Source organism: Mustela lutreola, chromosome 6 (assembly GCF_030435805.1).
Source record: "Mustela lutreola isolate mMusLut2 chromosome 6, mMusLut2.pri, whole genome shotgun sequence".
Classification (NCBI taxonomy): domain Eukaryota; kingdom Metazoa; phylum Chordata; class Mammalia; order Carnivora; family Mustelidae; genus Mustela; species Mustela lutreola.
In genome coordinates this window covers 20,904,838-21,118,560 of record NC_081295.1, presented here as the reverse complement: position 1 = coordinate 21,118,560, position 213,723 = coordinate 20,904,838, and the positions used below count along the sequence as shown (strand labels likewise).

General features: G+C 36.9%; 1 protein-coding gene and 1 pseudogene across 3 annotated transcripts; one reads left to right on the top strand and one right to left on the bottom strand.

The window, feature by feature from the left end:
- Positions 1–24,481: 24,481 nt before the first annotated feature.
- REV3L (REV3 like, DNA directed polymerase zeta catalytic subunit) lies at positions 24,482–211,580 on the bottom strand. 3 transcript variants are annotated; one of them, XM_059176830.1, is made up of 32 exons: positions 211,329–211,580; positions 158,648–158,837; positions 151,774–151,848; positions 145,735–145,895; positions 138,179–138,275; positions 134,169–134,263; positions 133,427–133,531; positions 132,310–132,394; positions 132,072–132,223; positions 120,590–120,709; positions 117,318–117,555; positions 112,220–112,362; positions 107,217–111,375; positions 102,274–103,190; positions 95,581–95,660; positions 94,146–94,271; positions 89,627–89,819; positions 88,016–88,127; positions 82,693–82,808; positions 79,427–79,545; positions 71,852–71,970; positions 61,549–61,690; positions 59,632–59,876; positions 58,556–58,664; positions 56,486–56,692; positions 47,390–47,499; positions 40,690–40,804; positions 36,391–36,528; positions 34,897–35,087; positions 33,182–33,428; positions 31,343–31,552; positions 24,482–25,629 (listed from the first exon to the last, which is right to left on the bottom strand). In XM_059176830.1, exons 1-32 carry the CDS (start codon positions 211,465–211,467, stop codon positions 25,489–25,491), a joined length of 9,396 nt encoding a protein of 3,131 aa, XP_059032813.1. In that variant the 5' UTR covers positions 211,468–211,580; the 3' UTR covers positions 24,482–25,488. The 3 variants fall into 3 exon arrangements, with proteins under 3 accessions (XP_059032813.1, XP_059032814.1, XP_059032815.1); XM_059176831.1 differs by having other exon boundaries at positions 132,072–132,220; XM_059176832.1 differs by lacking the exon at positions 211,329–211,580 and adding an exon at positions 202,019–202,149.
- Positions 175,460–175,551, top strand: LOC131834981 (U6 spliceosomal RNA; annotated as a pseudogene).
- Positions 211,581–213,723: the final 2,143 nt, after the last annotated feature.

The following is a 213,723-nucleotide window of genomic DNA, read 5'->3' as shown; positions in this document are numbered from 1 at the left end:
GGTTACATGTGAAATGATTTCATTTCAGGTAGAATCATTGAATAATCAGGATAGCTTTCTCATAACCAGAACTTTTGGTTTACCATAGCACTGTATCACTCCTGCCACTTTAAAGTTATTACTAAAACAGAGCTTAAAGTTTTTAATGGAAGTAGATAATTCCAGTAGTTCTTCTGGAATACCTTGTATCAGTGTCTGTGAAGTGCCACTTGTTTTCTTCATAGTGCTGTGGATGTGTTTGGATACGTGAACTCACGGATATTATGTGTATTTCATATTTTCCTATACTGTGGGGGTACAGTGGGGGTTGAGGTGGTAGAGAAGGGATACAAAAAAGCTTAAGATATTGTTCCAAGCTTGTTAGAAATGGTCCTTTTTTTAATTGAAGTTTTTATCACAACTATTAGAGATTTACATGCAGTTGTACATAGTGTTTTTGTTTTTTATAAATCTCTGAGCGAGAGCTACTTGCTCAATCTGGAGGGTAGAGAACTTGGCCAGTGCTTCTCATACATTAATGTGTTTTTGAACTCTTGTTAAAATATAGATGCTAATTCTGTAGTGCCTGGGATAGGGGCTGGGAGTCTCCATTTTGAATAAGCTCTTACCTGATGGGGAGCTATTGGCCCATGGACTAGGCACATTTTGGGTAGCAAGATTCACTTTTTTGAGAGGGCCAAATTCTTTGCTACTTTTGGGAATTCAGTTTGTTTTGTTTTAGCTCTTCTGAATCTGACCCTAAATCTGTAGGAGTCTGCGGTTCCCATGCGCCCCCTCCTCTCTCTTATACCCAAACCCTAGGACACTGTTCAGAGTTTTCTTCAGTCCTTTCCATTTACTGCATTGGCTGTTGAACATTTATTTATTATGTCTGTTGAATGTCTCCTACTTGGCAGTCTCTGTGAGAGGTTAACACTGGTGAAAAGATCAGAAGTTTCCTACCTCCATGGAACCTACCCTCTAAAGCAGGACTGTCCAGTAGAATTTCCCACAATGATGGGAACATTTTATACCTGCACTGCCCGGTAGCCACTGGTCACATGTGGTGAACTGAGCCCTTGAAATATGGCTAATACACAGAAAATGAACTTTTTTAAAAAAAAAAGATTTTATTTGGGGCACCTGGGTGGCTCAGCAGGTTGAGGCCTCTTCCTTCGGCTCGGGTCATGGTCCCAGAGTCCTGGGATTGAGCCCCAAGTCAGGCGCTCTGCTCAGCAGGGAGCCTGCTTTCCCCTCTCTCTCTGCCTGCCTCTCTGCCTACTTGTGATCTCTGTGAAATAAATAAATAAATAAATAAATCTTTAAAAAAACAAAAAAGATTTTATTTATTTATTTGACAGAGATCACAAGTAGGCAGAGAGGCAGGCAGAGAGAGTGACAGGGAAGCAGGCTCCCCGCTGAGCAGAGAGCCCGATGCGGGGTTCTCTGAGATCATGACCTGAGCCGAAGGCAGCGGCTTAATCCACTGAGCCACCCAGGTGCCCTGAAAATGAACTTTTAATTTAAATATCTACACTAGCTGGTAACTGTCATATTGGATAGCATAGGTCTACCAGAAGAAACCAGGAATCAAACAAATAATCACCCAGCATGTTTCCAGGAAGGCTCTATTTTCTGTTAGAGTAGAAATTTTCAAGTATCGGGTCAGAAAAGTTGGGCTAGATTGCTTCTCAGATGGCATGATATAAATTATCATTGCACTTAAGGAAAGGGCTGGTTTTACTTGGTCTTGATGGTAGAAAGTTGTGCTTAGTCATCTGGAAGAGAAGGTTTGTCTTTCCTAGTGTGTCAAGGAAGCAAACCAAGGCTGGTCACATTGTTTATCAGGAGGATTTAAGCTCTTTGCCTCTATGCACTTTGACCGGTTGGCATCTGAGCAAGGTTGCACATGGATTTTTATTTAGCTATAAATAGTTTCATATTTGATGAGTTAAAATCTTATAACATTACATTTTTGCAAAGAGAATTTTCCTATATTTTCCAGTATTATTTGGTGGTTGTCTTAATTATGTGTTCTCGTGGCCTGTACTTCTGCCTTGTTCATTTCTTTCAATCCTTGCAGGAAAGATCCCCTAGGTTCTTGCACTATGGCTGTTAATTCTTATTTGTTATCTACCTTTTGGCTTATATTTTTAATTGTAGAAACCTTTCGTGTCTGGTCTCTGGCTTTATGGCAACTTGCTTTTGATGTGTTTGGTTATGTCAGTTAATGGATGGCCTGGACAAGTGTTAAAGTTGTTTGATGACATGAGTGACTTAAGGCTGTGGGCTTATTTATTTATTTATTTATTTGACAGAGAGAGTGAGAGAGCACAAGCAGGGGGTACAGTGGGGAAAGAGAGGGAGAAGCAGACTCCCTGCTGGGCAGGGAGCCCAACACGGGGCTCGATCTCAGGACCCTGGGATCATGACCAGAGCCGAAGGTAGAGGCCTATCCGTCTGAGCCACCCAATTGCCCCAGGCTTTTTAGCTACTGAACAACTTGTGAGGTTACAACGTGCTTTTAAAAGTTATTTTTAGGGATTCCCCGGTTGTTCAGTCCGTTAAGCGTCTGCCTTCTGCTGAGGCCATGATCTTGGGATCCTGAGATTGAGTCCTGCATCTGGCTCCTTGCTCAGCGGGGAGCCTGCTTCTTCCTCTGCCTCTGTCCCTGCTGGTGTACTCCCGCCCGCCCTCCCTCTCTCTCTTTGACAAATAAATAAAATCTTAAAAAATAGAACAATTATTTTTAATTGTGATTAAATAGACATAACATGAAATTTACCATCTCAACCATTTTTAAGTGTATAAATTCAGCAGCATTGGACACATTCCCATTTTGTGCAACCATCACAGCATCATCCACAAAACTTGAGCCGGCACCCATTAAACTGTGACTCCCCATTCCATCATCCTCCCAGCCCTGACAACGATCAGGCTCCTTTCTGCCTCTACAAATTGCGCTGCTCTAAGTACTTCATATAAATGGTGTTACACAGTGTTTGTCCTATACCTGGCTTATTTCACTTAGCATGTTGTAGCATGTGTCACAGTTTCCTTTGTAGGGCTGAGTAATAGTCTTTGGAATGCCTGCTTTGTTATCCATTTACCTGCTATGGATACTTGGGTGGCTTCCACCTTTTGGCAATTGTGACGAATGCTGCTATGAAAATTAATGTCCACGTATCTGTTTGCATTTCGGCTTTCATTGGTTTTGGGTATCCCCCACAAGAGTGATTGTTGGATCATATGTTCTGTTTTTAAATTTGGGGGGTACTTTCATTATTGGGCTTAGATAATATTGTCTTAATCAGTTTTCCCCAAAAAAAAAAAAACAGGTATAGGAAGAGGCCAGAGGAGCCCATGCTTTTGTTAGTATTGGTTCAAACCCTAGGCAGAGTTTTAGCCCATTTTAATCAACTTAGTATCACCCATATACTGAGTAGATGAAAGGTTTATCAGACATCTACCTCAAAGTTTGCTTACAGTTTTTATTCAGTCGTTGAGCAAGTGTCGGAGAATTTACTTTGTTTGAAATCCTACTTGAGATGAAACTAAACCTGTGCCGGTTGGAGGTTGCCCTTCTAGACGGTTTTCAATCCATTTTGATCTGGGGGGGCTTAACGAGGTGGGGTTGGCCTCGGAGATTGCTTACATCTGTACTTAAGACCACTCGCACCTTACATGGCTTTGTACAATGTAAAAGCTTGTTTGAATAAAATATTGATATAAATAAATATTGATGTTGGTTTAAGATCAAATTGGTGTTTCATTTCATGGGTGCTAAAAATGGATCTGACATCTCTCCAGAAATTAGTCAAGAATATTTCTAGATTTTAGATCGTGGGTGTTCTAATATGTATGTGGTAGTTATATTGGGTTCCTAAAGTGTGAATGGTGTATTATTTTCATGGCACGTGGGTATTTTAGAAATGACATCTAACATCTTTGATGTCTAACATTTCTGCCCCTTTGGTTTCTCTTATGTTTATGATCCAATTTCTAAGTTTATGAGTCTGCTAAAGAAGCTTTTGCTAGCTGGGTATTTTAATCAGTATTTTACTTGAATAATAATTCCCTAAGTAGATGATTACAGTTATATCTTTGTTTCAGAATAGAAAAGAAGTTTTCAAAATTGCGTGTTAAGGAGAAACTGGGATGTTTCTTCTTCTTCCCTTCTATACAGAACCTGCAGCTGAAGACTTGCTGTTAGTGACCACAGCCCTTTTTGTCTTGTTTGAAACAGTTGTCGGGAGAATCTGGTTCAATGCTTCTAGCTCGGAGCTTGGCCCACGTGTGCAGCAACCTCTCCACCCTCTTCGCACTTTACTGGAGTCTCAGGGAAAGATATTTTTGAAGTGGGAGGAAACTAAATGGCACCCGATCTCCTGTCTTATCTGAGCAGTTAGTAACGACACCGTAGGTGTCCTTATTTGACTGCTGCCATCTCTGCTTGCAGTGATCTAAGTTTACAGCCGTGCACCTTGCCCTGGGCAGGGATCTTCTTGTACCCTCGCATCATGCCACGGACTCATGCTTGGCTTTTTCTGGCTCCCCCTAAACACAGAACCCTAGACGCATTGGCACTGAGCCAGATGTGATGGGATTTCAAGTGTTGCTGACTGTACTATCCAGGGGTCCCCCCAAGCTTTCCCTGAGGAAGCAGGGGCTGGGTGTCTGGTTACACTCCTGCTTCAACTTCCGTGGATTTGCCTGGGCCTGAGAGCAGGCCGAAGGACGTCTGCTCCTCGGTGTTCCCCGGGCAAGGAGGCTGAGGGGAAGGCACTCTGGTTTACAAGGACGCAGACGTGAGGATTGGCCGGGGCTCCTGCTACCAGCCACTGGAAAAGAGAATGGTTTCGGGAACGGAATTTTTCTTTTTGCTCACTCTGGCAACCATTTCATTCTCTCTCTTTTGGCAAACTTGAATGGACCCTATAGAACCCACGATAAACCTCATGTGTGGTGTGATGGGTAAGTGTGGGACCCAGAGTCTTATCAGCCCGAACTGGAGTTTTGACTCTGGCACCGACTACCTTGGTCACACTCCTTACTCTCTTGGCCTCTATTTTCTTTCATGGGGTAGGCAGTGAGACTTCGATGAAATAATGTTTGTAAAGCACCTAGCATATTTCATCGTACATCATACATACATTTTCAGGCTGAGTTGTGTTGCTCCCCCTTACCCCATCCCTATGTTGAAGTCCGAGCCTCCAGCAGCCCAGCCTGAATATTTGGAGAAAGGGTCTTTAAAGAGGCAGTTAAGCTAAAATGAGGTCCTTGAGGTGGGTCCTAATCCAACCCAACTGGTATCCTTATAAGAGGAGGAAATCTGGACACAGACCGGCACAGACGGAAGATCAAGTGAAGTCGCAGGGAGAAGACGGCCGTCTGCAAGCCAAGAGGAGAGGCCACAGAGGAAACCTGCCCTCCAATGCCTTGCTCTCAGACTTCTAGCTTCCAGAATCCTGGGGAAGATTTCTGTTGTTTAAGCCACCCAGTCTGTGGTACTTCGTTTTGGCAGCCCAGCAAAGGACAAAATAAAGTGGCCACACGTGGGAAATTTTATTCATGAAGTACTATTTACTAACTTAGTAAAAGAGGCCAATAACAAAAGGGAAATAATAAGAGCTTTTAATAACTGTGGTTAGGAAGGCCAGGAGGGACACCCTGATTAAACTAATAAGGTTATGGGTCACAAGAACAGTGAGTTGTCCCGACACATCAGTAAGAAGACCTGCCGCTGAGGGGCACCCAGCTGGCTCCATTGGTTAAGTGGCCAACTCTTTTTTTTTTTTAATTAACATAAAATATATTAATTGTTTCAGGCATACAGGTCTGTGATTCATCAGTCTTAGACAATTCACAGCACTCTCTGTAGCACATCCCTCCCCAATGTCCATCACCCCGCCACCCCACTCCCTACCCCCCTCCACTCCAGCAACCCTCAGTTTGTCCTGAGATTAAGAGTCTCTTATGGTTTGTCTCCCTCCCAGTCCCATCTTGTTTCATTTTTCCTTCCCTTTCCTCCAAGACCCCCCACCCTGCCTCTCAAATTCCTCATATCAGAGAGAGCATATAATTGTCTCTCTCAGATTGACTTATTTAAGCATCCAGTTCTTGATTTCGGCTTTGGTCTTGATCTCAGGATCCGGGGATCTCAGCCCTGCATCAGGCTTCTTGCCCTGAAGGGCTTCTCGACATCCTCTCCCTCTGCCCTTTGTTCCTTCCCCCACTTGCGCGCGTGTGCACGCGCGCGCGCACACACACACACACTCTCTCTCTCTCTCTCTCTCTCTCTCTGTCTCTCTTATAAATAAATTTTAAAACAAAAAAAAACAACCCAGGAAGAAGAAGAAAATGAGTGGCTGGGAGTTCACACAGCTCGCCTGGGGAGCTCTCTGCTTGGGTACTGTGCAGAGGACAGACTTCTTGGACCCAACCAAATAGCTAAGATAAATGGAGCGCCCTAGCAACAGAAGAGTGAGAAACAGCAAGAGCACATAATTTTTTTTAATGGATATTATATGTGTGCAGTAATACAATCAGATCATACAAAGGTAAATTAAAAAGTAGATCTTTTTCACCCTTAATTCCAACCCCCATTAAAGCAACCATTCTTATTGTCATTTCTGTGCATCTTCTAGAGATGTCTGTGGATCTACAAAGAAGGGTTTATATGTTTATTTACATATATAAAATAAATAAAAATTAATATGTTATTTATTTTTATTGAGAAATAATTGATATGTAATGTTGTATTAGTTTTAGGTGTACACCATAATGATTTGATATATGTATGCATTGCAAAATGATCACCACTATAGGTTTAGGTAACATCCATCACCACATAGTTAGAAAATTTTTTCATGTAGTGAGAACTTTAAAGATTTATGTTTTTTTTTTTTAAGATTTACTGTCTTAGCAACTTTCAAATATACAATACAGTATGGTCAACAACACTATACAACCCCATGACATTCTAACTAGACGTGTGTATGTTTTAATACCCCTTCACTCATTTTGCACACCCCCTACCCATCACCTCTGATAACCATCAATCTGTTGTCTGTATCTATGAGTTCAGGTTTGTTTCTTAAACTTTTTAAATTAAAAACATTTTTTGGATTTCACATATAAGCGATTTATTGTACAGTCTAGGCCTTTTCCTGTCTGACTTATTTCACTTACCATAATGCCCTCAAGTTCCAATGATGTATCATATGGCAGGATTTACTTATTTTTATGGCTAATATTCCTGTGTGTATGTGTGTGTGTATCACATTTTCTTTATCCATTTATTGTCAGTGAACATTTTCCATGTCTTGGCTGTTGTACATTTTCTAGTTCCTTGAGGTATAAATTGAGGTTGGTAGGGATCTTTGTTGTTTTTAATGTAGTTATTTATTGCTATGAATTTCCCCATTAAAACAACTTTGGTTCCATCATTAGTTTTGGTATATTGTATTTCCATTTTCATTTGTCTCAAGGTATTTTAAAATTTCTCTTTTGATTTCTTCTCTGACTCATTGTTTGTTCAGTAGCATGTTGTATAATCTCAACATATTTGTGAATTTTCTATTTCCTTCCTGTAATCAATTTCTAGTTTTATACCATTGTTGTCAGAATAGACACTTGACAAGAAGTCAGTCTTTTAAAATTTATGAAGACTTGTTGTGGCCTAATATCTATGCTGGGGAATGTTCCATGTACATTTAAGAAGAATGTGTATTCTGCTGATTTTGGGTGGAATATTCTATAAATGTCGTATGTTTGGTCTCATGAGTCATTAAAGGCCAGTGTTTTCTTATGGATTTTCTCTCTGCATGATATAACCATTGATGGAAGTGGGTAATGAAGTCCCCTACTATTTTTTTATTGCTCTCCATTTCTCATGTTAGGTCTTTTAATATTTGCTTTATATATTTAGGTGCGTGTATGTTGGGTACATAATATTTACAAATGTTACATCCTTTGTTTGACCCCTTTATCATTATATAGTGGTCTTTGTTTTTTATTAGAGACTTTGTTTTAAAGCCTATTTTGTCTGATGCAAGTATAGCTAACCCAGCTTTATTTTGGTTTCCATTTGCATGGAATATCTCTTTCAGCCATTTCACTTTCAGTTTGTGTGTGTCCTTAAAGTTGAGGGAGTCTCTTGTAGGCAGCAAATCATTGGGTCTTATTTTTTAATCCATTCATCCACTGTGTGTGTGTGTGTGTGTGTGTGTGTGTGTATTTAAGTATGCTCCAAGCCCAGTGTGGGGCTTAAATTCACAACTCTGAGATCAAGACTTGCATGCTGTAGTGACCAAGCCAGCCAGGTGCTGTCCCCGTGCACCGATTTTGTGTATTTTGATTGGATATTTTAGTTCATTTACATTTGAAGTAGTTATTGGGGGGCGCCTGGGTGGCTCAATGGGTTAAAGCCCTGCGTTGGGCTCTCTGCTCAGCGGGGAGCCTGCTTCCTCCTCTCTCTCTCTGCCTGCCTCTCTGCCTACTTGTGATCTCTGTCTGTCAAATAAATAAATAAAATCTTTAAAAAAAAGTAGTTATTGGTAGGTATGTACTTATTGCAGTTTTGTTAATTGTTCTCTATTTTGTAATTCCTTTGTTTCTTTCCTTGCTTTGTGATTTGATGATTTTCTGCAGTAGTAGCCTTAGATTCCTTTCTTTTTAAAATTTTTTATTTTTTAAAATTGTGTTCAATTAGCCAACATCATTAATTTTTAATGTAGTGTTCAACAATTCATCAGTTCAGTATAACATCCCTATTAAAGTGCCCATCACCACACTCCTTTCTTTTTTTAAACAATTTTATTTATTTGAGAGAGAGGAGGGGGAGGAGCAGAGGGAGAGGCAGAGAATCTCAGAGACTCTACGCTGAGTGGAGAGCCCTACATGGGGCCCAAGATCATGAGCTGAGCAGAAACCAAGAGTCACAAGCCTAAGTGATGGAACCACCAGGCACCCCAGATCCCTTTATCTTTTCATATTTAAAATATGTTTTGGCTTGTGATTACCATGAAGCTTACGTAAAACACCTTATTTTAAGGTGGGCAGCAAAGCAAAGTTTTTTAAGCAATTGTAAAGTTTATTGAGTGATGGTACAAAGCTCCCAAAGAGGGAGGGAATCTGAGATGTTTGCCCCTTATTGTCATTTTGATTTGTATTTCCCTGCTGATAAATGATGTTGAGCATCTTTTCATGTGTCTGTTGGCCATCAGGATGTCTTCCTTGGAGAAATATCTGTTCATGAGTTCTGTGCATTTCTTAATTGCTTTGTTTGGTTTTTGGTTATTGAGTTGTATAAGTTCTTTATAAACTTGGATACTAACCCTTGATGTGATGAGTCATTTACAAATATCTTCTTCCATTGTGTAGGTTGCCTCTTAGTTTTGTTGATTATTTCCTTTGCTGTGCAGAAGGTTTTTCTTTCAATGTAGTTCCAGTAATTTTTTGCTTTTGTTCCTTTTCCCTCAGAGGATCAATCTAGAATAAAATTGCTATTGCTGATGTCAGAAAAAATACTGCCTGTTCTCTCTTTTAGGAATTTTATGGTTTCAGGTTTTACAATTAGGTCTTTAATGTATATGGTGTAAAAAAGTGGTCCAGTTTCATTCTTTTGCATGTTGCTGTCCAGTTTCTCCATTGTTGAGGATACTGTCTTTTTTCCATTGGATATTCTTTCCTGCTTTGTCAAAAATTGACCATATAGTTGTGGGTTTATTTCTGAGCTTTCTATTCTTTTTCTTTTTCCTTTTCTTTTTTTAAAGATTTTATTTTATTTGAGAGACACAGACCATAAGCAGGGGGTGGAGCAGAGGGAGAAGCAGGCAGAAGCTTAACCAACTGAGCCACCCAGGCCCCCTGGGTTTTCTTTCTGTTCCATTAATCTTTGTGTCTGGTTTTGTGCCAGTACCATACTGTTTTGATTACTACAGCTTTGTAATATAACTTGAAGTCTGGGATTGTAATACCTCCAGCTTTGCTTTTTGTTATCTTTTTTTTTTTTTTTAAGGTTTCAAGTTTTTATTTAAACTCTAGTTAGTTAACATATAGTGTAATGTTCAGTTCAGGAGTAGAATTTAGTGATTCATCACTTACATATAACACCCACTGATCATTGCAATAAGTGCCCTCCTTAACACCCAGTCCCCTGAATTTTCTTTTCAAGATAGCTTTGGTTATTCAGGGTCTTTTGTGGTCCCATCGGATTATTTCTTCTAGTTCTATGAAAAGTGTTGTTGGTATTTTGATAGGGATTTTATTAATTGCATTAATCTATAGTGTAGATTGCTTTGGGTAGTATAGACCTTTTAACAGTATTCTTCCAATCCATGATCATGGACTGTATAGAAATACAGATATATATATTTCTATACTGATATAGAAATATCTTTATGTCACCTTCTGTTTCTTTCATCATTATTTTATAGTTTTCAGGGTACAGGTCTTTCATGTCTTTGGTTAGGTTTATTCCTAGGTATCTTTTAATTTTTGGTCCAATTGTACATGGGATTGTTTTCTTAATTTCTATTTTTGGTCCTTCATTTTTAGTGTATAGAAATGCAGTGGATTTCTGCATACTGATTTTGTATTCTGTGACTTTACTGAATTTATTTATCAGTTCTTGTAATTTTTTGATGGAGTCTTTTGGGTTTTCTATATAGTGTCATGTCATCTGCAAATAGTTTAAGAGTTTTACTTTTTCCTTACCAATTTGGATGCCTTTTTATTTCATTTTGTTGTCTGATTGCTGTGGCTGGAACTTCCAGTACTCTGTTGAATAAAAGTGATGAGTGTGGACATCCCTGTCTCATTCCTGACCTTAAGGAAAGGGCTTTCAGTTTCCCTATTTCAGTTTCAGTTCCCCATTATGGATTAGGTTAGCTGTGGGCTTTTCATAGATGGCCTTTATTATGTTGAAGTATGTTTCATCTAAACCTACTTTTGTTGAGGCTTTTTTTTTTTTTAAATCAAGAATTGATGTTGTCCTTTGTCAAATGCCTTTTCTGGATCTATTGAAATGATCAAATGGTTCTCATTGTGATGTATCATTGATTGATTTGCAAATATTGAACCACCCTTGCAACCCAGGAATAAATCCTACTTGATTGTGGTGAATTATTTTTTAAGCGTATTGTTGGATTTGGTTTGCTAATACTGCGTAGAGGATTTTTGAGTCTATATTCACCAGAGATATTGGCCTAGAGTTGTCTTTTTTTGTAGTGTCTTTAGCTGGTTTTGGTATCAGAGTAATGCTGGCCTTACAGAATGCTTTTGGAAGTTTTCCTTTATCTTCTTTTTTTTTAGAATAGTTTGAGAAGAGTAAGCCTTAACTCTTTAAATATTTGTTAGAATTTGCTTGTAAAGCCATCTGGTACTGGACTTTAGTTTGATGGGAGTTTTTTGATTACTGATTCAATTTCTTTGCCGGTAATTGGCCTGTTTAAATTTTCTATTTTTTCCTGTTTCAGTTTTGATAGGTTATATATTTCTAAGAATTTATCTACTTCTTCTAGGCTGTCCAATTTCGTGGCATCTAGTTCTTCCTAATACTCTTATAATTGTATTTCTGTGATGTTTGTTGTTATTTCTCCTCTCTCATTTGTGATTTTATTTATTTGGAGCCTTCCTTCTTTTCCTTGATAAGTCTGTCTAGAGGTTTATCAGTTTAATTGATTTTTTTTCCCCCAAAGAACCAGCTTCTGCTTTCATTGATCTCTTCTGTTGGTTTTTTAAAGTGCTGTATCATTTATTTCTGCTGTATTATTATCTCCCTCCCTTTGCTGGTATTAGGTTTTGCTTGTTGTTCTTTGCCTAGCTCCTTTAGATGTAAGGTTGGGTTGTTTATTGGAGATTTTTCTTGTTTCTTGAGGTAGGCCTGTATTGCTATAAATCTCCCTCTCAGAACTACTTTTGCTGCATCTTAAAGGACTTAAACTGTTATGTTTTCATTTTCATTTGTTTCCATGTACTTTTTAATTTCTTCTTTTATTTCTGTTTGGCCCAGTTATTGTTTAGTAGGATGTTATTTAACCTTCATGTATTTGCGGTCTTTCCAGATTTTTTTCTTGTGGTTGACCTCTAGTTTCATAGTGTTGTGGTCAAAAAAGGTGCATGGTCTTCTTGAATTTGCTTGTTTTATGGCCTAATATGTGATCTATTCTGGAGAATGTTCTGTGTGCACTTGAAAAGAATGTGTATTCTGCTGTTTTAAAATGGAGTGTTCTGAATATATCTGTTAAATCCATCTGGTCTAGTGTGTCATTCAAAGCCATTGTTTCCTTGTGTGGTGTGTACACATGTGGTGTGTATATATACCACACATATGTGGTATATATACACACCACATATGTGTATATATATATGTATATACATACACACACACACACACACCCCACATCATCTTTATCCATTCATCTGTTGATGGACATCTAGGTTCTTTCCATCGTTTGGCTATCGTGGACATTGCTGCTATAAACATTGAGGTGCTCATGCCCCTTCGGATCACTACATTTGTATCTTTAGGGTAGATACCCAGTAGTGCAATTGCTGGGTTGTAAGGTAGCTCTATTTTCAACTTTTTGAGGAACCTCCATACTGTTTTCCAGAGTGGCCACACCAGCTTGCATTCCCACCAACAGTGTAGGGGGATTCCCCTTTCTCCACATCCTCACCAATATCTGTTGTTTCGTGACTTGTTAATTTTAGCCATTCTGACTGGTGTGAGGTGGTATCTCACTATGGTTTTGATTTGTATTTCACTGATGCCAAGTGATGTTGAGCACTTTTGCATTTAGATATCTTCTCTGCAGAAATGTCTGTTCATATCTTCTGTCCTTTCCTTGATTGGATTATTTGGTTTTTTGGGTGTTGAGTTTGATAAGTTCTCTATAGATTTTGGATAGTAGCCCTTTATCTGATACTACATTTGCAAAGATCTTCTCCCATTCTCTCACAGTCTTTTGGTCTTGTTGACTGTTTCCTTTGCTATGCAAAAGCTTTTGATCTTGAGGAAGTCCCAATAGTTCATTTTTGCCCTTGCTTCCCTTGCCTGTGACGTAGTTTCTAGGAAGAAGTTTTTGTGGCTGAGGTCAAAGAGGTTGCTGCCTGTGTTCTCAAGGATTTTGATGGATTCCTGTCTCTCACTGAGGTCTTTCATCCATTTTGAGTCTACTTTTGTGTGTGTTGTAAGGAAATAGTCCAGTTTCATTCTTCTGCACGTGGTTGTCCAATTTTCCCAACACCATTTGTTGAAGAGATTGTCTTTTTTCCACTGGACATTCTTTTCTTCTTTGTCGAAGATTAGTTGACCAAGAGTTGAAGGTCCATTTCTGGGCTCTCTATTCTGTTCCATTGATCTATGCGTCTGTTTTTGTGCCAGTACCGTACTGTCTTGATGATGACAGCTTTGTGATAGCGCTTGATGTCTGGAATTGTGATGCTGCCATCTTTTGTTTTCTTTTTCAACATTTCTCTGGCTATTTGGGGTCTTTTCTGGTTTCATATAAATTTTAGGATTAATTGTTTCATTTGTTTGAAAAAAAATGATGGTATTTTGATAAGCATTGCATTAAATGTGTAGATTGCTTTAGGTAGCATAGACATTTTCACAATATTTGTTCTTCCAATCCATGACTATGGAATGTTTTTCCATTTCTTTTTCTTCTTCTATTTATTTCATGGGTACTTTATAGTTTTCTGAGTAAAGATTATTTGCCTCTTTGGTTAGGTTTATTCCTAGGTATCTTAAGGTTTGGGGTGCAAATGTAAAGGGGATTGATTCCTTAATATCTCTTTCTTCTGTCTTGATGTTGGTGTATAGAAATGCAACTGATTTCTGGGCATTGATTTTATATCCTGACACTTTACTGAATTCCTGTATGAATTCTAGCAGTTTTGGAGTGGAGTCTTTTGGGTTTTCCATATAAAGTATCATATCATCTGCAAAGAGTGAGAGTTTGACTTCTTCTTTGCCAATTTGATGCCTTTAATTTCTTTTTGTTGTCTGATTGCTGAGGCTAGGACTTGTAGTCCTATGTTGCATAGCAGTGGTGACAGTGGACATCCCTGCCGTGTTCCTGCCGTGTTCGGAAAAACAGAGTTTGAGAATGATATTCTCAAACATTCTCCATTGAGAATGATATTCGTTGTGGGTTTTCATAGATGGCTTTGATGGTATTGAGGTATGTACCCTCTATCCCTACACTTTGAAGAGTTTTGATCAAAAAAGGATGCTGTACTTTGTCAAATGATTTTTAACATCTATTGAGAGTATCATATGGTTCTTATTCTTTCTTTTCTTTTTTTTTTAAATTTTATTTATTTATTTGAGAGAGAGACAGTGAGAGAGAGCATGAGCGAGGAGAAGGTCAGAGGGAGAAGCAGACTCCCCATGGAGCTGGGAGCCCGATGCGGGACTCGATCCTGGGACTCTGGGATCATGACCTGAGCCAAAGGCAGTTGTCCAACCAACTGAGCCACCCAGGCGTCCCCTTATTCTTTCTTTTATTAATGTGTTTTATCACATTGGTTGATTTTTTAGTAATATATCCCACTTTGTCATGGGGATAATCCTTTTAATGTACTGTTGGATCCTATTGGCTAGTATTTTGGTGAGGATATTGTTCTGTAATTCTCCTTGTTGATGGGGTCTTTGTTCGGTTTTGGGATCAAGGTAATGCTGGCCTCATAAAATGAGTTTAGAAGGTTTTTTTTTTTTTTTTCCATTTCTATTTTTTGGAACAGTTTCAGGAGAATAGATATTACTTCTTCTCTAAGTGTTTGGTAGAATTCCCTGGGGAAGCTGTCTGGTCCTGGGCTTTTGTTTGTTGGGAGAATTTGATGATATCTCCTTACTGGTTATGGGTTTGTTCAGGTTTTCTGTTTCTTCCTGGTTCAGTTTTGGTAGTTTATATGTCTCTAGGAATGCATCCATTTCTTCTGGGTTGTCAAATTTGCTGGTGTATAGTTGTTCATAATATATATTTTTAAAGATTTTATTTTTTGACACAGAGAGAGACACAGCGAGAAAGGGAACACAAGCAGGGGGTGTGGGAGAGGAAAAGGAAGACTCCACACAGGGCAAGGAGCCTCCCATGGGGCTCGATCCCAGGACCCTGGGATCATGGCCTGAGCCAAAGGCAGATGCTCAACGACTGAGCCACCCAGACACCCCTCATAATATGTTCTTATAATTGTATTTTTGTGGTGTTGGTTGTGATCTCTCCTCTTTCATTTGTGATTTTATTAATTTGGGTCCTTTCTTTTTTTGATAAGTCTGGCCAGGGGGTTATCGATCTTCTTAATTCTTTCAAAGAACCAGCTCCTGGTTTCATTGATTTGTTCTACTGTTCTTTTGATTTCTATTTCATTGATTTCTGCTCTGAAATGTATGATTTCTCTTTTCCTGATAGGTTTAGGCTTTCTTTGCTGCTCATTCTCTAGCTCCTTTAGGTGTAAGGTTAGGTTGTGTAATTGAGACCTTTCTCGTTTCCTGAGAAAGACTTGTATTTCTATATACTTTCCTCTCAGGACCACCTTTGCTGTGTCCCAAAGATTTTGAACAGTTATGTTTTCATTTTCATTTGTTTCCATGAATTTTTAAATTTCTCCTTTAATTTCCTGGTTGACCCATTCATTCTTTAGCAGGATGCTCTTTAGCAGCCATGTATTTGAGCTCTTTCTAACTTTCCTCTTGTGGTTGAGTTCTAGTTTCAAAGCATCATGGTCTGAAAATATGCAGAGAATGATCCCAGTCTTTTCTTACTGGTTGAGACCTGATTTGTGATATAGGGTGTGATCTATTCTGGAGAATGTTCCACGTGCACTAGAGAAGAATGTGTATTCTGTTGCTTTGGGGTGGAATGTTCTGAATATATCTGTGATGTCCATCTGGTCCAGTGTGTCATTTAAAGCCTTTATTTCCTTGATCTTTTGCTTAGATGATCTGTCCATTTCAGTGAGGGGGGTGTTAAAGTCCCCTCCTATTATTGTATTGTTGTCAATGTGTTTCTTTGATTTTGTTATTAATTGGTTTATACAATTGGCTGCTCCCATGTTAGGGGCATAGATGTTTAAAATTGTTAGATCTTCTTGTTGGACAGGCTCTTTGAGTATGATATAGTGTCCTTCCTCATTTCTTATTATAGTCTTTGGCTTAAAATCTAATTTATCTGATATAAGGATTGCCACCCCAGCTTTCTTTTGATGTCCATTAGCATGGTAAACGGTTTTCCACCCCCTTACTTTAAATCTGGAGGTGTCTTTGGGTCTAAAATGAGTTTCTTGTAGACAGCATATTGATGGGTCTTTTTTTTTTTTTTTTATCCAATCTGATACCCTGTGTCTTTTAATTGGGGCATTTAGCCCATTTACATTCAGAATAACTTTTGAAAGATATGAATTTAGTGCCATTGTATTGCCTGTAAGGTGACTGTTACTGTATATTATCTCTGTTCCTTTCTGGTCTATGTTACTTTTAGGCTCTCTCTTTGCTTAGAGGACCCTTTCAGTATTCCCTGGAGGGCTGGTTTAGTGTTTGCAAATTCTTTTAAGTTTTGTTTGTCCTGAAAGCTTTTTATTTCTCTTTCTATTTTCAATGACAGCCTAGCTGGATATAGTAATCTTGGCTGCATATTTTTCTTGTTAGTGCTATGACTATATCATACCAATCTTTTCTGGCCTTCCAGGTCTCTGTGGCTAGGTGTGCCACCAGTCTAATATTTCTACTGTTGTACATCACAGACCTCTTGTCCTGAGCTGCTTTCAGGATTTTCTCTTTGTCACTGAGACTTGTAAGTTTTATTATTAGATAATGTGGTGTGGACCTATTTTTATTGATTTTGAGGGGGATTCTCTGTGCCCCCTAGATTTTGATGCTTGTTCCCTTTGCCAAATTAGGGGAATTCCCTGCTATAATTTGGTACAATATACTTTCTGCCCCCACTTCTTCTGAGATCCCAATTATTCTAATGTTGTTTCATCTTATGGTATCATTTATCTCTCGAATTCTCCCCTGTCATCCAGTAGTTGTTTCTCTCTCTTTTTCTTAGCTTGTTTATTTTCCATCATTTGGTTTTCTATATCACTAATTCTCTCTTCTGCCTCATTTATCCTAGCAGAAAGAGACTCCATTTTTTATTGCACCTTATTAATAACTTTTTTTCATTTCAACTTGGTTAGATTTTAGTTTTTTTATTTCTCCAGAAAGGGATTTAATTTCTTCAGAAAGGGATTCTTTAGTACCTTGTATGCTTTTTTCAAGCTCAGCTATCACCTTTATAATCGTCATTCTGAATTGCTGATGTTCGTATTGATTAGGTCCCTAGCCATCCGAACTGCCTCTTGCTCTTTAAAATAAATAAATAAATAAATAAAAATTATTTATTTATTTTTGAGAGAACATGAGAGGGTCAGAGGGAGAAGCAGAATCCCTACTGAGGAGGGAACCTGATGCGGGCCTCAATCTCAGGACTCCAGGATCACGACCTGAGCTGAAGGCAGTCACTTAACTGACTAAGCCACCCAGGAACCCTTGTTCTTTTGGGGTGACTTTTTCCACCTTGTCATTTTATCCAGATAAGAATAGATTCTTATATATATATATATTATCTATATCTTACCTATATATTATAGAATGTTAGATAAGATTCTTAGATAAGAAGGAGAGAACAAAATATAAAAGGGTAGAAATGACCCCAGAAAGATATACATTAACAAAATCAGAAGAGACCCAAAACCAGGTGAAGACTAAAGAAGGAAAAAAGAAAACACACACACACTAGACTGTTGAATAGATTAACAGAGCCACATACTTGATCACTTGATTTTGGGTGTATTTTGGCCTGTTAGAAGAAACTGCCTCCCAGAATTTTAAAGAAAGGAAAAAAAAAAAAAATATATATATATATATATATATATATACACAAAAATAAGGGTAACACAATGAAGGGATGGACTATGACTGTAAAGATGAAAATTAAAGATTCTAAAAAAGGAATTGATAAGAAATTGGTTGGAAAAAAAAAAAAAAGAGAAAGAATGTGATTGGGCTGGAGATCTGAACAAAGCCATGTGCTAGATTTGGGGTATATTTTGATTTTTTAGAAGAAACTGTATCCCAAAATTTTAAATTAAGAAAAACCTCTGTGTATATAAAAAATAAGATTAAATACAATGAAGGGATAGAGTATGACTATAGTACTGAAGATTTTAAAAGATTTTTTAAAAAGGTATTGATAAGATAAAATAGTTAAAAAACATTAAAATAGAAAAGAGGAAAATTTTAAAAAATAGAATAAGACGAAAATAAAATTTAAAAAAGTTAACTTTGAAAGAGTAAAGCATCGTGGGTAAAAAGCCATAAATTCTATGTATTGCTTTCCTCTAGCTCTGGAGTTCCACAGTCCTCACTGAACTTGGTCTTGGCTGGATGTTCCTGCTGATCTTCTGGGGGAGGGGCCTATTGCCATGATTCTCAAATGTCTTTGCCTGAGGCAGAATTGCACCACCCTGGCTGGGGGCCATGCTAAGTGATCTGCTTGGTTTCCCTCTCAGTAGCTTTTGTAACCTGAATGCTTTCCATACAGCTTTGGAGGACAGGAATGAGGACGTTGGCCTCCCAATCTCGGGCCCAGAGGAACGGAGAACTGGGAGCCCCACTCCTCAGTGTGCCCTTGGAGAAAAGCCGTCAATCCCTCCCCCTCCCTGGTCTCCAGCCGCACTCCGTGCTCACCCAGCCTGTGACCAATTGTTTCTATCTCTGGTACACGGCTCTGTTTGGAGTCTCCAAGCCCAGCAGATCTGAAGTGTGCTCCTGCTCTGCTCCTCCTGGAGGAGGAAGGAGGGGTCTCCCCAGATCTGACACTTGTGGGGTCCCTGCTCAGAGAGCAGTGGTCCGACTGTGACTCGGATCATGGTGTAAGGTAACCCTGAACTGAGAGCACCCTCCTTGGCTCCATCTTTGCTGCCGGCTTCCCCACTCCAATATCTGACAGCTCTGCCGCACTCAGGCACCCTAGTCTTTCTGTGACCCCGTGGGTCCTGAGACCACACTGTCCCTATGAGGGCTCCACCCCCTGTTTAGCCTCTGGAGCAATGTCCCTCAGTGGAGCAGACTTCTAAATGTTCGGATTTTGTGCTCCGCTGCTCCGCAGCTTGCCAGGAGCCAGCCCCTCCCCCCACGGTCTATCTTCCTGTCGCTTCGGATTCACTTCTCTGCCAGTCCTGCCTTCCAGAAAGTGGTCGGTTTTCTGTTCTTAGAATTGGTGCTCTTCTGCTCTTCTATCTCCTGTTGAGCTTATAAGTGTTCAGAATGGTTTGACAACTATCTAGCTGAACTCCTGGGACCCAATGATATTTAGGTCTCCTACTCCTCTGCCATTTTGCTCCTCCCCCTCCTGGATACTGAACTTTGATGGGATGTGTCATTTGCAAATATCTTCTTTCATTGTGTAGGTTGCCTCTTAGTTTTTTTGATTATTTCCTTTATTGGGTAGAAGGTTTTTATTTTGATGTAGCCCCAGTAGTTTATCTTTGCTTTTGTTTCTCTTGCCTCATAAGACCTATCTAGAAAGATTTTGCTACAACCAGTATTGGAGAAATTACTGACTGTGTTGTCTTCTAGGATTTTTATGGTTTCATGTCTCTTATTTAGTCCTTTAATCCATTTTGTGTTTATTTTTGTGTATGGTATAAGATTGCGGTCTAGTTCATTCTTTTGCATTTTGCTGTCCAGTTTTCCCGACACCATCTGTTGAAGACACTGTATTTTTCCCAATGCATATTCTTGTCTCCTTTGTAGAAGATTAATTGACCAGAAAATTGAGGATTTATTTCTGGGCTCTCTATTCTATTCTACTGAGCTATGTGCCTGTGCTGGTACCATACTGTTTTGAGTACTACAGCTTTGTAGAATGTCTTATAATCTGGGATTACAATACCTCCAGCTTTGTTCTTTTTGAAGATTGCTTTAGCTATTTGAGGTCTTTTATGGTTCCATACAAATTTTAGGATTATTCTAGTTCTGTGAAAAAATGCTATTGGTATTTTAACAGGGTTGCATTAAATTTGTAGATTGTTTTGGGTAGCATGGGCATTTTAACAGTATTTGTTCTTCAAACCCACGAGCATGGAATCTTTTGTTTGTATCATCTTCAATTTCTTCCATCAGTGTTTTATAGTATTCAGAGTACAGGTCTTTTACCTCCTTGGTTTAGTTTATTCTTAGGTATTTTATTATTTTTGCTTCATTTGTAAATGGGACTTTTTCCTAATTTCTCTTTCTGCTCCTTTATTATTAGTGTATAGAAATACAGTAGTATGTTGCTGCATATTGATTTTGTATCCTGCAACTCTTACTGAATTCATTTATCAGTTCTAGTAGTTTTTTTGGTTAAGTCTTTAGGGTTTTGTATATAGTATCATGTATCTGCAGATAGTGAAAGTTTTACTTCTTCCTTACCAATTTACATGCCTTTTATTGTCTGATTGCTAAGGCTAGGACTTCCATACTATGTTAAATAATACTGGTGAGAGGGGACATCCCTGTCTTGTTTCTGACCTTATGGGAATTGCTGTCAGCTTTTCACCAGGTGGGCATTTTATTTATTTTTATTTTATTTTATTTTTAAAGACTTTATTTATTTATTTGACAGAGAGAGAGATCACAAGTAGGCAGAGCAGCAGGCAGAGGGAAAAGGGGAAGCAGGATCCCCTCTGCGCAGAGAGCCTGATGCAGGGCTCCATCCCAGGACTCCGAGATCATGACCTGAGCCAAAGGCAGAGGCTTAACCCACTGAGCCACCCAGCCGCCACCCCCCCCCCCCCCGCCCCAGGTGGGTATTTTAAACCCTTCAATTCACTGTTATTTATCAGTAATCTGACGGTGTTATGCTGGTGGTGGATTATGTTAGGGAGCACATCAGACATGATCTCTGACTTGATATATATAGAATTTATATGATATGTAGAATTGAATGGAGATACTGATATCAAATGGCACACACAATTATCTGTAATTATTGGGATGACTGGGTGACTCTGTCAGTTAAGCATTTGCCTTCGATTTGGGTCACGATCCCAGGATACTGGGACCGAGTCCCACATCAGGCTCCTTGCTCTGCAGGGAGCCTACTTCTCCCTCTGCCTGCTCTGCCTGCCGCTCATCCTGTTTGTGCTCTCTCGCTGACAAATAAATAAATCTTAAAACAAGCCTGTATTTATTATGAGCCAAAGCTGCACACAGTGATATGGGAATGTAGACCTGGCTTTTGGGGTTTTGCACCTTGGCATGGTGTGAGGCAGAGGGTCTCACTCTATTGTTAAAGACGCAGTTAATCCCCGTTCTTCGTGGTATACCTAGTCCTGCCCCCATCAGTGCCCAGCGTTTCCATGTTCAGTGCCTCTCTGTTTCTCATTTGCTGTAGAGTAAGACTAAACTCTATTTGTGTGTGTGTGTGTGAGGGGGCAGTTACCTGAGTATGTGGAGTCAGGTTTGGTCCATGAGGTCTAACTGCTTCCTTTAAATAACTGGTTCCCACGTGGGGTCTTCTGTTCCTAAGCTTTTCTGGAGTTCGCTAATGCTGGCTTTCTCTTATTTTTGGGTTCACCCAATAGAAGAGGAAGAGGCAAAAACATCTTTATTTCATAATCTTGAAACCAATGTCATTACTTATCTGTCTCTCCTGATAGGTTGTGACATACCTGAGGACAGTGGATTACATTGGTATCTCTAGATGAGCAAAATGTGCAGCACCTCTTAGGTGCTCAGTAAATATTTATTGAATAACTACTACTTTACATTTGTGGAACTTGGAGCACCCATCCATAGTCCCATTCTTAAAACCTCTACCAAGTCATCAGGGCAGGTGCTATTATCCTGCCTTCAAAGAATGATTGGTTTTGAAACTTCTTAATCTCTGTGACCAAGGTAGTGGCTTTTCCAAAGTTTTGCATTTGCGGTAGCAATTATGAGGACCAGGGTATGGGTCTCCTTACTCCTAGCCCACTGTTGCCCTGGACTCTCCCAATCCTTCCCCCAGAAGAAAGGCACCTGCGATGGCATCAGTGGCAAGTTCAGGTAAAGACTCAGGCAGTAAGATGGTATTTTGATTTAAAAATATCTCTTCTATCTTCCTGGTGATATTCTGTCCTGCCCCAATAGACACAGAAACCTGATTCTAGAAATCTGAGAATTCGTCTACAACACATTTGCTGTGTAAGCCACTTCTGGAGATTGGCCAAGGTGACAAAACAGCTATGGGAATGGACAAGTCAACAGGACAGATGGTCAATTCAGTGCCGTCTTAGGATTTCGTCCTCAGACCTCAAATACTAGAGACAATCCCCGACTAATTTCCGTAGAAAGCTATTTATTAAGCAGAACTCTGGGGCATTAGTGGCATTAGATTTCATTCACTTCTATGAAGCCCCAAATGGCTCCCGGCCAGGTCTCATTCTATCAGGGGAAAGAGACACGGTGTCCTGGGGTGCACCAGGCAGACTATCCTCCACGTCTGGCTGAGACTGGGACATACAGAGCCCAAAATTAGCTTCTTGTGCCCTGCTGCCTTCTCTCTCCCCCTCTGGTCATGGCAGAGCCCTCATGTCATTTGTAGCCAGGTTTTTTACTTTATAAAATCAAATATGTGAGTATCTTAAGAAACATTATTCTGAAATTGAGAAATGAACTTACAAGCTTATTTGATAGACCCTAAAAGACTATCCCTGTGGTTGTTGTGACGCAAAAGAAGAGAGTAGATGGAAAGATCACGATTACATAGCTGTAAGAATGCACTGGCATAAACTCTAGCTCTGCTAGAGAATTTTAGGTCATTGGGGCAGCACGCTTGATGGCAAGGACTGGTCTTCTCCTGAGACTCCCGGCGAGGGGCGTGTGACTGTGCGCAGGGCTGGAGGGTCCACAGACTCTCTGGGCGGCCTGCTCCGGCCCTGGCAGGACTACTCCATCTAAAAATTCTGTAACTGTCCGTGTTCACATTTTATGTTTTTCCCAATGTCCTGGCCGTCTTCACAGACATAGAAAATTGAAGTTCATACAAAATTGAATATAAGCTCAGCATTTGTCTGTTTCCCACTGTTGAATGGGATTTCTCCGGTGCGGGACAGAGAGTAGCTTTTGTTCATACTTTACGTCTAGAGAAAGGCACTGGTGGGAAGTGGACAGAATGAGAGAAAATGATGTTTTTAAAAGACTTACGGGGATGTTTAATGACATTACCTCTCCAGCATTACTCAGAAATGGTTTTTCTTTTTGTGGTCTGGGTGAAAGGCAAAATTATTAATAGCTGAGGAGTAGTTTTGGAAAGGGAGGGAAAATAATTATGAAAGCATGCTGTAAGCTTCTTGCAAAATACTGTTTTGGTCAAGTCAGTCCCAGCCTCAACACGGGTGACTGAATCTCGGTAAAGGGCAGCGAGGCTGCAGGCCCGTGTTCCAAGGGACGTACTTCCTCCGGGAAAGGGAACCAGAGATATGGGAAGAGCGTAAGCCAGAGTAGTTTTGGGCACTTGTGGTTTGCTAATCATTTGCTAGTCTGTGTTCAACTGTAAAGAACTTGAGAACAGTTATTCTGCTGAGAATACTGTATCTGGTTACAAGGGGAAAGCTGATGGAAGTGGGAGTCCTGTTAGCACCGAACTTAGAAAGGACAGACCAACGACTGCCAGGCAACAGGGTAACAGAATCCCAATTTTGAGGGCCAGCCCCAGCCTCCCAAACAAAATTCCTCAAAGTGGGGCTTGTCTCTGCAGAACTTTGGGGAAATATGTGCAGAAACATGATTTGTGGTTCTGTGATTCCGTATCTATGGTCTCATTTTTAGAAATGAATCCTCCCTCCCCCTGTATTTGGAACTTCTGATTTGGCAATGGAAGACCCATTTCTGATATATACTGAGATGAGCTTCCTGTGTTAAAATAAGAATTGTTTTCTACTGAAAAAATTGGCATTTAACTTAAAAAAATAATTATTGCTTTCCCTCTGGAAAGTCTTGGCTTCATGATTAATTATAGCTAAGTGAAAGTGTACACAGGAACTCTAGTAAGTAGATTCTTCTAACTATAAAAGGATGAGAGCTGAATTTTTTCTGGGCTAACTTTTGCTGTCACATTTTTTATTTTTTATTTTTATTTTATTTATTTAAAAATTTTTATTTATTTATTTGACAGACAGAGATCACAAGTAGACAGAGAGGCAGGCAGAGAGAGAGGAAGGGAAGCAGACTCCCCGCTGAGCAGAGAGCCCGATTCGAGGCTCGATCCTAGGACCCTGGGATCATGACCTGAGCAGAAGGCAGAGGCTTAACCCACTGAGCCACCCAGGTGCCCCACATTTTTAAAAATCAGTTTTGGGTGAGGGAATTTGCAGCATCAGTTGTGATATAACAAAGAACTAAACTGACTGCATTAAAATTTAGAAAGGAGTAGGGCAGATGTAACCAACAGAGGCATATAACTGATATCAAGATAAATCACACAGCCATATTTCATATTTTATTCAACTTTAATATGGTTTCCATTATTAACTTTTAAAAACAAAATGATTTCCAGTTTAGAAAACAATGCACTGACCACATAATTCCTTTTTCATTTTATACAGTTATACAAATATTCTAAATACACATTCTGTGTTCAAGATGATGGCAAATAAGATTAACTGTACAGTATGTAAGGAAAGAAAATATTTTAAGCATATTTAGAAGCAATAGAAATGTCTATACAAAACAAGCAAAAATGGAATAAAATTTTTTATTTTTAAAGTATTGCAACAGGCCCACAGGTTTGTAACAAAAATGTCTTTGCACAGTTCCTCACAATGCCCCAGGAATAACTAAAGCAAGACAGCGGTTTTAGAAAATAACATTTCAAAATGCTACACATGGTACTATTGTTTGCACAGTTTGATCAAAATAACAACTCTACTCTGAGTCAAGCAAAACCTAGAGGAAATATACCTAACAACTTGAAAATCATTTGTATAAAATTCATTGCACATTATTTTACTCAGTTGTTTGAAAAGTAAAAAAGTGTATTTACAAAATATTTCGCAGTCAAAATTATAAAGTGAATGAGTATCTCTAAGTAACACGTCTTGATACAGATAGTTCAAGGAAAACACACAAATGGTTTTTTTTGTTTTTTGTTTTGTTTTTTTTTAAAGAGGTTTTCAGTGCTCCTTCCACAGGGAAGTAAGTATCATCTACTCAAATGGATTTACAAGATGCTACACATACTGGAGCAAATTGAACACATACGTTATAAAAGGATGAAGAAGGATTTGTACATTGTAAGAAGTGAGCTATTCAGAGATCAACAAGTACAACTGTTAATTCAGTTAGCATAAAAGCCTTCATAGTCTTCAGATAATAGACAGTGAACATACTTGACTCGATGAAAAGTTGAGAAAGCACCATGCACAACAGTTTAGTGGTAAACACCGAAAAAAAAAAAATAGCACCTGGAATTCTGTGATTTTGACAGTTTAAAACTGGTCTAGTAATTGCCGGAGATATGGTGCCTTGGATAATTCTCTATTTACTCGGGAGAGTTTGAAAAGTACTGGGCAGTTCAGAGAAACACACGGGATCTGCCGGTCAAAGCACCCTGTGCAGTTCTTGCAGATCTGAAAGCATAAGCGGGATACGTAAAACAGTAGCAAAGTCCCTGTGTGTGTGTGTGTTAACCGCAAACTCGCACAACCCCTCCTCTCTGGCCCACTGTAGGTTACTGGCAGACGGATGAGATGCAACACACTTCAGAAAGTTTCATTAATTCTCATCTCTGAAGCCCAACTACCCTGACGGATATTACAGGTTACCCTTGAACAACATGGATTTGACACGCACAGGTCCACTTGTATATGGATTTTTTTTTTCAATAAATTCACAGTACACTATTATAAATGTTACAAATTTCTTAAAGGAAGCTAGAGAAAAAATAAGTTTTTCTCTAACTTAAGGATTGTTTTCTCTAGCTTAAAGATACAGTATATAATCCATGTAACATACAAAATAAGTGTTAAGTGTTACCAGTAAGGCTTTCCATCAACAGTAGACGATTAGTAATTTAAGTTTTTGGACAGTCAAAATTCCTATGTGGATTTTTGACTGGGGGGGGGTAGTTACCCCACCCCTATGTTGTTCAAGGGTCAATGGTATATTAAGATCCACAAATAAGCTACCCAATTACCATGAAAGACTATCTTTAAAAAAAAAAAAAATTTTTTTTTTTAAGATTTTATTTGTTTATTAGAGAGAGAGAGAGAATGAGAGTGAGAGAGCATGAGAGGAGAGAGGTCAGCGGGAGAAGCAGACTCCCTGCCAAGCAGGGAGCCCAATGCGGGACTCGATCCCGGGACTCCAGGATCATGACCTGAGCCGAAGGCAGTCGCTTAACCAAATGAGCCATCCAGGCGCCCCGAAAGACTATCTTTTAAATGAGCTATAAACACTAATTTTTTTTTTCAAGTTACTCAGATTTATCTTTTTAGATGCCAATAATAAGCGATCCATTTTCTGATTCCAGAAGAGAAAAATGTCAGTATGGAAAAAAAATCAAAAGATACGAATTAGAAAGTAGTAGTCCGGATCAGTAGTTCTCATATCTCGCTATACACGAGCTTAAAAGTATACTAACACCCAAGGCCCATCCCAGACCAATGAATCACAATCCTCAGGCAAAAGAGCCTAAGGATATGTATACTTTTTAAGGCCCCCAGGTGATCTGGATGTTCAATAAGATTTGGTCTAAAGAAAAATAATTAATGCTATTTTTAGCGGTGGAGCAGCATGATAATGTCTTAATGATCAGATATTAAACAAAGTCTCAGGTCACACATAGGTTAAAAAGATTATAAAACATGAAAAACATCAAAAAATTAAAAAGGATATTAAATGTGGATCCAAGGGTCAAGCAAGTACAGGCTGGGTTTTTATTTGAATAGTGTATCCAACAGTGTGTTTACAGAACAGATGCAAACAGCTGCCTCTACTCCAGATGATCTCAGAGAGAAATCAAACTGCTTTAGTGGTTCTCTGATCTGTATCTCAAAGAGCTTCTCTTTTTGAGATGTCTCAACATTTTTGTTCTTTGCCCCAAGACCTTCCAGTCATCCGGAGGGGACATTCTTCCGAGCACAGTGCTTACTGTGTCCAGTACTCGGACACCGTCCGAGCGAACTCCTGAGAAACTGTGCACTGACCGAGTGTGCTCTCCGAGGACTAAGGATGCTCTTCTACTAGGACACCTTTCCCTAGGAGTCTCTGCCAGGAGGCTCTCATCTCTTCCCAAATATAGAGCTTCTGTGCTACAACTGAGTGTCAGCGGCTGGGCACACAGATCCATATTTATGCACCCTCTGTGCCGTATAAACAAGCCAGCATGGAATTACTTGCCACTTTAAATCTTAACTCAATTTTTAGTTTCAAGATCCATTACTGGTGATTTAAACCCTGGAATGCTACATCTTAATTCAGCTTATGTTTTAAAACTCGAAACACTACAACCTGGATACTTACTTTTTAGCTCATGAGGCAGACATTTAAAAAAAAAAGGAAAGTCTGCTGTAGTCTTTCTTTCTGCTAGCCTTTGAAAAATTCTGAAGACATAAGAAAGCCAATCAGATGCTTATTTCATTCACTTTCACTCTTTCATGTTTATTATTAAAAGTGTTTAAGGCGATGAATTTTTCTCTGAGATCTGCTATGGCTGTCTAGAATATTATGTGTGTGTTTAAGAGAGAGTTAAAGTTTCCAAGTGTAATGATCATTTTGTTTTCTGAGTTTAAAATGAATTACTAGCATTATAGCATTGCATTGATAAAATGTCTGTAGTACTTTCAACTTTTGTTAGTTTATTAAGGCTCTCTCTCTCTTTTTAAAGATTTTATTTATTTGAGAGAGAGACGGGAAGAGAGGAGCAGCAGACTCTCAGCTGAGCAGGGAACCCGCTATCAGGACCCTGGGATCATGACCTGCGCTGAAAGCAGATGCTGACTGAGCCACAAAGGTGCTCCTTATTAAAAGCTTTCTTTGCAGACTAAGATAGGGTCAATTTTTTAACATTCTGTAACACTTGAAAAAAGGTGTATCCTAGAATACTGGCTTTCAGAGTTTGATAAATAATCATAAGGTCTACCTTATGTTGTTTATATCTTCTATAACTACTTTTTTTTTTTTAAGATTTTATTTATTTATTTGACAGAGAGAAATCACAAGTAGATGGAGAAGCAGGCAGAGAGAGAGAGAGGGAAGCAGGCTCCCTGCCGAGCAGAGAGCCCGATGCGGGACCCGATCCCAGGACCCTGAGATCATGACCCGAGCGGAAGGCAGCGGCTTAACCCACTGAGCCACCCAGGCGCCCTATAACTACTTTTTGATCACTTGATTGTTCTTGGGCTGAGAAGCATGTGAAAATCTATTACTATATTTCTATTTCTTATTATATCTCCTATAATTTCTGCTTTATGAAAATTTCTACAGATTAGTTAGTATACAGTTAACACATTTTAATTCTTAAAAAAAGCTTTTGAAAGATCATGAGTCATCCTTATTTATACAACAACATCCCTTCTTTTATGTATTTCTATATGAAATAAGACCCAATCCTGACCAAGGGATCTAGTTAAATCAATGGCACCAACTAGTGTGGTGTAGGTCACTGAAGGCAGAAGCTAGGAAGGTCCAGAGAAGAGACCTACACAGCCTTCGACTTCAGTGGGACTCCGGAGGTCCTGCTCACATTTGCGCCTTGTAATAGAAGCCAACAAGACAATCTGCTATGGGGGTTGGTTGCTATCACAAGGGCAGCAACCTATAAAATAGAAGCTGGGAGCACCCAGTGACTTCAGTGGTTGCACGGACTAGAACCCTAACACTAACACGGAAGTGGTTGCAAATGGGCTGGTAATCGCCCCCGTGACATACCGCTGCTTCCCCTGTGCATCAGCAAGAAGCTGTTCTATGTTCCAATTCTTACTGCCGCCCTGGGCAGGACTCTGCTCAGGCACAGCTGACGCAGCCCGACACACACACAGGCACAGCCATGCAGAAGAGCTTATGGCGGGAGCCCACTGCAGGGAAGGCTTCACCGGGTCTAGGGGTTTAAGCGGATTCCTTGTAGAGGATGATTCATGGAGGTAGAGGAAAGCACTCCAGACAGAAGGAATAGGATTTTAAAAGGCCAGAACACGGAAGAAATTCAAGTGCGTTCATGGACCTAAAGTTCAGCATGGGATGCACGGAGGGCGGCGTAGCGGCGAGCGGGCAGAGGTGGCAGGAGGCGTCCGGACGGAGGCGGACTTACAAAGCCCACCTCGGAGTTCGAATCATCAGAGAGAAAGAGCACCAGACTGGTACTTTTAAAATACAATTCTAGCTAGTGTTAGAATGCAGACGGGCGGCTGGGTGACTCAGTCGAAGAAGCCTCCAGCTCCCGACTTAGACTCAGTCATGATCTCAGGGTCGTGAGAGGGAGCCCAGCGTCGGGCTCTGGGCCCGGCGGGCTCTGCTCCTCTCCTTCGCCCTCTGCGCTTGCCCCGCCCCCTGCTCGCACAGGCGGTCGCTCGCAAAACCGGAACGCAGGAGAGGCAGGTGGCTGTTGCCGGAGTCCAGGGGGAGAGAATGGATGGTAACAGAAGGGAAGGAGGAAAGTGAGGCTACTTAGAACTACTTAAGGGGGTGGAAGGGGAGAGGAAAAATCAACTTCTTTCGGCAGGCGAGGCTTCTGTGGCGCATCAAATAACCCTCCCTTCCGAGTCTACCATCCTTAATGAGATCTGCCTAATGGGATTCTGGAGGACTGGCTGTGCTCTCGAAAACTTAAGGATTTCCTGCCAATACTAACTGTAGTGGTTAGAATGGTGCAGAGCAAACAGTCTGCGCTTTATCAACCCTTGATTATCTTCAGAAAATATTCAAATTCTTCAAAGTGTTCTCTCCCTGGTCACCTTCGTGGCAGCTAAGTTTTACTGACTGTGGATGGATACTCTGTCTTGATTCAACACATTACCTTGGGGATAGTGTGCAGAGCCTGGCCTTCACATAGCGGTTTGGATACTTTAGGACTGTGAGGCTGATTGTAGAAGAGAATTTACAACACCAGAGCTAGATGGGGCCTACAAAACAGGCCGATAAAACAGGCCAAAGGACAAAGCCGATATTATGAAGTCCAGACTAGAATCCTGATGTCATTATTATCAGCATAATTCATTTCCCACTAACTCACACTACCTCTCAATTATTTGGCTGGTTTTCAAACATTTCAAGTACTTTATATACTGCTCTTCTAAAATGAGACAAAACAAACTCCACTCCAAAATTGTGTTCTCTAGCCTGAAAGCTACAAGTGTAACATGAAATGTGATGGGGTAAGATACAATCATTCCTTTAAAAAATATACTACTTTGTTTTTAAAAAACGTGCTAGAAAATTTTTCTTCAGATTTCAATTTCCAATTTCTTTCAAGAGATTTCTGTTGTTTATTTCTGCTAAAATTTCCATATTTGAAAAATCATCTCTGCATTTTATGCCTGTATCCCAGCCAACTGCTTATTAGCAATGTAACACAGGGCAAATTACTTAACCCCTCTGTGACAGTTGACTCATTTGTAAGAGTTCTCTTGCACAGATTAAGACCCAGTTATGTTGGGGCACCTGGGTGGCTCAGTGGGTTAAAGCCTCTGCCTTTGGCTCAGATCATGATCCCAGGGTCCTGGGATTGAGCCTCACATCGCACTCTCTGCTCACCAGGGAGCCTGCTTCCTCCTCTCTCTGCCTGCCTCTCTGGCTACTTGTGATCTCTCTGTCAAAAATCTTAAAAACAAAAAAAAAGGACCCAGTTATGTTAACTATTTTCTATCTGGACTCTTAGAACTGTGAGCCTTCCAAGTTTACTAGCAATTCTGTAGGACAACTGGATTTTTATGAGAATGGTATGTAGCTATGGTAAAGAAACTGGTACTTGCTTTAAAAAAAAATACTAATTATAAAAAAAATTGGGTGGAAGAACATTGTAGTTCTAGGTTTTAATAAACACAGTACACTATTCTATAAAAACAAAAAGTTATGAAATAATCAATAAAACTAAAAGGCAACCTATGGAATGGAAGAAGGTATCTGCAAATGACATATCTGATAAAGGGTTAATATCCAAAACAATCCATCTTTAAATAATTTAGTTCAATTATGGTATTTTTGATATTTTAAAGTTTATTAATTTAGAATCTTTAGTTTGCTTTTCAACCAGTTTCATATCTCAAACTCTATTTCAAGTATTGATGACATTTCCCTAAAGAATCTGATTGCCTGGGACTCTGGGTTTATCTAACAAGGTCATACCTTTACAAGCTGCTCCTGTTTACGTTCCAGCTCTCGAATTTCTTGGTTGAGGATGACGGCGACATGCTGAGGCTGGCTCCGACATTTAGTGCAGATGCCATGTTGAGTCAGGTCGTCACACACAGGACAATGTAAAGTAGTAAAATATTGTGAAATAGTGCCTTTTCGCCCTTCAGGTTCACTTCGAGATGAGCTGGTGGCTTTCTGGATCTATAAAAACATCAATTCAGAAATAAGTTTCAGGGAGGTGGGCTGAGAGGGGAGTGAAATGGGTGACGCGGATTACAGAGGACACTTTTGTACATCATGGTGAGCACCGAGTAGCGGACAGAACTGCTTTGTCACTACACTGTATACCTGAAACTAAAGGATCACTGTATGTTAACCATACTGGAATTAAAATAATAAAACTTTAAAAAAAAGTCTGATCAGCTTCATAGCAGAGCTGTTACTGTTATGCTAATTATAGGTTTAGGAAGGCATTGCTTCACTGACCTAACAAATAACGAATAGCTACTATACGTCAGGTACTGTCCTACATAATGGGGATACAGAAATGAACAAAATCCTTCCTTTCACAGAACTTAAATGTTAGTATCATCTGTGTATATATGTACTTATTTAGGGGAAGAAAATGGGTCTCTGTCCCTCAGTTTTTTGGCTGAGATATACAGTGTGAGATCATCCAGGACACTGGAGATTAGAGAGGACAGTGGAAGAAATCCAGGTTGAGAGTGGATACTGTTTCAGGCCGCACCAGTGGGCCAGGGAAACAAGGCAAGTTAGGAGGTTAAAAATAACTTGTTAGGCAGTAGGATACAAAATTCAAGCAAAAGTAAGCCTGGAAGATTCCAGATGAAATTAGATGTATGTCACCTAAGCATTCTTCATTGGAAGGTAATACTAGTTTCAGAGATCGGTCTTCTGGTACTATTTCTGGTACTTAAGTAACGTTTTTGTGTTGTCATTATGCCCTCGGTCTCCTCCTGGTATCTTTAAATTACTATGCATTGGAGTTATTATTAGGCCAAACTCTTACAAATGCCTGCTTTAGCGCTCTTGCTGATGAAACGGGGAGCTGCCGGAGCCTCCTGGGGCAGAGCTAGGACCCAGAAGACAGACAGCAGCCAGTCTCCCGCCTTGTTTCCAAGCTCATTCTTTCCCTGAGGCCATACATGCTTGTTGAGACATTAAAAGTAATTTGAGGCTCAACTTTCACTAGTTTGCCTAGACAGCACGAGTCTTCTGTAGTCTGAGACAACAGCAGATGACTGAGCAGATCCAATTCTGAACAGGAGATAAAAGTCCTCTCCAAGACTCGTGTTTCCCCGACGATTATCCAATCCCAGACTGCTCCTCCAGGCTGCCAGGGAGTTAACTAGGAGTTCAAGCAAAATTCCCTTGGCCAATATTCCAAGTTCCAGGTTTTACTTTAGTATAATGCTCTTTTAACGTCATTTTGTTAGTCTGATTTCCTCAAGCACTATGTCGAGATACGACATACGACACACATTTCTTAAGCACCCATTCTGAAGGGATTTTTGCTCTCCTTCATTTACTTTTTATTAGCTGGTTTATTATGAAAATTTATCCAAAATAGCTGCAGAATTTATTTTACTCTTCTATAATTTGGCCAATGTGACAGCAGCTGGGAAGGTGTTTGTAGAAAACTCAATTTCTTTTAGGAAACCAGAAGACAGTGGAGCCTTTGCCAGTTTAGGATAATAGAGCATCCATGTTGCCTCTCATAGCACTTAAATAAACTCTTTAGTTCTACTGGAAACTGCAAGTGAGTTCTCTCCACAGGCATAGTATAGGTGTACTATTTGGTAGGCTTACCCTTGGTAACTCATGATACCAGCTGAAGACATCAATACCAATGAGTGAGAAGATTCTTGCCAGGGGCGGCAGGATTTGCTTGGTGATATAGTAAGTGGCATTCAGTCTCAGAGCCGGGTCTTGCAGCACCTCCACCGGGCGCCTCACCAGCTGGATAAGTGGCACTCCGGGGGCCCCGCAGATGATCACATAGGGCACTCGCTCTCCAACTCGAGGCTCAGAGCGCCGATCGTAAGTAAGCATTTTCCTATTTAAATCCAGATAGATATTCACTCAAAAACTGTTATGGAAGGCATTTTACCGGAAAATTAAGTGATAATTAAACAATTATGAAACCATGAGAATACAAGGGGTACCTTTATGTTGGAGTTACTTTTTTTTTTTTTAAACAGATTTTAAAATTTATTCATGGTGGGGGAGAGAGAGAAAGAGAGAGAGACGAGCGCGCAAGCATGTGCCTGAGCGGGGGAGGCACAGGGAGAAGCTGACTCCCAGCTGAGCCAAGAGCCCGACATGGGGCTCAACTGCAGGACTTGGCGATCACGACCTGAGCTGAAAGCAGATACCCAGCCATCTGAGCCACCCAGGTGCCCAGAGTTATGATTCTTTTGAGAGCTATATACACTTGACTTAATGAGCACAAGCAGATATAATGTAAGTTTAAAACTTACTGTAGGGGCACTCAGGTGGGGCTCAGTCAGTTAAGCATCTGCCTTCAGATCAGGTCATGACCTCAAGTTCCTGGGATCAGGCCCCACTTTGGGCTCCCTGCTCAGTGGGAAACCTGCTTCTCCCTCTCCCTCTCCCTCTGCCCTTCCTCACCCCACCACTCGTGCTCTCCCTTCCTCAAATAAATAAATGAAATCTTTAAAAAAAAATTTTAAAAGATTTAAATAGATTCAAATCTTATTTCTTATTTAACTTTTTATTTTATTTAAATCTTTTTAATTTTAAATTTAATTTAAATAAAAGGTATTTTTGAAGGTTTTTTTTTGTGTGTGTGTGTTTTTTTTTTTTTTTTTTAAACAACAACTTACATTGTAAATCAATGCTACCTGAAAAACAACATGAGTTGCCAGATACCAACTAGCTTAAAATGTTTTCTATCTTGGGGCACCTGGGTGGCTCAGTGGGTTAAAGCCTCTGCCTTCAGGTCAGGTCATGATCCCAGGGTCCTGGGATCGAGCCCTGCATCAGGCTCTCTGCTCCGTGGAAAGCCTGCTTCCTCCTCTCTCTCTCTCTGCCTGCCTCTCTGCCTGCCTCTCCGCCTACTTGTGATCTCTCTCCAAAAAAAAAAAATGTTTTCTATCTCTGAAGAATAAGAACTATCATAAATCTAACAGTGAAAGAGAATAGGAAATTTAGCTGGTTAGATGATCAGATTTTAGAATGATACCATTTAAGTGCTCTGGTAGACTCATATTAAGGACTACCTAGTGATTCTAATGTGGAAAAACAATTCAAGCTCTGTACCAGATTATGATTTCACTGAATGTAGTTTCTTAAGGGAAGCCCAAAAAAGGACTTCCTTCTTCCTCTTCAGAGTTTACACAGTATGGGAGAGCATCTATTTACCTTTAGTGAGGCTTTGTCTGGGCAGGTGAAGAAACTGTATGCCTGTGGACTAGCTGTCTTTTCATCTATTCCAAACCATTCAGAATCCCAGGACTACACTTGCTAGGTACTGAGAGTTCTACTGTGGTGTGCATCATTACCTTGTAAGTTCAAGGGCTGGCACACAAGCTCCAGGTTTATAGGAGAAACTTCCTCTGTATTCCTTGGCAAAGATAAAATCCTGGATGCTGGCTGTTCCTTCCAGAAGCTTCATACATTGTCGCTGAACATACTGTTTAATTAAACTTATATCTCTTGTTTCAAATAGCAGCTTTAGAGAACGCTCAAGTATCTTTAAAAAAAAAAAAAGGATATGCTTATAAAAATATCCCCTAGTACATTTCATCATTGTTATATTTTCAACTATGTAACTACAGTAATCTGCTATCTACCTAAACAATCTGCTATTTACAGTAACTGCATAATAAAAATTATTAAAAATTGGAAAATATTTTGGAGATCTTATATAGCTTGCTATTTCTAAAAAGAGTATCACGTAGTTGGAGGAAAATCGTATCAAAATAACATGCAACTAAAACATTTGCTATGTAATAAGTAACATGAAATACTTAAGCACAAGAAGCCAGACATAATTTCATGTATTGTTTTTTATTTGCCTATTACAGACTCAAGTGGACCAACAGAAGTTTAAGTGTCATATCACCAAGTAGCGAAATCAGAATCAGTCTTTTGCTTTTTCAGAGTGTCAAGAAATATATATTGATTGTGAAGGAATTCTCTATGCTGGGAGTATTTCTGACATGCAGTGGATTTATGTAGCAGATTGAATTTAAATTAGTTCTAGGTTAAAGTTCTGTATCTTATTATGAATACTGGAACCAATATATATTTACTCAGTTGCTAATTTGGCTTAAGTATGATTCTACCCTTAGAGAAAGAATGCACTGGATGAGATCTCTTCAGAAACTAGTATTAAACATCTCAAATTATATAACATTATATATACAGCACAATATACTGACATTGACAATTATGTATTGTCCTTTTTATGCTCTTATAAAAATCAGTGTGTAGAGTATTGTTCCATTTATACCACTTATTTTGGTTCGTTATAGATTGAGTCTGGGTAAAGAAGTGAGTAAAGTGAGTCAGTAAAGAAAACATATAAAATACTATTGGTTACAATTACTGTGGTTGAGAAATTTAGGTAATTTGTGGTACCACTGTTCAGAAATCTAACTTGTATTTAATCATTCAAGTAAATAAAATTTCAGTTTATCTACAATGAATTACTTATAAAATTATTCTGTTGCTAGTTTCTTTATCCTGCTCCTTAGGTTTTCAGTGTTGTCTTGATAACATTATCATCTCTAGGTGATATGCAGGAAATTCTTATCAAGTTCATGTGCTGTTTTTTTAGCAGTTGTGGTAAAAGATACCTTGTGGGAAGAAGTCAGAAACTAAGGACTAAAATCAAATTAAGTTGTTTTCATTAGAAATGAAATTCTCAAAAAATCACAGTTATACACAGTCACAGAGGCTAGGAGGGCCACAGTGATGTGTGCTTAAGGATTTTCACCAGATTCTTTAGTGACTTACTTCTTAAAGATGAAAACAAGGTAGGTAAAACTTACCTTAGAAACAGCAGGGCAGGAATCTCTTCTGACCGTTTCTATTCCTTTTGCGTCAAATACCGGATCCTTTTGTTCCAGTGTTTCATACATGTAACCCACATACCTCTTTTTTGTTTGTAAGACACAGGGCAAATATACCTGTAATGGATTCACAAATGGCCTCTCAATAACAATTTTCCCCTACCACAAATATTTTATTTTTATGTCTTTTTCTAATTAACTAAATATTAAGTACACACACACAGAATCTAAATATGGTTTAGCACCAATTAAATTCATGATACAACATTCAGAGGGGAAAGCGTACAAAATGAGCTATCTTTACTTCCTTACCACTCAGCTCCTTTGTGTGCACTATCAAATTTTTGCCCCTACTGTAGCTGACACAGCTCTCTCAAAAGTCATCAATCATATCTATTTAAACAATTAAAAAATTACTTTAACACCTGCATATTTAAAAGTTATAAGTACAAAATTAGAAGTTATAAGAGAATATACAATGAAAAGCCCTGGTCCTCCTGCCTCTACTTTCCCTGCCTTAGAGGCATCCTCTGTTTGATTTCCTATGTACCTTTCCAGAGATACTTATACACATAATGGTAGCTTACCATATATATCATTCTGTACTTTGCTTATTTCATTTGATAATGTATCTTGGAGAGCATTCCATCCTAGTACAGAAAGCTCAGTTTTATTTTATAGATACATAGTAGTCCATTATGGGAAGGTATCACAATTGTCGTAACTAGTTAGTTACTACTGTGGGTCAATTTGGATGTTTCCAAACTTTTGTTATTTCAAATTGTGTTCCAGTGAACAACCTTGCATGGATTAATCTACTGGTTAAATTCCTAAGTTAACGGTCATGGGCCCTCTACCTCTTTTTAATGCTACCAAATTGGTCCTTTCCTCTGTCCCCAAGCTTTATCAATAATTGCATTAAATGTAAATGGTCTAAACAACCCAACTAAAAGGCAGAAGTAATCAGGTTGGATCTAACCAAAAAGTGAGAATACAGCAATAAACTACTAAAAGTACACTTCAAATGCTACAAATAAAAAATGGAAAAGGATACACATGCTAACACTAATCAAAACAAAGCTAGAGTAGGTATATTAATATCAGAAAAAGTAGGCTTCAAGATAAGAAATATTATCAAAGATAAAAATATCAATTTGTCAGGAAGATACATAATCCTGAATGTGTATGTACCTAATAAGAAAACTTCAAAGTGTATGAAATAAAACCTGGTAGAACAAAAAGGAATAGGCAAAACCATGATTATACTTGGAAACTTCAGCACCTCTCTCTTAGAAATTGACAGAAAATCATTAGGAATATAGAAGGCTTCAACAATACCACTATTAACTTAAGCTAAGTGACACTTATAGGACATTCCCATAAGCAGAATACAGATAGCTTTTAAGGTCACATGGGAATATTCATTAAGACCAATGATATGCTGGACCAAAGAACACATTTCAATAAACTTAAAAGCTTTAAAATCATACACAGTGCATTCTTTGACCACAATGGAATTAAACTGGAAATAACAAAAAGATTTCTGGAATATCCTTAAATATTTAGTAACATAATTCTAAATGACATAATTCTAAATGACAGTAGATATATCATTGAAACGAATAATAATGAAAATACAAGATACCAAAATTTGATGTTAAAGTAATATTTAGAGGGAAATACAGATCTTAAAATACTTACATTAAGAATATCTAATATAAATGACTCAAAACTTCTAAATTAAGAAGACAGGAAAAGAAAAGCAAACTAACCCCAAAGTAAGTATAAAGAAGGAAATAATAAAGACTGGAAATTAAGGAAATGTTCTTCAAAAAGTTCAGTAAATGGAAAAACCTCTAGCTAGATGATCAAGGCAAAATAAATAAATAAATAAGAAAAAAGGGAAAAAACCCCAAATTATCAATACCAAGGAGGTCTTGAGAAAGGTCTTACAGAAATCAAAATAATAGAAGTATAAATAATTCATGCCAATAAATATGATGACCTAGGAGAAATGGAAAAATTTCTTGACAACTGCAAGTTATCAAAACTAGCATAAGAAAACCTGAATATTTCAATATATATATATTAAAGATGTTTAATTTGTTTTTTTTTTTAAATCATTTATTTATTTATTTGACAGAGAGAGAGAGAGGGAGAGATCATAAGCAGGCAGAGAGGCAGGCAGAGAGAGGAGGAAGCAGGCTCACTGCTGAGCAGAGAGCCCGATGTGGGGCTCGATCCCAGGATCCTGAGATCATGACCTGAGCCGAAGGCAGAGGCTTAACCCACTGAGCCACCCAGGTGCCCCTAAAGATGTTTAATTTGTAATTAAAAATCTATGACTTCCCTCCCTCTCTCTCCAATAAAATATCAGGATCAGAGAGATTCACTGGTGAATTCCATCAACTATTTAAGAAAAAATAACCATACTAATCTTATATACATGGGAACATTTTTTTTTGGCCCAAATTCAATACAAGAAAAAACTACAGACCAATATTCATCATGAACATACACATCATAATCCTTAACTAGTGTTTAGTTTAAGAAGGTTTGCCTTTTTTGTTTTTATGTTAGGTCTGTGATGTATTTCAGGTCAATTTTCATGTCTGGTGTCATGCCAGATGGGCTGAGTGAGTGTCCACACCATATGTGTACTGCTGGGACAGCACTCATTCTCACTGTTTTCTAGCTGTTCTCCCTGTCTGTGTGCCAATTAGAATGCTCACTCTTCAGGGCAATACCATATCCTAATCTTTGAATCTCTTCTTGCACAATTCTTGCTGCGAACTAGGTACTTTCATCCATTTCACGCCTGTTCTCTTAAATCAACCACTTCTAACTCCTATCATTCCTTCTTTCTCAGCATCTCTTGAATTGTCTTTTCTTTATTTTCCCTAGTTCAGGCTCTGCAGGTTGCACCCTATCTTGAGATTCCGCTCTCCCAATCCACCCTGTATACCATCGTGAGGACAATCTTCCCCAAACACCTCTGATTATGTCTTACTCTTGTTTAATAAACTTTTCTGAGTCAGTTTAAACACTTTAGCTTGGCATTCAAGACACTCAGCAATCTGGTCTCAACTCTATTTTCCAGAGTTCTCTCCCTGTACTCTCTATTCCCATATTGTGTTTTTCTAACTCCATATTCTCCTACATACCATTTTTTTCTATGCAGAATGACTGCAGTCCCATAGCTGCCTATTGAAAATCTAACCATTTTTCTGAGACACAGTGCAATATTACCTCCTACACGGGGTTCTCCCCATCCAACCCAGGAGGACAGAATATCTTTTATCTGTGCTCTTACGTGTTTAAGGAGACTGCTCTCATGAGACTTCCTGTAAGTTTAAAATAAAAGATTTCTAATTTTTCCTTTTAGGTATTAGGCTCTTAGAGAGTGGGACTGTGGTCTTATGCTTCTTTGCATGCCACACCTCTCCTAGCTTAGTATCCTTTATATAGAAATAAATAAATAGATATTTGCTATCTAAAGTAAAATGAAAATAGTCTAAGGTCCTTATGGCAGACTCTACTGTCCAAAGAAATAGTATCTGCCATCCTACATGGTCTTAACAGCGTGACTCTGACATTGTTCCCATTAAGAGATAAGAGTCTATGTTCTCTCTTAAATCTAGACAAGCTATGATGCTGTGTGACTTTGAGACAAGGTCAAAAAAAGCAAAACAGCTTTTATCTGTTTTTCTTTGGAATATTCATCCTGGAGCTTAGTCTCGTCATGCCGTGAGGAAGAACACATGGTCTCAGGGAAAGACCAAGTGCAGGTGTTCCAGCTGACAGCCCCAGATGATGTTGCAAACAGCAGCCAGCATCAACCCCCAGACACTAGAGTGAGCAAGCGAATTTCAGCCATTAGCTGTTGGGCGGATTAACTTCAGCTTTTAAATTTTCCCAGCTAAGGACCTAAGCATTGTGGAGCAGAGACATGCCGTCTCTGCTGCACCCTTTCTGAATTCCTGACCCATAAAATCTGTAAGCATTATTAATAAAAAGGGTGACTGTTTTACATCATTAAGTTTGGAGGTGGTCTATTACAAAGCAAGTTAACTGGAACAATCTTTTTATTTCTTTACATAAAGACATTACTAAAAATTTTTTGAGAAAATTATACAAAAGTAAGGGAAAGTATTTTAAATTTAACACTTTGTAGACCCTATACTACTACTGATTCTGAAAATGTATTCTGCAAGTCCAAAATCTCTAGAAGGTATGTGAATTTTATATGTGATTATTAGTATTAATATATTCTCTTACCTTTTCAAACTTCAATTTCACTGGTTTAGGATTGGTAGCAGTTACAGCTTCAGCAATTTCCTGACCAATCTTAAAAGACTGCTCCTTAGTGGCTCCTTTCAGTAGCACAAACATACTAAGAGGATTAAAAAACGAGGAAGTCATTGTAATAAAAAAAGTTTCTTCAAGAGTAACTTTCCTGGCTAATACTCTAATACCAAAGAAACCCTCCCCTCACACCCTCTTCCTTATTAAGTTGCTTCCTATCTAAACTTTTGCCATACTTTCCCTGTATATCTTATTACAGATCTTTAAGACATTTAGTATTTCTAGTTTGGCTATACAGAGACCAGCTTAGCTGTCAGACTGCCAAGAAGGTCTTGGGTTATTCCTAGATAATAATGGCTTTATATGACACACAATTACATCAGTCCTAAAATAAGAGAAAATGTGATTATAAAGAAATGGAAAATTTACTTGTGATATGGGAATAAACTTCCTTATGGCAGATTCTACTGTCCAAAGAAATAATATCTGCCATCCTACATGGTCTTAACAGTGTGATTCTGACATTCTTCCCATTAAGAGATGGGAGTCTATGTTCTCTTAGAAGACAGCTTAAAAAAGACACACAAATATTTTGTAATATAAGTTCACAGAAGAAATGTTAAAAAGCATAAAGGACAAAGAAGAAAACAGCCACCTAATCATACCATTCAGAAGAAAAGGCCCTACAAACCTTTCTGGGTGTATCTGTAAATCTCTTCTCCTCTGGGATCACAGATCATTATTGCTGGATAACTTTCTCCTTTCATTTAGTTGTACATCTTAACATTTTTCCACATTGTTTAGTTCTTTTAATTATTATTTTTTAAAAAAGATTTTATTTATTGTTTATTTGACAGAGAGAGACACAGCGAGAACAAATTTCTATCAGTGAAATTTCTGGGTAAATGGTATACACTAAAAATGTTTTTTGAAAGATACTGTCAGGGTGCCTGGGTGGCTCAGTGGGTTAAGCGTCCGCCTTCGACTCAGGTCATGATCCCAGGGTCCCGAGACTGAGCCCCACATTAGGCTCCCTGCTCGGCGAGAAGCCTGCTGCTCCCTCTCCCACTCCCCCTGCTTGTGTTTCCTCACTCACTGTGTGTCTCTCTGTCAAATAAATAAATACAATCTAAAAAAAAAAAAAAAGACTGTCCAATCTGAATTTTAGAAAGATATTTCTAATGTACAATTCCAAGAGCAGTTTATGAAGGTCAAGGAGGCAGAATTTCCAATATAAATAAAAAACTGCAATACAAAAAATACCCTAAAAAATGTAACAAAACCCCCCAAAAGTATGGGTATTTTTCTCCAGCATAATGCAGAATAATAGCACAATCTGTGATCAACAAAATAGCTAATAAACATATTTAAGTAAGAGTTATAAAGTTGATCTTCATGTATAATTTTTTGGCAAATTTTATCATTTATTTACTTTGAGAGAGAGACCGAGTGAGTGAGTGCAGGGGGAGGGACAGAAGGGAGAGAGAACCTCAAGTAGACTCCGTACTGAAGCACGGAGTCCAATGCAGGGTTCAATCCTGTGACCCCCACATCATGACCTGAGCTGAAATCAGAAGTTGGACGCTTAACTGACTGAGCCACGCAGACGCCCCTTTGCTTATAATTTTAATGGAAAGATAATAAATAGCAGAAATGAACACTATCTTAAAACATGATCTTTAAGATCATGCTCCTAGTCTTGGGGCCACCTAAACCAATCTCTTATTTCTTAAAATGTTTTTTATATTAGACCTCAAATCTCATTTGGATGGTTTCTTTGGAAAAGCTTTCTGTGCCAATACTGGAGATAATACTTAGAATCTGATATGAAAAGTTTAAGAAAATGAATTTATTTATTCAGTATCACTTAAGGTCTTTAAAATAAAAATGGTCTCAATCTAAATTAATTTTAAAGGCTATACTCCAAACCACTTGAAGCTTTCTACAATATTTTTTTTTGTTAGGCCTACCTGATGCTGATTACACCAATACAACTTTATTTTTAAAACAGATTTTAAAACTTCCTCTTGAAAGACTATTTTCAAAAGCAACTTTACTGAGATATAATTTGAATATAACAAATTGAAGACATCTTTTTTATTTTTTTTATTTTTAATTTTTAAAATTTATTTGACAGACAGAGATCACAAGCAGGCAGACAGGCAGGCAGAGAGAGGGGAGGGGGAGAAGCAGACTCCCCACCGAGCATAGAGCCCGATGCAGGGCTGGATCCCAGGACCCTGGGATCATGACCTGAGCCAAAGGCAGAGGCTTTAACCCACTGAGCCACCCAGGCACCCCCAAATTGAAGACATCTTAAGTGTACAGTTCCATGAATGTTGACAAATACATAGCCTTCTTATGGGCTGAACTGTGTCCCCCTAAAATTCATATGTTGAAGCCCTAACCCCAGGACCTCAGAATGTAAGTATACTTGGGAGACAGGAACTTTAGAGAGGTGATTAAGTTAAAAAGAGGCCCTAGGTTAGGTGGTGAGATGAGCCTAATGTTACTGGTGTCCTTATAAGAAAAGAATATTTGAATATACAAAGGAACACCAGGGACACATGTGAACAAAGGAAAGGTCATGTGAGGACACAGGAAGAAGGTAACCACTTGTAAGCCAAAGAGAGAGGCTTCAAGAGAAACCATATCTGCTAACACTTGATCTTGAACTTTTGAGTTTCCAGAACTGTGAGAAAACAAATTTCTGTTGTTTAAGCCACTAAATCTATGATACTTTAGAAAAACAAAGCACATTTTCATCACCCCCCCCCAAATTCGCATGTGTTGCTTTGTAGTAATTTTTCACTCCTGGCCCTAGGCAACACAAAACCTGCTATTAATTACTGCAGATTTTTTTTTTCTTTCAAGAATTTTATATCAATGGAACTATACAGTATGTACTCTCTTATGTCTGGCTTCTTTCAGCTTGTTCTTGAGATTCAGTAGTGTTGCTGGAGTAACAGTAACTAGTTCCTTTTTATTGCTGAGTAATAGTCCATTGTATGGATATGCTACATTTGTTGATCCATTCACCCTTTGGTGGAAATTTGGATTGTTTGTGGTTTTAGACTGTTATAAATAAAGCTGCAATAAACATCGGCTTAAGGTCTTTGTGTGGACCTAAATTTAAATTTGCTTTAGGTAAATATCCAGAAGTAGAACTGTTGAGTCAAATGTAAAGGTATGTTTAACTTGAGATATAACTGCCAAACTTGTTTTTTAAAAGATCACTATGCTTAAAATGGTCAGGTGCCATCCATGATGATGAAGACGCTTTGAAATTAAAGTACATATATACACATTTCTATAAAACGCTAGGACAGGAAAAACTAAATTGTGGTAATAGAATCCTGTAAGTGGCTGCCTGGTGGTGGGGGATGAAAGCGAGGGACTGATTGTGAAGGGCTACAGAAGAATTTCCTACATTGGCAGAAATGTTCTGTACCCTAACTGAGGTGGTAATTGGTTTCACAGATCTCTACATGTATTTACTGAACTACACACTGTGCATTTTCTTTTTAAACAATTGTGCACTTAGTATACCTTGATGAATTTGTTATCTTAAAAGTACTTTATTATAGAGTATATGAGATTTTACCAAGTAGTTAGTGGGTTTGAGTCCGTCTATGTTGTTTTGGCCAGTTTTATTTGGAGCTAAGCTTCAAGACAGCTGGCCAAGATCAATGGAAGGTCACTTAACAGAATGGAAGTGAATGGCCTACATACGAAGAGACAATTTTAAGATGGATTTCTTTGTCTGTCACTTATGCTTTTAATCTAGTTAAGTAACATTTATCTTTGGGTTGAGAGATCCAAGTACACAGATAGAGCAGTGATTTTCACATGGTAGAAAGTGAGTAGGGATATTAGAATAACTTAGGAGGTCTTTCTCAACTATAATCAGATAAATTTCCCAAGAGATTCTTTTAAAAAAATTTTTATTTTTGGGCACCTGGGTGGCTCAGTTGGTTAAGCAACTGCCTTCAGCTTTGGAGTCCCAGGATCAAGTCCTGCATCAGGCTCCCAGCTCCATGGGGAGTCTGCTTCTCCCTCTGACCTCCTCCCCTCTCAAGCTCTCTCTCTCTCAAATAAAGAAAATCTTAAAAAAAAAAAAAAAAGTAAAAAAAAATTATTTTTAAAATTTGAGTATAGTTGATCCAAGAGATTCTAGACAACTCTTATTAACTGATGGGAGCAGGTCACATCCCATGAGGATGCAGTAAATATGTATGACTGAGAACCATTATTCTATAAAATAACTATTTGAACCACTAATCAATAATATTGTAAGGTGTCAGAAAGTCAATAATATTGTAACTTTGTATGGTGACAGTTGGTAGCTACACTTATCAGGGTGCACATTTTATAATGTATATAATTGCCAGATCACTGTATTGATCACCTGAAGCTAATACTGTATGTCAATTATATTTTAATAAAAAAAATCTAACTGAAAAAATGCAGTGTGTTTATTATACTTTCTAAATGGACAACAACGCATAACTGCTTTAGAAAGAGAAACACCCTTCTAACAGTACTTCTGATGCTTTGGTAACTGATCTCCCGTAGCTAGGACCCCATATAAGAACAGCAGTCTCAAAACTGGAGGGAGGCAATGGTCATTCACCACCATCTATCAGATGTCCTTCATTCTAAGACAACTGAGCTTCAGAGGGGCTAAGTGATTTGTTAATGACCACACAATCAGCTAGGAGTACAGCTAGAAAGGGAATCCAGATCTCCTCATTCTCAGTTAAGAACCTCTTCACTTCACCAAGCATGATCTATTATCCCTAAAGCAGTGTTTCTCAGTCATTTATTATTACTGTCTTCTCAAAGAAACAAGTTAAAAGTAAATATAGTAAGAAAAAATAATTAGTAAGGAATAAAATACTGTTGGGCGGGGTTGAACTTTGTGGGGCCTAAACCCATTGTACTATCTACTACTATTTAAGTTTTGCTTCCAATTTGCATTGTTAGGGTGATACTATTACCACTGAGATAGTGCATGTCCTGGAGTGACTTGCCCTCATACAGTATATTTCAATGAAATGATGAATAAATTTATTTGACTGGAATCATAAAACACCTGTGAATTCTGACTTAATGAGAAAGCACCAGCTGGGAATCCAAAAACACTGAGTACTACTTTATGTCTCCACTGCTGATGAGCTGGGGATTTTAGACATGGGGAATGTGCTTTTATTATCATTATTTATTTATTAAAAAATTAAAAAAAAATCAAGTTTCAGATGTAGTGTTCAATAATTTATCAGTTGCGGACAATGTGCTTTTAGGCAGTACCTGTGAATGTGCCTCTAATGGTTCCTCCTGACATGTGAAAACTGCTGACCTAAACAGCGCCGAAATGGTCTTCCAGCTGACATTCTGTGAATCTATGTTTTCTGGTTTGAATTCTTAAAGAACTTAAAGGCTAAGCAAAATTACGACAATCAGAATCATGCCAACTTCTGATTCTCTGTGTTGGTATCAACCATGGACATGTATGATCCTGAATTAAACTCAACAATTTAAAGGTTTAACTTTGTCCTCTTGCCTAAATATTTTGCAAGGAGCTCTGCTAACAAGGTGCGAAATGATGTTCTAGTAACTCTATTTTGCCGAACTGCTCAGCAGAGATGGTTTTACAAAGCAGTGAAATACTCAAACTTCAGAGTGGCTTTTGATGGGGAGGAGTAGAGACTATGGATAATCAGGGCATGGATAACTTGAAAGTATCCCCACCTGTGAGTAATGAACCAGCTGCTGTATGAGGTAAGGTCTCATTCAGCATTAATATGATTATGCTGACTACATGTGCATTAAAGAATAGAGAAGATTAAATGCTGTTTAAAGATTACCTAGAAGCTGTGTGTAATGATTAGAAGCGTTATCTCCTACTGCTCTGCTAGTGATCAGAGCGCCCGAGGCAAGTGCTCTTCGCATGATCCCACTGTGACACTAAGCCTTCCATATGAAAAGAGTATCAGACTCTATGAAATTTGCACAATACCTATATTCTAGAAGAATTTTAATAAGTCATACAAATAAGATGGTACATAAATACCTGGACCCTAATAAATGCCAAAGCAAGCAACTAGGCTGAAGTTATTAATTCAGGACTCAGAGGGAGTCCTGTCCTTGGTCACTCCACGGATGATGGGCTTCAGGAAGACTGTGAGCCTTCTGGAATCAAATGGAAAACTTTATGTGCCTATAGGCATTTTTTGTAGAAGATCAAAAAGATTTTGGGACCTAGTGAAAAGTTACACTCACAGCTTTGGCAGTATCTTTCAAAATTAAGACATACATTTAAATTCACAGAGCTGCACCTGTATGAGGAATCATTTACGTTTTTAAAAGTGGTTTCTTTATAGACTAGACTCCTGTGTATACAGTATTTTTACAGATCACTATCTACCTGGCTACCTGCAGGGATGCCACGGGAATCTCTACAAGTCTGGCTCAGGACACTTAAATTTTCCGTCTCTTAAGATCGTATCTGGTAAGTCAGGACTTGAGCTAATCCTAACCACAAGATCATAAAGACTGGGAACGACTTAAGTAGAACTCTGTTTTTAGCAAGGAGTACCCTTACGCTAGTTCAAACACTGAAATGAGTTTCTGAAGAGATGTAAAAGGACAACTATAAAGCAGAATTCATTACCTGTCAGTATCTCCATATACAACCCTAGCGCCCCATTTCTTGGTATCATTCACCAGTTTAATAGCTCGTTCCAAGGTCTCTCTTGCTTTGTGAACAATACTATCACCAACCTGTGGGTACAAACACACTGGAAGTTATTTCTTAACGTAGTTTAGTATAAATCAATAGACTAACAATACTTTTCATTACCAAATATTTCTAAAATTGAAATAAGGAGAAAAGAACCAAAAAGAAAACAAAAGTCTTCAGTGTCATCATTCTTTTTATAAGGACTCAAGAAGAAAATAAAGTGAAGAATTTAAAGAAAGGAACCAATCAATACACAGACTCACCTCTGAGTGTATTAGTTTTAAGTACAATGGACTGCACTTTATACAAGGTACATAGATTCATAATTCCTGGAAGAATTAGCCTTATTTAAGGAATTTTTAAAATGACTTTATAACCAATTAGCCAGGGACTTATTCTGTGTATGTGCGTGAATGTGTATATGTATATCTTCCAAAATTTTTCTGTTGTAGTGTTATGATAATTTCTTTCAGTATCATTAAAGTTAACACTGAACTTTAATCTCAGTGATTGGTTATATGTAATTTTTAGAAAATAAAGAACACAAAGAAAAATGTATAATTATATAATGGAAAATATATTACAAGTGTTCAATTTAAATTAAGTAGGCAGATATATGTCTAATAAGGGTACTTTCTTTAAAATTTTTTCAGATTTTTACTTATTTGACAGAGAGAGTATGCATGCACAAGCGCATGCATAAGCCGGGGAGCTGCAGAGGGAGAAGCAGACTCCCTGCTGAGCAAGGAGCCTAACAATGGGCTTGATCCTGGGACTCTGGGATCATGCCCTGAGCTCTGAAGGCAGACACTTAACCAACTGAGCCACCCAGGTGCTCCTTTTTTTCTGTTTTTTAAAGTAATCTCTCCATCCAACATGGTGCTTTAACTCATTACCTTGATATTAAGAGTTGTATGCTTCACCAACTAAACCAGCCTGGTGCCCCTAAAAAGGGTACCTTCATCGGTCATTAGTGAGTTTAAACAAAGATCAGGGCATAAACTATCAAAACAAAAGGATGGTAGGTCTTGACAAATAGGACTATACTTTACAGTTAAGTAAATTAAGGAGACCAGCATGGGGCTGCTTCTTCATTTATTAAACTCACAAAAACTAAGAATTGGGGAAAATTACCCTTTGGCATAAATGGAGCATTCCTTTTAAAATTTTAAAGAATCATGCACTTTTGTGTAAAGAAGCAAACAAAAGTTATAATCATCCTCCTTTTACTGTAAAATTCAAATCACCTGAACTAGGACTGGGTAAGTGTTTAAAAGGCTGTGCTCATAAAACACTGTTTATAGCTGTTTTAAAAAGGAAATATTAAATGAACAAAGGAATAAATTTAAAAAACTGGTAGCAGATACTTAATCTGGTTATAAGAATCATGAATTCTGTTGAGACCTTTAGTGCAACAGAAAACCCTGAGAATGTGAACTATTTCCTGAGACATTTAAAAAATCATGTTATCTAGTTGAAATTCAAGTTTGAATAAAATGTTCAATGTCATCTGTTGTCACTTTCAAAACAAGATACACTTTAAAATATGTGAAGGCAAATAGCCGGAAGGGTGAGCGATCTAGTGTCAGAGTCAAATATGCTTTTGAGACATACACATACTGATCCTAAATGTCTACCTCCCGCTGCCTACTCTGACCCATTTAAGCAACACACCTGCCCCCCAAGACCCTGTAGTGGGAAGGACTCAGTGGCAGGAATGAGAGGCAGGGGTGGTGGAAAGGAGGGAGTGATTATTAAATTAAAAGTGATTCTGCTGGGCATGTGCACCCGAATGTTTATAGCAGCAATGTCTACAATAGCCAAACTATGGAAAGAACCTAGATGTCCATCAACAGATGAATGGATCAAGAAGATGTGGTATATATACACAATGGGATACTATGCAGCCATCAAAAGAAATGAAATCTTGCCATTTGCGACAACATGGATGGAACTAGAGTGTATCATGCTTAGCGAAATAAGTCAAGCAGAGAAAGACAACTATCATATGATCTCCCTGATATGAGGAAGTGGTGATGCAACATTTATTCTTAAGTGGGTAGGAGAAGAATAAATGAAACAAGTTGGGATTGGGAGGGAGACAAACCATAAGTGACTCTTAATCTCACAAAACAAACTGAGGGTTGCTGGGGGAAGGGGGGTTGGGAGAAGGGGGTGGGATTATGGACATTGGGGAGGGTATGTGCTTTGGTGAGTGCTGTGAAGTGTGTAAACCTGGTGATTCACAGAACTGTACCCCTGGGGATAAAAATATATGTTTATTAAAAAAAAAAAAAAGTGATTCTGCTACTTTGTGCCATGGTTCCTAGTTTGAACATTACTCCAATACGGGGCTGAGATTAGATTTTAAAAAAGGAAAATGACTGGCTTTACAGTTTAGGCAATGGTTGGGATTATGGAAAGTCATGAGAAAAATAAAGTAAAAATTCCCTGAAAAGGAGTGCTGGCAAGGATGTGGGAAAAAGGGAATCCTTGTGCACCACAAGTGGGACTACAAATTGATGCAGCCACTATGGAGAACAATACGGAGGTTCCTCAAAAAATTAAAAACAGAAATACGTGATTCAGCAATTTCACTACTGGGTATATAGCTGAAGGAAATGAAAACACTAACTGTAAAAGACACATACACCCCTATGTTCATTACAGCATTATTTACAACAGCCAAGACATGGAAGCAACCTAAGTGTCCACGAACAGATGAATGGATAAAGAAAATGTGGTATATACACAGTTGACTCCTGAACAACACAGGCTTGAACTGTAGGGGTTCCCTTATATGTGGATTTTTTTCAATAAAAACAGTATATAGTACTATAAATGTATTTTCTCTTATGATTTTACTATTTTCCTTTCTCTAACTTAAAGAATACAGCATATAATATATATAACATACAAAACATGTATTAATTGTTTATGTTATCAGTAAGGCTACTACTGGTCAACAGTAGACTATTTGTAGTTAAGTTTGGGGGGGACAAAAGTTATTTATGGATTTTCAACTCTGGGGGAGGGGGTCAGTGCCCCCAACCCCTGCATTCTCCAAGTCTATGGTTTATCTTTACACACTTGACTGTTTTTTGCAGAGTGGAAAATTACTTTAATGAAATACAACTTATCAATTCTTTATTTCATAACTGTGCCTTTGGAATTGCATCTAAAAAGCCATTACCAAATCCAAGGTCATGTAGAATTTTTCCTATGTTTATCTTCTAGAAGTTTTTTTTTTTTTTAAAGATTTTATTTATTTATTTGCCAGACAGAGATCAGAAGTAGGCAGAGAGGCAGGCAGAGAGAGAAGGGGAAGCAGACTCCCTGCTGAGCAGAGAGCCCGATGCAGGGCTCTATCCCAGGACCCTGAGATCATGACTTGAGCTGTAGGCAGAGGCTTAAACCCACTGAGCCACCCAGACACCCCATCTTCTAAAAGTTTTATAGTTTTGTGTTTTATATTTAGTTCTGTGATCCAATTTGAGTTAATTTTGTGAAGCGTGTAAGATTTTTGTCTAGATTGACTTTCTTGATTGTGGATATACAGTCATCCCAGCACCATTTATTGAAAAGACTATCTTCTATTGTCAATACATTATATTACCTTTGCTCCTCTGTTAAAGATCAGATGTCTATATTTATGTGGGTCTATTTTTGTAATCTCTATTCTGTTCCACTACTATTCCTTGGCCAGTACAACACTACCTTCATTAATGTAGTTTAGTAAGTCTTGAAGTCAGGTACTGTCATTCCTCGGAGTTTATTATTCAAAATGGTGTAGTCTATCCTAGGTCTTCTACCTCATCATGTAAACTTTGAAATCAGTTTGTCAATACCCACAAAATAACTTGCTGGGATTTTGACCAGGACTGCATTCAATCTATACATGAACTGACATCTTGACAATACTGAGACTTCTTATCTATCAACAAGGCGTATCTTTCCTTTTTTTTAGCTCTTATATTTCTTTGACCAGTTGTGTCATTTTCCTCATAGAGATCTTATACATACTTTGTTAGATTTATACAAAGTATTTTATTTTGGGGGGGTGCTTAATATAAATGGTGTTACATTTTTAATTTCAAACTTCATTTGTTCATTGCTGGTACACAGGAAATGACTGAGTTTTGTTGTATTAACCCTATATTCGGCAACCCTGCTATAACTGCTTATTAGGCGTAGGAGGATTTTTTTGTTAATTCTTTTGGATTTTCTGCAGAGAGGATTATGCCATATGTAACAAAGACAGTTTTACTTTTATTTTTTCCTTCCCAATCTGTATACTTTTTATGTGCTTTTCTTTGTCTTACTGCATTAACTTCCAATTCTTTTATGATGTTGAAAAGTAGTGGGTTATCCTTGCCTTGTTCCTAATCTTAGTGGGAAAGATTCAAGGTTTTCATAGCTAAGTATTTAGCTGTGGGCTTTTTTGGGGTAGATATTCTTTAGAAAGCTGAGAAAGTTCCCCTCTTCCTAGTTTACTAGGATCTTTATGATGAATGGATATTGGATTTTGTCAAATGATTTCTCTACATCTATTATGATCATGCGGCTCTTATTTACCCTGTATGTGATGTGATAGATCTTATTAGATAATTTTTGAATGTTATACCAGCTTGCATACCTGGATAAATTCCACTTGGTTGTGATGTATAATCATTTTTGTAAATTGTTGGATTTGGGTTGCTAATATCTATTGAAAATTTTTGCATCTATGTTCATGAGAGATATTGGTGTGTAGTTTTCTTGTAATGTCTTTGTCTGGTTTTGGTGTTAGGATCATGCTGGCCTCACAGTATGAATGATAAAGTATTCCTTTTGCTTGTAATATCTGAAAGAGATTGTAGAGAATTGATACAATTTTTTTCCATTCTAGTTTTCTAAGGTGAAAGCTTAGATGATTAGTTTTGGATGTGTCTCTTCTTTTTAAATAATGGATTCAATACTATAAATTTTCCTCTATTTGCTGCTTTTGCAGATTCCCACAAATTGTGATAAGTTGTGTTGTCCTTTAGTTCAAAATATTTTAAAATTTCTTTCAAGGGGCGCCTGGGTGGCTCAGTGGGTTAAGCCGCTGCCTACAGCTCAAGTCATGATCTCAGGGTCCTGGGATAGAGCCCTGCATCGGGCTCTCTGCTCAGCAGGGAGTCTGCTTCCCCTTCTCTCTCTGCCTGCCTCTCTGCCTACTTCTGATCTCTGTCTGGCAAATAAATAAATAAAATCTTTAAAAAAAAAAAAAACTTCTAGAAGATAAACATAGGAAAAATTCTACATGACCTTGGATTTGGTAATGGCTTTTTAGATGCAATTCCAAAGGCACAGTTATGAAATAAAGAATTGATAAGTTGTATTTCATTAAAGTAATTTTCCACTCTGCAAAAAACAGTCAAGTGTGTAAAGATAAACCATAGACTTGGAGAATGCAGGGGTTGGGGGCACTGTCCCACATCGGGCTCTCTGCTCAGCAGGGAGCCTGCTTCCTTCTCTCTCTCTCTCTGCCTGCCTCTCTGCCTACTTGTAATCTCTCTCTGTCAAATAAATAAATAAATAAATAAATCTAAAAAAAAAAAAAAAAATTCTTTCAAGATATTTTTTTCTTTGACCCATGTGTTATTTAATCTTAAGCATGTGGGGATTTTTCCAGCTCTCTATTATCGATTTCTAGTTTAATTGCATTGTGCTTTGAAAGCAGACACTATATGATTTATATCTTTTAAAATTGTTAAGGTGTGTTTTTTGACCCACAATGTGGTGTGTCTTGGTGCATGTTCCATGCGAGCTTAAGAAGAATGCATATTTGAGTGTTGCTGGATGAAGTATTCTATAAATACCCACTATATTCAGTTGATGATGCTGCTGAGTTCAACTACATCCTTACTGATCTTATTTTTTCCTGTATGTTGCCCTTGTTTTTTGTTCCTTATTTTCGTTTTCCTCTCTTTTTCTGCCTTTTGTGATTTTGACTCTTTGAAATGATTCCCTTTTCTCTTTTTTACATACCAATTATTATCTTACTTTTTATAAAAGTGGTTGTTGCCTTGATTTTGAAATATACATTTACTTTTTTTTTTTTTTTAAAGATTCTGTTTATTTATTTGACAGAGAGATCACAAGTAGGCAGAGAAGCAGGCAGAGAGAGAGGAGGAAGCAGGCTCCCTGCTGAGCAGAGAGCCCGATATGGGGCTCCATCCCAGGCCGCTGGGATCATGACCTGAGCTGAAGGCAGAGGCCTTATCCCACTGAGCCTCCCAGACGCCCTACATTTACTTTCAATATACCACTTTCAAATACTACTATACCACATCACAGTAGTGCAGTGCTTTATAATGATGAAATAATCCAATTCCTCCAAACCCTTTTGTCATTTGTCATTCGTTTTACTTATACATAAGCATACATACAAACATACATAATCAAATACATTGTTGCTATTATTTTGAACAAATTATAATCTGTTAGATTAAGAGTAAGAAAAATAAAAGTGTTTATTTTACCTGCCTTTATTCCTTCTCTGAGGTTGTTTTGTTTTTTTATGTAGATCTGAGTTTCTGACCTCTATCATTTTTCTTCCCTCTAAAGAGTTTCTTGTAACATTTCTTACAAGGCAGGTCAATTGCCAACAAATTCCCTCAATTTTTGTTTGTCTGAGAAAGTTTTCATTTTTCCTTTGCTTTTGGACAATAATTTTTCAGGGTACAGATTTTAATGTTGGAGTATTTTTCTCTCAATATTAAGTATTTCATTCCATTTTCTTCTTGCTTACATGATTTAAGAGGAGAAGGTGGATGTAAATCTTACCTTTGCTTCCATATAGGCAAGGTATTTTTCCCCCTCTGTCTTCTTTTAGGATTTTAATTTTACTACTGATTTTTTATAGTATGAAGAGGGTATCTCTAGGTTTAGTTTTTTGAGCATTTATTCTGTTTGGTGTTCTTTGAACTTCCTGGATCTGTGGTTTGGGGTCTGACATTGGTTTTGGGAAATTTTCAGTCATTACTGTTTCAAACATTTTTTTCTGTTCCTTTCTTTCTTCTCCTTCTGGACTCCCTATTACATGAATGTTACACCTTTTGTAGTTGCTCCAGTTTTAGGATATTCTTTTTTTTTTTTCATCTTTTTTTCTCTTTACTTTTTAGTTTTGTCAGTTTTTTTTTTTTTTTTAAGATTTTATTTATTTATTTGACAGACAGAGATCACAAGTAGGCAGAGAGGCAGGCAAAGAGAGGAGGAAGCAGGCTCCCCGCCAAGCAGTGAGCCTGATGCAGGGCTTGATCCCAGGACGCTGGGATCATGACCAAACCTAAGGCAGAGGCTTTAACACACTGAGTCACCAGGAGCCCCTAGTTTTGTCAGTTTGGATGGAGATTTCTTCCAATCCAGATTCTTTCTCTCTACATCTAGTTTACTAACAAGGCATTCTTCATTTCTATTAATGTGTTTTTGATATCTAGTATTTCTTTTTGGTTCTTTCTTAGTGTCTTCATGTCTCTGCTTACATTGCTCATTTGTCCTTTCACGCGTGTACTTGATCCATTAGAGCTCTTAGCATCCTAACAGTTGTTTTAAATTTGCAGTATGATAATTCCAACACCCCTGCCACATCTAAGTTTGGTTCCGATGTTTGCTCTGTCTCTTCAAACTGTGTTTTTTGGCTTTTGGTATGTCTTTATTTATTTACTTACTTTTTTGATAGATGGATACATCAGGTAAAAAGGACTGCCATAAATAGATCGTTAATAATATGGTGGTCATCTGTGGGGGAGGAAGTATTCTATAGTTCTATGAGTAGGTCTTACTCTTTCAGTGAAACTGTTCCTCTAAACTATAGACTTCACATGTGCTTCTGTTTTTTTCCCCATCTTTGGTGGGACAGGATGGAGAGTGGGTTGGTATATTTCCTTTTCTCCACATGGAAGGCCAGTGCACTTGGAACTGGGTATTTCCCTTCTCTCAGGTCAGTTAGGCTCCAGTTAAATAGTATCCCTGAAGGTGGACCTTCTCAAGAACAGAACACTCTGATGTCTTTCAAAATGGTTTCCCCTTCCTTTGCCAGAAGCACAGGGGAATTTTTCTTCTGTGAGAGAAAACCTCTGAGAACCTGGTTGAGCTCGCAGAGGTAAAAGTCACAAAACTGTAGGGGTCCCGATGACTGGGTCCCCTGGGGTCTTAATCTGTCAGATTTACCCACTTTCCCCTCCTCAGCACTGGTTCCTGCAGAGGTGTGTGTGTCTGGGTTTCTGCTCTTGTAAGTTGTGATTCTTTGTATTTACCTACTGGACTCTTCAGTTTTGGGGGTACTGGTTTGCCTGTGACCTCACTTCTCTGACACATCTAAGAAGAGTTGATTTTTTAGTATGTTTAGCTTTTTACTTATTGTGGAGAGAAACGGATAATTTTGAGCTTCTGACACGCTGGACCTTTGTTTGGCATAAAAAGATCACCAATAAAATAAATCTACTCTGCTCTTAATCACTAGTATGTTACTGCATTACTCTTGTCACACTAGATTGTATTTATGTTAAATTAACACCTTTAGTATATAGCAAAAAATTAGTCTTATTCTGTGAAAAGTATCTTTCAATTGCAACTACCTCTGCAAAACAAAGGTTTTGCTTCATATCTACTGGTACATTAGTAAACACAGAATGTTGGTTATTCTGACATTTGGAGAGGCCAACCTAGCATCAGATCTGTCAATACATTAAAAGGACTTATTTAGTATGAAGGTTGTTGTAAATGCTGCTATAAACGTGGCACTAAATCTCATGCTAATAGTTTGCTACAGTGTGCTCATCTAGATATGGAGAAACTGTGTATGATGAAGAGTTCTCATAGAGGAAAACCCTAAAACCCATAAGATTTTGTATGTATACAAGCTCCAGTTTGAACAAAACCAATCTTAAATCACGGAAATGAAACTCTTTAGTCAAAACAAAACAAAATACTTCAATGATCAGATATTCACTTAATGCTGCTTTAGTCTCTTGAAAAAACTACAGATCTGTTATCACTTACCTCAATGCATGGCATTCTTCCAGAAAAATTTGCAGCTGTATAGCCAAATGTGACATTTGCTATAAGCTTAAGTCCTAGCTGACGTGCATCCAGCATTCGGGAAAGGGCTCTGTCCTGCTTGTAAGCCTTCATTGATTGCTTCACCATGAGTCTAGTCTTTAAAATTTCTTCGAGCATTCTTGGTAGCACACCTTTTCTTACTGAAGGCTATCATAAAGAAAAAAAGAATATTTAAAATCCCTTAAAAGTTATAGATTTAAATAATTAAGAAGGAAGCACAAAGTTTAACAATGGCTATCTGTCATGAATTGAAACATACTAACAACTGAGCAGCCACAGGGCCAGTGGCCATCAATACAAAATCATCACATTTTCTTTCTTTTGAAGAGGACTTTTCTCCTAAATGGTTCCTATAATGTTCATAAATCTAATGTAGCACTACCATGTGAGTTCAGAGACCTCCAGGAAGGAGGAGGTCAACTAGCGCATAAGAGACCATACAACAAGTTCAGAGGGAAATTTTGTTCAAAACTTTGATCCAAACCCCCACTCTTTCAGAAAGACACATGGGATTTGTATCACTCATAACAAACCTCAGTTTTTAAAGATCTCATCCTAATGACCCCACACAGTAATCTGCATGGAACTCCATTTATCTACCTTGGAAGAATGATGAGCTGGGTTGACTCTGCTGACATTCAAACCTGCAGTTCCAGGGACTCTAGGTATTTCAAATGTGATGCTTAGACCACTAAGCCATCCCCTCCGGCCTATATTTATTAGCAATCTGGAAGAGGGGATGAATAGTGAGGTGATAAAATTTGTTGATGCCAAAAAAAATAAAAAAATCATTTGTATTAATCAAGACTAGGGAGAATTTATGAGAACTCCAGTAGGAATGAAAAACCACAAAACAGTATTAACTTTGAAGATGATTCACAGACACGTGCAAGGTAATGCATGTTGGACTGAACAATTAAAATCTTAGGTATAAGGATAATCACACTTCTGAATATTAAAAAAATCTTAGTTTTATTAAGCTTTACATTTTGGGTCAAAATGTAGATGCAAATTTTAAAAATACTGTTAAAGGGAGATAATATAACAAGCCACTACATATGTGACAATGAAAACATATTCTAACCTCTAATTCATTCTGTGTACCTTATGAAGCAGTCATAATGTTTATGTTAAAATGTAATATATGTCATTATGTTAAAAGAGGTAATATTTTCCAAAAAGGAACAGGTCATGAAGTCTCTGGTGAGAATTTCCCTATCTAAATATCTAATTTTAGGGTACTCTTTGAACACAGCATCCTCTTACTGGTAGAAAATGATGCTACTTTTCTAAGTACATCAGAATGAATCTGAGGGCTTGTGGGGTCCATGCTACCATCAACTGCCCTACTGTACCACGATTACAGTCAGACTCACTGGTAAAGAAATAGGAAAAAAGGAGAAAGGAATGAAGTTGGCATAAGAGAGGCAATATAATCTTCTCCTAGATCTCTCTCCTATTTGTCTTTAATTTATTCATTTATGAGGCTCTCTTTGGTCTCTTTTAAGGGGAGAGAAGGGAGAGAAAAAAGAGACCCTATTTTTAGTTTGGATATCTTAAAAATGCAATCAATAAATACATTAGAGTATCATTTCTAAGATAGCCTTAATTTAAAATAATGTAGAAGAACAATTAGTAGAGTTTACACATTAAAGCGATCTGAATCTTTATAAGTTAACATTGTAGTGACTGTCAAACAGCTATTTAAATCTCAGATTCTAAAGAGGTCAGAAAGTATATATACACATTTATTTCTTTCAGTATTTCATTAAAAATTAAAATCTAACAGCTAAAAGACTTTAAATCTAAATTCATGCAAAACAAGGTAACTGGTTTTTAAAAAGTAATTTCTTAGCAGATTCATGTATCTTTACTTTTTAACACAATATACTCAAGCAAACTTGTTTTTTTTTTTTCTTTGTTTTACATGCCAACAGGATATAATCTAAATCATCAGCTCTCCAAATATTAAGCCACAGTCGATACCTTTCACTTACAAGAGAGTATTACCTTGACAAAAGCTATTCCATTGGGGGACACTGTGATATCATGCCTAATTTGGTAAAGTAAATCTGGAGGTACTCTTAGAGAGGTACAGCCAAATTTGAACTCATCATACCTATTAAGAAAGAAAACATTAAGCAAATACTTTCTCAAATCATAGAACAGTGATACTAGACAATTTTAGGAATCTAAGAACTCCAGTAGAAATTCATTTTCAAGTGAATTCTAAACATGAATTAATTTACTTCGTAATTGGTATATTACCAAATAGCAGTTCTTTAAATATTCACAATTTATTAAAAGAAACCTTCTTAAATGGCATTATCCTAAAACTTATGGGCAATATCTATACTGAATACCAGCTTTCAACTCAACATGTGACCGCTTTACACTAAGTTCCTTAAAGAAAAATTTAAGCCTTAAATAAAAATATTTTAAATAACTTTTCCAAATTTCTGTTCTTAATAAAAAGACAGGATTACTAATATTATTTCCATGAATATTTTCTATGAAGGAATGAGTATGCTCTAGGCTAACACTGTAACTTGGTTTTAAATACATAAAAATCATTATAAAGGAAAACTCTGTATTTCTTATGAGAATAATATATACTCGTTTGAACATTAAAAATGTTATTCTCATTTAGTTTATAAAATTTGGTTGACATGAGTAAATAAAACCCAACACTTAACAATTTAACTTAAAAATATCACTGACTATTTTTAAGAGGTTAAGAGGAGATGACAGCTGGAGATAGGAGATCATAATCCTCAAACAATTCCACTGAAATGGATGTACATGGAGAATGAAACAAATAAGTTGCAAGACTGATCTATTCACGAGTCATCCATTCATGATGCTGAATTAGTCATACAAATTATCCAGTCAATTAGTAAGGTAACTACAAAGAATGAATTAGCTGTGCTATAGCCCATTCATCTTGCTCTTGCTCAAAAGGACAGTATCAAGTACAAAGAGACACTCAAAGTCTAATTTTAGTAAGAAGTACAAAGCACAACAACATAATTACAAATATGAAAAAAAAAAAAAAAAACCAACAACAAAAAACCAAAAACCCTTACTTTCCCAAGTTCTCCACATGGCCAAGGCAGGTGGAAAAACAGTAGTTGTATGCAATCACAATCGAAGGATATAGTGACTGGAAATCCAAAACGAGAACAGAGTTGCTGTAGAAGCGAGATTCAGGCTCCATAATCAAGGGAACACACTGTGGAGCTCTCATTTGGGATCTCTGCTGTACACTAGGTGTCAGAGGAATATAGTTCATTGGTTTAGCAATACGCAACATCATTGATTCCACACGGTACTGCAGGAAAAGAGGGGAAGTAGGAAGAAAAGAAGAAACAGTTTAAATAGAAATATATTGGTCTCTGAATATATGATAATCATTTAGGGGATGTTCTCCTCTTCTGAATAAAGCTGCATTCTTATAGGTTTTTAAAGTATGCTCCATACCCAGCATGGAGCCCAACATGAGGCTTCAACTTAGGACCTGAGATCAAGACTTGAACTGAGGTCAAGAGTTGGATGCTTCATGGACTGAGCCAGCCAGGTGCACCAAGGATACGTTTTTATAATACAGTTGTAGACTATGGGTTATTTAGTCAGTTTTCAGGTGCCTATAAAAGACATTCATAAATCCTTTTCCTATATTTCTATAACTTTTATAAAAGCTGTAAAATACATCAAATAACTTATACAACAAGTCAAATTTTGGAAAGACAGGAGACAAAATTAGATTTCTTTTTATATTTAAAAACATCTATGTATAATAAACATAGTGTGGCAAAGACTGTATAGTTTAACAGTTGCATTGAAAAGTTGGCCAATGATCTCTGAGAACTTTATTTGAGAAAATTAGAGAATGAAAGTCAGGAGACTTGAGATGGATAAATGTTATTCCAATTTTCCAAGAAGGAAACACAAGGATTTCAGAATTGAAAGGTAGTAAACTTCATACCAGTCCCTAACAAAATTAAATCAAACAATTACTGATTGTTTATAATAACCACTATTAAGTAGATGGCTTGGAGTATTAGAAAAGGAAAGCACTCACAAGAGCCAGAATGGGTTCACAGAAATGTTCTCATGTTGTTTTCAAGTATCTTTGCCCCTTATTATAAAGCTAGCTCAAATCATTTAAAAAATTTGTGGAGGGTACAAATAGCTTATAAGCAATATAATTAAATAAACATACTTTGCTTTTTAATAAACATGCCAAAGTAATTAGAACTCTATTTTTGCTATATTTAGTGAATTGGTAGAATGGAGAAATGTTACAGACCTACACTAATTAAAATAATTAAAAATAAAAGACTCTATGAGGTAAGGAACCTGAGTGAATGGATGTAGTATCCCTGATGCCTAGTGTTTATTTAACACACTAAAGGTACTCAAATAAATATTTATTGAATGAATGCATGAAATCTTTTTGGGTGATGCATTTGACAAAATCTCTCATATAATTAATTAAAAACTTATGAATTAAATTACTTCTAAGATCCTATTTTTAACTTCTTAAAAAAGTGATACAGTTACTTATATTGATTCCCAAATCCTCTTCCTTTTTACATTCAACTTTTATTTGGGAATTACAACATGATGAAATTAGGAATGTAAAACAAAAGACAGGCAGACTTTCTTTGCTGCTTCTTCCCTAGTTTTAAGGGGTTTTGAAGGCTTCCCTAATCACATTGACAATACTCAGGATCAAAATATCATCCCAGGGACACAGTCATTTAGTTTTTTAACAGCATGAAAAACTTAGCAGTGGTCAGAAAGTTGACATGGAGAGAAAATAAAAAATGGAGCTGTTAAGTGAAATTAGAGCTTTTCCAGAAAATAAAATGATAAGATTTGATTAATCAGCTATATATTAGTACCACATAGAAAGTTCAAAATATCACATTACCGCAAATATCACAAAAGTATGTCACTCACATAGAACTCTCAAGTGTGTAAGAAAATTGATTCCCTACCTGTGAACCCCTTGTCAGTACATGTAAAAACTGAATGCCAAAAAGTCTAGCCATTTCACTGGTTTTCCCAATCAGGTCCAGCTGTTCTAACATCTGGAGATTTCCACGGACACGGCTAATATAGTGATCAACCATTTTCCATCTGTTAAAAAAAGAGAATCCATGCTATGAACATTAGGGAAAAATGTGGATGCTTGAAACTAGTACTTTTAATTTTGCCAAAACCTACACATTAAAAACGAGGATTTAACTAGGGAGTCATGATGTGAGCCATTAGCAAAATATGTAAAGGAGTTAAACATTAGAAAATTTCATATATTTCAAAGGCATAAAACCTAGTGAAAATACACCAACTTTAAAGTAGTACTTGTAAGGATAATTATTCTCAGTATTTTGCTTGTTGTTACTCTATTTTTATTATAAGAAATTAACACTTTCTTAGGTGCTACTGCTGTCTCTATAGGTTTTTAAATAATACAATTATAATGCACTGTCTCTATAGGTTTTTAAAGAATGTGGAGGCTTTGGGTTATCACTACCAATACCAGCCTAAAAGCATGCCTACTAACTGTTCATGGGAAGAAACACAGTAATTTATTGATGATTTAGGAAAATAATGAGATTATACCTGGGGTAAATATATGTCAAATCAGTATTTTCTGTGAACACACAAATATTCTGTTCTTTGTGATTTAAATCTTTACATAAATTGATCTCTTTACCCTGCCTTTGTTGTTAATAATCAAACAACAACAAAAAACCTTCCACCAAAGCCAGGAACAAAAGTTTTTTTTTTTTTTTTTTTAAGATTTTATTTATTTATTTGACAGATGGAGATCACAAGTAGGCAGAGAAGCAGGCAGAGAGGAGAAAGCAGGCTCCCTAGGAACAAAAGTTTTGACTGAGTATTAAAATGTAAAAATGAGGGGCGCCTGGGTGGCTCAGTGGGTTAAGCCGCTGCCTTCGGCTCAGGTCATGATCTCAGGGTCCTGGGATCGAGTCCCGCATCGGGCTCTCTGCTCAGCAGGGAGCCTGCTTCCTCCTCTCTCTCTCTGCCTGCCTTTCTGCCTACTTGTGATTTCTCTCTGTCAAATAAATAAATAAAATCTTTAAAAAAAAAAAAATAAAAAATAAAAAATAAAATGTAAAAATGATCTAAAGGTATATTAAAAAGAATAAACTTCATTCATTTAATGAAAGTAACGTTCAAATATTTTGCAACCTTTAATTACATGGCTTTTAGAACAATACAGTCATATAACTGTTCAATAAAAAAAGTCTTAAAAGTCATGATACATGACTAATACAGAAAATACTGGAAAATGAACATGAAGGAAAAAAATCACCCTATAATAAAAAAGACTGATAATAACAAGTATTAGAGAGGGTATGGAGAAACTATAACCCTTATATACTGCTGGTGGGAATGTAAAATAGTGCAGTTGCACTGGCAAACAGTTTGGCAGTTCCTCAAACTGTTAAACATAGAGTTACTATAGAATTCACTGATTCCCCTCCTCAGTATATATCCAAGAATGAAAACATACATCTACACAAAAATCCAATACAAATGTTCTTAACAGCACTACTCGAAATAGCCAGAAAGTGGAAATAACCCAAGTGTCCATCAACTGATGAATGAATAAACAAAATGTGATATATATCCATATGATGGACTATTATTTGGCAATAAAAGGAAATGAAGTACTGACACATGCTACAATATGAATTAATCTGAACAACACACTAAGTCAGCTATAAAAGGCAACATATTGCGTGAATCTTTTTATAGGAAATATCCAGAACAGGCAAATCTGCAGAGAAAGAAAGTAGATTAATAAGGATGGGGGCAGAGAAGGGAGGACAGTAGGGTGATGACTAGGAGATGCAGGGTTCCTTCTTGGGGTAATGCAAATACTAAGATTTACTGTGGTAATGGTTGCACAACTGAATACATGAAAATCACTAAACTGTACACTTTAAATGGATGACTTATACGGTATGTGAATTCTGAGTAAAACTGTTAAAAAGAATTAAACAAAAACCTGTCTTAAAAATTTTATATTCAATTTTTAAATAGACAAAAAGAAATGTTCTATAAGTTGCATTTCTAACAATATATTGTGACTATTTCTACATGCTTATATATTTTTATATCTATTGAATATACTATTACAATTATAACATAATTCAATGGCTCTGTTATTGAGTATCTTTCATTACTATAAAAAATGCTGTGATGAACATCTTCATAGCTACGTCTATGAACTGATACTGAAATATTTCCAAATAAAATATATATAAAAAAAAGATAAATTCCTAGATTTGGTCAAAAGGTCTGTTATGGTTTAGTTTTTAATATGTAGTGCATACTGCTTTCCAAAAGGCTTTAATAAATTACATTCAAGCTAATGATGATAAAGTGCTTGTTTTCTTTGCATCTTTGCCAACATTGGGGATTATAATATTTAAGTGATTACTAGTTTGACAGGTAAAAAATTCTATCACATTTTAATGTATTTTTTAGACTGTCAAGGTAATAATACTGTATAATATGTATATTTGGTACAGTATATATATTAATATGTAATAATCATGTAAGTGCTTCATTATGGTCAGTTTCTGGATATTTATTTTCCTTTGTATGGAGTATCTTTGCCTGGTTCCTCATTTTCCTCAACTTTCCATGCTGGTGTCCCACATTAGACAAAGCAGGCACTTCTCCCAGTCATGGACTAGCCTCATATAGGAGGTCTCCACCACTCATTCCAGCCAGAGATTCTGGGGGCCTCTACCAACTCATTCACTTTCCAGGTAGAAGCGGGCAGTTGTGGTTTCTGTTTACCTACTCTCTGTTGAGCAGAAGGTGGAGTTATGGTGTCTGATAGTCCAAACCACTGTCTTTTTTCTGTTGAACCTGTCAGAGCTCCAAGACTGGAAAGACAGACGGCAGTTCTCTGTATAGCTGTACAGGAGTTAGGGTACTGGATGCACGGATCTCTTTCTCTCTCCAGGGGTAAGCTGAGAGGTGGTATTTGTCATCCACTCACTTTGTGCTAAGCAGTGGAGAAGGATCTATGGCATCTATCAGCCCATACCACCATCTCCATTTGGCTCTGCAGCTAGACTGGTGAACTTGTCAGAGCCCCTTTGGAAAAGTTGGGGTGCCGATATGCGAACCAATCCTTCTTCTGTGGGAGCAGAGAGCTGGGGGCCATTTTGTGATCATATGGCTCTGAGCCAGAGGCAGGGACTCTGGTAAGAGGGTGTCTTAAATCTCCCTCCAGCTTTGGTGATTCTGGTTCAGCATTCATCCAGGGCACAGGAGTCTTTCAATTAGTTTCTGGATTTCTCACAAAGGGAGTTTGTCTGTGAATTGTTGCTGAATCAGTGTGTTTATAGGGGAAAGAGGATCTATGGCTTCCCACTCCACCATCTTGCTGACATCACTCCTTATCTTTCCTGACATTTTGAAAGTATTTAAAAAGTGGACTTTTTAAATTAAAAGAGCAATCTTTTAAAATAAGATCACCTTCACAGGGCACCTGGGTGGATCATTGGTTAAATGACCTATTCTTTGTTCCAGCTCAGGTTGCGATCTCAGGGCCATGAGATCAAGCCCTGTGTTGGGCTCCGTGCTTAGCACAGAGTCTGCTTGGAACACTCTCTCTCACTGCCCTTCTACTCCTCCTTCCTGCTTGCTCTCTCTCTAAAATAAATAAATACATCTTTAAAAAAAGAAAATAAGATCACCTTCAATCCTACTTTCTAGTCCTATTTGGGTCGCCACAATGGTATAAAAAGAGAATGGAATTACATTGTGGTCTTTATTTTTTTTTATTAACATATATAATGTATTATTTGTTTCAGGGGTACAGGTCTGTGATTCATCAGTCTTACACAATTCACAGCACTCCCCATAGTAAATACTCTCCCCAATGTTTCTCACCCTCCTCCCCTCCAGCAACCCTCAGTTTGTTTCCTGAGATTAAGAGTCTCTTTATGGTTTGTCTCCCTCTCTGGTTTCATCTTGCTTCATTTTTCCCTCCCTTCCCCTATGATCCTCTGTCTTATTTCTCCAATTCTTCACATTAGTGAGGTCATATGATAATTGTCTTTCTCTGTTTGACTTATTTCACTTAACATAGTACCCTCTAGTTCCATCCACGTCATTGCAAATGGCAAGATTTCATTTTTTTTTCAATGGCTGCATAATATTCCATTGTGTGTATATATATATATATATATATATGTGTGTGTATATATATATACTACAACTTCTTTTTTTTTTTTTAAAGATTTTATTTATTTGACAGAGAGAGATCACAAGTAGGCAGAGAGGCAGGCAGAGAGAGAGAGGAGGAAGCAGGCTCCCCGCTGAGCAGAGAGCCCGATGTGGGACTCAATCCCAGGACCCTGAGATCATGACCTGAGCCAAAGGCAGTGGCTTAACCCACCGAACCACCCAGGCGCCCTATACTACAACTTCTTTATCCATTTATCTGATGATGGATATCTAGGCTCTTTCCATAGTTTGGCTATTGTGGACATTGCTGCTATAAACATTTGGCTGCATGTGACATTGTGATCTTTAAAAAAATAATGTGACAAAGTAGAATTTTGTTAGGTAATTTTGTTGTTAAAGAATTATGCCATTCTCTTGGGGCGCTTAGGTCATGATCTCAGGGTCCTGAGATCAAGCCCCGCATCGGGCTCTATGCTCAGCGGGGAGCCTGCTTCCTCCTCTTTCTGTCTGCCTCTCTGCCTACTTGTGATCTCTGTCTGTCAAATAAATAAATAAATAATCTTAATTAAAAAAAAAAAAAAAAAAGAATTATGCCGCCATTCTCCTAATACTTTGGGAAACTCAAGTATAATAAGCAAATACAAGTTTTTATTTTTACCTATTTGTTAAATATTTTATTTATTTGAGAGCGAGAGAGTGAAAGAGGGAGCGGTCACAAGCAGCGGGGGGGTGGGGGGAGGGTAAGTTGAGGGAGAAGCGGACTCCCCTGTGAGCAGAGAGCCTGATGTGGGACTCCATCCCAGGACCCTCAGATCATGACCTAAGCCAAAGGCAGACGCTTAACTGATTGAGCCACCCAGGCACCCAAACACAAGTTTTTATTTGGGGAAGAGGGAGGGAAATATAAAGTATAAGCTACTCATGATAGGCCTGGGTAGGTGATGAATGGATGAACTTAGAGCATCTTGAGGGCACAGGGTATTTTCTGGGATAGGGCATGTAAGAAGAAAGTGACAAAAAGAATTAAGAAGTCTAAGTAAAAACTCAGTTACTCTGAACTTTTTTCTTTGGATTGGTTCTACATCCAGGAAATGAAGAAAAAAATTCTGAATATTATCTTCTTGAGCAACATAACCTTCTGTTACTGACATATAGCTCCTACCTCAGAAACTGGCATAGTATTCCAAACTATTGCTTGGAAAGCAGATAAAATAAGAATGCTACTATGAGTTCCCTAGATCATGAATATTAGAGATTAGGAAGGTTTTATAAGCTGGCTGAGGAATCTAAACATGGTATGGAAAAATACATTCTAACAACATAACTCTGAGAACTTAACTCATTTATATAAATCAAGGGCTTTCAGGAGCCCAAATGTGAATTTACAAAAACAAAATGATAATAATCAGGGCTCCCTCATACTTTACAAACAGATTTAATACAAGAAATTCTTGACTCTTGCAAATTCCTTTAATTTCCGAGGCAATTTATAAAAAATGTGCCTATTTACTTAAAACACTATAGAAAGAAAGTGCAAATTATTATTTTTTTAGCAAATGCAAATAATTCACTTAAATTTAAAAATAAAATTGTGTGATCTTCCAAAGTGTCTCCAAAGAAAAATCTCTCCACGTAAAACAAGCCATCTAACATAAATGGTCTAATAACTAGTTCAAGTCCTTTATGTAGTATGTTAGGTCCAGCTCTCTATTTCACCTCGCAAAAGCAATTACTTATCCTAGATAATGCCTAATTAGAGGTAGCAAAATATGCATTTAATGCATTTTAGGGCTCATAAATAAACCACCAAATGTAGCTTTCAATGTTAAGCTTAATACTATTATTAAAAGTTTGAGTTTGGGATGCCTGCGTGGTTCAGCGGGTTGAGCATCTGATTCTTGGTTTCGGCTCAGGTCATGATCTCCGGTCATGAGATCAAGCCTGCATCGGGCTCCACGCTCAATGGGGAGTCAGCTTGAGATTCTCTCTCACCCTCTGTTCATTACCCCGCTCGTGCACGCACACACTCTCTCTCTCTAATAAATTAATCTTTTCTTTTTTTAAAGATTTTATTTATTTTTATATTTGACAGAGAGAGAGACAGAGATCACAAGCAGGCAGAGAGGCAGTCAGAGGCAGAGAGAGAAGCAGGCTCCCCACTGAGCAAGGAGCCCGATGTGGGGCCTGATCCCAGGACCCTGAGATCACGACCTGAGCTGAAGGCAGTGGCTCAACCCACTGAGCCACCCAGGTGCCCCTCTAATAAAGAAATCTTTAAAAAATAAATAAAAGCTTCATTTTATTTATTGATAACTTCTAAACTTCTATTTCTGTAAGTCTTTGATCATAAGCTTAGTGCTTTCTGTGACTTCACACTTCACTTCCTTTAGATTCTTCAGAAGAGATCAGAGATGACATACTCAGAAAGCAGTTTGCCCAAATATTTCAAATTGTTTTTGAGGCTATATTTCCATCCTCACCATCATGTGGCCTTACAATTCAAAGAGCAGAACTTCATTCATTTCAAACTCTGGACATATTAATTTCAGGACTTTTTTTTTTATATATAGCTATTTTCTAAGCTTATTACTCCTGTTTTACCTTCAACTTAAAGAAAAGTGGGGGTGGGGATTTTCACTTCTGACAATGATGGAATAAATGGCACTGGACTAGCTTTCCTGCTTTGATAAACTGGGCAAAGAACGACAGGCAATGGAAGACTGTGCTAGAGAACCCCAGCCCATGTAGAGATAATTCTAATTATGCTAGAATTTAAGTAGTTTGTCTTGCTAAGCTGAGGAGGCAAAGATCAGAGTTCAGGCAGTTCATAGCTAGAAACTGAGGGACTGAGTGTCTGTGCAAGCAGCAAAGGTTAGCAGTCAGAAATACAGGTGGGGGTTTCCTGTGAGTAACTGGCTCAGGGCTGTGCTGAAAATGAGGAAGATGAAACCAAGTGATGCTTACTAAGGAGCAGCCACTGTGAGCTTGGGTTTGGAACAAAACTATTCAGGCAGTGCTCAGGTTGGAGGCCCAGCAACACTAGAGAGGAGGGACCTCATTATCCCTTTACTAATAAGGTGGGCATCTACCTGGGAGTCCAGAAAAACCATGCCTTAGGAGGCCTTTGCCCTAGATAAAGGCCTACTCCAGACAAACCTAAAACCAAGCACTAACAATATGCAAATGAAACGGTTTGGAGACTGAATCCTGCCAAGTTTGAGGGGCGTAGAAAACACTTGGGCTTACCAGAGAATCACCTTAACAAAGCATAAAAACCAGGTTTACGTAAGTTCAAGGTGATTGGCCAATAACTGAATTACCAACTTGAACAAAAATAAACACGCTTCACAGGAAGATAACAAAAATCCAGAATGTGTACAAGAAAATATCAACAACAGCCATTATATAATCATGCAAAGAAATAAACAAAAAATATAACCCATAAGACTGATGAACCATAGGCCTGTACCTCTGAAACCAGCAATAAATTATGTTAATTATTGAATTTAAATTTAAAAAATGTTTTAAAAAAATATGACCCAGTTAAGAAAAAAAGCAGTTAAACAGAAACTAATACCGAGATAGCCAGATGTTGAATTTAGTAACTACTATAGATATGTTCAGGAATCTAAGGAAAAAAATATTTAAAAGATTAAAAGAAATATAGTCTTAATGTGCAAATAGACAGGGCAACAAAATATGGAAACTATAAAAAGAAAGAACCAAATGAGAACCTGGGAACTAAAAATACAAAAACTGAAATATAAAATGTATTGGCTGGCCTTAACAGCAGATTGGTGATGACAGAAGGAAGTTAGTGAATCTAAAGATAGGTGGTTAGAGAAAACACTGAAGAAAAATGCACAGAGCCTCAAAGATCTGTGGGACACTGTCAAATAGTTTAATACACATGTAATTTGGAGTCTTAGAAAAAAGTAAGTGGGGGTCCGAAAAAAATATTTAAATAGCCAAAAATTTCCTAAATTTGATGAAAAACATCAATTTAAAAATCCATGAAGCACAGCAAACACCAAGAAAGTTATATAAATTCTTAAAAATCCACATTTATGAATATCATAGTGAAATTACTGAAAAGTAAAGGTAAAGAGAAAAACCTTGAAAGCAACCAGGAATAAAAAAAAAATCACAGTGGGGCGCCTGGGTGGCTCAGTGGGTTAAGCCGCTGCCTTCGGCTCAGGTCATGATCTCAGGGTCCTGGGATCGAGTCCCGCATCGGGCTCTCTGCTCAGCAGGGAGCCTGCTTCCTCCTCTCTCTCTGCCTGCCTCTCTGCCTACTTGTGATCTCTCTCTGTCAAATAAATAAATAAAATCTTTAAAAAAAAAAAAAATCACAGAATTCTGCTTCAGATAAAGAAAGCTGCAGAAGGATATCACTCCAATTATAAAGAGCTCAATAATCTACAAAACCATGTTTTCTTAAGGCCATCAGAAAGTTGAGGTTACAAGAGAACCAGGTGAATTAAAATTTACAGGGTGACAAATACATCTAAAGACAGACAGGACACGTAACTTACTTCATCTTTGGCAAAACACTGGCAGCACAGGCAGCACCATAAAAGCACTTAAGAGTGAAACCATTAATGCTAATAAATTCTTAAAGGTCAGGGATGGGCCAACATGACAGTTTATAATCGCTGGGAACCCCAGATACCAGAGGAGTATTTTTCCATGGGCCCCCCCTCCAAGCCTCGGGGCTGGGCAGGGCACAAAGGAATGAAATCCTGCATCTTTCTCTGACTTTTCTCTCCTGTGAAGCAAAGCCTTGAGCTGCTGCAGCCTGGCAGGAAACTCTAATCCTCAGGATTTAAGCAAAGATCCACTATCTCTGGGGAAAGAAAAGATGCAAAATATGTCTGCTGCTGGGAAAGGGGTAGTTGCAAAAACTGCACCTGAAGGAAGGGCAGGCAAGCTCCCCTGTTCCAACTGTGGGTCTTGTACTAAGTAACAAGCAACAGCTGTCTACCACTGGGAAAGAGGCAGGGAACTTTTCCATCATAGATTCCAAGCAAGGAAACTGCGCTGATGAGGAAGGAATTGTACAAAGCAGAGGTCCACTGCTCTGTGAGAAGTCCAGGACTGTTGAGAAAGCCTCATCCCCAAGCCCCAGGAGAATAGGAACCTCTAAAGACTGACTCCGGATCAGGAGAGCTGAGTAATGCCCCTGCCTCCACTATAAATCTTACACACAGGAACAGTAGCAGTCAGCTATTCATGAAGTCTGACTTTGAAAAAAATGTACTGCATACACTGGAAAAACGAGGAGAATGACTATTGATTTCTCATTAGAAATGGAGGCCAGAAGAAAAGGGAGTGAAATCTTTAAAATGGTGGAAGAAAAAAAAATCTCAACCCCAGAATTAGACACTGAAAATACCCTTCAAATATAAGGATGTGATAAAGACATTTTCAGATAAATAAAGGCTGAGAGAATTTATTGCCAGCCAACTAGCAGCAGAACTGCCAAAGGAAACAATTAAGCAGTTTCTTAAAATATTAAACATACTAACCATGTGACCCTGCAATTCTACTTCTAGAGAAATGAAAATGTGTATTCACATACAGGCTTGCATGCAGTTTTATTCATAACAGCCTCAAATGAGAAACAACCCAATTGTCCATCAACAGGTGATCGGATAAATATATTGTGGTATATTCATACAACTGGATATCACTTAGTAATAAAAATGAACAAGTTACTGGCTTATGCAACAACATGGCTGAATCTCAAAAATTATTATGCCTTCTTGAAGGAACCCAGAGAAAAATAGGTAGATTGTAAATAATTCTATTTATATGAAGTTCTAGAACTGGCAAAACTGATCTGTAGTAATAGAAATTCAATTAGTACTTACCTGGATGCTTCAGGGACGGTAGGTTGACTATCTATCCTGGGGTGGCGGTTACGGGGTGTATACCTTTTGTAAAGTCGTGGCATAATACAATTTAAATGTGTGCATTTTACTGTATGTTAAGTTATACTCTAATAATACTCATTTTAACAGGGATATTATCCTCTTCAGAGTTATAAAACATTACCTGTACAGATCTGTCTTGTTATCAAACCAATCGGATAACACTCGAAAGGTAAAGAGGGGAAAACGCTGATGAAGAACATGAAAGCTCACATTTTCAAAGGTATAGTTAGTTAGAGCCACCTAAAAAAAAACACAAAAAAACCCAACAAAACCAAGACTTCATTATAATAATGTTTGTAATTATGTGCAAATTTTGTTCTAAAAGATCTGTAATATTACTTCAAACTTTTCACGGTAGATATGAAAGCTACCTGTAAAAATGATTTGTTACAAGTGAATCATAAATAATTGAAAACTATGTATATATAGTCTTCTAGGTGGAAATACTCAAAGTAAGCTAATATTTAATTGGAAACAATCAGACCAGATGAGTTCAACTTGGTCATGACATACTTAGGAGATCTCAGTTTTTATCACTTTTTTAAATACTCTATGCCAATACAAATACTGACAGAAGCATTTAAAAAAAACTTTTAAAAAGTTTATTTATTTTTTTAAGTAATTTTTACATCCAGTGTGTGGGGCTTGAACTTGACCCTGGGATCAAGAGTCGCATACTCTTCTGACTAAGCCAACCAGGCACCCCTGACAGAAGCATTTTTACAATATGACAGTCTTTTCAGTATAATGTCTTGAAGACATTGCCTTTAATATCTGCAGGGAAGGAAATGTCCAGACTTTTCAAATCTTTTCTTTTTTGTTTACATAGAGAACAATGTTTATAGTTGTGTGTGCAGTGGGGGTCTACAACAAGAAGCATATATTTTCAAACATTTTAACAATTTAACAACTTTTGCAAATAATTTTCAGGCTTCTACAGCTGTATTCTCACTGTGAAAGGGACTGTGAATCCCTTGCTTGCTCACGCATAAGTGTATTAAATCCATATACAGGTTTAGTATTTTTTGCCTATTAGTGACTGTTGCACTTGTAATGTTTTGGTTGAGATGTTAAATGGTGGATGAGTACTGTGGACATTAATGTGGGAAGTAATTTTAATCATGTGTAATTGGTCACAAGGCCTAAACTGCAGTAACTACTGCTGCTTTACTTAGCAGTATCTTGTTGCTTTGTATGCATTAACTGGGTGTGAAGATTGTGGGTCTATCCAATAGGGAGCCGCAGTATTTAAATTGAGCAATCTAATGTTACAACTACTTTGATGTGGCCAAATGTAGACTAAAAGCCTTAACTAAAGTGGTGCAATTTTGTAGAGCTTAGCATTAGTAGTTCAAAAAATCTTGATTGCCATGCCAAAAACCTCCCCAAATCAAAAAACCCAAACCAAAACAAAACAAAAAAAAAAGCAAGTTAATTTTCTGTTCTTTCCATACTCACTTTTTGGTCCATGAAGACATGCTAATTAACAGAATTCCACAGATTCAAGAGTTATCTAGTTAAGGTCAGGCATTCATCCTGCTTCCAAGAATTACATTGGTGTTAAGACCCAATACGTGGACATTACAGATACTTAATTTCATTCCCAAAGCAAAAGATTAAAAGGAAATGGCAGAAATGTTTCTTCATCCTCAGAATATGTAGGAAAAAGGGGCACCTGACTGGCACAGTCTGTTAAGTGTCGGACTCTTGGTTTCAGCTCAGGTTGTGATCTCATGGGTTGTAAGCCTGAGCTCTGCCACAGGCTCCATGCTCAGCAAGGGGTCTGCTTAAAGATTCTCTCCTACTGCTCCTCCCCACCTGTACATGCTCTCCCAAATAAATAAATCTTTTAAAAAATATATAGGAAAAAGTATGTTAATGGGAAAAGAATACTAAAATGGGTCCGGGGCACCTGGGTGGTTCAGTGGGTTAAGCCTCTGCCTTTGCCTCAGGTCATGATCTCAGGGTCCTGGGATCGAGTCCCACATCGGGCTCTCTGCTCAGCGAAGAGCCTGTTTGCCCCCTCTCTCTCTGCCTGCCTCTCTGCCTACTTGTGATAGCTCTCTCTGTCAAATAAATAAAAATCTTTAAAAGAAAAAAAGGGGGTCCAAATTCATAAAACATACTTTACCTAAATACTATCTCAGAAACACCTATGGGACACAAACAATCTAGACAATGGCAGGCATTTTCAATGGAAAATGGAATGAGGAATCTGCAGTCCTCATTTGTGGGACAACTTGGGAGGAACAATTAAATAGCACTTCACATTTGTATATTATAATTTTAAAATATTTTCTTTTCCACTTCTGCAATCCAGCAGGTATAAAACAGGGACTGAATTTTAAAGACTAATCTGTGTATGATCCAAACTGGTCTTACTCTATCTACAATTTCTATCAACCTCCAGAACGACAGCACTGCAATTAGCACTTGCAAGCACACACACATGCATACACAAGAGTTTCAAACTTTGGGACAAGCCTATTCTAGAATCACCAGTACAAAGCAGGTATTAACCCATTATCTTGGAAGTAAGTCACCATTTTTTCCAATAATCATTACTGGCCTGGAGTACTTCTCTCAAAAATGACTCATTTTATTATTAAATCCCCATATTTGAGTGACTCTTCTACCTGCTAATGAATATTTTCATTTGGTTGTTATTTTTATTGTTGTTTTAATTCTCATTTAGTGTTACAGAAAATGAAGCCAAACATCTGATCTCTGGTAGTTACAAGATTACCTAACACAGAGTATATCACTTTAGACCAAATCTAAACTTTTGTTGGATATGTCTCCATTAACATAAGCAATCAAAAAAAATTGCTACAGAAAAGGTCACTTTCTTGTCCTATAGCTCTCTCATTAGGAAAAATTTTGAAGCTTGCCACGTAAGTTGACCTATAAGGATTAATTAGCAGATTTTATAACTCAAATTAAACTTAAAATCTTAAGAAATTGGTTCCCAATATCTGAGACAGATGGCATATCTATGTTCTGGGTTGATTTTATTTTAAACAGAACAATATCACAAATTGAATTAAAACTAAACAAGTATTATAATCTTACAATACCTATTTGAGTCACTCTACTCTGAGTCTTCTTGGTGTCACAGGAGCATTAATACACTTAGCTACAATCCTAGCTTTAAGTAAAACTAAAGAAGCAAAACATGAACTCTAAAATTAGGAAGATCTATCTTTAGGGCGCCTGGGTGGCTCAGTGGGTTAAGCCCCTGCCTTCCGCTCAGGTCATGATCCCAGGGTCCTGGGATCGAGTCCCGCATCAGGCTCTCTGCTCAGCAGGGAGCCTGCTTCCTCCTCTCTCTATCTGCCTGCCTCTCTGTCTACTTGTAATCTCCCTCTGTCAAATAAATAAATAAATAAAATCTTAAAAAAAAAAAAAAAAAAAAAAAAAAAAGAAGATCTATCTTGAGAATGTTCCAATCTTTAGAGAGTTATTTACTCTAGAAGTTGAAGTATGGATCCAGAAATAAGTAGTAGGAGTTACTTGTTTCCAGGGGAAATCTAAATAAGTCAAACATTATATAAATGTACTATGTAGATCAAAGTCAGAATTGATATAAAGAAAGTGTTACAATGCTTGTACATTTATTTATTGATAAAGGAATGGTCTGATAGAGGTATAGTTACACTTCCATTCACAGCTGTAGTCAATGTGCAAAACACAATAGTTAATCACTTCAGAAATAAACTTACTCAGAACTAGGAGAGGCGGTCAGAATTAGCACAGGGGAACAGAGAAAATAAAGATAAAAGAAAAATGGAAAGAGATCATAAGTACCTGTGCCCTATATCCTCTATCACCTTATTCCCTCAGTTGTTCCTCATTACCTGAGTCTTCAGTTAAAAATTTTTTTTGATTGACCCATACTTCATATAAAGAAATGGACAACAATTTTAGGTGAAGAATTCATGAATTTTTATGTATATATACAACCATGTAACCACCACCCATATGAAGATACAAAAAATTTCTAGGATACGGAGCCTGGGTGGTTCAGTTAGTTAAACAACTGCCTTCAGCTCAGGTCATGATTCCAGGGTCCTGGGATAGAGCCCCGAACTGGGGTCCCTACTCAGTGGGGACCTGCTTCTCCCTCTCCCTGCCACTCCCCCTGCTTATGCTCTCTGTCAAATAAGTAGATAAAATCTTAAAAAAAAAAAAAAAAGAAATTTCTAGGACACTGGAAGACTGTCCTCAGAGAGCTTAATATATATATTTATTTTATACATATTTATATTTAAAATGAAATATACACTAAGCTCTCTGAAGACAGACAGCATGCCTACAATGAGTCTGAGTCTTAACCCCTTACTAGCTAATGAGGCTTTCAACATGTCACTAATCTCTGTGAGCGTCAGTTTTCTTTATTTGGAATAGTACCTCACTATTTTTGTTGTCTTATTTATGTTGCAAGTTTGTATCAAAATTTAAAGGTGACCAAGTCTGTAAAAGTGCCTTATAAATGATAAACAACATACAAATGGGAGTATACAAATAATGGGTACGTTATTCTACTTCCATATAATCTTCATTGTCCATCACGTTGTCTTATTTAAAAGCATCTGACATGCTTATTGAAAAACTAAAATTGTAATAGGGAACATTAGAAACAGATTCTGATGTTGCCAGACTGAGGTAATGGGAGGCTTACATGCTTGTGTGGAAAACACCTGACTTTTCTAGTGGCTCTGCTGGGAGTGTTCTCTTCTGGTTCTTCGTTTTAGACTGCTTCTTAGGATCTGATTTTCTGTCTATACCTCAAAATGTTTTCATTCACAAAAATGTCTTTTGGCTCAATCCTGATCACTCTCTCCATTCCCTTCTTGGTCAGTTCATCAACTCTCATGTAACTTCTATCTCTAATCTACACCTTTACTTCATATTTGGGACTTTCCTTTTTACATTTTTTTTTTTTTTAAGATTTTATTTATTTGAGAGAAAGTGAGAGGAAGCACAAGCAGGGGGAGGGACAGAGGGAGAAGCCAACTTCCTGCTAAGCAGGTCGATGGACTCTGGGCTTGATCCTGCAGGACCTGAGCAGATGGCAGCAGCTTAACAACTGAGCCACCAGGCATTCCCCTGTTAACATTCCTATTTACATTTCCCATTTACATATTTGGGACTTTGCTATCTTCACCTGGTTACCTGACTGATAGCTCATGCCCTTTTTTTCCCACCTAACTGGGATCTTAAATCATTGAGGCCAGAACCCTGATAATTATTCTTGACACCTTTTCCTCTTCATCGTACTGTACATCATTTATCCTCTAAATTGTTTTTTGAATCCTTATACGACTGCCAACTTTCACTTGAGTTACCCCAATAATCTTCTCATGGGTTTCCTATCTTTAAATTTGTCCTCTTCCATGCTGCCACCAGAGCTAGGTCTAAGGCAAATTCACATGTCACTGCCTCCGTCCACCTCAGCCACCCACTCCCATGATCTTACTCCAAGTTCTACCACCACCAATAATTACCCCGTCCATAATCTCAGGCATCCTATTCTCTGACCACCATCTCCCATCTAGTACTCCAGCCTCCCTCTGCTCCTTATCTAGCTCAAATTGCACAACTGCAATCACAACCTTGCACATACCATTTCTTTCTGTGCCTCTCTCCTGCTCTGTGATTAACTAGCTAATCAATTAATTATTTTTTCACAAAGCTATAACCCTTTGCGAGTTGTAGTTGAATCTAACCATCTATAACTTACATTTGTGAATTTGAACAGAGCTGGCAGGTTATCGCTTTAATTTTCTGATGCAAATCTCAAGTGGGCCGTCCATGCTACCTAGCTTTTATACTATATTTTCTTAATTAACCACTCCTGAATTCTCCTAGATAACAAAAAGTCCCTCTACTATGCTTATTCTCAGTTGAGAACTCTGACTCCTTTTTTTACTGAGAAAACTGAAGAAGTCAGAAGAGAACTTTGACAAACTCTCATCAACATATCCACCTACCTACCAACATCTGCAACCATATAATCTGCCTCTCTACCTGTGAAAACAGAGGAACTGGCTATACTTCCCCCCCCCCCCCCCCGCCAAGATTTTTATTTATTATGAGAGAGACAGAGAGTGAGCAAGGGAGAGCACAAGCAGTGGTAAGGGCAGAGGGAGAGGGAGGAGCGGACTCCCCACTGAGCAGGGAGCCCAATGCGGGGGGGGGGGGGGGCTCAATCCCAGCATCTGGGATCATGACCTGAGCCAAAGGCAGATGCTTAACTAACTGAGTCACCCAGACTACCCCCCAGCTATACCCTTAACTGATCTAACCCCAGGCTCAAATTTGTGGAGCAGAGATAGCAATAAATAAGTATTTGGTACTTGGCAAATTCTTGAAAGGCCTGGATTAAGGTGATATCCAGACCTCTAAACACTATCTTCTGGGCAAAGGGTCATTTATTCTTTCATTTAAGCAGTCAACAAGTATGTCATGAGTACTATTTACGAGGCACTGTGTTTGTTACTGAGGATTCAAAGTCCAGAGGGAACAGCAGTAATTTTAAGTAAAGCAGGACAGTGAAGGGGTATAGAGAGGAAATAAAAATAAGTACATCTGAATTTTTTTTTTGGACAGACAGCTCACAAGTAGGCAGAGATGCAGGCAGAGAGAAAGGAGGAAACAGGCTCCCCAACGAGCAGAGAGCCAGATGCGGGGCTTGATCCCAGAACCCTGGGATCATGACCTGAGCTGAAGGCAGAGGCTTTAACCCACTGAGCCACCCAGGCGCCCCAGGACATCTGAATTTTATATAAAGAAACCCAATTCCTTATGTGAAAGAATTACTGTGTGCTGGTGTCCAAAAGAACTGCAGAGGGCATGCTTAGAAAGTCAAATGTTTTATATAAATCTATAAGAGCAAGAAAGATCATAGTGAATAATAAGTGTATAATAGAAAGTACATAGTGAGAAAGTAGTTTCAAATAGGGAAGCAACTGAAGAATACAGCTTTCTTTTAAATATAAACATCTTATCTGATATTATCCAAAGTCCAAAATCTGAGAATAAACCAATTTACAGGAGGTATCTTTTTACATTTTAATAAAAGAAATCAGGCAACATCAAGGGTGCAAATATGGTCTAAGATCTTATGATCTCACATTTTTGTTTAAATAATTATTTCTCTGAGTGATTGCAAATATGATCATTTGTTGAAATTTATAGTACCAAAGATCCTTATCTGGACCCCCAAAGCCTTGACTGGAAGCTGCTATTAACTATTTCCAAGTACTGTCTTTCCAATTTACCTTCTTAGTCTGACCCAGTTTTTAAATAACCTTAATTCCTTCCTATGTGTAGACTAAATTTTTCTTACTTAATAAATCAGAAAGACCAAGTTGAATTCATCTAGCAAAAATGAAATTATACAACATTTGACAAATATAACATAAAACTTTAAGACAGTTGTAGACTTTTCTAGCTACTGCTATCTAGACAAAAATGAAAAAATTAAAACACATCAATAACATTAAATAGTCCTGTAGCTTTGCATTTTAGAATGTAATATTTAGTTTTGTAACTCTATTTAAGTATAACAAAAATAACATATAAAGAAGCATCAAATTACATAAGTAGATTATACTAATACTCTACAATAACTAAGATAGTTATACCATCCTAATCTCTTATTTCCAATAAGATTTTAGATGAAGTACGTTACCTCATTTCTCATGATTCTCCAAAGATTTAGTGTAATTCGGCCAACAATATTTATTTCACTCATTGTATCTGATCCATAGTCATCTCTTTCAGGTGCAAATCTGTTCTCAATTTTGTCATCTACAGAAATGAATATAGATTGCATCAGGACTCACAGAAACCAAATTTCCAAGCAAATTATGCCAAATAAAATGAGAATAAAAATTAAAAAGAAAAATTAAAGATGAAATGTGATCATCTATTTTGTATTAGACTTAAGGAATAATCACTATTTTGATTAAAACAATTTTCTTTCCTCTAAGTTATGAAAGAATTTTGGAATGTCTCTGAAAATTTTATTTCTTAAATAATAAAAATGTGTATAAACACATATTTAAAAAAAATAAACACTTTCACTTTAAATTTGGGAATTTCTGGTGCTATTCTTATGACACCTAACACTACAGCATTTCTTTGGTGTTTGGATGAATATGTTTATTCTTACACTGGTCATTTCCTGGAAAACATGGTAGCATTTTTTTTTTAAGATTTCATTTATTTGACAGAAAGATCACAAGTAGGCAGAGAGAGAGAAAGGAGGAAACAGGCTCCCTGCCGAGCAGAGAGCCAGATGCGGGGCTTGATCCCAGGACCCTGAGATCATGACCTGAGCCGAAGGCAGAGGCTTTAACCCACTGAGCCCCCTAGGCACCCCAACATGGTAGCATTTTTAACCTGAACAACTCTCTGAAAATTTGACATCAATTAATGATGTTCTTATTCAGAATGAAAATTCTAACTTTGTATGGACAACTAGATGAAAAACAGAGTTTTGAGTCTAGTTTCTTGGGTGATGATTTTAACTAGAATAGAAATTAAAGTATGTTTCTTTTATATAACACTCGGTATATACAAATGTTATTAATTAGAGGATCTGGAATAATATATATATTTATCATATATGGAATGTCTATTATGTCCTAAGAACTTTCTTATTCTACTTTAACCTAGCCACTTTATAATGCTAGCATAATTTCCATTTTGCATCGTAGTAAATTCTACTCAGAAATGTTATTATCTTGGCTCAGGTCACACAGTAACAGAACCAGTACAGTAAACCAGGGTTACCTGATTCCAGAGACCATGTACATACACTCATCCCTCTTTATTTTTTTTAAAGATTTTATTTGACAGAAAGAGAGCGAGTGAGAGAGGGCACAAACACGTGGAGCAGCAGGCAGAGGGAGAAGGAGAAGCAGGCTACCCACTGAGCAGAGAGCTGGATGTGGGGTCCAGGACTCTGATCATGACCTGAGCCGAAGACAGATGCTTAACTGACTGAGCCACCCAGGTGCCCCCCCTTTTCTTTATTTCAAAAGATGATGTTTAAAAGTTTATTTCATTTAACATTTACATAATGTTTACTATGTTCTTAGGCACTGTTCTTAGCACTTCACAATTGCTATATGAGAGAAGTTTTACTGTCACCCGCATTTTGCAGATGAACAAAGTGAAGTATAAATAGGTTAAGTAACATGTTTGACATCACAAAGCTAGGAAGCAGGAGAGCCAGGATTTGAACCCTGGCTATCTTTGTGCAGACTCTATACTCTTTATACTGCCCCCTAACCATTCCCTCTCTATTGTACCATGTTGCCTCATAAAAATGGTTTTGGCAGTGTTCTAAGAAGGCCAGGGCTGGCTCAGCTGGTACAGCATGTAACTCTTGATCTCAGGGTTGTTGTGTTCAAACCCCAAGCTGCTGTGGAACCTACTTAAGGATAAATAAATAAATAAATGGTCAAGAGCTTTCATTTACTTCTCTTAAAAAACAAAACAAACAAACAAAAAAACTTATTTTAGAAGAGCACACATGAGAGTGGAGACAGAGGTAGACAGAGAGAATCCTCAAGCAGACTCCCTGTTGAGCAAGGAGCCTGACACGGGGCTTGATTTTAGGACCCCGAGTTCATAACGAGCTGAAATCAAGAGTCCACCACTCAGCCAACTGAGCCATCCAGGTGCCCCTCATTCACTTTTCTGATCTGAAGTCATATACCTTACCTATTAAAGCTAATTAAAATAACTAATGAACAGACCTGAATACTCATGTTGCTGCTCCTGAATATTCAGAAACCTATCCCAAATGAAATGTTGAAAAAATTGAATTATAGGACTCAAGGGACACAGAAGCTATGAAAAACTTGTGCAATGAAAAACTAAAATTATCTTTGCCTTTTTATTCCAAGCTTTTTGCGAGGATCAAAATATTTACTGTTCTTAAATCTTCTAGTTTCAGCCTTTCCCTTTAAAGTTACTACACTTAAGACATAGTACTGAAGTCATAACCTCTCCTAGGAGTTCTCTTGATTAGTTTTCACCAATAAACCCAAAGCATATACTCTTTTGTCCTAGTCAGACTTGTGACTTTAAAACCAAGTTATTAAAAATGTTGTAGTTACGGGGCGCCTGGGTGGCTCAGTGGGTTAAGCCGCTGCCTTCGGCTCAGGTCGTGATCCCAGGGTCCTGGGATCGAGTCCCGCATCGGGCTCTCTGCTCAGCGGGGAGCCTGCTTCCTCCTCTCTCTCTCTCTGCCTGCCTCTCTGCCTACTTGTGATCTCTGTCTGTCAAATAAATAAATAAAAATTAAAAAAAAAAAAATGTTGTAGTTACTAAGAAAAACAAAATTCTGAGAAGTGCTTTATAAAGTTGTTATTATTGCTCCCCTCCTTCAAACAGATTATGGAAAACAAGCCTTCAAAATTCATGCAAGTTTTCAGCCTGATACCTTACTAAATAAAAATCAATAGCTGGTGTCCCTATATCATCTTCTCCTTCCTTATAACCAAAAGGATAAAATTTAGAACCAGACAAAATAAAATTATGGTACATCAACCACAGAAATGTGTTTCATAATGATTATGAGGAAGACTATCTCATAATATAGAAAAATACTTATAAGATGCAAAATGAAGGAAGCATAACAAAAATGGGATATACGTATGATTAAAGTTATATAAAAAGAAACCGAGAAATATACACATGCAAAATGACTGAAGGGGGAAAAAAAACCCAAATACATTAATAGCCTATATAGCAGTGAGATGGGAGTATTTTTTCTTTTACTTTTCTTGATTTTTGGATTTATCCATAATGGAGTTATGCTATATCTAGAACTTACACAATTTAGTATTAAAAATTAGAATAGTACTGTTTAAACATCTTGTCTTTATTTACTTTGTAATTTGCTCTGTTGTTGAACCATAAAATATTCACAGTGCTTCATACCTGGCACCCGAGAGATCATCTGACATAAGTCAACACTTAAGGCAGCAGCCCTTTGTAAGAGGTAACCCCAGGAATGCATCTGAATCTCATATCCTAGCAGAATATCAGGATCGTACCTAAAAGGAATGAAAAAATTATTCAAGGACCACACATTTGAACCTTTACTCAAAAGAATGGGTTCTTCCCATTATGTCTTCTCGGATGGAGACATGGTACCTAAATAATTTCTATACAGTAAGGAACAGGGTGATTAGGGTTCCTGATTTGAAGCACTTTTGTAAAGTAATTATAGTTTTTACTACTTATTTGATATGACCTAGGAAAGAAGTGGATAGAAACTAGGGTGCAAGGAAAAAAAAAAAAACAGGCGGGAGAAAGGCATTACCACTTGAGTTTTAAGAGTGAGCATATGATTGAGACTATCATGGGGGCAGGGTGAGATACAAAGGCATGCGTGGATACCATTTTGAAAAAGATCACCCCCCAGATCATTTTATTGCCACTACTAACCTATTCTGTCTTAAAGGGTTTTAATGTTGAGAAAGAAAATGAAAATGTCTTCCTTTTCCCACTTAATTTTAGCAATGATTTGGTCCTCATGTGAAGTAAGGCCTCAGTAATGACAAGTTTGTCCTCTAAACTTAAGAGAAGGTGACTCAGTTTAATGGAACACTGAAATATTAATAGGGGTGAGATTAATGTGGGGAAGCTAAGCATTAGAAACGAGGAGAAAAACGCACTCACGACAGCCACACAGTTGCAATGGTTAAGACTGAACCAACAACGTGCCTTCAACCCAGAAACAGCCTCTTTGTGGCTCCTCTTAGTACCAGGTGACCACCATAGAAGAACATTTGGTGATAGCAGAAGGGAAAATAAACTTGAAGATTTACCTCAGTGAAAAAGTTGTGTAAGGAAGAGAGCAAATTATCATAGTCACAATTTGAGAACAAAAACTTAGAAACTACAATAATGCTCCAAATTACAAATTGGGTTGAAATTTCTGAGAAAGTCACTTAATTTAAGGACCACCTACTGATTAATTTAATAGAACAGCCAAATGGATCTTTTAAAAAACCTATAAAAAGGTGTTTTCTTGGTAGAAAGTGCCACATGGCTGGTAATTTTAGAAGAGCAGGGGTTAGGCATGAGCATGGAGAAGGAAAAGAAATCAAGGGATTATGCAACAATGAGGCAAATACTTAAGTCTCAGAGGCTAAAAGGGTAGACTAATACCTAAACAAAAAGTCCAGGAAGATCCTAGGGCACACAAGAAAAGAGAGGTCTCCCAACACTCTTCCTGCTCATTTGTCTTCTAACATAACATCTAATATGTTAACATATCTTTGTTGATAGCAATTTCATCAATTCTTTCATTCAGGTAAAACTCTTTTCAGGGCAGTTATCTAAATGACAAGTGCATCACCCCGAAAACTATGTATTGTCTAAATTTGAGAAACTGGGGTAGAAATATTACATCGAGTGGCTCTAGGGATTATCAGGGATGGGATATTCGAAGGATTCCCATGCACTTAAGAAAGAACGGATGCAGTCAACTGCTTTAGTACCAAGAATAACTCAGAATAGGAATTACAGCACACCACAGTTGATTTTCATTTCTAAGCACAGGTACGTGAAGAGGATGCCAGATGGTTATAGAGCCCTTCTTTGATAAATCCTATAAAGATAGTTCTGACTTCTTTATCTGAATTTCTCTGATTCATAAAACACCTTATCACTGCAAGAATTATTATTCCAGTAAGCTATTCTGCTGTGTTGTGGCACCTGACTAATAGAGTTGGTTAAATACACTTACTTTTTGATGTTTAAAAAAAATTTTTAAATTTATTTTTAAAAAGATTTTATTTGTCAGAGAGAGAGAGAGAGAGCACACACAAGCAGGGAAAGCGGCAGACAGAGGGAGCCTGATGCGGGACTCAACCCCAGGGCCCTGGGTCATGACCTGAGCTAAAGGCAGACACTTAATCAACTGAGCCACCCAGGCATCCTGAAAATATATTTCTTTTTAAAAAGTTGTCTTTTATTAATCGCTACTGCTCAGAGATGAAAAAAAAAAGTTATTCTGTGCTTCTTTTAATTGAGTAAATAGATTTTGTTCCCTTGGAAGAATTGGGTATTGCTTTAATATTTTTCAGATCTATTATGTATTGTTTTTTTTGACCTACAAGCCATTTTGTCTTAAGAGACTCTTAAAGTTATGAAACCATGCCTCAAGTTCAAAATCTCAAGGATTTCATTTCTTCTGTGAAAACATTTGGTCACAATAACAAAATCTTTGTAACTTGTTCTTCAATTTTGGTGAATTTTATTACTTTATTTGGTTTCTCAAAGTTATGGAAAGAACAAGGTTGGGTAGATGGGACTGGTGATGAAGGAAAAAACAACTCGAGAAAACGCAAGCAGCAGCAGAAATATGAAAACAATTTATTTGCTTAGGCAGGAAAAAAAAAGCTGCTTCTCAACTAAAACTTTAAATAACCCATTAATATCTGGACACAAAAGAGATGGGGGGTTCTAACTAGGGCAGTGGCAATCGGTGGGGATGGGGGAAAGGAATGATCTTGAAACATAATTCTGAGGTTATATGGATAAAATGTAATATATGGATGGAGGGAAGAGAAAAAGGAAGAAATCAAAGCTTATATTTAAGTTAGGGAGGCTGGGAAAAATGTAAAATTATTAATAGTTCAAGGAAATATAGAAAGAGAAATGACTAAACAATGCATTTGGTTTAACTTTTTAAATATCATTTCCTACTACTTTTTATGTTTTCCATCTGAGGATGTAAATATTAAGAATGAATAAATAAAGACAATAAAATTCTGAAAGTATGCATCTATATTTTATTCAATTTTTATTTGGAACCTAGCACTATACCTTACACTCACAGCAAACATTTATGTATTGCCCAGGCTAAAAGTTTTACGTACATTATCTCATTTAACTTTCTTCCTTTTTGTTGTGGGGGAGGGTGGTGTGGGGAGGAGACAGAGCGAGAGGGAGCTAGAGATCTTAAGCAGGCTCCAGGCCCAGTACAAAATCCAAGGCAGGGTCAGTCTCACAACCCTGAGATCATGATCTGAGCTGAAATCAAGACTTGGCTACTTAACTGAATGAGCCACCGAGGTGTCCGTCATTTAACTCATACTTATCACCTATTTTATAAATGAGGAAGTTAAAGCTTAGAGAGATAAGTACTTGCTCAAGACAAAAATACAGATGCAACATGGATGGAGCTAGGGTATAATGCTAAGTGAAATAAATCAGTCAGAGAAAGACAAATACCATATGACTTCACTCATATGTTGACTTTAAGAAACAAAACAAACAAGCAAAAGGTCAGTGGGGGGGGAGGAGAGAGAGAGACAGACAAACCACGAAACAGCCTCTTAGCTATAGAGAACAAACTGATGGTTACCAGAGAGGAGGTGGGTGAGGGGGATGGGTGAAACAGATGATGCGGATTAAGGGATGCACTTGCTCTGATGAGTACCAGGTGTTGTACTGAAGTGCAGAATCACTATATGGTACACCTGAAACTAATATAACACTGTATGTTAATTAACTGGAATAAAAATTAAAACCCGTCCTTCAAGTAACATCTTCCATTAAGATACACATGTTTAAAATATAGATGTAGAAGCATATAATAAAAGCATTTTCTTAAAAAAAAAATTACAGAGCTAGCTGATTCCAAAGTTTACCCTTTTAACAAAGCCTGTGTTGATTAGGTACTCAACAAATGGGCTGAAAGAATGAAATAATCTTTTCGGGAGTTGTTTAGAATAACATTACAGAATTGAAATATTGATATTTAAGCATTCTTCTTCTCTTTATAATAATCATATGATCTTTTAGAGTACGAACCAGAAATTGGTTTTGTTTACTGCATTCTTCCTAGTGACTAATATAATTCATGTTATGCACATGAAGTCACTACACTTGTAAATGACGGACAAAATTCTCAATGCTGGCAGATAAGCCTGCTGGGAATATACGAGGAAAACACAAGCTTACAAAGCCCAGGGATATTACTGGACATGTGCTGGCACACAAAGCAGTACTGACTGAAACTCTGCATTTACTTGTGGCTAAGTTGCTTGCAGATATAAAAATGTGAGCACTGAAGCAACTGACATTTGGATGACAACCTCTGTGAGAAGATAAAAAGTAGGCATGACAAGACTCTAATGGATGGGAATCCATCCAATCATCAGTGGTATAAATAGTAAAAATACTTACCTCTTTTTACCTCCTTAGAGTGACGGGTACCAGTATATTATTTTTGATACCCTGACATTTAACTTATTTTGCTGAAAACATTTTCTGGTCTTCTAAATTTAAAAATGGTTTATGTTAACCCATCTGGGCGGGATTCAATCAGTCATTCAGTCTGTAGAATATTATGTTTATCTTTCTTGCAAAATATTGTCTCAGTTTTAACAGAAAAAGTTCAACTATAGAAAGCAAACTACAGAAAGCAGAACAGAAAGGGTCGAGTGTAATGACATGCTCACAGACAGATTTTATCCATACGTTAAGATCCAAGGAGTATTTTCTAGCCTACTTTAGGTATTTAAAAATCTAAGCCTAGTAATGGGCAGAAGCATTAAGCTCCTAGAAAAGTGAAGCATTTAATAAGAGGGCCCACAGCTATCAAAAGTTATAGTCTTAAGAAAATGCAAAAGATTTAATTACTTTATTTTTAAATTAAAATATTTTTGTTTTAAAAAAATCCTTTTCATAAATTTTGACAAGATTTTACTATCAACCATCCAGGCCAACTACCAAATGATCAAAAGAGATTTTTAAGGAAGCATGTATTACAAATGAGTATATATCGCATAGTCCTATATTTATGAACAGATTGCATGCCAAAGCTTTTCGGAAACTTGGTTTAGAAATCAGAAAACATTTAAGGAACAAAAAAAAAAGGTGCTGAAAGGATGGCTGGCTCCCGAGGTAGAAGCTTATTTAGTGAATAATACAATTTAAATTTAGTACCCATTATTTCACCACCATAGAAAAATTATGCTAAAATCCAACTGGGAAAGCTTAGAGGCTAAGCCAGTATCTCTTTCACAGACCCTTTAATCTTGAGAACAGAATATCCTTTTTGCCATCCCTAACCTGCTGGAAATGGTGATGGTGGTGGGAGGTGAGGGCAAAATTTTTCCAAAGATAACTTTTAAGGGCCCCAGGAAGGGATTCTCTTCCTTTTTCCTATCTTCGCCCATGTTACTCAATAGCAAGAAAGGACTCTGAACAAAACCCAGAAAAATCAGAAAATACAAAACAATACCTCTTTATTATATCTGTAATTTCTTGAAAAAGTGCCTTCTCATCAGGTGCATATGTAACTTCTAGTCCTGTAATTCCAGATCTAATCAGTAATGGGGTCTGGTATCTGATATCTAAGAAACAAGCAAAATGTTGATTACATGTAACTGTGTAAGTAACATAATGTCTTATTTTTTAATGAAATTATGCTACTGAAATACTTCAAATTAAGAGTGTTCCCCAAAGTAAATACTTCATTAACTCAATTTCTTGAAAACTTTTTTTTTTTTAAAGATTTTATTTATTTATTTGACAGAGGAAGAGAGATCACAAGTAGGCAGAGAGGCAGGCAGAGAGAGAGGAGGAAGTAGGCTCCCTGCCGAGCAGAGAGCCCTAACGTGGGGCTCGATCCCAGGACCCCAGGATCATGAACCGAGCTGAAGGCAGAGGCTCAACCCACTGAGCCACCCAGGCGCCCCTCTTGAAAACTTTCTTAGAGATTTTCTAGTTTAATATGCAACTGAAAAGTCAAATTTCAGTTTTTCAGTTATTTTTTTGAAAAGTCTATATTTACCAAATGCCTCAAGTAATAACATCTCCCCCAAAAGAAATTTTATTACTTTTCTTCTGTCTTTACTCTTCCTACGGAAAGAGCTTTGCTTAGAAGAGAGTATTTTAATAAATGGTATGTTGAGTTTTAAGGAACTATGTGTTATAAAAGAGTATGTACCATATCGTCCTGTATTAATGAAGACATTGCATGCCAAAGCTTTCTGGAAACATTGGTTTAGAACTCAGAAAACATTTCATTTTTTTAAAAAGTTTATAACTACTTCTCAATGAAAAAAAAAAAAAAAGCCCTGATTTGCAGTGCTTGCCTATTTCCATAATATAAGACTCCCCACCATGGCTGATTTCAAACTACCAATATGACATCAACTAGTTCAAAAAATTCATAAAAATTTAACAACTGGCTTGTGAATTGGTAAAAGTCAGCTCAAGCACACCACTGATTAGACTGCAAATTCCTATATGGTTTTGTTCTGTGCTAAGACTTCCTCCTCAGTGGACTGAATTCACATATTACTATTCAAAACTGCAGAACACCTGATAGTGTATAAAATGCCTTTATGTGGTATACTCTATGAAGAATGTCTAAACCAAAAATATGTATATTTAGGAAGAGATATAAACAAAATTGGAATGTATCTTTAAAGTCTCTTATAATCCATTAACTTACTCTAGTAACTTCTTAAAAGAAAAAAAAACTATTAGCAGCAAAATACTAGCAACGCATAAGTAAGTTTGTCCACCCAACCTAAAGATAGTAATTTTAATTCAGTATTAGCAATTATTATTTTATAAAATAGTATTCAGAACAAATTAGATATGTTAATTGAAAATTTTATTAATAGCTTTCTATTAAGTGCTTCTGACTCTGGACAATAAATCAAGTAAGACTAATGAATCCAGGACAAAGCTATACAGAATACTTCCTACTCCTACTTTAGCACACATTTTAAAAAGGAATTCCTGATACTTGCTTTGGTTTAGATCTCTAGCACAGAAACTGTCCCATTAAAAGGTTCATCCTAGGGTGGGTAGGTATAAAATTAATAAAAATGAACAATACCTTGGCTGGAGACTGTCTTGTCTTTATCAATCACTATAACACCTGTGAGTTCTGTTTTGTCTGTATCTGGTAGTGGAGTGTCAGAGGTGATGCAGTAAAACAGAGCACAGATTGGATCAAATTCAGGATCTGGTTCTAAGTCTCGTCTAGTTCGAGCATGTAACTCCACACTGATTAGGGTAAGATTCTGTATCTACAAAAGGAAATAAAAATGATGGTTTTAGACAACTTTTTGAGACACGTTGATAGAAATGTTCACTAAGACTCAAAAGAAATATGTGTAAAATTATGGGAAAAAATGGCCATAAAGGACACAGTCACAATCTAATACTCCACAGATTAGGACTAAAGATTTTTACTTCCAAGATTAGATTGAATCTATTCATGTTTTTATTTTAGAAAAACTGGTTGTGATATAATTTCTCAGTGACAATATATACTTAAAATGATTTCTCTAAAATACATGCAGTACCTCTCAAGTTTCTCAAATATTGAGAAAGAGAATGACTAGCCCAAGTGTTTGTATTTGAGTCAAAATCTGTCACTTTGTATTTTCTACCCAGTTAACTATGGTTTTGCCTCTAGTTTAGACTAAAAAGAAAGATATATTTTGTTTTGAAATTCCTATTAATTCTCTACTACCACAATTTACTTCTGTTTGTTCTAGGTAAGTTTTTTGTTTTGTTTTTAAAGATTTTATTTATTTATTTGACAGACAGAGATCACAAGTAGGCAGAAAGGCAGTTAGAGAGAGAGTGAGAGAGAGAGGAGGAAGCTGGCTCCCTGCCGAGCAGAGCGCCCGATGCAGGGCTCCATCCCAGGACTCTGGGATCATGACCCGAGCCGAAGGCAGAGGCTTTAACCCACTGAGCCACGCAGGCACCCTGGTAAGTTTTTAATTATAGTTTTCCCTGAAAAAATATTGTAAGAATTATATGCCATCAACTACACAATAGATTTTTGCCCATGTATATTTTCTCTTTAACATATATGCAAAAAAGTAGTATTTTGTTTTTTGTACTTACATTCCTATGCTTATAAAAACTCTGAACTGTAATCTTTAGTTCTCTTCTTAAAAACCAAGACAAAATAAGTAGAAACTTTAGGTAAAAAATAAAACAGGTTGGATTCACGATTACAGCCATCACTGTACCAATAATGTACATACATGTGGCAATGGAAAAGAGGAGACTACTCTTTCAGTATTGGTAACTATTAAAATCATACAAATTTAATGAAGGACTGTGTTTGGTATTTATTTTGCATGAAGAAATGTAAATACAAGGCTCCCCCTAGTGATGGACGCAGAATTTGGTAGACCTCTTTGGAGGACAATTTAGAAATATCTATCAAAATTAAAAATGGACATCTCCTTTGATCTAGCAATTCTATTCCTGAAATATATCCTGCAGATATACTCACATGTAGCCAATATTTATGTATGAGGATGTTCATTAAAAATTATATTTCCACTCTTTTATAGTTCATAAAAGACTAAAAACATAAATGTTTATCTGTTGGCAACTGGTTACATAAATTATGTGACATCCCATAAAGACTACATATAATAAATACTCTAACTTTTACAATTTTCAAAAGAATGAACCAGATCTAAATGTTCTAATATAGAAAATACACTGAAAAGTGGAACCAGTGAGTGTAGCATGTGTTTATGTATGTAAAAACGTTAAAGCACATGCACAGAAAATTTCTGCAAAAAGACATAAAAATAAAGAACTGCTTATACTGTCTTTGGGGAAGGACACTGTTTAGAGTCTGATGTGGGAGGTAAGCTTAATTTTCACTGTAAATCTGTTTGTCTTGCATGCATTAATAAGTTTGTAATTAAATACTTTTTAAAATGTAAAGAACATTAATTATACATATATAAAGCACAAGAATAAAACAAATATCTACAAATCTACTATTTTCTTTGAATATATACTTTGTTTCTAAATATTAAAAACATCAAACTAAGTAAAATGGGGAGCAAAGAACTTCTACTTTTAAATGTATGCTCTTCAGGCTTGATTTTTTTAAAGACAATAATCACATATTAATTTTATAAGTTAAAAAATCTAAACTGGGAAACCTCTCCCTAAACTCAAACCAAACCAAACCAAATCAACAACAAAAACAGTTTATTTAGAAAGGGATGAAAAAGCAGACTATGAAGAAGACTGAAGACAATTTCACGTCAAAAGATTTGTGGAGGTTTTCTTATTTAATAGGCCAAACTGCACATTCAAATTTTGCCATTCTATTGCTTGATATACAATGCACTACTGATCTTAGGGACATTTTTTTTAAGCAAACATGAAATCAAGAGATGGAGAGATTTACTGAGTGTGACTAAGAAAGAGGTGGGTGACGAAGATGAGGATTATAACCCTTCTCTTCTGTACGGAGAATGTATATGCAGAAGAGAGGGAATGTATATGCAGAAGAGAGCATAATAGAACACAAAGGAAAAAAAGCTATGGGCACAATTCCCTAGAAAAAGGAATGGCATAGATACTGTAGATTTTTTTTCCTCATTCCCAATGTGACCACCAGGTGGCAATACATGTTGAGATGAAAGTCTGCTTAGGGAAGAAGCTGTGAGTAACCTACCATAACTTCTAAGTGATTTTAACTTCAAGAGGGTTCATGATTCTGCAGTGGCATTATGGAGAAATAATGTTAAGAGCACAAGGAGAATAATCCTTCAAATAATTAAAGGATAATCATATGTAATGAGTCTTTTCTAAGGTCTATAAAATTTGCTTTAATAAATATTTTTTATCACATAATTTTTTCCCTAATTTTGGGTCTGTACTTCATTAAGATATGTATTCCTGAGTTTATTACTTAATTTATCTAGGCTTCGAGGGATATGGTACAGGGCCAAGTAGGTATAAAGCAGGAACTAAATGCTGTTGAAAAAAGCAATGTTCAAGTAATTAGGGAATCAGACTATGTTCCAATTTCTAAAAAAGTACAAATCTTAGCTCCAATTTAGGTGAAAATGAGGACAATATTTGAATTTTTCTTAGACAATGCTCATCTATCCTTAGAACAGTTTAAGACAGAATTGACTTGAGAACAAATATACAAAAATAAAAAATCAAATTTTGTGCTCTAAGGGCAAAGACATAAAACAACTGTTCTACAGAAATATCATGAAAGTCACATGTAATTTTAAATTTTCTAGTAGTTACATTAAAAAAAGTAAAAATAGGCTAATTTAAAAATAGTTTCTTGCTCTCGCTCGCTCTCTCTCTGACAAATAAATAAATAAAATCTTTAAAAAAAAAAAAAAAAAAAAAATAGTTTCATTTAATACATCTAAAATATCACCCTTTCAACATGTAATCAACATAAAACATTACTAATGTGATATTATGTGATATTTTACATTCTTTGTTCCTATTAAGTCTTTAAAATCTGTGTGTATTTACATTTACAGCACATTTCAATGCTGATGTTAAAAATTTTTATATGGAAATAACTGGTCTGTATTATTGTAAAATTTACAACTGAAAAAGTAGTTTTAAATACCTAAGTTGTTCCAAACATATTTAACCATTTTCTAACAAAGGAGCCAATTATCAGGTTTTAAATCTAAATTATGTATAATTAAATGAAATTTAGAATTCACTTCCTAGATGGATATGGCAAATTTTAAATTCTCAATAGCCACATTGCTAGTGGTGGCCAGCACAGGTATGTAAACAATGAAAATATACTCTAATTTACACTTTAATGCCTGCCAGAGATATGCTCTGAGTTGTATTTTAATACAGATAAATTTTCTTTATTTTTTAGTATGTCCTGTGATTGATGTACATATTTATAAGATGGCTGCCTACCCTTTGGCATATGGTCTGTGCTGTGAAGGTAACAATAGAATCGTAGCAATGAATTAGCAAGCACTGATTCACTGAGCCAAACAAGTAGAAAATACAAGTAAATATCTCATTTAGGATACAACATCTTTTTTTTTTTTTAAAGATTTTATTTATTTATTTGACAGAGAGAAATCACAAGCAGATGGGGAGGCAGGAAGAGAGAGAGAGAGAGAGGGAAGCAGGCTCCCCACTGAGCAGAGAGCCCAATGCGGGACTCGATCCCAGGACCCCAAGATCATGACCTGAGCCGAAGGCAGCGGCTTAACCCACTGAGCCACCCAGGCACCCCAGGATATAACATCTTAATATAACAATCCCAGAATAACATAAAGAATAGTTATAAAGGCTTTTCTAATTTTAGCTTCTATAAACCAAATTTCAGCTATAAGATTTGTGAAAATTGTGAAATCACAAAGCAGTCTCAATAACTGATGGCTACTTCAAGTTTCTCAAAAAACAAAACCCAAAAAGGTTTCTCTATTTTATATGAATATATAAATTAATAACAAAATGAAGATTAACAGGCACAGAATTCAATGTATTCCACCCTCCGTAAGAGATGTCCATACTTGGCCATAGAATAAAACATGAGAGGTTAAATAGTGTATGTGTCACTGTTGCAATTTTACCTCATGTAAAGCTTTTGCCTCCTGTAAGTTTTGCACGCTGACTTTGAAACCGTAAGTATTGTTTAAAGATGGTCCGTCAATCTGAGAAGTTTCTTTCTTTGGGGTATTTACTGCTGCAAATTGATTCTATTAAAAAAAACAACAACAACACATAGCCAGAAAAAGATAAATAAGCAATCATTTTCTTTTTTTGGTCACTTATTCCTACTTCGATAATCTGCTTTATGTATTTAGTAATACATGATAAACTAGTACCACCTCTTCAGACCCAAGAAGAAAGTAGTTAAATATTTTATTAACATTCTTTTCATGCTAGTAATTCAAGGTATCAGAACTGGGTATACGTAGAAATATCTGATATAATCTGTAAGCAAACCAAATGTCGATCTTTAGTTTATAAACCCCAAATAATGAAAATAAGTCTTGTTGGAGAGCTGACATTTACACCACATGGACATCTATCTTGACCTTTCTTGGAAGTATAGCAAACAAGCAGGCAATGTATGTGCAACCAGGCTGACTAAAGTTTCTATAAGATTTGAAAATGTGGGTCTGTATTTTACTCTAATACAACATGTGTGTGAAAGATGAATGAAAACATAATTCATCTTGAAAGGTTTGGAAAAAATAGAATCTATTTTTTTTTAATATTTTTTTCTAATTTCCAGATTCGTTAACCATTCCCCCCAATGTTGATTTATGCTCACAACACATTTGTACTTATTCTTTAATATAAATAGCTTGTAATTCTACAATATTGATTTAAAAATGAAAGCTTTAAAAAAGTATTTAGTTCTAAAATAGAAATGCTGAAACGTATTTTATGTGGTTAATATTAATGAGATGTAACCAATACGGAAGTGATTTCTGTCATCTATATTTAAGGATACATGTCTAATGTATACCTTTTTAAACATAATCATATATTTCTAAGTATTACTATATTTTTAGTATTTGAATAAAGATATTTAAGATGTTTTAGTTTCAGGAGTAAATAATGTTGCTTTCCTTTACTACTTAGTAAAATGAACTGAAAAAAATCAATATTATAGTTGAGAAAAAAGTAATAAACCAAGAAAAAGGATATATTTTTGGTGGGATCAAAAATCACTTACTTGAGCTCTGCTGTCATTGGATTGTTCTGATTTTGCCAGTAATCAGTTAATGTATTTGTATCCTCATAATCCACATTTTGGCTATCATATTCACTTTCTCTGTAATATTTGTATTTACATATAAGAATCTTTTAGATCCCAACAACAAAAAAAAAACTAAAAAAAATTAGGCAATTTCTTGTTGTCTCAAAGATATGTAAATAAAATGATGCAAAAATATAATAAAATTTTTAAAAATTGAGATACAAAGTTATCAATTATCTAACTGAAATCTAAGAATGGATCTTCCACTGAACAATAAGTATGTTTAGCATAGTTACCTTCGCTGGTGTTAAGAGTACTCTTCCAAGAGTATCAGTATTACTTTCTTTCTTATGACTCAATTTCTGGGTTTTGGGTTCTGTAGAAAGAAATGTCATATTTAACATCAAAACTGTACGTCAAAATTACCTTTAATTTTTGTTATTCCAAACTCCTGAGGACCATTTGTATTGTTCTATTGTCCTATTAATTCCCCCCAAAGACTTCATAATTTAAAAATAAAACTAATTCAAACTTCTGATCCCCACTAAACTAACTTTAAAATTCTGTATTTTTAAATAAAAACATTTTTATCTTAATTATTGAGTTTTATATCTCAGTCATATCCTAGGCAATCATTTAATTCATTTATTTATATATTCATCAATTATTTATGATGAGGAAAAAATAGAGTCTCTTCCCTCACAGGGTCTAGAGTGAGAATGATACTCAACAAATGCATTCAGCAAAATAAAATTGTAACTGGGGTAAGTATGACAAAGGGGAATATAGCTGGGATTTTTATTAGGAAGGCTTTTTTGTGCTAAAATCAGAAGAAAGAGTAGTAATTAACTAGGAACTGAGTAAGAATTTTTCCTGATTACCAAGCTAAAGAAGTGGAAATTACTGTGGGTGGAAAGAAGGCTAGGACAGACATCCAGGTGAGATGATGACAGTTTGGCCTAAGGTTGTGGTGGTAGAGGCAGAGAAAACAATGGAAAGATTTGGGTAATTTGGGAAACAAAAAAGTGACAGGACTTGGCTGGTAACAGACTAGAGAAAATGGGGGAAAAGGGAATCAGGTGGGTGTTACAAATAAATCCCCTGTTTCTGAGTTGTGTAATTCAGTGACAGAGAGATGGCTGTACTATTCACTTAAGTAAGGGAAAACAACAACAACAAAAAAAACCCAAAAAAACCCCACAAGGGCTTTTATGTGTGGGCATGTATGTTTGTGTGTATGAGTACACTGGATGACTGGTGGCAAATGTATACTGTGAGATCATAAATTGAGTTTTATAAACATTGACATTATGGGGTGCCAGACTGGTTCAGTCAGTTGAGTGTCTGCCTTGATTTTGGCTCAGGTTTTGGTCTCAGGGTTAAGGGATCAAGCCCCGCATTGGGTTCTGTGCTGGGTGTGGAGTCTGTTTAGGATCTCTTTCCTCCTTTCCCCTCTCCCTCATCTTGAAAAGAGAAAAAGAAGAAGAATGAGAAGCAGAAGCAGAAGAAGCAGCAGAAGCAGAAGCAGCAGAAGCAGCAGCAGCAGCAGCAGGAGCAGAAGTAGAAGCAGGAGCAGCAGCAGCAGCAGCAGAAGCAGCAGCAGAAGCAACAGAAGAGCAGCAGCAGCAGCAGCAGAAGCAGCAGCAGAAGCAACAGAAGAGCAGCAGCAGCAGCAGCAGCAGAAGAAGAAAAATACTGACCTTGTGATGCTTTTGAGCATTCAAAGAGAAATGCCAAATAGACAGCTAGATTGGAGGTTAAGAGAGTTTGGAACTTGAAATTTAAATCTGTAAGTTATCTGTAGTAATCCTGTGGGTAGGAGCTCACTATTTAGGGAGAAAATACTGAGTAAAGCTTCAAAGGAAAGCAAGTAGGCAGACACATAGGAGTAGGAGAAAAGCCAAGGGGACTGAAAACTCCAAGAAGGAAGGTATGGTCGATAGAACAATGGCTGTTTAAAGAGGGCACATGACAGGAACACCAAGAAAACATATACTGGCTTTAGCTACATGAAACTTTTTGAAAATCTTTACAAGAGCCATACTAGTGGAATGATGGGGGCAGAATTGAATATTGAGTGGGCTAAGAAATGAGTAGGAGATACGGAAATGGGAGTTGTCAAATTCTAGAAATCTTTTAAGAAATCTGGCTTTGAAACAATGATAAGAACATATTATGAACATATTATGAGCAACTACATGTCAATAAATTAGGCAATCTGGAAGAAACAGATGCAGCAAAAAAAGTAGAAGCTGCAGGTATAAGGTCAAGGCAGGTTTTTGGTTTTCTTTATATCTTAAAGTGTGGGAGAGAGTTGGGTATATGTTAAAGCCAGTGGGAAAAATCAAGTTGAGAAAAAGGAAGGTTTCTAAGAGGGCTCCTGTATTTCACCCAACAAGCAAAAGAACATAGGATGGAAGCATCTATAAATAGATTTCACGGCAGAAAGATAAAGTTTCCATGTGATAACTGATGACTTTATAGGACATGATAAAATAATAATAAATAACTTCTCATTAGTGGAGTTAAAATTTCATTTAAAAAGCTCTGATTTTCAGGTCTAAACTGGTACCAAAAGATTGGGATCATTCCCTATATATTTTCAGAGTTCAGTGCTTTGAAACTTGAACCCAATCACAAGAGGAAATTTGGAAAGAACACAAATACATGGAGGTTAAAAAGCATACTACTGGGACACCTGGGTGGCTCAGTTGGTTAGGCAGCTGCCTTCGGCTCAGGTCATGATCCCAGCGTCCTGGGATCGAGTCCCACATTGGGCTCCTTGCTCCGCAGGGAGCCTGCTTCTCCCTCTGACTCTGCCTTCCACTCTGTCTGCCTGTGCTCGCTTTCGCTCGCGCGCTCTCTCTGACAAATAAATAAATAAAATCTTAAAAAAAAAAAAAAAAAAAAGCATACTACTTAAGAATGAATGGGTCAACCAGGAAATTAAATAATTTTAATTCTTTAAAGAACGGGTCAACCAGGAAATTAAAGAATTTTTAAAAATTCATGGAAACAAATAAAAATGAAAACAACTCTTCAAAACCTTTGGGATGCAGCAAAGGTCGTCCTAAGAAGAAAATATATAGCAATACAAGCCTTTCTCAAGAAACAAGAAAGGTCGCAAGTATACAACCTAACCCTACACAAAGGAGCAGGGGAAAGAACAGCAAGTAAAGCCTAAATCCAGCAGGAGAAGAGAATTTATAAAGATCAGAGCAGAAATCAATGAAATAAAAACCAAAAGACCAGTAGAACAAATCAATGAAACTAGGAGCTGGTTCTTTGAAAGAATTAGTTAAGATTGATAAATCCCTGGCCAGACTTATCAAAAAGAAGAGAAAGGATCCAAATTAATAAAATCATGAATGAAAGAAGAGAGATCACAACTAACACCAAATAAATACAAACAATGATAAGAACATATTATGAGCAACTACATGTCAATAAATTAGGCAATCTGGAAGAAATAGATGCATCCCTAGATACATATGAACTACCAAAACAGAAGTAGAAAGAAACAGAAAACCTGAACAGACCCATAACCAGCAAAGAAATTGAAGCAGTAATCAAATATCTCCCAGCAAACAAGGGTCCAGGACCAGATGGCTTCCCAGGGGAATCCTAACAAACATTTGAAGAATTCATACCTATTCTTCTGAAGCTATTTAAGAAAATAGAAATAGAAGGAAAACTTCCACACTCTTTCTATGAGGCCAGCATTACCTTGATCCCCAAACTAGACAAAGACCCCACCAAAAAGAACTACAGACCAATATTCCTGATTAACATGGATGCAAAAATTCTCACCAAGATACTAGCCAGTAGGATCCAACAGTACATTAAAAGGATTATTCACCACAACCAAGTGGGACTTACTCCTGGGCTGCAAGGATGGTTTAACATTTGTAAATCAATGTAATACATTACATTAATAAAAGAAAGAACAAGAACCATATTCAGTAGATGCAGAAAAAGCATCTTTTTCTTGATTAAAACTTTCTTGATTAAAACTTTTCACAGTGTAGGGATAAAATATCTCAATATCATAAAAGCCATATATGAAAAGTCCAGAGCAAATTATCATTCTCGATGGGGGAAAAACTGAGAGCTTCCCCCCAAGGTCAGGAACATGACAAGGATGTCCACTATCACGACTGTTCAACACAGTAGTAGAGCCCTAGCCTCAGCAATCAGCAAACAAAAAGAACTAAAGGCATCTGAATCTGTAAAGAAGAAATCAAACTCTTACTCTTTGCAGATGATATGACACTCTCTGTGTAAAACCCAAAAGACTCCACCCCAAAATTGCTAGAATTCATACAGAATTCAGCAATGCACAGAAATCAATGCACAGAAAGCAGTTGCATTTCTATACACTAACAATACAGGAGAGAGAGAAACTGAGGAGTCGATCCCATTTGCAATTGCATCCCAAACCGTAAGATATGTAGAAATAAATCGAACCAAAGAGGCAAAGGATCTGTACTCAGAAAACTACAGAAACACTCATGAAATCAGGAAATGACAGATGCTGGTGAGGATGCGGAGAAAGGGGAACCCTCCTACAATGTTGGTGGGAATGCAGGCTGGTGCAACCACTCTGGAAGTGGAGTGGAGGTTCCTCAAAATGTTGAAAATAGAACTACCTTATGACCTAGCAATTTACCCTAAAGATACAAACGTAGTGATCCGAAGAGGCATGCGCACCCGAATGTTTATAGCAGCAATGTCTACAATAGCCAAACTATGGAAAGAACCTACATGTCCATCAACAGATGAATGGATAAAGAAGACGTGGTATATATACACAATGGAATACTATGCAGCCATCAAAAGAAATGAAATCTTGCCATTTGCGATGACGTGGATGGAACTAGAGAGTATCATGCTTAGTGAAATAAGTCATCGGAGAAAGACAACTATCATATGATCTCCCTGATATGAGGAAGTGGAGATGCAACATGGGGGGGGGGTTAAGGGGGTAGGAGAAGAATAAATGAAACAAGATGGGATTGGGAGGGAGACAAACCGTAAGTGACTCTTAATCTCACAAAACAAACTGAGGGCTGCTGGGGGGAGGGGGTTGGAAGAAGGGGAGTAGGGTATAGACATTGGGGTGGGTATGTGCTATGGTGAGTGCTGTGAAGTGTGTAAACCTGGCGATTCACAGACCTGTACCACTGGGGATAAAAATATTTCTATGTTTATTTAAAAGAAAAAAACAAAAACAAAACACTCATGAAAGAAATGGAGGGATCCAAAGAAATGGAAAAATGTTCCACGCTCATGGACTGGAAAAACAAATATTGTTGAAATGTCTATGCTATCTAAAGCAATCCATACATTCAATGAAACCCCTATCAAAATACCATCAGCCCCCCCCCCGAAATGGGACAAATAATCCTAAAATTTGTATGGAACCAGAAAAGACCCCAAATACCCAGAATGATGTTGAGAAAGAAAAAAAGCTGGTAGCATCAAAATTCCTGATTTCAAGCTCTATTACAAAGCTGTAATCATCAAGACAATATGGTACTGGCATAAAAACAGACTCATGGATCAATGGAACAGAATGCAGAACCCTGAAATGGAACTTCAACTCTGTGGTCAACTAATCTTCCACAAAACAGTAAAGAGTTTTTCCAATGGAAAAAAACAGTAAGGAGTTTTTCTAATGGAAAAAAGACAATCTCTTCAACAAATGGTTTGGGAAAATTGGACAGCCACATGCAGAAGAATGAAACTGGACCATTTCCTTATACCACACACCAAAATAGATTCAAAATGGATGAAAGACCTAAATGTGAGACAAGAATCCATCAAAATCCTAGAGGACAACACAGGCAGCAACCTCTGTGACCTTGGCCACAGCAACTTTTGGCTAGACATGTCTCCAAAGGCAAGGGAAACAAAGGCAAAAATGAACTACTATGTCTTCATCAAGATAAAAAATTTTTGCACAGCAAAGGAAACAGTCAACAAAACCAAAAGATAACCAACAGAATGGAAGAAGGTATTTGCAAATGTCTTATCACATAAAGGACTAGTATCCGAAATCTATAAACAACTTACCAAACTTAATACCCAAAGAACAAATGTTCCAATCAAGGAATGGGCAGAAGATACAGACATTTCTCCAAAGACCACGTACAAATGGTCAATAGACACATAAAATAATGTTCAGTGTCACTTGGCACCAGGGAAATACAAATCAAAACCACAATGAGATCCCACCTCACACCAGTCAGAATGGCTAAAATTAACCAGTCAGGAAATGACAGATGCTGACGAGGATGCAGAGAAAGGAGAATCCTTTTACACTCTTGGTGGGAATGCAAGCTGGTGCAGCCATTCTGGAAAACAGTATGGAGGTTCCTCAAAAAACTGAACATAGAGCTACCCTATGACCCAGAAATTGCACTCCTAGGGATTCTGAAGGAGCACCTGCACCCCAATGTTTATAGCAGCCACGCCCACAATAAATGGATAAATGGATAAAGATATGATACAAGAAATCTTGCCATTTGCAATGATAAGGATGGAACTAAAGGGTATTACGCTAAGTGAAATAAGTCAATCAGAAAGACAATTACCATATGATCTCACTCATGATGCAGAATTTAAGAAGCAAAACAGAGGATCATAGGGGAAGGGAGGGAAAAATAAAACAAGATGAAATCACAGAGGGAGACAAGCCATAAGAAACTCTAATCATGGGAAAAACTGAGGATTGCTGGATGGGATGGAGTAATGGAGTGATGGACATTAAGGAGGGCACATGATATAATGAGCACTGGGTATTATGCAAGACTGATGAGTCACTGAACTCTACCTCTGAAACTAATAATATACTATATGTTAATTAAATTTAAAAAACATATTTTAAAAATCACATAAAAAATTCTGAATTTCATTACATAGTCTAATGTTTTCATTTCTACATCTTTGAAAAAGAACTTTGAAGTCCTTGTTATTTGTAAACTCACCTGTTGATAAAGGGCTCAGGCTACTTGCTTCAGGAAGCCTTTCCAGAAGTTTTCTCTGTACAATTGGTGTACTGTGAAGGCAGAGTGGGTCACATATTCCAGTCCTTGCCCTAACATTAATTGGAGATATCACTAGAGGCTCCAGAGGCTCCCTGCAGGGGCTTTTCTGTATACCATCTTTTACTGGTTTTAAGATACTCTCAATATTCAGGGAATGTAGTTCCTCTACTGGTGATGTGGGTCTCTCATCTCCATTTAAAGTTTTAGAATCTGGGGATGTTGCCTGTTGCCAAGGCGGAATTACTGGAGAATCAGGGGAGCTATAACTAATATAGTAGTCATCATCATCATCATCTTCAACTTTCTCAGCATCATTTGTGGAAGCAACTGGTGGCAGTGCCTGGTTTTCACTTATAGTTCGACTACAACCCATAGTTGGTGCTTGCAAAGCAATATGGGCGTTATCAACATCTTCCTTGGTATGTGCTGTGGTGGGGAGTGTATGTGGAGCTGTACTCATTTTTGGAGGCACTACAGGTTTGTCATCTGGGTTAACTGAAGAGCTGAAGTTCTCAGCAGATTTTACAACTCCAGTTGGCTCAGTTTTAGACAGTTTCTTGGAACGTTCATATTCTTCTTTGGCGTGAAGCCATGCTTGAACCAGTTGTCGACTCGGTGCACATTTGCAAGGCATAATCACAATTTTTTTATCTTCAACCATTTTATAGCTATTACTTGACCCTTTATTGACCACTGCCTGGCCATTGCGAAGGGGTGACCCTGGTCTTGGATTCTGAGTCATTGCCGAGAAAGCCGTTTTCCACAGACGAAGTCCTTCCAAGGAAAAGTCTCCCTCAAACTCAGCCAGATCATTTGGAAGTCGAGTTTCTACCATGAGAAGCCGTCCACCGATCTCCCTATAAACAACATATTTTAGAACACCTGTTTTGTCTCAAAGAGCGATTACCAAAATATTTAGCTCCCTATCCTAAAGGTTTTTTTGAAGTTTCGTTTGAATTCTTAGAAATGCCCATTTCTTTCCTTTCTGTGTCCTCTCACTACATATTTAATGCAGGTACACTCTTTCTAGTCTTAGCATGCTTTTCTTCTCAGGTATATGCTACTAAATTAATTTCCTTTGAAAGGAATCATCAATACCAGGAAAGAAGGTATTTTTTTAAAGTACCCCTTGAAGCCTCCTTTTCTCCAAGGAGATGGCACAAACTGATCATATTCCTTTCCTCTACTCAAATAACTCTCCATCGTCACCACATATGAATAAAAAGAATGGAATAATTTTATCATTAGAGATTGTCTCCCTGGATCTTATCTACAGCCTCTCTAAACATTCTCTAGTAGCTACAGTAGTTTAGCAAAACCAGTCAGTTCAAACATATCTTTGTATTCCCCCAAGTCCTTTCAAACATTTAAAAAAATCACACACAATTGAGATAAATTACCCTATTCTTACTCCCCTTTACATGGCAAGGCTTAACACTAGGAACTTTAAGTTGGCAGAGGCCACAGAATACATAGCATAAATGCTGATAATGTATGTGTATGTGGGGAATCACTATTAAAAGGTAGCCTCATTTATTTTTCAATAGTTGGAAATATCAAGTTAAACTTCTTTCTCTAACATATATCCACTGGTACTATCTCTGTCTTTTGCAACAAGAAAATCTACTTTTTCTTCCTTATGATATCTCTTTCCTGGATATGAAGGTAAGTTCTTAGTTCTTCCAGTTACTTTTTCTAGGGCATGATTTCCCCAATATCCTGGTCATTCTCTACATAAAACTCAATGAACTGGATTCATGTTTTCTGATTTGGAGCTGAAGGATTACCACAGGTGCTTTTCCCCTTTACGTGGAAAGACTTTGGCCCTTAATAGTTAACTCTGTAACCACCTCCCTGCTATATGAAGAATCAGAAGAAAGATTATTGCTACTGAAGAAAATGAGTACATGTGTTATGTGACAGAGCCAACTCTAATATTAATGATACAGAAATCATAATGAAGTAAAAAATAACAAAAACTGGTAAGGTATGGTAAATTCAGCTCTCTTGAATATGTCAACAGTGTGGTTATTGCTGCAACTCATGTCATAATATACCTCAAGAGTCTTCCATTTTTTAGTAATCCTACTTCTAAGACTATATGGAAAAACCCCAAAATACAAGATGTGCTTCATGAGGAAAACAATAACCACATAATTATCTATAGTGGCAGAACAGGGAACAAACTTTCTGTTCAATAAAATACACATATGATAGGATTATCATGTAGTCATTAAAATGATGTTTCCAGGGCGCCTGGGTGGCTCAGTGGGTTAAGCCGCTGCCTTCGGCTCAGGTCATGATCTCAGGGTCCTGGGATCGAATCCCGCATCGGGCTCTCTGCTTAGCAGGGAGCCTGCTTCCCTTCCTCTCTCTCTGCCTGCCTCTCCGCCTACTTGTGATTTCTGTCAAATAAATAAATAAAATCTTTAAAAAATAAAATAAAATAAAATGAATTTTCCAGAAACTTATTATTTGGAAAATGTTTATAATATTAGGTGAAAAAAACCTGTATGCAATACTGTGACTATATATAGTAAGATCACATTTAATAAAACAGAACAAAATAAAAACTATACATTTAAAAAAACTAAAATAAAAAAACCACATTAGGGCGCCTGGGTGGCTCAATTGGTTAAGCAATTGCCTTCGGCTCAGGTTATGGTCCCAGAGTCCTGGGATCGAGTCCTACACATTGGGCTCCCAGCTCTATGGGGAGTCTGCTTCTCCCTCTGACCTCCCCTCTCATGCTCTCTCTCACTCTGTCTCTCTCTCTCAAAAATAAATAAAAATCTTAAAAAACAAACAATAACAACAACAAAAAACATTAAAATACTGAGTAGAGTATAGGTAGAGAAATAGGTAGAGAATACTGTGGGACTTTTATTCTTTTATACCTCCCAAATTTACTATAGTGAAGTTTTATATTAAAAATTGTTTTTCAAAAATAATGACTATCCTTTTATTTCAGCTGCATGACAAGTCTTAAAGTTGGACAACAACAAACAGCAACAGAGTTAATGACTAACACATGGTAAGGTACCTGAGAATTAAAAATTAGATATGCAAGGCTCAAGATGGAAAAAAATAGTTCAGTTAAAAACATATACCATAATCACTACTGATAAAAGCCAAAGCCCCCCAAATAATGGAAACTAATGCTTAAGGAACAGACGTTCATATATTCTGGCAGTGAAATAAAAGAGTCCCATTTGTGTTAAAAGACCACACATAGGTACTAAGCAAAACAAAACTGCAGAACTGTGTATTAGGAAGGCTGGGGAAGAAATGTCCTGTCTTCCACTTCTAATCTTTAGGGGAGGAAACTTTTAACCTGTACTTCTGATCACTTTTTCTCAAACCCTTCTTAAAAAGACTCCTGCAGGATTATTGCTGATCTGCTGGGTAAAATCCTGGTATTCACTGTGTCTTTTTTACTGGGGTAAAGAACACGGTGCTGCTGAAGGTTACTGTACACACATGGTATGGCTTCTTGCCTTAGGTGACTCTTCATCTCTCTTCTATCCTTTAGACTAAGCTAAGTCAGCTGCAAAAGTCTTAGCCAGCCTCCTCTGCTTCTGACTGATTGACTGAAATGAACTGCCTCTCCTTGCAACTGGTTAGGTAAATGGGATAAAAGACACGGGGGTCGGGGGGAGGGGGGAGGAACAAAAAAATCATCACTTAAATGGCCTGGGTTAAGTTATGTTCCCAACTTAGTTCCTATCAGTTATGCTCTACCTTGGTGATGCAAGAGGTACAGAATACCTACTTAACTACTGGCTTATAAATAAACCAATACTGATGCCTTTGTGTTCTTTGTGTTTTGCTATTGGCTGTGTATATGTGTGTGTGTGTATGCATCTGTCTACTGCCTCTCTGAAAAGATTTTTTTTTTTAATGTTACTGGGTTACATATTACTGGTGTTTTATTTTAAAATTATTCTTTATCATGGCACCATATTAATATTTTAGGGTTCATTTTGGCACAGCATCTGGCTACAATATATTTATTTTCTATGGATTTTAGTTTGGCTATTCCTATTTTGAGTACGAGCCTCTTACATGGATTCAAATTCTCTCTATTCACAAATCTTTGTACTAGTCTGACCCATATTACCAATTCCTTTGCAATGATTTTGTTTCCAACAGCCTTAAGAAATTCAAGTTCATTATTGAAGGAGAATTTTCAGAGGATTAGCTAACATTTTCTCATATACACCACAGAGAATTATGAGATTATTTCCTTTTCAAATAGTCTATTTGTATGGTTTTTAAAAAAATTATTATGTTCAATTAGCCTTCTTTTAAAAAACGAGAGATAAGGAGAAGTCATGTCCATATTGTATCCCTAATAACTGGACAAACTAATAGGAGTAACAATACGATTGAAGATGTTGGCAACATGAAAAGAAAATGATATAATATGAACAAGTTAAAATAATCTTCATTTAGAGATATAACATAAAGTACTTAAAACATGTATACTCCCTTCCAAACATGTTTAAGTTCTTTCAAAAATTGTAAAAATTTACAATTTTAGAAACAAACACCATTTTTAAAACGATAAATGTGCTTAAGTATTATCACATCCTTCTTAATCTGGCATCATGTCATGGTGAGCATCTGCATCTCTAATCCTTGATGTTGACACAGTGTTAACAGTAAGATTGAAGACCAACACTTATCAGCTTAAAGTTCTCAAGGTGCAACCATCCAGCTAGTTTGTGAATTTTCTCAGAAGTCCTAATTATGAACCACTTTTACAATGATTTACTTATAAATACAATATATTATAGCCAGAACATGAGCATTCAGGTACCAATGCTATAATCATTATAAGTACTCAGAGTGACTCAAGGAGAAAAAATAATTCTGATTACCTGGGCTTTTCTGGTACATCAGAAGGATTACTGCAAAATGGTTCCTGGTAAATAGTTTCTGAAAGGTCATGATCCAACAAAGTTGCCATAATTTCTTCCCTACTTGGTGGGGACATAAGTGGTTTCAGAATGTGAGCAGTTCGAGGGGTGAAACTGCCATTTTTAGATTGTGAGGGAGAGCTGGTAGACCTTGGTGAACTATCGGGAGTTGGTGTCAATATATCATTGTTTCTTGAAACATACAATTCTAAATCTTCAGAGGCTGCATCCAGAAGTTCACCATCAGGGGAGGATAGTATTGTAGTAAAAGAGGTATTGACTGAGTCAAGAGACTGTTGCATCTCTTTTCTGGTATGACCTTGGATCCAGTCTGAAGTGCCTGGCTGTGAGAGGCTAAGAAACACTTCTTTGCTTACTGAACTCCTATTCAATCTGGATTTTTCATTTAGACAGTCCTCTGCCGGCTGGACACAGAAAGAATCCATTATTGAATTAGAGCGAGTTGTTAGAGGATGGAAGGTACTTTTCCACTGGTTGTGGCGATGATTCTCATTGTTATCAACTGATGATTTCTCAAATAGTTCAGGACTTAGAGTGCTAGATCTAATCCACGAGGTTGAGTCTGAGGCATGATGTTTGTCTTCATCACACTTCTGATTATCATGACTTAAAAACTCATTTTTTTCTATGGTTTGTCCTGGGAAAAGATCCTGAACTGCATCACTTAAGAATTTCTGAGGCAAATTCTGATCAGCTGGGACAAACTGACTTCCAGAATAAAAGCTACAAAATCCAGTTTGACCTATTGTATTAATATCAAAATTATAATTATGTTCAGGAGACAAGCTATCTTCAAGTGAGTAACAGCTCTCAAAACCTTGATCTGAAAAAAAGATGGGACTGTCATCTGATAGAGAGTTATCCAACTGGCCAGAGTTTTGTAAATTTAGAGAGTCTACTTTAAGAAGTTTGGGAACTTTTTCTTTAGGTTTTGTAGTTCTGGGAGTTCGAGGTTTTCTTGAAGCCGTTACTGATCGTGTTCGTTTAATTGTTTTGTTTTGCTCAAGGGAACCAGAAATATTTTTGTTTGGTTGATGTTTATTAGGTAATGGGTCTTGCATAATATTTGCATTTTGTGCTTTCTGCTGTCTTTTCTGTAACAATTCTTTTAGAACTGCCAGTCCAGACTGGCCTTCACCAAATGCTGAAGGTGTTGACACATTTCGACTTTTACACTGAGGAAGTGCTTTGGTTTGTGAAATTGCTTCTGACAACGACCTCTGTTTTACCTTTTCAGGTTTAAAATTTGACATATCTAAAATAAAGCCCCTTTGTTTTTGCTCCCATGCTATTTGTTTGATTGGACTTCTCAAGGAAGTTACAAAGCAATTATTAGGCATTTGGCTTTCCTCTGAAGCTGCATTTCCTGGAGAACAAGTTTCACTGTGCTTTGACTGTTCTGCCATGCACACAATCTGCTGCTGACTGTCTTTGCAATGCAAAAAATTAGGGGCATATGCCTGGTCTGGCTTTGATTCTAAAGAATTACGATATTCATTTAACTTTCCGATAGATGACAAATAACTTTTTTGTGTATTTGCGTTCTCTTCTGTCTTTGGAGACATTATACCCGAAGATATCTGTGTATTCTGGGCTACCTGAGACAAATGGTTGGAAAGATCAAATATATTTTTTTGAATTAAGGTTGATTCTTTCAGAGTAAACATAGTATTTTGATTATGAGACCTCTGAACATTAATTTTTGAGACTCCAGGTCCCAAAGAACTACAAACAACTGATGAATGCAAATCATCTCGTGAGCTGGGAAATGTTTGCAAATCTACAGGCTTCTTGCTTTCTAAAAAAGAAGAAAAGCAGCCAGATAAATTTTGTTGTGCATGAATTCCAGTGGGCAGGGGAGCAGAAAGGGGATGATCTATAGCAGAGCCCATTAGTGACACATCTTTCTGTTTAAAAAGTAACTGAGAGCCTCCAGAAGTATTTGAGGTCTCAGACACATTCTGATGTTTCAGCACAAACTTAACTTCAGCACCAGACTGAGATTTTATTTTTTCATCTTTAATTGTTATATGTTTTCTTGGCATAGCTTTCTCATTTGTTTTTTGTTTCTGTTTTGCTCTCTGTTTCTTTTTTCCATCATCTCCTACTTTATTTGTCTGATTCCGTTTGTTCCTTTTCTTAGTAACTACAGAGGGATTAACAAGCTTAGTTTTTGATTTCTTAACCTGCGCTCTTGCTCGACTATTTTTTTCCATACGAGAATTAACAGTCTTACTATTACATGCATTAGGACCCTTAAAGAGCGTTGTTTCTTTATCTGCAGCAGCCATCATTTCTTCAGCTCTTGGATCTGTGGGAGACCAGCAGCGAGGGGGAGAAGAATTTATGGGACTTGTGCTTCTCTCAGAAAGAAAACCTAGTTTAGACATAACATCACTATAATTCAAGTCACAGTCTTCGGTTTCAGCATTGTAAGATGGCAAGGGAGGTGACAGGATGGCATGTGACCGTTTTCGCCTAAAGGACAAAGTTCTTTTAATATTTTCACTATTTGTCCTTTGTTGCTTACCAGTTTTTTTCTTAGCAGACTTATGTTTTGATTTTCTTCTGTGACTTTTCTTTGGTGTTAGTGGATAAATGGGATATTTGGTTGCAGGGGAGTCAGGAACTTTTGGCCAAAAATCCTTCAAAGGTGCAAGCTTTTTATATAGTTCCATTTTTTCCTCTGTCAATATAACTTGTTTTTCTTTAGAGTCTATTTTTCCTAGCTTCACAAGCATATTTTTTCTCCCTCTAAATCTATTAATAATAATATACTTTATGATGACAGGGGGTAGCTTTTTAGACATTTTTCTTCGTTTTCGAGCTTTGAGAGTTCCATCTAAACTTTCACCAATTTCCATGGGATGAGGTAGGCTAATTTTTGAGTTGTGTGTTACAAAACTTGATTCACTATCTTCAGTCTCATAATTCACCTTGCGTTTGGCTCTAAGTGTATATTTATTTCCATACAATCCAAAGGACTGTTCAGTTTCTAAGGTTCCATCTCCAAAGTGACAGTCTATAAAACTGTCTGCAGGTGTTTTATTTTCAAAAGCTCCACGGGTGACTTTAATTAGATCACTGGCCAATCCATTATTCTTCTCAGGATTACAAGGATTATTTTGTATACAAGTATCTTTTGGAGATACAGTCTCACTAGTTTTGGTAGAAGTCTCCTGATGACCTATAAATTTCTTTTTATTCATTTTTAACCGGGACTGTTTACTGCTGGGTTGTAGTTTGTATGTGACAGGAGAGAGTTTCTGTGGTCTACTGAGACAGTTAGAAAGAACAACACTGGGAAAAAACATATAATGTGCCGCTTGCTGGCTGAGGCTTGGCTTTTCTGTTTTATGTTCTTGAAACTCTTCATATCTAATTTTAAGTTTATTTAGCCCACTTTCATCAGCAATGCTATCAAGAGAATGTACGATAGTTCTATTCTCTCCTGAGCATGAGAGCAAGTCACAATTTTCAGTTAATGATGAAGGGAATAAATTATTCAGAGCTGTGCTGTTTCCTTTTTCATTTCCTTCAGAGGATAACTTATTTTTTGAATGACTTAGGTCAGAAAAGTTGAAAGAATTTTTGCCCAATGTACTTTCACTACTATGACGGTTCATGTGTATAAAAGGGGCATCCTTATCAATTTTTCTAATATTTGTATACTTTCTACTTGGTGCCTGTCTTGTAACAGATGGAATATCCTCTTCATAATCAAAAATACTACTTTCACAGGAAGATACTGGGAGGATATCTTTCTTACTTTCTTTATGAGAGTTTTCTGAATGGACAGAATTGCTCAAAGATCCAGGGTATTTCATGGAGTAAGTACTTTCATTTGTAAAAGAAGCAACTGAGTGATCTAGACATTTTTCTATGTTGTTTGGCTGTGGAAGTTCTTCAATTAAATCTTCCTTATTCAAAACATGGGAAGAAAGGGCACTTGTGTGTTTACACTGAAAGGTAATCTTAGCAGAAGATGGGGGTTCTAATGTAGCAGCATCTTTGTGGAAAATGGAAGGTTTTACTGATAGCTTGCTTGTTGCAATCACAGAAGAGTGGGTCCTGGAATTTTCGTTGTTCAAGGGATTGTCTGAAATTGGGGAAAAAGAATTTATTTCACCTTCATGCTTTTAATTTTTTAAAAAATATTTCTCCATACTATCATCATGAAAGAAGCTATAGAAAATTACGTTTCCATGCATAAAATGGTTATCTTAACAAAATGTCATTCCTCTCATTAAGATAATAACTCAACCTAAATAATCAACAGTCAGTTACACTTGATTATTATTCATTATTTTAAACATATTTCTTTTGGTCAGAAATAAGTTACATTAGGGGTCCCAGCTGACTCTCGATTTTGGCTCAGGTCATGAGCTAAGGGTCCTGGGATCAAGCTCTGCAAGGGCTCTACACAGAGCATGTTGTCTCTCTTTCTCTCTCAAAAAAATAAAAAATAAATTTAAAAATTACAATTTAAATTTAAAAAAGAAATTTTATATTAATATTCAGTGCCTTCATGGTGAATAGGGAAAAATACTGTCACCTTGAAAATTTTTCATAAAACAGTATGCTTCTTTGTATATCACTTCAAATAAGCTGAGAGTATTTTTTCTCTAGTTTTTATTTAAATTCCAACTAGTTAACATCTGAATATATTTCTTACAGTTTATACTACTTAAATGTTAACATGATAAACTGATTAAAGTCTATGAAGTTTTAAATCAGTGATTTACAAATATTATCCTCTTAGAAATAAGAAATAGTCATATATCCACATTCTTGCAAGAGAAAAAATCTTGGAGAAGGACAAAACATAGTAGTATTGTCAAAGCTTCACACTTAGCTGATTTTGTATGTGTGATTACAGTTTTAAAAGCAAATATATTCTCAGCTGCTAAATCATAAAATGCTCTTAGTATTAGATAACTTACCACTGTTTTCATCTGCAGTTCCATCTAACTGAGGTATAGAAAGATTGGCTAGAAGCAAACTGTTATTACTCCATTCCATTTCTTCTTCTGAAGATGAATCATCCTCTTCAGTTGAGCTTCTATGGGTATTTCTACACAGTGATCTAGAGAATATTAAGATTCATTAGGAGTATGATCATAGAAAAAGCATGTCAGATTAAAAATATTTGCTTAATCTGATGTTGTAATAGTAAAATTGAAAAGATCTGAAAATTAGAACCTCAAAAAGAAAAAGCAGATTTATCTTGCTTTGGTATTATGTTCTATAAAAAGTTACTGCAGATAAACTTAAAATTCTTTTCATGTGAGCTAGAAGACACCGTCATTCCTGTATCCAAAGTTCCACAATATCCTAGACTACCATATCTAATCATGTTCTTCCTTATATTCTCCCTCTCATCCTATTATTAGATCTGGATAACAGCTAGGCTGAGAACCCAATAACTTCTAAAAAGGTAGCATCCCGGCATATTTTAAGACGTCTCCATAAATATACAATCTCTACACTGTGAACTGGAAAAAACAAACACAAAAGTAAGCAAGGGGGTACTCCGGTCAGGCTGGAAGAGAAAACAGGGTTCAGAGGGGCTAGGAAGTAGTAGAGGTGTTGAGTCAATCTGAACAGCGGCTCTAAAGCAGGTTACTAAAGAATTCAGATGGACAGTGAATTCCAGATAGATAATCTCTTCAGGGTTCATCTCTTATCGATTTAAATTTTTTCACCAAGTCCTAGCTTGATACTTCCCTTTCTATCCATACCTAAGCTTTTCTTTCTCTGGTCTCAAAAATATGAAAGTGTCCCTTAATTATAGATATAACAGTTTCTCCATTAATCCTTTACCAAATCAAAATTCGTCCTAAAACCACTGTCTTAAGAGCTGAAAGAATTATTAGAGGTCATCTAGTCCAATTTTCTACTGAATGCAAAAACCTTATTTCAACAGATGACAAAATCTCCACTCTTACATTCTTAGTATAAGGGGCTTGCTTGCTGTCCATGAGCTAATCTTTTCCATTATTAATTGTTAGGATTTTTCCCCCTCTGTTACACAGTACTTTCCAAATTCCATTCATTATTTCTGCTTTTGTTCTGTGTTGTTATATGAAGCCTATTGTTGCTATTTTCCATATGATAACTTTAAAATATTTGAAGGCATTTATAATTTATCCTGTAATTCCTCTCTAATTAGACCAAACATTATCTATCCTTTCTACTGTTCTTTAAAAGTGACATGTTGGGAATGCAAGCTGGTGCAGCCACTCTGGAAAACAGTATGGAAACTCCTCAAAAAGTTGAACATGGTGCTACCCTATGACCCAGTAATTGCACTCCTAGGGATTTACCCCAAAGATACAAGTGTATTGATCCAAAGGGGCACATGCACCCCAATGTTTACAGCAGTCATGCCCACAAAAGCCAAACATGGGAAGAGTCCAGATGTCCACTGACAGATGAATAGATAAAAAAGAATACTACTAAGAATACTAAGAAAAAGGAATAATATTAAGCCATCAAAAAGATGAAATCTGGCCATTTGGAAGACATGGATGAAGGGTATTGTGCTAAGCGAAATAAGTCAATCAGAGAAAGACAATTACCATGTGATCTCATTCATATGTGGAAGAAGAAAACAAAATAGAGGATCATAGGGGAAGAGAGAAAAAAATAAAATGAAATCAGAGAGGGAGACAAACCATAAGAGACTCTTAATCATTGGAAACTGAGGGTTGCTGGAGGGGAGGTGGGATGGGGGGATAGGGTAATGGAGTGATGCACATTAAGGAGAGCATGTGATGTAATGAGCACTGGGTATTATATAAGACTAATGAATCACTGACCTCTACCTTGGAAACCAATAATGTATGTTTAATTAACTGAACACAAAATTAGAAAAAATAAAAATAAATAAATAAAAGTAACAGTGTTCACAGATCCTTTTCTTTCTCTCCTTTCCCAGGATTCTTAAAATATGGTACTCAGAGCAAAATATGACGTCCAAATACAATTGAAGAACTCCTTTTCTAGACACTATACTTCTATTTTTCAATCTCTTTCTAAAGTACATTAATGAAATGTTTCAATTTGTTTTCCCAAGGTTGACTTGGGCATGGTTTTCACAGGATTGGTCTAGTTAATGAACATATAGGCATCCATTAATTGTGGGACAAACCACACCTATGATTTTAAACATGCTGACACTACTGGTAACCAGTAGATAGTGACTCTAAGAATTTTATATATTTGAATGTGTATCTACTTAATATAGGCTCAAAAATATAAATAGCTAAGAAACATCTAAGAAACTAAGAAACTGTAGAAAAATGCTAATGAGACACTAAAGGTAAAATCAAAGAAATAATACCAAAATAAAACAATCAAGAAAGAGAAAAACAAATGGAAATAAGAAAAAGTGAAATGCCACAATATCAATCAGATAGTCAACACATTGCTAAAATATGAAAGAAGCAATCCAATTTATTACAGCAAGACTTAAATACATCAAGTAAATACTGCAACTATTTTATTAATAAAATCTAAAATCTGTTAGAATAATAAATGTTACCCTAGGTACAGCTAGTAGCTAATAATTAAATTCATTATTTTGGCAACCATACAACACTACACTTACTGTGCTCCTAATAAAGTAAAATCATGGCTTTCCAACAGAAATTAAACCCAGAATAGATGATTAAGCCCAGAGAGATGGTCTACCTAGTCTGTATTTATAAAGCTGACTGACTAAACCTAAACACATGACTCTATATTAGGCATCACCTATTCAGTTCTGAGATATTTCTGGACTATATTCTGTCACCCAGTGAATTACCAATCTCTAATATTTGTGACAATCTCAATCCAGTCTAGCATGATACTTGGCATTTAAGCATTTATGTTGTTTTTAAGTGCAAAGTCATGTAAGTTCTTGTGAACCCACCTAATTGGTCACTACTGCCATGTTTTATGTTTTCTCCTTATCTACAAGGATACTATGTAAGACTTACAAGACCCAATATGATTATAACATTCCCCTAAATAACCATATTTTAAAAGGATATAAAGAGAGTAGAGCATGGCGTGAACTCATGAAGATTCCTGATATTCTTTGCTTCCCTTCTTCCCTTTGAAGTTGTCCATGTTTACTTAATAATAGTAATTATTACCCCTATTATAAAGAAGGACTTAGAGGCAAGGAGGAGACCAATTAAAAAGTGAATCATAGGGGCACCTGGGTGGCTCAGTGGGTTAAGCCGCTGCCTTCGGCTCGGGTCATGATCTCAGGGCCCTGGGATCGAGTCCCATGTCGGGCTCTCCGCTCAGCAGGGAGCCTGCTTCCCTCTCTCTCTCTCTCTGCCTGCCTCTCTGCCTACTTGTGATCTCTCTCTGTCAAATAAATAAATAAAAATCTTTAAAAAATAAAAATCTTTAAAAAAAAAAAAAAGTGAATCATAGTGTTCCAGATAAATGATAATGAAGGCCCAAACTAGGACATTAACCTTGGGAGGGAGGTGAGTGGAAGGACAGAATGGCAAAAGAGGGCAAGTCAAATACAACACTGAAGCTGCAAACTTCCAGAAGTAGGGGGGAATTTATTACAGAAATCACAGAGAAACAAGAACAAAGCCATCTATAGGCTGATGTGGTTGAGGCATTTCCCAATAGGCTATTCCATGCAAAGACTGATCAAGTTTATATTAAAAAATTGAAAAAACAATTTATAGAGATCTACAAAAAATTTTATGTCTTTCACTTCACTTTATTTTTTTAATAGTTAGGAAATATTGATAAAAGACATTTTATGACATTGTTAAGGGTCAAATCTATCAGGAAATCAAATACTGGTTCTGTCTGGACCAGGTAGCATTCGTTCTTCAAAGGTCAAGCTCTGAGTCTTTGAATGACTTATCACTGTCACAGGAAAGGGAACTGAGTACATGAAGCTAGGAAAGTATGAAATAATATTTTGTAGGTTTGGATTCTCCACCCATAGAATGAAAATGGAATTCTTTGAGGAAGCATATTGCGAAAATACAGAAGGAGCTTATATACACAGATAACAAGAGAACATTTCAAACAAAGAGTTCAGAAGTTCTGGTATTATCTACCTATGTTTGGAGGAGAGGCATATTCAGTGTTTCAGGCTCAGAGGCCCAATCTTTTTCCACATACAGAACATATATAAGTCAAATCAATCAGTTTCACAAGAAACTTAATTTGGAAAACCACAGTGCCATCTTATTAATTTAATTTGAGAAATGAAGAATACCAGTGTCTGTTTCTGAGACTCTTATTTACTTATTTTTAATATTTAATTCCTTCAGTCTAATCAGACCTAAAGGCTATTTCTTGTCTTCAAGCGGACTCTGTGACTGTTGCTGTAACCCATATAACTCTCAGAGGGTGTTCTTTTTCCTCAAGTTCAGGGATAAAGAGGCACTCTACTTTGCCCCACTTACTATCAACAGATATTAATACTACATATGCAATTTCTAAAAGTTAAGTTTATGGGGGTAGAAGGAACTGGAGGAAGGTGGTCAAAAGATACAAACTTACAGTTGTAAGATAATTACTAGGGATGTAATGTACAACCTGGCAACTATAGTTACCACTCCTGTAGGATTAAAGAGGAAAGTTGTTAGAATGAATCCTGAGAGTTCTCATTACAAGGAGCAGCCTTTTTCGTCCTCATTTCTTTTTATTATATCTATATGCAATGAAAAATGTTAACTAAACTTATTTGTGGTAATCATTTCATAATATATGTTAAGTCAAACATTTATGCTGTACAACTGCAACTCATACACTGATATAGGTCAATTATATCTCAATAAAACTTGAAAAAAAAAAACCCACCTAGGTTTAATCTTTTAATAAAACTGGAAAAAAACACCTAGGTTTAATCTTTTTAAATGGAGCAAAATTTTACTTTGCTTAGAATATGAAGTTTATGCCACATGAAAAACAAAGCACTACTTTAAAGGAATTTAAAAGAAGACTAGTTTACAAAGTATTTATATTATGAACAATAGTAAAAAATAACTGAAAGAACTAAAAAGTTACCTCTTTTTGGCACAAGGTTCTTCAATATGGCTGTCCCATCTCTGAGACATCACCAAACTAAGCTCCATTTCTTCTTTTTCAATCTGTGGTTCGTTTTCTTCATCATCACTATTTTGGGGATTTTTAGTGTTTCCAAAGAAATGACATGGTGATGGTATCCTATTTCTTCCCCCCTGATATCCATCATTTTCCAAACCAGCAAGAAGATGTACCAGAGCCTCATCAGGACTACTGTCCACTATAAAACAAGTGAAGCATCACTAACAAATAACTTTTCTAAATAACTGAACTAAGGTCAATTACATTCAATAAAATCACAGATGCTGGCACATACTGAAAAAATACAGCTGATACAAAGACTTCTGTCAATGTAACTGTTTTATCAAAGTGTGATGACCTTTGGACTCTTCGCACTGGAATGATTTTGTATCCTCATTAAAAGGAAGATTCCCCAGAACCCATCTTCTATCTCTTGAATCAGAACTTCTGAGTTAGGGCCCAGGAAGATGCATTTTAACAAGCTGTCCAAGCTTACTGCACAATTAAGCTTGAAGAACACTAAACCAAATAGGGTGACCAGGGTTTAAAACAAAATCAAAATACATAATAAATATGTGAATTAATGCTAAGGAAGAGGTGCCTTAAAAACCATACATGTGAATACCTTATTCTCACTTAAATTTTATTTAGTGCACAGGATAGTTAAATGAAACATGTGGTTGAAAAACACAAGAGAGCTTTAAAGTAGTCAATAACATTACTTAAAAAACTTTCAGCGTGTTTTTTCCCTTCTTCATGACTATAACGAGATGCCACTTCATATGCACTATGCTTGCCAAATCAAGACAAGTAGTAAGTATTGGCAAGGAAGTCGAAGAAGGAAGTTCTACATTGCTGGTCAGACTGTAAAATGGTACAGCAGCTTTGGGAAAAAGTTTGATGGTTTGTTGAAATGTTAAAAATAGTTACCATATGATACAGCAACTCCACTCCTGGTATATAACCAAGATACTAAAAATATATGTCCACACAAAAACCTATACATAAATAATCACAGCAGTATCATTTGTAATTGCCAAAAAGGTGGCAACTCATGTATCCATCATGTAAAGAATGGACAAATGAACTATATGGTATATCCATATGAGGGAATATTATTCAGTAGTGAATGAAATACTGATACATGCTACAATTTGAATGAACCTTGAAAACATGCTAAGTGAAAGAAGTCACAAACAAAAGGTTATATGATTCCATTTATATGAAATGACCCAAATAGGTAAATGCAGTAAAAAAGAGAATAGATAGATTAGTGGTTGCTAAGAGCTAAGAGGAGAGAAGAATGAGGAGTGACTGCTAATGGTTATGGAGTTGCTTTTTAGGGTGATAAAATGTCCCGGAATCAGATAGTGGTAATGGTTACATAACTGTGAACATGATAAAAATCACTGAACTTGGGGCGCCTGGGTGGCTCAGTTGGTTAAGCATCTGCCTTTGGCTAAAGTCATGGTTTCAGGGTCCTAGGATCGAGCCCCATGTTAGGTTCCCTGTTCAGTGGGGAGTCTGCCCCTCATTTGTACTCACTCTCTCTCAAATAATCAAAAGTCTTTAAAAAAAAATCACTGAACCATATAAATTAGAAGGTAAATTTTCTGGTATGTGAAATACATCAATAAAACATTTTATTTTAAAAAGGGGGGGGATGCGCCTAGGTGGCTCAGTCGGTTCAACATCTGACACTTGGTTTTCACTCACCTCATGATTTCAGGGTCATGAGCCTGAGCTCCACATCAGGCTCTGTACTCAGCAGGGAATCTGCCTGAGATTCTCTCTTCCTTTCCTTCTGCCCCTTCCCTCCCAAGCATGCTCTCTCTCACAGATAATAAATCTTAATTCAATAACAAATAATAAATAAATCTTTTTTAAAAAGACCATGAAGATAGAGGTTTGTTGCCATTTTGGCAAAAATCTCTCTTTTTAAAAAGATTTTATTTATTTACTTGACAGAGTGAGTACAAGATGGAAAGTGGCAGGCAGAGGGAGAGCGAGAGGGAGAAGCAGGCTCCCTGCTCAGCAGGGATGTGGGGCTCCACTCCAGGAACTTGGGATCATGACCTGAGCTGAAGGCAGATGCTTAATGGACTGAGCCACCCAGGGGCCCCCAAAAATCTTTTCTTAAACCTAGTACTGCAGTTCATTTTTCCTGTCTCATTCTTTAAAAAAGAGCAGTATTAGCGAATGAATTACAGATATCTGACTTTCAGATCTTTGACTAGCATTAAGACTGCATTTTTGCAACCTTAGACAAGGTGGAATTTATCTACTGATGATATTCTATTTGCCTGTTTCATTCATGTCTATTTGCCTATTTCATTACATTGAAATAAGGATATGTCTCTCTCAGTATCTTCTTCAATTTCCTTCATTTTCTCTATCTTCCTCTCTTTCAGCTGCTTATTTTTTCCTCTGGGTTATTTCCTTCTGCATATACCATTCATTTATAAAGGAAAAAAGTTTTCTACTCCTGTCTCAAATGTTCTTGATATATGACTGTGTACAATAATTTTGGTATTGTTCTTAGTCAATTTGTGTTCCATTCAAGTAAAAATGAAGATAACTGACAGAGGACACTGTAGAAAGCTAGGAATACATATGAGACAGTAAGAATGAAAAAACAGAAAGCTCACAAAAAAAGAAACAAAAAATCACTAAATCAAGCAAAACAAGAAGAATGAAACTCAGTGACTTCTCACTTTTTACAATGAAATTTTAAATAAATTTCTGTAAAAGATGTCAGTAATTTAGACTATATTAAAGAAATGAAATCTGACAAATGACTTATGATGCTAATGAAAATGCATTTAGGGAGATGCAGAAATAACAGTCATATGCTACCCAAACAAAAATTAATGGCTTAATAAGAACTGTCCAGGGAAATTTCTGATACTCACCAAGAAAAGAATTATGGTATTTTAATGTATTCAAATTTGGAAAAGTCTAACTAAAAAAAAATGCATTCTTCCCCTAAAGTAATAAGATTTTCCTCTAATCAAAGTGAAGTTAAAAGAAAAAAAGGCAAAGGAATTATTTTCTTTCACAATTTTTTTTTTTTAAAGCTGTGTAGAAAACAAAAAACAAAGCTACTTCATTTAATTCACGGCTACATTTTATACTTGCAGCATTAACCTCTTCAAACCAAAGGAAAATACCCCCTCACATAACACACTTCCATTGATTAACATTCTGAAATTTATGGTAGAATTGCTACTTACAGAAAACTGGTGACTCACTCAGTCTTTGGGTCAAAGGCTGAAAAGTCTGACTATTTTCAATGAGGTTCAAAATTGCTTCTTCATTAATAAGAGCTTCCTCCACTTTGTGTGTAGTGAGACCTTAAAATGACAAAGAATACAAAAACATTAAAGCAACAGATTAAATCTTATTATTTAGAATTTATGTAAATTAGAAACCATAATGATGCAAACCTATTTATAAAATTTTGAAGTGTTACTGTGATATGTGTTAAGTAAAAACATTAAAAAACTTAGTAAGAGCCAGAGGAATATCTAACCAGTGACATGGAGTAATTATAAAGGAAAAAAATAAAACCCAAACCAGGGGTGCCTGGGTGATGCAGTTGGTTATGCCTCTGACTCTTGGTTTCTGCTCAGATTATAATCTCAGGGTGGTAAGATGGAGACCTACACTGGGCTCTGTGCTCATCAGCGAGGAGTCTGCTGAAGACTTCCTCTCCCTCAGGGCACCTGGGTGGCTCAGTTGTTAAACGGTTGCCTTCAGCTCAGGACATGATCCCAGGGTCCTGGGATGGAGCCCCACATCGGGCTCCCTGCTCAGTGGGAAGCCTGCTTCTCCCTCTCCCACATGCCCCTGCTTCTGTTCCCTCTCTCGCTGTGTCTCTCTCTGTCAAAAAAATAAAATAAAATAAAATCTTAAAAAAAGACTTTCTCTTCCTCAGATAGAGAAGAAGGGAGTTGGGTACATCGGAGGGGGAGACAAACCAAACCATGAGAGACTGTGGACTCTGAGGGGGAGACAAACCATGAGAGATTGTGGACTCTGAGAAACAAACTGAGGGCTTCGGGGGGAGGGTGAGCCTGGTGGTGGGTATTAAGGAGGGCATGTATTGCATGGAGCACTGGGTGTGGTGCATAAACAATGAATTTTGGAACACTGAAAAAAACTAAAGTAAAATTCAAAAAAAAAAAAAAAAAAAGACTTCCTCTCCCTTTGCCCCTCCTCCCATTCGTGATCATGTGTACACATACACACTCTCTCTCAAATGAATAAATCTTTTAAAAATTTTTTAAAAATTAAAAACCCTCCATCTGTGAATCACTAAATATTTACAATCTCTTTAGCTTCTTTGATCCTACCTAGTTTGTATAGTTATATTATCCTGATTAAATTAAAATATACAAAGGGAAAAGAGTAATATAATTATTCTCTATGGTTTAAAAATTACAAATTAATTTTATATTTCTCAGCTTTCAAGATCTAAAAATTTCTCCTTTAATGTATGATTTTTATAAGTCTAACTTGAACCACTGGATTAAATAATTTTAAGAATAAAGATGAGTCTCATAATCTAGTGAAAGGGAGAGAGCGAGCAAATAGCACTGGGAAAAAAGACTATAGTAAAAAATGGAAGGCAGTTAGAACTAAATGGAAAACAGTTCCGCTCTCTCCACTCATGCACTCTCTCTCTCTCAAATAAATAAAATCTTAAAAAAAAAAAACCACAAGTTTTGAGGGGAACCTGGATGGCTCAGTTGGTTGGACAACCAACTCCTGGTTTCCACTTGAGTGGTGACCTCAGGTCTGTGAGACTGGAACATGACTGAGGTGGAAGAATTCAGTGGGAAAAAAAATTTGCAATAATATGTGAGAACTAGTTATTTACCTTTAGAAAAATATGGGGTGATTGAGTGGCTCAGTTGGTTAAGTGTCTACCTATTAATTTGAGCTGGTCATGATACTGAGCCCTGATTCTCTCCCCCTCTCCCTCTGCCCCCTCTTAAAAAACATATATAATTAGATCCTTATTACACATAAACGTAAAATTTCAGATAAGTATAAAATCTAAGTGTGAAAAACCAAATTGTAAGCATGCATAAGCCATAGGGATGAAAACTTGCATTACATCACAATAGGGAAGGACCCAACAGGAAATGAACCAAGAGCATTAATAAGTAATTCTCAGATAAAGACACACAAATGCTCAAACTTATTAGTAAGTAGGAAATACAAATTAAACTAAGGAGATACCATTTCAAAGAATCAAAATGGCAAAAATTTCTTGCATCTGATACTATCAAATGCCATTGAGGATGCAGGGAAATATAAGCTCTGATACACTGTGGGATTATAAACTTAGGATCATTTTATAGTGGAATTTTATAATACAGCATTACTACTATAATGTGATATTTTTATTATTAACATACTTCAAAATATAAAAAATGTAGCTCTAAAAAAACCAGGGCTTACAGGGAAAAAAAAGGTTAAGGCAAAATTTATGCAACTTTATAACCAGAACACTAATAAAATCAATAATTGGTACCTGAGGAGATAACTCTGATCAGTCAGGCAGGCAGCCAGTGTGGCTGGAAGCTGTCAAAAGTGGATATTAAAATGCACAGGAAATAATAGTATGGAAATGCTGGATACATTTTGATTAGAATGCAGCTGGCAGACGCTAAGACAAAGCAAGTGCAAGTAGAACTCTGAGCCAATAAGATGCCAATGAGGGGAGTCGGGAGACCTCAGGTGCAATCTGCCAGGAGGCAGAGATGGCACAGTACTGGGACACCTCCTAGGGAGAGAGGAAGCCCTGGGTGTAGATACCCATTTTGAATTTTAGTTAAATATAGTCAAAAGAGCCACTGCTGCTAATGCAACAGTCTAAAGGAGGCTTTTCCAGCAGAAAGTTGTAATTCTACTGCTGCTATTCTGGCTCCCCTTCCGAGAAAAGCTGAGTATCAAACAATGTGACTTGGAGGAAAACTTTCATTATTCTTTTATTTACCAATCGTGTAAAATCTAACTACCTTACTTCTAGAAACCTGTTAGAACAGATGCTATCTAGGTGGAGTACTTGTACTCTCAGACCTGGCAAATTACATTTCTATATGTTTTCTACAAAGAAACTCTTGCCTCAAGGTGACAAAAATAACACTATTAATAACAATGCAAAAGTGAAAACCATCTAATGGTTGTAGAGAAGCAGATAAACATGTTTAGTCTTACAAAGGAACACTTCAGCAGATAAAATGAGTGAACTAGAAACATGTATGAAAAAGGAAAGATTTCAAAGTTATACTGTTGACATAAGATACTCAACATCATTAATAACAAGGGAAAAGATAATTAAAACCATAATGAGATACCATTTCACACACACTAGGATAGCTATATAAAAAAAAAATAACAAATGTTCTTGGGGATGCAGGGTCACTGCAACTTTCACATACTGTTGGTGGAAATGTAAAACAGTATAGTCACATTGGAAAAACAGTATTGTAGTTTATTAAAAAGTTAAATGTAAGTTTATCAAATGACCCAGCAATTCCATTCTTGTATCTCTAAAGAAAAATGCAAATACATGCCTACACAAAGACTTACATATAAGTGTTCATAGCAGCATTATTCTTTTTTTCAATTAACATATAATGTATTATTTGCTCCAAGGGTACACATCTGTGAATCATCAGGCTTACAAAATTCAAAGGACTGACCATCACACATAACCTTCCCAATGTTCATAACCCAATCACCCTATACCTATCTCCTGATCCCTCAGGAACCCTGTTTGTTTCAGGAGATTAAGAGTCTCTTATGGTTTGTCTCCCCTCCCGATCCCATCTTGTCTTATTTTTCCTTCCCTATTCACCCACAATCTCCCGACCTCCCTCTCAAATTCCTCATATCAGAGAGATCATATGATAATTGTCTTTCTCTGATTGACTTATTTCACTTAGCATAATACCCTCTAGTTCCATCCATGTCGTTGCAAATGGTAAGACTACATTTCTTTTGATGGCTCCATAGTATTCCATGGTATATATATACCACATCTTCTTTATCTATTCACTGTTGATAGACATCTAGGTTCTTTCCCTAGTTTGGCTATTGTGGACATTGCTGCATAAACATTCAGGTGCACGTACCCCTTCCAATCACTACATTTGTATCTTTAGGGTAAATACTTAGTAGTGCAATTGCTGACTCACATAGTCTATTTCCAACTTTTTGAGGAACTTCCATACTGTTTTCTAGAGTGGCTGCACCAGTTTGCATTCTCACCAACAGTGCAGGAGGGTTCCCCTTTCTCCACATCTTCACCAACATCTGTCATTTCCTGACTTGTTAATTTTAGCCATTCTGACTGGTGTGAGGTGGTATCTCACTGTGGTTTTGATTTGTATTTCCCTGATGCCAAGTGATGTTGAGCACTTTTTCATGTGTCTCTTGGCCATTTGGATGTCTTCTTTGCAGAAATGACTGTGTCTTCTGCCCATTTCTTGATTGGATTATTTGTTCTTTGGGTGTTGAGTTTGATAATTTCTCTATAGATTTTAGATACTAGCCCTTTATCTGATATGTCATTTGTGAATATTTTCTCCCATTCTATCAGTTGTCTTTTGGTTTTGTTGACTGTTTCCCTTGTGCAAAGGCTTTTGATCTTGAGGAAGTCCCAATAGTTCATTTTTGCCCTTGCTTCCCTTGTCTTTGGCGATGTTTCTAGGAAGAAGTTGCTGCGACTGAAATCGAAGAGGTTGCTACACAAGTTCTCCTCAAGAATTCAGATGGATTCCTATCTCACATTGAGGTCTTTCATCCATTTTGAGTCTACTTTTGTGTGTGTCGTAAGGAAATGGTCCAGTTTCATTCTTCTGCATGTGGCTGTCCAATCTTCCCAACACCATTTGTTGAAGAGATTGTCTTTTTTCCATTGGACATTCTTTTCTGCTTTGTTGAAGATTAGCTGACCATAGAGTTGAGGGTCCATTTCTGGGCTCCCTATTCTGTTCCATTGATCTATGTGTCTGTTTTTGTGCCAGTATCATACTGTCTTGATGATGACAGCTTTGTAATAGAGCCTGATGTCCGGAATTGCGATGTCATGAACTTTGGCTTTCTTTTTCAACATTCCTCTGGCTACTCAGGGTCTTTTCTGGTTCCATATAAATTTTAGGATTATTTGCTCAATTTCTTTGAAAAAAAAAATAATGGTATTTTGATAAGGATTGGACTAAATGTGTAGATTGCTTTAGGTAGCATCGACATTTTCACAATATTTGTTCTTCTGATCCATGACCATGGAACATTTTTCCATTTCTTTGTGCCTTCCTCAATTTCTTTCATGAACACTATAGTTTTCTGAGTACAGATTCTTTGCCTCTTTGGTTAGGTTTATTCCTAGGTATCTTATGGTTTGGGGTGCAATTGTAAATGGAATCAACTCCTTAATTTCTTTCTTCTGTTTGCTGTTGGTATACAGAAATGCAACTGATTTCTGGGCATTGATTTTATATTCTGACACTTTACTGAATTCCTGTATGAGTTCTAGCAGTTTTGGAGTGGAGTCTTCAGGGTTTTCCACATAAAGTATCATATCATCTGCAAAGAGTAAGAGTTTGACTTCTTCTTTGCTGATTCAGATCCTTTAGTTTCTTTTTGTTGTCTGAGTGCTGAGACTAGGACTTCTAGTACTATGTTGCACAGCAGTGGTGACAATGGACATCACAGCTGTGTTCCTGACCTTAGGGAAAAACTCTCAGTTTTTCCCCATTGAGAATGATATTCGCTGTGGGTTTTCATAGATGGCTTTGATGATACTGAGGTATGTATCCTACATCCCTACACTTTGAAGAGTTTTGATCAACAAAGGATGCTGTACTTTGTCAAATACTTTTTCTGCCTCTATTGAGAGTATCATATGGTTCTTGCTCTTTCTTTCGTTAACGTATCACATTGATTAATTTGTGGATGTTGAACAAACCTTGCAGACCAGGAATAAATCCCACTTGGTCGTGGGGAATAATCCATTTAATGTCCTATTGGCTAGTATTTTGGTGAGAATTTTTGCATCTGTGTTCATAAGGATATTGGTCTGTAGTTCTTTTTGATGGGGTCTTTGTCTGGTTTTGGCATCAAGGTAAAGCTGGCCTCATAAAATGAGTTTGGAAGTTTCCCTTCCACTGCTATTTCTTGGAAAAGTTTCAGGAGAATAGGTTATTAACTCTTCTCTAAATGTTTGGTAGAATTCCTCTGGGAAGCCGTCTGGCCCTGGGCTCCTGTTTTTTTATTATTATTTTTTAATTTTCAAAAATTTATTATTTATTTATTTGTTGGGAGATTTTTGATGACTGCTTCAATCTCCTTACTGGTTATGGGTCTGTTCAGGTTTTCTATTTCTTCCTAGTTCAGTTTTGGTATTTTATATGTCTCGAGGAATGCATCCATTTCTTCCATATTGTCAAATTATCTGGTGTACAGTTGCTCATAATATGTTCTTATGATTGTTTGTATTTCTTTGGTGTTGGTTCTGATCGCTCCTCTTTTATTCATGATTTTATTAATTTGGATCCTTTCTCTTTTCTTTTTGATAAGTCTGGCCAGGGGTTTATCAATCTTATTAATTCTTTCAAAGAACCAGCTCCTACTTTTGTTGATTTGTTCTTCTGTTCTTTTGGTTTCCATTTTATTGATTTCTGCTCTTTTATTATTTCTCTTTTGCTGGGTTTAGGCTTTCTTTGCTGCTCTTTCTCCAGTTCCTTTAGGTGTAGGGTTAGGTTGTGTACTTGAGATCTTTCTTATTTCTTGAGAAAGACTTTTATTGCTATATACTTTCCTCTCAGGACTGCCTTTGCTGTGTCCCAAAGATTTTGAACAGTTGTGTTTTCATTTTCATTTGTTTCTATGAATTTTTTAATTCTTTAATTTCCTGGTTGACCCATTCATTATTAAATAGTATACTCTTTAGCCTCCATATATTTGAGTTCTTTCCAACTTTCCTCTTATGATTGAGTTCTAGTTTCAAAGCATTGTGGTCTGAAAAATATGAAGGGAATGATCCTTTTTTTTTTTTACTAGTTCTGACTCGATTTGTGACCCAAGATGTGACCTACTCTGCAGAATGTTCCATGTACACTAGAGAAGAATGTATACTCTGTTGCTTTGGGATGGAATGTTCTGAATATATCAGTGATGTCCATCTGATCCAGGGTGTCATTTAAAGCCTTTATTTCCTTGCTGATCTTTTGCTTGAATGATCTGTCCATTTCAGTGAGAGGGGTGTTAAAATCCCCCACTATTATTGTATTATTGTTGATGTGTTTCTTTTGATTTTGTTATTAATTGGTTTATATAACTGGCTGCTCCTGTGTTAAGGGCATAGATATTTAAAACTATTAGATCTTCTTGTTAGAGCCTTTAAGTATGATATAGTGTCCTTCATCTCTTATTATAGTCTTTGGCTTGAAATCTAATTTATCTGATATAAGGATTGCCACTCCAACTTTCCTTTCATATCTATTAGCATGGTAAATGGTTTTCCACCCCCTCATTTTAAATCTGGAGGTGTCTTTGGGTCTAAAATGAGTTTCTTGTGGACAGCATATTGATGGTTCTTGTTTTTTTATCCATTCTGATACCCTGTGTCTTCTGATTGGGGCACTTAGTCCATTTACATTCAGGGTAACTATTCACAGATATGAATTTAGTGCCACTGTATTATCTGTAAGGTGACTGTTACTGTATATTGTCTCTGTTCCTTTCTGGTCTACTACTTTAAGGGTCTCTCTTTGCTTAGAGGATCTCTTTCAATATTTCCTGGAGGGCTGGTTTGGTGTTTGCAAATTCTTTTAAGTTTTGTTTGTCCTGGAAGCTTTTTATCTCTCCTTCTATTTTCAGTGACAGCCTAGCTAGATACCATATTCTTGGCCACATATTTTTCTCGTTTAGTGCTATGAGTATATCATGCCAGTCCTTTCTAGCCTGCCAGGTCTCTGTGGGTAGATCTGCTGCCAATCTAATATTTATACCATTGTAAGTTACAGATTTCTTGCCCTCAGCTGCTTTCATGATTTTCTCTTTGTCCCTAAGAGTTGTTAAGTTTTATTATGAGGGGGTGTGGACCTATTTTTATTGATTTTGAGGGGGGATTCTCTGCCTCCTGGATTTTGATGCTTGTTCCCTTTGCCAAATTGGGGGCATTCTCTGCTATAATATGGTCCAATATACCTTCTGCCGCTCGCTCTCTCTTTCTTCTTCTTCTGGGATTCCAATTATTCTAATGTCGTTTCATCTTATAATATCACCTATCTCTTGAATTCTCCCCTTGTGGTCCAGTAGTTGTTTGTCTTTTTTTGCTGGTTCTTTATTCTCCATCATTTGGTCTTCTATATCACTAATTCTCTCTTCTGCTTCATTTATCCTAGCAATGAGAGCCTCCATTTTTAAAAATTAATTAATTAATTAATTTTTATTATTATTTTTTATAAACATGTATTTTTATCCCCAGGGGTACAGGTCTGTGAATCGCCAGGTTTACACACTTCACAGCACTCACCAAGAGAGCCTCCATTTTTGACTGGACTTCATTAATAGCTTTTTAAATTTCAATATGGTTAGATTTTAGTTCTTTTATTTCTCCAGTAAGGGGTTTTATTTCTCCAGAAAGGGATTCTCTAGTATCTTCCATGCTTTTTTCAAGCCCAGCTAACAGCTTGATAATCGTCATTCTGAGCTCTAGTTCTGACATATTACTAATGTCCATATTGATTAGGTCCCTAGCCATTGGTACTGCTTTTTGGGTTTCTTTTTGTGGTGAATTTTTCCACCTTTTCATTTTGTCCAGATAAGAATAAATAAATGAGAGAACAAGAACAAAATACTAAAAGGGTGGCAAAGATCCCAGAAAAATATACACTAACCAAATCATAAGAGACCCAAAACTGGGGCGGGGGGGAGGGGGAAGGAGGCAAAGTTTAAAAAAAAATTTTTTTTAATTAAAAATAAACAATAAAAAGTTAAAAAAAATTATATGTATTATACTGGTGAACAGAACAGAGCCAGCCACTCGATTTTGAGTGTTCTGGTCTCTTAGAAGAAACTACCTCCCCAAATTTTAAAGCATGAAAAACTTACATATATATATATATGCAAAAATAAGGGTAAACACGATGAAGGGATGGAATGTTACTATAAAGATGAGAATTAAAAAGGATTCTAAAACAGGAATTGATAAGTTTAAAAAAAAAAAAAAGAAGAGCGAATGTGATCAGGCTGGAGACTGGAACAGAGCCATGTGCTAGACTTAGGGTATATTTTGATCTATTAGAAGAAATTGTATCCCAAAATTTTAAAGAAAAAAACCCTATATGTATATAAAAAATAAGGTTAAATACAATGAACAGACAGAATATGACTGTAACAATGAAAATTTAAAAAGGTTTTTTAAAAAAGGTATTGGTAAGATAAAATAGTTTTAAAAACGTTAAAATAGTTAAGAGGAAAAGTTAAAAAATAGAATAAGAAAAAAATTAAGTTTAAAAAAGTTACCTTTGAAAGACTAAAGGATCATGGGGGAAAAGCCATGAATTCTTGTGTTGCTTTCCCCTAGCTCTGGAGTTTTGCAGTTCTCATTGATTCGTGAACTTGGTCTTCACTGGATGTTCCCGCTGAACATCTGGGGGAGAGGCCTACTGTCATGATTCTCAAATGTCTTTGCCTGAGGAGGAATTGTACCGCCCTTGCTGGAGGACAGGCTAAGTAATCTGCTCGGGTTCGCTCTTGGTAGCTTTTGTTTCCTGACTGCTTTCCATACAGCTTTGGAGGTCAGGAATGAAGATAGTGCCCTCCAAATCTCCGGCCCGTAGCAGTGGAGAGCTCGTGGCCCCACTCCTTAATGCGTCCTCAGAGAAAAGCTGTCAATCCCCCCCGTCTCCCTGGTTTCTGGCTGCACTCCATGTTCACCCAAGCTGTGACCCAGCATTTCTATCTCTGGCACACAGACCCATTTGGAGTCTCCAAACGCAGCAGATTCCTGCCGTGTGCTCCCATGCTGCTCCTCCCAGAGGAGGAAGGAGGGGATCTCTCCAGATGTGCCACTTGTGCGGTCCCTGCTCAAACATCAGTAGCTAGACTGTGACTTGGATGACGGTTTAAGGTAACCCCAAGCTGAGAGCTCACTGCTCAGCTCCAGCTCTGTAGCCAGCTTCTCTGCTCCAATACCTGGGAGCTTTGCCACACTCAGTCACCCCTGGGTCTTTCTATGTCCCTGCAGGTCTTGAGATTACACTGTCCCTGCGAGGGTTCTACCCCTCACTTAGCCTCTGGAAAACATCACTCAGTGGAGCAGAATTCTAGAAGTTCCGATTCTGTGCTCTGCTGCTCCCTCACTTGCTGGGAAATAGCCCCTCCTCCCATGGTCTCTCTTCCCATCGCTTTGGATTCACTTCTCCACAGGTCCTATCTTCCAGAAAGTGGTTGATTTTCTGTTCCTAGAATTGCTGCTCTTCTTCTCTTCTATTTCCTGTTGAATTTGTAGGTGTTCAGAATGGTTTGATAACTAGCTATCTGAAATCCTGGTACCTGATGATATTTCAGTTTCCTACTCCTCTGCCATCCTGCTTCCTCTCTCTTGCAGCATTATTCTTAAGAGCCCAAAAAGTGGAAACTCAAATATCCATCAACTGATTAATGAATTAACAAAATATAGTAATAGCCGAAAAATGCAATACTATCTGGTAATAAAATTTTAAAGATTTAAATACTGATACTATAATATGGATGAACCTGAAATATGCTAAATGAAAGACACAGAAGATTATATATTGTGTAATTTCATTTATACGGTATATCTAGAAAAGACAAAATCTTGAAAGACAGAAAAGTGGATTAGTGATTACTTATGGTTGGAGGTGGGAAAAGATGTGCCTGCAAATGGACACAAGGAATCCTATGAGGTGAAGGAAATGTCCTAAAATTGAATTATGGGGATCTTTGCACAACTCTGTAAGTTTACTAAATCACTGAATTATACACTTAAAGATTGTTTATTTTTATTTGTTTGTCAGAGAGGGAGAGGGCACAAGTAGGGGGAGTGGCAGGCAGAGCAGGCAAAGGGAAAAGCAGGCTCCCCACTGAGCAAGAAGCCCAATGTGGGACTCAATCCGAGGACCCTGGAATCATGACCTGAGTGGAAGGCAGATGCTTAACCTACTGAACCCACCCAGGTGTCCCTGAATTGTACACTAAAAATAAGTGTGTTTTATGTTATACAAATCATACCTCAAATTATTAATTAATTAATTGATTAAAGGCTCCACACCCAGCATGCAGCCCAACTCAAGATCTTTGAACTCAACCCAAAGATCAAGACCTGAGCTGAGATCACAAGTCAGATGTTTAACTGATGAGCCACCCAGGTGCCTCCTCAATTAAATTATTTTTAAAGTGTTGAATGAAAAAAGCAAGTTGCTTAATTTATTTCAAGTAGAATATCACTTATGTAAAATTTAAAACCCCAAATAGCAGTATATATTATGGATATACATACATAAGAAAATATACAATCATATATGGTAACAATTTACACCAACTTTAGAACAGTGTTTACCTCTAGAAATGAAGAAAACGTAAAGGAATGGAAGAAACTTAGCTACCTCAACCAAATTCTACTGTAGTTCTATGGTAGTATTTTCTGTATACTTGCAAAACAAACCTCACCTTTGCTCAACTCTGTATCTTTGTGGACTTCTACCATATTGGCTGGTGTACACTGAAGAATATCAGGAGATAGAACTTCAGAGTGCAATGTTAACTCGGCAGAGAACTCCTGAGATCCATCGCTGTAGTCCACTGATCCTGATAATGTTCTGCTTAATTAAAACATATCCTTTATAAAACAAACTAGATAGCCAAGCAATAAAATTCGTTCTGAGATCTATAATAAATAACCACTTACACAGAGAAATCATTCTGTTTGAGAATTTCCTGAAGTCTCTTCTGAAAATTTTTTTCACTTTCTGTTGCTGGCACAAACCTGCGATCTTTGAATTTTAAAAGTGCATTAAAACATGTGGATAACAAATGAATGAAATATTTTCCTTTCTCTTAGAGTAGCTTTTAAAATAGTTACAATTTCCTATCTTTCTCTTGACACATATAATACCACCTAAAAGTAGTCCTATTATAAAGTCAAACAAAAGGGAAATGGTTGATACTGAAGTTATAAAATTAAGCACTTAAAGTCAGTTCAAGATTAAGTTCTATAATTATAACTTAAATCTAAAACAAAAACATTGCTCTCTACCTATAAATGTACCACATACTCTGAACCTAGAAATTTCCCCCTTATAAAATATTTCTATCTTAGAATGCCTTAGAAGGCATTTAAAATTTATCATAGCATTTTTAGTGTCTAAGACACAATGAAAGTTTTAATTGGACTTCAATGTATAATTATTACTGTATTTCAAATATATTTACCTCCTGAATTATGTCTTTTTATTCTTTTATATGTATCTCTAATTCTTTTATTTTTACTTAAAATTTTTATTGTATTCATGGCATTTAAGCCCTCAAATTCTTTTTTGAATGTAGAAGAATTTAGTAATACATAAAATACATTAAATGAGTATTTTTTTCTGAGCTGTACAAGATGATCATAGCAGGAATTTAAGGACATACAAAGAGAATGGTTTAAGGGCAGTATTTCAAGGATTACGTTTTCATAGCTTAATGAACAAAATGTAGTGGTTCTACGTTGGGACTCTTCTACAAAAACCCAGAACACACTAGAAAATAAAAAAGGAGCAAAGAGGTGGGACAAGAAGACAAGGTAAGGTCAAAACCGGACAATGAAGATGACAGTTTCTATGGTGGTTGGGAGTATGGGTGGAGGGAGAAAATAATGAGTGACACTTTGAAGGTAAAGAATTACAGTTCAGAGCAATGACAGAAGGCAAAAATTAGAACATTTAAAGATAACTTGAAAAGTAAAATTTAACGTCAAGGTAAAAATTCAATGGCTTAAATTTTAGAAAAAAAAAAAAATCACCAGAGTACTATTGGGTTTATACCTTGTGATTCAGGTTGGCTAATTTGAGAAGTTTCATTTCTGTTTCTTCGCCGTTGCTTTTCATCTTCCCATATGGCCTGCAGACCAGGGTTTCCACCAATTTGAGCTATAATCACAATAATACTTCAATATGACAAGGATCAAAGTGAAAAATATTTGCTCAGAAAAAGAAATCCAAAGTTTAAAAAAACAAATACTGCCTTAAAAAAAATTACCTGCTTTGTGTAATAAAATGACCAAACATTCCCAATCTACATTATTACATTATTCTTTTGTTTTACTTTTCTTCCTACTGGCTCCCCAAAACCCAGCAAATGAGTAAGATTCAAGCACTTGATGACAGTCAATACACTTAAGAGTTCCCTCCCTGGTATATAACCTGAAAATTTAAAAATTGAAAGGCAGAATATATGAAATTCTTTTATGATGGCTGATGAATTTAGTGTCTTACTTTAGGCTCATGTCTATGCAAATATACTTAACATGAATGGACGTACTAGTGAAAAAATAATGACTGTCTCATCAGAGGTACAGAAGAAATCTTCCTAACATTTTTGTATCCCCCCCCTTTTTTTTTCTTAATTTTTTATTTTTTTTATAAACATATATTTTTATCCCCAGGGGTGCATCCCCCTTTTATAATGTATTACTTCTCTACTACGGTTTTCTTACCTACTTTTTCTACTCTATTTTGGTCATTAAATTTAAAAAATAAAAACACATATTAATAATTGTGTATATACCTTCAATGTCCAGCCGATTTAAGATATCAGCAGCTACAGCATCCACTTCTAGTTCACATGTACTCTGTGGTTCAACACCTTCCAGTATTAAAGAGCTGTATTAAGAAGATACCCAAAAATATAATAAATCAGGGGTGCCTGGCTGGCTCAGTCAGTAAAGCATGCAACTCCTGATCTTGGGGCTGTGAGTTCAAGCCCCGTAGTGGGCAGGGATTACTTAAAAAATAAATAACATTTAAAAAACATGTGTCACATAACTGTAACTTTTCATGTTTAGTGATATTATAGTAAGTCACAATTATTCATGATGATACTGTGTGTATACATATAAAGAAATAAAATACAGGAAGAGAAAAATACAAAACCTGTTGTCTTGACAACTCTATTGAGATTCTTTTTCAGTATATTTCATATATTTTGGTTCATTATATTTTATATGTAAGGAATGTACAATGTTTTAGCATAAGGGTCATGGCCAGGGAGAATGGGATTAGATGACAACAGAGGGATACAGAAGCCACATACATTTGTAATCACTTGCTCAGAGGCATCTTCCTCAGCAATCATAGCTGGTTAAAAAACAATGAGGACAGAATATGCAGCAAGAGATAAGGGGAAGAGAGCCTACTGAAAAGTGGGGCAAATGATACTGTTCTCACCACTGCTGAGCTAAGGAACGTTTTAAAAGTCTCCATAACTACAGAACTGAGAAACTATATGAGTTCAACAGTGGGATCATAGCTAAGAAAAGTGCTGATACCACAAGGCTATTAATTCTTATGACGACTTCAGAGGGTTATTCCCCACTAATGTTCATTTACTCAAAAGCATTTTTTTTTTTCATCAGAGCAGGATTAGGAAGATACCATATAATTAACCCTGTTTGACAGAATGAACATACAGCATCTATTATGAATACCAGTTTACTCATTCCAAAATTTAGATGATCTACAAATACTGGCCCCAAATGAAAAGGAGAACTTTTATTAGAAAGCGGGTGATGGCAGATTTCATTAACATTTTTAGTTGAAAGATATTTTTTTTAATGTTTTAAGAGAAACATATTAGCAAAACCTAATTTTCTCTTATCTATCCTTAAGGATCCCTAAGGAAATCCCTATATGTACATATTTATATATATATGTAGATACAAAACATACCTGTATCTTTTTACCATTCTGACAGAGAAGGGACACGTTAGCTAGCCTATCACAATATATCCCTTTCACTTTCAGAAAAAAAAATTATCAATGTAGCTTTTCTTTTTTTTTTATCCACATAATTTAATAAAACCAGTTTTACCATGAATTGAAATAGTAGATAAAATAGTTTGGTCAACAGTTTTCTCCTTTTACCAAAAAGCTTCACAATTTTTGCAAGAATTATACTATAAATTTCAAGGGTGAATTTCCCAGGAGCAACATATTCATGATAAAAGATGGGAATGATAACAACAAAAAAAAGCAATCTCATAGTAAAAATTTACAACTATTTCTTGCCTTTATTACAAAAATACTTTAGACATTCAGTATAGGCGGTGTTCCTAATGAAAGGAAGTAATTTTCACACTAAAAATGTTTCCAGGGGCACCTGGATGGCTCAGTGGGTTAAGCCTCTGCCTTTGGCTCAGGTCATGATCTCAGGCTCCTGGGATGGAGCCCCACATCCGGCTCTCTGCTCAGCGGGGAGCCTACTTCTCCCTCTCTCTCTGCCTACTTGTGATCTGTCAAATAAATGAATAAAATCTTCTTAAAAAATTGTTTCCAGTAGATAGAAAAACCGTAAGTAAAAAATCTGAGTCAGCAAAACATGTAAACTATTCATTATGGTCATGAAGAGCAGATAACCAATAGGATGGTAACTAGACAATCGTGCCTCTCTGAACATTTCTGTTTCTAGCTTAACACAACAGACATACTAATTACACTGAGGGTGGAGCTCAAACATCTATCATTTTAAAAGTCTCTTCAGATCAATCGATTGGGCAGCCAAGGTTGAGATTACTGTGGTAGACTTGACTTTTGTGGATTCAACACTCTGGGGCAAAGGACCCGGAAGGTCCATGATATGTGGTAATTTACAATGAGTTAACGAGTAGGGTTAGCAGAACTGCTAACTGAACACTCTCGTCCCTTAATAGTTTGCTGCTACTTGTCATAGTCCTCATAATAAAGTTTGTGAGGGAATGTAAAATATTTCTTTGTTTAAAAAAAAAAAATACCCAGCAAGAAGGTGATAATAGCACTGAGGACAGAAATGAGACTAATAAAATTTAAGAGTACTAATCCATGGCAAAATTTGACATTATGTTATTTGTACTTGGTGAAACAATGGATTCTCATGTTTATTACAACATAAGCATCCCCAAAGGATAATCTGAGAAAAAACTACAGAGTTATCCTATATTTATTATAAATTCTAATTCTGAGTACCTCTTCTAATTTTATTAGTTTGCCTACTCATACCTTTGCTCATAATTTGTCAATTGCTAAGAATAAGATGGGCTCCCCAAAAACATTCTAAATTGCAAACTTTTTATTATATATGGTTTCCCCAAACTTACTCCTAACCAGTAAAGCTTTACTATGAGCTAACTAGAAAGATGGTTGCCTATAAATGGATTTCAAGTACTAATAAACTCTAGTGTTATTTGATCAAGCAAAACACAAGTTATTAAATATAAAATTTTCAGAACTGAAGGCTCTAGTGAATAGATAAAGTCCTTGGATCAAATTGATGTGCTCCAATTTCAGAGAGATCGAGGAACTGTATCACAAGCACAAAAAATGAAGGCAGCAAGTAGCTTCTTGGTCACATCACCCTGGACTGATTAGAATCTGATTTCATGTGGCGATTAATATTCTGTCTAAACTTAATACCATTTCAATATGATTAAACTATAATTCTGCTGTACTGAGAAGGAACCAAGAAATACATATGTATGCATATGTGAACATGTGTGTGCATATTTATCAAAAAGTCTTAATACTGGTTCAAGTCAATCAAGAGATAAGGTGAGTCACTGTGCATATCACTCTGAAGACCTCAAAGTTTCATTCTGGTACAATTACTTCTGTCATAAAATAATGTATTATTATCATTATTTAGTGAGATTCTTTCTTAAGTTTAGGTATTAAAAACCCAACTAATTCTAAAATGTAAAAATTCTGTGCGGCACATATTAGAATCTTAAATAACAAACTTTAAACAAATATTTTTATGATAATTTTTATCTTCAGTCACTTACTAAATTCATACTATCTTACTATGAAATAAAACATAAAATCATTTAAACACTTTTTCTATCTTGCACTGTTCATGAAAATTACCAACTTAAAAAAGCATCAGATGACATATGTGAAAAGAGGAAGACCACAATTATCCTGCCAATACCCAACTGATAGAAGGATCAAGAAAGCTTGGGCAAACATTGTGGTATAAGACGGATACCTTTCTGAATTCTATGTATACAGCTATTATTGATAATTTAGATAGGTACTAATTACATATCTGTAATCTAAACATTTGGGAAATGTTACCTCCCCCAGAAAGTCTAATAAATAATATACCTGGTCAAAAGAAATCACGAACTACATTATTCATACATAGTACGTCAATCTACTTTTTTCCATAAAAATATTTAGAAATTTGAGGGTTATTTTTACTAAAAGTATCTGCTATTTACATTTTTATTTGAAAAGTTATAAGGTATCAATTTACAATGCATAATGAAGATAGATGTTGGAGAAAAGTATAAAAAATTTATACCCAGATTACTTATTAATTAGGTAATAAGCAGGTCTATTTTCCTATTTCCAAGGTCTGTTTTTAAAATCTGTGATTCCATGTAACATACTAATGCTGAGAGTTGCTTCTCTGACAAACTTACTTGTTTATGTATAAAAAATATATATAACATTAAGATTAAATTATAGTAACCACTGATTTTTAAATTACAGTAGGTTATATATGAATAGGTTTTTTTTTTCCCCTTTACAACATTAACTAACCTTGGTATTTCATCTTCTTCCCACCGAAATAAAGTACCAGTTAGAGAATTTCCTGGTAGCCGATCATTGCAAGATCCAGTTGCACGCAATGGATCACCTAGAAATAGAAAGGTAAAAGGGGATAAATTCTACTTTTAATCTGCATACAATTACCCTTTAGGTAAAATAATATAAAACCTGTATGACTAGCTTCTAAAATTGCGTCCTTAAAATGCATACACACACAGGAATGCATATGTACGTCAGAGAACAATGGTTCCAAACTAAGAGGGAACAAAAGTATTTGTGATATGTATAAGAGAGAAAAATAGACACAATACCCAGATACTGGAATAAAAGTATGACACATTTAAGTGTGCTATTGTGGTAGGTATGATTAAAATCTCATTTTGAAAATAATGAAGAATTAAGAATTTTTATAGACTTTAAATTCCTAGGGTATTCTGTATGAATCGTCACTAAAATTCTAGTGGAAATCAGATTCCAGGTTAAGATTCAAAACATATTTCAACACTATGCCCCCAACAAAAAAATACGTAACACATTTCAGAAGTGATGGCAGTTAACAGCAATGAGTAGAAACCGGGGGCAAATACAAATACAATTTGACCAGTGGTGGAAGAATGGACTAAGCATGTTTGCTTAGTTGTCTAGGTTTCGGGCACTGAGTCCTGGGGTCACACTCTGAAATAGTCTCTAAATTTTAGTAACTTTTCTGTGATCTCTTACAGGAATTTAAATTCTAAGAGAAAGCTTAATTGAGTAGCATGGACAGAATTCTAACATTAAGAAAGATGCTAAATTTGTAATCTTTTCCAGCTAAATTTAATGCTTTTTGTTTGTTGTTGTTTTAAGGAGGCACCGTGTCCAGCATGGAGTCCAGTATGGGGCTTGAACTCACCACCCTGGGATCAAGACCCAAGCTCAGATTAGAGTCAGACACTCAACCATATGAACCACCAATGTACCCCAGTACTTTGATCTTATTTGGTTAGCCTGATCACAAAATAGTGCAATTAAGACTAAGACCAGGTATTATCTTTGTTATTTTAATAAAACACATGCCAAAACATGTAAGTGATTTTATATACTTTCAGATGTTTTTAAAAACTTTGCTGTTAGGTGGCTAGGGCATTAATATGAAATTACTTTGTAAGTTGTAAGTTACCATAAATATTATTTTCTAACAAATTTATATGAAAAAAGAATCTATACAAGTTTACTGATTCAAAGTTATTGATGACATTAAAAAAACCATTTTACCTACTTTTTGCACACTGTTTTAGCATATTTCCCTAAAGAACATGGAAACTCCCTAACTTAAAAAATACACACACACACACACAATTATATACATATATAGTTTTTCAATTGTGGATGATAAAAAATACAAAATACCTCTGTGGTACTCAAAATATTTACTCTGTTTATATACTTCACCTTAACAATTACAGTAATTAGCACCATTTCCATTCATCTGACACCTGATTATATAACAGAAATCCTGAGGAAAAAAACTGTATATTCCTATATACTGTTAAAATTTCTAAATCTTATCTACTTTTTAATTTACTCCATTTTCTTTCTTTTTTTTTTTTTTTAAAGATTTTATTTATTTATTGGGACGCCTGGGTGGCTCGGTTGGTTAAGCAGCTGCCTTCGGCTCAGGTCATGATCCCAGCGTCCTGGGATCGAGTCCCATATCGGGCTCCTTGCTCTGCAGGGAGCCTGCTTCTCCCTCTGACTCTGCTTTCCACTCTGTCTGCCTGTGCTCGCTCTCACTCTCTCTCTCACAAATAAATAAATAAAATCTTTAAAAAAAAAAAAAAAGATTTTATTTATTTATTTGACAGAGAGAGATTACATGTAGGCAGAGAGGCAGGCAGAGAGAAAGAGGAGGAAGCAGGCTCCCTGCTGAGCAGAGAGCCTGATGTGGGACTCGATCCCAGGACCCTGGGATCATGACCTGAGCCGAAGGCAGTGGCTTAACCCACTGAGCCACCCAGGCGCCCCTAATTTACTCCATTTTCAAAAGACTTCATTATGTACATTAACTTGTCTTCCAAAACAAAAATGTTAAGTTATGCATATATATGTAATACATATTAATTTACCATAAGTAAACTGTCAGTTTAATGTGTCTCAGAAACATGGTAAAATATAAAAAAGTGATTTGCTTCTTCTTTCCAAGATTTCACTATAACCTTTTATACAAAACAAGCAAAACAAAACAAACCAAAACCTGAGGGACATTTAGTATAAGGAATTAAGATATAAATTTTATTTCATCATATTTGCAACAATTTCCCTGCTTTTAATTTCCAACTAAATCTCATGTGTTCCTGCCTTCAAATTGTAAAAATTTTCTGTATCTTGAAAAAAAAAATCCTTCTAATTAACATTCTAATTCTCATCTAACTTCTGTAACTAAAACAAATGGCTTACATATATTTGAAAACTCAAACTTTTCTCACGTTTTCCTATTGGAAATAAACTTCTGTGAAAGTTACCTTCTTTTCCTATAAATACCTACTGTTCATAGTCTAGAATCTTTACCATTCTTCAATCCTAATTGAACTATCATCTGTATTTGATACTGATAACCAACCTGCTGTATTCTTTTATTCCCTCGATAACCTTTTTATTTTGGAATAATGTTACATTTATAGAGAAGTTGCAAGGGTAGTACAGAGTTTCTACTGTTAACATTTTACATTATGACAGTACATCTGTCAAAATAAATGGACACAGATGCATCAATATTAACTAAACTGCACACTTTATTTGAATTTCACCAGTTTTTCCACTGTTGTCCACTTTCTGTTTCAGGGTTCAATTCAGTACATCACATGGCATCTAGTTATCCCGTCTCCCTAAGTCTCATCTGGTCTATTTCTGTCTCTCTTTGTTTTTCATAGCCTTGAGAATCATGAGTACAGGCCAGGTAACCTGTAGAACATCCCCCCACATCTGGGTTTGTCTGACATTTTTCTCATCACTGGACTGTGGTAATGGGTTTTTGAAGTATCACAGAGATGAAGTGTCCTCCTCATCACCTCACATGAGGGGCTACACAGTATCACATGACACCACTGAGGATGTTAACCTTCAACATTTAGTTAACTAAGGTATAGTTCTATGGGTTTGATAAATATATAGACGCATGCAGTACCATACAGAACAATTCCTTCACCCTCAAAGTTTGCCTGTATATTTGCTTTGTAGTCAATACTCCCCTCTCCTCCAATCCCTGGCAACCACTAATATGTTTTCCATTTCTGTAGTTTTGCTTTTTCCAGAATGTTTTATGAATGAAATCATCCAATTAGGAGCCTCTGGGTCTGGCTTCTTTCACTCAGTAAAATGTGTTAAAGATTCATCAATGTATGAATTGATAGCTTGATGCTTTTTACTGATTCACAGTATTCCACTGTATGGTTAGATCACAGTTTATCCACTACCCCAATGAGTGGACATTTTGGTTACTTTAGACTTTTAGCAATTATGAAGCTGCTATAAACATTTGCATACAGGTTCTTGGGCAGACATAACTTTTAAATCACTCGGGTAAATGCAGAGGAGAGCAATCACTGGGTCATGTAAATCTACGTCTAACATTATGAGAAACTGCCAAACTGTATTCCAAAGTGGTTGCACTATTTTGCATTCCCACTCGCAATGAATGAGTTACTGTTGTTCCACATCCCTGCCAGCACGTATTGCTAGTTTTTGGATTTTAGCCATTCTAAAAGGTACGCAGTAGTAGCTCTTTGTGGTTGTAATTTGTATTTCCCTAATGATATATAATATTAACAACCATCTTTTCATGTGTTTGCCATTGTTACATCTTTTTCTTTGCTAGGATCTGTCCAGATCTTTGGACTTTATTTTTTAAATATTTATTTCAGAGAGCTTGAGCACAAATGTGCATATTAGGAGAGGGGCAGAGGGGGAGATTCAAGCAGACTCCATGCTGAGTGTGGGGGAGTGGGGCTTGGGCCCATATCCATGAATGCATGAAGTGAGCTGAAACCAAGAGTCAGATGCTCAACCGACTGAGCAACCCAGGTGCCCCTCTTTTGACCTTTTTTTTTTTTTTAAAGATTTTATTTATTTATTTGACAGAGAGAGATCACAAGTAGGCAGAGAGAGAGGAGGAAGCAGGCTCCCTGCTGAGCAGAGAGCCCGATGCAGGACTTGATCCCAGGACTCTGAGATCATGACCTGAGCCGAAGGCAGCGGCTTAACCCACTGAGCCACCCAGGCGCCCTCTTTTGACCATTTTTAAATGGATTGTTTGCTTTCTTACTGTTGAGAGTTCTTTACATATTCTAGATGCAAGTACTTTATCTGGTAGGTAATTTGAAAACGTTTTCTCCCAGTGTGTGACTTACCTTTTCATTAATAGTATTTTCCACAGAGCTAAAATTTTTAATTTTGATAAAATCAACTTAGCAGTTTTCTTTTCATGGATATTTTTTGTATTCTACCTAGAAACTCATTGCCAATCCACGGTCAGGCAGACTTTCCCTTTGTTTTCCTCTGTAAGTCTGATAGTTTTAAATTTCACATTGAAGTCTATGACCCATTTTGATTTTTACATAAGGTATAAAGTATGTGTCTGGGTTCTTTTATTTTTATTTTCTGGCATCCAATGATTGCAGCACCATTTGTTGAAAAAACTATCCTTTCTTCACTGAATTAAGACAGTACCTTTGCCAAAGATAAGTAGATGTTATTTGTGTGGGTCTGTTTCTGGGTTCTCTTTTGTTCCGTCGGTCTGTATGTCCCATCCTTTTACTAATACCATGCTATCTTGATTATTGTAGCTTTATAATAAATGTCTTGAAGTTGGGTAATGTGATTCCTTAAAGCTTTACTCTTGAAAATCTCTACATTGCCCCCCTCACCAAAAGAAGGATCTCCCAGATAAGAAATAACCAAGCCCTCACAAAAATTTAGGGAAACAATTCCTGCAGGGAAGGAAGTTAAGCAGTGAAGTTATCCTTCTCCTGCCTTTTTATATCTTTTCTCTTCCTGCCTTCACTTTCTATTCCTTTTCTCTATGGAGAAAAAGAAAGATACTGGGCAGACAGACTACTTCATCCTTTATCAGATGATTTCTATCTCGGGATCCTATGGACTATTTATACAACTTGTTTTATACAGAATTGTATAAAATTCTAAGATTTTGAGATGCCAGAAAACCTGGCATTTAGTAAACTGTAAGTTGCACCTAAAACTAAGATTACTATCTAGTAGAATTAGTTATGAACAAATGAATTATTTTGGTCTACTTAAAAAGGTGAGTCATATATTGGTCAATGCTTCAATTTTTGTGGATTTAAAATATGTAGTATTTAAGTTTTCAATATAACAAAATCTGTTTTCAGAAATAGTATTACTGCATCTAAATTCTTTCATGTAAAGGTATTATCAGCATCATGGAGAGACATGACAAACACAACTATAAGTATGTATAACATTATATAGTAAAACATTGCAAATAGTATTATATTTGATAAGGATTCTGCATTATAGTTTTCCAAACTGCATTTGTAATTCCAGTACCTGAATTCCTTGTAAGTCTTTAGAGCATGCGTATGTGCACATGTGTGCACACATCAGTGTTTGCTAGGTTTTGCTCATAGAGAATTTTCTTGTGTGTCTGGTATATTCTAAATTGTGTGAACATATTATATTTGAAATGTTATTTTTAGGAATAATTTAAGACCTGTAGTAAAATTCTACAGTAGAATTTAGAATTTGCCTCTACTGAATGGTGAGTATATGACCAGACCATCACTACCTCAGATCAAGTTCTAGATCTGGGAATCTCTTTTATTCCCAAGGAATTCAAATTCAAATTTATTCCCAAGGAAGTATCTTAAAGCTGTTCCACTTCCTAGTTTGTAAGGACATCTTACCCAATGAGACCCTGGGTTTTGTTTCTGCCTCTCTCATTTGGAAAGGCTGTCTCAATGGAGAGTCCAAATTTTCCAGGGTGAGCAAAACCCTCAGGGCAAAGGTTGATTTTCAGCAGTCTATTTCCTCTTTTGGCCAGTATTTCTTTGCTGTTTTGTATCTCTTTAATGCATTTAAGATTTTTAAAAAATCTTCTTAGCCTTTAAATTGTTTTTAATAGGAAGGTTAATTATAATCACTTAGTCTGTTATTGAGCAGGGGGAAAAAAAAATCCTCCCTGGTTACTTTTTTGAGCATAGTTTGGATACTGTAGAAGAAATGTAAGAAGTTAAACCAAAAAGAATAGACAGCAAACTATGAGATAAAAAAAGCTAGCCTTTGGTTTAATAAGTATGGCAGTGAATAAAAAGAAAAAATTAAAACAGGACAATAGCATTGGCAGAAAAAGAATGTTGGGTTCATTTTGTTTCAAGCAGAAGAGAAGGAATTCGATGAGAACAAAAACAAAAGATGCTAGACCATCTGACCCGGAAATTCTATTCCTAGATATGTGCCCAAGAGAAGTGAAAATATATGGCTACACAAATATCTGTACTTATGTTCAAAGCAGCTTTGCTCATAATAGCCAAAAAGTGGAAACTCAAATTTTCCATCAGTTGATGAGCTCATGAACAAAATGTAATATGTTCATAAAATAGAGTGTTATTTGGCCATAAAAAGAATGAAACACTAATAGATGTTATAACATGGATGAACCTTGAAAACATTAGGCTAAATGAAAAAAAAATACAATTCCATTTATGGGAAATGTGCAGGCTGGCAAACATACAGAGACAGAAAACAGATTAGTGGTTGCTAAGGGGTGGGAGGCATGGAAGGGTTAAAGGTGACTGCTAAAGACTACAGATTTTCTTTTAGAAGTGCTGAAAATGTTCTGAATTTGATTGTGGTGATGGTCGTACAACTCCGTGACTATACTAAAAGCCAATGAATTGTCCATTTTATTTTATTTATTTATTTTTTTAAAGATTTTATTTATTTATTTGACAGAGAGGCAGGCAGAGAGAGGGGGGGAAGCAGGCTCCCCGCCGAGCAAAGAGCCTGATGCGGGGCTCGATCCCAGGATCCTGAGATCATGACCTGAGCTGAAGGCAGAGGCTTAACCCACTGAGCCACTCAGGTGCCCCTGAATTGTCCATTTTAAATGAGTGAGTTGTATGGTATGTGAATCATATTTCAATAAAGTTATTACAAAAAAATTCTTTTGAGATTCTTTTCCTGATGAACCCTAATACCATTTTCATATTCCTTTTTTTTTTTTTTTAAAGATTTTATTTATTTATTTGACAGAGAGAAATCACAAGTAGGCAGAGAGGCAGGCAGAGAGAGAGGAGGAAGCAGGCTCCCTGCTGAGCAGAGAGCCCAATGCGGGACTCGATCCCAGGACCCTGAGATCATGACCTGAGCTGAAGGCAGAGGCTTAACCACTGAGCCACCCAGGCGCCCTGCATATTCCTTTTTATTCTTTATCAACTCAGCAGTTATTTTCTAAATATATGTCATTTTATGAATCATCAATTACATAACATTTGTTTCAAAGCTTTAATTTGAACTTGTGGAATTAACCTTACTTTTCCTTCTTGCTTTTCGGAACTTGACAGCAGCCAGATTTATTAAATTCATTCCATAGAGATTGTAGTCAATGAACAGCTGTAGGAGGTAGGGAATATGCGCTTCATGAGGCTGGTAAAATTTATTCATTATGGCTCCACTTTGCAAAAGTTCACATATCCTAAATTAGAAAAAAAAGTTATATCATGAAATTATGGTTCCTAAAATGTCAAATGAAACATTATACTACTATAGAGAATGAAACACATTATATTAGCACACAAATTTTTTATTTTAATTTTACTGAAAATTTGTATTTTGTTAGAAATTAAAAGTTTGGTCAAGTTTTAAAGTCAGCTGCACACTCAAAGAAAATGACAAAAAACTACTTGGATGAAGAATATTTTGACCTCAAAAACCAACTTAATACTAATTATATTAAAAAAATAGGATGTGAAAAGTTTCTAAAATATGAACTTTTCCTGGGGTGTCTAGCTGTCTCAGTCAGTGGAGTATGTGACTCTTCATCTCCAGGTTCTAAGTTTGAGCCCCAAATTGGGTGTAGAGACTACTTAAAAATAAAATCTTTAAAAAAAAAAGAGTTTCTCCTTTTAAACACTGAGAGAAACATTTTACAAGATTATTACAAACATCCTGAAAAAGGATTTATGACTCAAATCCACTACTCTGAAATACTGCTATTTTAATATTTGTCTTCTCTTGAGTTATTTTTCCTTCATGATGGAGAACACAAACAATAGGTGATTATAAAAAGTGTAAGTGCTATGCAAGGGAAGTATATGAAACATCTAGAAGGGATTAATAAGATAAAGGTACAGAAGTTGTTTCTGCAAAGCCTTCTTGAAGAGAAATCTCTAAGCAGGAGACTAAATGATGAATTAAAGATATTTCTTCTCTAAAGAAAGGGAAGAGTATTTCACACAATAAAATTATACATATGAAAGGTCACAAGAAAACACGGCCTATTTGGGAACTGAAATCATTGCGTGAGGCTTAGTGACAGGCTGTGGAGAGTGTGTCTACAGGGGTGTGGGCTAGAGAGATAATGAAAAGTCAGATCATGCAGTCTATTAAAACATTCCAAGAGATAGTAGAATTTGCCTTTGAAGTAAAGAGCAGGAAAGACAAATGACCAGGGTAGCTAGACAATACACAGGACTAGAGCTAGGAAGTGAGAAAGCTATTTTGGAAAAACTAAGATGATGGTAGCGTTGACAAAGACTATGGCACTGTGTTGATTCAGGAGATATATAAGGAATAGTCAAGCCTTGGGGACTGATTAGATGCAGAGGATATGGCAGAATAAGAGTTAAGGAGGATGTCTAGATTTCTTGCTGCCATGTTACTGAAATAGAAAGGACTAGGGACACCTTGGTGGCTCAGTCGGTTAAGCCACTATCTTCGGCTCAGGTCATGATCCCAGGGTTCAGGGATCAAGTCTCACATCGGGCTCCTTGCTTGGCAGAAAGCCTGCTTCTCTCTGCCTCTGCCTGCTTGTTCCAAATAGAAAGGACTAGAAGAAAACAGGTTTCTCTGCAGAATTTCAGAGAGGGATTAAGGATAAACTCCGTTTTAGACATCTTGGGGTTTAGGTATTGTGGGGTATTCAGGTAGGTTTCCATGAAAATACTGACAATGAATGACAATGAGAATGGGGACAAGAATAACTTCATTTACACAACAGAGGCAGCTAACATATTTAAGGACTATGTATTAAACATTGTGTTAGTTGTTTCAAATGCTTAATCTCAGGTAATCCTCACTACAAACCTATGATACTATTATCCCCATTTTATAAATAGAGAAACTGAGTCTTAGATTAAAAGGTTGTCCCAAATCATACAAATTAAAAGCGGAAGAGCTAAAATAGAAGTTTTCTCTGATTTGTGAGCCCTTACTCTTAACTGCAAAGCTATTCTATTTATCCAGAAGATGGTGTGATACATTGATCCAGAGCTCTGGAGGAAAATTTAGGCTATTGATATATACCTGAAAGTCAAATGCATAAAGATTAACAAAAAGAAAAAAACTAAACCAAACCATAACAGTAGATAAGGCTGTACAGTGAGGTGAGAGTACAGAGAGAAAAGCTGAAAGCCTAAGACATAAGCCCAAGAACAGCTGCAGATGTTAAAAGAGGAACCAACAAAATGGCATAAATATGAATAATCAGACAGGTATAAGGAAAATCAGAGGAGGCTTATATCAAAGAAATAAACACCTGGGGTTATTTTAAAGCACTATAACCACAGACATAAGGTCAGAAGTTAAGGACAAAATGGTATTAACTAGATTTAGCAACATGGAGATCTGATTTTGACAACACAGATCCTCTCGAAAGGGTCTAAGGAATCCCCAGTGCACAATTTAACAACTACTTTTCTAGACTGATGAGTTCCATTTTCCCTATGAAGTAGAAGGCAAAGCCTTGGGAGGGGCTTCACACTGGAGTAAAGAGGGTGAAGAAAGGTAAGAAGAAAATTAGAGAAAAGCAGAAATAAGACAAGGCAGGGCCCAGGAGAAGTTGAAGACTATGAATTCACAGTGGCACCATTCTGTTGTGATTTTTTTGTATCCTAAAAATAATCAGAAGCCAGAGTTTATAGCAGAGAAAAAAAGGTAAATAAGCAGATTAACCCAGAACTGATGGTTAACCTGGCAGACAAAGGAGTTGAAAAGATAGAGAATAGAATCTGAGCTGGATAGGAAAGAAATTAATTGCAGGAGAAAGTTATACAGAATGGGGCAGTAGTCTTGAGTCCAGGGAGTTTAAAGCCTCAAAACAAAACAGGGATACCTAGATGGCTCAGTCATTAAGCGTGGGCCTTCAGGTCAAGTCAGGATCTCAGGGTCCTGAAATCAAGCCCTGCATTGGGCTCCCAGCTCAGTGGAAAGCCTGATTCTCCCTCTCCCACCCCTCCTGCTTGTATTCTCTCTCTGTCTCTCTCTGTGTGAAATAAAGAAAATCTTAAAAATAAATAAACAAAAAAACCCCAACAACATATAAAGGATCTTATTAGAGCCATGAAAAGGTTCTAAAACTGAATTATAGTGGTAAGTGTACAATTCAGCAAATTTACTTAAAAAAAAAAAAATCACTGAACTGCATATCCTTAAAATGTGTGAATTTTGTGGTAAATTAGATCTCAAGAATTTTTAAAAAAAGAAGACTGTAGTCAGAAATCAAGATGTCTGCATTTAAAATCTCAGAGGCAGGACAAATTTCAGGGTGTGGTAAGAGTAGGTACTAGGTATTTATCCTAAAGATGCAAACGCAGTGATCTGAAGGGGCACATGCGCCCAAACGTTTATAGCAGCAATGTCCACAACAGGCAAACTATGGAAAGAACCTAGATGTCCATCAACAGATGAATAGATAAAGAAGATGTGGTGTATATATGTATATATATAATGGAATACTATGCAGTCATCAAAAGAAATGAACTCTTGCCATTTGCAATGATGTGGATGGAACTAGAGGGTATTATGCTGAGTGAAATAAGTCAATCAGAGAAAGACAATTATCACATGATCTCCCTGAGATGAGGAACTTCAGAGGCAGAGTAGGGAGTTTGGGGAGTAGGGAAGGAAAAAAATGAAACAAGATGGGATCAGGAGGGAGACAAACCATAAGAAAATCTTAACCTCACAAAACAAACTGAGTGTTGGGGGAGGGAGGATACGGAGAGGGTGGCTGGGTTATGGACATTGCAAAGGCTATGTGCTATGGTGAGTGCTGTTAAGTATGTAAGCCTAACGATTCACAGACCTCTGGGGCAAATAATACATTATATGTTAAAAAAAAAAAAATGGCAGTAAAGTTCACAGGAGATGAGCAAGTAGAGAAAGCAAGAGACTAGTCTCCAAATGGTATATATAGGATTGATTCATTCTATAGAAAGTTATTGACTACTCAGTGCCAGACACATATATTCTGAACACTGAGGATTATACATCAAACATAGCAGAAAAAATTCTTTGCCTGTGGACTTACGTTCTAGCAGGACACCAATTGTATGTGGAAAATTTTTTTTTACGATTTTTATTTATTTATTTGAGAGAGCAAGCGAGTACATGCTGGGGGAAAGGACAGAAGAATAAACACCCCGCTGAGCAGAGAGCCTGATGCAGGGCTTGATCACAGGACCCCAGGATCGTGATCTGAGCCCAAGGCACAGATGCTTAACCCACTGAGCCACCCAGGTGCCCCGCATATGGAAATTTTAAAAAGAGGACATGTGTGTATATGTGTGTATATATATGTATGGAAAATAAAAGGATAGGGGCGCCTGGGTGGCTCAGTGGGTTAAGCCTCTGCCTTCGGCTTAGATCATGATCTCAGGGTCCTGGGATTGAGCTCCACATCAGGCTCTCTGCTCAGCAGGGAGCCTGCTTCCCCCTCTCTCTCTGCTGGCCTCTCTGCCTACTTATGATCTCGCTCTCTCTGTCAAATAAATAAAATCTTTTAAAAATAGGGAGAAAAGTTAAGAGCAAGGGTAAATAAAAAATAAATATTTTAATTTATATAAAATAAGGAATTTTATATTTCATATAAAATATGAAAATCTTTTTCATATATACTATAGCCAACACAGCACCTATAATGTGCCAGGCACTGTTTGGAGCGATTTACAGATATTAACACATTCGATTATCAGAACGAAGTGTGCTAACATCAACCCTATTTACAGATGAGGAAGATAAGTCACAGACAGAGAAAATAACTTGCCTAAATCGTCCCAGGAGATAAGAAGTAGAGCCAGATTTTGAATACAAGTAATCTCTCAATAAATCAGGGAATTTCAATAGCCACTATGATAACCTGACTATATAATTTAAAGCAAACTTACTGGAAAGAGTTTAATAAGTATTTGACTGTTATAGTCAGAAGTAAGAAAAACAGATTAGATGTATACTTCACATAGAACTAGGCTATTTTTAAAGATAATGCACATTTTATTTATGGGTCCCCCTCTAGCATACTTGAGGCTGAGAAAGGGTAAAAATGATTAAGGTTTACTCTCTCACCACTGTGTGTGCAAGACAGGGTAAGAATTCACAGTGATTGTTCTTTTGGACTCCATGGATATAAGAAAGTGTGACCAACGGAAGTGGTATAAGAAACATCATTGTCTGTAAGTGCCTGTTCTGAAAAATTGTTTTGGTGCCCTACATAACAGAAGCTGTTTGGGATAAGGGTGGGAGCAGATTATAGAGAAAACTAGTTTTCACTGGTTACCTGGAAAAGAGAATAACTAACCATTGGGATTAAGACAGTGATTCAGTGAAGCACTCAGTTGGCCTAATTCAGAATAAACCTCACATAGTTGGTAGCTGTGCCTCTCTTGGTGCCTAAATCCACTCTGGGGAAACATTCAATTTGTGTCTTACCAAAAGGTTACCTTTTGAAACCTAGTACTTACTAGCAGAGAGGTCTTCTGAAAAAACAACAGTAAGCATTTCTCTAACGACACTTTTATCCTACTCATCACCACACAGAATGAAAACCCTTGTTGTGAGCCCCAGAGGACGACTGAAATCTTTACATGTGCCCTTCCTGCCATTAATGACTTAGACTCCAGGACCACTGAAAAAATAAGATATAGACAGACTTACTGAGGGAAAGAAAAAAACAAAACAAAACAAACAAAAAACCTGGGATATAAAATTTCACTAACATTAATAAAGAGTCAAAAGGATTTTGAGTTCTTAGTTTATACTCTGGCCTCACTCTCATATATTTCTTTTTGCTTTGAAACTAAAGAGCAAATTTCTCCTGGTTTTGAACATTTGCCCCGGCTACTAAGATCCTACAAGGCAGCCATCATCGAAGCGGTAAGGGGCCATCAAACAAGGTCCTTTCACTCTTAAAATATTCTTCTTAGAGGCCAAGTTATGGGTCTCTTTTTGCACATAAATATACATATGGTCTCTTCCTTTAATAATGCTACAACCTATATAATCCTTTCTTCTAGATTTTTCTTATTATTACCAAAATACTTAAGTGATAGTTATTCATATTTTTATTTATCTTGTACCTTTTCACCATCGCAGGATTATAAAGATAGATCTTCATAAAGTGTCTTTCCTTCTCATGATAACCATAAAAAGGCCTGAAATAAAAGAAAAAGATGTTTCAAATTATTTTGTGCATTCAGAGATGAAGTAATGCAGCTTGTTTCCCAAATTAGACTCAGGTGACCTAATTCAGTCTTATTTATATTATTAACCAAAACCCTAAAAAACAAACAAAACCATTCAAAACCTTCCAATTAAATCTACAATAGGTTAATATATAAAATACTGAAATCTGGTTACTTAAGAAGTTTATACAAATAAGACTTTCAAAAACTAGGGACAAAAAGGAGTGGTAAACCATTTATACCTTAATTTCAATAATAATATCTCTATTAAAAAATGGCTCTTTTTGGGCACCTGGGTGGCTCAGTGGGTTAAAGCCTCTGACTTCGCTCAGGTCACGATCTCAGGGTCCTGGTATCAAGCCCTGCATTGGGCTCTCTGCTAGGCAGGGAGCCTGCTTCCTCCTCTCTCTCTCTCTCTGCCTGCCTCTCCGTCTACTTGTAATCTCTCTCAAATAAATAAATAAAATCTTTAAAAAAAAAAAAAAAAGGTCTTTTCTCTTTACTCTAACCATGTATAAAAAAACCAGAGACCTTTCAAGTACCTTCTTGACCTATTTCCCATTTTTTTTCTGTCAAAAGCTGTATTTCTTCACTAATAAAGTCCTTTAATTAATAGCATTCAAGTCCTTTAATTAATAGCATTCATGAGGCACCAGGGTGGTTCAGTCAGTTAAGGGTCTGTCTTCAGCTCAGGTCATGATAACAGGGTCCGGGGATCGAGCCCCACATTGGGCTTCCTGCTCAGTGGGAAGCCCGTTTCTCCCTTTCCCACTCCCCCTGTTTGTGTTCCCTCTGTTTCTGTCAAATAAACAAACAAAATCTTAAAAACAAACAAACAAAAAACAGCATTCATGTTACTTTGCTTATTTGTCTCTGTTTATTATTGATTTTGTAAGTTCACTAGCCAGGGACAATTTACCTATATTATATATGCACACATACACGTGTGTGTGCATAACACACATCCAACTCAAATGAAGCCTACGAAAACTGTGCAGACAGGAACTTAAGAGATTGAAAAGACCATGGCCTTACTTGAGGACCCTAATTATGTTAAGGCAGGATTTTTCTCAAGGGCATTAGCTAGAATGGGAAAGGAAGAAGCAAAATCCCACATGGTCAGGAGAGAAACAAGTCTTCAGTGCAAGATGAAATAAGTTGGAATATCATGTTGCATCATTTCAGAAGGATCTGAAACTACACCAGTACCTCTGATATACAGACTACCATAATCATTTTTTTTTCTTAAGTATGTTCCATGTCCAACATGGGGCTTGAACTCACAACCCTGAGATCAAGAATTACATGCTCTATAGACTGAGCCAGCCAGGTGCCCCCAGACTATCACTTTCAAAGATAATATAATTAGAAATAATATATAAACAAGTATGAATTTGCATATAAAATAAAAAGTTTCATATCTTCCTAGAGTTTATCTGTAAATAAGTGGTTGGTTAAATCTTTAGGTGGGTAAACCCATTCACTTTCATTCAAAAAATACTGTCCCTTTATAATGGGCACTAGATAGAATTTATCCTCATTAGGATACCATTTCTGTCATGACAGTGTAGTGGACATCAAATACAGGAATAATCTGGCAGCAGAGTCATTATCTAGAGTATAAACTTTTTTTTTTTTTTAAAGATTTTATTTATTTGTTTGTTTGTTTGTTTGTTTGATAGACAGAGACCACAAGTAGGCAGAGAGGTCAGCAGAGAGAGGAGGAAGCAGGCTCCCTGCTAAGCAGAGAGCCCGATGTGGGGCTCGATCCCAGGACCCTGGGACCATGACCTGAGCCAAAGGCAGAGGCTTTAACCCACTGAGCCACCCAGGTGCCCCTAGAGTATAAACTTTTATTTCCCCTAGCTAGTTTAAGCTTTTAGGTCTCAGCCATCTACATGATTGTTGTAAAGCAATTTCTATTTTAAAAAAACCAAAACCAAAAACAAAATCCAACCATTTACCAAGTCTTAAAAGGTTCTTTATCTTGTCCCTACCACTCACTCCAATCTTGTGTCCTATCACTCCTCCTTTAGCCATCCTGAACATTTCAGCCCCTCTAACTTACTCCACTCTCAAGTACTTGCCATTCTTTCTGCCTGGAAAGCTTGCTCTGAACACTGGCATGGTTTGTTTTCAGTCTTCATTCAGGTTTCTACTGAAACTTCCTCACTTCCTCGTAAAAGCCTTCTCTGACCATCACTCCTTATCCCTTACCCTTCTTCACTCTTCCCCCCCGCCCCCCCACCCTACTTTTTTTTAAAAACACCTAACCACTTCGTGTAGTTGGCCACTATTTACCCCATTTTTGTTGCCATGAAACAAAGACACATTACATGAATGATTTCATTCTCTCTCACTGGCAAAATTTCAACTGTTTATTCCTCCTGCTATGGTATTTCTCATATAGATAGAGTTCTCTACCTGGAGACATGAGTTATTTTTAGCCAGATAAATAGGGGAAAAATTTAAATGTGCAGTGTAGTACATGTTTTCTTTGCTTTGTTTTGGTTTTGTTCACGATCTTTAGGGTTTTGTAATTAAAATTTCATAAATTTCAAAAACTGAATATAAGTTAAGACTATCAAACCTCTAAAATTCTTTCTAAATCTAGGATATAGATTTGGAGTATTAGGATATATATAGATTAGGATATAGATTGGAAATTCTATAGATTCAATTTTCTGCTTCTGTAAAATCTAACTGGCAACCCTTACCTCCTGCTGTTGGCTTCAGTTGGTTTTGCTAAAAGAATTCCTCAACAGGGAGATCCTTTGGAAGGAAGAAGGCAGGATGGAACAGAGTTTGAAAAGGTATTTTATGCTTAAAAAATACCTGATAATTAAGTGTTTTTTAATAACAGTAAGAAAGAAAATGAAAATGAATAGCAAAAGATCTCAATTAACTTACATGGATTAGGAATCTCTTTTTAGGATATTTTCTAGAATCATGGCAGCTAAATAGCAAGGAATTCCAGAAATGAACCTAAAGTCCTAATCCTATCTCTTGACCTAGCCTCAGGATAATGCATTATCCAAAAAGACTGGAATTAAACCTGTACAAATTTTAATTTGGTAGTTATGCGCAACCTTGTCTAAAGAAATAGGAAAAACTGAAGGACTAAAATAATCATAGAAGCTAAAATGTATGGTAATAAAAAAGGGATCTAGGTTAGGAAAAAAGTTAGAATAAGGGGAAAAAGAGAAATGGCAGCCATAGAACGGCTCATCTTTCACTTCAGGTATTCGGATTCTTAAAAACATGACAATGCCTTTAAGAAAATACCCATTAAAAATACAGAAAGACTGGTAAGTGGGACACCCGGCTGGCTTAGTTGGTAGAGCATGTGACTCTTGATCTCAGGGTAGTGAGTTCAAGCCCTGTTGGGGAAAGAGCTTACTTTTAAAAAAAAGACTGGTAACTATTCATTTTATTAGGCCGTTTGGAAACTCAACTTTGAAATGAGAATATGTATAGGAAATTCCTTAGAAACGATTAAACATTAAAAAATTAGAATATAAAGCTGATAATTATCTTTAACCTAATTGTTACTATCATAGGATAGGTGTGAACTTGTACCTTATTCATTTATGCAACCAAATAGTTGCTGAGCCATATTTACTAAGTGTCCAACACCATACAAAGTGCTAAGGACATCACGGTGGACAAGACAAACATGGTCCTTTTTCTTGCAGAGCTTACATGCTAGTGGGAGAAATACATAAAAATTAAGTAAATGAAAATTAAAATAATTGCCAACTATATTAAGTGCTGAAGGAAACAAAGAATGGGCAGAGATACAGAATAACAATAATGACAACCTATTTTTAAGTAAGGAAATCAGAGAAAACTTCTTTGAAGAGGTAAAGGATTTAAAGGACTGGAGAAGGATAGAGCACTCAAGGAAAGCAAACTGCATGTATGAAGCTGGGAAAGAGCTCAGCACATCAGAGGAACTGAAAGAAGACCCATACAAAATTTCTAGATGGAGCATAGTAAATTTAAGTATGGAGGTAGGTAAGGGTCAGATCACATAGGCTGTGGTTAGAAGCTTAAATTCATTCCAATAACAATATGAAGCCATTCAAGGATTTTTTAAAAAATTTTATTTATTTATGGGGCACCTGGGTGGCTCAGTGGGTTAAGCCACTACCTTCGGCTCAGGTCATAATCTCAGGGTCCTGGGATCGAGTCCCGCATTGGGCTCTCTGCTCAGCGGGGAGCCTGCTTCCTCCTCTCTCTCTCTCTGCCTGCCTCTTTGCCTACTTGTGATCTCTCTGTCAAATAAATAAATAAATAATCTTTAAAAAAAATTTATTTATTTATTTGACAGAAATCACAAGCAGGCAGAGAGAGAGGAAGAAGCAGGTTCCCCGCTGAGTAGAGAGCCCGATGTGGGGCTTGATTCCAGAACCCTGGGATCCTGACCTGAGCCGAAGGCAGAGGCTTTAACCCACTGAGCCACTCAGGTGCCCCCATTCAAGGATTTTAAGTGATTTTAAGAGGATTCAGTGTATCTTAAAAGAAGAGTACTCTCGTGGCTCTGGAGCAAGACAAAAATAGAAGGAAATTCCATTAAAAAGATACTGTGATGGTCCAGAGGAAAGCCTAGATTAAGGTGGAAGTAACAGAGAGACTTTAAGATAGTTTTCATATAAACATCTCGAACTCAAAATGTTCTAACATGAGCTCCAAATCTTCCCTGTCAGCCTGTTCTGCCTGCACCTTGCATTCTTTTAGCAGTATGGACTCAAATATTTATAGTCATCTTTGACTCCTGTCACAACTTTCATCCAATCAGACAGCAAAGCTTATTGACTCAAACCTCAGAATAGATCCAGAAGCTGACCACGTCTCACTACTCCCATTACTACCTAAGTACAAGTCAGTGTGTTTTCTCATCTCACCCAGATTAATGAAACAGAACCCTAATGCCCTCCCCTGCTTCTACCCTTATCCCCGATGATCTACTTTTCACAGAACTGCTAAAGTAATCCTTTCAAGTTTAAGTTAAATTGTGGCTACTCAAATTTCTGTAAGAGCTTTAGAGTAAAAGTCATAGTCCTCAGAACAACCCACTGCAGTAGTTCACAAATTTCAGTGTGTATCAGAATCAATACAAAGGCTTATTAAAACACAAATTGCGGGGCGCCTGGGTGGCTCAGTGAGTTAAGCCGCTGCCTTCGGCTCAGGTCATGATCTCAGGGTCCTGGGATAGAGTCCCGCATCGGGCTCTCTGCTCAGCAGGGAGCCTGCTTCCCTCTCTCTCTCTCTGCCTGCCTCTCCGATTACTTGTGATTTCTCTCTGTCAAATAAATAAATAAAATCTTTAAAAAAACAAAAACAAAACAAAAAAAACACAAATTGCTGGGCCCTACCACCAGAGTTCTGATTCTTTAGGTCTAGGATGGGACCCAAGAATATATTTTAAGTAAGTTCCTAGGTATGTTAATCTGAGTCCTCTGAGAAGTAGATGCCATTATATGCAAGAAATTTATCAGGGGAAACGACTGTGAGAAAATGAGGAGGGCCCCAGGAGAGCCTTGGATAGTTACCAAACTTAAAACATGTCTGATCCCATGTGAAACAGAGAGGGACAGAAGGAAGATCAGTAGAAATGTCTTCTATTGTAATGTAATTCTAATCAAAGTACAGAATGAATTTCAGAGAGTTCTCAAGGTCTCCCAGAAACAGGCCTGCCTTCGTACCCTTACCAGGTTTAGCCACTGGTTAGGAATAGCGTACGGAAAGCAGCTTCAGTACATATGGAATGATAGATAGATTTCACCATGCTGGTGGGGCTGTTGTTCAATCTTGCTTGCTGTATTTGGAGATCTGACAGATGCATTCTCACAGCTGTCAAATCAGGTAAAGCTGATGTTGGTGATCCTGGAAACCATACTTTAAGAACCACTGGCCAACATGACATCCATCCATTCATATCTCTCTAACCTCATTTTGTCCTACTCTCTTTTTCCTCCATTCTGATCACCCCCATGTAATTCCTACTCCCTCACCTTCAAGTCTTTGCTCAAATGTCATTCACCTTGTCAATGCCACCTTCCCTGATGACCTTGTATAAAATTGCCACCAGTCCACTTTCCTACCCTATACTACTAATCCATCAGATACTACTCTTCATCTTTGTTCCATAGCACTATCATGTAATAAATATTTATTTTGTGTCATATCTTTAAGTTATGTTCTGTTTCCAAATACTAAAATATAACCTCCATGGGGGCAGGGATCTTTGTTTTGTTCACCAATATATCCCAAGCACCTAGAATAGTGCCTAGCAAATGGAAGATGCTCAATAAATATGTTAAAATAAATCACATGAAATTCTACAGTTCTAAGAAGTGGAGAAATGGAAAAGGTTAAACCATCTTTCACTGCAATAAAAATTTACTTTAAAAAATTAAAGCATAGGGATGCCTGGGTGGCTCAGCTGGTTAAGCCACTGCCTTCAGCTCAGGTCATGATCCTGGGTCCTGGGACTGAGTCCTGCATCAGGCTCCTTGTTCAGTGGGGAGCCTGCTTCTCTCTCTGCTCTGCCTGCCACTCTGCCTCCTTGTGCTTGTGTGCTCTCTCTCTGACAAACAAATAAAATCTTAAAAAAAAAAAAAAACCAGCATAAAATTTGCCTTACTTCCATTAGATTAGAAGTAAAAGAAAAATAAACAGTATCTCTGAATCAGACAGGTTTTCTTTACTTGGGATGGTACTAGAAATACAAATAAAGAAATTTAAAAAGTTAACATATACTTACATTCCTGATACTAATGACACTTTGAACACGTGCTGAGCAGTGGAAGATGGATTGCCTAAAGCCACATTAAGTGCTCTGTCGATACTGAATGCCATCTGAGAAAGATAGCTTTCTGGCTGCTGTCCATAACCATCGTATGGCACATAGAGGTAAGGAAAGATGCCATGCAGATGAAGACATGTCTTCTGACCTAAAAATGTAACACATTATAAAGTTTAGTCTTGAGATGTATTTTAAAATTTTAACATTACAAGCTCAGAATGCAAATCATTTAAATGTTCTAATGACAATACAGCTTATCTAGGATAAGAGTTGAAAAAAATTAACCCATAATTTAAAGCCACCTATATTAACTGCGTTTTACAACAGAACATTTAGAAGCATTTTATAAACATAAGCATTATAGTATGACTGAAATAGTAGTTTTGGTGAAAATATGTTTGAGTATTTTACCCGCAAAATCTCACTGGTTTTACATACTTCACTCAATCGCCCTATAATAATACCACTTAGTACAGTGTTATGAATCTTACAGAAACTCACTAAAAGTTTTTTAAATAAATCAGTGCATGCCTGTCTTGGCATAAAGGTTTTCAAACAAGAGAATTCCCTGAGACAGCGACTGCTCTGGGAGAAAAGAGAGGGTAAAAGCAGTTCCAGTATGTGGAATTTTGCTATAAGGGTGTGGAAGGGATTTTGGGGAAGAGTAATAATAAAATTTTGCTATTAGGAAAAAAACAGTAACAACAACCAAAAATGACAAAAACAAAGCAAAAGAAAACCTCTACAGATCATTTGTCCATAACGGACCTCTAGATATCTAAACTGCGCATTTGGTGGAGTGGGACGAGAGGGAAACACAATGAGAGGTGAAAAAACAAGCATGCACACTTCCCAGGAAGCCCTTCTATCGGGCAAGGTGCAAAAGGGGTAAACGGGGCTGACCTGCCAACAGACAATCAGGGTTAGCTATGAGAAAGAAAGTAGTATGAGTAAGAAGCCACAAAAGAAGTGCCACAGAAACAGTAATGTATCCATGACAAGGTTAAGTAACAACAGCAACAACAAAAAACAGATGCACCATTACTCTCATGAATCTGGCAGGGCTGTAGAGAAATGGTTCCTGTCCTCAGAGCACTGTCCCTAGGTCCCCTTGGGTACATACCATTTGTCTACTTCAAACAGGGAGAATGGCAGTGATGGCAGAACATATCCATTCTTTCATGCTGTCACTATCACTGTACTGCCCAACACGATCCTTAGGCTTCTTCCCCATCCCTATTCCACTCTGCTTCACGGGGTTTTTTCCTTTTTTGGCAGGAAGGTTAACTATTTGTTTGCTTATTTTTTTTTCTATTTATAATTTAGAATGATTTATATAAAACACACAGAAAGTAGGTCTATGTTCTGTTGATGTATTTATCTTATTTTTAAGGTACAGCTATAACAGAATTAACAAATAAATCTGGAGCAGTTATTACATACAGCAGAGCAAAATTAGAAAAACCAGTCACACAATGGAATAAAATCTATACCCTCCTCTCAAGTGTAGTATTTGGATTTCAACTACCAACTTCACACTTCTGAAGAACTATAAATTGTGCCGCTGTTAGACCAGTTTCTATTGTTAGCAGCAGTTATGTTGCTTAATTTCAAAGGAATGGGAAAAAAAAAAACACCTTTCCACTTAAAAGCAAATTCTTGATTATTTTGTTTCATTTCAAATCTGATTATATCTACTAAATACTGCAATTTCTTAATTCTCTGAAGAGAAAAAAAAAAGCTAAATTTTAACAATGCTTTTTAAATATCTCATGAAAAATGTTACATCCATTAGCATTCAGGACATAAAGCACAATTTGTTTAAGAGCATGTGGCAATGCTAAACCATGGGGGTAAGGAAGATGGGGAGACAGAAAAGTATCCTCTTTTAAGTTGACAAATAAATCTAAGACCAGTGATTACAGTGATTACAGAAGTAGTGTAATAGTGCGGTGCCTGGGTGGCACAGTCGCTTGAGTGTCTGACTCTTGCTTTCAGCTGAGGTCATGATCTCAGGATCATGAGGTCCAGCCCAGTGTCGGGCTCCATGCTCAGTGTGGAGTCCGCTTAAGACTCTCTGCCCCTGAACACTGTGCATTCTGTCTCAAATAAATAAATCTTTAAAAAAACAAAAAAAGAATTAGTGTAATAGTATATTTTATAAGTTTCTAAGTTACTAAGATACTAGTTTTACAGTGTGTATATCTCAATAATGGAAATTTGGATAAATTTTATAAGAAATAATTATAAAACCTGATTTCTACAAGTTTCTTTATAGGGAGGGTGTTCAGAGTTCACAGAATTTTTTTTTTTAAAATACCCACTTTTCATATCTCCTGTGAAGTACGGGCATAAAGACATTATCTTTCTATTTCACAGCTTTGAAGCTACAATAATTTGTGGTATATGACTTAGGAATAAAGCAGAAATAATTTATTCAGCAGGCACTGAACTAGGTACTTCACATATATTCAGTTCTAAAACATATAAAAACCTCGCAAGATCACAAAGCTTAACTTTCCCCAAATCACATACATACTAGGTAATCGAATCAAAATTTAAAAGCAGATCAATAAAATCTTAATTTAACCATGCTGTTTCTATCTAATGTTGGCTTCCTTAATCCTTAACTCTTCAGTTCTTATTTTGTAATGTAAATGCCTGTTTTCTTATCTGACTCTCCCATTTGAAAATTCTTTGCAACTGGTGCTATGTTTGAATGATCATAATATCCCCAGGACCGAACACAAAGCACATTTTATGTGCTTAATAAATACTTATTAAATGGATGAACAAACCCGCAGTAAAACAGAGTAACTGCTTAAGGAGAAAGGAATGATGTAAAAGCCTTGAGTATCTTGGGGAAAAAAAATCTATGAAAACAGAGGGACTTTGATACATCTAAGGATTACAGTTATATGGGGACATAGGTGTTGGGAAGAGTCCCCAGCTTACTGCACTTTCCTACCCTGACTAACCCAAAGTCCCATGCAAAGCTGCAGTCATTACATCAACACAGATGTACCTCCCTCTGGTTCTCCAGCAACTAGGGATGGCTCAGTGCCTTAACACCTTTCCTCAAGAACAACCTCCTGAAAACAGCACAAGAATTCTTGGCATTGCACTTAATGGTTCTAATATAGAATGAGTATCACAGAAAAGAAAATGATGAGAAACAAGATAGAATAGGAAACTCAGAAAGTTAAACTAGGAATAAGAAATGTGTAAAAATCAATATGAGATTCCATTTCTTTTTGGCAACAGGTCCTTTATTATAGTAAAATTTGCAGTTCCATAACAGCACTGCTTTACCTTGACAAGATACAGACCACTTCTATAGACTTCCGTCCATCAGCTCTACACAAGTGTGGGGCCACACATACATAAAGTACCTTAAAGATAAACTATTCTGCTCCACCTCCATCAGTCAGGATTAGATTCAGCTGTGAGAAACCTAATCAGTGACTTAAGCATTTAATTAATGGTTTCTCTCTCGTAATATAAGTCCAGAGCTAGGAAGCTTGTACTGCACATTCGGGCTTTTGCAACATCTAGTTAGTTGCGTAGTTGAACAACTCGTAACTTCAATCCAGAAGCTTTTTCACTATGCTCCAAAGAGCTCCACACACAGGATTCTTTTAAAGAACGTTTATATGAAATTAGTGAAAGCTATGCTACTTTGAAACCCTGCTAAATGATCTAGGATTCTTCGAAGGTTAAGAATAATAAGCTATGTCTAAGTACATGTGGATCCAAAGCAAGCAAGCAACTGGCATTCTTTATCTTCCTAATTTCTGAATGTCCCCTCTTATTGTCATGTCAAACTGAATTAAGGCAGCAAACTTAGGATAAAGACTGTTGTTGGGAGAATAAGTCTACACACACAGGTTTCAAAAATTTTTAGAATTTGGGTTTTCCAATTTGACTGATGTTGTCTACTTCAAAAACTGCAATAAAGTTGTTCCAGGAAAGCTCCACAGAGACCTGTCATAGCATAACTGCTGGTTTTTAAAGACACCATGGCAAAACTGTGTGAAGGTGGCTACTTTGCAATTCTGCGTAAGGAGGGCTTCTATACTCTAAAAGGTGGATGCCTCTGTAACAGCCAGTACTCGGGTACTGTGAATCTCATCTTTTAGGAATTTAGATGTACAGTACACATTAAGACCTCTGTATTCCAGCATTTCTTATGTCATTTCCCCATATTTTCTCCTCCATTTTAAGTGCCTATATTTGGTCTCTTAATTTGGTCTCTTAAATTGTGCATCTAAATTCTTATTAGTTTACCCACAGAAAAATTACCTGTACTTTTTTGTAGATACACTTTTGATAAGCAGAAAGACTAACAAATACCATTCCTCTAATTCTGAGGTCTGCAAATTTTTTTTCTGTAAAGTAGCAGATAGTAAATATTTTAGACGTTATGGGCTATACCGTGTCTGATACAACTACTTAACTCTGCTACTGTAGTCTGAAAACAGCCACAGAAATACATAAGTGAACAGGCATGGCTGTGCTATTCCAATAAGAATCCATTTATGAAAACAGGTAGTGAGAAGGATTTGGTCCACGGATAGTAGTTTGCCAATCCCCGCGCTAACTGATGAGACTTCATCACCTAGAACAGAAAAGCTTAACATCTTTTTTTTCTTTTTAAAATAAGCTGACTGGTCACCACAATCAAAACCATGCTGGCCTAAGAGGATACTAGGAGACTGAATAAGAAATGCTTATTTTGTAACTTGCAACCCATCTCCCAAATTTCAAACTCAATATACATAAGATTTTTTTTAAAACTCTACAGAGCTATTAAATAGAAAAGCTTGGTATATGAAAAGGAAAATGTGTATTTATGGAATTTTTGTTATTTTTAAAGTTTTATATCATTGTCATTACCTCAATCTGTGTCCCTCTAAGCAAAGTCTTTCTTTGCTTCTCTTTAAAGTTTTATTCTTTCTTTCCCCATTCTCACATTCCCACAAAATGAACCAAGCAACACTAAGTGTTCTATCATCTATTATCCTCTAAGAAAAAAACAAGAATGTACATGAAGATTTAGATATTAGGATGTTAAGACCGTATTACCAACAGTAAATAAAATGAAGACATTACAAATTTCCAAAAATAGGAGATAAATTAAATTATGATAAATTTGTATCATGTCTATGGCTCTCATACCAATTCCACATACTGCTTGTTTTTATAAATACAAAGTTATCATAACACACCACATCTGGAATAGTCTATTGCTGCTTTGCTACCAGCAGAGTTGAGCAGTTACAACAGAGACCTTCTAGCCCCCAGAGCCTAAAATATATACTATATGGCCCTTTATTTTTATTTTTAAAGATTTTATCTATTTGACAGACAGAGATCACAAATAGGCAGAGGCCAGCAGGGACAGAGAGAAAGAGGGAAGCAGGCTTCCCGCTGAGCAGAAACCCCCCCGACCCCCCAATTCGGGGCTTGATCCCAGGACCCTGGGATCCTGGCCTGAGCTGAAGGCAGAGGCTTTAACCCACTGAGCCACCCAGGTGCCCCCTATATGGCCCTTTATAGAAAGTTTGCCAACCTCAGCAGCAGATGGTGTTGAAGTATATTTCCTGGTGTGAAGAGATGTTTATGATATATTTATTTCAGGTGATATTCAGGTTTATTTCAATTATAAACATATCTTTACCACAGTAAACAAGATAATGATTTGATTATATTCTTTTTGCTTATATATATTTTGGAAATTTCCAATTTCCAATTTCTTTAAGAGAAAGGTAGGAAGAAGTCATCTGCTTTTAAATGACCCAGAAATTAAAACAAACAAACAAAAAACCACCACTAGGTGTCTGGGTGGCTCAGTTGGTTAAGCATCTGTCGTTGGCTCAGGTTGTGATCCCAGGGTTCTGGGACTGAGTCCAACATCAGGCTCCCTTCCCTGTGGGGAGCCTGCTTCTCCTTCTCTTTCTCATGAATAAATAAAATCTTTAAAGAAAAAAACACTACCAAGAACAACAAAAAACTAAGTATGATAATTAACTTTACAAAGGGCATATGTATATAACTTTGTTAAACAGTTTCTCTTCATATTCTCCATTGTAAATAATGCTTTGGGGCTTCACATTTATTCATGCTATTTTATTTCTTCGACTGAAGTATACATGGCTTTATTAGAATCACTGGCTTTGGGGCACTGGGGTGGCTCAGTTGGTTGAGCAGCTGGACTCTTGATATTGGCTCAGGATCATGGGACTGAGCCTTGCATTGGGCTCCTTGCTCAGCATGAAGTCTGCTTGTTCCTCTCCCTCTGCTCCTTGCCCCAAATAAATAAATAGAATCTTTAAAAAAAAAAAAAAAAATCATTGGTTTAAAGTTATAATCCCACATTACTAACAGAACTATATCCCCCAAGAACCAGATGTCTCACAGGCCTATTTATGCATTTGTCTAATTTATTTTTGTATTTCCAGTGTTAAACATTATTGGTTTTTTCATTCATAAATGTAGACATAAATTCTTTAGTCTTCAAATACTTTGTCAAAGTCCACCATTAGGTATTAGATCATAGGCTGCTCATAATCACAGTCTCCGAATTCATGAACTTTTTATGTTCTACACAGAGATAAAGATGAGTCAATAGGCAATTACAGTACAGCAATTCTATATCCAAAAGACTCAGATTTGTAAGACTACGGATAGGCTTTCCAGAGGAAGCAACGGAAGAACAAAGACAGAATGTTGTGGTATATACAAAAAATCTGAAAGCAAATGAGAATACACAAGGTCTGGGAACAGGAAAAATGTAGTTAGAAAGGAGCAAAGAGTGCAATGGAGAGAAAGGCCAAGTATGCATATGTAAGTGTGAGAGTGTGTATATATTCTGTGATCTGTGTAGATTTGCATTTTATAAAGTTCCCTTGTGGGCACATTGTGAAAGAAGCTAGGGACAGAGTTTTTTTTTGTTTGTTTTTTGTTTTTTTTTTAATTTGACAGAGATCACAAGTAGGCAGAGAGGCAGACAGAAAGAGAGAGGGGGGAAGCAGGCTCACCACTGAGCAGAGAGCCCGACGCGGGGCTCAATACCAGAACCCTGGGATCACGATCCGAGCCGAAGGCAGAGGCCTTAACCCACTGAGCCACCCAGCACCCCCCTGGGACAGAGTTTTAATAGGAAATTAAGTTTAGGGGGCTGCTAGAGTAATACAGAAGAGAGAGTCAGCAGAGATGAAGAAAGCATCAAGAAGGAATGAGGGCACAAAAAATTTAGAGGTAACTGACTAGAACTTGGGAGTACGGTAAAAGAGAAAGAATCAAGGATGATGCAAATTTTTGGTTTAGGCAACTGGATAGATGTAAATGTCATTCAGAGAAAACTGAGAAAGAAGAATAGGCTGATTTCTATTTTGAACTTGTGGAATTTCAGATGTTTATAGAATTTCCAAATGGAGATTTATATTAAGCACAGATGTTGAGCTTAAGAGAGAGAGGTACACAGATATTGAGCTTAAGAGCAAGATCTGGGTAGAGAAGACATATTTGGGAGTCTGAATAACAGATGGGTAAAAATGCTCAAGAGAATACACAGACAAAAGAAGGGGCATAGGTCAGAAACTTGAGGAATAGTAATATTTAAGGGGGGAATAAAGGATTTTGATTTGTGTGGGATATGAAAGAATGACTCCCTGAAAGGGCTGCCAGGCAAGAAAGAGTAGTAACAGCAAATACTTGAAAATATAAGTATGTTAGCCGCGGAAACAAAGCTCCAAGGGTCCATGAGAAATGTGTAAGAGAAACACAAGCAATGAAAGGCTGGATCAGAAACTGGGAGAAGGACGTGCATAAATGTCTACAGAAATGGCAAGAAACACTTCAGAATGGCAGAGGAAGAACCTTTAAAAGCCTGCTCCTCAGTAATAACAACAAGAACACTGGGAAATTCTGTCACCTTTTTCAGCCTTTGGTAAAGAAATTAAAAGGCCTGTGACAATCCAACACATGTTTATTCAAGAAAACCAGTTGAATCTTAGCAAGAACAGCAAGCGTTGTGGTATTCTAAGTTACCCTAATCCAATCTCCTCACCCCCAGCACCCCCGGCCCTAGCTCCAAAGCAGCTGTGAAAACAGATAGCCAAGCAGGCACTGGAGGGACCAAAATAGATTTGCAGTTCCCCAAAAGCCTGATCACCAGAAAACTGTCACTATTTGACCTGCCTGGTCAAAAGTGAAAAGCTCCATTCTCAGTACTGTATTTGATCAGACTCTGAGCTCACTCTCTGTGTATAGTACTATCTGCAGCATCTTTATGGAAAACAATCAGCAGCAACTGTTTAACATCACAGTTGCTTGAGGGAGTTTTACCAGTTGTCCCTAATAAGAGGCTGAACAAAAACCTTAAAAAGGAAAAGCTCAGGACTGAAATGTCCATAAGAACTTGAAAGGCTCTGACATAGTTCTTGAAATTTAGAAGGTTATGCACATGTGTGGAGCTGCGTGCATTCTCAGGAAGGGATGAGAAGGCCCTAATCTTTCACTATGGTTGACCTTGAGGCTCTGCACCAAAACGCAAATACACAGAGGCCCTGAACAAAAGGTGGAAAGAGACCTATTAACTCAATGCATTTAAAGAAATCCCTGGTCAATCATTAAATGACCAATAATCCACACAAGTCACTAAAGAAACAAACAACATAACTAACAACAAAACAATAATAAATCTTGGGGATAGGGAAGAATAGGATTGCCTGTCAAATTATTTTAAATGTCTAGTTTTCAATAAAAAATGGTAAGATAAAGAGAAGCATGGATAAAAGGAGTCAATAAAACTGTCTCTGAAGAAGCCCAGACATTCAACCTATTAGACAAAGACTTTAAACCAGCTATTAAAAATATTTCAAAGAAGAGGGGTACCTGCTGGCTCTGTGGGTAAAACAGTTCACTCTTGGCTTCAGTTTAGGTTGTGATCTCAGGGTTGTGAGACCGAGCCCTGCACTGGGCTCTGCACTGAGGTGTCTGTTTGAGATTCTCTTTCCTTTCCTCTCCCTTTGGGTAAGGTAGGAAGGAAGAAGAAATTAAGATGCTTTCAGCTAAATGAAAATTGAGAGAATTTGTCACTAGCAGGGCTGAGCTACAAGAAATACTAATGGGACTCTCATTCCAGACTAAAATGAAAGGACAATAGAGAGTAGCTTAAATCCACACTAAGCAATAAAGAGTATCAATAAAGATAACTACATAGGTAAATACAAAAGATAATAAACATGTATTTTGTAATTCCTTCTCCTATGTCATTTCAGACAGTTGCATAAAGTAATAATTATATAATTGTGTTGATAGGCTTATAACGTGTAATGATATAATTTATATAAATAAAGTTATAATGGAGCAAAGTTTTTATGTACTACAGGCATACCGATATTGTGGGTTCAGTTCCAGACCACTGCAATAAAACAAATATTGCAATAAAGTGAGTCAAATGAACTTTTTTGGTTTCCTGGTACATATAAAAGTTATGTTCACACTATAATGTTCACACTATAATTGTCTACTAGTTGTGCAATAACATTGTTTAAAAAATGATATACACACATTAAAAAATATTTTCTTCCTAAAAAATGCTAACCATCATCTGAGCTTTCAGCAAGTCATAATCATTGATCACAGGTAACCATAGCAAATATAATAATGGAAGTACAAAACACGGCAAGTTACCAAAATGTAACACAGACACTATGTTATCAAGTGCTGTTGGAAAAATCGTGCTGACTGAATTGCCTGATGCAGGGTTGCCACACACCTTTAACTTGTAAAAAAAGAGTACCTGCAAAGCACAGCAAAGTGAAGCATAATGAAGTATGCCTGCATGAAAATTAAACTGGGATTAATCCAAACTGTCTTAAATTAACATGTTAAATGTAATACCCAAAGTAACCATGAAGAAAACTAAAAGAGAAAGAGAGAGGTAGAGAGAGAAAGGAAGGGAGAGAGAAGGAAAAATGGAATTAAAATAGTACACCAGAAAATACCTATTTAGCATAAAAGAAGACTACAGTAAAGGAATAAAACAGCAAGAGCATAAGACACAGAGAAAACAGTAACAAAATGGCAGATATAAAACTACCCAGAACTGGTAGGTAGTCGAAGACACATTATATCTTGCCCTATAGCCCTCAACTCAATGGGGAGTATCAATTTTCCCATTTCACATTTGCCAGTACAATTTGGGGTACTATGAAAATGAGAACTTACAGAAGCATCATAAACCAAAGAAAAATTAGGAGGACTAGAATCCTTTGCCTCAGTCATGTCAAACATGCTCACTTTATTTCCTTGAATTAATTAATATACTCTATTACCAGAATAATTATCACTGAAGAAATAGGAAAATGGCTGATGTGAAGAACTGTTTGAAGACAATAAAAAAATATGATTAGTATTTAGATGGAAAATACCATAACTCCTATTCTCATTCTTTAAGGACAAGCTCCCTTGTTTAGTTCAACTGTATACACCTTCCTTTACCTACAAAAGTTAAGTGCACAACTTGTTTCCTCATTTATGTCTTCAGAGCACTTATATAAATCTATTATATTTATGAATTTACACTGTTTACGTACAGTGGAATCACATCATATGTGCATTTACTGGTAGGAAGGAATCAAGGGGGATGGAAAGAGACTCAGGTAGAGAGGTAGATCAAGAGAATGACAATGAGAATGTAATTGAATCGTGTCAGTATACCCAGTCAATAAATTTATGACCTAGTATCATGAGATAGGGTATATAAATGTTATTCCTTAGTTTCAGTTCCTTTGTATTTCTAAAGTGGAAGCACCTCCTACTGAAAGTGCCAACTAAGTGTGATTCTGTTTAAACGATACAGTTCATAGATTTTCATTAAACATGGCCCTGCTTATGGGCCAACTATTTCAACTAGAGCTCAGCTGAGGGAAAGTGATTAGTGTCTGTGTCTGTAAATAAGGAAAATTAAGCTGCTGGACTTATTAAGAAAGTGTGATAGAATTCATACAGTTTAAGAGAGTGTCAAGGGAAATTCTGCCTAATTCTAAAAAAAGGTTTTAACCTCATAACTTTGCTTCAGAACCTAATTCCCACTTATGCAACCTCACTGTTTCTGTCTCCACACCTATAGTGTGAGTTCCATGAACACATGCATGTCTTCTTATTCTTCTTATCCTCAATACCTAGAATACAGGAGGTGTTTGATCCACACTGGCTAAGCATATGCAACATAATATATGTACTTGGTCTTTATGTCTCATTCCACAACCCCATTCCCTACCTGCCACCTCACCTCCAGAGAGGTGAGAAGACTTAAAAGTTTAGTTCAATCACCCATGGCCAATGATTTAATCAATCCTGACTTTGTAATGAAACTCAATAGAAACTCTGGAACAATGAGGTTTGGGAAACCTTCCTGGTTGGTGGAACATCCTGACTCCACAGAAATAGCTGAGCTTAGGACCATTCTGAACCTTGCCCTATGTATGTTTTCACCTGGCTGTTTACTTGTATTCTTTATAATAAACTATATAAATATAGCATTTTTCTGAGTTCTGTAAATTGTTCTAGCAATTTATTGAACTGAGGGTAGGGAGGATTGAGAGAATCCCTCAATTTGCAATTGGCTAGGCAGAAGTACAGGCAGCCTGGGTATCCTTTTGGGGCTGGCATCTGAAGTGGGGGTGATCTTGTGGAACTGATCAGAGATCAGACCCTGTGGGGGTCTGATTAATTTCAGGTAGTGTCATAATTGAGTTGAATTACAGAACATCTATAGCTGATGTCAGAGAACTGAGAATTTATTGTTGGAGAACCAACAGGACATCTTTTTCATATTGGTTAACTCCTTAAGAGGTCTTTGAACTGAGTCTCGTAGAAAATTTGACTGCCTTTATTTTTTCCTCCTTATAATTTCTACTCAAAAGCTAACAAAGATATTTATAATTCCCTGCTATCTTCCCTATTTGCAAGGGAACAAGAAGGGACTAAATTAAGGATCAACTTTCCAGATTAGACTAATTAACTAAACTAATAAGCAGCAAAATATAACATTAACAAATATTTTTATGATTAATATGTCAAGAATGTGATGAAATGACATGTCCAAAATTCATGTGTAATTTAGTTTGCAGTTATTACTACAGAAAGGAAAACAGTAATTACTTTGACTTTCAGAGTGACTGGGAACATCAGTTTGGGTACTATTTAAAGGCTTGCACAGTGCGGTATACCATCGCATTTTTCTAAAAAGTCTAGCCTTAAAAAATTAAACTGCTAACAGTGTTTTCAAGCCAGAATCTCCAAGAAAATGTATACCTCTCAGACTAAATGTCATAAAAATAACTAGTTATTAACCTTTGCTAAAAATAAAATTCTGGCTTATAAAACAAATACTGTTTTGGAGCACCTGACTGGCTCAGTCTCAGGTTCCTAAGTTCAAGCCCCAATACTGGGTGTGGAGCCTACTTAAAAAAACAAAACCAAACCCTAAATATTGTTTTAGTTTCAGATGCCTTACAGCCAGAATGGTCATCTTAATCTTAATCTATGTGGTATTTCAATTCAAAGGTAAGTAATCCAAGGTCTTAAAGTAAAATTAATAATCTGATTAGTATCTGAAGATTCACATCCAGTGATGTAAAACAGTATTAATAGCTAATCAAGATAAAGTTACTATTCTTTCAAAGACACAAAAATAAAATAAAATACAGGTAATTAAATTAATGCAAATCTAGTAAACCGTTCAATGCAACCGTTCTTTATGATAGTTTAAAATAAACTATCTACAAGAAAGTAAAAAGATAACAGAGAATAAGAGAAACTATTTAGAAATGTTTGATAATGGATTTGTGTCTAGAGTAACTCTTATAACTCAGTAATAAAAAGACAACCCAATTTTAAAATGGGCAAAGGATCTGAACAGACATTTGTCCAAAAAGATCTAAAAATGGCAAGTACATGTAAAAGATGCTCAACATTAGTAGACACCAATGCAAATCAAAACCACAATGAAATATACTTCACACTTACTAGACTGCTATAATGAAAAAGTGAGACCGTAACAAGTGTTGTGGATAAACTGGAAACCTTATATACTGCTGGTAAGTAAGAATGTTAAATGGTATAGCTGCTTTGGAAAATAGGTTGATAGTTCCTCAAAAGATTAAACATGGAGTTATATGATCAGCAATTCCATTCCTAGTTATATGCCCAAGATAAATGAAAATTTACACCCACATAAAAACTTGTACATGAATGCTCATAGTAGCATTTGTCATAATAGCCAAAAGGTGGTAATAAAGGTCCATCAACTGATAAATAAATATAATGTGGAATATCCATACAATGGGATATTAATTCAGCCATTAAAAGGAATGAAGTACTGATAACAACTTGGATGAATAGGCAAATTGTAAACTGTATCTGAATAAACCTCTTACATAATTTTTTAGCCCATACATACTCACTGTTTTATTTTGGAGGTCTCTAATGAGAAGACCTAATTTTGAATATACCATTAGTGTTAATGCATTCATTAAAATGAATTATTTGATTTGTATCACATAAATTCTGACTAAGTTGAGAGAAATATAACCATTAGTCCCTAAAACCACTTTATATATCTCTATTTCCACTTAATGATGCACTAAGTATATTATTTTAGACATTTAATCACATTAAGATATGTTGTCAAATTACAGAGAGATGCTCTACTTATAGTGATCATTACTAAAAACAGGTAACGATTAAGAACTGTCAATGTAAGAAAGTTTCTTCAGACAATAAAACATTAATAAACTAAAACTGACCTACCACATGCACTTAATATTTGCTCTGTCAAAAGTAGAAGTGGCATACCCTCCTCCTACCCCTTAAACCATCCCCTCCAAAAACGCTGTATAACTTTTGTATATGAATTAAATGGAAATTTTCTTATGAAAATTCTTACGTTCAGTTACTCAATAGTATCAGACTGCTATGGCCATTTAGTTCTACTAAGCATAAAGTTGGGTATATGGGGGCCTGAATAAATCATGAAAATCAGAACTCCAAAATATTTGACAAAAACATACTGCCAAACTTATCAAAAATAATGCAAACCAGAAGTCAATGGAGCACCATCTTTAAAGTATTAAAAGAGAAAACTGAATTTTTTTAGTGGTTGCTTTTGAGTTTGCTGTATACATTTAATCTATATCCACTGTCAAATAACATTATACTGCACTTCATGGGTAATACCTTAAAACAGTATTCCAAATTCCTCTCTCCTACCCCTTGTGACATGGCTATCAAATTTCACTTATCTTTAAAAAAATAAAGAAATTTCACTTATCTATAAGCTAGGATCACTCAATACATTGTTCCTATTATTTTGAAATTATCTGTTATATCCATTAAAGAAAGAAAATAAAAGGTTTTGGGGCACCTGGGAGGTGGCTCAGTAATCAGGTCATGATCCCAGGGTCCTGGGATCAAGCCCTGCATCAGACTCCCTACTCAGTGGGAGGCCTATTTCTCCCTCTTCCACTCCCCCTGCTCATATTCCCTCTCTTACTCTCTGTCAAATAAATAAAATCTTAAAAAGGGGGGGGTGGGGCACCTGGATGGTACAGATGGCAAAGTGTCTGCCGTCAGCTCAGGTCAAGATCCCAGAGTCCTGGGATCAAGCCCCGCATTGGGCTCCCTGCTCAGCGGAGAGTCTGCTTTCCCCTCTGTCTCTCTCCTCTGCTCATGTTCTCTCTCTTACTCAAATGAATATTTTTTAAAAATTTAAAAAATAAAATTTAAAAAAAGATAAAAGGTTTTATTTTACCTTCATTTATCCCTTCACTAACTTTCCTTTTTTTTCTGAAGAACTTATTTTAACATTTCTTGCAAGGCAAGTTAACAGTTCTTATACTTTTGAAAGATAAGTTCAATGTATACAGAATTCTAGGTTAGTGATTTTTTTTCTTTGAACACTAAACATTTCTTTCTACTCTCTATGCTTGTATGGTTTGTGAAGGGAAGTCCAATGTAATTCCTAGCCTTCTTTCTGTATAAGTAAGATTTTTTTTCTCCTTAGCGCCCTTCAAGATTTTCTCTTTGTTTTTGGTTTCCTGCAGTTTGGAAATGATAGGTCCAAGGTGTAGATTTGGTGTTTGTCATATTCGGTGTCCTCTGCGCTTCCTGGGTTGGTGGTCTGGAGTCTGTCATTAATTTTGGAAAATTCTTAGCCATTATTACTTCAAATATCTCTTTTGCTCCCTCCTCTCTTCCCCTGATGTGCCTATCAAAGGCATTCTATACTTGTTACAGTGTTTTTGATTTCTATTATTTTCTTTTGATTTTTAGAATTTCAATCTCTGCTTACATTACCCATCTGTTCTTACATGTTGTTCACTTTTTCCATTAGAGCCTTTAGCATACTGATTTCCCAGTCTGACAGTTCCAAAATCTCTGCCATATCTGACTAGAAGTTAGACTATCTTTACTGTAGCTTTGGATATCAAAAACTAAAATTTCCTCAAACACCCTTGTTGTCCTTGGGTCTCCCTAGAAACTCCTTTAACAAAGTGCAAACCTTGCAGTTCTTTCATCTTTAATCCTTTATTATTACACAGGAGCCCTGTTGATGTAGTGGTAAAATGTGGGAGGAGGGGAAGTACTCCATAATCCAATGATGAGGTCTGAGTCTTTGAGTGGATCTGTATCCCTGGGCTATGGCTTTTGAAAGTGCTCCTGGACTCCCCCCCGCCCCAATCCACAGATGACACAGCAAGGCTAGAGAGGAAGTTGGGTGTCCCCAAGTTGGTTAGGCTCTGGTAGCTTTTCTTTTAGGGAGGGAGAGGACAAAATGCTATGAGCTGATTTCAAAATGGTTACCATTCCCCTCTTACTAAAACATAGGAAATCCTCCTGCCTCCCAATCTTAACTGAAACCCAGTGGAGCCTGTGGAAGAAAACCTCACAAGAGCATGGGAGCCCTCCTAAAACTAGATCCACAAAAGTTTTTAACTATCAAGCTAATCCACACTCAGCTTCTGGCAGGTAATCAGTTACAGTTAAGTTTTCCTACCAGTTCTTGGCTTCATTGGTTTATGCTCCCACCAAGCTGTGATCCTTTGTATTCTTCGCCTGTCTCTCCAGTTTTGGAGGCACCAGTTTACTCTGTGATCTTAGTTCTCTGACAGATCTAAGAAGAACTGTTGCTTTTTAGTTTGTTCAACTTTGTTCCTGATATAAGGACCTCAAGAGTGGTGACTTCCAATTTCTTTCATGTCTGAGTGGAAACCAGAATTCAATGTCTTTTTTATGTATTCCCATCATTCCTTAAACACTTTTTTTTTTTTAATTTTCTGGAACAACGAGATGTTCTAGGTTCATTTTTGAGTTTTCTCAAGGGACTCTTGATTACTTTTAGTGAAGAATACTGTTTAGAAATCAAGATCTGGATGCAAAGTATGCTCATTGCTATGGAGGTATCATTACTCCTAGAGCCTCTAAGCACATACTAGGAAATTTATATATTTATAAACATATACACACACCATATATTTCTCTATCTATCCATCCCTCCTTCTCTGTATGTAATGAAAATTATTCTCAAACCCCCAATTCCAACCCAACACCCTAGAGACATTCTAACTGTCCCTATGTCCATGCTTCTTTCTCTTTGGCCAACAGTGAGAAACCTGGCTCCCATTTTCCTTAATGTATTTGTTTGCAAAATCCTAAAAAACTAAGTACTTACTTTCAGAACTCCTACCCACTACCATTGAGAAAAGCACATATACTAAAATTGGAGTGATACAAAGATCAGCATGGCCCTTGTACAAGAATGACACCCAGTATTTGTTTACTGTTCTTTTCCGGGGTGGGGGGAATAGGGTCGGCACAGAGAGGAGTGGTAAAATTTTCAGATAACAAAATGCACAAATACTAACTACACTTTATTAATTTTGACAAATATATCTTCATTGGGTTTTGGAACATTTTCCATTTTCATCACCTCCAAAATTCCCTTGTGCTGCTTTCCTGTCACTCCCCACCTCCTATAAAGCAGTCACTGTTCCGATTTTTTACAATAGTTTTGTCTAGCACTTCATAAAAATGGCATACTTTTTTGTGCCCGAATTCTTTTGCCCAGCACTGCGATTTTAATGTTCATCCAGGATGTCACATGGATCAGTAGTTCATTCCTTTTGTTGTCCCATAGTAACTCCTTGTATGGATAATCAGTTTGTTTGCCCACTTTATATATGAGCTAAGAGATTCAGAGTGCCTAAAGTCTGGATGAGAAAAATTCCAAGGGCCTCTGAGCCAGAAGTATTATAAACTCTTGATTCTTAGTTTGGTGTTCTTTTCTTTTTCTTTTACCAAAGTACCAAATTTTTAAAAAATAACAACTGGGGCACCTGGTGTTTCAGCTGGTTAAGCACCTGACCTTTGATTTCAGCTAAGTCATGGTATCAGGACTGTGAGATGGAGCCCAGGGAATCTGAGATTCTCTCCCTCACCCTTTTCCTCTCCCTTTCCACTCATTCATAAGAACTCTCTAAAATAAATCTTTAAAAATAAACAAATAAATAATAAAAATAACAAAAACTCCAAGGATATATTTTAACCATATAAAGTTAGTGATGTATAAGGAACTACCTACATATAATCACATCACAGGTATAATAATATTTTTCAAAATCACCACTGTGATACTTTCCAATGAGTTCTTAGTAGGAAATGAAAAATATCTAAAATTAAAATGTTATTAAATCAAATGAAAATATTTTTAAATCTTTAAGAATATCTATAGTTAACATTGACATTTCTTCCATAATCTGTAAATTCAAATTCCCTCCTAATCCTTACTTCTGCCAATGCTGATTTCAAATTTACCCGGCATTTCTTAAAAATCTCTTAAACATCTACATAATTAAACATTATAACCAGTCCTCAATGAAAGTAATTTATACATTATTCATTAATTTCCTCAGTTTATTAAATTTATAAACTACCAAGAAGAGTACTCTCCTTATTCTAGCCTTTCTGGGCAATTTTTACCCTTTTGAATTTCTCCTCAGGTCTGTCAAATCATCCAATTCTAATTCCCTACTTAGAAAATATACCAATCTCTCTCTCTTTAAAACATAACATAAAAGACAAGTTTTTCTTCAACCCATAATCTTTAAACTCCTCCTCAAACCACAATTTAGTAATTCTGTACTTTTCTGTAATTTTCCTGTACTATGAAATGCTACTACATTTCATTTCATGAATTTCATTTCACGATGAAAGTTTATGGTAGCACCATTCAAGGTGACGTAAAGTCATTGCCATAGACTGAAGGGCCAAAAAGTAGAACACCGAGAGTGAGACTGCCATTAGAATGGGTTGTCCCACCACCTCCCCTACTGCCCAAACACGCATACCCTGTGTCTTGGCCCAATCTAGATGAACTTCCTGAAGATGAAGTAGTGGAGGAAGTAACAGAATTTGAGTTCTCTTCCTCAAAAGTATAAACAAATCTATGGATCAGTTTTATTAAACGTAGGTCCCAATGTGAGGTTCCCCTCTAATAGGTTTCTAGAATTCTCATGTATTCTAAAACAACATCCATCTCACAAGAACATGGTGAAATATAAAGCGTACCTTGAAGTACTGAGCATCTGTAGATACTGTATTAATTTGAAATGCTCCTACAAGTTAGGGGTTATTATCCTAATTTTCCTAAGGTGAAAACAGATTAACTTCAGACTTAATCAATCTACCATACATATGATGACCTGAGAACGTAGTCTATAATAAAAATAAGGTAGATGAGACCAACTGACTTACTGTATTTCGTTTACAAGTCACAATCTTTAGCTCATAATTTATATGAATGAAGGCCCTTCATGAAATGAAATGTAAAAATGAAATGTAAATGAATGATTTCATTTATGTGAAATAAAATGCTAATTATGATTTGGAGTGAAGAAAACGAAAGGTTTAAGATGAATCAGAGCACTGAATACAATTCTATAACAAAACTTCCCAATTCCCAGTCACTACACCAAGGACAAATGATGGTTTGATTAACAGCTATGGCAAAGAAAGCTATTTAGTACCTGGTTTCACCTTTTTGGTTTCAGGTTCCAAAAATTCCTGTGAACTTCTTTTTTCATCAAAACAAAATAAAAATTTTTGATATAGCCAAGATTTCATGCCCGAAGAGCTAGACCACAAGTCTAATGAAATTCGACTTATTTGAAAGAAAAAGAAATGATAGGGATGTGATGTCACCTGCTCATTCTTCTTGTGCGCCATTAGAAAAACTGTACAAAGTAGGTTAATGTTTAAGATATACTTTCCTGAACTCCTTAATACTTTCATCCTACTTCTTCTCTAAAAATATAGTGGCCAAAATAAAGATCTATGGAAAGCAATGATTAATCCAGAGAACTAATGTAGGTAGTCAGGCAACTGATCAATTCATCATCTTCAATTATTAGCTGACTTGGGCGCCTGGGTGGCTCAGTGGGTTAAGCCGCTGCCTTCGGCTCAGGTCATGATCTCAGGGTCCTGGGATCGAGTCCCGCATCGGGCTCTCTGCTCAGCAGGGAGCCTGCTTCCTTCTCTCTCTCTCTGCCTGCCTCTCAGTGTACTTGTAATTTCTCTCTGTCAAATAAATAAATGAAATCTTTAAAAAAAAAAAAAAAAAAAAAAAGTATTAGCTGACGATAATAAGATGGCAATGGGAAAAGAACATAAGAAACTCTTGGAACATGGCAAAATGCCTTGGAAATGAAGGAAAAATAGAAACTTTTGGTTCCAGTTAAAGTGTCAATGAGAATATACTTCTATCTGAAGAAAAAAAAAAGTGTTAACAGGAATGCAGATAAAATAAAGACAATTAAAGGTAGTAAATAAATTTAGAAATTGGATTACTAAAAGTACCCTTACAAAGCTTACAGAGAAAGTATCTTTTAAAAATATTTTCTGGCCTAGTTGTTCCAAAGTAATAAAGAGAATAAGCCAACAATCAAACATACATTTTTACTGAACACCTAGTAAATAGATGGTTTTGCATAGGTAATGTGATTTTATTTATTTTTAAAAAGATTTCATTTATTTGAGAGAGAGAAAAAGAGAACATGAGTGGTGGGGAGGGACAGAAGGAGAGGGAGAAGCAGACTCCTCACTTACCAGGGAGCCCAACTCAGGGGCTAGATCCCAGGACCCCAGGATCATAACCCAAGCCTAAGGCAGAGGCTTACTCGATTAACCAACCGAGCCACCCAAGCACCCTGGTAATGTGATTTTTAAATGAATTAAATATAGTCTCTTGCCCCATCTTTAGCTGGCGATAAGGTTGGGGCACCACGTTTCATATAAGACATAATAGAAATGGAAACAAAATGCTTAGGAAGCCTGGAGAAAAGAGAATTCGAATGGAAGTGTGGCAAAAAGGTTTCACAGAAGTGATATTTCCACTGGACTTCAAAGGATGGGCAGGTATTTAATAGGCATAGATAGAAAAAAAGTTAGAGCAAGGAAAAAAAACCGGAATAACATAAGAAAGGTATGGGGGTTAGAAATAAGTGTAAGATATATTCAGGAAAATCCAAGTGTATATGAGTGGAGTGGAAAAATAGTGTTCATGGTAAAGAGAGAGAAAATGAGAAAAGAAAAGCCTAGAGAAGCAGATTGGAAAAGAAACTGAGGAATCCCTAAACACTACATAATAAGTTCATTTTTAGCAGTAGGGATTCAAATTATTTTGGGCCTTAGAGACACACATAATCTAGGTTCTTACTATCAGATAAGCCTGCAAACAAGTTAAATTTCACTTTAACAACTATGCTGTCTTGCAGTCATCAATCAGCAACTCCCATGTGAAATTTAAAATCGGAATAAATGCAGAAGCTGGTTAAATGCTAAATGTTAAAAGATATCCAGCTGCTCAATGGTCAACATGATTATAAACAGGTTGACCACTTAATTTATCATCTAAACTGGGATTTTTCAGAATAAAAGGGGGAAGACACTATTAATAATTACACTAGTATAAATTCAGAACATCCCAAGCAAACTGGGATGAGTGGTTAACCTAGTTTTAAAAACTCCCCAAATCAAAGGGACTCTTACATTCTCTTCAGTGGGAATTTCCAACTGTGGAGCAGGAGAATTCAGTATTAGATATTGAGATCAATGGCTATAGCATTTTAAAGAAGCACATACTAAAAATGAGTAACAGATCTATTTTATAGTAGCAGAGACATGAAGGGTGAATAACTTCATGCAAATCTGTATAAGACTTCTTTATCTTAACTAATGACAACCATGAACACAAAGCAACTACACATTGATTACTAACCTCACAAGCACATTTAGACTTAGATAGTATTCCCTAAGTTTCTGTTTTTCCTATTTGAAAACAAGTTAATTTTCAACTATACCAACCATCTCAAAGCATATTACTTTTTCTTTTAATACAAGAGAGAGGAAAAATATCTGTTTTTACTGCTAAAATTACAGAAAACACTATGGCTTGGCAAAAGATTGTTATGTGGATGGTTGCAACTTGGCCTTTAATCTTTTGCCAAACACCATACCACAGGTGTTCTGAATTACCAGTAAACCCAGATGTGAGATATTTCAAATCCAACCAGAAATTGAGACAAAACAATCCTATGGTCTTCATGAATGAAACCAAGAACTTCTTTTAAAAAGGGAAAGGAGGGAGCACCTGGGTGGCTCAGTGGGTTAAGCCTCTGCCTTCAGCTCAGGTCATGATCTCAGGGTTCTAAGATCGAGTCCCATATCGGGCTCTCTGCTCGGCAGGGAGCCTGCTTCCTCCTATCTCTCTCTCTGCTTGCCTCTCTGCCTACTTGTGATTTCTGTCAAATAAATAAAATTTAAAAAAAAAAAAAAAAAGGAAGGGAGGAGAAACCAAGAACTTCTAATGTGTAATGTTAGCACTTTGGGAAAATAATTTAAATTCTTTCCAAATATTCATTCTAGTTAAAGTCTAAGACCTGATAAAGAAGGTCTTGACACTGAAAAAAAAAAAAAATCAAACTTTTGTTATTAGAAAACATTTACAATCACCTAATACCACAGGTTGGCCAACATTTTCCCCTAACAGGACAAATAGCAAATTTTTAGGTTTTGTGGGCCACAGAGTCTCTTGTTGATAATACAGAAATGAATGGAGGGGGTTGTGATCCAATAAAACTTTATTTAGAAAAACAGGTGGTGGGGCTGGATTTGGTTCTCTGGGCTTTATAAAAGTATAAGCGCCTTTGTATCCCTTATCTTGGACAGTGTCTGGTACATAATATATGATCCGAAAATGTCTGTCAATGAATCCTATTATTTAATCAAAAACATAAGCAAAATGTCTGAGCTATCTTGTTACACTGTGTTTACTGAATGTTATTTGAGACTAACTTCCTAGTTAGAATTTGTAAGTTGGTATTTCTCACAAAATACTTCAAAATTTCTTTTCATTTAAAAAACTGTAATTGTAATATTAATCATGGTCATGTCACTACTGAACTCTGGTTTACCCAAGATTAATACTAATTTTCTGGCTCCTTGGCCATTTACATAAATAGATCATCTAATTACATAGTGTAAGGACCAGAGCTGAAAGGTCATGTTGAGTTAAAGCTAGAGTTAATACCATGGCAAGTGAGAGTGAAAGGCAGGTGGAAAGAAGCCTGAGGAGAAGACTGGTGTGCAGAGGAGAGAATGGAAGAGAAGACAGAACTGTCTGTACCATGCAGTGAAGATCTGAGAGATTTCTCTGTATTATAATAATAAATCTCCTTTTTATTAGAGCTTCTGTGAAAGGGCTTCTGTTCTTTGCAGTTAAATGATTCCTGCCTAGAAAATGGATTATGAGACATTTGAAGAAGAGTTAATATTTGAGCTGAATTTTTAAAAAATGAAGAGACAGGGATTCCAGTCTACATGGATTAAGAGGGAACAGATTTACCATCCTGCCTGAAACAACAACAAAAACAGAAAAAAAGAAAGAAAGAAAGAAACAGACATTAGACATTGGCTAGTATAGGAGAGTAATCCCTGACAGAAGGAAACAAAATGAGCCCTCTTCTAATAGCTCCCTGCTTAGAGAGTGCTTCCAGGGAGCAGAGAGGGGAAGAAGTCAGGTAGAGCTCAGCTATCTTCCTGAGTTGAGGAAGCAGGAGTCCAAGCTTGCTAGAATATGTCCAGTAGAGTACCACCAAGGAGACAGTTGTAGAAAGATAGTAGAGTAGATCTGCAGAGGGCCCCCTGAAGACTTTACTGAGTAACATCAGCAGAAACTTGTGAGTAATCTACCTGAAGCAGGAGAACTAAAAGGAGCAGAGGGACCAATTTCAGGGGTCAGACAGTGGCAGGAAGAATTTGTTTCATCCAGAATGGGAAAAAAAATCTCACAATTCACAGGACATCGGACAGAATAATCATAAGGTTATTGCCTCAGTAATGGAGCAAAATGCGCCCTGGATAAAGTTCATTCTGTTTCCACCTGGACAGGCATAAGAATAGCATTGAAAGTGTCAAACATTTTTCAAGTAAGTGTCAAAACAATTTCCAAGTAAGTGTCCCAGAATAAAACAGAATATTTCTAGAAATACAAAATATCCTAAACACAAGGTTAAATTCATAATGTCTGGCATCTGAAAAAAAAAATTATCAGACATGAGAAGAAATAGAAAAATACAGCCCATAATGAGAAGAAAAAGCAGCAACAGAAACAAGCCAATAACTGATAAATATTGGAGTCAGCAAAAATATCAAGATAATTCTTATAATCTGTATGTTGAAAAAAGTGGAGGAATGCTTGGACATGTTAAGCAGAGATGTGGACAATATAAAAAAAAGGTGAATAAAAATTTTCATCTTACTAGAGATGAGAAATAAATGTTTGAGATGAAAAATACAATAGATGGGATTAAAAGTACATTAGAAATGCCATGGGTGCCTGGGTGGCTTGGGGTGGCTCAGTTCCTGATTTTGGAGTCCCAGGATCAAGCCCTATATAGGGCTCCCTGCTCAGCAGGGAGTCTGCTTCCTCCTCTCTCTCTGCCTACCTCTCTGCCTACTTGTGATCTCTGTCAAATAAATAAATACAATCTTTAAAAAAAAAGAAAAAAGTCTTATAAAAAAGCCAGAATGAAGGATTAAGAATTTGAGAGCAGCAACAGAAATTACCCAAAATGAGGCACAAAATAATCCGGGGGGGTGGGGGGGGAGTCAAAACATTTAGTAACCCACGCAACAACTTTAAGCAGACTCATACATATGTAATTTGAGTCTTCAAGGTGGAGGATAAGTGCTATATAAAATTATATTTTAAAAAAAGAGGAAAGGACAGTATGGACTTCAAGTAGTGCATAAGAGCAAGCTATACAGATTATGGAGAGGGGGAAAGAAATGAGAAAAACTGTACATTTGGCTATAAATCTGACAAGGGCTGATAAATAACACAGTTAGAAGCTATTACCTCTAAGAAAGGAGGAGGACCAGGATTAGGATGTGACGGTAAGGAAAGAGAGAATTGAGAATATTTTAAAGGAAGAAATCATAGGAATTCATGAATAACTTTGTACTGAAAAGAAGAATGTTAAGAGGTTGAAATTTTGAAAAGGACCAGACTAGTTGAGTCCTAGCTTCTCTATTTACTATTTGGACTTGGAGAGGTTATTCAATATCTCTCTGGCTTACTTTCCTCATTAGTAAAGTAGAGATAATAGCAGCACCTATGTAACAGGGCTGTTTTGAGAATTAAGTTAGTTAAAACATGTGAAGTACTTTGGCCTGTAATAAGTGCTTAATAAACACCGGCTATTGCAATTCTCAAAACTTTTGGTCTCAGGACTATTTTTGCCTCTTAAAAGTTATGGAGGACCCCAAAGAATTTTGCTTACTTGTGTAATGTTGATCAATATTTACCATATTAGAAATTAAAACTGAGAAATAAAGTATTAACATTTTCATTCATTAAAAATAGTAAACCTATTACATGTTAACATGAGTAACATTTCATTTTTCCAAAGAAAAAAACTGGTACAAAGATAGAAATTGTTTTACATTTTTGTAAATCTCTCTGACGTCTGGCTTACTAAGAGAAAGCTGGGTTTTCATATCTGCCTCTGCTCAATCTGTTGCTTATGTTGTTTTGGCTGGGAAAGACAACCAACCAATCTGTGTCCTGTAGAAGCTTACACACCCAAGAAAGCTAAGATAGCATCTTCTGGGTAGAACGATGAAGTTTAAAAAGGGGGACAGCATAGTATTCGTTCTGTAAATCTTAAGAGTGCTTAAGAGGAGAATAAGGGATTAACTATAAACTACTCTAGTCAGCTCACAAGAGAGAGCCAGAGAAACTTGTATTTATCCCACATGGGATATAAGGAGAACTGTAGAAAGGATGGAACCACAAAGAATTCCCATATAAGATAATAGAGATTCATAGTTCTACATAAACAGTAAGGAAATGCCTGGGCCTGAGCTGAGAGTTTAGAAAGTTTAAGCATAAGAAGCCAGATTTCCAAAGAACACAGAGAAAAAGAGAACAGGGCCAAGGAATGGAATCTGAGGCAGGTGGGGAGGCCAGGGGGGTGCTAGACAGAAGGAAAACAACTGAAATCTTTTTTGTGTGTGTGGGCAAAAGATTATTAAATAGAAAAACTTCACTAGAGTAGATATGTGAATGGCAAATAAGCACATGAAAAGATGTCCAGTAACCGTAGTCCTTAGAAATGAAAATTAAATCAATGAGGTATCATTACATTCCCAATAGAAAGGATACAATTTAAAAAAGACTAAGCCAGAACGAAATGTTGAGAATATGGAGAAACTGGATTTCCCATACACTGCTGGAGGTAATGCAAAACGGTATAGCTCTTTTGGAAAGGAGTTTGGTAGTTTCTTATAAAGTAAACTAACTATATGACCCAGCAATCCTATCTCTAAGTATCTGTAAGAGAAATGAAAATATATATTCACATAAAGACTTGCACATGACTGCTCAGAGCAGCTTTATTCATAACAGTCCAAACTGGAAACTATCCAAATGTCCAGATCCCAGTGAACAGTATAACCATATAATGGAATATGACTTAGCAACATAAAGGAACACACTACTCATCCATGCAAGAATATGGGTGAAGGCACAAATAACTACATATTGTGTATTCCATTAACATGAAATTCTGTAAAAGGTAAAACTGTAGTAATTATATTATATATCGTAATTATATAGTAATTACAGTGACAAAACAGATCAGTAGTTGCTCGAGGTGGGGAGGAAGCTTTGATTGAAAGGGACACAAGGAAACTTTTTAGAGTAATAGAAGTGTTCTATATTATCATAATTGTGGTGATGGTGGTTACAGGATGGATACATTTGCCAAAATTCATCCATCTGTATACTTAAAACTGGTAAATTTTGTTGTATGTAAGTTATACCTCAATAAAACTGATTAAGGAAAAAGAACAACGGACATATCTTCATCTTACCTGTCACTCACCAGGATTTCTTAATGTCTGACAGAAAATGGCACTAGGTAGGAAAGTACAGATGCAGAAATCATTGATTAGAAAGAACAGGGAGTTGATAGAAATGATGCAGTCATAAGAAGAAATATGTCATTTTAATGAGATTCCAAAAATGAGAATATTTATTTTTTAAAGATCTTATTTGAGAGAGGGAGGGAGAGATCACAAGTGGGGGGGGGGGTAAGAGGGAGAAGCAGACTCCCCACTGAGGAGGAGCCCAAAACAGGGCTTGATCCCAGGACCCTGGGATCATGACCTGAGCTGAAGGCAGCCGCTTAACCAACTGAGCCACCCAGGCGCCCCAAGAAAACAATTTGCTTCTAAAAGAGACCTTGACCAGTCCAAAATAGGTTTCATTGTAATAGTATTTCTTTCGTTATGTTCTAAGAACTACCTAAACCAGAAGCATCCCAGACCATCTCTACCAAAAACTCTGTGTGCAAAGTCCCTAAATCTCCATTTAAATTTCTCCCAAAGAAATTACTTAGTGGAGTGCCTAATTGGCTCAGTTGGTTGAGTATGTGACTCTTGATCTTGGGATTGTGAGGTCAAGCCCCACAGTGGATGCAGATATTACATAAAAATAAAAATTCTTTAGGGGCACCTGGGTGGCACATTCAGTTAAGCAACTGACTCTTGGTTTCAGCTCAGGTCCTGATTTCAGGGTTATGAGATCAAACCTCACATTGGGCTCTGTGTTGGGTGTGGAGGCTGCTTAAGATTCTCTTTCTCCCTCTCCCTCTGTTCCCCCCTCTTAAAAACATTATTTTACAAACTAAATCAGAAAGAGGCACTATTCTAGAAGGAATGTATACGTGTATACACACACATATGTGAACTATGTTTGCAACAGCTCCGAGTGAATAGTATTAAATAGCATATATGATTTCTTTATAAAAACACAGAATCATCATTACTTCATGGAGATGTAAGCACCTCAAAGGAGCTCATCTACAAAACCCACTTAGGATACTGCCAAGGTACTTAATGTATTCCTTGTCAATCACCCTGGACTTAAGTAAGAAGATAATTCAAACAAAGAAAAGAAAGATCCTTTGACCATACCAAGTCTGAAGTTCCATGAAGCCATAGTGCTTCTGTTTCACCACTATCTACTGGCCCATGGTAGGTGACAACCACTTCAATTTTAATTACAATTTATAATATCATGACTTTTTAAAAAATATGTGATTTTTTAAAAAGCAATATGCTAGGTTTTCCTCTTTATAAATTTTGTTGACTTGTTACAGAACTTCCTTTGGGCTTTCTCTATACATTTGACTGATTTTCAAACATCTTTAAAATCAAAAGAAAACACAAACAATGAAACAAAACAATGTTAGGAACTGTAGAGAACAAAGCTGAATGACTATCCAGGGTCTTTACCTTCATGAGGTGGTTTGTTTATGTGTGTCACAATATACATAAAACTTACCATTTTAATTTTTTGAGTGTACAAGTCAGTGGTACTAATGAGCTCACACTATTGTGTAACCATTATCACATCCATCTTTAGAACATTTTCATCATCCCAAACTGAAACTCTGCACCCATTTAACAATAAATCCCTATTTATCCCCTCCCAAGCCCCCGGTAACCACTAATTTATTTCTGTCTCTATGAATTTGACTATACTACACATCTCATGTAAGTGGAATCATATACTATTTGTCCTTCCATCATCAGCTTTTTTTCTACCACTTTTTATTGCATATATAGGCACCACGCACTGAGGACACAAAGAATGGCAACATACAAATCTGCCCTCATGAAATTTATACTCTAGTAGGGAAGTCAGACAAGTCAATAACAACAACTTGCATGTCAGTGTGGTAACCGCTCTAACAGAGGTACAAAGTACAATGATGGCACAAAGGATTAATTAACTCTAAGGAAAGTAAAGAGCACTTCACAATGGAGGTAATGTCTCAGGACATTTTAAAACAGGAAGAATTCACTGAATGGACATGTCATTTCATCCAGAGGAATGGCATACATTCATTCATCAAACATTTAAGGAGGGGCAACACTATCCCCAGCATGCCACACCTAGGACAGTCAGAGTCCCCACTTTCCTTAAACTAAAAGTAAATGCAGAGACACAAGATATGCATCCGAGGAAGAGCAAGCAGTTCAGACTAAAAAGCAAAGTGCCTGGGGAAGAATAAGATGGGGCTGGGAAGGCATTCAGGTATCAGATCATGGAAAAGTCATCCAGAGTTTTACTCTATACTGTAGGCCAGCTTCAAAACTTTAGAGTATATAAGAATCATTGATGGCATTTGCCAGAAGTACACATTCCTAGACAACCCCAGAGGATTTAATTTCATATGTCTGGGATGGACCTCAGAATCCTTATTTTTTTTTTTTTAAAGATTTTTTAAAAAATCTTTATTTGACAGAGAGAGATCACAGTAGGAGAAAGGAAGGGAAGCAGGCCCCCTGCTGAGCAGAGAGCCCGATGCGGGACTTGATCCCAGGACCCTGAGATCATGACCTGAGCCGAAGGCAGCGGCTTAACCCACTGAGCCACCCAGGCGCCCCAAAATCCTTATTTTTAATAAGTGCCCCAGGTGATTCTAAAACAGACATATCCAAAGACTACTTTTGAAGTACATCTCTGTACTTCATGATGTGAACTACACATCATATAGTTCATGATGGCTTCAAAGAGAAGAATTATATGAAAAGATTATATGTTTTGGTTTATTAATTTTCCCCCTGGTTACAATGTAATACATGCTTTTATAAGATATAAAAAAGCACAAGAAAGAATTACTTAAATCTACCACCTTCACATTTTATTATTTCTCTAATGTTTATATTATATACACTCTTATAACTCTTATACAGAAGGATCATACGTACTATTTTGAAGCATATTTTCTTCACTTAGCCAAGCAAGTGAACACTTCCCCTTTATATTCTTTCTTAGTCAGATTTTTGATGACTATATGGCAGACTATATATATCATATTGTAAGGGCCTATTTAGCCAGAGCGATTCCATTGGGTTAAACAGTGATTTTGTTGTTTATGCAGTAAAACTTAAACTGACCCTGCACACCCCCCCCCCCCGGGGAACTTACTTAAAAGCAAGTCTGGGAAACCAGTAGAATGTGGTCAACCAGTCCCTGAAAACAGAGCCCAAATACAAGGGCGGGTCAGGTCAGATGGGAGACAACCGAGCCTGAATGCGGGGATGAGTCGGACCAGATGGAGACATCCAATTAGTGGAGAGCGCATACTGTCACCCTAGCTAGCGAGGAGTGTGGGCCCCACCTTTTGGGCGCCTTTTGGGCGCCAATTCTGACCAAGGTGATAGGCTAGTTCAAATAGCTACTATGGGGTGAACTGTAATTCAATTGGCCACCCAATTGAATGTGTGACCTAGCATGACTGTGCAGCTTTCTCTGTGTGTTACAATCTCAGTGGCCACCTGTGTGTGGCGAGGCTCAACCACATGGCCTTTGCTCTATAAAACTTAGTCTGTGAGGCTGGGGGTGGTCACCCTCTCTGTAAAAGGCGGCCCCGAACGGTCTGTTTGATTCTCGATGCTTGGCGCGAAATAAAGCTTTGCTTGACCTTCGCTTTGTATCAGTCTCATTCCTTTGACCACGGACCTAACAATATACATGTAATTATCCTTCTTTTTATTTTTTTTTTTAAAGATTTTATTTATTTGTCAGAGAGTGAGAACACAAGCAGGAGGAGAAGCAGAGAGAGGGAGAAGCAGGCTTCCCACTGAGTAAGAAGCCGGATGTGGGACTGCATCCCAGAACCCTGGGATCATGACCTGAGGTTATTAACAATTTTTCACAGTTTCTCCTGTACCACTGTCAGTATGTCATCATTTGGATAAAATCTGGGTTTTAGAAGCATCACTCTATTGACATTGTAAGGGCTGAATTTGAAAAGAGGTGAATTCAGAGACAAACTGAGAGCCTACGATGGTCCAAACAAAAATAATGAGACCTCAATTAAAGTTGTAATAATGGAAATGGACAGAGAATGGATTTGAAAGTCCACAATCTACATGTAAAGTTCTGTTATCTGTTTAAGACTATATATATAGAAATAATTCCTCTTTTTCAATAAATATTTATCAGAGCCCTACAATGTATCCAAGAATAATTAGTGAGAGAAACATACCAGGATAAAAGAACACAACACAGCTGCACTTTTATGTCTGTGTATACGTGTAGGATCAGGGTTCCAACTGCATCTAAGTAATTCAGAGTCTTCCTTCTTATCAGAGGAAAAACAATTCCCTATTCTGATTCTGTAACTGCAGAAGTAGAGCCAGAAAATGTCATAGTTGTCAACAAAAGCTTGACCTTCTGTTCTCAAGTTATATGCTGGGGCTGGGGTGGGCATTTAACGCACTAAACAAGAAACTGCCCATGATCAGGTTTACTTCAATTTTTTAAATGAATCTGCATATACCGGGGCTTTCTGCCAAAAAAGCAAATGTTTCATGCATTTGGCTCCTTGTCCTTTTATGTGGCTAGTGTCCAATATCAACTTGGAGATGTCCCCATTTCAAAATCTGCCAGCTACTGAAACATGGGTCAAACAAAAAACATTTTTCCTTTCTATGAAAAAGTATAATGTATCATGACAAGGAATCTTATTAGGTAAAGCTGAGCTCGCATAAAAAATGCTTATAGTGAACCAGTTCCCCCAACTTCTTTTTTTTATACTAATGCCCATTAAACTTCAGATTTCAAAAGTAATGATTTTTTTAATAATTAAACGTTAGATTCTTGAATCACACATATCCAAAGATTCTTTAGTAAATCTAACATACCTCAAGTGATGTAAATGAAAAAAACTAGAAGCATATCTTCCTTTTGAGATAACATTTCTTTTTATTCATCTACCACATAATTTTTTCAAAACTAGAGAGATCTCATTATCACTTTTGATAATTCAAAGTATACATACTCAAAAAACTTTCCCACACTTAGAAATTTCCAAGTTTTATTTATATTAATTGGTTTATTAACTTTTAGTGATCTTGAAGCTTCCATGCATTAAAAAAAGCTCTCCTTTAAAAGGCATCCCATTGAAATGCCTGGGTGGCTCAGTTGTTAAGTGTCTGCCTTAGGGTCAGGTCATAATCCCAGAGTCCTGGGATTGAGTCCTGCATCAGGTTCCTTGCTCTGTGGGAAACTTGCTTCTCCCTCTGCCTACCTCTCCCTCTGCTCGTGCTCTCTCCCTGACAAATAAAGAACTAAAATCTTTAAAAAACAAAACAAACAAACAAACAAAATAAATAAAAGGCATCCCATCTTCACTTCCAAAAACACTTTCTTAATTAACAGACCACAAAAAAACACAAAATACTAATATTAATTTCTTACTTGTCCTTCTCATGTCTATTTAATTCTACATAGTTCTAGGTGAGTAAAATAAGCATATCTGGGTCTAGCTACTTGGTAATTTGTAGTATTTTTTATTCCAAATTAAATATGTACTATTATAATAACTGAGGCATAATTCAGAATGAAAATCCAGTGAATTTCAAGTAATTAACATAGGTAGAAAAATAATACATATAAAACATATAAAATTAAAACGTACTTTAGGATCTAATTATTACATTAAATTCTATCTCCACAACAATAGCCATAATCCTGGGCCATATCTCATGGTCCTTAAATCTAATCAGGCTGTTCTTTAGTTGGGACACAATTCATTATTTACCTTTATTTTACTAATAATCTGAACGATCCCAGGACATGCCAAAAAAAAAAAAAAATGCCTTTATACTATAGCTTCACCTTCTGAAATATTAATACTTCAGGAACAGCAATAGCTATTATCATCAAGGTAATCTTTCTAGAAGATAAATCTCACATCAGGAAAAAAAAAAGTGTAGGTGAAAATAAGACAAAACCCATAATGAGGGGCGCCTGGGTGGCTCAGTGGGTTGGGGCCTCTGCCTTCGGCTCAGGTCGTAGTCCCAGGGTCCTGGGATGGAGACCTGCATCAGGCTCTCTGCTCAGGGGGAGCCTGCTTCCCCACCATCTCTGCCTGCCTCTGCCTACTTGTGATCTCTCTCTGTCAAATGAACAAATAAAATCCTAAAAAAAAAAAAAAAAAAAAAAACCAACCCATAATGAATCATGTTAAGAGCTATGAGACAGTATCTCATGGTCTAATATCCACTTAACTGAAATCACACAGAGAAGAGAGAACAGTTCAAAAGAAATACATGAAGAAATAAAAGCTGAAGAGATAATGCCTGAGAGTTTTCATTAAATAAAAGATACCAAACCACAGAACCAAGCAGTTTAGAGAATACCAAGCAAAAGCAAATAGACACATCGTGTTAAAAAATAAAGGCATATCGGGGCACCTAGGTGGTTCAGTCAGTTAAATGTCTGCCTTAAGCTCAGGTTATGATCCCACTGTCCTGGGGCTGAGCCCCAGGTCACGTACTCTGCTCAGCGCAGAGTCTGGGTCTCCTGCTCCCTCTACCTGCTCATTCTCTCTCTCTCTCTCTCTCGCTCTCGCTCTCAAATTAATAATCTTCAGGGGAAAAAAAGTAAAGGCAAATCATATCTAAAGACAAAGAGAAAAAAAGAATCAAAGATAAGAATTATAGCAAAACCACATGAGTGAGACAACAACAGAGTGGTAAAGTGGGGGGAAAAAAGGGCAATCCACAATCCTATACTCAGCAAAAATATTTTTTTGAAGATTTTATTTATTTATCTGTCAGAGAGAGAGAGAGAGAGAGAGAGATTGAGCACACAAGCAGGGGAGCAGCAGGAAGAGGGAGAAGCAGGCTCCCTGCAAAGCAAGGAGCCCAACATGAGACTTGATCCTACGACCCTGGGATTATGACCTGAGCTAAAGGCAGATGCTCAATTGACAGAACCACCCAGGAGACCCCTAGGCAAAAATACTTTGTAAAAATGAAAGATAAAATTTCTTTCAGAAAAACAAAAACTGAGATAATTCATTACCACCATTTTTGCCCTACAATAAAATAAATGTTAAAGAAGTTCTTCACACAGATGAATATAGCAACAGACAGAAACCTGGATCCACACGAGGAAATCAACAACACTAGAAGTGACATAAATGAAAGTAAATATAAAACTTCATTTATTTCTTATCTGTAACTGCTCTTTTTTTTTAAGAAAATATTTTATTTATTTATTTGTCAGTGAGAGAGAGAACACATAAGCAAGGGGAGCAGCAGGCAGAGGGAAAAGCAGGCTCCCTGCTTCTGGAGCCTGCTGTGGGACTCAATCCCAGGAGCCGGGATCATGACCTGGGCCAAAGGCAGATACTTAACCAACTGAGCCACCCAGGCATCCTTATTTGTAATTGCTCTTAAAAGATAAAAAGCAAAAATAATAGCAACAACTTTTATGAAAGTAAAATGTATTAATAGAAGCACAAAAGATAAGCAGGAAGAATCAGGAATCCTTATTGTACATATGAGATTATGTACTATTATATGATGGAGACTTTGGTTAGCTACAAATGTATATTTCAAACCGTAGGGCTGCCACTAAATTAATTTCAAAAGGTATAAATAAATAAGCAAACAGTGGAGAGAAAGAAAATTAAAAAATATCCAAGTAATCCAAAAGAGGAAAAACAAAGCAAAGAATGGACAATAACAGAAAACAGCTAGCACAGTGGTAGATTTTTAGTCTAACCATATTACTAATTACATTAAATATAAACAATCTTAACACACCAATGAAAAGATTATTAGACTAAATGAGTAAGTCCAACTATATGGTATATATTTTCTACAAGAAACCCATACAAAAGTATAAATATGTTGAAAGTAAAAGGATGAAAAATGATATGTTGGGAGACAACTTCCCATGGGTCTCTACTGTGGTAGCATTTTTTGAACAGACTTCTCAGTACTTTACCCACAACCATCTCCCATCTGCAGTTCTTCCTAATTAATAGTCAATAAAATGGAGATCCTAAAATGGAGATCCAGGAATCTCTTGTCTACTGCCAGTATCTATGAAATTTGTGGTAACTTAACTTGTTAGCTTTCAAAAAGGTAAAATTTCAGGCCATTCAAATTCTTGACATATCCTGTAAACACTAATAGAAAAAAGCTAGAATGGCTATATTAACAAGAGATAAGAAGATTTCATAACAAGGAATACTGCCTGGGATAAAGAGACCACCTAACCAAGAAGACATAATAATCCTAAATTTATAAGGTCCTAACAACACTTCAAAATACATGAAGCGGGCGCCTGGGTGGCTCAGTGGGTTAAGCCGCTGCCTTCGGCTCAGGTCATGATCTCAGGGTCCTGGGATCGAGTCCCGCATCGGGCTCTCTGCTCAGCAGGGAGCCTGCTTCCTCCTCTCTCTCTCTGCCTACTTGTAATCTCTCTCTCTGTCAAATAAATAAATAAAATCTTTAAAAAAAAAAAAAAAAAATACATGAAGCAACAACAGACATAACTAAAAGAGAAAAAGACAAATCCACAAGTTGGAGACTTCAACACATCTCTCTCAATATTTGCTGAAACAAGCAGATAATACGCATATGGAAAAATTCAACTTTACTAGTGAAAGAAAACATACAAAATCACAATAAGCTATCATTTATATCTATAAGAATTAATTTGGAACTTAAGTCTGACAATTCTAAATGTTGGTGATGATGCAGAATATCAGAACTCTCACACACTGCTGGTGGGAATACAGTTTGGTAGAACCACTTTAGAAAACAATTGGAATTACCTAGTAAAGGAGACATGTGCACACTCAAGCTCAGCAATTCTACTACCCTAGTATAAACACATAAATTCTTACACATATGCACGACAAGACATGCGCAACAGTTTTCTTAACAGCATTGTTTGTAATTGGGGATTAAAAAAAGGAAACAACTCAAATGTCTAAAGAAAGAAGAATGGAAAAATTAAAATTATGGTATAGTCCTATAATGCCAATATTATACAACAGTGAAAATGAATGAACTATATCTATACAATTCAACATGGATGATGTCCAAAACATGGGGGGGAGGGGGAATCACAAAAGAACAAGCACACATAAATAGCTCCAAAAAGACAAAACTACACAATCTATTGTTTAGGGATATATACATCTGAGGTGAAACTATGAAGAAAAGCAAGGAAACGATTAACCAAAATTATTAGACAGGAGAGAAGGAGGCAAATACTTCAAAGATATCTATAACATTCTATGTCTTACTGTAGATATTAAAACAGATATTTGTTATATTCTTTACATATATTAATCTATATTATAGAGAGTATCTGCATTACATATTTAAAATTTTAAATGCTTATAAAGAACAAGCAATAAATACAGATTCACTCAGCAAATATTAAAAACCAAAATAAAAAAATAATGAAATACAAATACATTAGGTCCAACTGGACATTGAGACTCACATGACTCAAAAAGATCACTTGGTTATACTTAATAAAATATAAAATATGAAACAACATTGGAGGAAGGCAATGTGAACTAGTTTCTCTTCATCAGGAGTCCTCACAGCAATTCAAGGAATATTCTTTGGTTCTCCCCATGTAGCAATAAAGCACCAGAGGATGAAATCATGGGGATTGGTGCCATAACTACCCTAACTTAGGAATACCAAATAGCAACCACTATCTCCAGTCCCATAGACTAGCTTCAAAACAGACTTGCTCAAGAATTATCATATCCAGGGAATGAATGTTTCACACCTAAAAACATTAACTGATAGAGCACACCTCTCTCCATTTCTGGATGTTACATTAGCTTCCATCCCTGCTGAAATCACCAAAAGTCCTAAGGGCCTTTATAACTTGCAGAATTTCAAGTAATTAATGCTCTGGTTAAAAAAAAAAAAGCGGGGGAGGAATATGTGGTTGGCTCAGTCAGTTAAATGTCTGACTCTTGATTTCAGCTCAGGTCACGATCTCAGGCTCATGAGATAGTCAGCCTGCTTAAGATTCTCTCTCTCCCTCTGCCCCTCCCCCTTGCCTACATGTGTACTTTCTAAAAACAAAAAACAACAAACAAAAATAAATGAAAAAAAAAAAAACCTATTTCATGTTATCTAGGAGTAAATTCTCTTCCACATAACAGAGAGGATGTGCAGTGAGATGTGCAGGGAAAAACGAAACCTCAACCCAGTAGAGGCACATGGGATGAATGCTTTAATCTCAGTGGGTTGTGCACAATTATTAATTCTATGTATCTGGAAGAGCAATTGTATCAGTTAGAAGAAAACAAAGACAACTAAGTGGACTTTCCATACTCTGCCTCCTGGCAAACACCAGGAATGGATAAATAGCCTCTTGTTCATTTGATGGATAGCATGGGACCTATACAAATATTCAGCAGCATGGATAAAACATCCTTAAATTGTCAATGAAAAGAATCTGTAATAATTTATATTAGGAAACAGAAGAAATAAAGAAAGTATCTGCTGTGTGTCTCAGTAAAAGACAAGAAAATGAAGTTCTTGTAAAACATATTTTATAAGGAAAGATGATCAATTAAAAAGACCAGGAAGGACTAAAGACACAAGAGACATATGCAGAGTAAGATATAAACCTATGGAACTCTAACCAATAAGAAAAAAGAAAAGAATAAACAACAAAATTAAATTCCACACTGGAAATGAGAAATAATCAATATTGCAAAAAAACCTATCAGTAAAGTAGATGATGAAAATAAAAATGTTCACCAAGAATGTAAAAAAAACAAAGTTAAAAATAAGGAAAAAAACCAGTATAAAAAAGAAATATGAACCAGTCCACCAATAAGTTATTTAATAAAAAAAAAACTTAACAAATGGAATGTAAGCAATATTCAAAGGTATAAAAGAAGAATTATTCCCAAAATGAAAAGCACCAGCACTTCTACATCAAAAGGTCTTTCTTGTCCCAGTCAAAAGTAAAAGAGACCAGAATAATGGCTAGAGAATTATAAAGGAAAAGTCTGGGACACATGAATACCACATTGAGTCGTGCTGTCATTAACACATGCATGCAACAAGAGCCATTTTCAGATATTCAAGGGTTCAGAAAAAGTAATCCACATGAATATCTCCTGAAAAATATTCCTAAAAACATATTTGTGGCAACCAAAAGAGGGAAATTAAAATTGGAACTCAAGCATGGGTATAAAAGGTATGGTGTAAACAGATTAGTGGTGGTACTCTATACCAAATTAGTATGTAGAGTCCAAATTATTCCGTTGAAATTTAATACAGAAGCTTAAAAGTTTTTGAAAGAGGAGATACACAGTTTATGCAACATTTATAGGTTAGTTTTAAAGATTAACTTGAGAAGCTGAGAGCGTAAAACAATAAAATAAGCTAAATTCCTTTTATTACATTAAAGAAAATATTTTTGAATTGTTCTTAAATTTTGTAATTACAACTACATTTCTATATATAAGCTTCTAAAATGATTTCTACACCTATTTTAAAAACACACAAAACAGTCTAATATTGCAAAGAGCAAAGAAAAGAACAAAATTATTAAAATATAAAATTGCAGAAGAAAAAATCAATTATAACAAATTTTTATTGTTTAGAAGCCGATCAGAAAGATCCTCAGATGGGATTGAAAAAATGAAATGACATAAAAAAGATTAAAAATAATGACAGGCAATGATAGTATCATGGAAATAGGAGTAACAATTTTGATATGGGTCAAGAAATAGGATTCAAGAAGAAAGGAATTAAAGGGTCTTTTTAAATCGAAAAAAGGATGTTTACAGAACTACTCAAACATGGTCCATTAACTAGCTGTTATAGGTCTGGAACAAGACAAGTATAAAACTTGAAAGCAAGCATTTAGAAACTGTTACAGCAATCTGACAGTGGAACTGTATACCTGTTTAATATAATAATAAAAAAAAGGAGGTGCCTGGGTGGCTCAGTGGGTTAAAGCCTCTGCCTTCGGCTCAGGTCATGATCCCAGGGTTCTGGGATCAGAGCTGGAGTTGGGTTCTCTGCTCAGCAGGGAGCCTGCTTCCCTTCCTCTCTCTCTGCCTGCTTCTCTGCCTACTTGTGATCTCTGTCTGTCAAATAAATAAATAAAATCTTTAAAAAAAAAAAAAAGGAATCTTGTTTTTGCTTCTTGGTTTTTCACTCTTTTTAATTTTTCTAACTCATTTTCAATGTATTTTAACGAAGTATCAGGAAAAAACTGCTTCTTTACTACAAGTATTCTGAAAAGCACTGCCACAAAAGATCTATTAGTTATGAAGTTTTAAGTGCCAAATAACAACATCAAAATATACAAAGTTAAAACCATTAAAGATGCAAGGCAAAAATGAAGAACAAAATGAAGTAGGAAGCAATTTCAATTCCATGACATATTACATAAAGAAATACATGTACAGAGGATGAAAACAAATTATGAAATGCTATTTTTTTTTTTAGGAACTCTTATCTTAGAAGATATCCCATCAGTTTAATATCAACTTCTCAAAAGGGAAAACTAATATATTAAATGCACATATTGTAAGATGTATTACAACCTCAGAAATGTTAACATTTCTTTCAGTCAAGGAAATAGTATGTCCACACAATTTTGTATCAAATAAATGGAAAGCATTAATTAAAGTATAGCTGACATACGGTATTATACTAGTTTCAGGTATACAACAGTGATTGGACAATTATATACATTATGAAATGCTCACTATAACTGAATTATAGTTACCACCCGGAAAACTTGTTAATTGTCAATGAAACATTTATAAAGATAACAATGATATAACAGATCCTAAGGAACATTTCAACAACTCTGAAAAATTAAAATTTAAAGCATGGCAAAAACTGGTTTTCTACCATTGCCCACCATTGTCCACTATAAATCATGAAAGGATTCTTTTTTGTTTTTGAATGCTTCTGGGTAAAATTATTTGTGAAGGGTTTGCCAACTTTAAAAACTTTTGAAAACTACCTTAAATGACTCAAAACACACTCATCTCCAAAGCCTCATGATTTTCTAATCCCCTTTAATACAGAAGTCAAGGGTGAAAACTTTTAGTATTTCACAATGTCAGATGCTACAGATGAGGTCACAAATGCCTCTGCTACCCTCTTCTAGCTCCTTACTTATTAAAATGTAGGATATTGTTTGGATTGTGGGCAGGTTTACTGTCTTCTCAAAAAAGACCGGAGTCCATTGTCTTTCCTCTATTTGGCCCACTGGGTAAAGGCTAGTCTAATCTAGCCACCCTAATACAGCTATCTGACTGATTAGGTAAAGGCTGGCTGAATAGGTTATGAGTTAGAGCCCAGCTTGAACCACTACTACTATATATGTATGTGTTGTACACATTACAAGTGCACACGCATGTACACACATGGACAAGCTGAACAAGACTCAAAGCAACATTATTAACAAGTTATTCTAAGTAACACAGAATTTTTTCCACCTATACTACACAGTCTAATCATCTAAAAATAGCCCCAAAGCGGGTGGTCTCAGGATAGAACTAAACTGAGGGGAAAAAAGTGAATAAAAAACAGGATCCTTCTGAAACTGTTCATTTTAAGTTACGGCATTTTAAAGGTAAGTTCTCTAAATAAGAAGTGATAAAGTCAGGATCTTTTTCTTCTACTCCTGTGACTAATATTTAAAGGTAACTTCAACTAAATGTGATCTAAAGCCTCATTTAAGATATAAAAGTTCTTTATAAAATGAAAAAATTAAAATGTATTTACCCATGAATAAACAAACTGGGAAAAATACTTGAAAGTCAATTCAGAGACCAATTTTCCTATTATATGAAGAGCTCTTTGGAACCAATAAACAAAAGACCAAGACCCAAAAAAGAAAAGTGGACAGAAGATAAACATGTAGTACATTGAAAAGGAAATACAAATGGCTCTCAAGCATATGGAAAGATACTCAGTCTCACTTGTAATAAAAGAACTGCAAATTAAAACCACTGAGATCCATGTTTTTATCTATTAGATTCGCAAAGATCAAAACACTTGAGAACATAAACTTGGTGAAGAGATGGAAAAAGTCTCATATTGCTGGTGGGAGTACAGATCAAAACAAAACAACCTCTGTGTTACACTTTTTCTTCTATTGAAGATATTCTTGTAAGGCATTTAAAAAATAGAGTATACAAGATATATTCTGTCTTGTGTGGGCTGTTGGTCATTTTCAGAAAACTTGAAATTGTCTGCTTTTATAGAATTCTGTTCATATAATAGAGCAGATAGGTAGGGAAGTTTAAGAAACTTGGATGATGAACACAGTGATCTTGCTCCAGTGATCTTCTGCTCACCTAATACCTTACTGTGCACTTAGTGGGGGCTCAGTAGATATTTGTTGATTAAATGGGACCAGGAATGATGCTGAGCAATGATGAGAATGAAATATAACAAGAATGAGGAATTTATCTGAATTGCTGAATACATTTTTAAACACTATACTTTTTTAAGAGTAGACCACTGACACACTGACAAATGTTTCCTGAAAAATGAGTCAGACAGCAATAGTGGTATATAGATTATTGCAATAATGGTCCCCTAATGAGTCACACATTCTTAGGAAACCCTTTTCACACTGCTCTGAGATTGACCATGTTTTGCTTTGGCCCATGGAACAAGATAAAATATATGGGGCTTGCCTTCACTTGCTGCTTCAGTAGAAGGTAGGTCTACTGGAGACCCTAGCTCCAGGAGGCTAAGACCCTAGCCAACAGTTCACACCAATATCCAGACATATGAAGGAAGCAATCCCAGACCAACCACCTTCTAGCTGACCTCTTAGCTGACTACGCCCCATAAGCAGCCCAGCCACTAGCAGGGGCAAAACTCCTTAACTGAGCCTATCCCAGAATCATGTTAACAAATAGCTTATTTTACACTACTATGTTTTGGGGAGGTTATGCAAAAACCAATACAAGTGGATAGGGAAATAGAATTGGTGGTGATTAAGGAAAATTTATGTTTCACTTGTTTGTTAAATTTCACAATGAGAATATATTCATACACTATTTGTTTAATCAAACTAAACTTATAAAGAAAGATATTTTGTATCAAACTGATATTAGAGTCAAGTCCCATTATCACCTTATAAGCACATATACATAAAACAAAACAATCTAGTCCAAATGGGAACATGAATTTGAGAGGAGACTTAATATTGCTCAGGAAAAAAAAGGCTCAGTACAGAGTAGCAGGGTATATTATCATACACACAAAAAAAGTTAATAAGAATATATTCATGGTCACAGTCACGTCCCAATAATGATTATCAAATTCCAAAATCTCAGATTTTGCTTCTCTGCTTCTTCGGTTTAGGCTAATACACATTCCCTCATTTTAATCCTCACATGCTAAGAGGTAAATATATGCCGAATAATTTTAGGCAAAAGTAAATTAACCTCTCCAAGCCTCATTTCCTCAACTGTAAAATGGGGACAATACTACCCATTTTATAGAGTTGTTATAAAGATTAAAACACTCACTCTAGAAGTGGACACATAAGTACAGGGTCAATAAATGGCCTATAATCTCTGTTAGTAAAATGACTCAAAAGTAATGTCTTGACTAACCTGGCTTCTATTTTAAAATCATTAAGCATCATCAACCAGTGATTTATCAAAATTAATTTGAAAATCTAATGACTTCATGAAAAAATTAAAAAAACAATGTTATTAAAAAAAAAAAAGACCCCAAACCAAACCTGGGAAAACACATGATAGGGAAAATATGGTGAAGAAATCAAAACTCCAGGCAATAATGAATTCACTTGGTCCACATTCCACAATCCTAAATAGGTTTAAAAACCAAAGGCTTCAGTTTTTGTGTTTTGTGAATTCACAAATGGCAAAAACAAGAGAGCAATAAATCCAATTATCGAATTTGTGATCTGTGGCACACATACTTTCAATACTTTCTACAACATCTTTAATAAAAAAGACACTACTGAAGGCTTTGGAAAATAAGGCTCTTTCAGAAGAAATAAACTTAACCTAATCTGCAGCATTGGAAAATTATAGTTACTCCTTGAATCGATGGCTTAACATTGGCCTTTTTCAAGGCAAGATCAGGCCTGGACACTTTTCTTTCTCTAAATACATCAATAGTTAAAAAAGAAAAATCAGGCCTAATGGGTATTTATTAAAAAGTCAATTCTTTAAAAAGTATTTTAAAAGGTAATTACCTAGCCTGAAGACATAAGAGGTAGTGACCAACTACAAAAAGCTTTACACCACAATGTGCAGGTAATTTTAGTTTGCCCTAAATTAATAAATGCTACAAGAATTCCATTTTTCATTTCAATTCAAGAGTGCTTAGTATACATGAAATAATGTGGCAGATTCTGGGTTAGAAGAGTAAAGAAAGTAACACTTATATTGATATCATGCCACACATTTGCTTATTACTGTTTGATCACAATAATTCAACGAGGTGAAAATTATTAGAACTCATTTTACAGAGGAGGAAATTAGCTTGACCAAGGTCCCTCAACAGAAGCAGAAGGGCTGGGGGGGGGGGGCGTGGGCAGGGAGGCACACAAGGGTGCCATGTCACTATCCCTACAAACATATATAACACTACCTGTGTTAAGTCCTTTATCAGCAATGCAAAAGGGGGCTAAGATTATGGGAATCCAAAGAGATAACCTTTTGGGAATGGGCAAAGGAGTCACAAAAGGCTTTAAAGAGGTTAATATCTGAGTTGTTACTTTAAGGATGAGTAGGATTTTTCAACTTCAATGCCAAGGCTTACCCCCAACCCCCCTCATCCCCAATATATTAACCAAAATAAATTACTTACTTGAAATTGAGAAAAACAATTTTGAGAGAAATCTTCCTCAGATATATTATTCCATAGTTTTAAAACAAATAATATGATGACAGTTTAATTTTTAGGTTGCTTTTATGTGGCTTGTCTTGGTTTTTATTCTGAAATGAAATTTAGATTAGTCATTTTCTTGTTCTGAGAAACTAGGAGTATGCCAACATGTTTTAACTTCACATTTTTTCACATATCAACATGTATTCTTACTTACAAAACCTTTCATTTCACCATCTCAAACAAAAACTAATTTAATATATAAATTACTTTGAAGTGTAAATATATACGCAAAATAAGATATTTTTTAAATTATGGTTATACTTCCTTGGTAATTGTAATAAATGGAAGAAAAATAGAAAATTCTTGTTATATTGTTATTTATTACACAAGCACTTTTGAGGTAACACGCTTTCTTGTATTATTTGAATCGTTTATATAGTAAATGCTCTCTCAGCCCAAAGAAAATTAAATAACTCTCCAAGGAAATTGGCCTCAAATTCTTAGTTTTTCCCACAACAATTGTCTAAAAAGAAAAGAGAATTGGACCAAAAAAAAAAAAAAAAAAAAAACCCTAACATTTACAATGACAATTACTACCCTTTTTTCTCAGAATTTACTTTGCTAGGCATACATTCAATTTCTGCTGCAGAAAACAGTCCAGTTTGCCAATACTAATTAAGCAACAAAATATTTTTCACTGAAAAAAAAAAAAGAAATATTTAAAAAGCTAAAGAACTGGAAGAAACACAGAAGGTCATCTGAAAAACTTAAATGACAAAAAGAACAAGAACAAAAAACAACAAAAAAACCCACCAACACACCAAAAGGTTAACTAGACCGTTATTAAGAAGATTTTATTTTTACTTATAATTTTAGTCTCAAAAATGTATATACTTTATGTTTAAACAGTGGAATTGTTTTAATTGCCTAAAACACCTACTCCTGCCCTATCTATATCTTACCTGGAAACTGTAAGTTATACACATTTTACCCAAAGTTCACTGTACCTTAACTCCCACTCCTTCCTCTCTTATTTAGTATCACTGCGGTATTAAAATGGCAGCCAGGTGCCAAAGTAACATACAACATACCATATCCCATATCTCAGTAAGTTGCTGAGTATTTCTTTGAAATGTCTAGGGCTACTGATAACATCCTTTGAAATCTGTTTAACCCCGACCTCCTTAAACCTCATCATAAAACAAATCCCACTACAACCTATTCTACAGGAAGATTCTAAGCACTATTACACACAGTAGGCCCTTAAGGATTTCTAAACTGTGTACATGCAGGTCTTCTAACAATTCTTCCAAGGGTCAGTATATTCACCTTTCTATTACCAATGCCTTCTTCTAATTTTCCCTCATGTCTGGGGGGACAGTGTGAAGTAGTGAGAGTTAAGAGTCAAGATCATTAGTTTTCACCCCTACCCCACATAGTCAACTTATAGGACAATGGACCAATCCCTGAGCTCACCTATCTAGATTTCAGTTCTCTTTATATAAAATGAAAATGATTTGACCAGAATAGTGTTTCCCAACCTTTTTCACATTGTAAATAGTATTTGTTCAGCACAAGAAGGTCATTTGGAAGCATCAACATGGTGCTTGGTGAAAAGAATTCATCATATGTTCTTTATATAATTATAGAAGAAAATTAAAATTTAAATGAGGTTTGTAATAATATGAATGGATTTCAAAATCAACCTTTTTCACATCAGGAATAATATTTTTAAATAACAGTGATGTTTATTTTTGCAGGACATACATGCACTATTAGGTAGCCACCTTGCAGGAAGCTAAATAACACATCAGATGCATGTGACTAGGAGATCCAATACAGTGAATACAGAAATTCAGGCCTAGAGCTGGGCTCCCCAGGGCAACCAACATCCCTGCTACCCTGTGCTTTCATTGTCATTGGGCTACACCTTGCGCTGTGTAACATGCTCCTCAGGCACCCAGAATATAAATTCCAACGGTAGCTCCATGATCCCTTCTCCACAAGAGGTAGCTGCATACTCTGTGGCCAGCTGAAGTAGATTCCAAGTAATAAAGCACCTCCTTTAATGCACTAAAAATATCCAAAGCAGTAACTTCAGGTTACTGCTCATGATGTTACTTGCTTAAAGGAACCCCACAGCCTTCCTTTAGACCCCACTCTGCGAGAGCCTCCCTCCAGTGAACCATGTATCACTACGAAACTCTGAATTAGAAGACCTCTAGCAAAATCTAAAATTAAACAGTATTGCAGTAATCATTTGATAACTGCTCACAACTATTACAGCCTTTGGTTTTTGCTCCTCTTTACCAATTCCTTCAAACACAACTTAAAAAACAAACACACACCACTAACTCTGAATAGGTATCACATGTACATGGTAAAAAAAAAAAAAAAATCCAAAATAACAAAACATTATACTAAAAAAAAAAAAAAAAAAATTCAGTCTCTCACCTTTGTCCTCTAGGCCACCAGTTCCCTTCAATGGAGGCAACCACTGTTACCAAACTCTCACAATCCTTTGATATTTACATACATACACACATACATGTACATATATATTTTATATATATAACTTTTTAAACCACACAAATGGCAGCATACCATACATGGAGTCTTACATGTTGCTTTTTTTTCTCTTAATATATCTTAGACAGGGCACCACTGTAGTACACATGTGTTGCTTCTTTACTTTAAGGGTTGCCTAGTATTCTATTGAATAGATATACCATTATCTACTTAACCACTTCCCTAACTGATTTATGTTTAGGTTGTTTCCAATTTTTTGCAATGACAAACAATGCTGCCACAAATATTCTTACATGTTCATTTAACACATATATAAAATATTTGAGGACAAAATCCTTGAATGAAATTGCTAGATCAAAATATATGTATATCTTTAATTTTGAAAATGATTTCCAAATTGCTTTCCATAGAAAATGGAACATTTTATATTCCCACCAGCAATATGAGAATGCCCATTTCCCCTTCCTCTCATTCTCTCCATTATACTATGTAATCAATTGTTCCTAATTTGATAGATGATAAACAGTATGTTGTAGCTTTAATTTACATGTCCTTTATAAATAAAATTACACACCTTTTCATATGAATTCTCTTCACTCATTTTGTCTACTAGATCATTTTCTAGGAGCTCTTTGTATATTAAGAGGACATTAACCTTTGTGAAGAGTGTACAAGTAAGTTTTACTAGTCTGTTTCTTTTAACTTCGATTTTTTTCTCCATACAGAATTTATTTTTTATGTTGTAAAGATAACCAACCAGGTTCCAGTTCTGTTTTATACTTTGAAAAGTCTTTGCCATTCCTAGATTATATTAAAAATAATTATCTTATGTTGTTTTGTTTATACATTTAAATCTTCTGATTCAACTGGAAGTCAACTTTTATTTTCCAGTATTAAATAATTTTTTCCATACTAATAGGTAAGGGTAGCATCCATTTTCACAAAGTAAATTTTATTTATATTTAAGTCAATTTCTGGCCTCCACTCTGTTTCATTATTGCTATATGCCAAAACGGAACTACTTTTCAAAACATTTTAAAATTAAAATCTGCTACATATGAATGGGTATAATAGTAATTTTTTAAAATGCCAGAAATTACTGGCTTGCTTTAATGTAAGAATCATTCTGCAGTTACTAAATTGAATTTACCTAATCAAGTTCAATGCTATCATCACCTAATCATGCATTTGGGCAGATACTTATTTTGGAGCCCAGTATGAACTTCAAGTCTCTTTTGTTGTATTTCTGAAATATACCTAGAAAGCCAGCTTTTCATTAATTTTGTACACAGTTTTCTCTCAAATTACCAAATCAATATATTCTCTCTGTAAGAAAATCTAAAAAATTAAAAACACACCTCTCAGAGATAACCAACCTTTACATATTTATGTACTTTTTCTGTATTTTAATAAATGACTATTGTGCAAACTCATTTTTTCACACAACATACTTAGCAGTCCTATATTATTTATTCTTCTAAAATGTTAATGACATAAATTCTACCACATGAATATGTCCAGTTTATGTAACCATTTCCCAACTGTTGAATATCTGAGGTTGTGCCCTGTTGATGACTATCATCTACTGATTAATTCTTGCAAAAATGCTTGATTTTCAAGCACTGTGGTTAAGTACTGACTGTATAATGGTGAGCAAAAATGAACACATTACCAGCATTTATGGAGGTTATTGGGAAAAACAGACATTAATCTCCAACATATATAAAATTACAATTACAGCAAGTGTTATGAAGGAGAGCTTATGGAGTTTTGAGAGTCTATGATAGGGAAGGCTTCCCTGAGGAAAGATAAATCAGAGTTTAGGTGAAGGAAAAAGAAAAACATTCTAGGCAGAGGGAACAGCAGGTATAAAGGCCTTATTGTGGAAGGGAGCATGGCAAGAACAGGGACTGAAATAAGGCCAATATGGCTGGAACACAAAGAGCAAGGCAAGAAGAACATGGCTCAAGCCATGACTAGATAGAAAGGTAGGGGCCAGACTATATGAAAGACCTTGTAAGACATGTAGACGCCACCACATAAGACATGTAGCTTTGTCCTTATCTAAATGCAATGGAAAGCTACTGAAGCATATCAAGTAGTAGGGTGATATAATCAGGTTTGCGTTTTGAAAAGATCCCTCTGATTACAGTGTAGAAAACAGATTAGAAGGGAATAGAGTGGATTGGGGTAGGCCAAGATTAGGAGGCTACTGTAAATGCATCCAAAAATGCTAGTAGTTTAGACTAGGGTGGTGATGGATAATGAAAAGAAGTAGATGGATTCAAAAGATAATCAGATTTGCCAAAAGATTTACACTCATAGATTAAAATCCCTAAAACTAGAATTATTGGGTCAAAAAACATTTCAAGGATTATGATATGTATTGCCAAGCTGCCCTGCCAAGAGCAGTTTTCTCTTTGTGAATTACCTTGTATCTGTTCCTCTATCAGAATTTTCAAATTCCTTAAAAATGACTTAATCCATACTTCCTTCATGAAGCCTTCCCTGACTCCCCTTTTTGCCTGCTAGTTGGTCACTGACACGTCCTCCTTGGAGTCCTTGCTTTTCTTACACACATTTCTGTCATACTCCAACCAAACTATGACTTACATTTTAGATGTCATCTCTCCTATATTGTGAGAGTCTAGAGAGTAAAAGTTGTTCATAACGACACCAAAAATAGTTCAATATACATAGTAGGTTCTCATTAAGTGTTCACTGAATGAACCCAATCACTATTACCAGATTCTACTGCGTCTAGATTTAAGAGGGTCCTGCGCTTCATCCTCTGATCCACTAATTGTGATTTTAAATCAAATATAATACAGAAAGCTAACAAAATATGCCACTCAGGGCTACAAATGCTTACTAAAAAAGTCATTAATTTTGTTTGTAGTAAATCACTAAATCTCAGTAGTGCTCCTGAAAAACCTTTCTAGTAATTACATAAATAAATATTATGTGATCCTAAAATATTTTAAATGACTTAACAAAAAAAAGACTATGAACAAATAAGACTTTTATTAGAGAAATCAGTTGAAATTAGATATAATTTGAATTGTTCGTAAATGCTATGGTTTTCAAAACTGTATTAGTCTCAAACTTAGTTAAAAATCCAATTTACCAAAAAGGTGATGTTATTAAGCAACTACATAAATTTATATAGCATTTCAAAATGATCAATTTCTCGTGTTGAAAAACTTGATTTCATGTTTAACTGTTAGCATCTAGAACAATCTACTAAAATTTTTACTACCTGAGGGAAGACTAGAGGGGGGAGTGGCAGAGTTCCTTACAGTAATCTTAAAGACAAGCAGCTCCCTCTATAGTCTGTTTGGCCTACTTTGTTTAATTACTTGCTGTGTGAACACTCTCACTCTTCTTCTATTTACTCCTACTCTGCATCTCAGCAGGAAAGCTTTTTGAAAGAATGATTGTTTAACCCGGTGCTGAGAAAACCGAGCGCTTTCTAAACTCAACATGAAGTGAGTTACATCAAGCAACTAAGCAAAAGTTGGGATGTGGAAACCTGACAGCCTCCCAGACCCACTGGAGTCAGGTCTTCACGACGAAGCCTTAGGATTTTATTTGAAGTAAATTCCCAGAGCAGTCACACCTGTATTCAAATCTAAGTGAAAAACACGGCTTGCTTTAGTTATTTATAGCCTTGCTTCTTTCCATTAAAACAAGTTACGGAAACGTTGTTACATTGCTAATACATTGTTATATCAAAAAAATGTTCAAGACATTTTTAAATGCCTGTAGAAAAGCAGAAGAGGTTTTTCTGTTTTTTGTTTTTTTTAATAATTCCATCACTCACATGAAGAAAATTTAAGTGATTCTCTCAGGAATCAATATCCTCAGTCAACAACAGATTAAATCAGTCAGGATTTACCATTCAAATTTGAATATGTCACTTTCTTAAAACCTTTTCAAATTTCACCAACTCAAGATATAAGAGCTTTTAAACCTAAGACAATTTACTTCTTAAATTATTCAGGATATGCCCTCAAAACACAGGACAATCAGAAGTCAACCGGACTGTTTTCTAAAGCAGAAAAATACTTTTTATGAATAGAAAAACTGAACTAGTAAAAACATAAGAAACCAATCAGTTCAGAATTTATAATACAAATATGAAATGCCCTCTTTATTTGGGAGACAATTTTTTCTGCTATTTTTCAGGACTCATTTACAAAACAAACTCAGTTTAAAAACAGCTTTTCTCCAAATCAAGAATTGAGGACTTCCAAAATCAACTTATAATATGAAAGGCTTACATTTATGGTACTTTATGTAACATAGTTTTATCATGTTATTATTTTTCATTAATTTGCTTTACTAATTAGTAAATATATAAACATAGTTTGTACTTCCAAACAATAGAACTGTCTTCATTAAAAATTCTATCATTCAGATTTTTACCAAGTCAGATTGACCTTTTAATTATTTTCAAGTTTTATTTTAATGGGTGAAGTGGACTTGTCTTTGGGGAGAGAATCCAGGAGCAAATAATTGTACAGTTTTTGTTTACATTTAATTAATACTAAATTTACTGGGAGTTTCTAACACATTAAAAATGCTGGCTTGACTGCTGAAGGCTCTAAGCTCTAAATGTATGCCAGTGACTTCAAATTTTTTCACATGAAGAAACAGGAAATTTTTATGTGTGACACTGAGAACTATACTTACAGTAAACTCAATCTGATACTTAACAATCTTAAGTTTCAGTTTCTTTGTATCAAGCTTCGATCCTTCAACGTATGTACAAAAAAAGTCATCCATATTCATTTACATTCTACATTTCAAAATATACTTTTTGAAGTTTTTTTTAAAGGAGGGGGCTTGTAATCTAATGTAAGAGAAGGGAAAAAATGAATATTTATCAGAGAGTAGTCCCCGTGTCTGTTTTTTTTATATTGAAAAACACAAAAGTCCCTCATCATCTTTATCATTTAAAAAATATTTTCTCACTTTATAGAATTACTGCTAGTTCACAGTGAAATTCACCTATTCCACAAACAAAACTTTTCTATAACACAGCCTGAAAATCATCCAGGGACACAAACTCAGTGACTTGGCGGGGGAGGGGGTACTATGTGTTAGAGAAGTAATCCAAACCATGCAAACTTTAATACCTAGAAATGCCACAGAATATCCTATTAGCATGTCCCTTTAGAATTCGGAAATCTGTCTCAACAGAGCTATATCAACGTCACTCTTATTCTTCCTCTGTACTTGAAGTGAGAACAAACTGTATATTACACTGAAATTCCAATTAGAAACAAAAGACAGCACCAATATATTTAAAAGGGCAGAAAATCTATCCTTCAGAACTTTATTGCCTCTATTTTCCAGCCTCTAAAGTTTCAGGTGTTATACTTTCATAAAATTAACAGCACTCAAATTTCCCATTTCACCAGGTCCCTGCCATCAAAACCGTTCTCATTATTTTAAAAAGGAATACTGTATCAAATCTCACTAACAACACAGAAATTTTTAACAAAGGGAATTTACATTAAAAGATAACTGCCTGAAAATGAGTGCTTGTGTCTGAAAAAGGATTATCTTGGTAGTGCACAGAAACAGTAGTCCTAAGATGAATAGTGATTAGGGCAAGGAGCATCAAGTGGGAAATGGCTATCTAAAATCCCATAGGGCAACACACAACTAGAGGTAAGAGCATCCCCTTCTACGAGGCAGCTCCATAATTTCACGTAGGCAGTTCAAGACATGTAGAAAACCACAATTCAAAACCTTGTAAATTTGGCCACTGCCTATTCATATAATCACAAATCCCTAGGAACTTTTGAGAAGGTAGCTTCTGTCACTGCTGTCTCCCCACCCCACTCGTTCATCAATAACAGTTTTTATTTTAAAGATACGTGAATGTAAAATGCAGTACCACAACTCAGCATAGGGGCATTTCTAAATGTTTGCGTTGCTGAGTTTAGCCGCGCCTCTTAAGAAATTCACGCTATTGAGTGAGAGGTTTTACGTGGGCAACAAACGCACATTTCCTACTTCCATGGATCCACGTTCCCCTCACAGCCAGTGCACCGGAGGATGCTGCCCCGTGCCCCGACACTGAGGCTCAGACTCCAAGGAGTCACGACCTGCACTCACAGCGGAACCACATGGTCACTTCAATGAGAAAGCTTATTTGGCCCTAAGGCGCCACTCTTCAGCCCCGCGGCATCTCCGGAAGGGGCAGAGGAGAGCGCTGGCGCGAGGAGGAGAGACTGAACACAGAGAGCTGACACTTACTCCTTCCTCTTAAAGCCATTTCTAGAAAGGACATTTGGGAGACGCGGAGGGGGTGAGGGTAGGGGGGTGGAGAGGGGGGTGTCCGCAGTCCCACCAGCGACAGAGCTCAGAGCGGGGCTCTGTGAACCGGTTCACGGAGGACATGGCGCGCGGCCACCTGGCCCATCGTCCTGGGTCAGAGCGCGGTTCGCGGGCGCTCGCTTCCCCCCCGGCCCGAGACGGGGAGTCCCGACCCGGCTCCCGACCGCCGCACGCGCTGTAAACACTCGGCGCCCGCCGCCTCCCTGTCCGGGGAGGAGGGGGCGCAACGCTCGCGCGGACCCACATTTTTGCGCCTCTTGTCACGCACCCGGGAAAAGGCGACGAGGGCGGAGGGGAGGAAAGAGGCGGCAGCGATACACCGAAGGCCGGCGGCGTGCGCGCGTGTGCGCGGCCGGGAGGGCAGCCCGGGCGCCCCGCCGGCTCCCGCCCGCGCCCCGCGCCCGCTTACCTGCCGGGGTCGCTCCGAAGACTCGCACCACGGGCACCTTCTTGACAGGGGCCTGGGTGAGGGGGGATTGGCAGATATCCAGCCCCTGCAGCGGGCTGGCCATGTAGTAGTCGGCAGTCACTATCCTCACTGAAAACATGTTCGCCGCCGCCGCCACCGCCTCCTCTTCACGAGCGATCTGGCAGCAGCAGCAGCAGCAGCGGCGGCGGCGGCGGCTTCTTCCGCAGCGACGGCCCCACAGCAGCGGCGGCGGCGGCGGCGCCCCCTCCCTGCTTCGGCTCGGCCCCCTCCCCTCGCACACACGGAAACCGTGAGCGGCGGCGGCGGGCGGGGCGGCGTGGGCACTGCTGCCGCCGCCTCCTCAGGAGCACCCGGCGAGGGGCAACAGGAGAGAAGCCCTGGCGCTTTCGTCGGTGCTGGTGCTGCCGCCACTGCCGCCGCCGCCGGGAATCACACGGGCTCCTCCGTCCAAGGCTGCAGCTCTTGTTGCCATGATGATGATGTCACGGACGCAACCACTGGGGGAGGGGAGAAGGGGGTTGTGTGTGTGGCGGAGGCGGCGAGTAGTTGGGGGAGGGGACGCGGCGGGAAAGGGAGGGAGCGGGGCGGGCACCCGAGCGGGACACCCGGGTGGGGGCCGAGAAGGTGTTTTCTCCCCCTCCCCCAGGCTCGCAGCGAGGGAGGAGGCTGGTGGAAAGCGGGGTCCGCGCCTGGCGCGGAGAATCGATGACTCGGCCGGTGGGCACGGCCACCTGGGTGGGGGCAGTGGGGCGAGGGGGGGGCGGCGGAGCGCCGATGTCATGGATGGGCTCCCAGCGGCTTGGGGGAGTGGGGCCGCCAGTGTTCGGGGCCGTTTTGGCGGCTAGGCGGGATTGGCCGGAGCTGCGGTGCTCGCGCTCGCCTAGCCGACCGCCATTTCACATCGTGCGGAGGAGGCGGGGGCAGTCGCGGAGACGGCTTTTTACAAGGTAAGAAAACCCGCCCGCGGGGGGAGGGAGGCGAGGCGCAGATCTCGTGCCGCCGCGGCCTCGCGGGAGGGCGGGCGGGCGGCGGAACGGGCGGGGCGGGGCGCGGACGCAGCCGGCCCTTCTCAGGTATCGCCGCGGCTCCGCGCGTGGCCCGGGGGCGGTGCGAGGGGCGGGGGCGCGCGAGCGCGGGCTCCGGCCTATAAAAGGGCGGCCCGGGCGCTCCCTCCCGATCGTGAGGCTCGAGCCGCCGAGCCCCTCCCACTACGCGGTGCTGCAGTGTCTGCGCTTGGCCACCAAAAGGGATTTATTCGCGCTCGGCTCTGCTTGGCGTTGCTAGGGCTTGGCGGATCCGTGCTCAGGGATTTCCCAGCACGATGTTTTTCTCCCGCCCTAAGAGATCCTTCCTTGGTTTCCTCTTTGGCTCTGCAGGCTGCGTCCCGAGCGCGCGCGTGTACATGTTAGGACTTGTCCGCCCTGGGTGACCTCCCTCCCCTTCTCCCTCCCCCGGCAGAATCCAGGATTAAGAGCCTTTCAGAGAAATGTTCCGCCAAAAAAAAAAAAAGAGGTCCGTGAAAGTCACCGCGTTAGATGTGGATACCCAGTGTTATTCATTAACTGTTTTTTGAGGTTTAACCTAAAGGCATAAAAGCAAAAGGAGAGGGGGAAAGACTGTTAAAAAAAAACTTTATCCAAAAAGTGGGGAGGGTAGATAGGAGTGCAGTTGTGAAATGGGGAGGGGGGGGGGGACTGGTATTAACAGAGCAGCTGGCTTGGCCATCGTATTGGAACCAAGGCGGTTTTTTGTCTGACTTGGGTCACTAATATAGGGTGTGACCTTGGCCAAATAATTTGGTTTCTTCGGACCTCTGTTTCCTCCTCGTGGAACGAGAGTTTCACTTAACAAAACCAGAGAAGGGTTTCTTCCCAACAAAAAGATTTTAAGCAGTAGGAAGCAGAAACCATGGTTTCCAGTTCGAAATATGACACTGAATAAAGAACTTTTGACGGTAATTTCCAACCTACCCTAATAGAGATCATTCACACTTATTTATGATACAGGTGTATTTTAATGTTTGGTAGGTTGCCATGTATTTTAAGTGGTGTGAGAGATCGTCATTTGGAACCATTGTGGTTCTTCAAATAGGAAAATCAAAAGGCTCAAAGGGACAGATCGCTGGTAAGAAGCTGTCTATAAATTCCATAACATATAATGCTAATAAGAATTTATGCTCCAAGGGATTTGAGGCTGATTACCACAGTAAATTAGCCTGCAGTTTTCAACCTCAGACCGTGCTTCTAATAAACAGAGGTAGCGAGATTTGTAATACACAGGAAATTACATAATATTTTTAAGAGGCGAATCTCTTAAATTGATTTACGTTTTAGAGGGCTATGGAAGTGATTTTAAAATAGCATTACTGTGCTAA

What these genes read in the sequence shown, in the direction of transcription:
- REV3L (XM_059176830.1), bottom strand. Translation starts at nt 211,467, where the DNA reads ATGTTTTCAGTGAGGATAGTGACTGCCGACTACTACATGGCCAGCCCG. An exon ending in AATCCTGCGATGGTGAAAAG is followed by an intron (nt 145,896 to 151,773) that starts GTACAAGATAAA and finishes TTTCTAATTTAG; the next exon opens with GATATGTGAACTTTTGCAAA. An exon ending in GAACCTTGTGCCAAAAAGAG is followed by an intron (nt 112,363 to 117,317) that starts GTAACTTTTTAG and finishes AATATTCTCTAG; the next exon opens with ATCACTGTGTAGAAATACCC.